Genomic DNA, 288,358 nt, shown 5'->3' on the forward strand with positions numbered 1-288,358 from the left:
CCTTGCTTTTTTCCTCCTTAAATGCCCACTCTTCTGCACAGTCCAGATAAGCAGGCATCTGGGGCAGGGGGAAGGAACAAGGGAATGGGCAGAAGTCTGAGGGGTGGTGTTGACTCTTGATGAGGCCAGGACAGTGGCTGAGAGCTGTCCTACCTACCAGCTGGTTAACCCCAGGGAGTGGACAGCCTGTCCCTTAGGATGCATCCAAAAGAGCATGGGAGCTGGTCAGAAATGGCAAGTCGATTATGTGGGTCCTCTGTTACCACAGAACAAGAAACAATACGTGCTTATAATGGTGCACACGTGGTTTGTGGCACTTGTCATCCATTTATGGGATCCCCTGGGAGATCCAGTTGGGCAATGGCTCATATCTTACAGGAGCCAAAATCTAGGAGTGGGCTGCAGTGTCCAGCATTTTGTGGGTGTTCCACATCCCATCCTACCCACAGGCAGCAGGCCTGATTGAGCAGATGAAAGGGCTGTTGAAGCAGCAAATTAAATTATTGACCCCACCCACACTTTACAAGGATGGCTGATTGTGCTGCAGAAGGTGGTGGACAAATTGATCTCCCAGCTGGCTGGCCCAGTGTCCTGGCACTTGGCAGTGTTGGATCCTCCAAAAGTGGAAGAAATGAAGTTGGAGGAGGAATTGGGAAAGGTCTGGGTGCAGCACCCACAGAGGTCACCAGAGCAGAGGGAGGGTGGCAGGTGGAAGGAGAAGATTGTGGTATGCAGACTAAGGAATATACGATGGGTGGTTCTACACTGGGATCAGAGAAGAGTCTATTTAAATATCCTGTTACTGACCAGGAAGGAGTGAGTGTGTGTTTTTCTATCTCTACATTACAGATGTAACTCCCTCCTCATGTGCAAACTTGACTTATTGCCGGCTCTGCTAACAGCCATGGGACTCTAAGATGAGAAGGCTACCTTTCATTAAAAATAGGCATCAGGTACGATTTGGGGTTCAACTGAACAGGAACGCCATGATGTTCCCATTAAAAAAAATTGAATTTGAGTGAACGCTGTCTAAATGCTGCCCATACACAATTATCAGTTGGACTGAAATAAAATTCGTACACTGCATAAAATTATAACGGAAGTATGTTTACCAATTTCAGCCTTATCGAATGGTTAATAGGAAAAAGAAAGGAAATAATAAATAAAATGGCCCATTACAGCTGACCCAATCTAAATGTGCAGATAAAGTTGGAGTTCATCTTGAAGTTGTCTTTTTCACTCATGCGTTGGACCTACGGTCTGCGTGAAAACACACACCACGTTCCAAACATTGCTCAAAATCCATCTCAAACAAATGGTCACTCTCTATGGAGTATTGGCCCTTCCTCCTTGGAGCCATTCATCTGCACAAAACACTTCATGCAAGAAGGACGCTCCTTCCCACGGCATCACCAGCCATTTTCTCTCCTGTCCTCTCCGATCTCCCACCAAAAAGACCCATAAACGACACTGTCCATCACAAATCTCACTCCAGCCAGCTTCTTCTAGGACCTTCTCCCAATTCCACCATCCTGATTGGCTGACAAAACGTTCCCAATTTGAATATCATAGCCCCTCGTCTTTTAGCTAAACTGAAACATTCTAAAAGTAGAACACACTGCTTTCATAGAACAGCTAAAATGAAACAGCTACAGCACAGCAGTAAGAATCTTAACAAGGGCATTACACAAAATAGCAAAGAGGTGGATGTAGACAGCAGCACAGATGATGGTGGTTGGTGTGAGATCCTACAACACATTCCTACAGCTGGCATACATGTATGTGAACCACACCAACAATTCGATATGTTCCATCGAGGGGCGTATCACAGAGGCAGAAAGGTTCTGGATGATAGTCTTTCCCCTGTATGATAGGCTGTCCCAGGAACTGATACACATGGCCTCTGTGATGGAGATGCTGGCCAATGAGTGCATCTTCTGTATGCTTACGTTCTGACCAATGAGATGGCCGCAGTGCTCAAGTGTACAAAGGATGCACTAACCAGAGTATCAGATGAGATGATGGCTATTCAGATAGTGGCCATGGACTACCTGCTCACGGAGAAAGGTGGCACCTGTGCTGTGATTAGTCAGGAGTGCCACAACTACATCCTTGACGAATCTGGGAACATTACTCACCTGACTGATCATATGCAGCCATCAGTAAATAAGATCAGGAAAGTGGAGGATCAGCTCCATAACTATTATACCCTGGGGGGAAGCTGCTGGCCTTTTAAGGTGTTGGGGGCTTGGTGGACTGCTGTAGTACTCTGGGTAGCAAATGCGGGCTGATAGCTCTAGATATTATGGTGTTACGTTTTGTGTGTGGTATGGTGGCTTGTCCGTGGGGGTTATACTAGCCTGTGGGCCGAGTGTTACAGTGTTGCATCTTTTGAGGGGCAAAATGTTGCAGTAAGTGTCAATTTTACCTGTTTATTGAAAGCTGATTCACTTGCTAGCTAGGGATTGGCCTCGATGCCTTGTCCTGTAAATAGATAGTTAACTTACTTAGTGGTAGTGAGAGTCTTACGTCCCCACTTACCGGACCCGTGAACCTGATTTCACACAACAATGTCCAGATGGAATATACTAATTGCGTTCTCCACCTCCAATCTTGTTCAGCTTTCAAGTTTTAAATATAATTCATTTTGTGCCACGCAAAAACATTACATAAGGCAAAAAAAAAAATCCCATCAAGTCCAGAAAAAACAAAGAAAAAACAATTACTGCTGCTTGGATGGAGTGTGTTAGAAATGACAGTTGGTGGTAGTGGAGGCAAGGGAGAAGGTGTGGTGAGACGGCAAGCATTGCAGCTGCTAACCACCCTTTCCCATCCATGCCAAATCATATGACATCCCTTGACTTAGAAACTGGATTTAACAAAATACATTTGTGCCTGGTTTTTACTTGTAAATCACACACAAATAGTGATTTCTGGTATGCATTGAGTTTTTTTTTAACCCATTTCTTCTTGAAGTCTAGTCTTCTTTGAGAAAAGTGAGCATTTCCTGTATTGGCAACAATCTGATTTCCCTGACTTTTTCCTTACACGTGAAGACATCAAAGTGTGCAATTTAAATTATTAATAACAAAACCTTATTAAAAAGGTCACACTCCACAAACTCCGTTGTTGATTCAAAATTCAAGAAATACTGTACTTCATGCTTAAATGAGGGAAGTTTGCTTGATTTGAACCAATGTGTCCAATCCTCTGCCCCTTTCTGTATTTCCCCCTTCCATCTGCATTTTTGTTACCTTCTTCATCTTTTTTTGACAATCCTTGCCCCTGTTCCCCACCCCAGTTTCTTGTGATCTTCCCCATTATTTTTGATGTTACGTTACTCTTTAACTATTTCTCCCCCCCCAGTTTTCATAATCACCTCCACCTTTTTTTCATAATCCTTTCACCAGTCTCAAATCCCTGCCAAGAGTGGAGTAGATTTTCTGACACATGTACGAGCAGTTGAATTATTTTAATGCCGATTGCAGGTGGTGCTGTATCTATTAAGTCCACATATGTATCGACTGGTGTAGACCTAGAAACACCGGCTATTCATTCAGTGTAGGCCTCTTGATCTGGCTGATTCTCTGACTTGTCCAATGCTGTCTATTGGGACATGCACCATCCAATTCTGGAACACCGAGCTCAGTGTTTGCCTTGGTGTCTTCATCCAGAAAACTTAGAAAACAACAAAATCAAAGCTTCTGACAGGATTGATCAAATAATGCCTGCAACCAAAAATGATCATTCAAAGATCTGAAAAGTCATTTGTGTTAGAAATGTTAACAGGTTGATGCCAGAAATTTCATTGTTTTTACGTTGTCCTGATGGGAGTGATAAGACAAATAGCATCTTAAGCAATCTTCTTTGGAAAAACATTGTGTGGATTGATTCATTGAATTGCCCTTTTCTTTATATTTGTTGACTGCTTGGAAGCTATTTCCCTGCTTTTTAGGCACTATTGTAGATTCAATAATGATTTTACTTAAAATAGTACTGATGCAATGGGTTAAAATATTTTCATAACAATATTTTGTTAAAGCGAGTAATGAATTTCACTTCAGGCTAATGTTTCATATTTTATCTTCCGGGGGGGGGGGGAAGAGCACATGGGGAGAAAAGAATAAAAGGCTTTGTTGATGCAATACTGTGGAAGGAGGTTCAAGTGGAGTAGGAATGATGAGATGAATTATGTAGCCAGATACCAGATAAGCTATTTCCATGTCATACAATCAATGTAACACTGTTGTTTGCTCTTCTGGAACCAAATGAAATGTCAGTAGTGGAAACCAGCTTTGGTAAAGAACTGGGTGTCATGCAACACAGAAACAGGCCCTCAGCCCACTACGTCCATGCTGTCCCTTGTGCCTTTCTACAATCATTGCCTTCACCCACATCAAATTCTTAGCATTCCATGCCTTGTTGTTTCAAGTACTCGTCTAAGTGCTTCTGAAATGTTGTGACAATCTCTGCTCGACCACCTCTTTAGGCACTGTATTCCAGATTCCAAACACCCACTGTTTGAAAAAAAATTCCCCTCATATCCCATCTCATCCTCTAATACCTTTCAACTTCAGCCTATGCCCTCTTGCAATTCACTATCTATTCAATTTATCGCCTCATAATATTTTATGTCTTTGATAGGTCAGCCTCTCATCTCTATGAAAATAATTAGCCTATCCGATCTTTCCTTGTGACCATAGTTCTCCACACAGCCATCACTCTGGTCAATCTCCTCTGCATCATCTCCAGGGCAATCACATTCCTAAGTGTCCAACACACAGAACTACCTTATCATTCTGTGTCATGTAACTGATTTTGGGAAAATAGTTGTTTACAATAGTACCCCTTCCCCACTCAGCCAAAGTCTGCCAGCCATCTTTCTGCATGCTCCAGTTAAGTTCAGGGCTAAAAGGGTTAATTAAATTCCATTCCAGCAAGTAGGTTGTGATAATGATGGCTTTGAATATACAATATCAATGCTGAAATGAAAAAAAAAATTATGTTATTACCAGGCCAATACTTCAAGAAAACTCCCTAACTGTAATCATTATCAGTTTGCAAACATTCCAGTGCATAATGAATGATTCCAGTATACTCAAAGCCCTGTAACCAAGGACATATTTTCATAATCATAAATCACATCCATGCCTGCTTCAAAGGTTACAAATCTTTTTTAACTACTTCCTGTTTTTCCCCCCTTATCCTTTCCAAACTTTTTTTGGTCTTTTACATTTCTATGCAGTTTCAGCAGCAATTTCCAATTTTCCAAAGCATTTCTAGCCTGTGGCTTAACCTTGAATTTCTTGGAACTGTCTCTCCAACATTTTATTTTTTACCCTGCACGGCCTCTATAGCTCCATCTGTAAGCATTTACTGTTCTTTTCTCACCTGCAGCCTCCTCACTGAGCTCCTGCTCTGCGGTCTGTAGTTATAAAATAAGCTTTTCGCTGACATATTCCATGTTACATCTAGCATTTGCATATTCACCCAACCTCCAAGCCCCAACAATGCCAAGGGAATCAAAGTCAGATTTTTCATTTCATCTAATCAGAGGAGCATTGCAATAAACATTTTCACATAAGGCAATTCCAACAGGAACTCTCTCAGACAAAGGCCACTTTACATATTGACCTTGCTGATGCCTTTCTGAACCTTTTCAAAATCTACTGGATAGAATTGTTTATTTCAATATATGGGATCATAATCACAATGAGAAAATACCTTTGTCTAATCAGATCCTAATCCCTCCATGTGATTGACAGATTCTGCAGTTGCTGAAGTCAACATGCATTCATGTTCACAAAGAAAACACAGAAGAAGTGTTCTTTTATAAAGTTAAACTAGAGATTATTCTGGATTTGCTTTATGTCAGGAACAGACCATTATTCAAATACTGTTACTCTGCTGACTGATTGGAAGGCTGTTTTGTCCTGAAATTTTGACACTTTACATTCAGTAAGAGGTGCTGACAAATAGACAATTTAGTATAATGAGGTGGAGACCAAGAATTATAAAAGAAGTTATTTGATTCACAGTCAAAAGACAAAATTATTACTTGTCTTAAAACAAAACTTCTGTGCTTAATGCTCTTGGGCAGGTATGCTGAAAGCATACGTCGGGGATCTATAAATTAGGTCCTGATAACTCTTAATTTTAATGGGAACTTATAGGAGAGCCATATACAAAGTTTCATCCCAAATTTAATCCAAACCCTGAGTCACAGAGTTATAATACTGTCAGAGTTATATAACACTCTAGAATAGTGGAATGAAAGTCTACTTTGTACCCAGTCCATGACTTCCACAAATCCCAACCCAGTTTTGAGTCTTCGGCAGTAAAGCCCAAAGGACACTGTTTCTCACAATGTAACACAATTACTAGTTGGAAATTTCAACAAACAACAATGTGAATGCCAAATCCAAAGAAGGACACACTGATATAATTACATATATTCTTCCAAGATTAAAGTTAATTCTCATTATGAAAGAGAGGCTTTTGCCCAATTTGCTGTATATGGTCCATGACTGCATGTTGCTACTAAAAGGTTGCAATGCCAAAATGAGTTCTATTCCTCATCATGATGAACAAAATCATGCAAATATTATTACTTTTGGACCAGAGATTTCTGGGGAATACTAATACTTTGGAAGAGAATTTTCTGGCTTTCCCCAAAGAGTCCAGTGGTGGAGTATCAAATCTGTGAAGTAATGCAACACTTATGGTGGGGAATATACCCACTGGAGAAGGGCGAGCCTATTCATTTCAAGGGAAAGGAATGACTGCAAGGAACAAGGGTTAAGTAATAGATAATTCAAGTGGTTTCAATTACAGTAATTGAGTTTGGCAAAGTTATTAACAGTTTTTCATTATTTTATTTTTAAAATTAATTTGACAAGTATTTGGATGTTTTTGAATGTCAAAGACAAATAGCAGTCTTTAACAGTATTGAAAGAAGTTTTTTCTTGGAGCATGGCTTAAATAGTTCCCGCCTATTATTGCACACTGCCTCTTCCCCTGTATCTAACTTCCATGTGCATGCACACACGTGTACGCACACCAACACTCATTAATGCAGCAGTTACACGGTAGTGCACTCACACACAAGCACGGCTAATGTATAATGGTCCTCAGATGCCTTCAAACATTACTTGTGTTTGATTAGGAACAAGAAAACACCATCTCTTCTCAAGCTGTAATCATTTGCATTCCCACCACAAGTTCTGGTCTCTGGGGATTGGTTTATTATTGTCACATGTACTGAGGTACCATGAAAATCTTCGTTTTGTGTACCATTCATGCACATCAAAGTTCAAAGTAAATTTATTACCAAAGTGCATATATGTCACTGTATACAACCTGAGATTCATTTCCTGTGAGCATTCTCTGCAAATTTATAGAATAACTATAACAGGATCAATGAAAGATCCACTACAGTGTGGAAGACTCTGCAAATGCAAATACAAATAAATAACAGTAAACAGTGAGAACATGAGATAATGAGATAAAAAGTCCTTATAGTGAGATCATCAGTTGTAGGAACATTTCAATGATGGGGCAAGTGAGTGTAGTTATTCCCTTCTATTCAAGAGCCTGATGGTTGAGGGGTAGTAACTGTTCCTGAACCTGGTGGTGCAAGTCCTGAGGCTCTTGTACCTTTGACCTGAGGGCAAGTGAGAAAAGAACATGACTTGAGTGGTGGAGACAGCTGATGATGGATGCTGCTTTCCTCCAACAGCATTTCATGTAGATATGCTCAATGGTTGATCATTTCACCGTATCAGTACATTGAGGTGGTACAAGGGACAACTTGGCCCCGAGCATAAATACTGCTTTATTGAAAGATTAACTATCAAAATAAGTAAATGCATTGCTGCTGAACTTTCAAAGTGACATGACTGCTTCATAGATCAGAAATCTCTCTTTTAAGTGCATTTGCAGTTGAAGCCCTGGGTTCAAGGGTCAGGAGTTAATGTTGCAGTTGATAAAACTTTGATTAAGCTGCATCTGGAGTATTACATTCAATTCAGGTTACCCTGTAATGGGAACAATGTGGATGCCTTGGACAGCGTGGAGAAAAGGTTACCAGGATGCTGCCTGGATTAGAGGGTATGGACCATAAAGGGAGGCTGAACAAAAGTGGGTTGCTTTCTCTGGATCAACAGAGGCTGAGAGGAGCCCAATAGAAGTTTATAGGATTATGAAAAGCATAGATAGAGTAGACAGCTGTTATCTTTTTCCCCCAGGATCTATACTTATAATACTGGAGAGAATGCATTTAAGGTGCAATGTGTGGAGAAATTTCTTTACACAGAGTGCAGGGTGCCTGGAGTTGCTTCCAGAGGAGACAAATATAATAGAGGCTCTTAAGAAGCTTTTACATAGGCAAATGATTGTGCAGGAAATGGACAGAGATGGGCATTGTGTAGACAGAAGGGATTAGTTTAATTAAGTGTTCAGTTACTAGTTTAATTAGTGTAGCACAATATGTGGACCAAAGGCTCTGTTCCTTGCTATACTGTTCTTGTCATAAGTCGGGTGTTGAATCAGGACCCAACTGCAGGACACAGACACCGGAGTCCCAGAAACAGGACGAGACAGATCCCAAGGACGGGACAGGATGCAGTCTAAGCAGGGGAAGCAGGACCAGAACGAGAGACTGGGAACAAGGAGCCTGGGGTAGACTCCGAGCCCAAGACTGGACAAGCACTCAGAACCTGGGTCTTGCCTCAGGCTCAGACCCCCAAACCCAGGCGAGGACATGATGAAGCTTGGCTAGGGACTTGGGGTCTTGAGGCTTGGTTTGAAGCTTGAGGCTGGAGGCTGCAGGCTTGGGTCAAGGCTTGAGGCTGGAGCTAGGGGCAGACTAGGAACCGTACATCAACATGGAGCCAGGACTTATCCTCCAACAAGCCGCATCTTTAACCCCACACTAAAGTGGGACAGGACCATCCATTAGGTAACAGCAGAACAGCCTGACCTATCCAACAGAGGCAAAGACAAGACAGATTCCCCCCAGACCAACAGCAGAACAGCCTGACTTACCCCACAGAGGCAAGGACAAGACAAGGCAGATTCCTCCCACAGGGCAATGGCAGAACAGCCAGACTTACCCTACAGGGGCAGGGACAGGAAGAGACAAACACCAAGGAACAACAGACAGTTCCACCTCTGCATCGGGGTAGCGCCAAGTAGCCGTTACAGCCAGCAGCCTTGGCTGGCTACGGAAGATATTTAGATATTTAGATTTTCAAAAGGCCTTTGACAAGGTCCCACACAGGAGATTAGTGTGCAAACTTAAAGCACATGGTATTGGGGTTATGGTATTGATGTGGATAGAGAATTGGTTGGCAGACAGGAAGCAAAGAGTGGGAGTAAACGGGACCTTTTCAGAATGGCAGGCAGTGACTAGTGGGGTACCGCAAGGCTCAGTGCTGGGACCCCAGTTGTTTACAATATATATTAATGATTTAGACGAGGGAATTAAATGCAGCATCTCCAAGTTTGCAGATGACACGAAGCTGGGCGGCGGTGTTAGCTGTGAGGAGGATGCTAAGAGGATGCAGGGTGACTTGGATAGGTTAGGTGAGTGGGCAAATTCATGGCAGATGCAATTTAATGTGGATAAATGTGAGGTTATCCACTTTGGTTGCAAGAACAGGAAAACAGATTATTATCTGAACAGTGGTCGATTAGGGAAAGGGGAGATGCAACGAGACCTGGGTGTCATTGTACACCAGTCATTGAAGGTGGGCATGCAGGTATAGCAGGCAGTGAAAAAGGCAAATGGTATGTTGGCATTCATAGCAAAAGGATTTGAGTACAGGAGCAGGGAGGTTCTACTGCAGTTGTACAAGGCCTTGGTGAGACCACACCTAGAGTATTGTGTGCAGTTTTGGTCCCCTAATCTGAGGAAAGAAATTCTTGCCATAGAGGGAGTACAAAGGTTCACCAGATTGATTCCTGGGATGGCAGGACTTTCATATGAAGAAAGACTGGATCGACTAGGCTTATACTTGCTGGAATTTAGAAGATTGAGGGAGGATCTTATTGAAACGTATGAAATTCTAAAGGGATTGGACAGGCTAGATGCAGGAAGATTGTTTCCAATGTTGGGGAAGTCTAGAATGAGGGGTCATAATTTAAGGATAAAGGGAAAGCCTTTTAGGACCGAGATGAGGAAAAACTTCTTCACACAGAGTGGTGAATCTGTGGAATTCTCTGCCACAGGAAACAGTTGAGGCCGGTTCATTGGCTATATTTAAGAGGAAGTTAGATATGGCCCTTGTGGCTAAAGGGATCAGGGGGTATGGAGAGAAAGCAGGTACAGGGTTCTGAGTTGGATGATCAGCCATGATCATACTGAATGGCGGTGCAGGCTCAAAGGGCCAAATGGCCTACTCCTGCACCTATTTTCTATGTTTCTATGATTCTGTGGAAGCAACCAGATCCCTACCTAGCTCAGAGTGGCTGACAGCCACCCAGCTGTCCCAGGAAATCGCTGAATCCATACCACAATGACAACTCCAACTACTACCAGCAAGGTTCCCAGAAGCCATGGTTCTCCAACACAGCCCCAAGGATGGCAAGAGTCCATTCTAGCCTTCCACCAGCCATCTGTGCCATGAGTCACACCACACGCAATACCAGGGCCACATATTCTCAGTTCCAATATGAGCTTCAGGTGTTTCTAGTTAAGTCCAACCGCAGCAAGGGACCGCCGGAAAACCCGGAGTCCGGAGTCCGTGGACTGGACCACGGACTTCAGACTGAACCACCACAGTTCTATGTCCTATATTCTTTTTGTCAGGTGTCTTCAAATATTTGCACAATGGACCCTGGATTTTGACCCTGACCCTGACGTGCAATTATAGATGTTACCTACTCCATTTGGAGTCAAGTGAGTTCACTGAGTACCACTGAATGTGTCCTCACATTCTGTGGTCTTTCAAGCAGCTTGTAAATCCACTCAAACTGTTGCTCTGCATTGAAAGACATGAAGGAAATGCGACCTCACTGATGTGTCCAGGAACTAAGTCATTGATTAGACTCCATTACTAAATAATCTCTTAGCATTATTCAGGAATATTTTACCAAAGTTCCACCTGAAGAAGAATTTTATTAATGACTAGTAATTAAGCACATTCCACCCAGACAGTCACAGCTGCAGTATTTCATTTTCCAACTGTTGGAAGGATCTTTGTACAAGTAATATACAACATTAATGCTGTCAGATACAGCTTTGGTAAAATAGGATGATATGAAGCTGTTTTTGCACTGTTAATTAAAAAAGTGAAATAGGATAGAGAAGTCTATGCTGTGCAAGGAAAAAAAGACCCTCATAAGGATATTGGACTATTTCCAGATCTTGAGGTTTGTAGACTTGGGGTAAGGGAGGTGATTTTGCATCCAACTGCAACTCGTCTCCACTGGGAGTACATGATCTATTTTTACTACTTTCCTCTACGGTCAATTGACAGTCATTCTCACATTTCAGCTCATCCAGGAAAGTTCAAAGGTTATTCTCTAAAATTATAGCCTGTTCTTTTCAGTCTGCTTCCTGCATCCAATCCTCTTTTTTTTTGGTGTTTCTCAGGACTTCAATATGTCAATATGTCACAGAACCTTATGAAACATCTATTATGTCAAGTCAACTTGGAATAATGGAATCTTGCTCGTATCAGGAGCTCACTTTCTCAATGTGTCTGTGCTGGTTTCCTGAAAGACTAAGTGAAATACATCTGCAAAAATGTTTGATGTTTGTTAATGTACTTGCAGCAACCTAGTGTCATGATCCAATAAGGCATAGGGTTTGAGATCAGCATAGGTTAATGGATGTAGAAATTGGTTGACTTCACAACTTACCACTGGTTGATTCTTGGAGGGGTGCCAGAAGATTGACCATAGTGTTCATGAAGAACTTTGGACAATTCCTCATCTTCTCTAATAGCATCCATCCATGTTATTTACACAATTTGGCTTTATTAATGTTGGATAACGGGAGAAATTGCTCCTAAAGGTTCTTTACATACCCCAATTTTCATATGACCCATAACGTATGGATCTTTGTTTGTGCAGGTTGAACATTCTGCTGCAAAATCTGTATTCTATTTTGAAGATAGAAAAAAATATTGCTTAATAAATTATCTGCCTTACACCAATCCCTCCAAATATTCTAATCTTGGTTCACTGTATTTTTTTCAGAACTCTTTCAAAGTATTTATAGGGATTGAAACTCAACATGTCGTGCAAAGTTATATGTGCCACAGGAGTGAATTTTGATATTTTGCTTGCAAACAATGTAATATTAGTGTAGCATGCAAGATGACACCAGGGACATCTGTGGGCATTGCAAGTTAGCATTTGGTAAATTGGTAAATTATTGTAATTTGTCACATGTTCCAAGATACAATGAAAAACTTCTCTTGTATACTGTTCATACACACCAATCATTACAACAGTGCACTAAAATAGTACAAGGTAACATCATAGCTGTGTGCTGAATGAAGTGTTACAGTCATAACGAAAGTGCAAGGTAGACAAAAAGATGCAATGTCATAGTGAGGTAGGTTGTGAGATCAAGAGTCCATTTTATCATATTAGGAAATTGTTCAATAGTCCTATAACAGTGCTATAAGTTGTCCTTGAAAGCTGGTGGTACATGCTTTCAGGCTTTTGTATCTTCTGTCCCATAGGAGGGGAGAGAAGAGAGAATATCCAGGCCGAATGGGATTTTTGATCATGCTGGCTACTTTACTGAAGCAGGTAGATGAGTCCAGGGGGGAGGCGGGTTTCCCTGATGTGCTGAGCTCCCTGCAGTTTCTTGTCGTCTTGGCCAGAGCAGTTGTGATGTGAAGCCACAATGCATTCAGTTTAGGATGCTTTCTATGTTGCATTTATACAAATTGGTGAGGATCAAAGAGGACATGCCAAATTTCTTCAGCTTACTGAGGAAGTAGAGTTGCTGGCGAACTTTATGGCCATTGAGGAATTAAAACAAAAATGCTGGAAGTAACCAGCAGGTCAAGAAGCATCCGTGGATAAAGGAAAAATCAGAGCTAGCATATCAGGTTGATCTTTCGTCAGAACAGGGAAAATTTTGAAATAGAAAGGGGTTCAACATTGCTCAGAAAGGAGAAAGCGATAAAGAGAAGGAAAAGGATGCCCAGTGAGAGTTGTTTTTGGGAGGGATACACAGCAAGAGCATTCCAAGGATTCACAATAAAAATGCATCAGTCAATATCTGATTGAAACTGAAGTCAAAAGTTAATAAACATGCTAGAGATGAACCTGTACCCAACAGGAAACAGAGGCATTGGAATAATTATGCTCCAGGGACAACAGACAAGTTACTAGAGGACTGCAGACAGACAAAGGTAGGCAATGTAGAATGAAATAGAAAGATTATCCAGACTCCTTTTGGGGGTTAGTTAGAGCTTTTGCAGAGCATGATGAGCTCATACAAGAGGTTCCACTGAAAATACAAAAGGCCCAATTCTCATAAGAGTCATAAAATATTTCTAAAACATTTTGCAAATCAATTCAATAATTGCAGACCTTGTCAGCTTATAGGCAAATTAATTTTTAACACAATTGTTGAACTATTAAAGAAAACCCAAGAGCATGTCACTGGTAATTTCTCATGTGTGCATACAGAATCATATTAGCTATGCACAACGGTTGAGTTCTTATTCAGTCAACTGTGTGGGTGGAGTGTCACTCATGTAAACAATAAAAATACTGCTTAATTCAAAAGTCAGTAGATTTCTATCTTCTGTATCTATGGTATGCTCTATTGCAAGTATTGAGCTACATTTTCTGAGAATGTTTTATTGTGTTTAGTTGGTAGGCTGTGCTGTACATACCTGGGAGTTCTATATCTGTCCTCCCTCCCCACCCATTTACATGTGGTTTTGTAAGCTTTTTTAACCAAAGGTTTCATAACCAACACAGAGCCATAGCATGGTTAACTACCTTGGAATGGGTAAGTTATTATTAGTCTACTTACTCCTGAATTAAGGGAGAGATCACAATGCTATGACATGCACTGATGACTGCTGGTGAATCACAGCCTAATTCACTCTATTAGCTTCATCAACCTGAGTTTTATTTAAAATGGGATAATCACACTACTGAATGGGTATTGCCAGAGATAAGAGAGCAAGTCTGTGGCAAATTTCTCACAGTAATAAGATAATAATGGTGAAGATTCAATTAGTTTGCACAGAGTAAAAGTTATAGAAAGCATAGAATTCCTAAATTGCACTCACAAGCACTATAAATGCCAAATAGTAGCAAATTCCGCTTAGGAGGTTGTAAGTCTGGATTTGGTTTTAAGGATTGAAGCTGGACGGATGGGAAAATATCTGGTGGGAAGAATTTTGTGATAGTGGTCATAATTCAGTTGGACAGGACAGTTTTGGAAAATGCTGAGGACAAAATGGGCTTTAGGATTAAAAAATGGTCAATATGGTCAACATTACACCAGACTGAATAGTGATTTAGCAGAAGTGGATCGGAGCAGCTATTTGAAAGTAAAGTGGTCTCAAAATAGTCAAAGGTGTTTAATGACAGTTGCAGGGTTAACAGGTTCTCATAAAAAGAAAAGGTGGGGCTACCAAATCTAAAATCCATTAATGACAGACTGCATGGTGGATAAACTAAGACAAGGGAAAGAAGTTTATGAAATGGTAATACAGCATCAAGACTAAGAGAAAGTAGAATTAGTAAATGTAAGAGAGAATGTGATGAGGTGCTGTCATGGAAGATCATGAAACTCCAAAATGAGAGGATTAAAAGAGGACAGAACTATTAGGGATCTAGAAGGTAGCTCAATTCTTAGGTGCTATTGGTATATATTTGAAGGTTAACCAGTTTCAAAACTGTTGGTGGTATTTAAGGAAGATTAAAAGTTTATGAGGAAAACATAGCTATAGACTTGGACGATATCAATTTAAATGTAGGAGCACGAATACGATGTTTTAGATAATACAACATGTGGCTGTGAGGTTGATAATTAGAGTAAACATTTTGAAAACTAGGAAATCTTAGATGGACTGCTAGGATGTACGGAGAAATGGTGGATTGAATTTAATTCAGACAAATGCAAGGCATTGAATATAGAAAGATGCAATGGGACAAAGAAATATGTAATAAATTGGAGCATATTGAGGAGGGTGACAATTAAATTTGCTGATGACTCAAACACTGGTGAATAAATAGATAGCAAGAAAGGTTGCCAAAGGAGACAAAGAGACATAGATCAGCAGGAAAGTTGGGCAGAGTTGTGGATTAAGGAATTTAATCCAGACAAATGTGAGGTAATGCATTTTGAATTGTCTAATATATTTCAATATATACAGGGATCATTAAAACATTGATATACAGAGGTACTTTGGGATGCAAGTCATGGCTCCCAAAAATGGTGCTACAAAAGAAGGAAGAGCTGCTGTTTAATTTGCTTTCCTAGGCAGGCATATTAAGTATAAGAGTTGGATCATCTATGTTGGTGCTGCACAGGACATTTTTAGGCCACACTTGGAATATTGTACACAGTTCTGGTTACCACAGAATAGAAAGAATGTGGTAGTGCTAGAAAGAGTATAGAAGAAATTCGCCAGGATGTTACGTGGATTGGAGGCTTTAGTTACAAAGAGAAATTGGATAGGCTGTGACTGTTCTCACTGAATAACAGAAGATAGATGGGTAAACTTACAGAAATTTAAAAAGTCATGGGGGTTAAAGGTAGGGTAGACAGTTATTCTTTTTTCAGGGCAGGGGAGTCGAAAACCAGACACCACAGGTTTAAGGGGAAAAGGGAAATACTTAAAGGTAATCTGAGGGGAAGCAACAGTGGTCGCGCCTCTGGCACAGAGTCTGGCCCTGTGGCTCAGAAGGGTAGGGAAAGGAAGAGGAAGGCAGTAGTGATAGGGGGCTCTATAGTTAGGGGGTCAGACAGGTGATTCTGTGGACTCAGGAAGGAAACTTGGATGGTAGTTTGCCTCCCAGCTGCCGGGGTCCAGGATGTTTTGGATTGCATCCAAGATATCCTGCGGTGGGAGGGAGAACAGCCAGAGGCCGTGGTACATATTGGTACCAATGACATAGGTAGGAAAAGGGAAGAAGTCCAGAAAAAGACTACAGGGAGTTAGGAAGGAAGTTGAGAAGCAGGACCGCAAAGGTAGTAATCTCAAGATTACTGCCTAGGCCACGCGACAGTGAGAATAGGAATAGGATGAGGTTGAGGTTAAATGCGTGGCTCAGGGATTGGAGCGGGGGCATGGATTCAGATTTCTAGGTCATTGGGATCTCTTTTGGGACAGGTGTGACCTGTACAAAAAGGATGGGTTGCACTTGATTCCCAGGGGGACCAATATCCTGGTGGGGAAGTTTGCTAAGGCTACTGGGAAGAGTTTAAATTAGAATTGTTGGGGGGTGGGAACCGAACTGAAGAGACTGGGGAAGAGGAGGTTGGCTAACAAATAGAGAAAGCTTGTAGATAGTGCAAGAGGGAGGATAGGCAGGTGATAGAGAAGGGACGCGCTCAGGCCGAAGGCTTGAGATGTGTCTATTTTAACGCAAGGAGTGTTGTGAACAAAGCGGATGAGCTTAGAATGTGGATCTGTACTTGGAGATATGATGTGATGGCCATTACAGAGATTTGGATGGCTCAGGGATAGGAATGGTTCTTCAAGTGCCGGATCTTAGATGTTTCAGAAAGGATAGGGAGAGAGGCAAAAGAGGTGGGGGGGCGTGGCACTGTTGATCAGAGATAGTGTCACGGCTGCAGAAAAGGTGGACGCCATGGAGGGATTGTCTATGGAGTCTCTGTGGGTGGAGGTAAGGTACAGGAAGGGGTCAATAACTCTACTGGGTGTTTTTATAGGCTGCCCAATAGTAACAGGGATATCGAGGAGCAGATAGGGTAACAGATCCTGGAGAGGTGTAATAATAACAACCAGAGTTGTCGTGATGGGAGATGTTAATATCCCAAATATCGATTGGCATTTCCCTAGAGCAAATCGTTTAGATGGAGTGGAGTTTGTTAGGTGTGCTCAGGAAGGTTTCTTGACACAATATATAGATAAGCCTACAAGAGGAGAGACTGTACTTGATTTGGTATTGGGAAATGAACCTGTTCAGGTGTCAGATCCTTCAATGGAAGAGCATTTTGGAGATAGTGATCATAATTCTATCTCCTTTATGATAGCATTGGAGAGCGATAGGAACAGACAAGTTAGAAAAGTGTTTAATTGGAGTAAGGGGAATTAAGAGGCTATCAGGCAGGAAATTGGAAGCTTAAATTGGAAAGAGATGTTCTCAGGGAAAAGTATGGAAGAAATGTGGCAAATATTCAGGGGATATTTGTGTGGAGTTCTGCATAAGTACATTCCAATCAGACAGGGAAGTTATGGTAGGGTACAGGAACTGTGGTGGACAAAGGCTGTAATAAATCTAGTCAAGAAGAAAAGAAAAGCTTACAAAAGGTTCAGAGAGCTAGGTAATGTTAGAGATCTAGAAGATTATAAGGCTAATAGGAAGGAGCTTAAGAGGGAAATTAGGAGAGCCAGAAGGGGCCATGTGATGGCCTTGGCTGGCAGGATTAAGGAAAACTCTAAGGCATTCTACAAGTATGTGAAGAGCAAGAGGATAGGACATGAAAGAATAGGACCAATAAATTGTGACAGTGGGAAAGTGTGTATGGAACTGGAGGAAATAGCAGAGGTACTTAATGAATACTTTACTTCAGTATTCACTATGGAAAAGGATCTTGGTGATTGTAGTGATGACTTGCAGCAGACTGAAAAGCTTGAGCATGTAGATATTAAGAAAGAGGATGTGCTGGAGCTTTTGGAAAGATCAAGTTGGTTAAGTCGCCAGGACCAGATGAGATGTACCCCAGGCTACTGTGGGAGGTGAGGGAGGAGATTGCTGAGCCTCTGGCAATGATCTTTGCATTATCAATGGGGATGGGAGAGATTCCGGAGGATTGGAGGGTGCGGATGTTGTTCCTTTATTCAGGAGAGATAGTAGAGATAGCCCAGGAAATTATAGACCAGTAAGTCTTACCTCAGTGGTTGGAATGTTGATGGAGAAGATCCTGAGAGGCAGGATTTATGAACATTTGGAGAGGTATAATATGATTAGGAATACTCAGCATGGCTTTGTAAAGGGCAGATCGTACCTTATGAGCCTGATTGATTTTTTTGAGGATGTGACTAAGCACATTGATGAAGTAAGAGCAGTAGATGTAGTGTATATGGATTTCAGCAAGACATTTTAAAGGTACCCCATGCAAGGCGTATTGAGAAAGTAAGGAGGCGTGGGATCCATGGGGACATTGCTTTGCGGATCCAGAACTGGCTTGCCCACAGAAAGCAAAGAGTGGTTGGAGACAGATCATATTCTGCATGGAGGACGGTCACCAGTGGAGTTCCTCAGGGATCTGTTCTGGGACCCTTACTCTTTGTGATTTTTATAAATGGCCTGGATGAGGAAGTGGAGGAATGGTTAGTAAGTTTGCTGATGACACAAAAGTTGATGGTGTTGTGGATAGTGTGGAGGGCTGTCAGAGGTCGCGGGACATTGATAGGATGCAAAACTGGGCTGAGTAGTGGCAGATGGAGTTTAACCCAGATAGGTGTGAGGTGGTTCATTTTGGTAGGTCAAATATGATGGCAGAATACGTTATTAATGGTAAGACTTTTGGCAGTGTGGAGGATCAGAGGGATCGTGGGGTCCGAGTCCTTAGGACACTCAAAGCAGCTGTGCAGGTTGATTCTGTGGTTAAGAAGGCATACAGTGTATTGGCTTTCATCAATCGTGGAATTGAATTTAGGAGTCCAGAGGGAATGTTGTAGCTATATAGGACCCTGGTCAGACCGCACTTGGAGTACTGTGCTCATTTCTGCTTGCCTCACTACAGGAAAGATGTGGAAGCCATAGAAAGGATGCACAGGAGACTTACAAGGATGTTGCCTGGATTGGGGAGCATGCCTTATGAGAATAGGTTGAGTGAACTCGACCTTTTCTCCTTGGAGCGACGGAGGATGAGAGGTGACCTGATAGAGGTGTATAAGATGATGAGAGGCATTGATTGTGTGGATAGTCAGAGACTTTTTCCTAGGGCTGAAATGATTGCCACAAGTAGAAACAGGTTTAAGGTGCTGGGAGTAGGTACAGAGGAGATGCCAGTGGTAAGTTTTTTTTTACTCAGAGAGTGGTGAGTGCGTGGAATGATCTGCCAACAATAGCGGTAGAGGTAGATACGATAGGGTCTTTTAAGAGACTTTTGGATAGGTACATAGAGCTTAGTAAAATAGAGGGCTTTGGTAAGCCTAGTAATTTCTAAGGTAGGGACATGTTTGGCACAACTTTGTGGGCCGAAGGGCCTGTATTGTGCTGTAGGTTTTCTATGTTTCTATGAGGGGTAAATTCTTCACACAATTACACAATTGGTGGTAGTTATGCAGAGTAGGTGATTGAAACAGGTACAATATTAGGGTTTAAACAACATTTGGACAGTTACACGAAAAGGAAAGGAATTCAGGGATATGAACCAAATGCAAGAAAATCGGATTAGCATACATCAGGCCAAAGGGCCTATTTCTGTGCTATATGATTCTATGACAAATGAGAACAAAAGGATCTTGGGATGTATGTCTATCGATCAACAAAGGCTGGAAAAAGAGCAGCTTGGGTCTCGGCCCAAAACATCAACTATCTATTAATTTCCATAGATGCTGCCTGACTTGCTGTGTTCCTCCTGCATTTTGTTTGTGTTAGCTTGGTAAAGAGGCATGCTTTCCTTTATTTATTATTGTGAGAATGTAAGAGCAAGGGTGCTATGCTATAATTAAATTTTAAAAACTACTTAGGCCAGTTCTGGCCACTACATTATAGGAAAAATTTCATGACGTTGGAGGGATTACAGAGAAGAATAATAAGCTACAAATCCATAGCCATGAAAAAAAAATTGGATAAATTAGAACTCTTTTCCATATTCCAGTGGAAGCTGACATGCCTCTTACCTGAGGTATATAATTATTACGGTATAAAATGAATAAGTAGGAAGTACACTTTCAACTAAGCAGAGGATTTATCGACTTAAACTAATTGATAGAGGAATGACTGAGGGAATGAGGAAATTTCCTTTCAGCTGGTTGCTGGTAAGGATGTAGATGTCACTCTCTGAAAGATGGGTGGGGGCAGAATCCCATCCTATTTAGGCTTCACTGGGTTGAATTCTATTTCTCATTTCTCAAGATTTCCTACATTCCTTTCAGTAAATTAACCTAACAGGTGCCTGCTCTTAGCAAGCGATTGATCCCAGCACGTGGTTGATTCCAGCAGGCAATTGTTTTTAGCAAATCATTGGATCATACAGGTGTTTGCCTCGGCTTGTGATTGATCTTAGCAGGTGATGGATCCCAGCATGTGGTTAATCCAAGCATGAGATTGGCCTTGGTTGGTGAATGTACCTAGGGGTTGATAGATCCCAAGCGATATTGGTCCTACTGCTGACAGAGATGCTGCATCCAATCAGGTTATTAATCCCACAGACAATTTATTGTGCAAGGGATTGACTGCAGCAGGTTTCTGATGCTGGCCAGTGATTGATCCCAGCAGGCTATCAGCTTTATATATTGGCTTTTGATTGATCCTGGCAGGTGTTTGATGTTTACATGCGATTGATCCTAGTAAGTACTTGATGTTAGCGTTTGATCGTAAAACATGATTGACTCTCTATTTCTAGCACATGGTTTGATTATCCTTACCTCATGATTGAACCTAGAATATAAATCTGGTCTTGTGGCAATTGCAGCAATATCCAAACTTCTTGAGGAAATATTTAGAGAGACTAATTGTAACTAAAGTTGGTGGAAAATTTACCCATTTGCTGAGTTGATAGCATTTTGTTCTGATAGCACAAGCCAACCCAAGATGATGGATTCTAACTTACGATAGTCTCTGGCTTCCCACACATCAAAATATGTATCAACAGCCTGAGCTCATTTTATTTTTCAATATTTTTCTGATAAAAAAATGATGGATTTAAGATTTCTTCCAAATATTTAATATATTACAGATGCTTGTACTCTGGCACACATAACCTTCTATTCTCTTGGGGAACTAGCAGGTACATATAATAACTTGTCTCCTCTCAGTACTTATTTATCATACTTGGCTAAGCCTTCTGAAACAGCTTGAGTAATTTGGCAAGTGATACACAATTTCATTTAACCCTGTGAGCACTATAACATATCCAAAGAACACAAATGCTCAAAAGTATGTTTTACAAAACATAGTATTTATTTTTGGTCCACTAATTTTCCTAAAGATTAATTTTGTAAATCCTATTCCTGTTACCTCTGAATCCTGAACAGGAAGTGTACAGGTTGAGCACCGCTTATCTGAAATATTTGGGGATGGAAGTGTTTCGGATATTGTATTTTTTCACATTTTGCAAAATTTTCATCTATATAATGAGATAGCTTAGGGATGGGACCCAAATTGAAACACAAAATTCAGTTACATTACATGTACAGATTACACATATACCCTGAAGGTAGTTTCATATAATATTTTAATAACATCTTGCATTAAACAATAATATATACATTGACCAATCAGAAAGGTAAGCTATCACTAACTCAGCCAACCAGGTGGACAGTAGGTAGCTCTTTGGCATCACCATCATTGCCAACTCTTTGTAATCAGCAGATACTTTATCACCACAAATATTTTTAAAAAATAATGCTGTGCCTTTTCTTACATTTCTGCAACCAGCTTGCGGAATATTCACAATTACCTTAAATTTTCAGTTTGTTGTGATAGATCTTTTCTTGTTTCATGATCAGCGTACCGTTAACGGCATTTATTCACTCCAGCGTGGACCAATCCACTCTTTCAATACACGATTGAGATCTTCAGTTTTTGCTGTCTGTAGCGTTTTTCAATTTTTCTTTAATCTGTTCATTACTTTCTGCGTAGAACTTTAACAGTCTGTCCTTCTGTTTCTTTAGGTTGTAGATGATGGTCTTTCCAACACATACTTCTCTGTCAGATGCTTCACACTTACACTGCTGACAGGTTTTTCCAACAACTTGATTTTCTGCATTATAGATAAACTCTTTTTCTTTTCACTATTACGCATAGGAGTAAATTCAGGCCTTTTTCAACAGTATCATCACAGCACAGAGCATCGAGTAAGCAGAAAACACATGGTAATCACTGTGAGTAATGCACTAAGTTCTGGCTGTAATTCCTGAAAACAAACTGGTGCCAATAGGGCCCCACTCAAGGTATTTGAGGTCACTGCTGGGAACTGTCTGTGATGTGCAGAGAGCTGCTCTTCACTTGGGAACCTTCCTAGTGCCTTGCAGGATTTTCTATTTGTGGCGTCATCTCAGCGCTCAATAAATTTCGGATCTCAGAGGTTTTCGGATAAGGGGTACTCAACCTGTATCAGCATCTGTCTGTGATTGTCGTGTGTTGTGGACTGTGAATGGTTTACAATGTGTGATTTACACAGTCCGAATGACAAACTAGGGGCATTATCACCCATAACTCTTCTTAGAACTTCAATGTGGCTTCTGTGGCAGCAATTGAAATGGATACCACATTGGTTAAGGCTCTAGAGGCAGCTCAATGAATGCCAAATGATCTTGACATGCAATACTTATTTGACACTCCAGCTAATGATTTCTCTTAGCTGTGCACCACAGAACATGCAACCAGCAGCAGGGAGGAAGCCACACTAGAGACTAGAAAATCATTATTCATTACTTCCAGGCCATTTGCTGGTTAGCTGATTTCTCTTGCTTCTTGCTACAATTTTGCAAGGGTTTGGTCCTTTTTACAGTTGCTTCAGTTTGCAGGAACTTACAGGGAACGGAAAGACATTTTTCTGGCTCAAAGTTGGGTGGATTGACAGTCTTTTTTCTTGGAATACAGACTCACTAATAGAATGTGCCAAGGACACACAGCTGCTGGAAAAATGGAGGGGAATTACAAGGAAGACTCCCAAAAGAACATCATGGGTTAAATCATTGGCAGTTTTTGTAAGCTGTTAGATGTGGGTGTGAAGATTATAGCAGAAGTAAGCCTGTGTAAAGATGAGGTTAAGCAAATTGATATTGGGTTTAAATCCTAAGTGGTTGACATATTTGGTATGTAAGTGATGTAGGTGTGGTGAAGTGATTGATGGGATAGGCATTTGAAGATGTATGCACTGACCTTGAGCAGCAGTGAGACACCATTAATTTTCTTACACCACTGCAAAGACTTCTTCAGGAATTGACACATGGAAATGACTTCCACACTCTTGGGCCTCAGTGTAGAGCTAAAACACCTCTCCTCGGCCAACATGTGCACTATATTGCTCATAAAAACTGGCTCCGAACCCTCTCATCTTGTGCCATTCTTCAGTGTTTCTCAGGTCAGATTAATTTCTTACAAGACAATGTGTATCTATCTGATCCAGCCTTAAAGAACCTCCCCTTCAGGGTACCTTTAACTGGATCCGGACACTGACAATATTAGTCCCTGCTGATGTGCCGAACCAATCAACTGTGGAAATAGGGCAGTCAGTGCTGGCTGAATGCTGAATTTATTGTAATGAGCAGACCACACAATGTTGGCATGCTGCCTTCTTTGAAATTAGCAGGCTTTGGTTAATTGTACATTGTAGTTCCCACACCCTTCTTTGGCAGCTTGGCTCTCCAACCAAAGTTCAAAACATGTGAATATTCAATGAATTGCTGTATGCATGATTAGTGGAAAAAAAAATTCTGGCAAGGCACCAAGTTAGAGTTGAGCGGAAGAGACAGAAACATGTACATAATACTTCAGTTTAAAGTATTAAATTTCTTTCTGATGAAAATTAGAATTTGTGAGCAGGTTCAGGATGTGCTATTGACAATCTCACTTGGACCAAGTTCCACTGATTATTAACAGGGTATTTTTACTTGTTACTGAGTTACTAGAAGAAGTAATCCATTTTGAACTAATGGTTAATGTTACTGTGCTTAATGAATTTTCCATGAAGCTTACTTTCAGGTTAAGATCTCCAGTCTGTTTCCCACGTTTCCACCCACTCTCTTTTACAAATCAGAGTTCTAGCTATTTAATGATATGAGGGAGAGGGATTTATGATGTTTTCAAATATTTGGGTAACCACAATGGCATTACTGTAAATATTAGATTATTGGTGATCTTGACCATGTGTTACTGAAACAATGGATATTTAATCCTATTGTAAGAAGCTAGTGCTTTCATAGATTATAGAACCACTTAATAATTTAATCGGGATATATCTTCCTCCTTTCCACACTAGCACTCCTCAGAACTGTGGTTGATGAGATTTCTAACATATGCTTACAAGATGAATGTGTGAGCAAAGAGGATGAGCCAATTCTGCAATATGCTGCACGTGCATGACTCTTGCATTCAAATAACTTTAGAAGGTGTTGACACTGGATCAATAAGATACATATCTGTGGCATCTGTGTTTATCCTACATCTCTGCTTCCTATCAATGCTGCAGACACAAAGGGGAATGATTTTTCACTGGAACGTTTAATTGGCTAGTGAGTGATGGGATGAATTTTGGAATGCAATATTTTCAGGTCTTCCTTTGCATCCAAACTGGAACTGTGCAACTGCAGTCTTAATATAGCTGGCACATTATTACCACAGTATTAGGTTGATGTTGTTGTTGTCACATCTGAATTAGGTACACTTCAAATCATGAAATATAAAATGCTGCAGCACAAGAGGATGCCATTGGGCCTATTATATCTGTGCTAGATCATTTCTATGATTGCTATAAATCCTGTACAACCTGCCTATTAATGTTCTGTTTATTTATCCAATTTTCCTTTTAAAGTTTTGATTAAATCATACAATTATTTAGCCAGTACATTCCAGTGGCCCACAAATTGTGTTGCAAAAAATATTTCTTTATTTTGGCTCTGAATTTTTATGAATTACCTCAAAGCTATAAGCTCTGGTCATTAATATTTCTGCCAGAAAAAAAAACTATTTCTCATTTGTTATGTTTGCAGAACTGAGAAGCTGGGTGGCCGTGAATAACACATACAAGAGATGGAGAGGTGAGGAACAAACATGTAGCTGTTTATTTTGCTTGGAAGTCATCTACCCAGAATGCTCTCTCACATTACGTTCAGTATGTAACACACGGGGAAGCTTGACAGCAACCTGTAAGGGTCAAATATCCATGAATACATAACATATCCCTCCCTGTTTATTTCAAAGGTTTCTCCTCATTCCCATACACAGACCAGCTGCTGAACTATTAACATTCAATGGAGCGATCATCAAATTCAACCAACAACTAAAAGCATTTTTTCCTTTAAACTAGGGAAAGAGGGTAGACTGCCTCTAATCCTAGATATAACCCTGAGGATTATTCTGCCCCATGTGCTGAGGGTTAATCACTAAGCTAGAGATTCAATTTCTCTGGAGGCTGCCTGTTCCTGTAAGGGTACCAATGACCTGTGGATGTCAGCAAAGTCATTTTATCTCTTGGTGGTGTATGTACAGATCTTGGTTTGGGTGCCGCATTGTCAGTAGGGGGCACCTAAGAAAGCACAGGGGATGAAGGAACATTGATCTTAATGGATGTTTTGCAGTAGCCTCAGAATCCTGTTCCATTTCTATAACTGAATCTGGATTGGTCAGTTTGTGTTGGTTTTCATTAGCCTCAGAAGTGGGCAGCAACTCCAGATGTTGTAGTTACTAGTTTCCACTGTGTACAACACAGTAGCAGTTTGTGCCTCTACCTTCAAAGGTATCCACTTTGTTCCAGAGATGTAGATCTGGTCAAGTACATGCTCTCTCCTGCTGTGAAACTTCTGTTCTTCACTTTAACATGTCCCTCTGCTTGGATTTTTTTGTTCATTTAGCACAATCTGTTTTGTGACTGTTGTTTAAATAGGTTAAGCCATGTGCGAAGCTGTCTTTTCATCAGTGTGGTGGCTGGAGCCATTTGGTGATGGCACCAGGTTTGTTTTATTATAAGACCATAATATAGAGGAGCAAAATGAGGCCATTTAGCCCATTGCGTCTGCTCTGCCATTTTGTCATGGCTGATCCAATTTTCATCTCAGTCCCAATCTCCTGCCTTCTCCCCATATCCCTTCATGCCCTGACCAATCAAGAATCTATCAAGGTTTGCCTTAAATATACATAAAAGCTTGACCTCTGCAGCTGCCTGTGGCAAATAATTCCACAGATTTACCACTCTCTGGCTAAAGTAACTCCTCCTCATCTCCATTGTAAAAGGATGCTCCTCTATTCCGAGGCTTGGTCCTCTTTGACTCTCCCACCATAAGAAACATTCCCTCCACATCCACTCTATCAAACCTTTCACCATTCGATAGGTTTCAATGAGGTCACCCCTCATTGTTCTGAATTCTAGTGAATACAGACCCAGAGCCACCGGACGCTCTTCATATGACAAACTATTCAATCCTGGAATCATGTTTGCAAACTTCCTTTGAACTCTCTCCAGTTTTAGCATGTCATTTCTAAGATAAGGGCCAAAACCTGCTCACAATACTTCAAGTGAGGACACACCAATGCTTTATAAAGTCTCCACATTACATCCTTGCTTTTATATTCTAGTCCTCTTGAAATGAATGTTAACATTGCATTTGGCTTCCTCGCCACAGACTCAACGTGCAAATTAACCTTTCAGGAATCCTGCACAAGGACTCTTTGCACCTCAGTTTTTTTTTATTTCCCTCTCTCCATTTTTTTGTATTTCTCTCTCTCCAATTCCCAAAAATGTACACTATCCGCCATTTCTTTGCCCATTCTTCTAATCTGTCTAAGTCCTTTTGTAGCTTTTCTACTTCCTCAAAACTACATACCCCTCCACCAATCTTCACATTGACTGCAAACTTTGCAACAAAACCATTAATTCCATCATCTAAATCATTGACATATAATGTAAAAAGAAACGGGCCCAACTCAGACCCATGTAGAACACCACTAGTCACTGGCAGCCAACCAGAAAAGGCTCCCTTTATCCCACTCTTTGCTTCCTGGCAATCAGCTACTGCTTTATCCATGCTAGAATCTTTCCTAGTAATACCTTGGGCTCATAGCTCATTAAGCAGGTTCATATGTGGCACCTTGTCAAAGGCCTTCTGAAAATTCAAATGCATAACATTAATTCTCTTTTGTCTATCCTGCTTGTTATTTCTTCAAAGAATTCCAACAGATTTGTCAGGCAAGATTTTCCCTTGAGGAAACCATGCTGACTGTGGCCTCTTTTATCATGTGCCTTCAAGTACCCTGAGACCTCATCCTTCATAATCAGCTCCAACATCTTCCCAACCATTGAGGTCATACTAACTGGCCTATAGTTAGTTTCCTTTTTTCTGCCTCTCTCCCTTCTTGAAGAGTGGAGTGACATTTGCAATTTTCCAGTCTTCCGGAACCATTCCAGAATTTAGTGTTTCTTGAAATATCATTACTAATGCCTTCATGATTTCTTCAGTCACTCTTTCAGAACTCTAGGGTATATACCATCTGGTCCAAGTACATATCTAACATCAGATCTTCCAGCTTCCCAAGAACCTTCTCTCTAGCTATGGTAACCTCACACACTTCATGACCCCTGATAACAGGAACTTCCAGCAAACTGCTAGTGTCTTCCACAATGAAGACTGATGCAAATATTCAGTGCATCTGTCATTTTCTTGTCCCCCATTACTACCTCTCCAGCATCATTTTCCAGCAGTCCGATATCCACTCTCACCTCTCTTTTACACTTCATGTATTTGAAAAAATAAACTTTTGATATACTCTTTAATATTATTGGCTTTTCTTGTTATGTCAACAAGTAAGTGCTATGGTGCTGGTTGAGAGAAGCATTTCTCTCTGAAGTCCTGAGGGCTTCATTCATTGTATGAATTATTCAGCAAGGCCACTGGGGCTGCATGACTGATGCTGAATTGATGTGCTGAATACCGTTGTGGGCCATTGTCACTTACAAGCTGTTAAGGAAGCCCAAAATGGCTATAGATGGAACATATACAGTTCCTCAGTGCATTTTTTAGATGGAGTTCTCTTTATGATGGCAACCTCAGGCCATTTGCTGTGTGCGTCCACCAGGGCTAATAACATGTGGCCTTCTACAGGTCCTACAATATCTTTGTGAATCCTCTTCCATGATAGCCACTCATAGACTCTTTCTCTGGCAGCAATAAAAAGGAAGATAATGTGGACATGCTTTGGCCTCCTCTTCAATGGTTGCATCCAGTCTGGACACCAAATGTACCTGTATGTGATTTTCTTCATGCACAATACACCACGGTGACCTGCATGAAGCTTGCCAAGTATCTGCTTTCTTAATGGTGGAGGATTGACAACACAGTAGTCCATAGCAAACATCCAGCTTGGATTGTGACCTCCCTACAATGAGACTGATAAGGTTTCAATTCTATGGTTGGCATTCCTTTCCATTCATGAGTTACCATGTTCACCACTTTATATAGAACAAGGTCAATATTAGTGTGCTTCTGGATTTCTGCTGCAGTTATCAGAGCTGTAGGTATCTCCTTGAAGTAAAAGATCTCTTTCTGGGGTGGCTCTGGAGCTGTACAGCTAAGGGAAGTCTGGGTAGTCCGTCAGCATTTGGATGATGCTTGGACCTGCTGTACTTTATATTGTACTGATGTGCAGAGCTCAATGTTGCATTTGACTAGCAGCCAGGGAAGGAATGCCTGCATGTGGTTCAAAAGATGGCATCAAGGGCAATATAACAATCCTCCACCATCAACTCTGCCCTCAACCGCATCTCTTCCATTTCACGCACGTCTGCTCTCACTCCATCTTCCCACCACTCTACCAGGGATAGGGTTCCTCTTGTCCTCACCTACCACCCACCCTTCTTCCTCGTTCAGCCATAATTCTCCGTAACTTCTGCCATCTCCAACTGGATCGCACCACCAATCACATCTTTCCCTCCTCCCCAACTTTCTGCTTTCTGCAAGCATCGCTCCCTATGCGACTCCCAGTCAATTCATTCCTTCCCACTGATCTCCGTCTTGGCTGTTATCCTTGCAGGTGGTATGAACATCAATTTCTGGAACTTCTGATAATGGCCCTTGCCCCCTTCACCATTCCCCATCCCCTTTTCCCTCTCTCACTTTATCTCCTTGTCTGCCCATTGCCTTCTTCTGGTGCTGCTCCCCACTTTTCTTTTTTCCACAGACTTCTTTCCTCTCTTATAAGATTCCCTTTTCTCCAGTCTTGTATCTCTTTCACCAATCAACTTCCCTGCTCTTTATTTCACCTCTCCCCATCCTGGTTTTACCTATCACCTTGTGTTTCTCCCTCTCCTTCCCCCACCTTTTAACTCTACTCTTCATCTTTTTTCTCCAGTCCCCCTGGAGGGTCTTGGCCCGAACCATGGACTGTACTCTTTTCCATTGATGCTGCCTGGCCTGCTGAGTTCCTGCAGCATTTTGTGTGTGTGTCATCAAGGACAATGATCTGTCAGTAGGGTAAATTGTTGACCAAGGAGGAATAAATGGAATTTTTTAACTCTAAAGACAGTTGTGCGTGCTTCCCGCTCAATATGGGCAGAGTTGTCTTCTGCTTTGCTTAATATCCTTAATGCGAAAGCAATTGGACACTCTTCACCTGATTGCATGATGTGTGAATAATTGCCTCCATACCATAGGGTGATGTGTTGCAGGCCAACTCTATGGACAAAGATGAATTGAAGTGTGCCAGTGCTTCAGGTTGTGACAAAGCTATTTTGACCTTTCTAAAAGACTCTTCACAGTGATCATCCAGTATGTTGATTTATTTAAAAGTTCATAAAGTGATTTCAGCATGCTAGCTAGGTTAGGAGCAAACTTTGCATGGTATGATAGTAGTACTAAGAATGATCTTGAATAACTTGCATTCTGTGGTGATGGAGCCTCCACAATTGCCTTCACCTTTGATGGCGCCTTGTGAAGCTCTGAGTTCTCGGTTACATGGCTCAAATATTCAATCAAAGGTCGAAAGAACTTGCACTGGTCCTTCCAGACCCTAGCCTACATTCCTTGAGTCTTTGTAGTGTGGCATCTAAGATTCATATGTTCATGCTCATATTCCCAGTGGTGAGTAGGTCATTCAAATAGCATTTCAGCCCTGTGAACCCAGTCAGGATCTGGTCCATTACTCGCTGAAAAAGTGTGGGACCCGAGGTGGTCCCAAATGGAAGCCTTTGGTACTTAAACATTCCTTTGTGAGTCACTATGGTCAACAGTTCCTACCATTCTGGCTCCACATGCATCTGCAAGTACACTTAACACAAATCAATCTTGCTAAATGCCCGTCCTCCAGCCAGTCATGCAAAAAAGTCACCAATGAGGGGAAGAGGGTATTCTTCAGCTGCAGGAACTAGGTTAATGGTTACCTTGAAGTCTCCACAAAACCTTACAGACCCATCCCTTTTTAGCACAGGACCATTGGAATTGCCTAGTTGCTTACACACACTGGTTTTAATACCTTACTCTGGATCAGTCTATCCAATTCAGCCTCTCCCTTTGGTTTGAGGGTATATGAAATAGGTTTTACCTTCAAGCATTTGGGTGTTGTGTTGAGCTTAATAGCCAGGCTTAACAGTGATTCCTTCGTGTCCAGCTGCATCCTCACTGTTGCCCTGTCTAACTTTGTGTCCTGAAACAGAAAAAGCAAGCAAAGTTTCATCAACCACAGAGTGAGTCACTCAATCTATTATCAGTATCCTCCATTTTGTTCACATCTCTTTTTGTTTTCCCAAAGGTCACTTTTCATTATTACGGTGTTTTAGGTTAACAGTGTCTTTTTACTTTCAAACGTATGTTCAATATGTCCCTTTTGGCATCAGGTTTGGCAATCCAAATCCTTATATTGGCATTCTTTTGCTGACTGACCAATTTTTCCGCAATAGTAACTTTAACTGCCAAGAGACGTCTTATTTTAAAAGTTAGTAGAAACTTCATTCACTTGAGAAGATGTGCTTAATAGCTGTGCTTCTTTAGCTGCCATCTCCATAGATGTAGTAATCTCAGTAGCCTTCTGATAATATTAGTCTGTGTTCTGTAAGCAAAAGTTTCTGAATTGTCTCACTACACAGGCCACATATGAGTCTATCACATAAGAATTAATTCTGCTACTACCGATATCACAGTGTTCAGACAATTCCTTCAGCACTGGCACAAAGTGTGAAATAGACATGCCTTCCTCTTGATTCCTTTCATGAAATCTAAAACTCTAAGACATAATCAAAGGATAGGTGAACAGTGGTCCTTTAAGACTTTAACTATGTCCTTATAAGGCTTATCGTCAGGCTTAGAAGGTTGCACTAAGACTGCGTAATAAATTGAACATTTTTGCATCCATCACAGTCAGAAATGTTGGAACATGAATAACATCTGAAATATGATTTGCCGGTGCTAAATATTCAAATTGTTCAGTACATGAACTCCATTCCTCTGTCAATTTGTCATACGGTCCCATACTTTCAAATATTGTCACCATTTTTAGATACAATCACATCCGAGAAAAGTTAACTAGTTTTATCCATCTCTTTCTTTCCCTCTCTTATTTGTTTTGTTTAATTTTCCCATTCTCATTCTCTCCCCTTGGATTCTTCACTCACCATGTTTCTTGCGGCTGTTTTCTTGTGGTGTTGGGACCTTTGTTTTCACTTACCCACGTGACACAATGATACACTGCAAGTGTGGCCATGAATAACACACATGAGAGACAGAGGTGAGGAACAAACGTGCAACTGTTATTTTGCTTGTAAGTCATCTACCCGGAAAGCCCTCTTACATTATGTTCAGTACGTAACGCACAGGGAAGCGTAACAGCAACCCATAAGGGTCATAATATACATGAATACACATTATCCATCAAAACTATTTGTGATCGTCAATAAGTACATCAATTTTCCTTTTAACCTTATTTGAACCATGGGAATCTCCTTCTCAGAAGACATTGCATCAGCAACACCATTCTCATAAACATCCTGTTTGCTACCTCTTGAGGTCCTTCTTAAATGGTGTTATCAAGAAATAAGTAGAAATACTTTGGTTAAATTCTTTGCTTTTGCATTTTATGATGGTTTACTATGACTTCCCTTCTAGTATACTTCACAAAGCCATGCAAGCTCTTTTAAACAGCCGTCTTATCGTTAATTGCCACCTCCTTGGGCACTCAGTGGTGCAACAAGTGGAACTGCTCCAGTGATCTGGGTTCCACCCTAGCATCTGCTGCCATGTACATCACAATTGCACATTCTTCCTGTGACAGCTTGTGTTTCTTCTGGCTTCTTCACACATTCCAAAGTTGTGCAAAGTTGGGTTGATTGGCCATTGTAAGTCACTCCCAGAGTTTAGGTGAGTGATAGAATCTGGGATGAGATGATGGAAATGTGGAGAGAAAAAATGGGATTACTATGGCATTAGCGCAGATGGCTGCTTCTGTTCATCAATTTCTGTGCTGTATTGACTCTCTCTAGAGCTCAGTGAATGTGCATATACAGCGTTGGGCAAAAGTCTTAGGCACCCAAGATTCTTTATATGATTTCAGATGGTAAAGACTCCACAGAGCCCTGATCACAACATCATCAGGCTGTCTGGGATCACCTGGAGAGATAGAACAAGCAAGACAGCCAAAGTCTGCAGAAGAACTATAGCCAGTTCTCCAAGATGCTTGGAACAATCTACTAGCTGATTTTCTTATAAAACTGCATGGCAGTTTGATGCAGTTTTAAAGGCAAAGGGTGGTTGAACAAATATTAATTTGATTTAGTTTTGTTTTACTGTTTACTGCTCTTCGAAGTAAATTTTTTGATATTTAGAAACTTTTCTTCCCATTAATTTTGAAAGCAACTTTGCTTTACAGAATTTCTTTTACATGTGCCTAAGACTTTTGCATAGTACTTTACTTTCAGGCCTCTCTGCTCTTACACCCCTTTAATATTTTATCATTCAGTTCATATTGCCTCTCTTCATTCATTCTGTCATGTTCCTGCTGATTTTATCAGTATATCTTCTTCCCAAAGTCTACAGCTATCTTCCTTACTGTTTACTATATTTATATGCCATATAACCAGCAAACTTAGAAATTATGCTCTTTACTCAGGTTTCATATTTCTGTTAAAAGTTATGTTTCTAATATAAAGCGCTGGGCAGAACAATACTGAAAATGTTCTGCCTAACTGGAAAAGAATTGACGATTGCTGTTTTCTGTTCTGTCTCTCAGCAATGCAACATCCACTTGCCAGTGCCCCGATAATTCCATGGGCTTTAATTTTGATTACTCCTACTCCTCTTATTCATCAATTAATTTACTCTCTGAGGCTGTCACACTAACAATTTATTGGTACATTTTTATTCTTTCATTGTCAGCTGTGACTCAGCTGTTGTGAATTCAAATCAGAAGCTTGTGGGTTCAAGTACCGATCTAAATCATATTGGATACCTCTAATATAGCAGAAATATTCTCCGTAGCTTCAAATAAGTGCCACCATACAAAATAAAGATGCTGAGCCACATAATAAAAAGACAATTTATAAGATTGCTCAGAAAGATAGATTCTTCAAACACTAGTGGCACACTGATGTGCATTATCGTACTGCTGAATCACATATTTGGTGATCTGGGTCCAACACTGACCTCAGGTATTGTCTGTGTGGAGTTTAAATGTTCTCCATCTGATACACAGATATCCTCTGGGTGCTTTCGTTTTCTCCCACATTCCAAAGATGTGTATGTCAGTAAGTTAATTGACTTCTGTAAATTGACTCTCATCTGTTGGTGAGTGTTAGGATCTGGGGGAAGATGAGGGGAATATGGGGAGAATAAAATGGAATGAGAAAATCCGCAGATACTGGAAATCCAAGAAACACACACAAAAGGTAAGAGGAACTCAATAAGTCAGGCAGCATCTATGGAAACGAGTAAACAGTCGACGTTTTCGGCTGAGACTGTTCATCAGGACTGGGAAAAAAGAAAACAAAATGGAATTAGGTTTAATGTGTGCATGCTGGTTTTATGAGCTAAAAGGCTTATTTCTGTGCTGTATGAATCCTAAACTCCATAAAGGAAAAGTAGAGGAAATTGAGGAAATAAGTGAAAAAGATTAGAGAAAGATTTCCAGATGTTGTGGTCCTGATAATTGAAAGTACATCTGCCACTGGAGGAACAGCTTTATTCAAGGATGATCAAGATTCTAGGATTTGATGCTCCATAGGATTACAAGTTAAAGGATATTGCTTTGTGAACAAGGAGCAAAATTTTGGAGGGATTTGAAAACAAGGGTGTGAAATTTGAAATGGATGTACTATTTAACCAGAAGACAGTATGAGTCAATAAGCACAGGGGTTAATGGGACTTGAAGCAAGTTAAGAATTGGTCTGTAGAGCTTTGGATGAGCTTGCTTGCAGATAGTAGAATCTAGAAGAACAAGCAGACAAAAGACAAAAAAATAACAAAGCAACCTGTGAAGGTTTCAGTTACAGATCCAGTACTGGAAGGGTGAAGTTAGTCAAAGTTTTTGAGTTGACAACAGGAAATCTTAATGCTGAAGTAAATGTAAGTTCCGGACTGTAATTCAAGATCAACTGTTACTGATGTACTGAATGCTCAAACTGAGGGATAGAATTGTTGCTAAGGAGCAGCTTTTGCAATGGCAACCAAAGGAAATCCCTTTAGCTTTCCCAATATTTTGCTAGTGAAATTTTCTGCTCCTCCCTTACTAGGATTTCAGGCAACCAGACCATACTTCCATATTTCCATGTAACACAGGAGACCATTTTCCCCACTGAGTCTATGCTGGTCCATAAAGCAATTCCATTCTGCCACTAATTTTTCCATATAGTCTTTTCAACATCATTTCCATCAACTCCCTCCAGATTCTACCACTCACAAGGGAAGATTTACTGTATTCAATTAACCCACCAACCTGCATGTCTTTGGGATGTGGAGGGAAGCCAACCCAGCCATAGGGAGAATGTAAAAACTCCAGATGGCATTAACATCAGGACTGAACAACTGTGCCACTCAGTCTGACAATTTAGAGAAAGTGGAGAGGTGGTAATGAGGTAAAAACTGGGTGCATTCAGCATATTTATGAAGATGTTTATACATATACAGTGTGTAGTGCAGATGTAGATGGCATCAAAGTTCAAACTTTGGTGAACAGTCTGGGTGCTGAGGATCCTATATGACGAATGAGTGACAAGGAGCAGAATCGGACAAATGCAGATTCACCTGGGCTACAGTGGAGAGTCGATGGAAGAAGATATTATGTTTACATGATCCAATATATGGGGAGGAATAGATTGCCCTGGAAGTAGTTGTAGAGTCATAGAGGTATACAGCACAGAAATCGACCCTTTGGCCCAATTGGTCTAAGATTCTCAGCTAAATTAGTCCCATTTCTTGCATTTGGCCCATTTTCTCCAAGTACCTATCCAAGTACATTTTAAGTGTACCTGTCTCAACCTCTTTCTCTAGCAGCTCATTCCTACATGGGCCATCCTCTGATTAAAGGTAAAATTAGCTTTATTTGTCGTGTGTACATTGAAACATTGAAACACACAGGTGAAGAGTGTTGTTAGTGTTAATGACCATCACAGTCTGAAGATAGTGCTGGAGGCAGCCCATAAGTGTAGCTATGCTTCCTGCACTAACATAGCATGCCCTCAACTCACTCACCCTAACCCTAACTGTACATCTTGAGAATGTGGGAGGAAACCAGAGCACCTGGTGGAAATCTATGTGGTTACGGGAAGAACATGCAAATTCCTTACTGCCAGCAGCAGGAATCGAGCCCCAAATGGTGATGACTGATGTTGTGAAGCATTATGCTAATCACTATGCTACCATATTCATTTTTCTTTTTTTTTTCTCTCTCTCTCAAAAAGTTGCCCCTCAGCTTCCCATTAAATCTTTTCCCTTTCATTTTAAACATGTATCCTTTAGTTCTTGATTCTCCAACCCTGGGAAAAAAGGCTCTGTATATTCACCATAATCTGGGTCATTAGGGTATGAATCATTTAGACAGTACTTGCGAAGTTAATCAGGCCTGTTTTAGCAAACTGACAGGGACATATATTTGATTAAAGAGAGTCAAGCAAGGAGTTTGGGGTAGCAGCAGCACTAATTTGAGGGATTAGAATATATTAGACTGGAGAGGGAATCAAGAATTTTGTCTTGCAGACAAAATAAGTTTGAAGATATGAGAGAAACCAGGGAAAGATGCTAGTTCAGGCTGGAGCAAGGGTTGGGGCATGATTCAGAAATTATAAAAAGGTACTAAAAATATTTATAAATCAGACAGCGTCTGTAGAGAGAGAAAAGACAGACAGACACAAGAGTTAACTTTTCAGGGCAAAGACGTTCCTTCAGTTCCGGCATTTCCTGGATTTTTTTTAATGTCAGGTTTCAAGCATTTATAGTTTTTAATTTTGGGAGCCCCAGAAACTTGGCCTAATCAACTAAGGAAAGGAAGTGAAGTGGAAAAGGTAACAGGCCTGGATTATATCATTCTTAGTGATGGACAAGCCTGCGAGCTTCACAGACTTTTTGCTGGATGTGGGAGTAGAGAGGACAGAAGTTGAGACTGGTTTAATTTCCACCCATACTTCTATCAGTAACCTAGGATATATCCCCTCTAGTTGGTGTCCTGCCAAAGCTTTAAGTGCTTCTTCTTTATCTATTCTAATTCTTATCCAGTATTGCAATTACCCTTTCTTCAATGCTACTTTGGAAGAATTCTCTAGTGACAACAGATATAAAACATTCATTTCTTAACCATGTCATAACAATTACCTCTGTAAAAAAATGTTTGTGCTCCTCAATCAGCCTTACCCTTCCATTGATTTTTCTTTTTTACTATTTATCTAGTTAGAGTTTAATTTTAATACGTTCGCTCCTAGCCACTAATTTAGTTTCATATTCCCTTTTTTATTTCACTTTTTCTAAATAATGAGCATAGTTTCCTCATAAAATTATTTTCAGTTTCATTGTAATTTCCTTACTTTTGGTCATACATTTAGCCTCACTTTACGTTTGATTGTTCCTGGTTTTACCGTAATTATTCTTAACATGGTGATATTATGATCACTATTCCTTAACTGTTTTCACACCAAAACAGACTCCATATTACACTTCCTTCTCCCAAGCTTGAACCAGCAATATAACTTTTGATTAACTTCCAGTCTTCCTGTTTCTTTGCATTCAAAGTTCAAAGTTCAAAGTAAATTTATTTTCAAAGTACATTTATGTTACCTGAAGTTCATTTTCCTGCAGATACTCACAATAAATACAAAGAAACACAATAAAATCAATGAAAACCTGCCCAATCAGTACAAACAACTGATGTGCAAAAGACAAAAGACTGCAAATACAAAAAGAAAAAAGAAACAAAGAAATAATAATAATAATACATCAAGTATTTCGGGTAGATGGAGCTCATCAGCCTGGGAAGGCAGTCCATCTAAGAGAGGGAAAACTCTGATTTCAAACCTCCGCCACCTTGAGCCCATACCCACTTATGGAAAAGACTTTGGGAGTCAACCCTGAGGACAAATCTGGAGCTGGAGTCTCTAAGGCAATCTGACATTGCCTTCAACCTCGCTCTGGCAAATCCTGCGATGTCACTGGTGCCAAGCTGTATCAGCCCTTGCCCTTCTCTTGGACAATATTGGTGGTGTGGAGAGGGGAGATTTGCTGCTTGGTTAACTGCCGGTCTTCCATACAACCTTGCCCAATCCTGTGCCCTGGAGAGGACACCAGCATTTTGTGTGTGTTGCTTGAACTCCCGTTAAGAGCTGGTGATCGCTTAAAAAAAAAACTCACCCGGCTGTAACTTGGCTACTACGTGATTTCCCAATACGTCAGAGCAGTGTGGAAGGAAATCGTCTGTTACCTGGAAATAATTCCGGATGTGACATACCTAATTATCACCATGTTTACTGTTTACTTCATGAGCTTTATGCAAGCAAGGAATTTCATTGCATCCATGGGTATATGGCCATAAATTAATCTGATTTGATCAACCTATTCTAACTTAATCTAGCTATATCGTGCATCTGCATTATAGAGCTATTCAATAAAATTCAGCTGTCACTTATAAATCTTCTTCATCCCAGACACGTCTTAGACTGCATCACAGTTGTCTCCTACCTCTGGACTATACTTTTATACCATGCAAAATACGGCAGATTCTGGGAGCATTTCTCCATCATGTTATCTGACTCTGCACATATTCCCAATATTTTCCATTCAACTTTTCACATTTAATTCTCCAAATTATTATTTATCATCTCAAAGGTTTCATTCCAGTACTCATCCCTCGTATAAATTGCTCATTACTTCTATAACTTGATTGCTAGGACGTTGGTCCCATTTCTATTAAGATCCAAGCACAAAAATACAACTGCAGATGCTGTGGATCAAAGAATACGTACACGACGCTGGAAGAACTCAGAAGGTCAGGCAGCATCTGTGAGAAAAGAGTAGCCAATGTTTCGGGCCGAGACCCTTCATCAGGAATGGGGGGGGGGGGGGGGGGGAAGAGAGGGCCGAAGCCCAGTAAACAGTTAAATGCTTCTTAAATGTAGTGACTGTATCTGACTCAACAAATCCCTTTGACATTGAGTTCCAGATATCAACCATTCTCTGTACAAAACAAAACTTGCCTGTCAAATACCTCACAAAACTCTCTCTTCTTACCTTAAACCTTGCCCTCTTGGTTTTGATACCCCTACCATAGGAAAAGTTCAAAGGTTCATTTATCATCGAAGTATACAACTTTGAAATCCTTCTTCTCTAGATAGCCACAAAGCCAAGAAAGAAAGCAACGGCAGCATGATCATCAACCTCCAAATCCCTCCTCCCCGCACAAAAAAAATGAACAAAAATGAAACAGGCACATTGAACCCCAAATCACTCTTCCGCATGCACAGAAAAAGAGAAAAATATCAGGCAAAAAACACAGAATATAAAAAAGTATAAGACTGAAAGGAAGCCCATAGTCTAAGTCCATATCCACACAGCCACACAGGCTTCCTTCTCTAGCAGCAGAACATTCTGTTGATGCCTTCTTATAATTTTATACATCTCTGTTTGGTCATTCCTCAGCCTTCTTGCCTCCGGGGGAACCAGCCCTGCTATCCAGTCTCACCCCATAACCAATAAGAGGCATTGATAGGGTAGATATTCAAATTTGTTCCCTAAAGTAAATGTATCAAAACCAAGAATGTATGATTTAAGGTGAGTGGTAGGAGATTTAAGGAGGATCTTTGGACTCAGTTTTCTACTCAGAAAATGTTTGATATCTGGAACTAACTGTCAGTAGGGGTGGTGGAATCAGATAATTTCAACATTTAAGAGACATTTAGGTGGATGTAAGTAAACATGGCGTAAAAGGATACTGACTAATGTGCGCAAATAGGATTAGTATAGATGGCAAAGAGGTTGGCAAAGACGTAATGGCCTTACGGGCCAATTTTGTGCTGAACAGCTCTATGGTTCTAAGGTACTCCAGTCCACCCAACATCAGGTGAATCCTCTGTGCACTGACTCAGACATAATAATTTCCTTCCTGCAGTGTGGTGACCGGACTACCAGACTGCGCACAATACTCCAAGTATGGTCTAACTAGAGTTTTGTTAAGTAGCAACATAACATCCCAACTTTTATATTCTATCCCTCTCCACCACCGTATCTACCTGTATTGCCACTTTCAAGTAACTATGACAAAGTCTATGACAATTCCTTAGGGCCCCCTGTATTTGCTGTACAGGTATTACCCCGATTTGACTTCCAAAACTGCATCACCTCACATTGCATGATTAAGTTACATCTGACAATGCTCTGCCTAACTTTCCATCAGATCTGTATCTTGCTGTAGCCTTAGACAACCTTCCACACAAACCATACCACCACTAACTTTTATTTATCCACAGATTTATAAATCATATCCTCACAAAATTCTACATTCAAATCTATGTTAACAAATCAGAAACAAGGATTCCTGAACCGATGGTATATAATTGGTCACAGACTTGGAAAGAGAAATGCATCCTTCCACATCTATCTCTGCTGCTAACACTGGGCCAGTTTTGGGATCTAATTAGCTGGGTCACCTTGGATTTCAAATGCCATAATCTAACTGCTGCGCTTTTCCTTTTCTTCCTGATCAAACTTTCAATCTGTGTGAGTGTCTGCCATTATTGATTTTTAAGCTCTCACAAAGCTAATTGTTGAGTGCACAGACTGATGCATATCAGATCCACAGCTTAAATAAAGTGAATCTGCTTTAGCCTTGGATGATTCACAGACTGCCCTCGGGAACATTCTACACCCACTGCTACAGCCCATAAGCAATTCTTCTATTTACACTCTTCTCAAAGGAGCATCAGACTTAAAGTTACAGTTATTGTTAACATGTACTACAATGTAACATACAAAAATGGCATTCAATTTAAAGTGGCATGCTTAAAAGGCTGCTATGATGTTCCAAAATGTAGAACTAGTGAAGGCTAAAACACCAGCACACCAGAAATCATTTTATGGGTAGAGATGCCTCAAGTCATACCCAGGAATAAGACCATAAGTCCATAAGACATAAGGGCAGAATTAGGCCATTTAGCCCATCAAGACTGCTCTGCCATTCAATAATGGCTGATCCTTTTTCCCCTTCCTCAGCCCCATTCCCGGCATTCTCCCCATAATCTTTGATGCCATGTCCAATCAAGAAGCTATCAATCTCCGCTTTAAGTACACCCAATGACCTGGCCTCCACAGCTGCCTGTGCTAACAAATTCCATAAATTCACCATCCTCTGGCTAAAGAAATTTCTCCTCATCTCTGTTTTAAATGGATGCCCCTCTATCCTGAGACTGTCCCCTCTTGCCCTACACTCCCCCACCATAGGAAACACCCTTTCCACTTATACTCTTCAATGAGATACCCCTTCATCCTTCTAAATTCCAGTGAGTCTCCAGAGCCATCAAACATTCCTTGTATGATAACCCTTTCATTCCTGGAATCATACTTGTGAAACTCCTCTAAACCCTCTCCAATGCCAGCACACCTTTTGTTAGATGAGGATCCCCAAACGGTTCATGATATTCAAAGTGCTATATAAACCCTCAGTATCACATTCTACTCTTGTATTCTAGACCTCTTGAAATGAATAAATGAATGCTAACATTGCGTTTGCCTTCCTCACCACTGACTTATCCTGTAAGTTAAACTTGAGGATATTCTGTACAGGGACTCACAAGTCCCCTTAAATTTCAGATTTTTTTGATATCTCCCCATTTAGAAAATAGTCTGCACATTTATTTTTTCTATCAAAGTGCATGACAATACTTTTTCTAAAATTGTATTACATTTGCCACTTTCTTGTCCATTCACCTAATCTATTTAAGTCCTTCTGTAGCATACCTGTTTCCTCAGCACTACCTGCCCATCCACCAATCTTCGTATCATCTGCAAACTTGGCAACAAAGCCATCTATTCCACTATCTGATTCATTTATATACAGCATAAAAAGAAGTGATCCTAACACCGACCCCTGTGGAACACCTCTAGTCACTGGCAGCCAGCCATTCAAGGATCTTTTTATTCACACCCACTGTCAACTACCAATCAGCCAATGCTCTAACTGGTTTATTAACTTTTCTGTAATACCATGGGCTCTTAACTTAGTAAGCAGCCTCACATGTGGCACCTTGTCAAAGGCCTTCTGAAAGTCCAAATAAACAACATCCACTGTATCCCCTTTATCCATCCTACTTGTAATCTCCTCATAGAATTCCAACAGGTTTATCATGCAGAATTTTCCCTTAAGGAAACAATACTGACTTTATCCTATCTTGTCCTGTGTCACCAAATAGCTTATACCTTCATCCTTAACAATTGACTCCAACATCCTTCCAACCACTGATGTCAGGCTAACTGGTCTATAATTTCTTTTCTGCTGTCTTCTTCCTTTCTTAAAGAGTGCAGTGACATTTGCAATTTTCCAGTTCTCTGGCACCATGCCAGAGTCCAATGATTATTCAAAAATCATTGCTAGTGCCTCCACAATCTCTAACACTACCTCTTTCAGAACCCTAGGGTGCAGTTCATCTGGTCCGGTGACTTATGTATCCTTAGGTCTTTCAGCTTTTTGAGCACCTTCTCCCTTATAATAATAACTGCATGTACTTTTCTTCCTTCACACACTACAACAGCTGGCACACTGCTAGTGTCTTCCACAGTAAGACTTATGTAAAAAACTAATTTAGTTCATACTGCCACCTCCTTGTCCCCAGTTATTATCTCACTGGCCTCATTTTCTAGTGGTTCTATATCCACTCGCATCTCTCTTTTATTTTTTACATACTTGAAAAAGCTTTTACTACCCAGTTTGATATTGTTTGCTAGCTTGCTTTCATATTTCATCTTTTGCCTTCTAATGATTCTTTTAGTTGTTGTCTGTAGGTTTTTAAAATCTTGCCAACCCTCTATCTTCCCACTAATTCTTGCTTTCTTTTGCCTTTACATTAGCTTTGACTTCCCTTGTCAGCCCTGGTTGTACTATTTTGCCATTAGAGTATTTATTTGTTTTTGGGATAAACCTGTCCTGTGCTTTCCTAATTTTTTCCCTGAAACACACACCATTGCTGCTCAACTATCACCCTACCAGCATCTCTGCTGTCATGCCACTGTAATTTTCTTTACTCCACTGAAATACTGCAATGGCAGACTTCACTTTCTCTCCATCAAATTTCAAGTTGAACTCAATCATATTGTGATCACTGGCTCCTAAGGGTTCCTTTACCTTAAGCTCTCTAATCACCACCAGTTCATTCCATATCACCGAATCCAGTAACGCTGATCCCCTAGTAGGCTCAATGACAAACTGCTCTAAAAATCCATCTCATAGGTATTAAACATACTCATTCTCCTGAGATGTGTTACCAACCTGATTTTCCCAATCAACCTGCATGTTAAAATCTCCCATGACTATCATAACATTGCTCTTTTGATACACCTTTTCTGTTGCCTGTAGTAATCTGTGGTGCACATCCTGACAGTCTGACTACAGACTATCCTTTCTATAAGGAAATATAAAGCGTGTTTCTATAAGATCTCCTCTGATCCTTCTGAATTCCAGTTAGTACAGTCCCAGGCGACCCTATCTCTCCTCATAGTCTAACCTCCTCATCTCTGGAACCAACCTGGTGCACCTCCTCTTCACCGCCTCCAAAGCCAGTATATCCTTCCTCAAGTAAGGAGACCAGAATTACGTGCAGTACTCCAGGTGTAGCCTCACCAGTACCCCGTACAGTTGGAGCATAACCTCCCTGCTCTTAAAGTCCTCTAGCAATGAAGACCAGCATTCCATTTGCCTTCTCAATAGTCTGCTGCACCTGCAAACCAACCTTCTGCAATTTATGCTCAAGGAGTCCTAAGTCCCTCTGCACAGCAGCATTCTGCAATCTTTTACCATTTAAATAATAATCTGATCTTCCACTTTTCCCTCCAAAGTGAATGACCTCGCATTTACCAACATTGTACTCCATCTGCAAGGCCCTTGCCCACTCACTTAACCTGTCTATATCTCTCTGCAGAATCTCCGTATCCACCGCACAATTTTCTTTTCCACTGAATTTATTGTCATCAGCAAACTTAGATACACTACATTCTGATCATTAATGTATATCGTGAACATTTGTGGCCCCAGCACCAACCCCTGCAGCACACCACTCACCACTGTATCCCAACTCTCTGCATTCTATTGGTTAACCAATTCTCTGTTCATGCTAATACATCATGGATAGAGAATGATGGATCTGCCTTTGTTAAATCTATGGTGCATCTGCCTGTTGGATCCATTTCTTTTCAGATGCCTTGCTATTTCTTCTTTAATGAGAGCTTCAAGCATTTTCCCAACTACAGCTGTTAAATGAACTAGCCTATAGTTACCTCCCTTTTGTTTTTTACTTTGAACAGTGGCATGACATTCGCCTTCTTCCAATCTGCTGGGACCTGCCCAGAATCCAGAGAATTTTGATAAATTATCACAAAAGTCTCAACTATGACCATTTCTTTCAGTACCCTGGGACGCCTACCATCAGGACCAGGGGACTCGTCTATCTTTAGGCCCACAAGACTGCTCAGCTCTATCTCTTTAGTGATAGATATTGTATTGAGGTCCTCACCTCCCATTGCATCCATATCATCTCTCTTTGGCATATTAGACATGTCCTCCACTGTGAAAGTGAATAGTCATTCAATCCCCTTGGCCATTTCCTCATTACCCAATATCAATTCCCCCTTCTCGTCCTCCAAGGGACCTATGTTCACTTTGACCACCCTTTTGTGCTTTTCTTTATTGCTTACTTCATGGCTCTTTGTTGCTTTTTAAAGTTTTCCCAATCTTCCAGTTTCCCACTATTCTTGGTGACTTTGTATGCACATGCTTTTAGTTTGATGCTTTCTGTTATTTCCTTATTTATCTATGGCTGGCTCTCCCCACCCTTACTGTCCTTGCTTTTAACAGGAATATACTTTTGTTGAACACCATGAAAAATCTCTTTGAAAGTCTTCCACAGTTCCTCAACCGTCCCACCATATAGCCTGTGTTCCCAGTCTACCCTATCCAACTCCTCCCTCATCCCATTGTAGTCTCCCTTGTTTAGGCATAATACACAGGTTTTAGAGTGAACCATTGCACCCTCCATTTGTATGAGAAACTCAATCATACTGTGATCACTCTTTCCAAGAGGATCCCTAATCACAAGATCACTAATTTTACACAGATCCAAGACATCCGGGGCAACTAGGGATGACTCAAGTAGCAGCAGAACTCTTAATGGATATGATTAAATATCTATTTCAGCCTGATACAACTGAAAAGCACAACTGATTCCAAGGTCAGTACAGTGAACAAAGATGTCTTAATGCATTTAACTGAACTATCGCTGCTTAAAACTGTCAGAAACAATACTGATTGTGGACGGATGCATCCTCGTAGGATTCCACAGAGGACACGTGGCTGCAGATCAGGGATACAAGTGTGTTTAAGGAAATGGGGTTTTAAACTCCCAATACCGACTATCTTGAGGGCAAACGTGCAGTCTCTGGTGAATAAAATCGATGATCTCAGAGCTAGGGTGCTAAATCAGAGGGACATTAGGACCGCATGTATCCTTTGTCTCATGGAATCCTGGTTAATCCTTTCCATCCGGATGCAGCGATTCAGATCGACAGGTTTACTATACACCGTCAAGATAAATCTATAGAGTCCCTCAAAAGCAGAGGTGGAGGAGTATGCCTCATGATCAACTCTTCCTGGTGCACGCATATATCAGTGCTGCCCCAATACTGCTCACCAGACCTGGAATATCTAGCAGTTAAGTGCTATCCTTTTTAGCTACTGCGGGAGATCTCCAGGATCATTTTGGTAGCAGTATATATTCCACCTCAGGCCAATGTCAATCAGGCTTTAAATGATCTGAGCAATGGGATCAACATGCATGAAACAGTGCACCCTAATGCCTTCACCATCATTTTGGGAGATATTAACCAGGCCAGTCTGAGAAAAATCACTAAGCAATTACCATCAACAGATCATATGCAGTATTAGAGGAAACAACACACTGGACCATTTCTACACCACCATCAAGAACATTTACCGTGCTATTCCACGCTCTCACTTGGGGATGTCTGATGACCTGGCTGTACTTCTACTTCCTGAATACAGGCAGAGACTGAAGACTGCAGCACTAGTAGTGAGGACCAAGGTATGGACAAGGGAAGCACAGGCGCGCATATAGGACTGCTTTGAATCGGTGGACTGGACCCTATTCAGGGATTCAGCTTCAAACCTGGATGAGAATGCTGCAATTGTTACCGACTTCATTAAAACCTGTGTGGATGAGTGTGTGCCTACAAAGACTTACTGTACGTTCCCAAACCAAAAGCAGTGGATGAACCAGGAGGTATGTCATCTGTGAAGGCTAGATCTGTAACATTCAAGTCTGGTGACTCAGACCTGTACAAGCAAACCAGGTATGTTTTGAGGAGGGCTATTTCAAGGGCAAAGAGACAATTTTGAATGAGATTGGAGGTGACATCGGATGTACGACAACTCTGGCAGGGTTTGCAAAACATTACTTCCTACAAAGTGAAACCCAATAGCATGAATGGCAGCAATGCTTCACTACCAGATAAACTATGCCTGCTTTGAAAAGGAGAATATAATTACTGCTGTGAAGATCTCTGCTGCACCTGATGACCATGTGAGCTGTGGCTCAGAGGCCAACGTTAGGCTGTCTTTAACTTGAGTGAACCCTCACAAGGTGGAAGGTCCTGATGGAGTACCTGGTAAGGCTCTGAAAACCTGTGCCAACCAGCTGGCGGGAGTATTCAAGGAGATTTTCAACCTCTCACTGGTATGGGTGGATGTTTCCTCTCGCTTCAAAAAGGCAACAATTAAACCAGTGCCTAAGAAGCATAATGTGTGCTGACTTAATGACTATCGCCTGGTAGAACTCACATCTACAGTGATGAAATGCTTTCAGAGGTTGGTCATGTCTAGGCTGAACTCCTGCCTCAGCAAGGATCTGGACCCATTGTAATTTGCCTATCGTCACAATAGGTCAACAGCAGCTGCAATCTCAATGGCTCTTCATACGGTTTTAGACCACCTGGACAACACAAACATGTATGTCAGGATGCTGTTCATCGACTACAGCTCAGCATTTAGTGCCACAATCCTGACTGGGAAGTTGCAGAACCTGGGCCTCTGCACCTTCCTCTGCAATTGGATCCTCAGCTTCCTAACCAGAAGACCACAATCTGTGCAGATTGATGATAACATCTCCTCCTTGCTAACGATCAACACTGGCGCACCTCAGGGGTGTCTGTTTAGCCCATTGCTCTACTCTCTATATACACATGACTGTGTGACTAGGCATAAATACCATCTCAGATGGTGATGAGAGGGCGTACAGGAACAAGATATGCCAACTAGTGGAGTGGGGTTGCAGCAACAACCTGGCACTCAATGTCAGTAAGACAAAAGAGCTGATTGTGGACTTCAGGAATGGTAAGATGGAATAACACATACCAATCCTCATAGAGGGATCAGAAGTGGAGAGAGTGAGCAGTTTCAAGTTCCTGGGTGTCAAGATCTCTAAGGATCTAATCTGGTCCCAACATAACGAAGCAGTTATAAAGAAGGCAAGACACTGACTATACTTCATTAGGAGTTTGATGAGATTTGGTATGTCAACAAATACACTCAAAAACTTTATAGATGTACCGTGAAGAGCATTCTGACAGGCTGCATCACTGTCTGGTATGGAGGGGCTACTACACAGGACTGAAAGAAGCTACAGAGTGCTGTAAATTTAGTTGGCTCCATCTTGGGTACTAGCCTACAAAGTACCCCAGACATCTTCTAGGAGCGGTGTCCCAGAAAGGTAACCCCCATTATTAAGGACCTCCAGCACCCAGGGCATGCCCTTTTCTCATCAGGTAGGAGGTACAGAAGCCTGTAGGCACACACTCAGCGATACAGGAACAGTTTCTTCCCCTTTGCCATCTGATTCCTAAATGAACATTGACTCCTGGACAGTACCTCACTTTTAAAATATATATTATTTCTGTTTTTTTGCATGATTTTAATCTATTCAATATGTGTATACTGTAATAGATTTACTTATTTTTACTTATTTATTATTATAATTTTATTTCATTTTTTCTTCTATATCATGTATTGCTTTGAACTGCTGCTGTTAAGTTAACAAATTTCATGACACATGCTGGTGATAATAAATTTGATTCTAATAATGTGTTCCCTTGTAAGTTCAGTAACATGCTGTTCAAGAAAGCTATCACGTATGCATTCTGTGAAGTCCTCCTCAAGACTGCCTCGACCAACTTGATTCATCCAATCTATGTGCAAGTTAAGTTCCCCCACAATAACTGTTATTCCATCCTTTAATACTGGCCAGGCAAACAGGAAGGCATTATGAGGTGTTTTCAACTCTTTTAATGGCAGCCACATTTCAGTACACAATTAAGGACCTGAGCTTTGGGTATACCAGCTACATGTAAGCTGAGAGTTACGATATGGCAGGAAGACATTGCATCCTGCTAGGCAGAAACACTGCATATACAGGTTTTAATGTAGCTGAGAGTATGACTGAAGACACATAGCTGACCAAAATAAATGGAAGTGACTGCTATACACCTAAAGCTAGTAAAATGAAGCCTTGAAACCAGATGGATAACCTATAGATGCTCAAAGAACCTGAGGTAATTATGATAAGATTACTCATATAGAAGATTAATTAGAAGCTACTGGCAGAGGACTGGCACCTCTTGTTTAATTTCTTGTCTTAGTTCCACAGTTTCTGGCTCAGTTTCTTCCTCTTCTTTTAGGAGCTGGAGTATGTCATCAGACTCTTCATGTAATCTTAATATAATTCATATGAAGGTAACTCCTCATAAAAAATTAATATAATCTTGGCTGGTCTATGCTTATCAGCAACTCATCTTCTGTGCTTTTTCTCCACACCCTTTCATTCCTCCATCTGTCAAATCTTTATCCACCGAGAACATGATCTAGTTTCCTCCTCCAGCCAGGGCAGAGAAATTCAAAGAGATAACTTTCTTCACACTTTAGTTTTAAATGACCAGCCCTTTAACTGACCAGCACCTTGCTCAAGATCCCTACAGTACTCCAACAGTTTCTTCCTTACAGTCAGAAGACCCAGTTATCCCTAGACTCTTGCTTTCTATGAGATAGCTAGCTTTCAATCAATTCTAACACACTTCCTTGGATGCTATGAGCTTTTAATGATATACTAGTCTCTTATCAAATGTATTCTGGAAATCTGAATACAAAACATCTTCACAGATTACCCTCTATGAATTGTCCTTATTCCATCAGCTGTAGAAGTTAAGAGCTTAGTCATTTTTCCATCACGTCAACCATGTTTTCCTGCCACTAACTACATTGTCTAAACTGCAAATGACTTTTGAGAATGGACATACAAATAGTACAATGATCTTAATGCAAATGGGAATCAGTAAATGCTTGATGTCAGACAGCCAATGCTATTCCACTATTCAAAACCAGAACTGGAAAAGATCCAGTGAACTCTAAACCAAATAATGTGAGGTCAGAAGTTGGAAATGTATTGTGATTTATAATAGAAGATGTTTGAGAAAAGTATTTAGAGACAAAATTACAATAAATAAGAATTAAGACTTATTTAAAAATGTCATATCACGTTTCACTGAACTCATTCTATTGTTTGAAGAACTGATAGATAAGAGAGGCACAATATATGTAATTACTGCATTATAACTGGCTAGTCAAAAGATTTTTCCATAAGGAAAGAGAAAAGTTAATATACTCCATACCTTGTTCTGAATAGAGGACAAAGGACACAGGTGGAATGAGCTGCATAAGAGGCAATAAAGGAAAAGATAAAAATGCTAGTGCTACATTTCAACAAATTTGCTCGCTCGTTTCCAGGTCAAGAAAATATATACCCTGAGATCAACATTAGACACACTGTTTATTATTCACAGAAGTGATTTGGACAGAGAGTCAACAATATAAATGTAATGTTTGTGATACACCTATCTGGGAATGTGTACATAATTATTACTGAGAAGATGCTGAAGTGCTATTGGTCCAGGTTTCCATGTTGAAATGAAAAAAAAATATTCATGGTCCTAACACTGAGAAGCTAACAGCACCTATGTATTTAATTACGAACATTCAGAAGCTGTGCTCACTGATTCCCTGCTCCACCACAGGGTAAGTTTTTTTGACAGCATTTGCTGATGTAATCGGTAATTGACAAGAGCATTCGGTACAAACTATTCCTGCTGTGAAATACCTTGATAATGTGAAGTTTTGTTACACGAAGTGTAAGTTGTTTATTTAATGACAAACTAATAGCCTACGTAATTACTGCTTAACAAGCTCTTTAGCCCCCCCCCAAAAAAAATCTAATTTCATAGTTGTGGATTATAATTGCTTTAGAAAAATATTTCAAATTATAATAGGGTAGAAATTCACCAGAGTGTATGTACTAAATGTGTAATGTATGCCTGAAGTACTTTCTCTGGCAGCTTGTTCCATATACTTACCGTCCTCTGTCTTGTCTTCAAGTCCCTTTGAAATCTTTTCCCCTCACCATAAACTTATGCCCTAACATTTTGGCTCCCTTTCTCTGGTGTGCTTTTACCCTATCCATTACTCTCAGTATTTTATACTCCTTTATATACCTTTCAGTCTTCTGTCTATCCTCTCCCTATAACTCAGGCATGTGAATCTTGGCAAAATTCTTGTGGACTTTTGCATTCTTTTTAGTGTAATGATGTCTTTCCTTGAACATGGTGACAAGAACTGTGTGCAATACTCCATGAAGGTGGTGTGTGGGATAACGGTGTTGATCTGGGAGAGAGCTGGCCTGGTCCTAATGTTCTGAATAGCTTTCTATGCTACAACCATTATATGATATATTTAAAATGGTTCTTACTCTTCAGTGCTAGTCTTGACTTCTGTCAGGACAATAAGGCCATAAGAATATAAGACATAGGAGCAGAATTAGGCCATTCAGCCCATCAAGTCCACTCCACCATTTCATCATGGCTGATCCTAGATCCCATTCACCTGCCCCCTCACCCTACCCCTTGAAGCTCTGACCAATCACTAATCTATCAACTTTCACTTTGAATATACCCACAGACTTGGCCTTCACCCCAGTCTGTAGCAGAGCTTTCCACAGATTCACAACTCTTTGGCTAAAATAAATCCACCAAGCTTCTGTTCTAAAAGGTTGCCCCTCAATTTTGAGGCTGTGCTGTCTAGTTCTGGATACCCCCATCAGAGAAGACATCCTCTCCAGCTTCATCTCATCCGGTCCTTTCAGCATTTGGTAGGTTTCAATAAGATCCCCACACATTCTTCTGAATTCCAGTGAGTACAGTCAGGACCACTTGATTCTGAATCGTATTAAAGGGGTAAGAACTGAGAGAGCTTAGCCATGATTGCATTTGTCTGAGTGTGGCATAAAGAAGTCTAGGTAAAACTGAAGTCAATGGGCATCAAGGAGGAAATATCCCAATGGTTATGATCTCATCATGCACAAGGGAAGACATCAGTGCTTTTTTGCACCCAATTATAGCAGCCCCAGCACATCACTGCTTGAATTTCTCAGGGCAGTGTCTGCAGTTTCATTGCTGACCTTTCTCCTTTTGTATGTGTGATGTCATTAATTGAGATACAGCATGGAAAAGGTCCTACTGTCTCTCTGAGCCGCACAACCCAGCAAACCTATGGCTTAATCTGAGCTTTTGAGCTTTGTCACAGGACAATTTTCAAAGACCAATTAACCTACCAACTGGTATGTCTTTGGACTGTGGGAGGAAACTGGAGCACCCAAAGGAAACCCATGCAGTCACAGGGAGAATTTATAAACTCCTTACAGGCAGCGGTGCAAAATGAAGCCGGGCTGCCTGCACTGTAAAACTTGGTGCTAACCACTACACAATTGTTCTGTCCACTCCTAGCTGCATAACGTGCTATGCTATGGTCAGCTCCTCAGAAAAAGAAGCAGACTATCCTTCTAAGATGTGGAAGACATTCAAGAATTCTACCCGTGTGACAGGATACATCACCAAAAAGGGGCACCAAGACCATCCTGGGGGTGGTGAGAGAGTCAAAACAAACCAAATCATAACAGGATTCAACAAGCTTTACAACGATGCTGTCTGGATAAGAAGGCATGTGCTAGAAGGAGAAGTCGGACAAATGTGGATGGTTTTCTCCAGAGCAGCGGAAGCTAAAAGAAGATGTGCTAGATGTTTATAAAATTATGCGCGGCATAGATGAAGTATACAGTCCATATCTTTTACCCAGGGTTGAAATGTCTAATACTAGAGGACATTCATTTAATGTGAGAAGGAGGGTAATTTCAAAGGAGGTGTGCAGGGCAAGTTTCTCACAAACAGTGGTAAGTGCCTGAAATACTCTGCTAAGGGTGATAGTAGCTACAAATACGATAGAAGCTCTTAGCTAGGCACATCGATATGCAGAGAATGGAGAAGCATGGGGTTCTGTAGGCAGTAGGGCCTAGTTTAGTTAAGCATTTAATATACTAGTTTAATTAGGTTGGCACAAGGTTCATGGGTCAAAGGGCATGTTTCTGTGCTCCACTCTTCCATGTTCTATGACAGGGGCAATAGATACCTACATGGAAAACTACCCGTAATTTACCCTCTAAATCACACACTATCCTGACCTGAAAATATATCACCATTCTTAGGTCTAAATATTGGAATTTTCTGCCCAATGCAATGGTGTGAGTACCTGCACCAGAAGCTCTGCTGTGGTTCAAGTGCCTCGCAACGACTTCTTAAGAGCACTTAGTGATAAGCAATAAATGCTGTCTTGCCAACAATGCTTACAGGCCAGAAATTGATTTGAAAAGATAAAATCAGCCCAGGCCTAATTTTCTTTTTGTCTGATTCATCTTTAATTCACAAAAATGGGCAAATAATTCACCTGATGATTATCAATGTAATCAATTATGTAGAATTGCTATTAATTCAACAGCTATTATTGCACAATAAAACTATAATCTATTGTGGATTAAATGCAAACAAATATTCTATTGCCAATTAATTAATTTGATTCTTGATAAATCTGTATTTTAGCTAAAATACTGTTTGATATTGTACCAAACATAAGGATATAACCACTTCCATTGCGTTTCTTTGATTCCAGGTGAATGTGAAAAATTTGACTTCAAACTAACCAAAATTCATTATCAGTAGATAACTAAATAAGGTTAAACTATTTCTTGTATAGATGATTGGAGCTGTAGCTTCAAAACATGATCACTTAGTCACTGCACTGGGTATTGGGTGTAAATTATGTATTTACTTATTTTGATATTCTAAAGATGATTGAACAAGTGCAATGTGCATTTTAATCTAATTTTAGCTACACCATCATTGGAATTAAAGTACTAACTCTGTGCAGCCCAAAGCCATATGCTTTTCTAGTTTGTAAAATGATTTACTTCTTTTGTAGTCAGAATTAATACATACCAATTCTTTAACACTTTGCCAGAACATTCTATACATCTAAAGATCTTAAACAATGTTTCAGCTGTCCTGGAATGGAATGCCAACAACTCAGATAATTGGAATATGTTTAAACATACTGGATGATATGTTTCCATAGTATTTGTTGCTGGCCTGTCTATTGTGTAACATGATAACTAGTGAGAGACCAATGAATGGTCAGTATTGATGCATAATGCCTCTAAGCATTATTCTTATATGGACAAGTTCACCTTGTGGTCAAACAAAACTAGTAGTGGAATGAATGCCTTTCTTTTTTAAATACTTTATTAGTTACCCCTCTCTCTTCAGACAGTAGCACATCAGGCTGAGACATGATCTGATGGGAACACATAATGCCTGGTGAAACCTTGCAAACACATATTTACTACTGAATTGTCCCAATGAAATCAGTCGGTCACAATCCCTTTTTTATCTCATTTGATGGCGGAAATGCTAATGCAGTTTATGAGAATGGCAATTTGCATAAGCCAGCAATGCTTTCATAACGTATGTGATGCAGTGAGTAATACTGACTACTTCATTAGCAGCTTGGCAAGTTGCCAAGACATTCCAGTGCAAAGTGTTTGCCTTCAGGACTTCCTTTGTCTCCCTGTTAAGAAGCTGTATAATGTCATTTTTCACACAGGAGTGCACCCTTTTTGTTGATAGTTTATGAATAGAAAACACACTATTCCAAAACTCAGCCAGATTTACTTCATACTTTTGCACCATGTTGGTACAATTTATTCTAATTTGATTCCCTAAGTTTGCCCAATCTCTCGTGGCAAATGTAGACAATTCTGACAGCTGCATTAGAGAATGGGTACTCATTAAGTAGATGCAAAGGGATTTGATTAACAAGAAAATTCTCCGTTAAACCCAGTGAACATAATTTTTCCCACAACAGAATGCCTCCAGGACTTGACAAGTTCGTGTTGGGTTTCTTGTTTGGTGCAGGTGTGCAGAGGACCTCCTCGGTATGGTTGCCTGGCAACCCGTCTGTCTAATCCTTGTGACAAGACTGGTGAATAATGAGAGAAAAAGCATCCCTTCTGTTCAATCCAGAAGCCTGAATGAGTGATATGGTTTCCACGCATTCCATATAATCCATGTGCTGTCACTTGGCAACAGCTAGTATTTGGCAGTTCTTGGAGCGAAAGCATCCTGTCTCAAGTTCATCTCCAACACAGCAGGTCACAGACAGTGAGTGCACTCCATCACTTTTAACTTATGACACCTCCCTTCGAAAGGTGAAAGAGCAAGTTCATAAAGAAAGCAACACCTCCTGTCCCTTCCAGCTGAGCAGAGAACTGTTTTACTCTTATGTAGCTTAGCAATTTCTTTTGCGGAGAGAGGGAGTGGAGAGAGAATCCACCTCATTTCAGTTATTACAGCTGTTTCTATATTACTGCAGAGTGCTTCAGTCCTCGAGTCTGCGTACCCATTCTGCAACAGTGAAAGCTATCATTTGTCTTTGCTCCTTCATGTTGTTGCAGCTGGATTTTGACATTGCTTGCTTCAGCATTTTTGTAAAAAAGACAAAAAGCTTCCTTGTGAGCTGACCTTTTACTATCAAATGACAGCTAGACAGCACTGTTTGTAACTTATTTACTGGCACCAGTCCTGTAAAAACTGAATTTAATGTTAGCAACTTTTGATTGGCATAGTTATTAAAAAATCCAACTCCCAGCTGAGCAAGAATGACATATAGATCCTTGTATTATGAGGGGTCCTTTCATACCACAATACAAAACTAATCATCACAACCATGACTTTAAAAAAATAGCTTTGACATTTTAATATCATATAGTTTATAGTCATTTAATATACCAGAAAGCTCCATGCCTGCTTAGAACCTTGGCTGGCATTCAAACAGAACATACAAGTAGTATAAGTTACTTTGATTCTTCGCTTGAAAAAGGATTAAATCAAAGATAGATTGTGAAGCCAGCTTTTCCAGAAGGTGATTAATATATATCACTGAATGTTATTTCTGGCCGATATTCAACTGAAGAACGACATAATTTTATAGACCATTGCATTGTCCTCGAGAAAATGGTATATCCATTTGGTTATTGAAAATAGTTCTAAGTTACTGTAAATATGTGAACTGACAGTTGATTTTTCACATACATTAAAAATTAGTTTGAACAACTTGACAACACAGCTTAGAAATTAAGTGCACTTTGAAAGAGTCTATACAAATTTGATGCTGTAATCTGCTACCCTCTTTTGTGCGGCAGATATTGTTGAATATTTTACTTTGGAACACTCCTAGAGTTAGCTCTTTCTGAATTCTAACTAGGATTTTCTGTTGACCTTGCGTTTTTCTATGTACTGGAAATGGAGTTAGCAGACTAGTGCTGTTGCAAGCAGCAAGATCAAGAGCAGAAATGATGTGGTGCCAATTGCAATCCTTAGCTTCACAAAAAATATATAATCATTATGGTTGCAATTGGAGAGTTAAAATGGTCAGGAATTGGGACATTGTGATATTACTGTACACTATAATAGCTTCCTTGAACCCGATGACAGCCATCACAATTGGGGAAACAGATTTATTTTTATCATCATGTTTTAATCATTTCTAACCATTTAAACTACTGCAAATTATGCTTCACAATAACCAAATTTTTAGAATTTGCTAAAGAATTTACATACTGATGTAGCTATAAAACTTATTAAAATAATTTGTCCATATTATCAACCATAAAAAAGAGATAGCAGATGACACTAAAATTACTTCTCCAAATAGAAATTTTCTGTTGCAAACAGCAGTATGCATTAAATTATAATTTTTCAAGTGATTACTAAAGTAATGAATTAGCAAATCTGTTCAGGTGGGGAGAACCACAAACAGAAAATATTTGGTTTTATAAATTCTCAGGGAGATTATATATTTCTGTAAGATTTTGTCATTGGTATTTTAAAAGGAAGCTAAGTCTGCAGATAAACTAAAATAAACTAAATAATTTATATGTAATATACCAGTCAGCATCATGACTTTTGTCTATGAATAGGAAATATTTTAATCTATTTTTTCTCTTATTACAACTACAAGGGTAGATTTTAACTTCTGCAGTCATTTTAGCAATTTGGTGGGCAGGATCAATCTGCCATGTGATCACTCCAAAGATTTTATATTTGCAAAGTTAACTTAAGAAGAACCATTAATGTTAAGAATCTACTGAAACAAGAGTGTGGAAGTGTGCCAAGTCAAGTTGAGATGAGGACAATGGAAGCACACTTCCATGATGTGTCAGGAAGATGCATAAGAGGAGAACATGAGTCAACCAAAACTTTGACTAACCATTTCCCTCTACGGATGCTGTTCGACGCACTGAGTTCCTCCAGTCACTGTATTTTTGTACCAGATTCCACCTTTTGCAGTCTTTTATGCCTCCAATTGCATATTTAATGCAGCGAAGTGAAGAACAGATGAATAGAAAAGGGATGAGAATCATACTCCCTTGATTTGGAGGAAGGGAGAGATTGTGGCCAACAAGAGTAAGGATGGGAGCGGTATTACCCTAAATGGAAGAAAGGGGTGCCATTCTTCTTGGATTGAGAGTAGAAGGGAAACTGCAATGCCATATATAAAGGTAAATTGGTAACCAATATGCTTTGAGTGGATGCAAGAGGACAAGCAGTACCATGTAAAGGGACACGGTATTTCTTGAAGAGGAATATGGGGTGAAGATTGCTAACTGGCATAGTAGTGGAAAACAGTGATACCTTGAATGAGGGCAGAGGAGAGTTTTTTTTTCTATTTGTTAGATGAACAGTGAAAATCCTTCTCCAAGCTCTAAAATTAATACAGTGGAATCACAAGAGGCTGCAGAGGTGGGATAAATCGGGAGAACAAAGCAATCTGCTGGAGGAACTCAGCAGGTCGAGCAGCATCTGTGGGAAGAAAGGAATTGTTGACCTTTTCAGGTTTAAACTCTGCAGAGGAGTGAGGATAACAATTCCTTTCCTCCCAATGATGCTCCTCAATCTGCTGAGTCCCACCTGCAGATTGCTTGTTGCTAAAAACAAACAGTGCTGTTTGGTTGGAAAATGGCTTAACTCAAGAGTAGAACAATACCATGTTCATTTCTGTGAGTCCTAGCACTGGGCAGAAGTTTCACTTCTGATACTCCAATGGGATATTTGTTGAACTGGAAACATTTTACTGACATAAAACTCCCCCAAATGATCTCACTGAGACAATATCCAAAATTTATCTCAGCATCATTATCAGCCTCACTGGTCTGATAAATTATAGCTCTTATTTATTTGAACAACAACAATATTTTGCTAAGCCTTTTCCACTGAAGCCATTCAAAGAGCCAGCCCTCAATCTGCATTCTTTGCCTGGCCATTCTACAGCATTTAGTAGTCACCCTGCTTTCTCTATATATTGCTCCCATTTAAGACAAAATCTTCCTTTCATCTTCTTCAATACAAAATGATTTCCACTGGAAATTGATTCACAGTCTGACTGAAGGTCTCAACCTGAAATGTCAGCTGTTTATTTTCCTCTACAGATGCTGCCTAACCTACTGAGTTCTTCCAGCAGTTTACTTTTTGTTACAATTAAGACTTCTCTGACTGGGTAGCAAGGAGATAACCATAGGTATCAGAGCTATGATAGAATTCAAGGGCACTATGATGGGGGTGTGGGGGGAAGGAGCCTATTCAGCCAACTGTAACCCATACCCATAGAGCTGTCTGAAGTGAAATGCCTTTTTCAGTCCTCCCTGAGATCTGTGAGCTCCCACAACTTTAAATGCAAGTTTAGACATAAACCCTGACTGCTTGATCTATGGATTTTAAGGTCACTGTCATTCTCAGCTTTCTAGCTCTAGGATCAATCCAGGCTGCAGCCGCTGATCTCTGTCACAGCTGCTTGTTTTCTTTTCACATTACATTAGGTCAACCAAAGACACACAGATTCTGCAGATGCGGAAAATCTAAAACAACACACGTAAATTGCTGGGTGAATTGAGCAGGGCAGGCAAGATCTCAAAGGTTCAAATGCTTATTTATTATCGATGTATACAACTTTGAAACTCTTCTTCTCTAGACAGCTATGAAACCAAGAAAGAAAAGAATGGCAGCACTATCATCAACTCTCAAATCCCTCCTCCCCACACACAAAATAATGTGTGAACAACACGGAATATAAAAAACTGTAAGATTGACTATAGCCCAAGTCCATATCCAAAACGCAGAAAAACTGGGTAACATTCTCTGAGCACAACGGCAGGCCTTTCCCTCTGTGGCAGCAGAGCGATTCCACCAGCAATCAAAAGGCAGTCTGTCGAGGCAAATGGACAGCCAACATTGAGGTCCTTCATCCAGACTGTGGACCAGTCTCCACTGGTCCAAAATGTTGTCGCTTACTTTCCTCTATAGAAGCTACCTGGCCTACTAAGTTCCTCCAGCAATTTGTGTGTGTTGCTTTAAATCATCTAAAATCTTAAGTTCAAGGAGAAAAACTTCAGTCTTTTGAATATTATAGGCTCCCTGTGAGTGCTTTTATTAAATATACTCATGTAACTTTATTCATAATGGGATTATCCCAGTTAACAATTGCCCCCCACCAGTAGTCTCTGAGAGCCTCCCTGCCCCCTTGTACAAGATGTATGCTTCCTACAGGTACCATTTTCCAGCTCCTTGACTAGGTTCCTGTGGCCAATTGGCAGCATCTCTCCTTCCCTCTCTAATTATTGCAGTATCCATTGTTTAAGCAATTTCATTCTCCAGTAGCTGGAAGAGTGCAGCTTGTAATATGCTTATGACCCTTTTAAAATACTGTCTGCCAAGGTCACCACACCGAAACTAAATATCTACATGTGCAAGCTCTTGCATTAGTGATAATTTACAGGGAAACCATGCAGTGCTCCATAGGAATCTACAAAGACCGTGATCACTGTTGGACTTTAAAAACATTAAAAATAGTGAATATCAAAAATAGTGTTATTAAAAATAGTGAGTAAATTTCTAAGCTTTTCACTTTCAATGCCATCCATATATTAATGGAGGAATAATTTAATAATAGAAACTGCTTAGATGGACATGGCAAACACAGGCAATGGGATGAGCTCAGGTAGACAACTTGGTCAGTATGAGTATGTTAGACCAAAAGGCCTGTTTATGAGCTGTACATGATTATAAGACTATATGATATGGGAAGAGAAATATGCCACTCAGCCCATCATGTTTTCTCTGGCTTAATTTTTCAACGCATGCTCTTGCCTTTTCCTCAAAACCTTTAATCCCTTCACCAACCGAAGATTTTTCAATCTCTGTCTTAAATATACTCATTGGCTTATACTCCACACAACCTTCTGTGGCAACAAATTCCACAGATTCATTACCTGATTATGTGACTGAAATGCCAAACAATTCAACACTAAAAATGGGCAGTTGATGGTTGGCAAGGACTCTTTGGGCTGGAGGGCCTGTTCCCATGCTAGAAGACTCTAGTTTAACCTATTGTTCCACAACTGCAAGCCGGGACCGCATACACAGAGATGCATTGCTCAGTAACTTTACCGAGAATCACAACAAAAGGAAAGGCAAACTGCAAATAACTTCTAGGCTGAAATATGATTAACATCTAAAACATCAGAGAGCAAAGAAGGACAGAATGTTTAGAACAGGGGTCCCCAACCTGGGGTCCATAGATCCCTTGCTTAATAGTATTGGTCTATTGCATCAAAGAATGTTGGGAACCCCTGGTTTAGGTGGTGTCATGTTTTAGTTGCGTGGTCAATTGAAGATTAGCACTGTCCTGGGTCACTGGCTGTAACCTGCTAATCATATAAGAAATCATTACATGGGATAGGATTGGAAAAAAAAAATTAAAAATGGAGCAGGGTCAAAACACAAAAGAAATATTCAAGAACATATGGAAGAGAAAGACAAGCAGATAAATAATAGGTAGAAAGTAAATGATGGCCTCAAGTGGGAAAGCAAGTCCGGAGTCAGATATGAAGGAATCATGTTATAAAAGTTAGAAAGGGAACAAGTCAGATCAGTTTTGTAAAGATATTAGGGTGCATGAGAAAATGACTTGCAGATGTTAAAAAGTAGTTCCAGCAGCTCCATTTGAGACCAATAAATGCCCAGTCATAAAACACTGCTGAAAACACGCATAACTTCATTAATAATGAAGTCATAAAGAAAACGCTTGGTAACTGAGTTTGTCGTGTATTGGAGAAAGTTTTAATGAGCAGTTATTGCATCAATAACATTATGGCACTCACAGTTCATCTACACAGCACAGAAAGTAGTTTGGTTGCCTTGTGCCCCTCCGTACAAGCTGGGGAAACTGCACTTTCCTTTGAAACAGCAGAATGTGTGACAAGTTCAGTTAGACACCCTGGGACATGAAGAAACAGGAAATGGAACTCCGAGCTGAGGTAAAGTCAGAAATTTTAGTTGAGATTCCAAGGCTTGATACAGCTTAAATGTTTTAAATAAAAAAAATTTACTTAAAGATGAACTTTAGATTGGATTGACATTTCCCTCAAAACCTGAATGAAGTTATGTGTTCACAAGTCCTCTAAGCTATTCCAATTTTTTCTGTTCTATAGACTACATATAGTCACATCCTATATCTGTCAAAGTCAAATCTCTGGAAAATAAAGAACACATTTCAATTTTGTTATTATTTTGTCTTGTTAGGGCCTATTGTCATACATAGCAGTTGTATCAAGCTAAACTTTCAGACATCACATCTACTTCTAGACTTGCACATGTGCCAATTTTAATGTTGAGATATCTGTTGATGCAAAATTATTATAAACCAAAATTCTATACTGTACAAGATAATCATGTTTGGAAACTATTCATCCTATTTGCTTTTTTTTAGTCCTTGAATATAAACCAAAGTTCCATACTGTACAAGATAATCATGTTTGGAAAAGATATACCCTATTTGCTTTTTTAAAGTCCTTTTATGAAATTTAAGCATTGATGATAGGTAGGCTATCTCCTTCACAATTTCATTTTGAAAGCACTCAGTTTATTCAGGAGCAAGGCGATAATGCCACAAATAATTTAACTCACCTGTACTCTTGAAATATCACTTTTTTAAAAAGTTGCATATCTGGATGCTGGTCCTCAGCACACCACACCCTTGAATCATAGTTCCTGTCAAACTTAATCACAGTATGATTAGATTTGTCCAGAATTTATATTACCTTAATGATGTTGGGATCTCTTACAGTTATCAAGCTGTGGTAAGAACTCATGATTTTGAAGCAATATATTGTGCCTGTAAAGACCAATAGATAAAAATATTTCTCTGCCTAACCACATGTTACAAAGAAAATCTTCAGTTATAAACTTCTTTGTGCACTGCTTTGAAGGTTGACAAAAATCTTAGGATTTCAGGCAGTATTAGGATGCTATTCTGAATCTTGGATACCAATAATGATTCAAGACAGATAAAAAAATATCCCTGAAGGTATTAATAGGATATTGCAAGTGTATATTCTGGTCAGGTATCCCTTTAATGGTAGTTTTGGTAGTGAATAGGTTCTTGAAACTGATCTTCTACACATTTGGGTTGGGGAAGGAGGAGAACCATGTGACAAAGGGAAACCCGAGAAGTGAAGAGAAGAGAAGAAGAAATAATTTTGGAAACAGCAAATCAGCTCCAGAAATTTACAGTGTGCAACTGTATTCCAAGTCATCAACCCACTCATAGATTTGATCAATCACTCTCTACCAAAACAGGATCAAAAGTATTTGAAACAAACAGTTTGAATTATAAATTGTCATCTCTCAGACATATAAAAATTAATATGACCTCCATGACTGATGGCATCAAGACAAAACCATCATGGAAATTAGAGGTTGGAGGACATTTAATTGCTTCAATTAATCTTTCTAAAGTAAAGAAAATACATTCTGATTGTATGTGGAAGAGGTCATGAAGTTCTATTGCATTGGGGCTTGTAGGGGTACTGTATGAACTCTGCATCTCAGTCCTACTGAAATTTCACTGCATGGTCCTGATGTGCACAGTTCATTACTTTTTGTGAAACATGTATAAATATTTCAAATATTTCTATACATTTTATATAGATTTGCAATGCACATAGCAAGTAAGTCATGTATTGCTAATTAGAATGTCCTTATTGTTCGATGAATATAAACTCTGTGCATTCTCAATTTATTGCTCAACACATTAGAACTGGCATTTCTGAGTGTCAACCCCTTCTACATAACCCCAAAAGAGGAACAGGGCACTGTGGTCTTTGCCAGAGGTATGAAGCTATGTCAGAGTGCAGGACTCTGATGTGAGTAGATGTTCACAAGGAAGGACCGAGTGGAGTGAGTGGCAAAGGTCACTGAAAACATGCTTCCCCAGTGTTTTCTCTTACATCCAAGGCCACCTTTCCTGCAGCTGCTCCTTGGCTTCCCGTGCTTCGGAGTGGCAAAAGCATTGCAGCTGCTTTCTTTGCTGGCAGCTGGGTTGGGTACATTATAGCATGGTCTATCGCTTACAAAGTGACTTTAACATGCAAACATCTACACTTCCCGGGACAAGGTATTCCACCACTGACTTCATGATCTATTGTTTTTTAATGAACTCTGGTAAGGCTTGTTTTCAGGCCCTGATTTCAACTGTGGTTTATGTTCTCAGCTTGAGTTCCAGGATTGCATGAATCAGGGTGAAAATCACCCCATCAATTTTTAAATTTACTTCTTCTCAATTTTCTGATCAACTGTTTAGGCATTTAGTATAATACAATATACTGTACATATCTGTTCCAGTGGCAAACAAGGTGTGGAAACTAATTTCTAGACAATTTTTATCTAATTTTTCACCAGTTTTTGATTGATAAGCTATTCATGGTGCCACCGAGTCATCGAACCATACAGCATATGAACAAGTCCTTTGGCCCATCTTGCTCACATCGACTTAAACTAATCCCTCTTAACAGTACTTGGTTCATAGCCTCAGAGACTTCCTCCCACTCCATCAGAGGACTCAAAACCAAGTGCAGAGGCAATTCCAAATGTTACAGAGCCTTGGGAATGATCACACTTCCTATCTGGCCCCTCAGCTTCAATCCAGCCTTGATAATTCAAGTGATCGTATGGTACCTTCTTAATACAGTGTGTGTGTTCCTGCCTCCACCATCTTCTCAGGTGGGGCATTTCAGATTCCGTATTGTATTATAAGGAATAGCAGGTGAATTAAATCAACGTTTATGTTCCTGTAGAAATTGTACATGAACAGGATTTACACCAGTGCTTTGGTGGAAATATAACTCTACCCAATACAACCTTCAGAAAATGAAAGCAGCAATTTAAGGTAGAAGCTGGCACAGAAATTAGAAACTATGCTCACCAATGTTGTATGATTAACACATGCTTTCTGAAACCAATGTTGTATTCCTTTTTGTCACCTTCAGTCTGACCCAATTGAGTACTGCATTACTTCCTTTCATTTGACCGTCTAAAACCTTCATTCTTTTGTATATCTTGTCCTTCTTTTCTAATATTATCCGGTGCTCATTCCCCAGCACTTACTCCACAACAACACTAATTACTGTTCACCATAGAGCTCTACTAAATCCAATGGATTGAAAACAAAGGCAATGTACTGTTGATGGAAATCTGGAAAAGAAAGTGCTGGAAATATTCAGCAGGTCAAACAACATCTGCAAAACGACGAAAGGGTATCGACCTGCTACATTGGGCTTTACTGCACTGAATGTCAACTAGTGTTCTCCAAAGAAATGCCTGTGCATGACAACATGACACACCTCAACGCTAGAGTTTAGAAGGCAGCACATCTGACCTCCCACTCAGCTACAGGAGTCAAAGGCAATTCCCAATCCTACAGAGTGTTGGGAATGCAGCAATCCAGCACATCATTCAAGTGAGGTGACTGACTCTTAATAAAATGGTAAGCAAAGGTCAGTGTTTTAGCTTTTATCTTTTATTTTAATTAATATTTTCAATGAAATTGCTTATGTTGCATTTATTAATTTACTGTCTCAGAAAGGCAATGTCCATTATTAAGGACCTCCAGCACCCAGGGCAGGCCCTTTTCTCACTGTTACCATCAGGTAGGAGATACAGAAGCCTGAAGGCACACACTCAGTGATTCAGAAACAGCTTCTTCCCCTCTGACATCCGATTCCTGAATTGACATTGAAGCTTTGGACACTACCTCACTTTTTTTTTAATTTACGGTATTTCTGTTTTTTGCATATTTTTTAAAAAATATTGAATATATGTAATTGATTTACTTGTTTCCTTATTATTATGTTTTATTTTTATTTATTATTATTACTATTTTTCTCTCTCTGGTAGATTATGAATTGTATTGAACTGCTGCTGCTAAGTTAACAAATTTCACTTCACATACCGGTGATAATAAACCTGATTCTGATTCTGACTTTTCTAATTGGATAAATCATTTTCATTCTTAAAAATTGTTTTTTTACTGTGCTATCTCTCTCTGATCATCAGAAAGATGGTATGCACAGAGAGAGAGAGAGAGAGAGAGAGAGAGAGAGAGAGAGAGAGAGAGAGGGAGGGAGGGGGGAGAGAGAAAGAGAGAGAGGGAGAGAAAGAGAGAGGGAGAGAGAGGGAGAGAGAGAGAGAGGGAGAGAGAGCGAGAGAGAGAGGGGGGAGAGCGAGAGAGAGAGGGGAGAGAGAGGGGGGGGGGAGAGAGAGAGAGGGAGAACCCTTCCAGCAGCTTGGGCTATCAGTAGGCCACCAGAGCAATCGGAGGCATCTGTGCCCTCCTCACACTCACAGTTCTATCCACTTCACAGAGCAGCCATGATGAGGCCTTCAGAAACTGGGAGCCATAGAAAAGGCAGCAAATGGAATGTATGATTGCAGAGATATTATGGTAAGGCAAGCACCAGGTCAAGGGCAATTTGGCTTTTCAGCTATATTTCATGCTATGGATGCTGCCTGCATTGTTGGTTAGTTCCAGCGTGGTCACTAGATCAAAAAGTAGATCTGATTAAAGGCATGTAACAAATTCTTTCCATCATTAACGAGAGAAAATCTGCGGATGCTGGAGATCCAAAGCAATGCACACAAAATGCTGGAGGAACTCAGCAGGTCAGGAAGCATCTATGGAAATGATTAAACAGTCGGCGTTTCAGGCTGAGACCCTTCTTCAGGACTCAGCCATTATTATTAATATAAGTGTAAGTCCAAATGTTTCGGAGTGACAGATAATGACCAACCTCTCTAGACTGCATATTTGCAGTTAGAATAATCAGACACAAAAAAATAATTGCCCGACTAATCCACTAACATATTTCTGCATCTTTTCAAACAAAAAGCTTTCAAAGAAATGCTACTTGAGTACAATGCAATCACTCTCCGTGTCTCTTGCATTAGAGTGAAGCAGCGGTGGGCAACCATTTTGAAGTATTTCATAGAATCACAGAATAATGTAGCACTGAAGGAGGCCACTCGTTTCATCATGTCTGAGCTGGCTCTTTGGAAGAGGCATCCAATTAGTCTCCCACCCCTGCTGTGCCCCTTTAGTTCTCCACCTTATTTCCCTTCAAAGATTAATCCAGTTCCCTTTTGGAGACTGCTATTGAATTTCCTTCCACAACCCTTTCAGAGAGTGCGTTCCAGATCATAACAAAAATCCAAATAAAAAAAATGTTTTCCTCATGTTACCTTGGGCTCTTTTGCCAATAACCTTAAATTGGTGTCCTCTGGTTGCTGACCCCTTGCCACTGGAAATAGTGGAAGCAAGCCTATTTAATTGAGTTAACCATAATCGACAGAAGTTTACCTTAGGGAATGTTTTGGATGTAATGAAATATGGAAGAAAACATGTGGTGCACTTGGTTGTTTCCTTTGAATTACTAGTAAATTTTGTTTTTTTATCTTAATTTGAAAGTACAGCCGAGAGCATCCCCTGAAACTGTACGAAGCTAGATAATAGCAATTTATCAGCACAGATGGCACAGCCAAAAATTGTAGTGCAAACAAAAAATTTAGTGAATATTCCTGGATAGTTAACATACAGGCATCAATTCAACTATGTTCAAATCTTATGTAGGATTTAAATCAGGATTGTTTGGTTTAATTCAAAAATGCAGGGAAGTTTGATTAGTTGTTGGAGAAAGAGTGTGAGTTTTGTAGAAGTGTCTTCAATAAAATAAAAACAAGCTGTCACACTGAACTTTATCAATCATTAGTTAGCTCTCATGTGGATTATTATATACAGTTTTGAAATTATTCTTTGGATAGGATATCAAGGAATTTACAAGGGAAACAAAGTTTTGTCAAGATAAAACTATTGAAGAAGAACTTCATTTTTGGGCAGGATTGGAAACATTGGGATTGCTTTCCTTAGAATAAAGAAACTTTGGGGGAAACCTAATAGATTCATTAAAAGTTATGCAACGTTTTGATACAGTGAGTAGGGAAAGTTGGTGCCCCTGAGGAAAAGATAGGTAACCAGAGATCAAAAATAATTGGCAAAAGAACCAGAGAGGAAATGAGTTTTCTTTTTCTTGAAGAGGACTATTTCATTAGATGTTGGGAAAAAGCTGAGGGGTTAAACTTGTTGGACAACTTTAGAAATGAGCTGAAACTCACACTGCTGACTGAAAGGCTTCCTTCTGTGTTGGAGGAACCAAATCTTTTATACAGTAATTGGAGATGAACTTCAAGTATTACGTGTTACAGGGTAAACAATAAGGTCTTTTCATTCATCTGACATTACGCAACATAATTCATTGTACTATAGATGCAGTTTTCTATTAATTTGGTATAAATTAATGTTGTTGTTAAACCTGAATTGTTGTTCACATGTGAGAAAATAGGAAGGAATATTATTTCCCATCTGTATGTTTATATTTGTATCCCTTGTACTTTGGAACATCTGACAGTGATGGTTGCAATATTCCAAATCCATGGGATGGGAAAAGGATGAGGTTGACTTTTTAGTTCTGGTCACCTCATTACAAGAAGGATGTGGATACTGTAGAAAGAGTGCAAAGAAGATTTACAAGGATGTTGCCTGGATTGGAGGGAGTACCTTATGAAAATAGGTTGAGTGAACTTGGCCTTTTCTCCTTGGAGTGACAGCAGATGAGACGTGACCTGATAGAGGTGTATAAGATGATGAGAGGCATTGATTGTGTGGATAGTCAGAGGCTTTTTCCCAGAACTGAAATGGCTAACAAGAGGAGGCGTAGTTTTAAGGTGCTTGGAAGTAGGTATAGGGAGGATGTCAGGGGTAGGTTTTCACACAGAGAGTGGAGGGTGCATGGAATGCACTGCCAGCAAAGGTGGTAGAGCTGGATACAATAGGGTCTTTTAAGAGTTTCTTAGATAGGTACATGGAGCTTATAAAAATTGAGGGCTATGCGATAGGGAAATTCTAGGCAGTTTCTAGAGTAGGTTACATGGTCGGCACAGCAATGTGGGCCGAAGGGCCTGTAATGTGCTGTTGATTTTTATGTTCTATGTTCTACGTTGACTACCCCTGCACAGGCTCAGTGGGCTGAATGACTGTGACCTTCCTGGATTCAGTGAAATCCTGATAATGGCATCAAACTCCAAAGTCTAATTTTCCAAGGAAATTCTTCAGAGCATTCATCATAACTTGAGAACAAACCCCAAAATGACTCCATTTGAAATCCATCTCTGCCTATGAACATTCTGACAGTGTGCTGCACTCCATGCATTCATCAGTGCTCTGAGGCCTGGTTCTTGTCTCACTGATGAAACAGGATGTTGGCGATAACAAGGTTGTGCAATAAGTATTTTGCCAGGAAACAACCTCAGTATAGTTAACACTTCCTATTCCTTCCTTGCTAAAAATATACCTTGCCAGGCAGATACACCTTTTCCCATCCTGGCATTAATGTCATCCTGGAGGATTAGATCACCTCCATCTGGATGTAGACCAGAACATTTTCAAATCTGGAATGGAAACCATCCTGTGCCTTATTCAAAGTATCTAAAACTACAGTGTTTGCACTGATGACGATAGCATGCCAAAGTGAGTCAAAGGGTCATAATTCATTCATGATATTCGGCAGTGAGAGTTTCTGAGACATCATGACTAGTTTATTCTAATTAAAACTCACTCCATATGGACCACCCTAAAAGTTCATGCACTGGATTTTTTTTTAAATTGTCATTGCCTGCTCACTATGTCTGTCTCAGGGTGGTGTAGTTGAAGTCAGGTTTATGAGCTGTGAGTGTGAAGCTCAAATCTGTTGTTGGTGAGAGGCACAGATGACTCTTGGGCTGACCACTATCTAATGTGGTCAGTTATCTTGCCAATCCAGACACAAAACACCCATGTCAACACAAGCACAGTCACAGGAAGCTATCAAAAACCCCACAAGGACAATTCTTCAGTGCCTCATGTTGATTCCCAGTCAATGAAAGCCACAGCATGTCCACAGAGTCTGAGCTGCCTTGATCCCACCATAATTGGCACCTGTAAAGAAAACTTGTTGTTTTGGACCAAACTGATCAGATTGAGCAGCTAATTAATTCCAATCATGAGGCACAATTCCACAAGAGAAGGGAAACAGCAAACACGAGGAAATCTGCAGATGCTGGAAATTCAAGCAACACACACAAAATGCTGGTGGAACGCAACAGGCCAGGCAGCATCTCTAGGGAAAAGTACAGTCGATGTTTCGGGCCGAGACCCTTCGTCAGGACTAACTGAAAGAAAAGATAGTAAGAGATTTGAAAGTGGGAGGGTGAGGTCTGCAATAATAGGAGAAGACAGGAGGGGGAGGGATGAAGCTCAGAGCTCAAAAGTTGATTGGCAAAAGGGATACACAGCTGGAGAAGGGAAAGGATCATGGGATGATAGGCCTGGGGAGAAAGAAAAGGGAAGGGGAGCACGAGAGTGAGATGGAGAGCAGGCAAGGAGTGATTGTGAGAGGGACACAGGGAGAAAAAAGAGAGAGAAAAAAAGAAAAAAAAAGGAGGGGTTAAGAAGGGGAGGAGGGGCATTAACGGAAGTTAGAGAAATCAATGTTCATGCCATCAGGTTGGAGGCTACCCAGACGGAATATAAGGTGTTGTTCCTTCAACCTGAGTGTGGCTTCATCTTGACAGTAGAGGAGGCCATGGATAGACATATCAGAATGGGAATGGGATGTGGAATTAAAATGTGTGGCCACTGGGAGATCCTGCTTTCTCTGGTGGACAGAGCGTAGGTGTTCAGCAAAATGGTCTCCCAGTCTGTATCGGGTCTCCCACATCATCACCAACCTTATCGGCTCTGGGGATCTCTCATTCTCTGCCACCAACCTCATAGTTCCCACACCCGACACTTCCCGTTTCTACCTCCTACCCAACATCCACAAACCTGCCTGTCCAGGTAGACCCATTGTCTCAGCTTGCTCCTGCCCTACCAAACTCATTTCTGCATACATCAACACTGTTTTATCCACCCCTTGTTCAATCCCTTCCCACCTATGTTTGTGATACTTCTCACGCTCTGAATTTTTCCAATTCAGTTCCCTGGCCCCCACCGCCTTATTTTCACCATGGATGTCCAATCCCTATATACCTCCATCCCCCACCAGGAAGGTCTCAAAGCTCTCAGCTTCTTTTTGGATTCCAGACTTAATCAGTTTCCCTCTACCACCACTCTCCTCTGTCTAGCAGAATTAGTCCTTACTCTTAATAATTTCTCCTTTGGCTCCTCCCACTTCCTCCAAACTAAAGGTGTAGCCATGGGCACCCGCATGGGTCCCAGCTATGCCTACCTTTTTGTTGGCTTTGTGGAACAGTCCATGTTCCAAGCCTATACTGGTATCCGTCCCCCACTTTTCCTTCGCTACATTGACAACTACATTGGCGTTGCTTCCTGCATGCATGCTGAGCTTGTTGACTTCATTAACTTTGCCTCCAACTGTCACCCTGCCCTCAAATTTAACTGGTCCATTTCTGACACTTCCCTCCCCTTTCTTGAACTTTCTGTCTCTATCTCTGGATAGAGATTTTTGCTGATGTCTACTATAAGCCTATGGACTCTCACAGCTACCTGAACTATTCCTCTTCCCACCCTGTCTCTTGCAAAAATGCCATCCCCTTCTCACAATTCCCCCGTCTCTGCCTTATCTGCTCTCAGGATGAGGCTTTTCATTTCAGGACGAAGGAGATGTCTTCCTTTTTTAAAGAAAGGGGCTTCCTTTCCTCCACCATCAACTCTGCTCTCAAAAGCATCTCTCCCATTTCACGCACATCTGCATCACCCCATCCTCCCTCCACCACACTAGGGAGAGGGTTCCCCTCGTCCTCATCTACCACCCCACAAGTCTCCAGGTCCAACATATAATTCTCCATAACTTCTGCCACCTCCAACGGAATCGCACCATCAAGCACATCCTGAACAAGATCCAAGATGGCGGCACGACGCGGCTTGCAGCGGTCACTCCAGAGCTGATTATCTGTTATTTGTGAAGTGGGGTGCCATGCACAATCATAATCGGTTGAAAACGGATGTGGGAGCACGGAGGAACATCTGGAAATCTCCAGGAAGACCTTCTTTGTTGCTGCTGCTGCTGCTGTGAGGTCTGTGTCTCTGCTGGGAAGAACAGGCCCCCAGTCCTCGGGGTCATGTTGCTGAGGGCCATTGGTGAGGGCGTCTTAATACGCTCGGCAGAGGATCGTGCTCAGAGAAGCTGTGCTGGAGGGGATGGTCGGAGGTTCGACGGACTCGGAACCCACTGCGGTCGGGTCGCTTTCACTGTGTGCTGCGTCTGCGAGGCTGAGTCGGGTGGCGCCGTGGAAGTCCATAGCGGGGGTATTCCCTTCTGCCGCCGGCGTGGGAAGACGAGTCTGTTGGGACCCTGAGGACTTGTGGAAACTGTGTGGTGGTTTCTTTCGAACTTATAGTCTTTCAACATCTTTGGACTATTTTTACTGTGCCCATGGTCTGTTTTATTTTATCAATTATGCTATTATTTGCACTGTTGTAACTATATGTTGTAACTATGTGGTTTTGAGCAGGTCTTGTAGCTTTAGTTTTTGGACTTGCTTTGTCTGGTGGATTTGGAGCTCCTTTCCAGGGAACGCGCTAAGATGGTAGCGCAATATTAATATGCAGCAGCCTCTCCGGACTCTGGATTGGGGATTGCCAAACGTTATGTGGATTTTCTGGTGTAGTCTGTTTTGACATATGCTTTTGTGATATCATTCTGGAGGAACGTTGTCTTATTTTTTAACTGCATTGCATTTGTGGTTTCTAAATGACAATAAACTGAATCTGAATCTGAATCTTTCCCTCCCCCCCCCTTTCTGCTTTCCACAGATACTGCTCCGTACGTGACTCCCTTGTCCACTTGTCCCCCCCATCCCTTCCCACCAATCTCCCTCCCGGCACTTATCCTTGTAAGCGGAACAAGTGCTACACCTGCCCTTACACTTCCTCCCTCACCACCATGCAGGGCCCCAGACAGTCCTTCCAGGTGAGGCAACATTTCACCTGTGAGTCGGCTGGTGTTATATACTGCATCCTGTGCTCCCGGTGTGGCCTTCTATATATTGGTGAGACCCGACACAGACTGGGAGACCGTCTCGCTGAACACCTACGCTCAGTCCGACAGAGAAATCAGGATCACCCAGTGGCCACACATTTTAATTCCATGTCCCATTGCCATTCTGATATGTCTATTCATGGCCTCCTCTACTGTCAAGATGAAGCCATACTCAGGTTGGAGGAACAGCACCTTATATTCTGTCTGGGTAGCCTCCAACCTGATGGCATTAACATTGACTTCTCTAACTTCCATTAATGCCCCTCCTCCCCTTCTTAGCCCATCCCTTATTTATCTACCTAGCTACCTACCTATTTATTTATGTATTTATTTATCTATCTATTAATTAATTAATCAATCAATCAATTAATTTCCCCTTTTTTTCTCTCTCTCTGCCCCTCTCACAATCACTCCTTGCCTGCTCTCCATCTTCCTTTGGTGCTCCCCTCCCTCTTTTTTTCTCCAGAGGCCTCCCGTCCCATGATCCTCCCCCTTCTCCAGCTGTGTATCCTTTTTGCCAATCAACTTTCCAGCTCTTAGATTCATCCTTCCCCCTCCCGTCTTCTCCTATCATTGCAGATCTCCCTCTGCCCCCCCACTTTCAAATCTCTTACTATCTCTTCTTTCAGTTTGTCCTGATGAAGGGTCTCGGCCTGAAACGTCAACTGTACTTCCTCCTATAGATGCTGCCTGGCCTCCTGTGTTCCACCAGCATTTTGTGTGTGTTGCTTGAAGAGAAACAGATTTACGGGTACCTGAAAATGAGGTCCAACAAGAGACCTGTGAACTAAAGAAAAGGTTGTGGATAGAAAACCATAGACATCTCGACAACTTGCTGTCAGCTATGGCATTTATAAAACTGTAAGGTCCATTCATAACTCAATAGTAATTCCCACCTCACTGAGAACCAAGAATGGAGGTGAGCATATCATGGTTGGCCAGGCAGTCAACATGCACTAGGAGAAACACATTGAATTCCTCCTCAACTTTACACCTTCCCTGATGTGACTGCATTGATCCCATTCCACACTGGCCCCTTTGGTCCAGTTTTATTCTTATTGAGAAGATCATCTCCTAGATCAGGGATTCCCTATGATTAACTGAGAAGTCCATGGACCCCAGGGGTTTGGGAACTCTTATCCTAGAACAGGAACAAAAATGGGGTATCCCACTGAGGTTTTACAACTGGCCATGAAAATATTTCAAAAATGAACCCACAACCTTATTGGTGGGAGCCATGGTAGTGTAACAGTTAATTCAATGCTATTACAGCATTTCCAGAGTTCAGATTTCAATTCCAGCATCCTCAGCGAGGTTTCTCTGTACCTCCTTCCCGTGGATTGCATGGGTTTTCCCCGGATGCTCTAGTTTCCTCCCACAGCCCAAAGACATACCAGGTAGGTTAACCCTAAATTGTCCCATCAATTGGGTTTGTCGGGAATTGCCGGGAATTACACCTCAGAGGGCAGGAAGAATCTACTTCACTTTGTATCTCTAAATAAAAATAAAAACGTTAAAAAATTGTTCAGACTTGGGAAGTGGAATATATTCCATCATCCCTCAAAAATGTTGTAATAATGACCATGCCCAACATTGTGATCACAGAAGAGGAGTCGGTCTCACTGCTGCCACAACAAAATCAGTGCCAAGGAGCTTCTCAATGACCTTGTCTTGGTAGCCAAAGAACTGATCTCCACATCATAGTATAGATTCAGTCTAAATAAAGGTGTGGTGGATGTGACCTTCATTGTGTGACAATTCCAAAAGAAGTACAGAGGACACATTCCTCAGGCTTTTGCAATCTCACTAAATCTTGACTCCTTCAACCTCATTGGACCATGAACACTCACCTCGATTACCCACAGAATTTGACCTCATCTCATGTTTGGTACATTTTGGCATGCAAGCTAAGCTCCATCCTACTGTAGAGAGAAAAAAAAATAAGTCAACATATCAGATTGCGACCCCGCAAATGATTGAGAGGGAAGCAAAAAGATTCCCAGTATATAGAAGTAGGAAGCGTGTTGGGATAAAGGCTGGAGCCCTATAAGTCCTTGGGGACATATGTAACATTCTTTTTTTTTTAAGGAGGCTTTGCATGTATCTTTGAATCTTTTTCTTGAACTTCTACTCCTGGCATACAGGCACTGTCTCTACCTTATTTTAAAGTTGTGATATCTGAATTTATAGCACATTCTAGATGATCTCCCCTCATTTAATCCTTTTAACAATTGTTTTAAACCTATTCTTGTTGGTTTTTGACCACTTTAGAAAGAAGATCCTTTTTATTTAGGCCACATGGTCTATACAATGAGATTAAATCTCAATTAAATCTCCATTTAGTATCTGTGTTCCAAGGAAAACAACCTTAGCTCACTCAATCTTTCCCCTTAGCTGAAGTTTTCCATTCCTGGTTTGATTTTCCTATGATGAATATATTGAGCACAGGAGTAATAATTAAAGAAATGTTGTATAATCAGCTGATATTTGTATAAATATGTTCCTGTTTCATTTTTTAGCTAAATGGCTAACTATCTTTAAGTATTTCATTAATCCATTTACTTACGAGGTGTACCATATACAGTATGATATTTTCATAATCAATTGAGCGTAGAGGTAATTAGAATACAAAAATAAATCAGACATTTTAAGTGTATATTTGCTTGCAATATGCAATTAATTATACATATAAGATTTCAGACTGAGATCTTTGTGGATTAGGTGCCAAGTTATGACAAAGTTTGTCAGCCAGATTATGCCCTATGCTTTGCTATCTACATACACTCAGTGGCCAATATATTAGATACACCTGTACACCTGGTCGTTAATGCAAATATCTAACCAGTTAATTATGTGGCAGCAACTCAATGCATAAAAACATGCAGACATGGTCAAGAGGTCTAGTTGTTGCTCAGACCAAACATCAGAGTGATGAAAGAAAGCAATCTAAGTGACTTTCAGAATGGAATGATTGTTGGCGCCAGATGGGGTGATTTGAGTATCTCTGAATCTGCTAATCTCCTGGAATTTCAGACATTGCAGTCTTGAGAGTTTAGAGAGAATGGTGCAAAAAGAAACAAACAAAAAAAATCCAGTGAGTGGCGATTCTAAAAGAAAAATTACCTTGAATTTCTACCCTGGACCCAATATATTGATGCAATTACAAAGAAGGGTCAGCAGCAGCCATATTTCATTAGGAACTTGAGGAGACTTGATATGTCCCCAAAGAGTCTGACAAATTTCTACTGATCTATCATGGAGAGCATTCTAACTGGTTGTATCACTGGCTGGTATCGAAGAGCCACTGCACCAGATTGAAAATGCTGCAGAAAGATGTAAACTCAGCCAACACCATCTTGGACACTAGCTTCCCCAGCATCCAGGATATCTTCAAAAAGCAATGCCTCAAGAAGGTGTCATTCATCATTAAAGACCCCCATCACATATGGCCTGTCCTCTTCTCATTGCTACCGGCAAGGAGGAGATTCTGAAGCCTGAAGTGCACACTCAATGTTTCAGGAACAGCTTCTTCCACTCCATCATCTGATCTCTGAATGAACAAAGAACCCATGAACACTACCTTACACTACTTACTTAATTATATATATATATATATTTCCATTGTATAGTTTATTTATAGTTTTTATTATAGCTTTTAAAATAGTTTTTAAAATTATGTATTGTGTGAAAAACAACAAATTTCACAACATGTGACAGATATACTGAACCTGATTTTGATTCAGATTTTTGCAATGGTGGCTTGAAGAGAGAACTCATTCTTTCACTGCTGTAGAAAGACTTTGAATCACCTTCCTCTTAACGGCATTCGTTCTAGCCTGCAATTTTGGAGTAAACTGGATAGATTTCCTTCTGATTCTGCCTTTACTGAATTCAGCCCAATGTTATAACCTTAAATTATTCTGCAGAAGGCAAAAGCATTTATTTTTATAATGTTGCAGTGTGTAACCCCAGTGATTAATGTTTAGCATTTTTATTCACTATTAAAGATTTCTCCCAACCTAATCTATTTAAAAAAGTAGTTATCTCCTTTCTAGACTGAGTACTGTAAAGGATCTCAAACCACAGTGAATAACATTTGAAAGACATAACATTTTGCTGGTAAGTCAGTAGCAAATCAAGAAGAGCAGGCTATGTTTACCAAGCTGGAGCCTTTGGAAGAGATGACTAACAGGTGGGAAGTGAAATGTAGTTGACAAACCAGGATTACGTGCAGAAGCACGGTTTCCACATCTCCTCTGGCCAAGTACTGCTTAATAGGCAGGAGCAGCTGTGAGCAATTTCCCAGCTAATCTATTAATTAGAACAGTGTGCTTATTAAAAGAAAAATGAGATCCAATGAGTCCTACATCAACTTGACAAAGAAGCAATGCCTGAGGAAACTTTAATCCTGAAAACAGGTCTTCAAGGACACCAGCTAAATGCCACTGCCATATCCTCACTATGTTTCATAACTAGAACCTGCTTGACCAGAGCAGTGAGAGTCAGTATTACTTTGAACCTCTTCCTGGGCTGGAGCTGGGGACAAAGGTAATATCTCAATGTTAGACTGCTGCATTAGGAAGATGCATTGACTGCTAATTGACTTGAGACTTTACTTCCATCTCTGCAGATGCTGCCTAACCAGCTAAGTATTTGCAACAGTCACTGTTCAATTTCATTTGCATTTCCTTGGGCAGAGAGTACTAGACAGAACCAGACAAACAGAAAACAGGGAACTCATGCCAAAAACTGCTGCAGAGTCTGGAAGATGTTTTATAATCTTACCAGCCAGGATATATCCAGCAAGTCAGTCTAAACAAATACAGGGAAAAAAGGTAGAAGGATATAACAAGATGCAAACAGAAAAAAAAGGTAACTGAGGCTGCAGACTTCAGCAACTGTTTCACTCTCCACGGATTCTCCTTGAGCTGATGAGATTTTCCAGCATTTCTATTGCAGTATTCTCTCTTTCCTTTTCATTGCTTGATGAGTTTGGTTAGAAGTTACTATCTCCTTGACCTGCTTCTGTCATTGGGATCCAACCTTAGTCTCAATGACTGCTTTCATTACTTTACCACCACTGGGCAGGAGGGCTTTGCTTCCAATTTGCCCCAGTGAGAACTGGCGTTTCCTGATACAGTTCTAAAGAAGGTGGCATCTATTTCTTTTTAAAGTGGCTCGATTTTAGCTAGCTATGAGAGTATAATCTGCTAAGAGGGGATGGAATGCATTAATATGGATGTTGAATTATTTATCTCAAAACCTCCTTTGACTTCAGTTTTGCTGCATAGTCTGAAATTTAGCCTTTGCACATGTATCAATTCTTTCTTGTTCTACAGGCTAAACAATCTCTCGTGTTATCTTATGCCAAAGTACTTAGGACAATAGAAAATGCCTGTGTGGTCCTGCCCATTGACACACAGTTCCCTGTTTCTGAATTTCCTTGGATTGCTTGTGTAGGCTCAAGGCACACAGATAGACTCTGTACATCAGTTTATCTCATCTTTCATGATGCTTGTTTGGCATAAGATAAAAGACCAGGTCTGATGCCATCTCCTTGGCATCACACTATTCTTTAAGCATCCTTTCCTCAATTTCTGCTGGCTGTTTAACAGATATTTCTTGTGATTGTCAACAACCATGTCTCTGATTTCACATAGAAACATAGAAAACCTACAGTACAATACAGGCCCTTCAGCCCACAATGCTGTGCTGAATATGTACTTACTTTAGAGATTACCTACGCTTACCCATAACCATCTATTTTTTTAAGCTCCATGTACCTATCTAGGAGTCTCTTAAAAGACCCTATCACATCCGCCTCCACCACCGTCACTGGCAGTCCATTCCACGCACTCATCACCCTCTGTGTAAAAAAACTTGCCCCGACCTACTGTACCTACTTCCAAGCACCTTAAAACTGTGCCCTCTCATGTTAGCCATTTCAGCCCTGGGAAAAAGCCTCTGACTATCCACACAATCAATGCCTTTCATCATCTTATACACCCCTGTCAGGTCACCTCTCATCCTCTGCCGCTCCAAAGAGAAAAGGCCGAGTTCACTCAACCTTTTCTCATAAGGCATGCTTCCCAATCCAGGCAACATCCTTGTCTCGGCCTGAAAGTCAACATCGCTTCTCCTTATAGATGCTGCCTAGTCTGCTGTGTTCTACCAGCATTTTGTGTGTGTTGTTGTTTGAACATCCTTGTAAATCTCCTCTGCACCCTTTCTATAGTTTCCACATCCTTCCTGTAGTGAGGTGACCAGAACTGAACACAGTACTCCAAGTGGGGTCAGACCAGGGTCCTATATAGCTGTAACGTTACTTTGTTGCTCTTAAGTTGATTAAGGCCAATACACCATATGCCTTCTTAACCACAGAATCAACCTTTGCAGCAGCTTTGAGTGTCCTCTGGACTCAGACCCCAAGATCCCTCTGATCCTCCACACTGCCAAGAGTCTTACCGTTAATACTATATTCTGCCATCATATTTGACCTACCAAAATGAACCACCTCACGCTTATCTGGGTTGAACTCCACCTGCCACTTCTCAGCTCAATGTTGCATCCTATCAATGTGCTACTGTAATCTCTGACACTATCCACAACACCCCCAACCTTTGTGTCATCTGCAAATTTACTAACCCATCTCTCCACTTCCTCATCCAGGTAATTTATAAAAATCACAAAGAGTAGGGGGTCCCAGAATCGATCTCTGAGCACACCACTGGTCACCTACCTCCATGCAGATTATGACCCATCTCCAACCACTCTTTGTCTTCTGTGGGCAAGCCAATTCTGGATCCACAATGCAAGGCCTCCTTACTTTCACAATAAACCACAGAACTCAGATTCACTTTGATTTTATACATGCCCTTCTTGGAACAATAGAACTCAGGTTATGATAGTTACAGTCTGAACTACCAGAATGATGCCATAATCATTGCTCTGCACTTCTGCTGCCACATTCAATAGTTGGCTGATTTCATTTGGACTTTGACTATCTTGTTCTGTGTCACATTTGGGCCAACAAGGGATGAAATGGGGCAGCTTAGTAACCCCTCCCATGTGGGAAAGAATGGATAAAAGTCACTTGCAAGGTTACAAATGGCACTCTCTCCTCCTTTCCTTCCACCCAAATTTCATGTTGATTGTGTCAGTCTTCAGAATAAAGCGTCTAACTATGCCTGTAAGCTGCTCATTAAAGTTTTCGTCATCTCGCTTCTGGAGCAGAACTGATATATAACTTGTCCCCAGGGAGATCGCATCAGACCAGCTCTTTCATCTTTGCTGGTGGCAAGCCACTTGTGACAAACAAACACCATATGAATATCCTACCTCTTGACTCCTTTATAGAACATGTGAAGTCCCACGACATGAACTAGTTGTTGCAAGTGTTTGTGCAGGTGAGGAAATGCCTCTTTTTATTGTTGTCTTCTTGCTCAGACAATTCACGCTGCTCAGGTGAGCAGTGTTGGCTTTTTGAAGGCAGAAAGATTGAGGCTTAAGGAGAAGAGAGATGGATTATACATCAACAAGATTTGTAGGAACTTTAGAGAGGTCAAAGTGAACAGTTCTGCAGACGTGTGAAACTTGATCCAGAAAAAAAAATGAAAGTTTCAAGTTAACTACAATAATACCTTTGCAACATTAAGAATATGCTCATGAGTTTTTTATCCAATAAAGTACAAATATAGTTTGGGAGGGTAGTATTATTACAATATAGATGATATCCAAATCATGCATAGGAAGTTCCCACTAAAAGCAATGTAATAGTGAGCAGATAATATTCTAGAAATTAGTCCTTAATCGTTAACACTGAATTCCCAATATTGTTATAGATACTGTATGTGTTGTATTTATCCTGGAAAAATCAATACTAAAAATTAATTCTTTAACCATCTAGAGCATTTAACAACTCAATGTCCTCTGATAAAATAGCTGCACACAGCACCAGCCTGTGCTGCTAATGGATCATTGACCTGAAATTCTAGCTCAGTTTTGCATAGATGTGGCCTAACCTGCTAAGAGTTCCCAGTTTTTTCTGTTTTTATTTCAGATTTTCAGTATCTGCAGCATTTTGCTTTGATTAGGCCCGGATCTCTGAAATTCCTGATGCAAAATATCAACAATTCCATTCCTCCTACAGATATTATCTGACTCAGTGAGTTTCTCCAGCAGATTGTTCTTTGTTGGTAAGTAATCATATGTAAAAACAGTCATCTTTCTCTGTCTACAGGACTCCATACCAAAGCCTGGAGGAGCAATAATGTGATTGTAGAGATGTACTGCAACATGAAAGAAAAGACTTTCAGCCCATTGAGATAGTGATGGCTTTCTGCAGAATGAATACAGTCTGTCCAATTTCTTCTGCTCTTTATGTCACCCCTGCAATTCTTTCACCCTATCCATTTCCTTTTCAAAAGTTAGAAATGCATTTACTTCCCTTCTGTCATTCTTTCAGGCAGTGGACTCCACATCCTGATTATATCCACATGTGAAATATTTTGCTTTATGTCACATTGCTTTTTTAGTCAGCATTTAAATCTGGATCCTTTGGTTCTTAACCTGGAAACAATTACTCTTTATTTGTTTGGACTCTTTATGATCCTGAATATTATCAAATCACCGCTCAAACTTCAATTTTCTAAAGAATCCAATCGCAGATCTTCCAGTTTATTCACATAACTGAAGTTCCTCACACCCCCAGGACCTTTCCAATAAATCACTTCATGGCCTTCCTCCAGTGTGGTTACCAGAAATGCAGAACCATGAAAATCATGCGTAAAAAAAATTAAGATTAGATTCTCAATTCAAAACTGCTTCCAATGCAGTAATTCTGATCACAAATATGGACAGAATACATTTAGAATAATAGGTTTTAATCCCATTGAGGTGAGTTGTATAATTGAAGGAAACTGGATACTTACTTTGAGCATGTTTAGTGAGAAGTTCAGCCTCTTGAAGTGGTAATTGGTCACTGAAGGGTGTAGCAAAAACTGCACTGGCTGTAACATACTATATATAAAATTATTAGAGGCATAGATAGGGCAGATAGTCAGAGCCTCTTTTCCCAGGACAAAATTATCAAAAACTATGGAACATAGTTTTATGGCGAAAGGGGGAAAGTTTACAAGAGATTTGAATGGACACAGAGAATGGTAGGTGCCAGGAACGAGCTGCCGGGAGGAGAGGTGAAAGCAGATAAGGCAGCAACATTTAAGAGGCATTCAGGCAGACACATGAACAGGCAGTAGATGGAGAGATATAGATCATGTGCAGAGAGGTGGGGTTAGTTTAAATTGGCATTGCATTTGAGACAGTCAATGTGGGCTGTAGGTTCTGTTCCTGTAGTGTACATTTCTATGTTCAAAGTTTATACTGCCAGGGAATTCCTCAGTACTTGAAGCCCAAGTTGCTAGGTGGTTCTCTTTTTTTGAGATCAGCGCCATTTGAGCCACAATCCCCAGCAATCCCATGTTTTAATCCTAACCTAATCACAGGACAATTTACAATGAGCAAATTAACCTACCAACTGGTACGTCTTTGGACTGTGGGAGGAAACCCACGTGGTCACGAGGAGAATGTACAAATTCCTTCCAGGCAAATACAAATACTTTATTGTCACCAAACAATTGATACTAAAGCGTACAATCATCACAGTGATATTTGTTTCTGCGCTTAGCGCTCCCAGAAATACAAATAGAAGTAAATATAATAAAAATTCAATTATAAATCATAATTAGAAAATAGAAAAGGGAAAGTAAGGTAGTGCAAGTCAGCTCCAGATATTTTGAAGGTATGGCCCAGATCCGGGTCAGGATCTGTTCAGCAGTCTTATCACAGTTGGAAAGAAGCTGTTCCCAAATCTGGCCGTACGTATTTTCATGCTCCTGAACCTTCTCCCGGAGGGAAGTGGGACAAAAAGTGTGTTGGCTGGGTGGGACTTATCCTTGATTATCCTGGCAACACTGCTCCGACAGCGTGTGGTGTAAAGTGAGTCCAAGGATGGAAGATTGGTTTGTGTGATGTGCTGGGCTAGGTTCACGATCTTCTGCAGCTTCTTCCGGTCTTGGACAGGACAACTTCCAGACCAGGTTGTGATACACGCTAGAAGAATGCAGCGATGGGAAGCAGTATTTTTCAAGGGAAGGCCTTTCCTTTACATGTTGTGCCACTACAGATGATATGAGTTAAGTCCAAAATTCAAAGTTCAAAGTAAAATTTATTATCAGAGTACCACATACAACCTTGAGATTCATTTTCTTATGGGCATACTCAACAAATCTATAGAATAGTAACTGTAAACAGGGTCAATGAAAGTACAAGAGCATAGAGGACAACAAACTGTTGAAATGAAATAGCAATAAATAACGAGAGCATGAAATAACAAGATAAAGAGTCCTTAAAGTGAGATCATTGTTTGTGGGAACATCTCAATGGATGAGTGCATGGCCTGGGTTGTGAGGACCTGTGATGATAGATGCTGCTTTCCTACAACAGTGTTTCATGTAAATGTGCTCAATAGTTGGGAGGGCTTTACTTGTTATGTTCGGGACAAAATCCACTACTTTTTGTAGTATTTTCCATACAAAATCATTGGTGTTACCATACCAGGGCATAATGCAGCCAGTCAATAGACCTTACACTTTTCATACCAAATCTCTGCAGATTTCTAAGGAAGTAGATGCACTGTCATGTTTTCTATGGAATTACATTTATATAATGGGTCTTCTGAGATAGTGACACCCAGAATTTAAAGTTTCTGACCCTCTCCACTTCTGATCCTCTGATGAGTACTGGCTCATGGACCTCTGGTTTCCCTCTCTTGAAATCTACAATTAGTTCCTTAGTCTAGCTGACATTGAGTGAGAGGTTGTTGTTACTACACTACTCAGACAAATTTTCAATCTTCATCTTGTATGCCTATTTGTCACCACATTTATACATCTCACAATAGTGGTGTCATCAGTAAACTTGAATATGGTGTTGGAGCTTCACTTAGTCTCACAGTCATAGGCATAAAGTGAGTAGAGCAGGGACTAAGCCCACAGCCATGTGGTGTACCTGTGCTGATGAAGATTGTGGAAGAGGTATTCTTGCCAATCTGAGTAGACTGTGATCTGCAAATGAGGAAATCCAGGATTTACTTGCATAAAAGTGTATTGAGGCTCAGGTCTTGGAGATTACCGATTAGTTTTGAGGGGATGATGGTATTAAATGCTGAGCTGTAATTGATAAAGAGCATCCTGATGTTCAGAAGTTCCAGGGTTGTGTGGAGGGCCAATGAGATGGCTCCTGCTGTTAACTTTATGCTCTGGTAGGCAGATGGCAGCGGATCCAAATTACCACTCAGACCAGAAGTGAATATGTTTCAACACCAGCATCTCAAAACACTTCATCACTGTAGATGTAAGTACCACTGAGTGATAGTCAGGTTACCATGCACTTCTTGGAGACTGGTATGATTGAAGTCTGCTTGAAGCAGTTGGGTACCACACACTGCCGGAGTGTGAAGCTCAATGATTCTAAGGTTCATTTTATTGTCAAAGTATGCATGTATACTACAACTCTATTTGTCTACTCCAGGTAGCCATGAAATACAGAAATACCATGGTTATTAATCGATCCGGGGGCCGAATGCAGCCCACACAGGGCTCAACACGCTTAACAAGCCTGAACACTGCTGATCTGGGGACAAATGCACTGATTCAGCTGTTGATCGCCTTGCGCTGAGCCATCGCTAACCCCCTCCGCATTTACCTCGATGCTTCAGTCTTCCTCGCAGCTTCGAGATGGAGTCATTCTTGTCTTTTCCATGAGTTACTTTGTGTTCTTGGTCCTTTTCAGCCGCCCCCATCTCTGATCTCCATGAGGCAGCTCTCCGGACACAGCTCAATGCTGGATCCTTCGATCGGGATTCAAACTGTACATCACAGGCTCCAACAGTTTCTGTAACACAAACAAGGCAAAAGGAACAAGCAGAAGGTGTGGAAAGAGTGAAATAGTTGTAAAATTTTGTTATCTGGAAGAAGTCACCCATTGAATCATTGTTCGCTGGTGCTATCTGGACTGGAGAGGTTGAAGATATCTGCAAATACACCAGCCAGTTGGTCAGCACAGATCTTCAGTTTTCTGCCAGGTACTCCAGACTGGATGCTTTCCTTGGATTTGTTCTCTTGAAGGTAGCCTGTGCATCACCTTCAGATACTGAGACCGAAAAATCATTGGGAGACATGTGGGTATGCAAAGGTTCCTCTCTGTTCTGGTGGTCAAAGTGAGCATAGAAGACATTGAGCTCATCTGAAAGTGAAGCTATGCTGTCTCCCCATGTCACTTTATTTAATGTTGTAGGAAGTTATGGCATTGAAGCCCTGCCTCAGCCATTAAGCCTCATTGATTCCAGTCTAGTCCGAAATCTCCAGCCCAGTCCAAGCAGGAGCTGGGTGAGGGTATATGAGCTGAAGTTACTGAGAGTCTCTGGTAACAGCAAGTGGTTGCAGGATCTGTGGTCAGTGATTATTACTGGGGCAGTGAGTAGTGGTGATGATGGTGTGTGGGGGGATTTTGGTCAGGTAGGTGATTGATGACTGGTTACTGGATGGGAAGATGGATTGGGAGATCACTGGTGGGGAAGTTGATATTACAGTCAGGGACACGGTTAGGTTCAACATGTTTCTTCCAGTAACACTGATCAAATCGTTATGGTCCAAAACAAAAAAACACACTATCCCTGAACCGAGATCATGATTCCAAGTGCCCAGCTGAATTTCCAGAGTGAGAATGTTCAACACAGAAAGCTACATAATCCTCTTATACTCTGGGAAACATTGATTTTCATACACATGACACTGAGGTGAACAATTCTTCCTTACAGAGTTAATGAACCATTTTTTCTGTATCAGAATACATGTCAGATTAGTCAAATAGTTGCATAATCTGGCAACATTGTTTAATGAAATAAAGTTCAATAGACTGAAAGAAAACTTGTAGTTTCAACACAGAATGAGAATATTCAGTGCAAATAGCCCTTGTCAATATTTACCCTCTATGGAAGCAGATACTTCTAATTTTATGACCTGCATTCCTTCCATATGCCTTCTTGTTCACTTCATTCAACTATGCATTCTCATCTTGAATGTTGACCTCATTTTGACTAAATTCAAAACTTCTCTGACTCCAAGGGAAGTGAGCAGTGTGGATCAGATCAAAGTGTTAGCTGCTGTTAAAACCAAGAAAAACCTGCGAAAATAACAAACTCAGATGTGGGCTTGTGCTGCCCACTGCCTTTACTCCACCTTCCAAGTAGAGGTATTCCTTATGCTTTCTGATCTGTCATACCTTTTAATCTCAGATCTAAACCATTCAGTCCTGCCATTGATCAATGCCTATCCTTTCAATAATTTTTAAAATGTCACTTATTACCTCCATGATTTTAGTGAACGTGTCAAGGCTTCTACTTATCGAAGTTTCATCATCATTGTCCCTACTTACCATAGCCAGGCAAGTACACCAGTGTCTCTTTTTCCTCAGGAGGCTAAAGATATTTGACATGCCCTGATTGACCCTCACCACTTTTTATAGATGCATCATAGAGCGCATCCTATCCTGATGCATCACAGCTTGTAATGGCAACTGATCTGCCTGAGACAACAAAAAGCTCAGTGCATCACATGAACACCAGTCTCTCCTCTATAGACTCTGTCCACACTTCTTGCTTCCTTGGTAAAATTCAGTCATACATGAATAACCATGAATGCATCCAAATGAAATAGTGTTCCTCCAGGGCCAAGGTGCAAAACACAGTACAGTACCAACAGCCATACACAGCAAAGGCACATATAGCATATATAAGATAAACACATAAGTAAACACATAGTCGCACGAAAAAATATAATATAGCCCAAGTCCCTGAGTGGCACGTTCTGTAAATTGATAGTGCATGGGTGTTGTTGCTAACAACAAGCTCTCAGCAGGCTGCAGATGAATGCATGCACGCATTCCAGCTTGTCTTCCACTGAGGAAACAATAGAGGGCAGCACTGACAGGAGAGGCCAGCCCCCAATCCAGCATGGATGCTCGGCCACACCATCTCCACCATTTCCACTCCTGGGCAGCTGCAACAGGCAAGCCAGCGGAATGAGGCCTAATCTGAGCTACAACCGAGAGCATGCAGCTCCCCCGTCGTCAGTCTTGCCAATAAACCGTTGAACCAGCACCGTAGTATTCAACATTACCAATGTCCAACAGGTCGTGTGATCACAAGAAAGATGTCCAAGACAATGACTCGCTGTTAAACTGCACACCATCTTTATCGCTGTCTCTTAATACCTTTCTGTAGCAGGCAACAACATGGTCTACACCAAGTCCAACTCCTCCGCTAACAAGCAAGTCACTGATGGGGTAAACCTGCAGTACTTAAAGTCCATAAATGTCCTTAAGTATCTAGCAATCATAAAAAAGACCAGAAAGACCTTTGGTTGGCCCTGGCGAGGCTGTTACATCCGAGTGTGCCACTACCTTCCCGGTAGTGTTTTCTGGTAAGATGATCTTACCACAAGCACCTAAGACATTCTCACTTCTCCCTTCTTATGAATAGAAGATACAAACTCTGAAATCACAAACCATCAGGCTCAAGGAGAGCTTCAATTCTATCGTTACAAGGCTATTAAACAGTCCCCTTGTACAATAAGATGGATTCTTGACCTCACAATCTACCTTATCATAACTTAACACCTTATTGTCAGCCTAAACTGTAGCTTCTCTGCAACTGTAACACTTTTTTTTGAATACTAATATTATTTTTCCCTTGTACCACCTCAGTGTACTGATGTGATCAATATGTAAAACAAGTTTCTTACTGTAATTTGGTATATCTGACAATAATAAACCAGTTTACAACTTTACCAATTTATTATCATGCAGTGTTCTTATAAATCCATGGTATATCTCCTCAAAAGTCTTAACATCCTTTGTGGATTGTGGAGTAAATCATAATGTCAATTCATCCTACTGTGTGCCGTTTATAATTACATACACTTGTGGTACGATCTAAACTCCTGAATATTTTTACAGTTACATCATCTTTAGAAGTTGATTTTATTATATTTTGTATTTGCAGACATAATAGTTTGGTCTTGCTGAGCATTCAAATGTCATTTTATTTTTACCAAAATGTATCATTACACACTGAAATCCTATCTGCCGCATTTTAGTCAATCCCTCTTGTTCCTTTGCTCTTTATTTTGGAGTCATTTCTAAATGTTGGCATCATTTTTTTCTGGGCTAACATCCACATAACTAATCGATATAGTGATTAGATGTAGTCCCAGAACTAAACAAGGCGAAGGACCACTATTTCCTTGCACTATCCAAAAAGGTGCGTGTGACTCTAACTCTCTTCTACAGATTCCTAATCTCTCTAGTTCTGTGTCCCACAATAACATTCCGTTAAAGCATTTTTTTAAACCTTGTATACTGTGTCCATTGCATTTTCCCTATTATTGTTATTTTTTACCTCTCCAAGAATCTGTGCTTTGGGCAGTGGATAATGGAGAATGCAGACTAAAGGGCCTTACTTCAGCCTGGAGGATGAGAAGAGGCAAAGTACAGAATGATTAAATCTGTATCAAGTACATTAGGTTTCTGTTTCAGTGCCAATAATGTTTCTCCTCAGAGTTTGTTTACTTTTCCCAAATATTTCAGTCCAACACTGAAACACTATTTCTATCCTGGCACAAACCCTTTTAATTCAAAAACTTAGCTTGTGTTATCTTTTGATTACATCTTATCTCTCCATAGTAGGGTTCATTATTTTCCTGCATTTTATCAATTTGAGTCTTTTCCTGACTAGTTAGGAAGCCAGCGCAACTGTAGTTTCCATTATTCTCGAATTAGAAGTAGGTACACAGAACATAAGACCAAAAGACCATAAGATAAAGGAGTAGAATTAGGCCATTTGGCCCATCGAGTCTGCTCCACTATTTCATCATGGCTGATCCCCATCTTCCTCTCAACTCCATTCTCTTGCCTTCTCTCCATAACGTTTTACATGCTTACTAATCAAGAACCTATTAACCTCTGCCTTAAGTATACCTAATGATCTGGCCTCCACAGCCAGCTAAGGCACAAAATGCCACAGATTTGTCACCATCTGACTAGAGAAATTCCTTGTCATTGGAAATGTCCTCTCCACTTCCACTCTTTCTAGGCCTTTCAATATTTTGATGCATTTCAATGAGATTCCCCCCCCACCTTATTCTTCTAAATTCCAGCGAGTAAGGGCCCAGAGCCATTAATCGCTCCACATACAAAAAGCTTTTCATTCCTGGAATCATTCTCATTGAACCTCCTCTGAACCCTCTCCAATGTCAACATTTGGGCCTTCTAGATAAGAGGCCCAAAACTGCTCAGAATACTCCGAATGAAGCCTCACCAGTGCCTTATAATGCTTTAGCATTATATCCTTGCTTTTATATTCTAATCCTCTTGAAATGAATGCTAACATTGCATTTACCTTCCTCACCACTGTCTCAACCTGCAAATTAACCTTGACGGAAAACTGTAGGAAGACTTCCAAGTCCCTTAGAACTTTGGATTTTTGAATATTCTCTCCATTTAGAAAATAGTCCATCTTTTATTCCTTCTACCAAAGTGCATGACCATACACTTCTTGACATTGTATTTATTTGCCACGTCTTTACCCATTTTTCTAATATTTCCTATTCCTTCTGCAGCCTGCCTGCTTCCTCAGCACTATATGCCCCTCCACCTTTCTTTGTATCATCCACAAGCTTGGCCACAAAAGCATCAGTTCGGTCATGGAAGTCATTATACACAATACAAAAAGAAACTGTCCCAGCACTGACCCCTGTGGAACATTACTAGTCATCAACAGCCAATCAAAAAAGGCTCCCTTTTTTCCCACTCTTTGCCTCCTGCCAATCAGCCAATGCTCTATCCATGCTATTATCTACTCTGTAATGCCATGGGCTCTTGTTAAGCAGCCTCATGTGCAGCATCTTGTCAAAGGACTTCTGAAAATCCAAGTACACAATATCTACCAATACTCTTTTGTCTATCCTGCTTGTTATTTCCTCAAAGAATTCTATCAGATTTCTCAGTCAAGATTTTCCCTTAAAAAAACAGCTGACTTTGGCCAATTTTATCATGTGCCTCCAAGTACCCTGAAACCACATCTTTATCAATCGACTCCAACATCTTCCCAACCACTGAAATCAGGCTAAATGGCCTATAATTTCCTTTTTTCAGCCTTCCTCCATACTTGGAAAGTGGACTGTCTTGGAATTTTCTCATCTTCTGAAACCATGTCAGACTACTGCAGTACTCTTCTCCCTATTTCCTTCTGATCCGCGGGGCCAGAATCAGTGTCAGAGACATTGCAGCTCCCCCCTGTAGGTCGTCTTCCTCAATAGTATGCAAAATGATATACTTACTGGTAAGGGGAGCTGCCACAAATGCACTCTGCACTGGTTTCCCATTTCCCTTCCCTCTCCTCACAGTCACCCATATTCCTGTCTCCTTCAACATAGAGGTGACTGCCTCCTTGTAGATCCTGTCTATCATCTCCTTGGGTTCCCGTATGAGCTGAAGGTTATCCATTTCCTTAACTCGTTCTATGAGGAGCTGCAGCTGAATGCATCTGCTGTGGTTACCCAGGACACTGGATGTCTCTCAGAATTCCCACATCTCACACGAAGAACACAAGACAGCTTCTGGAGCCCTTTTCACTACTCTAACTAGGCCCTAACAGAAATGAATAAAGAATAAATGAGAAGATTCATTTCTCCTTACCTAACAGGCTAAGTAGCAGACAAGGCATGAAGTCATTCATTTTTACACTTTATTATTCAACAGTATGCAGCTAAAACCATGTGATACAACAATCCATTAAACAGGCAACTGCTAACTGTCAAATTCAAATGAAACTATCATTTTGGTTACTAGCTTGTCAAAGAAGCTGGAGCCAATTGAGAAATCCAATCCTTGGTAACAGGTGTTTAGCTCTTGGTTCTATTAGTTAGCTAAGATGGCTGTCTAATTACCAAGAGTACCCTGGAGTATTGTGAACAAGTCATCTATAAATCTGCAGACGGTATAACCATAGTTGGCAGAATTTCAGATAGTGTTGATGAGGCGTACAGGTGCAAGATAAATCAGTTGATTGAGTGTTGTTGCAGCAACAACCTTGCACTCAACATCAGCAAGACCAGGGAATTGACTGTGGACTTCAGGTAGGGAAAGTTAAGGGACCATACACCAGTGCTCATTGAGGGATCAGAAGTGGAAAGGGTGAGCAGCTTCAAGTTCCTAGGTGTCAACATGTCTGAGGATCTATCCTGGCCCAACATACGGATGCAATTACAAAGAAGGCACAGCAGCAGATATATTTCATTAGTAGTTTGAAGAGAATTGGTATGTCACCAAAGACACAAATTTCTACAGAAGTACCATGGGGAGTGTTCTAACTGGTTTTGTCACCATCCGACATGGAGGGGCACTGCACAGGATCAGAAAAACTTGCATAAAGTTGTAAACTCAGTCAGCTGCACCATGGGTACTAGACTCCCCAGCATCCAGGACACCTTCAAATGGCAATGCTTCAAAAAAGTAGCATTCATCATTAAGGACCCCCATCACCCAGGACATGCCATCTTCTCAATGCTGCCAGCAAGGAGCAGGCACAGGAGCTTAAAAACACACACTCAATGTTTCAGGAACAGCTTTTACCCCTTTGCTATCAGATTTCTGAATGGTCAATGAACCCATGAACTCTGCCTCAGTATTTTTCCCTCTCTTTTTTGCACTACTTCTTTAATTTAATTAATTTTTAAATAGATTTATTATAATTTATAGGTTTTTTTAATTTTTATGTATTGCCAGGTACTTCTGGCACAAAACAACAAATTGCATAACATATGTCTATTACATTAAACCTGATTCTGATGCTGAAGTCTGCTCAGCTTAAAAATTAGAGAACTGGCTGCAGAGAGTTTCCTTATTTCTAAATATTCATTCCCAGATGTGCAGCTCGGGGATGTTCTGACACCCAAGAGACTACTTTCTTTATCCTTGTGGAAAATAGTTAGGAGTTGGTCATTAATCAATAGATAAACACAGCTAAGAGCACTCTTGGGGAAAACAGCTACTTAAAGCTTGAGATATTGACTTGAGGATGACACCATTCTCACCAAACATCAGGGATGAAAGCAACTTCATGTACTCACATTATTAACATCATTGAGTTAATGGTTCTGATGGTCGCTTTTTTATTGGCACACCTGGCTTATTTTCTTGGACATTTAGTGTAGCCCGCTAAGCCATGCTTTCCAAAAATGAGTTGCAGATTCCATAATTTGAAGACATGTTTTGAGTTTTGAATACTGAGCTTCCAAAGATCCTTTTTAGCACATATTGTCACTGATCTCAACATTTCCACTTCAGTTTTAGATTGAAGATCTGGAGGGATTAAGTCAATTGTATTGACATCTATACAAGTACAGTGAGGTACAGGTTCAGTGAAAAATTTGCTTGCATTTTCATCACAGGCACATAGACTCAGACAACACACAGAACATAGAATGTGCGTGTTATACAAATTCAAATACACTTGGACAGGTTGTAGATAGAAAGGGTTAAAGCACTAAAACACTAAAATCTGGCAAATGGGACTAGATTAGATGGGAACTTTCATTGGCATGGACCAGTTCAGCTAATGGCCTGTTTCTGTGCGATATGGCTATTTGACTCTAAGGTAATGAAGAAAATAACAACTGTACAAAATAAGACATGAATGCACAAATATACCACAAGTCTATCATAGAGCAAGAGGTGATAACTTTCTTTCTTTCAGTGACATATTCTTGGACATTTAGATCTCTTTGAACATCAGCATTACTCACTTGCTTGCCATTTGAATATGCTCATTTTTGTGTGGCGCACCAAAATGGGATAACTTCGCATTTTCCCACAATATGTTTCATCTGCCATATTCTTGCCCATTCACTCAGTTTGTCTATGTTACCTTGAAGCTATTGTACATCCTCCTTCCTGTTCACAAGTCAATCTAATTTTATGCCATCTGAAAACTTAGAAATATGATATTTGATGTCATCAGCCAAATCACCGTTATAGATTGTGCAGAGATGGCATTGAATACTTGCAGTACCCAGTGGTCACAGCACATCAGCCTGAGAAAGATCTATTTATTCTCACTCTGTGATTTCTGTCTGATAGCCTATTTTAAGTCCATGTCAGTATATTATCCCAATTTCACCTGCTCCAACTGTGTGACCAATGTCCTCTATCTGGCATGACCTTAAGAAAAGTCTTCAGAAAATTCAAAGGTATCACTCACCCACTGCTTCTCTCTTACTTAACTAACTTGTCACATCCTAAATACATTCCAGCAAATTACTTAACATGATTTTTTTCATATATCTAAAATCTTGCAGACACTATCCTGAAAGGTAGGTATTTTTTTGTTTTCACTCTCCCTCTCTTGTTAAATAATAATCTCATAGTTAAATATTAAATGTTTGCTACCCTTCGACCCATTGGAGCAACTACAGAATCCACAGGATTTTAAAAATCATGTTATGAAGCATCAATGCCACAAGTGGCAATGGCAACAATCTAAATGGACATTAATGACACAGTGCTGGCTAATGAAATGTAGGTGAAAATGCAGGTTAATACAGAAGGAGATTGTTCCCCCAGGGTTGGAGATAGCTAGAGAATGAAACTGCTGATATGGTGGCAACATTGATGGAAGTACAATCTAGGGTATTTTATAACGACCAATGATTACACTTGTTAATAGGATTACAGAATGAAAGGAAGCCATTTCACACAATGAGTACATACTAGTCCTATGTTTGGGTGATGTAGCTGGCCCCATCTCACCCCCCTCCCCCACCCCCGACTCTCAATACAGAGCCCTGCAACTCCATTCCACTTGGATTTTTATCCAGTTCTCTTTTGAATTCCATCTAAAACATAGAAAACCTACAGCACAATACAGGTCCTTCGGCCCACAATGCTGTGCCAAACATATACTTATTTTAGAAATCACTAAGGATTACCCATAGCCCCCTATTTTTCTGAGCTCTATGTACCAATCCAGGAGTCTCTTAAAAGACCCTATAGTATCCACCACCGTCACCAGCAGCTCTTTTCACGCACTCATCACCCTCTGTGTAAAAAAATTGCCCCAGACATCTCCTCTGTACCTACTTCCAAGCACCTTAAAACTGTGCCCTCTCATGTTAGTCATTCCAGCCCTGGAAAAAAGCCTCTGACTATCTACATGATCAATGCCTCTCATCATCTTATACACCTCTATCAGGTTACCTCTCATCCTCTGTCGCTTCCAAGGAGAAAAGGCCAAGTTCACTCAAACTATTCTCATAAGGCATGCTCCCCAATCCAGGAAACATCCTTGTAAATCTCCTCTGCACCCTTTCTATAGTTTCCACATCCTTCCTGTAGTGAGTTGACCAAGTGGAGTACTCCAAGTGGGGTCTGACCAGGGTCCTATAAAGCTGTAATGTTACCTCTCGGTTCTTAAACTCAATCCCATGGTTGATGAAAGCCAATGCACCATACACCTTCTTAACCACACAGTCAACCTGTGCAGCAGCTTTGAGTGTGTTCTGAATTCAGACCCCAAGATCCTTCTGATCCTCCACACTGCCAAGAGTCTTACCATTAGTACTATAATCTGCCATCATATTTGACCTACCAAAATAAACCACCTCACACTTATCTGGGTTGAACTCCATCTGCCACTTCTCAGCCCAGTTTTGCATCCTATCGATGTCCTGCTGTAACCTCTGATAGCCCTCCACACTATCCACAACACCCCCAACCTTTGTGTCATCTGCAAATTTACAAACCCATCCCTCCACTTCCTCATCCAGGTCATTTATAAAAATCACAAAGAGTAGGGGTCCCAGAACAGATCCCTGAGGCACCCCACTGGTCACCGGCATCCATGCAGAATATGACCCATCTACAACCACTCTTTGCCTTCTGTAGGCAAGCCAATTCTGGTTCCACAAAGCAAGGTCCCCTTGGACCCCATGCCCCTCCTTACTTTTTCAATAAGCTTTTCACGGGGTATCTTGTCAAATGCCTTGCTGAAATCTATATACACTACATCCACTGCTCTACATTCATCAATGTGTTTAGACACATCCTCAAAAAATTCAATCAGGCTCGTAAGGCACATCCTGCCTTTGACAAAGCCATGCTGACTATTCCTAATTATATTATGCCTCCATTACTACACTTTCCTCAATCAACCACTCCAATTTCAGTGGACACCATTACAATGGTCTTGCACCCCTTTTATAATTGTGTCCTCTGAGTTATATTACTTCTTCCCATAATTCCTACCAAAATGTAACACTTCACGTTTCTCAACACTAAATTTCATTTGCTGTCTAACCATCCATTTTACCAGTCTGACTCTATCAATCCACTTCATAGTTCACTACAGCTCTGAGTTTTGCAGCATCTATAAATTCAAAAAATGTTTCCAATTAAGACTAAATAAACTGCATTTCCTTCATTGATCCTCTGTTAAATCATCCACAAACTTCAATAAGCTAGTTAGAATGAATTAGATCTGAACAAATCCATGCTTTTTCTCAATCAATTGCTGTTTATCCAAATGACTACTGTACTTACTTTCTTCTTCATTGTTTTTAGAAATTTCCCCTCCATCAAGGTTAAACTGACTAATTTTTAGATATTAGATTTAACTCCACTCTTATTCTCAAAGAAACTACAGACCTTTTTAATCCAAAATAAAACTAAAGTTCCACCCTTCACAACCTGGATACAGTTGAGCTCTTTTTAGAAGATGACTTGTCCACAAGAATTCAACTAAACCTCTACATACCCACTATAGAAACAATCATGACTGGGTTACTTCTTAGTCCGGTATGGCAACTGCTCTGTTATGGATCAATAAAAATTATACTGGGTGGTAAACACTGCCTAATTCATTACAGTCCATCATTTCATAGTCCTAAGTAGAAATATTTGATGATTCCCTTCAGCGCTGCATGTAAGGCGTGCCATCTTGGAATCCCACCATAAAGAATGCTTACCATGCCATCTCATGCCTGCATTTTGGAATGTCCAGTCACCTGACTGTACTTCCACACCTGACTTACAGCCAAAGACCAAGGATGCAGTGCCAGTGGTGAGGACAAAGAAGATATGGTCAAGGGTGGTGGAAGAGCATTTACAGGACTACTTTGAAATGTTGAACTAGACAATATTCAGGGTTTCATCTTTGGTTCTGAAGGAAAATGCCACAGTTGTCAATGACTTCATCAATACCTGTGCCTTTGAGAAAGTACCAGACATTCCCAAACCAAAAGCATGGATAAACCAGAAGATTCTTTGTCTACTGAGGGCTCGATCTGTGGCATTCAATACTGGTGATCCAGAACTATACAATAGGTCCAGGTATGACTTACAGAAGGCTATTTTAAGAGCAAGTAAGCAATTACAATTGAACTTAAAGACAGAATCAGATGCACATGGGCTCTGGAAGGTTTTGCAGGCCATTACTTCCTACAAGGCAAAACCTAATATCCTGAATGGCTGTAATGCTTCACTCCCAGCTGAGCTCAAAGCCTTTTATGCCTGCATTGAAAGGGAGAATAAAATTACACCTGTGTGAATCCTGTGATCTCTCTCTCTGAAGCTGACATCAGAACATCTTTCAAGAGGGTAAACCTTCTCAAGGCATCACACTCTGATGCCAGCCAACTGGTGGGAGTGTTCAAGGACATTTCTCATTGCTGCAGCTGAAGGTTCTTACCTGCTTCAAAAGGGCAACAATCATACCAGTGTCCAAGAGAGCAGGGTGAGCTGCCTCAATGACTATCACCCAGTTGCACTCATATCTACTACAGCTGTATGATGAAATTCTTGAAAGATTGGTGATGGCCTTAATCAACTCCAGCCTAAGTGCACTGGATCTGCTGCACTTTTCCTATCACCACAATATGCCTACAGCAGATGCAATCTCACTGGCTCTCCACTTGGCCTTGGATTACTTAGACAATAGCAATACCTACGCCACATTGCAGGAATCTCACCCTGCTAATTTGATCAAGAGAGACAGATGTGGGGAATAACACTTCCTGGGTGGAAATGTGGATGGTGTGCCAAAAATTGCTACTATATTTACTGATCAAGGACCTGGCCCATTCAATTTGCCTATAGACAACAGATCTATAGCTGATGCACCGTCACTGGTTCTCCACTCAGTCTTGGACCACCTGGAGAATAGCAATACCTACATTAGGATGCTGTTAACCCATTACAGCTCAATGTTCAACATCAACATACCATCAGTACTAATCAACAAGTTCCAAAAGCTGGGCCTCCATACCTCCCTCTGCAACTGGATCCTTGACTTTCTCATTGGAAGACCATAGTCAGTGCAGATCAGAAATAACTTCTCCTGACTGACAATCAACACTGGTGGACCTCAAGGTTCATGATTTGCCCACTGTTCTGCTCTCTCTGTACTCTTGACCATGTGGCTAGGCACAGCTCAAACACCATCTATAAATTTGTCAAACGCAAAACTATTGTTGGCAGATTTCTGATGGTGATGAAGAGGTATACAGTACTGAGGTAGGTCTTTGGCTGAGTTTTGACAGTGGAAAGGGTGATCAGTTTCAAATTCTTGGGTATCAACAAGATTTCTTGGATTAAAGGCAGATAAATCCCCAGGGCCAGATGGTCTGCATCCCAGAGTGCTTAAGGAAGTAGCCCAAGAAATAGTGGATGCATTAGTGATAATTTTTCAAAACTCCTTAGATTCTGGATTAGTTCCTGAGGATTGGAGGGTGGCTAATGTAACCCCACTTTTTAAAAAAAGGAGGGAGAGAGAAACCGGGGAATTATAGATCGGTTAGTCTGACTTCGGTGGTGGGGAAAATGCTAGAGTCAGTTATCAAAGATGTGATAACAGCACATTTGGAAAGAAGCAAAATCATTGGACAAAGTCAGCATGGATTTGTGAAAGAAAAATCATGTCTGATGAATCTTATAGAATTTTTTGAAGATGTAACTAATAGAGTGGATAGGGGAGAGCCAGTGGATGTGGTATATTTAGATTTTCAAAAGGCTTTTGACAAGGTCCCACACAGGAGATTAGTCTGCAAACTTAAAGCACACAGTATTCGGGGTATGGTATTGATGTGGATAGAGAATTGGTTGGCAGACAGGAAGCAAAGAGTGGGAGTAAACGGGACCTTTTCAGAATGGCAGGCAGTGACTTAGTGGGGTACCGCAAGGCTCAGTGCTGGGACCCCAGTTGTTTACAATATATATTAATGATTTAGACGAGGGAATCAAATACAGCATCTCCAAGTTTGCAGATGACACGAAGCTAGGCGGCGGTGTTAGCTGTGGGGAGGATGCTAAGAGGATGCAGGGTGACTTGAATAGGTTAGGTGAGTGGGCAAATTCATGGCAGATGCAATTTAATGTGGATAAATGTGAGGTTATCCACTTTGGTTGCAAGAACAGGGAAACAGATTATTATCTGAACGGTGGCCGATTAGGAAAAGGGGAGATGCAATGAGACCTGGGTGTCATTGTACATCAATCATTGAAGGTGGGCATACAGGTACAGCAGGCAGTGAAAAAGGCAAATGGTATGTTGGCATTCATAGCAAAAGGATTTGAGTACAGGAGCATGGAGGTTCTATTGCAGTTGTACAAGGCCTTGGTGAGACCGTACCTAGAATATTGTGTGCAGTTTTGGTCCCCTAATCTGAGGAAAGACATTCTTGCCATAGAAGGAGTACAGAGAAGGTTCACCAGATTGATTCCTGGAATGGCAGGACTTTCATATGAAGAAAGACTGGATCGACTAGGCTTATACTCACTGGAATTTAGAAGATTGAGGGGGATCTTATTGAAACGTATAAAATTCTAAAGGGATTGGACAGACTAGATGCAGGAAGATTGTTTCCGATGTTGGGGAAGTCCAGAACAAGGGGTCACAGTTTAAGGATAAAGGGGAAGCCTTTTAGGACTGAGATGAGGAGAAACGTCTTCTTACAGAGAGTGGTGAATCTGTGGAATTCTCTGCCACAGGAAACAGTTGAGGCCGGTTCATTGGCTATATTTAAGAGAAAGTTAGATATGGCCCTTGTGGCTAAAGGGATCAGGGGATATGGAGAGAAAGCAGGAAGAGGGTTCTGAGTTGGATGATCAGCCATGATCATACCGAATGGTTGTGCAGGCTCAAAGGGCCGAATGGCCTACTCCTGCACCTATTTTCTATGTTTCCATGTTTCTAACATATCTGAAGATCTATCCTGGGCCCACCATATTGATTCAATTACAATGTGGCTATACTTCATTGGGAGATGATGAGGTTTGGTATGTCACAAAGCTTCTAGCAAATTTTACAGATGTACCATGGAGAGAATTGCAACTTGTTGCATTACCTTCTGGTATGGTGGGGCCACTCCATAGAATTGGAAAAAATCTGCAGAAAATTGTAAACTCAGTCGGCTTTATCTTGGGCAGTGGCCTCCACGGCATCTAACACATCTTCAAAAGGTAAAACCTCAAAAAGATAGTGTCCACCATTAAGGACCCCAATCACTCAAGACATGGCCTCTTCTCATTGCTGCTATCAAAAAGGAGGTACAGGAGCCTGAACTCAACACTTTAGGAACTGCTTCTTCGCCTTGGCCATTAGATTTCAGAATGGACAATGAACCCGTGTATACTATTTTTTTTCACTCTGTTTTTGCACTATTTATTTAATCTATTCACCTATTCTCTCTCTCTCTCTCACACACACACACACATATTGTAATTTACAGTTTTTTTAATTATGTATTGCTCTGTACTGCTGCTGCAGATCAACCAATTTCATGACATATGCCAGTGACATTAAACTTGATTCTGATTCTGATTCACATGCTCATTAATTCCTTCCATCCAATCTACTTTCATGAAGTACTGCTTCAGGAAGGTTTGTTGTATCGTCAAGCTGCTTGTCATGCTGGCCATTTGCATTTTCTGTCTGCTACCATCTAGGAGAAGACACAATAAAGGCTTCTTCCCATCTACTGTCAGCCATCTGAACCAATCACCTATTTCACATTCCTGAAATATGCTCAGAGGAGAGGATGGACAATTTGGGGCTATTATCTCTTGATTTGCTAAGGCTGAGGAGGGGAGATTTGAGAGAAGCTTAAAAATATTTACAAGACATAGATAGGGTAGACAGCCAGGATTTTTAAAAAAATATATATTTAGTACCAAAAGGCATTTACTTAAGTTAAGAGGGAGAAAATACAAAGGAGCTGTGGAGGTAAGTGTTTTTACTGAAATAGTAATGGGAGCCTGGAAGACACAGCACAGGTGTTTGTAGAGGTAGATAGAATAGGAGTGTTTACAAGACTCCTGGATAGGCACATACAGAGCAATATGTGATCAATAAGTGGAGAAGAGGGCTTAGATCAATTCGGAGTCATTGGCTTAAACAGTTCAATATAAATTGTGGGCCAAAAGACCTGTATGGTGCCATTATGTTGTATTTTCTATGTTCTATCCTCTTCCCAGTGCTCAAACCTTTAATTCTACCTCTTCTGTTATTGTAACTTCAGCATTTCTTTCTGCACTATTTCACTTTACAGGACTGTACTTTGCACTTTCCCATTGTTTTGTACTCACTGCTTATTTATTGCACTTATAACCACGTATCCTGTTTATTCTGTGAACTTTGTGTTAGCAAGGAATTTAATTGTAGATGAAATTCCTTGTGTATATGATAGTCAAGTGCACCTGAATCTGATCTCATGTAGGTAAAAAACAATTGAGTTCCCCGTGTTCCACCCATCAACTTCTCCACATTCATTGCTACCTAGACTAACTTGCTCTCTTTCTCAATTCTGATGAAGAATCTCAGACCTGAAACATTAACTGTTTCTCCTTCCACAGATGCTCCCAGACCTACTGATTTTTTTCAGAATTTTTAGTTTTCATCGTGAATCCATAAATTCCTGAAAGTGATGTTCTTCCTTCCTTCTCTCGGCAAGCTCAGATGTAATCCATCTAGACCAGATGTAACTGAGTCAACAATATTATTAGTCTAGTATTGGGTGAGATCAGAAAAAGTGACAGAGTTCAGATCATTTTTGGCATGATTCAATACTATTCCAACTCTCACCATATCCAGCAAAATGCTTATACAACTTCCCCACCACTTAAGACCATAAATCCATAAGATATAGGAGCAAAATTAGGCCATTTGGCCCATCGAGTCTGCTCCACAATTTCATCATGGCTGATCCATTTTCCCTTTCAGCCACAAGTTAAGAACAATAATAAGCAAAAGAGAAGGCATACGACCCCTGTAATCAGAGTTAAGTGTAGGATTTACTGTGACATGAATAGAATATTGAATGTGATGTCTCAACATATGAAATAGGTATGATCATCAGGAATGTTATGAGTAATGGTCAGAAAAAAAGCAATAGTATTAAACAGAATTAAATAAGTGTGCTACTGTTGTATAGTTATCAGAGCTGCTGTGTCGCAAATTCAGGGAACCTAGGTTCAACCTTGTGTGCTAACAAATATGACCTTGTGACCAAACATTGTTCTTCCAACAACACACAATTAATACAAATTACCAATGAAGTTCTGACAAGGAGTGACAGCATGAATTTCTCAGTACAACAACCATGTACAGTTACAGAGGTTGGTCAGACAGCATTGTGTGATACATTTAAAGACTGAGTCCACTAACACAATCTCAGAAGTTGGCCTGATTGACCTGGAACCATTTTACAACTAAAGATTTGAAAGGTCCACTGTACAAGCATATCTGAAGTGCAAACATAAAATGATCACCCTCAATGTCCTGAGAAGACAAACTTTGTTTGTGCTGTACTCAAAACATACAGGCACTTTAACTGTGACACTATTTCTGAGAAGTGTTGTATATAGGCAAAGAGATCAATACCTCAGACACAACACAAAATTCATGGTCAACTGGCAACAGTTATCAGGAAGAGTTATATTTATGAGATTTGGACTACCTACAACAAGACACTGAAAAATACCACCAACTCTCTCACAACAAAATTCTTCAAATCCACTGAAAGGAGAAGAAAAGCAAAGTGAGTGTACAGAGTTATAGATTCATAAGCCATACAGAAAGGAAGCAGGCCCTTTGGCCCATCTGGTCCATGCCAACCAAAGTACCCCATTCCAGGCAATTATAGACCACTGAGCCTTATGTCTGTGGTGGGAAAGCTGTTGGAAAAGATTCTTAGAAATAGGATCTATGGGCATTTAGAGAATCATGGTCTGATCAGGGACAGTCAGCATAGCTTTGTGAAGGGCAGATTGTGTCTAACAAGCCTGTTAGAGTTCTTTGAGGAGGTGACCAGGCATATAGATAAGGGTAGTGCAGTGGATGTGGTCTACATGGATTTTAGTAAGGTATTTGACAAGGTACCACACAGTAGATTTATTCAGAAAGTCAGAAGGCACAGGATCCAGGGAAGTTTGGCCAGGTGGATTCAGAATTAGCTTGCCTGCAGAAAGCAGAGGATCGTGGTGTAGGGAGTACATTTGGATTGGAGGGTTGTGACTAGTGGTGTCCCACAAGGATCTGTTCTGGGACCCCTACTTTTCATGATTTTTATTATAGAACTGGATGTGGGGGTAGAAGGGTGGGTTGGCAAGTTTGCAGATGACACAAAGGTTGGTGGTGTTGTGGATAGTGTAGAGGATTGTCAAAGATTGCAGAGAGAAATTGATAGGATGCAGAAGTGGGCTGAGAAGTGGCAAATAGTGTTCAACACAGAGAAGTGTGAGGTGGTACACTTTGGAAGGACAAACTCCAAGGCAGAGTACAAAGTAAATGGCAGGATATTTGGCAGTGTGGAGGAGCAGAGGGATCGGGGGGTACATGTCCACAGATCCCTCAAAGTTGCCTCACAGGTAGATAGGGTAGTTAAGAAAGCTTATGGGTGTTAGCTTTCATAAGTCGAGGGATAGAGTTTAAGAGTCACGAGGTAATGATGCAGCTCTATAAAACTCTGGTTAGGCCACACTTGGAGTATTGTGTCCATTTCTGGTCGGCTTACTATAAGAAGGATGTGGAAGCATTGGAAAGGGTACAGAGGAGATTTACCAGGATGCTGCCTGGTTTAGAGAGCATGCATTATGATCTGAGATTAAGGGAGCTAGGGCTTTTCTCTTTGGAGAGAAGGAGGATGAGAAGAGACATGATAGAGGTATACAAGACATGAAGATGAATGGATAGAGTGAATAGCCAGCACCTCTTCCCCAGGGCACCATTGCTCAATACAAGAGGACATGGCTTTAAGGTAAGGGGTGGAAAGTTCAAGGGGGATATTAGAGGAAGGTTTTTGACTCAGAGAGTGGTTGGTGCGTGGAATGCACTGCCTGAGTCAGTGGTGGAAGCAGATACACTAGTGAAATTTAAAAGACTACTAGTCAGGTATATGGAAGAATTTAAGGTGGGGGGATATATGGGAGGCAGGATTTAAGGGTCGGCACAACATTGTGGGCCAAAGGGCCTGTACTGTGCTGTACTATTCTATGTTCTGTGTTCTATGTAAGCTAGTCCCACTTGCTAGCACTTGGCCTATAACCTTCTCAATCTTTCCTATTCATGTACCTGTCCAACTATCTTTTAAAAGTTGTTATTTTATCTGCCCCAATGAATTCCTTTGGCATCTCATTCCACAAAGATACTACCCTTGGTGCAAAAAAAAAATTCTCCCGCGAGTTTCTCTTAAATGTTTTCCATCTCATCTTAAGCCTATGGCCTCTAGTTGGTGATTTTCTAATCTCTGGAAAAAGACAGTTCATTCTATCTATGGATGTCCCTCGTGATTTTATATACTTCAGTGTCCTAGGCTGGTACGAGGTGTGCTGATATGACCTGCATGTTGAGAGAGAGACACTGAAGTGGATCAACAGTTCACTGGCTTTAATAAGAACTGTACAAAATTAATGGAAAACAATAAGCACTAGTTCAACTGACCATTAACTAGAACTTTCAGACTCAAGCTAACACTGATAGAGAGGCTTAGTAGTAGGAAATTAATACTAAATTAAAACCGCTCCTTAAGAGCATCAATCTAACAAGTAGTCTTCTTTCCTGGAATCAGGGCATTGGTAAAGCAGGGAGTGTTGATGTTGTGCGACTGGTCAAGTCTTGACAAAACTGATCTGAGGGGAAGGGAATACCACCACAATGAAACACTAATGGGCTACTCACAGGCATGAATGCAGAATCTGTTACACAGCCCCATTGCAAGGGCATGCAGACTCCTTAACAGAGTCTATCACAGTTACAGGGCCCCCTTCCCTAGTTGCAGCACTCGAGGCGCCAGAGACATGTGCCTGAAACAAGACTGGACGAGTGACTTGTCCAGGATGACAGGGGTCAGAAACCAAAAACGTCCCTCAGGGCCATACCCCTCCCAACCCACAAGATACTGGGCCCTACCTCGCACTCAGCGAGATGCCAGGAGGTGCTGCACAGATTAGACCAAGGATTCATCCACCAGTGTTCATGGGTCCCTGAAGTGTGTTTTGAACCAAAGGTCAGGGGAGGGGAAGGAAGTTAGCTGGAAGGTATTAAGTGGATGGGAAAGTTCAAGGGCTGGAGAAGAAGGAATCCAATAGGAGAGAAGAATGGAACATAGGAGAAAAGCAAGGAAGACCGGACCCAGAGGAAAGTAATAGGTACGTATGGAGGTAAAAGTTCAAAGTGGGGAATTGAGGAAAAGGGATAAGGGCAGTTTTTTTTTACCAGAAGGAGAAATTGATATTCATGCCATCAGATTGGAGGCTACCCAAGTGGAATATAGGGTGTTGTTCCTTCACCCTGAGGGTGGTCTCATCTTGGCACAAGAGAAGCCAATGGTTCAAGATCAAGATTGTTTAATGCCATTTCCAATACACAAGAGAAAAGGAAAATGGAATAATTGTAACTCTGGATCTGATGCAGCACACAAAAATACAATAAATAAAGAAAACACTAATAAAAAAACTATAAATATAAATACACAAGATAGCCTATATACATGATTGACTGTATGTCCATAAAGTGACGCTAGGCACAATAGTGTCTGTACATAAGAAAGCTGACAGGAAATGATAAAGTAGTGGTAGTTGGGGGTATGTAGGAGTGAGTTAGTGGTGGAGGTGTTGATCAGCCTTATTGCTTGGGGAAAGAAACTGTTTTTGAGTGTGGTGGTCCTGGCATGGATGTTACGTAACCTCCTCCCTAATGGGAGTAGGACAAATAGTCCATGTGCTGGGTGGGTGGGATCCTTCATGGAGTTACTGGCCCTTTTCTGACACTGTTCTGCATATATGTCTTTGATGGCAGGTAGACTAGTCAGCACAGGCAAAATGGGCCGAAGGACTTGGTCCTCTGCTGTTACTTCGGTTATGACTTTTCCACGTCTTCACCCTTCTATATCATCTTGTTTCAAACAGGATAGCAAAGAGATTGGCACATGTTAAAGTAAGGTTCCAAGATCCCTCTAGTCTTACAAGGATTCATTAATAATCTAAACTTTTGTTTGAATGAAAGCCACAGCATGGGCCTGATCAGGAAACTGGCCTCTGAAGTATTACAGGGTGACACATTTTGCTGCCAAGAGTATATACATCAGGTCAGTTATACCTGAACTCTAGAACACATCTCAACAGAAGGCTGTGACTGAAACAGTCATTGGTTCTGCTCTCTGTAACCATTGGGTCTTGTCTGGTATTTGTTAAAGAAGGAAAACTAAAATGAATGTAATTTATCATTTTAATATAATTCTCTGGAGGGAATGGGGGAATGTTGGTCAGGCATTATCAATGGTAATTGGGCCAACAATTGCTCAGGGTTTGCAGCTAATGACTCTCCTATAAGCATGTTCAAACTTATTACGTCTGCCACCGAGACTCAGACAAGCTAAACCAATTTTTATCATTCAGGAATGCTCACGATTTCTAACATCCAAAGAAGCAGTCTGATAAATTTGCAAGATATATCTCCTGTTGAAAATAATGCCTGACTTCAAAAGCAAAGTATGGGGAAAAAATTACACTTTTTACTTTGCAGTTTGCTGGCAGAACTGCCAAATTATAATATGTATCTCCTTTCAATTAAGAATGACAGATTTATTTCTCCCAGTGTCTGCAAACCACACAATGATGTCATTCAGAAAAGTTTCCAGATAGCAGCCCTGAGGTTAGCAAAAACATTGCTTAAACCTGTTTTATTCTTAACAAGCTCTGAGTTGCATATTAATCCTTATTGTGGTTCATTGTTCCATCAAAGTAGATAATTAAATTTATAATTATACTTTCAAATAACAACTAGCAAAAAAACATGGCATGTCTATACTATTTTGTTTTTGGTGTCTTCTAATTTTCCTTCTTGCAGTACAGATTTACAACTCTCCTCACTTCACATTTAAGTTATTAAATACGGCTTAAGAATTATGATGTTCATAGACAGAGGTTAACAGCATAGATAAAAAGTTGGGAGAAGTGGTGACACTTAAAAAAATTACAGGCTTTGGTACTTCTGACTAGTCTCATATTTATTACCTATTCCGAATTGGCATTGAATTTACTTCAGAAAGAAGTTTGGAGTCGTACACATTATTGTTGATTTGGAATCACATTTAGGTCAAACTGGCTAAGGATAGCAGATTTCCCTTCTTGTGAGATGTTACACCAGATAGTCTTTTGAGTACAGTCTGATATTTTCATGGCCAATGTTACTGACAGCAGATTTTCATATTGGATTTCATTGATTCATTGAATTTAAATTCCCCCGCTGCTGTGCTGGGATTTCAACTGACTTCTGGTCATTGGTCCAAACCACAGGATTACTAGTCCAACACTGTGACCACCAAGGAGCTGCACCCATTTTACAACTATTACCAATATTTTAACAAATTTTATGGCAAGGATGGTCAGCATGATATTGCTTATGAAAGTAATTGTATTTTATTAAAATGAATTTTCTACAATTATAACTTTTGAGAACTGAAGTTGAGCAGAAGGTAGGAAGTTCAAAGTTTAGTACTCTGCTATGATAAGTTTCCCAATGTTCATATGATTTATGTGATGCTTGTTTGTCATCTGCAGGTTGATTAGTTAAGTCTGTTATCCATATGTGAATACAATTCAATTGTGCTTTCTCACTAGACTGTTTGGAATTGTGGAAAATCTGAGTCCATATCATTACACTCATATGTATATAAATTTATGAATTATATGTATGATGCATTTGCACATACACTGTGCTTGAATAGAACAGTTGCACATGTTCCAGCAATTCTCTGTATTCCTTGCATGCCCACATATTGTCACGGTCCCGATCATTAATTCCCTATCTTTCTCCTAATTTCCTTTGACTGTGCCACGGTTCTGACCATTAATTTCCTATTTGCTTCTAATTCTCTTTGATGACAGCACACCTGGTTTCCATCAATACCTGTAGCATAAGAACCCCGGCGTTACAACCACTAGTCGCCAGATCGTTGGTTTTGCCTGTGTGGTAATTAATATTTCCCGGCCACTTAGGACCTTGTGTTCTACGTTTGTAAGTTTTGCTCCAGTTTCAACGTTTACCTATGAAACTCTGATTCTCCGTGTCAAGGCTTCATGTCAAGATCCCTCCTGTTTACTGTTCAACGTTCACATCTGCATAAGCATCCTAACTCAATCTCCATGCCTGTTCCTGCAATTGGGTTCGCTTCATTCGCTCATTGCAACAGAGCGATCTGGCCACATTGGACCGAGTGGACAGCAATATCCTGCAACAAGCCCTCGCCAGCCAGGGCTCCCTACTAGGTCTGCACGATCACCGGAGAACCCCCGTTCCCTGTCTGCTAACGTAAAGAAGATCGGTGACCAGGTGGACCGTGTATCCACTCATTTTACCCCATCAACTCCTGGAACTATGTCTAACCAACCCAGACAGCCTGTAGTGGCAATCCCCTACGTGTCAGCAACACAACCGCCAAGAGAGCTGCACGTACCTGAACCAGAACACTATGCTGGGGATTTGGGGAAGTGCCGGGCCTTCCTTCTGCAATGCTCCTCGGTGTTCAATCAGCAGTCATCCACGTACTCCACGGATAAGTCAAAGATAGCTTATATCATTGGGTTGTTGTGGTGAAGTGCCTTAGCGTGGGCTACAGCTGTCTGGGATAATCAATCGGATATCTGCTCTTCTTTCCCCACCTTTATCGTGGAAATGAGAAAGATCTTTGACCACCCCATCCATGGTAAGTGTCTACTCACTCTCCGTCAGCACCTACGCAGTGTTGCCGAATATGCTGTGGAGTTCCAGACATTAGCGGCTAACTTGGGGTGAAATGATGAGGCGCTCCGAGGGGTATTTCGGAATGGTCTCAGTGACATGGTGAAAGACGAGTTGGCAGCAAGAGATGACACTGATAGCCTGGATTCCTTGATCTCCCTAGCCACCAGGTGGGACAATTGTCTCCAAGAACGCCATAGGGAAAATACTGTCGTTCACCACCTTTGGCCATTTTACAGCACTCATTACTGTCTCCCACCAGCACAAGCCTCTCTTCTCCTCCTGCTCCCGGAATAGCTCCCAGCCCGGCCATTTCCACCGCCCCGGGAGAGGAACCCATGCAGCTGGGATGGAACCATCTTTCTCCTACAGAACGACTCCAGAGATTGAGAGCGGGGGAATGTCTCTATTGCGGCCAGTCCAGCCACTTCTGTGCTACCTGTTCCCTTCGGCCAAAATGGAAGTCTCACCAGTACAAAGGGGGATCCTGGTGGCCCAGATAACATTCCCTTCCGTCCCCCGAACTTGGATGCAGATCCAAGCTAATTTACATTACAATCAACAGTCCCTGCGTCTGTCAGCTCGACTGGACTCCAGCGCCGAAGGAAACCTGTTGGATGAAGACATAGCTTCCCGGGCCGGAATTCCTCGGGAGCTGTTAAGTACCCTTCTGGAAGCCCGGGCACTGGACGGTAGATTTCTGTGGTCACACACTGCACACCACCCCTGTCTCTTATTTTCTCTGGGAACCATTGGGAACAGGTACAATTCAACCAATTTCCTCTCTTCAAGCTCCTATAGTTCTTGGGTACCACTGGTTACGCTGCCATAATCCCCACATTGATTGGTCCACCAGGAAGAGAGCCAGCTGGGGTCCGTTCTGTCACTCCACTTGTCTACAATTGGCCCTTTCTCCTGTGAAAGTCACCACGACCTCGTCTGCCACTGAAACCCCCGACTTATCCAAGATTCCAGCAGAGTACCATGATCTGGGAGAAGTGTTTAGCAAACAATGGGCTCTTTCCCTGCCTCCACACTGTCCTTACGATTGTGCAATTGACCTTCTCCCCAGAGTCCCTCTACCCACCAGTCGCCTGTATAACCTGTCCCGGCCAGTAAGGGAATCAATGGAGGCTTACCTATATGACTCTCTTGCAGCGGGCATTATCCGATCCTCATCTTCCCCTGTAGGCGCAGGTTTCTTCTTTGTGGGGAAGAAAGATGGCTCAGTGCACCACCTGCATTGACTACCAGGGCCTGAATAGCATAACCATAAAGAATAAGTATCCACTGCTCTTTATCAACTATGTTTTCTAACCCCTTCATGGAGCTACCATCTTCTCTAAGTTGGACCTATGAAAGACGCAAAGTCAATAAAAAGAACTTCCTTACAAGTTGAAATTATTGAGGTAAGGGCAGTGCTACTGTGGGCATTGGTGGCTAACGCTGAGTGAGTGCATGCGGGCGTCATCATGGGAGAGAACCCCAGCCAAGAAGGGTAAAGCAACACTCCTGTATATAAACCTTCCTGGGTATATCCTTTGGGCAAAGACAAGGACAACTCTACTGGACATTCGCATTATTTATTCAAAATGACAGAGGTTATGATCATTTTGCACATTGCCCTACAATGATCACAGTTTTTTTTTCTGGTTGTGTTCTTGCTTGTAAGAATTGTGTATAATTTATGTTTTTCTTATGAATACTGCTTACATGATGCTATATGCCTGTGATGTTGCTTCAAATGGGCTTTCATTGTACCTGTGCATACATGTACTTTTGTATATGACAATAAACTCAGCTTTTACTTTGATCTGGAATTGGGAATCAAAAGTCATGCAAGTCTTTTGAATCGTTGAAAGTCCTGTCTCAGCACAGTAGTTTTGAATGAGAAGTTTGTTTGTGGTTTAATCAATGAGTGAATTCAATCAAAGTTATTAAATACATCAAGTCTTATGCTTGACCTTGGGTGAAAAATTGTGCTGTCTATAGGGATTGCATATGCTAAATAAATTTGTCCAATACATGGTACAGATAGAATTCCAATTTACAGTTACAGAGTGAAAGTTAGGGTAGATTTCCAAATTACTTTTATTGATGTATCTGAAGCCTCAGTTCCATATGTGACTACTTAAAAGAGAAAATGTTTTGACTAACAGAACAAAAGGGCACATATCCTCACAATGCAAGTGCAAAGTAAGGCTGTGATCAAAACAATTCTGGTAGTGTGATTTCCTCTCAAAGGCGATGTCTTCATTGTTTGTAATGTCTTCAGCTATGAAGGTATCCCTTTTGAGAGGAAATCATGCTACAGAATTATAGTGATAGAAAAGTAAATGAGCAGAAGTATTTATTATTTAATGGTGGGTGTTATCGCCATGCGCATCAATATAGCCCAGGGCTTCCCCACTTGGGGTCCACATGCTACGGTTAATAGTAGGGGGTCCATGGCATAAAAAAGGTTGGAACCCCTGATACCGCAGGAGTTTGCTCAATAATTTACCAGAATATCTATCTATACCTAATCAGCTGATAATCTCAAATGAAGACTACAGAGAACTTGAATAAGTGCACAGATGAATTATTGATCAGTTAAGGTTAGATAAGTACCCTATGTACCACAATGATCAATTGATAGAAAAATCAATGAGCTTAGTTGCTTACACCAATCAATCCACTTTAATAAGCAAAGGCTAGCTAAGAGAATCAAAACTAGACTCGAATGAGTATTGGGTATTGATGTTTCAAAAATATACTTCAACATAGTGTCGAGAAAATATGCAGAAACATTTCAGGGCACCTATGCAATATTGGATACTTTCATGCCCATATCTATATAAAGCCAGGTTCAAAAACCATTTACATCCCATATGTATTGAAAGAAGCATTAAATAAAGTAACACCAAATGGAGATCTGATGAAGAAAAGCTAGATAGATTGAACAACACTCATGGTGCTGAAAGCAGACCATTGGATATATCCTCCTCCTAATCCACATGATTCCTGTCAGCCAAAATCTTTCTTCTCCTTAACCTTTTCACCTATCTATCACCCACACTCTCGTCCCACTAATTCCCTTGTCCACCTTCCTCTCCGTTGTTCCTTGCTCCACCATCCTCATCATATTCCATCATCTTCAGCCCTTTGTCACCTCCACCAATCACATGTCAGCTTTTAACATCATGCCTGTGCTCATCTACCAATCAACCTCCTTCAGCTGAATGAACCTAACACCTTCAAATTCTTGCTCCACCCCTTCCCTTCAGCTTTTTAAACTGATTATCTATCCTTTCTTTCCAATCCAGAAGAAGGGTCTCAACCCGAAACACTGACTGCCCTTTTCCCTCCATAGATGCTGCATGACCAATTGAGTTCCTTCAGCTTCTCTTGCATTGTTCCAGACTCCAGCATCTTCAATCTCTTGTATTCTGGTTTAGGTATATAGTGTTTATAAGGTGGAAATCAACCAGGTTGCAGTCCTTGTTGCTCATTTCTATGGATCTCTATGTAGAGTTGGTAGGAGTCAATATTTTACCTATACCAAAACTAGCATATGCACGTACGCTGAATATGGAAGAGGGGGAGCCAGCAAGATTTCATGATCAATAAATATAAGGGTCTTCACTCCTGCACAAATCTACATAGACTGTGAAATCATCACAGAAATTATTTCAAGCTTCCAGCATTCTGTATTTACATTGTCTACATGGGAGAAATCAAATGCAGATTGTGTGGTTAGTTTGCAGTAATTTAGCTTCCCATTGCCTGCCAATGTAATTCACCATCCCACTCCCACACTGATTTATCAGTCTGTGACTTCCTGTATTGTTACTATGCAATTTAATACAAACTTGTAGAAGAGCCCTTTCTGCCTAGGCACATTGCAGACTTCTAGATTCAATACTTAAATCTGTAACTTCAGGTAGCGTTATTTTGGTATGTATCAGTCATCCATCTGTGATTTTGGCTCAGCAAGTTTGCTTCCCATTGTTTTTCTTTTTTTTATAAGCCTAGCCTGACCTGCTGGGCACATATTCCTGCTAACCATTTCACATTCCTACGTAGTTTTGTCCAAAGCAAAAGTAATAGAAGAACTTGGAGTTGAGTAGCACATATGAGGAAAGGAATTGTTGACATTTTGGGTCAAGACCCTGCATCATGAGTGTCCCCATTAATTTGTCAATATCCTCATTCTCTAACTGTTCCCTTTCACTCACTGAAGAGATAACCTTGTTTACAGTCTATCCCCATGGTCACCTGTTCTATGGCATCAGATACATCCACCATTCCTTCAGCTGCTTAAGTTTTTTTTTCTTTCCGCCCTATTTCCTTCACAGAGTCTTCAAACTGAAACAATAGCTCAGTTTCTCGTCTCTGCTAGCACTTCCAACATTTCTGTTTTCATTTTAGATTTCCAAAGCTTTCAATCTACAAAGTCCTGCGAGGAATAGATCACTGTCTACCTAATTAGGATGATGTTCTAATAGCTACAAGCAACAAAAAGAAAACCTTTAAGTTTTAGAACATTCAAGCAGCTATACGAATACAATGTAAAATTAAAAAGAAGTAAGTGTACATTTGTTCACTGAGTGAATAAAAAAATGTGGGCTAAGAAACAGATAAAATTAGATTGCAGCCATTGTAAGAAAAGCTGGAAGCAATTTGAAGGCCAGGAAACCTGCAAACATTACAAAACATAATACTGTACATGGCTAGGAATGTTCAGTGTAATTTTTCTGCCAGATCTATGCAACTGTACTGAAGCAACATGAAAACTGGATTGGAGCAGTGAAAAGCAAATGGCATACAATGTTTGTAAGAACAGTCTGGGAAATGAGTCATTTTCCCCCTACGTTGCAGCAAGTATATTGAAACCTGTGTTTGATGCTTCTAATTAAGGATTGGGAGATGTCATATTCAGATGGTGGATAATAATCAAGAAATACCAATTACTTTTGCATTACCAGTTCTGATTGTCCCTTTTTAGAAAGGATGTGGAGGCTATAGAGAGGATTCAGAAAAGGTATGTGCTGTAAAGAGAGGCATGGAGACATAGACTTGTTTGCTTTGGAGTGGCAAATGCAGAGGGGAGATCTGATAGAAGTTAATAAAATTATGAGAGGCACGACAAAAAAAGCCAGCAACTTGCAGTTCTGTGGGTGAAAATGTTTTGTTAATGAGAGCAGTCAGGAGAGAATGGCCAGACTGGTTCAAAGAGACAGGAAAGCAACAGTAACTATAACCATGTGTTCCAACAGTGGTGATAGAAGACCACTTCTAAATGCTCCACATGTCAAACCAAGTTTATATGAATAGTTAATTTAATGAATTTCCCTCTTTTGAGCTCTGAAAACAATGATGGATGGCAGGACATTGAATACTAGAGAGGATAACTATTTGTTTAGTGCTGGGACATCAGTTTTCTACTGTGCTCTGTCTTGATGTTAAATTCCACTGGGTAGGTTCAATCCCAGTCTCCAGAGCTGCCGGTATGATGTTTGCACATTCTCCCCGTGACTGGGATTCCACTGAATGCACAAATTTCTACCCACATCCCGAAGATGTGCTGGTTGGTAGGTTAATTTTTCACTACACATTGTCCTTAGTATGTACAGTAAACCCTATGTGTGTGGTAGAGTCCGGAGGAAGTTGATGTGGATGGGGAAGAATAAGAAATGGTGAAATTAGCGTTGGATTAGTGTAAATAGGTGTGCAATGGTTGGCATGGACTTACAACATCGAACAGTACACCAAAGGAATGTGCTTCAGCCCATAATGTCTGTGCTGACCTTGATGCTCAATTAAACTAATCTCCTCTGCCAGCACTTAATTTATGTCCCTCCATTCTCTACATGTTAACTTACCTGTCTAAATTCCTCTTAAACACCACTGTAATGTCACCCCCCCCCCCCCCAAACCCGCCAGTGCATTCCAAGTAACCTGTTTTCTCCATAAAACAGGAGTTCCCAAGCTGGGGTCCACAGACCCCTTGGTTAATGGTACAGGTCCATGGCATAAAAAAGGTAATGAACCCCTGGTGTAAAAAGAAAAGAAAAATTTTAAACTCTCCCTCTGTCACTTTAAAACTATTTCCTCTGGGCTCTGACAATCAGCTTTGCCCATGTCTTCCATAGTCTTACAAACTTCTACCAGGCTATCCCTCCGCCTCAAACACTAGGAAAACAATGCTATGTAAGTTTATCCAACCCCTCCTTAAAGTTAATACTCTCTAATCCAGACAGCATCTGGGTAATTTTCTTCTGCCCCCTCTCCAAAATCTCCACACCCTTCCGGTAATGGGGCAAACCAGAATTGCAGTGAATACTCCAACTATGTCCTGACCAAAGTTTTATATAGCTGCTGCATGATTTCTTGACTCTTATGCTCAATGCCTGGGCAGATGACAGCAAACATGCCATATTCCTTCTTTAGCACCTTATCCACAGTACACCCCATACATGGGCTGAAGGGCTTGTTTCCAACCTGTTTGACTCTATAATTCCATGGAATTTAACAGAAACAAAAGCTGGAAAGGTACAATCCCAAGCATAACCAGCAAAAGCTGAACTCCCACTCCTCAGGTCATTAGAACACAGATGGAAACATTTGCCCCTCCACACTGGCTCCCTCAAACAGACTTACCTCCCATATCATTTCTTTTGAACTATATTTTTTATTTAAATAGAGACATAATTCTCTTTTAAACTTAATTTTGAAGCTGTCTGCATAATCCTTTCAGGCAAGATGTTGCATGTTATAACAACTGACTGTTTAAAAACAACTCATCACTCCCATAGCTTCAACAACCAAAAGCAAAACTCTATCAATTTGCCCTTGGCCTGTTCTGCTTTAAGGTGAATAATCCCTCAATCTTCATGCTCTCCAGATACCAAGTACCCTCTTTTGGCTGTTTCCCAAGTCATTGTCCTCAGCACTCACTCCCTGTGTGGATCTTGCACCCTCTCCCAGTCACCTTGTCAGTTCACTCCAGGTGGTTCAGTTTTTTCCACATCCCAAGTTATGCACTTTAATTGGTTAACTGACCACTATAAAATTTTTTCATGTATAGATGAATGGTAGAAGCTGGGTGAGTGATGAGAATGTGGGAGAATGAAATTAATATCAGATTAGTGTAAATGGATTGTTGATAGTCAGCATAGAAACAGTGGGCCTATGAACCTGTTTCCATGGTGCATAACTCTATGATCCACAGTAAAAAAGGAACAAGAGATTATGGGGTTAGTATCCAGTCAACATTTCTGCCTGGTGCCTAGAGGTGAACGTAAACAATGGTTGGTTGCTTTTAGAATGTACCACACATAAATAGTTAAACTGTGGAGGACAAACTTACTTGGTAATAAAGCAGGAAAATTCAGTGGCCTGTTTACAGGAAGAGAAACACATTCAGAATCATTTGGAAGTAAGTTCCAACTGGAAACAAGATCTTGGGATCTTGCCAGTCTTGGGGAAACAATTGGCACTTTATCCTACTGTGAGTGGGTGGGTTTGAGGGTGTCGGAAAATTAGTGTGGTGGTGGGATGGTTTAAATCCAGGAAATGTGACAAGATGTCAGAATGTTCAACCAATCCATCATCCCTGACCCAAGGTGCATGCAGGCAACCCAGCCAGCGTACTAAACTTACAACGTTGTCATTTAAGATGAATATCAATGGTTCAATGGTTCCATTTAATATCAGAGAATATATACAATATACAACCTGAAGTTCTTACTCTTCACAGACATCCTCGAAGCAGAAGAAAAACCCCAAAGAGTGAATGACAGAAAAAAAGTAAAAGTCACAAAAGCCCCTTGCCCCCTGCCACACTCGAGCAGCATCAACGCTCCCCATCCCCCTGCCCCCACTCATTCTAGCAGGAAGATTCAACATTCCCACCACCCACCATCCAAGTAGCAGCAAAGCTCCCCAATGGTTTACAGAACATCAAAAACTAACTGTTCATTCCAACAACTCAACATCCTTCAGGCTTTCTCTCACACTAACAAGGGAGATACCATTCAGATATATATCACAACAGATATCATTCCTTTTGCACTGAGAGGGGAGACAAACAGTCATTGTTTTGATGTTAAAATCATAGTCTGAAGCGTCACTTGTTACTTTGAGTTCCCTGACTCGAGAAGCTCTCACTCACCATTGAGAGAGAGCGGGAGAGAAAAAGAGAGAGAAAGAGAGAGAGCGAAGTGCAGAGGCTTCTGAGAACCACTCTCCCTGTCCCGATACTGGCTCCCCATGCTGCTTCAGTTCATGACACCGGTGCGAATTCATGTCCACAGGGCCGACCAAGACCGCATCCCGAAGGCGCTCAACTTTCAGTAAGGCTGCACCAAAAGGTATAAAAACATGGCTGATCAGCGGGCTCCAGGAAGGGGAACACACTGTCCAACAGAACCCCAGTTTGAGTGTTGCTGTAGGTCACTGACTCCGACAGGACCCCAGCCACCTTCAATAGTAAAATAGAGACAATATTAACAGAATCTGGAAAACTAACAGTGTGTGCACAGGATTCTTGAAATTCTCAGTACTAATTAGATTGTAGTAAGTGCATGAGATGGTTGGGCAGATGTTTAAAATATGAAAGGAAAATCTTGCACTAAAAGCTTTGTTTCCTTTACTCTGCATAAGGATTTCTGCACAGTTAGGAAAGTTGTTCCAAAATCTTCGGACTACATTTCATTGGAACTGGGTCTAAATACCTTGGAAATCACTTTCCAACTTCTGTAACTTACCACTTGTCATTCTATATTTTAGCACTCTAATAGAACTTTACCATGCTATGATAGTATTGCACCTGGAGGGGGACCAACATCAACAAACAGGAAGAGCCCGCATAACGGTAAAAGCTCTCCTTGGTTACCGAAGTGAGTGAGTGAGTGAGTTAGGAGATGCAGGGACAGAAGTATGTACATACCCACATAAGCTTCAAAATGCTGATGGAAATATCTTGCAGCATCTCCCAATCACTAGCGCTTAGGTGCACAAAGCCGTCGAGAGAGGCTCTGTTTGCCTGAAAGATCAGTTACAGAGTTATAAATTCACAAACCCTAAAGATCCTGTGATTTCAGTCTGCGAGGCCCACGTACAAGCAGCCTTCAGAGCCCGGATGGAGTGACTGGCCAAGAACTAAAGACCTGTGTTGATCAACAGGTTGGAGTGTTTACTGATTCCTCTCGCTTCATGAATCTCAGGCACACACCTGCTTCAGGCAGACTTCTACTATACAGGTGGCTAAGAAGAATGTGATGATTTACCTTAATGAATCTCATCCAGTGGCACATACATCCACAGTGATGAAGTGCTTTGAGAGACTGGTGATGAAACATATCAACTCCGGCCAGAGAAGTGACTTGGATCTGCTCCAATTTGCCTAGCAGAGCAACAAGTTCAAAGAAGATGCCATCTTATTGACTCTTTAATCAACCCTGGAACAGTTGGACAGCAAAGTGTATACATGAGGATGCTCTTTATCGACTACTGCTCAGCATTCAATACCATCACCTGCTCAAAACCAATCAATAAGCTCCAAGACCTTGGCCTCAGTTTCTCTTTGTGCAATTGGATCCTCAATTTTCTTACTTGTAAGCCCCAGTCAGTTCGAATTGGCAACAACATCTCCTCAACATTCTCCATCAGCACAGGTGCACCACAAGGCTGTGTGCTTAGCACCATGCTCTACTCACATTACACTTATGTCTATGTGGCTAAGCTCAACTCCAATGCCATATTCAAGTTTGCTGCTCACACCGCTGCTGTGGACCAAATGAAAAGTGGTGATGAATCAATATATAGGATGGAGATTGAAAATCTGGTTTACTAATGCCAAAACAACAACCTCTTACTCAATGTCAGCAAGACAAAGGAGCTAATTATTGACTTCAGAAGAAGGAAACCAGAACTCCATGAACCAGTTCTTGTTGGTGGGTCAGAGACAGAGAGGGTGAGTAACTTTAAATTCCTTGAGTATATTATTTCAGAGAACCTGTAGTGGGCTCAGCATATATGTGCAATTATGAAGGAAACATGACAGTGCATCGACTTTTTAGGAGTTTTCAAACATTCAGTATGACAACTAAAATTTTGACAAACTTCTATAGATGTATAGTGGAGAGTATATTGAGTGGCTGCATCACACTGTGGTATAGAAACACCACACCCTTGAATGGAAAATCCTACATCAAATAGTGGATATGGCCTAGTCTATCATAGGCAGAATCCTCCCTCCGTTAAGCATATCTATATGAAACGCTGTCGCAGGAAAGCTGCATAAATCATCAGGGACCTCCACCACACAGGGGATTCTCTCTTCTTGCTGCTGCCACAGGAAGAAGGTACAGGAGCCTCAGGATGCACACCCTCTCACCACCAAGTTCAGGAAGAGTTATTCCCCCTCAGTCATCAGGCTCTTGAACTAAAGGGGATAACTTCACTCAACTTCACTTGCCATTCATTGAAATATTCCCACAACCCATGGACTCACTTACAATGACTCTTCATTTCATGTTTTTGATATTTGATGTTTTTTATTTATTATTTCTTTTTTTTTTTGTATTTGCACAATGTGTTGTCTTTTGCACACTGGTTGAACACCCAATTAGGTATGATCTTTTATTGATTCTATTAAGTTATTAATGTGGTTAGTATGCTCACAAAAAATGAATCTCAGGGTGGTATTTGATGACATATATGTATTTTGATAGCATATTTACTTTGAACAGTGAAGTTTGAGTTATAGAGTTTGGGAATAGGCCCTTCAGCCTCACTGGTCCATGCCAACCAAAATGCCTCATCCAAGCTCGTCTCATTTGACAATGCTTGGCCTATAACCTTCTCAACCTTTCCAATCCAAGTACCTGCCCAAATGTCTTTTAAAAGTTGTTATTTTATCTGTCTCAACCAGTTTCTCTGGCAGCTCATTCTACATACGTACCACACTTTGAGTAAAAAGAAAGTTCCTCCTCAATTTCTATTAAATCTTTCCTCTCTCAACTTAAATCTATGACCTCTACTTTTGACTATTGTTGTACGTGCTTCAACCACTTCCTCTGCTAGCTCATTGCATACATGTAACACTATCTATATGAAAATAATGTCCCATAAGATCTTAGTATTTTTCCTCTCTGCTTAAGCCAATACCCTCTCAAATTTGATTCGTCAAACCTGTAAAAAAGACTGTGTGTATTCACCTTATTTAGCCCTTCATGATTTGATGCACCTCTATCAGTTCAGTTCCTAGCTTCTTACACTTCAAGGAATAAAGCCCGAGCTTGTCCAACCATTCCTGTAACTCAGCCCCACAGGTTCTAAAAGCATCTTTGTCTACCATTTCTGCACTCTTTCCAGATCAATAACATCTTCCCTGTGGCAAGCTGACACAAACTGAAAATGAAAACTAGCCAAAATTACGCACTGAAACTTTGCCTGTCAAAATGAGTGGAAATTTGAGTATGCAAACCCTGCTGCATTTCCACAGATACAGGGTGTCTTCAGCTGCTCTGATGTGGTGATTGCCATAGCTCTTTAATCAACAGCAAAAGTTTCTATTCCATGAACATACCACTTGTCGTCGTTCCACAGATTTGTTCTAGATTTCCACCGAACTGCCATGGTGTATTCATCCTGTGGCATTCTAGGGGAACTCTGGTGGTCAGAAGCCACAACATCATCAAGCAGTACTAGCATCATTCAAATACAGCATGGGGTGTTTTTCTACATAACAGGGTGTAGTGATACAGGGAATAGCATCTGAAAATGCAGCAGAAAAGGTTTTAATAGTGAATTTGAAAATGATTTGGACAAATGTTTCAAAAGAGAAGTAACCTGGTAAGGGTGTGTGTTTAATTAGGTTGTTCCATTAAAAGGCTAGAGTAGGCTGTACAGTCCAACTTCATGCTCTATAGGTGATTATGCAGCCAATCACAATGAAGAGCAGTTCGTAGGTCAGGTAGTATAAAGCACAACATTTAAGCTATTTAAATATTTTACAGATGGTGAAATAAAGGTTGGAATGCATATTAGGAGATTAAAACAAAATCTGAAATGCCATGCATATTTCTTTAAAAATTACTTCACATTGTTTTAAAAAGCACAGAATTTTGAAATAATTATATGAATGAATAACAGTCCAGATAATATCATCCTCAGACCTTGGAAATATAAAGTACGACAAAGGCTTAGCATAGCATTAAATGCTCCATCCCATCACATTTAGAGAGATTATTACAATGATAATAGATTATAAACACCAAAAGTTCTTGTCAGATCATTGCTGCCTGCCGGTTGAAGAAAATTTTAAAATGATAAAGCAATGACAGAGCAGGAATTCTCTGACAATGACATTTTGATTTCTACATTAACTCTGAGTTAAGCTACTATATGCTTCATGGTCTAATGATGGTGAACAGTTTTGCATTAGATATGATCATTAAATCCAGGTCTGTGTGAATTGTCAGTGGAAAATGAAGCCCTGTTTCGACAGTTTTTTTGGATGACTCAGCCAGGATCCAATATGCAACTTTTGAGATCCAACAAAAATACTCAAGTAGGAAATTAAGCTAAAGAGTGTAGTGGACCCTGCCCCATACACTACTGGCATATTCCTCCCCACCATTGGTAATATCTGCATGAGAAGCTTCCTCAAGGAAGCAATATCCATTGTGAGACCATAAAACCAAACAACATAGGAGCAGTATTAGGCCATTTGGCTCACTGAGTCTGCTACACTATTCTATCTTGGTTGATTTATCATCCCTCTCAACCCCATTCTCTTGCCTTGCCCCTGTAATTTTTTAAGCCTAAACTAATCAAAAACCTATCTATCTCCATTTTAAATATACCCAATATCTTGGCCTCCATAGGTGTCTGCGGCAATGGATTCCATAGGTTCACTACTGAATGCAAGCATTTCACTTGCCCTGCTTATCACAGACTCAACCCAGTTTCTCCCCATTTAGAAAATATTCTATGCCTTTATTCATTCTACCAATGTGTACAACCATAAACTTTCCTATACTGTATTACCTCTGCCACGTATTTGCATATTCTCCTAGTCTGTTTGTCCTCTGCAAACTCTCTGCTTCCTCAACACTACCTGCCCTTCCACCTATCTTTGTATCATCCACAAACCTGGCAGCAAAACCATCCGTTCCATCATCCAAATCAGTGACTTATGTGAAAAGAAGCAATCCCAACACCAACCCCTGTGGAATATCATTACTCACCAGCAGCCAATCCAAGAAAGCCCCCTTTATTCCCACTCTTTTCCAACCTTCTATCCATGCTAGTATCTTTCCTGTAATACCATGGGCACTTACCTTGTTTAGCTGCCTCATGTGTGGCACCTTCACAAAGACCTTCTGAAATTCCAAGTATACAACATCCACTGACTCTCCTTTGTTTATCCTGTTTGTTATTTCCTCAAAGAATTCCAACAGATTTGTCAGGCAAGATTCCCCTGAAGGAAACCATGTCAACTTTGGACTATTTTATCATGTACCTCCAAATAACCCAAAATTTAATTCTTAATAATGGACCCCAAACACCTTCCTAATCACTGAAGTAAGGCTAACTGGCCTATAATTTCCTTTCTTCTGCCTCTCTCCCTTCTTAAAAAGGGGAGTGACATTTGCAGTTTTCAAGTCCTCTGGAACTATTCCAGAATCTAGTGTTTTTGAAAGATCATTCATTACTAATGCCTCCACAATCTCTTCACCTTCCTCCTTCAGAACCCTGGGGTTTAGTCCGTCTGGTTCAGGTGACATCTTTTTTCAGATTTTTCAGCTTCCCAAGCACTTTCTCTTTAGTAGTAACAACTACACTTACTTCTGTCTCCTAACACTCTTGAATTTCTGGCATATTGGTGCTTCTTCCATCATGAAGACTGATGCAAAATGCTTATTAAGTTGGTGGTCATTTCTTTGTTCCCCATTACTATCTCTCTAGTCATCCGATATCTTCTATCACCTCACTTTTTGTTGTAGCTTCCAGTTTAAGATGGTGCTAGTGAAGCCCAGTGACTAATTATCGGTGGCAAACAAAAGAAAGAGAAAAGCTAAGTATTTTATTAATGGCACTTTCAGTAGCAAAATTTCTGCTAAATGATCACCATAAACAGTGAATAGATGTATGGAGGCAAGGCGGGGTAAAGGCAGAGTTGAGGCAAACGGAAGCAAGGTAGGATGAGGCAAAGTCCAGGCCTACCCGCAAGAGTGAGGAAGGACCCAAGGTTTGATCATTTTAAGCACCAGGCTGATTTGGAAAGGTTGGGTCCAAGCCGAATCGTGGCAGTGGTGTCCTGGCCCCAGAGCGTATCTAAACAACAGGGCCTCAGTACAGAAGTGTGGATTGACACAATGTTTGGACAATTTAAGTGCTGGACCAGATTGAAAAGGGCAGGGCGTTAGGACCAGAGGCAAAGAGTGAGCCAGTTCTGTTTGCTGCTCTGTAATGTTTACTCGACTCTGTAGTGAACTGAGGCTGTGGCCTGCTCTGGCTGTAGTGATGCCTGGCTTAGTGTCTGTGGACTTATTTTCATAAAACTCCTGTCTTGAATGCTAATTGCTTACTTTTATTGTTTGCATGATTTGTTTTTTTCCCTGCACATTGGGTGTTTGATGATTTCTTTAGAGGGTTTGTTTGAGTTTCTTTGTTTTGTGGCTGTACAATGTATAAATATCTTGACAATAAATGTACTTTGAACATTGAACTTTTAGCATTTATATATCTGAAAATTAAACTTTTGGTAACTTCTGTTGTTATTCATATTTCATCTTTTCTCTGCCTTTGTAGTTGCTTTCTGTTGGTTATTAAAGCTTCCCAATCCTCTAACTTCACACTGATTTTTGTTATATTATATGCCCTCCCTTTTACTTTTATGCTCCCTTTAGCTTCTTATCAGCCATGGTTACCTCATCCTCTCTTTAGGTAACTTCTTCAACTTTGCGATGTATCTATCCTGTGCCTTCTGAATTGCCCCCAGAAACTCAAGCTATTGCTGCTCTGTCACCATCCCTGCAGGGGTCCCATTCCAATTAACATTGGCCTGCCCTTTCTTATGCCTCTGTACATACATTTACTCCACTGTAACACTAATATATTTGACTTTGGCTTTTCTCAAACTTCAGGGTGAATTCTATCTTATGTGGCTATACTTTATTAGGAGTTTGAAGAAATTTGGCATGCCAACAAATACACTCAAAAACGTCTATGGTGGTACCTTGGAGAGCATTCTGACAGGCCACATCTCTGTCTGGTATGGAGGGGCTACTGCCCAGGACCAAAAGAATCTGCAGAAGGTTGTAAATCTAGTCAGCTCCATCTTGAGTACTAACCTACAAAGTACCCAGGACATCTTTAGGGAACGGTGTCTCAGAAAGGCAGTGTCCATTATTAAGGACCTCCAGCACCCAGGGGGTGCCCTTTTCTCACTGTTACCATCAGGTAGGAGGTACAGAAGCCTGAAGGCACACACTCAGTGATTCAGGAACAGCTTCTTCCCCTCTGCCGTCTGATTCCTAAATGGACATTGAATCTTTGGACACTACCTCACTTTTTGTTAATATAAAGTATTTTTGTTTTTGCACATTTCTTAAAATCTATTCAGTATACATAATTGATTTACTTGTTTATTTATTATTTTTTAATTTTATTTATTATTTTTTTCCCTGCTAGATGATTTATTGTATTGAGCTGCTGCTGCTAAGTTAACAAATTTCACATCACATGCCAATGATAATAAACCTGATTCTGATCCCTGTCTCCTAAGTGTTCCTTGAACTTAAGGTCCCTAATCAAATCTGGTTCATTACACAACACCCAATCCAGAATTGCTTTTCTTTTAGTAAGCTCAACCACAAGCTGCTCTAAAAAGCCAAATTGTAGGCAATCTACAAATATCCTCTCTTTGGATCCAGCACCAACCTGATTGTCCTAATCTACTGCACCTGCATAATGAAATCCTCCAAGACTATTGTAACATTGCCCTTTTTACCTGCCTTTTATATCCCATTGTAATTTATAGCCAACATCCTGGCTACTGTTCAAAGGCCTTTGTATAACCTTTGCAGTTTCTTAACTCTACCTACCAGGATTCTGCATCTTCTGATCCTCTGTCACCTCTTTCTAAGGGTTTGATTTCATTTTTACCAACAGAATCAGACCCACTGCCTACCTGCCTGTCCTTCCGATACAATGTGTATCCTTGGATATTAAGCTCCCAACTATTCATTCAACCTTGGCATAATGATGCCCACAATGCCATACCTGCCAATCTCTAACTGTGGTACAAGTACATCTACCTTTTTCTGTTTTCCTCATGCATTCAAATATAACACCTTCAGTGCTATGTTCATAATCCTTTTCAATTTTGCCCCATGCTATACTTCGATTCATCCCGCTGCAATTTGGCTCTATCGTCTGTCTGTCCTTCCTCGCAGTCTCACTACACATTGCCTCTGCTTGTATATCAACTGCCAAGTCCTCAGACCTATCACTCCAGTTCCTATTCCCCTGTTAAATTAGTTTAACCACTCCTCAACAACTCCAGCATGGCTGCCCATGAGGATATTGGTCCCCCTGAACTTCAGATGTAACCCATCCTTTCTGTACAGGTCATACCTTCCCCCGAAGAAATCCCAAAACTCCAAAAATCTGTAATCCTACCCCCTACACCAATTACTGAGCCACACATTAATTTTCCATATCATCTTATTCTTACCCTCACTGATGCATGGCACAAGCAGCAATCCAGAGATTACTACCCTGGAGGTCCTGATTTTCAGCTTTCTACTTAACTCCCTATATTTTCTCTTGAAGGCCTCTTCCCATGTCCTACCTATGTCATTGGTACTAATATGTACCATGACTTCCAGCTACTCACCCTTGCCCTTTAGAATGCTGTTGACCTAATCTGAGACACCACTAACCCTAAAAGCTGGGAGGCAGCATACCACCTGGTGTCTTTTTCACCTCCATAGAATCTCCTCTCTGCTCCTCTAACTATGGAATCCCATATCACTACTGCATTCCTCTTCTCCCCCCTTCTCTTCTGAGACACAGAGCCGGACTTAGTGTCACACACCCGGTCACTGTGACTTCCTTCTGTTAGATTGTTTCCAACCCCTTCCCCCCAACATTATCCAAAACAGTATACTTATTACTGAGAGGAACTGCCATAGGGGAACTCTGCACTAGCAGATATTTCACTTTCCCTTTCCTGACAGTCACCAGGTACCTGCCTCCTGCAACTTAGGGGTGATTACCTCCCTGTAGCTCATGAGCAGCCAATTAATCCTCTGAAGAAAAAAGTTTCATATCAATATTCACACTAACACGCTCCAAGCAAAATTAGGATTTGAGACTGTAGATGCTGGGATCTGGAGCCAACAAACAATTTGTTGGAGAAATTGGTCAGGGAGCACCTGTGGAGGGAAATGTACTGTAAATGCTTCAGCTCAAGACTTTACAGCTGGGCTGAAAGAAAGAGCAAAAATAGCCAGTATTAAAATATTAAGGGAGAAATGGAACCGGAGCTGGCAGGTGATTCAGGTGGGGAAGTGATTGGCAGAAGAAAGGGCGAGGGTGGTCAGAGTGCCAGATTTCAGGTGGGTGAAGTGATAGATGGAATTGACAGAGGGCTCAAGATGATGGAATCTGACAGGCTGGGAAGGGGGAGCAATGAATCACGAGAGGGGCTTGGGGAGGAAGGATGGGAAAAGAGATAAAGAGAACCAGTAGGAGGGTGATGAGCAGATGGAGTGGAGGGAGATGTAGTCATGGGGCTAGGTGGATCAGGAGGGAAGAGAAAATGACCAGAGGGGGAGCAATTACTGGATGTTAAAGATTTCAATGTTCATACCACCAGTTTAAAGGCTACTCATGTGTACTATAAACTATTAATTTTTGTTTAGCCTCAACTCGGCAGTGGAGGAGGTCGAGAACAAACTTGTTGGTGTGGGTATCAACCATTTTAATTCGCCTCTTCATTTCTGCACTAGCAAGCTGGCCTGATGCAGGGGTTCAACCCAAAATGTTGACAATTACTTTCCTCCTATGGGTGCTTATTGACCTGTTGAGTTCCTCCAGCAGATCGTTTGTTGCTCCAATCAAACTGACGATCACCGGAAAGCAAAGGAACTGACAAATTGTTTCTTGATTCACAGAAAAATCCTTCTTTTTAGTTGTGCTTCAGAAATATGTTTGCAGACATCAGAGGGTTAAAAAGAATGGAATGTTGTAACTTTGCTCAGGCAGGAAATACAGCTGGAACTAACTGAGAGACATATTTGAGTGTAATTTTCATTAGAGGAACCAAAAGGATTAGGCATGAAAAGGGAATAAAACCTAAAATTCTACAGAGCAGTTAGAAATATCAAAGCATTGCTTTTATGTATGTATAAATAACTTCGGGTCCTAAAGGTTCAATTAAGCAGTAATAAATGAATCTTATCAGGAAAAAAATAGATTGCCACATGCAGTGGAGACATTTATTTTCACTTCCAGTGCTGAAGTGTCTGTGTGGGATTCATTTCAAGTTATTCTGGGGCCTTAGCACACATTTGGAAAAACATTTGGTTTGTTCCAGTTATGCAACAATTTTCAAAAGAGTCAGTTTCAGATGGGGCCTTGATTTCTGCCTTTTAGAAATGCTGGAACTTTAACAGGCAAGGTTATCCAGGTTTCTGATTAGATTTACAGAGTCATCGGTGTTATTGATCAGACAAAGAACAGCATCTGAATAGAAAGCATAGATTATTGGTCTAATACTGCAAACCATTAAGGGGGGAGGGAGTGGCTGGAAGATTACTCTGCAAACCCGAAGTTACAACATGGGCAACTTTGGAGAATTGATCCAGGATGATATCATCCAATATTTGGTATATTGTGAGCAAGTTTGGGCTCCATATCTAAGTAAAACTAAGAAGACCCTAGAGAGACCAAGGAGGTTCACAATAATAATCCCAGGACTGAAAGATTTAACGTATCAATTAATGGCTCTAGGCCCTTACTTGATAGAATTCACTAGAATAAGAGAAGATCTCATTAAAACCTACTAAATGCTGAATGATCTATATAGTCTGAATGCAGAGAGGATAGTTCCATTAGTAGGAAATAGGATCTAAGGGCACAGCTTCAAAATAAATGTACATTCCTTTAAAACAGAGATGAGGAAGAACCTATGGAATTTGTTTCCATAGAGGACTGTAGAAGTTATATCATTGGGTGTATCTGAGTCAGAAGTTGATAGTTTCATGGTTGATTAAGGGTTTAAGGTTACAGTGAGAAAGCAGGAGAATGAGATTGAAAATAAATCAGCCATGATTGAATGATAGAACAGATTCATTCACTGAATGGCCCATTCTTCCATATCTTGTGTTCTCAGGAACTCACTAACCTCAGGAAAAAAATAATTTTGCTCCACTATAGCAGTGGATGACGGTTTTCTTTAAAATAGCGACCTGGCCTAATGCAAGACACAACACAGAACATCCCCCATCCCTCTGCATTAACATTTACTATTTACTTCACTGAGTTCTTCCACAAGCGCAGGCATTCTCTCATCTCCACCCTTGGAATCTTCTGTTTCAATCAACTTTTTCCAATCAATGAAAATCCCTCAAATATCTGCAGGTGCTGGAAATATCAGTGATATGATCAATTATTGACACAAAACATTAATCATGTTCCCCCTCTTCACAGATGCTGCCTAGCCTGATTGCTTCCAGCATTTTTGGTGATGATATTCTGATAAGACTATAAAGCTAGAATGTATAATTTGGTGATGATGATGATGATGTTGACTCAGGCCTGAGAGGCCAGCGTCGGACATTTTCATGCCTTACAAGGTGTGGGACAAAAGTCTGTGTGGCGCGTCACTCCTCAAACAGACATTTCACAGTATTTTTCTTTATTTTACGAGATCGAGTTGCGAGCTCAACACTCAACCTGGCACGGATGGAAAGCATACTCGGGAACAGCCCGACTGGATTCAAACCCCAGAACCTCCGCTGATGTCACTGCATCACCAGCCAACCTAATTTGGTATTGTGAATCAACGACTGTTGATGTGCATGGAAAGAGTAAGCTGGCAGGGCATTTTTGAGCCGACTTATGTATATTGATCCTATAGCTAATGCTGTTGATGGAAGAAATATAAACACGTGAAACTCCACTGACAATATGATAACGTAGTGGTCAAGTTTCCCAATTAGCAGCCAGAAAGTTGTACTATTGATCTAGTGACATGAATAAGAACCCAGGTATAGTAGTTGGAGAACTTAAGTTCATGTAGTTAAATAAACCTGGAATCTAAGCCAAAGTTACCTTCATCAGCATTAACCATGGAACCAGTGGACATTCATTAAAAACCCAGTGGTTTACCCAGGAAGGAAATCTGCCAGCATAATGCAGTATAGTCTATAGGGAACTCTAGGCCAACCAATACAGTTGACCCTTACCTACCTCCTCAGTTAATGGATCAGAATAGACGCACGATGTACGTAACATTACCCATGATATTCACGTCCATCAAATGATTACATAAAAATTGCTGTCCTGAAAATTCACTAAGGGTGGCAAAAATCTCTTTCAAATGCAACATTCCTTCAATTTAACTATATATGTGAACTGAAGTGGGTGGGGATTTAGGTCCTAAAGAGATTGAAATGTCCCATTTTCCATGTATACCCTCATTCCAGTAGAAAACCAATAGAAATCTCTCCAGGAATGCTGCTAGCTTCCGCAAGCTAGATCTTTCTAAAGTCCTCCAAGCTCTCAAGGTCATTCAACAATTCATTTCTTCCCACAGATGCTCTTTGACCCACTCAGTTCTTCTCATTTTGTGTTGTACTTCAAATTCCAGCATGTGCAGTCTCTTTTTGTCTCCGAGACCATCCTGTAAATGTTTTGCAATTGTAAATTCATGCTCAGTAAATAAAACAAGTTGCCCTTATGTGAAGGTGCTATGGCACTGAGAAGAAGACTGTGTGACCAGATTAATGAACCGTAAAATGAACTTATAAATGCGATGGTATATTCAGGCAATCCATCTGCTTAGAGGAGAAGATGCTTCTGTGTTAACAGGTATACTTATAAAGTGTAGAAAGAAAAGAAGGAAAAAGAAGCTAAGCCAATATGAATGACACAGGCTGAGAAATCAAGTTAACTGAAGCTGCAAAATTCAAAAGTCCAGAGGACTGCAATGTGCCTAAACAGAATTGTCCCGCAAGCTTGAGTGGGGCCTCATTGAATCAGTAGAGGAGGTCACAGACTGTTTGTTCAGAGTGGGAGTGGGATGAGTAATTAAAATAGCAGGCAGCATGAGCCTCAGGGTCACCCTCCATGGACTGAATATGTGTGCCCTGCCGAGAGATCATCCTATCGGCGTTTGGTTTCTCCGCTGCAGAGGAGACCACATTATGTAGACCAAATGCAATGCATTTGACTGGAAAAAGCGCAAGTGAATCACTGCTTCTCCTTGACTGTTTGAATCCCTGGATGGTGGGAAGGGAAGTGGTGAGAAGACAAATATTGCATTGTATTTTATGACTGGATCTCCTGCAGTGTGAGTCCATTGGGACTGAACCTGTGAGGGAGCTTGTGTTCTTTAGGGAGCTTGTACTGAGACTGCCCTTTGCTTCAGTTCCTGCTGTCATCCACTCATACATGGTGACTCACCCCATGTGGCGCCAGTCTCCAAATCCCATGTGAAATATGGGCATGCAGTGTGAGTTAGTGGCTACAAATATAACCTTGAATGTTGGGCTACTTACTACATCACAGCCATGTTGCCAAGTCCTCTGCACTAGGCCAATTGGAGACTCTTAACCTTCTGAAATGACAGGCTGAGGAGTAGGCTTATGGACACAGAGACTGGGGGGGGGGGGGCATGGTGTTGATGGTGGATAGTTTGTGATTAAAGAGGACATGCTTAAAACACCTGTGGTGGCTGTTGCAATCTGTCACACAAGGTGATGATCAATTTAAATCATGCTTATACCCTACGGTAGCAAATTCAGAATCAAGTTCATTGTTACACATGCAGTTTGCACCTGCTGATCATGCAGGACTAAAGAATGTGGGAGTGTTTCAGTGAGGGTGCTACCATGTCATCTGGTAGATGTACTGTTTCTGCTGTGGAAGAATAACTGGCCATATGGAAGCTGTGAGATGTAGATCTGAGTTTGGGACAGTAAACTTGAGGCATGTAAGTATTGTATTGGAGCCTAGATCATCGCTGGAAGAGTGAAGGGCAAATAGAATGCAGCTCTGTGTGAACCCAGAAGGGCAATTGCTTGCAGAAAAGATTCGATGATATCCTCACTGATCCTGACCACACGAGTTGGATTTGTAGCCATTGTGTCAACATCTAAAGCTAAGGTTTCCAAATGCATCATGGGAGAAGAAAACAACATTACCTGTTCAATGGCCTACTTTGAAAGAAAAAAGTGGAAACTGCTGAATTAACAGATACCAATTATTAGGGTTACTTGACCTTTGTGAAGGCAAAGGTTACTAAAGTAAATTTGCTTAAGGAAAAAATGGAACAAATATTTCCTGTTTACTAGACCTTTAAGCAAATGATTTCAAAATCATGAGGATCCAAGAGCAGTACATCAGTGACTGCTCTAGAAGGCAAAAAGAAATGTAATATGATTCTCAAAGCTATTGATAATGTCAATCTTGAGCAACCATTACACCAGAAAAACCCCAAGATTGAGACTCACAGCAGATAGCAACCAATGGGAGTGAGCATGGCCAATTCATCTAGTAAGGCAGTATTAAAATCCAAGCCATGAGTCTTGTGAGTTAGTGAAGTAAGTGATACTCTAGAATAGTGACCTAACTAAGGATTGAATTATTTGTTTATGTGACTGAAGACTGAGTTGCAGTAGCATTTACATGGAGTGCCTTATGTCCATCACATCAGTTGACTAAGAAGGTCAACAGATTATCAAGTGTCATGCTGCAGAGAATCCTTGGAATTCAATTCCTGACACTGACTATGATTGGTACCTCCACCCACTGCTGCAGCTTGGCAGATTTTCCAGTTTGTGGTGCAAAAGCGATCTACCTTTTACCTCCACCTTATTTGTTAAAGATCCAGAGTTTCTGGTGGACACTGGGGTGTTTGCTCTTCTCCATGACCAAACCTGGCAACACAACTTACCTGTGCACTTACTCCTACCACTGGTCTCAGGCACAAGTGTTAGCAAGCTGCTTACAAAATCAGACCTTATGGATGAACACCAGAACTCTTTATCTCCCAATCTACCTCATTGTTGCTCTTGCACTTTATTTGTTTAGCTGCACTTTAACTTCTCTATAACCACAAAATTATATTCTGGATTTTGCTTTCTTTTTAATTCCTTGATTTAGCTGTGAATGGCATGATCTGCCTGGATGGCATGCAAAACAAAAGGTTTTCACTGTATCAGTACATGAGATGCTAATAAAACAATTCAAGTATGTGTTGAGGCAATAAACTGCACAGCTGGTGTTGGGAAATAGAAGAAAAACATGAATGTGATGCTGTAGCAGTTGTGTTGAACTCTGGGTGATGCAGTTCCTACATTTTTCAGAATATCTAACTCATGTCACTATGCTTCTAACCTTTTAACTTAATTTAAATGAAGCTTTGATTCTCTTCATTACTGTTAGTTTAGTTTATTTATGCATAGTCTACTACGGCTCACAGCAAGTACGAGAACTTGGACCACATTTTAATAAAGTAATTTATAAACTCAAGAAATTCTGCAGGTGCTGGAAATCTAGAGCAACGCACACAAAGTACTGGAGGAACTTAGCAGGTCAGGCAGCATTTATGGTGAGGAATAAGTTGTCGACATTTCAGGCTGAGTCTCTTTATCTCGTCTGTCTCAAACAGTTTGAACTGCCTACTCCCACCAACCTGCACTGGGACCATAGCCCTCCATACTGCTACCATCCATGTACCTAACCAAGCTTCTCTTGAATGTTATCAGAACTGGAAAGGAAGGGGGCTGGCTTCAACACTGTAGGACATGATGATGCTAAGTGGAGTGCATCTGGCCCACTATCTATCCCAGACCTTTCCAAATGCTTGCAAACCTGATTAATCACTGCTTCTTCACAAAAATAAAACAGAACATCCCATCCAAATTGGAAGAGATTGCAGAGCGTCCAGATGGTGAGGAATGAGCCCAGTGCATGGTCTGCAAAGAGCCAGTGTGCAGATAAAGCAAGTAGTAGATGGATTAGTTTATTTTCAAATACTCTAGAGTGCAATGAAATTCCTTTATTGCACAAAGCTCACAGAGTAAGCAGTATACGTGGTATTAATAATAAATACAGAGCATTGTTATTTATTGTGATGCAAAATGAATGCAAATCTAAGGAGTTTGTCCTTCAGTTATGGAGGAATTTGTTGAACTCTCTAAAATACTGTAGATGATACTGTAGGTTACCTGATTACCTACTAATAGAGCAGGTAGCCTTACGAGGAAGGTTAGGGCAGGCTCAGTGGGTTAGGCAGCATCTGTGGGTTGGAAAAAGTCTGTTAATGCTTCAGGCCAAACCCTGCATCAAGACTGAGAGAAGAGAGATGAGTTGGTCAGTATCAACAGAAGAAGAAAAGCGACAAGAAAGGTTCTGAGGTGACTGGTGCATTGAGGAGGTGTGTAAACTGATAGGCAGATAGGTGACAGGTAGGGAATGTGAGTGAATGCATTGAGTTGGAAGACTGTGGCAAGTAAATGACAGATGGACACAGACAAACAGAGAGGGGAAAGAAGAGAAAAACAGCAACAAGGTAGCAGGAGAGGATTGTGACAGAGGTACACAGCTACAGCAGGGACTTGATCAGGAATCTGATAAGCAAAGGACGTGAGAATGAAGGGTGAAGTGAAAGGCATTTGGAGTCATACAGGAGGTGGAGGTGGGGAGGTGGCTGTACCTGCATGTGAAGCTTGTGGTTGGAGGAGAGGGAATGGGACAAAGAGATGTGACAGCGAATGGGGTAAGATTGAAAGAGGGCAATAATGCGATGACCAATTGATGACAAAGAAAAGGTGAAGAAAATTAAAAAGGAAAAATAGAGGAAGTAAACTAAAATTAGAAAACTCAATATTCATGCCATTTGGTTGTAGACTACCTAAGTGGAAAATAAGGCATTTCCCTCTAGTTTGTGTTCTGCTTCATCCTAGAAATAGAGACATTCAAGGATGAATTGATCAGTGTGGGAATGGGAAGGGGAGTTGAAATGAACTGCAAATGGGAGCTTGCAGACTGAATGTAATGTTCTGCAAAATGGTCATGCCCATGTAAAGGAATACCAAGTACAGTAGACAAGATTGGAGGAGATGGATGTGAACCTTTGACTCACTTCGAAGGACAGTTTAGGTCCCTGGATGGTGGTGAAGAAGGTAGTGCAAGATCAAGTGTTATATCCACTGCAAGGGCAGGGGAAGAGAGGGATTGGTGTGGAGGGATGAGCAGACCAGGGTGTCATGGAGGACCTGTCTCTGCAAGAGAGCGAAGTGAAGATATGGCTGGTGATGGAGTCTCATTGAAGCTGGAAAAAATACCAAAGGATAATATGCCGGATGCAGAGACTCATAGGGGTGAAAGACAAGGTCAAAAGGACCTCTATCTTTGTTTTTTTTATGGGAGGAGGTGGAGTGAGAGCAGAATTACAAGAAACAGAGGAAATGTGAAATTGAGCCCTGCAATTCCTGTAGTAGAGAAAAAGTGGGGAGTGGTGCTTGAGAAAGTTTGAAATAGAGACTGTTCCTTTGTGACAAGAGACCTAAGCAAGGATGGTAAGGACCCAAGTGCTGAATATACATGACTAGAATCAAGACACGATACAAGACTGAAACAAAGACAGGGTTCTAAAATAGATGCTAGAAGAGGATCCAAAGTTGAACTGATGATTAAGTACTGAATATCAGTTCAGGTGTTCTTTAAATATTAAAATCTTGGTGCCAAGATAAATCCCAAACAGTTCATGAATTAAGAATTCTTTTTTATGGTGAAGACCTCTTACCTATCGACAAACTTGGAAACTGGTGGGACTGATGGTGGGGCTAAAGGACTGGTGTTTACAGTTTTAATTTGAAAATGTAAAAGTTTAATGATAAAAATGTTTAGTTGATGATTTTCATTATAACTCAGTGTCTGACACTTCTCATTTATGTCTTTAACAATAATCAGCCAGCAATGTTGGAATCCAGTTGCCTTGATACCATGTCTCCATGACCACAATGTCTTGGTGAAACCTTGCACCATGCTTGTCACTGACAGTGGCAAGATTTGCAGGGGAGAAGTCTAAATGGGAATGCAGAAAATGAAACTTTAATGATGTGTTGCACTTCATGGTTTTAAATGCTTGAAGCATATTTTCAGCCAGCTGTACATACTTTGGTGCTCTGTACTTGCCAAGAAAAGTTTCAACACCATCCTGAATGCCTTCCATGTGATTTTCTCCAGCCCCACTAGAAGTTCTTTGAATTGCCTATCATTATTGACCTGTTTAATTTGTGGACCAACAAATATGCCTTCCTTAACCTTGTCAGGCTATTCTAGGAAAAAATCTGTAACAAATATTCAAATCATTCACAGAAATGTTTGTGTCTGTTGACAGCAGATTCCATCTTGCAGTCCTGAATCTAGTCATTCTGCCTTTGCCTTTGACAAACCCAGGTCTCTGCAAAGTCCTTTAACTCAGATTGAGTTATCATATCAGTCTCACTCAACATAGAGAGTTCAAAATCTATACCAGTATCAGTGTTATTTTCCATTCCTGGCTCATGCATCATGGCATCTTGCTCTGCCTCCTCTAGACTCCAAGTCTCTGGAGGCTGTGGTACTGGAAGACTATTGTCATGTGGCACTGGTCTCATGGCTTAAGGGAGAACAGGGTATTCAATAGATTTCTTGTTTTTTTGCAGGGAAATGAGACACACTGGTCAGACAGGAGTAGCACTCTGTCACATGATCCTTCTGCTCTCATCATATCATTGGGACCGTGAATGGCATTGACTTTAGACTACCTCTGAGCCAAGCTCTACGGTCAAAAGCACAGAGTGTATAACACACGTGAGGAACCCAGGCTTTGTCATGGTTGACAGCTTTATACCTAGAGAAGAGCTAATAGGCTTCTTAATAAGAGGAGTCATGCTCCATCTTTGAGATTTAAGCTTATACTTGCCACAAATACAACAGAAAGTGTCTTACAAAATTGGCGATACATTTACTATCACAAATACTCCTGAAAATATAATGTACTTATTATAGTGAGTACACAATATGCTATATGCATAGAGCACGCACATCAACATGATCATAAACTGATATATGTGTAAATGCAATGCACAGAACGGTGTGTGTGTGTGTGTGTGTGTGTGTGTGTGTGTGTGTGTGTGTGTGTGTGTGTGTGTGTGTGTGTGTGTGTGTGTGTGTGTGTGTGTGTGTGTGTGTGTGTGTGTGTGTGTGTGTGTGTGTGTGTGTGTGTAGCTTTAAATGCCTTTCTAAAACCTGTCTTCCCATGCAGCATCCAGCTTGCCTAAGTATGACCTGGTCACGATAGAGAACTTTTCAACTTTTCTTTTGGACAACATTATAATTGTCTTGAATTAGGAATTGAAATAACAAACATGCGTGATTTCAAAACAATATCATGTGATAGGGAAATTTAATGTAATTTTTATGATCAGCAGCCCAAAATCCATAAGGTACGACCCTAGGTTTTCAGGAAGCAAAATTTTTATTGTCCGGTGTAATCATTTCATTCACATTTGATTAAATTGAGTAACACGTACCGAAGGAACCTGGCAGCATCTCGGAAGGGAAATGACCATTCAATGGTTCGGGACTGGAAAGGAAGCCAGAATAAGAAGTTAGGAGAGGGTGAGGATTACAAGCTGACATGTAAAAGGTGAGACCAGGTAAGGGGGAAGATGGGTGAGTGGCAGATGAAGTCAGAAACTGGGAAAAGATGGGTGGAAGAGGTAAAGTGCTGAAGATGAAAGAGTCTAATAGGAAAGAGCAGAGAATCATGGAAGAAGAGGAAGGACAGAACCAGCTGGACAGGTAAGGAGAAGAGAAGGAACGAGAGGGGAATGAAATAAAAGAGGAGAGAGGAGAAGCAAAAGCACTCAAAGTTGGAGAAATCGATGTTCGTGCTGTCAGGTGGGAGCTACCAAGACAGAATATGATGTGTTCTCCTCCAAATGGTCATCTAAGTAGAGGAGGCCATGAATCGACACATCAGAATAGGAATCGGAAGTTGAATTGAAATGGATAGCCACTGGAAGATATTGCCTTTTTTGGCAGATGGAGTGAAGAAGCTCTAAAAAGTGGTCACTCATTCTGCATAGTTTTCACTGATATACAGGAAGCTGTACTGGGATCACTGGATACAATAGATAATTCCTATAGATTTTCAGGTGAAGTGTTACCTCAAAGGGACAATTAGTTTTGTAGATCATGAGTAGGCAGCTCTCAGACACTTCATTTTACTTGCCCTTTGCAAAGGACGCCACAAGGTATCTTGTCTTACGGTTGAGTGGGTGCCAGCGAATAACGATTCCTCGGATGACGTCCTCCAGATAGCAAATCTTTTAAACTATTTCATTTTTTCTACGCCTTCTGCTTGTTCCTTTTGTATTGTTTGTGTTATGAAAACTATTGTTTGTAGTGATGCACAGTTGGGATCTTGATTGAAGGATCCAGCACCCTGCTATGTCCAGAGGGCTGCCTCATGGAGATCAGAGATGAGAACCCAAAAGGAACTGAAAACACAAACTGACTCTTGGTAAAAACCAAAGACAGAACGTGGGGTCATGACTGACTCCATCTCAAAGTGGTGAGAAAGACTGAAGCGCCGAGGTGAAGGCACTTCGAGCCAGTAAACGTTTGCTTCCAATGGGGCCAGAGGGTGAATGATCACTCCCAATGGTGCCGGAGAGTCAGTGATTACGTCCAACAGGGCCAGAGAGTCTGTGATCACTCTCAATGGAGGCCAGAGAGTCAGTGATCACTCCCAACAGAGCTAGGGGGTCAGTGATTGCTCCCAATGGGGGCCACACAGTCAGCAGTCACTCCCAATGGAGCTAAAGGGTCAACAATCACCCCCAATGGTGTCAGAGGCTTAGTGATTATTCCCAATGGAGGCCACCATTCAGACCAGGCATGAGTTCAAAGTCACATAAGGACTGTTCAATGTTCTGAGATTTATGGGATTGGACTGTACATTGTTTTGATCTCCTTCAGTTTTTCTGCATTTTCTTTTTGGTGGCTTATTGTCAGGTGGGTGATCTGCAAGTTATTTGTTTGTGTGTGTGGAGGGTGGGGGGTTAGGGGGATTTTGATGCTACCGTCCCTGTACTTTTAGGCAAGTGAGTGGTTTGGTCGCTGCTCATTTTTCCTGTAGTGGTTGGGATGTGTTGCTATTGTGGCTGTTTATTTTTCCTGCGAGTGAGGTGTTTGGGGTTTGTTATAGTTGCTGCTTTTTTATGCGGGGGTGGGGACTGGGGATTGTATTTCTGCTGTGGTTTTCTGCAGGAGTTGAGGTCAGGGATTGTTACTGTCACTGTTCTTTTTCTGAGGAGAGAGGGTGGAGATTTGATGCTATTGTGCTGTTTGTTTCTGTGCAGAGGCGGTGGGGGATTCTGGATTCTGTGAGTTTTGTTTCTTTTACTTTTTCATGTGTGTTTCATGGCTATCTGGAGAAGACAAATATCAGAGTTGTATCGTACATGCATGCTTTGACAATAAAATGAACCTTGAACCTTGAAGCAACACCAGACTATTGTCTCTCACACTATCACCAACCTCAGCTGCGCTGGTGATCTCCCATTCTTTGCCACCAACTTCATAGTCCCCATACCTCATACTGTTCATTTCTACCTCCCCCACAAGATCAGAGGTCAGGACTGTGTAGGTGTTTTCTGCAGGTTTCATAGGAAAATCTCGCTTTTTCCCTTCAAATGTTCGGCTTAGGGACTAGTTTTGATGGTATCTTGGTCAACACACACAAAATTCTAGAGGAACTCAGTGGGTCAGTCAGCATCTATGGAGAGTAAATGTTTTGAGCTGAGACCCTTCATCAGGACTGGAATAGAATGAAAAGGAAGCCAGAATAAGAAGGTGGGGGAAGTGGAAGACTAAATGCTGGCTGATGATTGGTGACATCAGGTGATGGGGAAGGTGAGTGGCTGGAGGAGGGAGGATGATGTAAGAAACTGGGAGGTGATAGGTCAAAGGTATAGGGCTGAAGAAGAGAGAATCTAATCGGAGAGAGAGTGCTCTATGAGAGTAAAGAAAGGAGGTGGGGAACCAGAAGGAAGTGATGGACCGATGAGGGTATGGGAGAAAAGGTGAAGGGGTGAGAAGGCCACTGGAATAGAGGAAAACAAAAAAAAAAGGTTGGAGAAAACAAAAGGGAGTGGTTACCAATATCTTATTTTAGCCACCTATTTCAATTCAACTTCCCATTTCCATACTGACATGTCTATCTCTAATGCCATGAGAAAGCCAAATGCAACACTTTACACTCCATCTGGGTCATCTCTAAACTGATGAACATTGATTTGGTGACTTCCTTCTGTTATTTATGTAAAGATTGCCTTGTTTATATTCATGGGTAGGTTGAGGGTGCTTCAGGACTCTAAGGACCATGAGTATTGGTAGCTTCTGCTGCTCAGGTAGACCTTGACTTTGCACTTTTGTACAGTATTGTATTCATTTTGATGTAGGGGAGGTTGAATGTGGAGATTACTTGCTGTATTTAATTGGAGAAGTTTTGAGAATTGTGACTCAGAGAGAATCAAATCAAAGACTTGCTTGAGGGTTTGTAGGAGTGAAACACATGGATCATTCTGCAGAGTTAATTGTTTAAATGCTATGAATAACCTTCTGCTTTTCATTTAAATGCTTTCCATGACATGTAAAGAACCAAAGTCATCATCCTAAAAATTGGTAAATTGGTTTATTATTGTCACACATACCAAGTGACAGTGGAAAAAAATCATCTTGCATACTGCCCATACATATCATTTCTTTACAACAGTGCATTGACGTAGTATAAGGTAAAACAGTAACAGAACCTTGAGGTGGTATGGTCTACACTATCATAGATTTCATTGCTTTACAAATGAGAAACTGCTGGAGGAACTCAGCAGGTTGACCACCATTTGGGATGAAAGAAATTGCCAATGCTTCCAGTTGAGACTCCTCATCAAGATCAGCAGGTGTTTGCTCCAGATTCAAGCATCCACTGATTCTTGTGTTTTCTCTTGCTTTACAAACACATCTGTTTGTTCAGTTCCACTTTCACTAAGCACTCTGTTAAATCTGGATAAAGAAAATGGCTAGTGTCATTTACCTGAAAAGCTAACTCTGTTTCCCTCTCTATAGATGCCGTCTTATCTGAGTATTTCATGCATTTGCTATATTTATTAAGCAAAAACAATACATCAGTCCTCTTATTTATATTGAAGACATCTCCCATCCTTTTGCAATAGGTTTTAACCTGGGAGGGCCAAGTGCAAGATGTTGCATGAAAATGTAAGATTAATTATTAAAATTTCCCTGGCAACTGCTGCACATATTAAGAATTCCTTACATAGAGTGACCAACTTTTTATAGTTGGGATTAATAAGTTGAACAGTTACTTTCACATGCATGAGGTACAATTCCTCACCGATGCAACTTTACCTTTCTAAATAAACATGGTTCATGCAATTGCACCCCCTCCTCCAGAAATGATACACCATACCAGTGTGATAATTCCTGCAACAAAAATTGTGCATCGCTGAACTTCCATTGTGCTGATCTGGAAGTTAAACTCACTAAAGAGGTGCCATCAATTTTCTGGATCCACAGTGTGCATCAGGTGAACGCACACTGAGCTATTAGTATCTCCTGTTATAGGCATTTGCTGTCACTGCTAACTAACGTGGTATATTTTTGCATCTCAGTTCTAAATTTGATAGCCAGCTCAATAGCCAGAAGCTATATTAACATCTGAATAAATATGATTAGCTTCTACTGGTTCTTTAATGTAATTTAATTCATTCATTCATTCATTTGGTTTACATGCCCCCAATTGATTATGTTTATATTATTAATGATAACTTTGGTGAAGTACTTTCTATGTTGAAATAAACTAAGACATGCTGATAATTAAATAGTGTACACACCAACCTATCTGACATAAGTTCTGATATAGACCAGCTCTGATATAGTTTCTTATTAAAGTCCAGATAATGTTTAGATTTAAATTTATTTAATAATCACATGTTAAATTACATTTATTTAATAATCACATGTTAAATTACATTTATTTAATAATCACATTCTCCCTCTTTTTTGCTACAATGATCTGCAGCAAGGTAATGGAATAGAACAGGATCTTTGAATTTTTTCAATGATTTTAAGTTCCCTGGCCCCCACCGCCTTATCTTCACCATGGACGTCCAGTCCCTATATACCTCCATCCCCCACCAGGAAGGTCTCAAAGCTCTCCGCTTCTTTTTGGATTCCAGGCCTAATCAATTCCCCGCTACTACCACTCTCCTCCATCTAGCGGAATTAGTTCTTATTCTCAATAATTTTTCCTTTGGCTTCTCCCACTTCCTCCAAACCAAAGGTGTAGCCATGGGCACCCGCATGGGTCCCAGTTGTGCCTGCCTTTTTGTTGGCTTTGTGGAACAGTCCATGTTCCAAGCCTATACGGGTATCTGTCCCCCTCTTTTCCTTTGCTACATCGATGACTGCATTGGCGCTGCCTCCTGCACGCATGCTGAGCTCGTTGACTTCATTAACTTTGCCTCCAACTTTCACCCTGCCCTCAAATTTACCTGGTCTATTTCTGACACCTCTTTCCCCTTTCTTGATCTTTCTGTTTCCATCTCTGGAGACAGCTTATCTACTGATATCTACTATAAGTCTACAGACTCTCACAACTACCTGGACTATTCCTCTTCCCACCCTGTCTCTTGCAAAAATGCTATCTCCTTCTCACCATTTCTCTTCCTCTGCTGCATCTGCTCTCAGGATGAGGCTTTTCATTCCAGGACGAAGGAGATGTCTTCCTTTTTTAAACAAAGGGGCTTCCCTTCTTCCACCATCAACTCTGCTCTCAAACGCATCTCTCCCATTTCCCGCACACCTTCCCTCAACCCATCTGCCCACCACCCCACTCGGGATAGGGTTTCCCTTGACCTCACCTACCACCCCACCAGCCTCCAGGTCCAACGTATAATTCTCCATAACTTCCGCCACCTCCAATGGGTTCCCAATACCAATCACATCTTTCCCTCCCCCCTCTTTCTGCTTTTCGCAGGGATCACTCCCTACGCGACTCCCTTGTCCACTCGTCCCCCCCATCCCGTCCAACCGATCTCCCTCCTGGCACTTATCCTTGTAAGTGGAACAAGTGCTACACCTGCCCTTACACTTCCTCCCTCACCACCATTCAGGGCCCCAGGCAGTCCTTCCAGGTGAGGCAACCCTTCACCTGTGAGTTGGCTGGTGTGGTATACTGTGTCGGGTGCTCCCGGTGTGGCCTTTTATATATTGGTGAGACCCGACGCAGACTGGGAGACCGTTTCGCTGAACACCTACGCTCTGTTCACCAGAGAAAGCAGGATCTCCCAGTGGCCACACATTTTAATTCCACATCCCAATCCAATTCTGATATATCTATCCATGGCCTTCTCTACTGTCAAGATGAAGCTACACTCAGGTTGGAGGAACAACACCTTATATATTGGCTGGGTAGCCTCCAACCAGATGGCATGAACATTGACTTCTCTAACTTCCGTTAATGCCCTTCCTCCCCTTCTTACCCCATCCCTGATATATTTAGTGTTTTCCCCCCTCCTTTCTTTTTTTCTCTCTCTTTCTGCCCATCACTGCCTGTTCTCCATCTCCATCTGGTGCTCCGCTCCCCCTTTCTTTCTCCCTAGGCCTCCCATCCCATGATCCTTTCCCTTTTCCAGCTCTGTATCCCTTTTGCCAATCACCTTTCTGGCTCTCAGCTTCACCCCACCCCCTCCAGTCTTCTCCTATCATTTTGCATTCTCCTTTTCCCCTCCTACTTTCAAATCTCTTACTATCATTCCTTTCAGTTAGTCCTGATGAAGGATCTCGGCCCGAAATGTCAACAGTGCTTCTCCTTATAGATGTTGCCTGACCTGCTGTGTTCCACCAGCATTTTGTGTGTGTTGCTTGAATTTCCAGCATCTGCAGATTTCCTTGTGTTTGCAGGATCTTCATCTGCTCAGTCTGTCCAATGCTAAAACTGGGTAATTTTCCATTCTGGATTTTTGAAAGGCAGTTCCCATCTGCAATTTTTGTGTTGAACGTTGGCGCGTGGTTGGTGGCATGGCTAGGAAATAGCTTCAGAAATAGCTTGGTCCCAGTCACATCTCAAAGGATCAAGCTGTCTTGAAGAACAACTTCATTTTACATTGAAGCAGATATGAAATTATCAGAATTGATAGCTAAATGCTTGTTCAAAATTTTAGGTTCAAGGTTCTCTTGCATTTAGTCAGCCGACTGCACCATGTTCAGTGGTGCAGCAGGTAGAATGGTAATGTGCAGAGGGCAGAATATACTTCAATAGTGCTGATGGCAATGGTTCTTTGTGCTTCTGACCTTGCATTAGTTAACTTTCTTGTCATGAAGATGCCAAACTTAAAGTGCAATGCTTCAGCTGGCAATGTAGAAATTTGTGATAAACAGCAGGGACTTTTCCGAAGAGTTCTTACCAAAATGCTGCCTGTACTGCAAGTTACTCCATTGTTTATACTTGAGAGATTTTTTAGGACCTAGGAAATTTAAATAAATGTACCAAATGTGAGAGTAAAAAAAAGAAATATCAATTAGCTGAATGATAAATCAATAACGGGATTGCAGCTTTCTAATAATAATCTGTCACTGTTGGTTTACAGCACACACTCACATCGGACTTGGAAGGGTCCTGTGTTGAAGATCTTTGACTGGCTGGGGCTTGCTTTAAGGACGAGAACATAGGAAATAGGGACAGGAGTAGGCCATCTGCCTGCTCTGCCATTCAACGAGATCATGGCTGATCTGGCCATGAACTCATCTCCACCTACCTGCCTCTTCTCCATAGCTCTTGGTTACTCTTCTATGCAATAATCTGTCCAATTTTGCCTTAAATACATTTACTGAGGTAGCTTCCACTGGGCAGAGAATTCCTTAGATTCACCACTCTCTAGGAAACAACTTTCCTGCTTCTATCTTATCTAACCCTTTCATAATTTTATATGTTTCTAAATAATCTCTCATTCTTCTGAACTCCAACGAGTACAGTCCCAGGCGACTTAGTCTCTCCTCATAGTCTATCCACCTCATCTCTGGAATCAACCTGTTGAACTTCCTCTGCACCACCTCCAAAGCCAGTATATAAGGAGACCAGAACTGCACAGAGTACTCCAGGTGTGGCCTCAAAAATACCCTGTACAGTTGTAGCATAACCTCCTGGCTTTTAAAATCAATCCCTCTAGCAATGAAGGCCAACATTCTATTTGCCTCCTTGATAGCCTGCTGCACCTGCAAATCAGCCTTTTGTAATTCATGCACAAGCACTCCCACATCCCTCTGCACAGCAGCATGCAGCAATTCTTTACCCTTTAAATAATAATTTGCTCTTTTCCTTCCAGATGCAAGGAATCCTACACCAAAACTTAAGTCTACTTGAATCCATTCATTTTGGATTTCAGCAAAGGTAGGAAGATTGTTTAGAGGATCAGTAGGAAAGGTAGAGAAAATGATCTGCTTTATTAGGAGAGCTAGAACTTTCCAGTGTTTTAAAGAGGTTACACACAGTAGCTCTGATTGTCTTGACTTTTGTTAATGAGGTGGATGACATTGGTATTTAAAGATGTAACAGCTAAAGGATAGCCATGTAAAAATGATATGTACTTATATAGGTTAGGTGAACTAGGGGCGCTTCTTGCTGGTTGCCCACAGGAACCTATAGATCCTCTAAATGCCTCCCTTCAATGTCTCCTTCCCTTTTTCCTATGTCCAGTGTCCTTTCCTAACAGATACAATCCTCAATAGTCCTTTACTTTTCCCACCCACATGGCTTCACCTATCACCTTTTAGCTATCTTCCTTCCCCTCCTACCCCCCACCTTTTAATTCTGGCATCCTTCCCCTTCCTCTCTAGTCCCGAAGAAGGGTCTCGACCAGAAATGTCAACCGTTTGTTTATTTCCATGGATGCTGCCTGACCTGATGAGCTTCTCCGGCATTTTCTGTATGTTTCTCCAAAATAATCCTTCCATCCTCTTCACTGTGGTCAATAAATGGATTTCAGAAAGAGTTAGCAATTTTTCTTGTTAAAATTGTTAGAATCCTGAGATTTCTCATGCAGTAACCAGCACCCCAATGATTTTCTCCCTACTTTACCTACTACACCCTTTGAATCCAAACTTACTAGCTCCTCCCAAGTTTACCAGACTTGCAATATGCTGTGCCTCAAAATACTAATTTACTATGATTCACCTTAAAATTCTCAAATAAATGTTATGTATTTGAATAAATTACTCCTTTCTTCTTCCTACCTAGCCAGACAGATCCTCAGGGTTGCCATTAATTGAAATATTCATCCTATGGAAAATATTTTAAATAATTAGAACAATTTGAAAGAAGAACAATAAAGTCTCCTTAAGAAGATCATTTGATGGTGAATTATGTTTTACTGAGGGGAATTTTGCAATAGAATTTTGACTCCAAATATGATTGTACAATGGTCTTTGGGTGGTTACTTTTTCTGAAGTTACAACTTTACAAGCCTTTGCATGTGGGATTTAGATTTATTTGCCTCAATGTGTGGCATAGTTTCATACTGCCCCTGTGGTCTCTGTACGCTGATTATTGTAGGTGTATTACTCTGACGTTCGTGCGTGCGTGTGTGAGTGTATGCACATGCATGTGTGTTTCAGCAGTCTCCTCAATTTTGACATGTTAGATTTTTATGGGTCAAATTTAATTTTCTTTTAAGTGAATTAGAAAATGGAATAGGTTGTAGAGTTTATTTACAATCCATTCCCTAATAGGTTTCAACTTAGAATAATTTTCATTTTTTCGATCCCTTGACAATAAGTACTCCTGTTTGAGTACTGTTGGGGGGAAGGACAGCCTACCTGGGGGAAGCGACAGTTGTTGTGCCTCTGGCACAGAGTCTGGCCCTGTAGCTCAGAAGGGTAGGGAAAGGAAGAGGAAGTCAGTAGTAATAGGGGACTCGATAGTTAGGGGGTCAGATAGGCGATTCTGTGGACGCGATCAGGAGACCCGGATGGTAGTTTGCCTCCCTGGTGCCAGGGTTTGGGATGTTACTGATCGTGTCCAAAATATCCTGAAGTGGGAGGGTGAGGAGCCATGTATGTACATATATGGTACATATAGGTACCAATGACATAGGTAGGAAAAGGGAAGAGGTCCTGAAAGGAGAATACAGGGAATTAGGAAGGCAGTTGAGAAGAAGAACCACGAAGGTAGTTATCTCAGGATTACTGCCTGTGCCACACGACAGTGAGAGTAGGAATGGAATGAGGTGGAGGATATATGCGTGGTTGAGGGATTGGAGCAGGGGGCAGGGATTCAAGTTTCTGGATCAATGGGACCTCTTTTGTACAAAAAGGACAGGTTACACTTGAATCCTAGGGGGACCAATATCCTGGTGGGGAGATTTGCTAAGGCTACTGGGGAGACTTTAAACTAGAATGGTTGGGGGGTGGGAATCAATTTGAAGAGACTAGGGGAGAGGAGGTTAGTTCACAAATAGAGAAAGCTAGTAGACAGTGTGTGAGGGAGGATAGGCAGGTGATAGAGAAGAGGAGCGTTCAGACCGAAGATGTAGGGGAGAAGGAAGAAAAAGATAATAAACTTGATCGCATTGTTGGGGATAAACAGAGAGGAAGAGGTGGAGAGTTTCTTAAATACATCTATTTTAATGCTAGGAGCATTGTAAGAAAGGTGGATGAGCTTAGATCATGGATTGATACCTGGAAATATGATGTTGTAGCTATTAGTGAAACATGGTTGCAGGAGGGGTGTGTTTGGCAACTAAATATTCCTGTATTTCGTTGCTTCAGGTGTGATAGAATCGGAGGGGCAAGAGGAGGAGGTGTTGCATTGCTTATCCGAGAAAATATTACAGCGGCGCTTTGGCAGGATAGATTAGAGGGCTCATCAAGGGAGACTTTTTGGGTGGAATTGAGGAATGGGAAAGGTGTAGTAACACTTACAGGGGTGTATTATAGACCACCTAATGGGGTGCGTGAACTGGAGGAGCAAATTTGTAAGGAGATAGCAGATATTTGTAGTAAGCACAAAGTTGTGATTGTGGGAGATTTTAATTTTCCACACATAGACTGGGAAGCCCATTCTGTACAAGGGCTGGAATGTTTGGAATGTTTGTAAAATGTGTGCAGGATAGTTTTTTGCAGCAATACATAGAGGTACCGACTAGAGAAAGGGCAGTGTTGGATCTCCTGTTAGGGAATGAGATAGGTCAGGTGACGGACGTTTGTGTTGGGAAGCACTTCGGGTCCAGTAGTCACAATACCATTAGTTTCAATATAATTATGGAGAAGGATAGGACTGGACCCAGGGTTGAGATTTTTGATTAGAGAAAGGTTAACTTTCAGGAGATGCGAAAGGACTTAGAAGGAGTGGATTGGGACAATTTGTTTTATGGGAAGGATGTAATAGAGAAATGGAGGTCATTTAAAGGTGAAATTTTGAAGGTACAGAATCTTTATGTTCCTGTTAGGTTGAAAGGAAAGGTTAAAAGTTTGAGAGCGCCATCGTTTTCAAGGGATATTGGAAACTTGGTTCTGAAAAAAAATATATAGGCAGCATGGACTAAATGAGGTGCTCGAGGAATATAAAGAATGTAAAAAGAATCTTAAGAAAGAAATTAGAAAAGCTAAAAGAAGATACGATGTTGCTTTGGCAAATAAGGTGAAAATAAATCCGAAGAGTTTCTACAGTTATATTAATAGCAAAAGGATAGTGCGAGATAAAATTGGTCCCTTAGGAATCAGAATGGACAGCTATGTATAGAGCCAAAAGAGATGGGGGAGATTTTGAACAATTTCTTTTCTTCGATATTCACTAAAGAGAAGGATATTGAATTGTGTAAGGTAAGGGAAACAAGTAGGGAAGTTATGGAAACTATGATGATTAAAGAGGAGGAAGTACTGGCACTTTTAAGGAATATAAAAGTGGATAAATCTCTGGGTCCTGACAGGATATTCCCTAGGACCTTGAGAGAAGTTGATGTAGAAATAGCAGGGGCTCTGACAGAAATATTTCAAATGTCATTAGAAACGGGGATGGTGCCGGAGGATTGGTTTATTGCTCATGTGGTTCCATTGTTTAAAAAAGGTTCTAAGAGTAAACCTAGCAATTATAGGCCTGTCAGTTTGACGTCAGTGGTGGGTAAATTAATGGAAAGTATTCTTAGAGATGGTATATATAATTATCTGGATAGACAGGGTCTGATTAGGAATAGTCAGCATGGATTTGTGCATGGAAGGTCATGTTTGACAAATCTTATTGAATTTTTTGAAGAGGTTACGAGGAAAGTTGACGAGGGTAAGGCAGTGGATGTTGTCTATATGGACTTCAGTAAGGCCTTCGACAAGGTTCCGCACGGAAGGTTAGTTAGGAAGGTTCAATTGTTAGGTATTAATATTGAAGTAGTAAAATGGATTCAACAGTGGCTGGATGGGAGATGCCAGGGAGTAGTGGTGGATAACTGTTTGTCAGGTTGGAGGCCGGTGACTAGTGGTGTGCCTCAGGGATCTGTATTGGGTCCAATGTTGTTTGTCATATACATTAATGATCTGGATGATGGGGTGATAAATTGGATTAGTAAGTATGCAGATGATACTAAGGTAGGTGGCGTTGTGGATAATGAAGTAGGTTTTCAAAGCTTGCAGAGAGATTTAGGCCAGTTAGAAGAGTGGGCTGAACGATGGCAGATGGAGTTTAATGCTGATAAATGTGAGGTGCTACATTTTGGTAGGAATAATCCAAATGGGACATACATCGTAAATGGTAGGGTGTTGAAGAATGCAGTAGAACAGAGTGATCTAGGAATAATGGTGCATAGTTCCCTGAAGGTGGAATCTCATGTGGATAGGGTGGTGAAGAAAGCTTTTGGTATGCTGGCCTTTATAAATCAGAGGATTGAGTATAGGAGTTGGGATGTAATGTTAAAATTGTACAAGGCTTTGGTAAGGCTGAATTTGGAGTATAGTGTACAGTTCTGGTCACCGAATTATAGGAAAGATATCAACAAAATAGAGAGAGTACAGAGAAGATTTACCAGAATGTTACCTGGGTTTCAGCACCTAAGTTACAGGGAAAGGCTGAACAAGTTAGGTCTTTATTCTTTGGATCGTAGAAGGTTGAGGGGGGACTTGATAGAGGTATTTAAAATAATGAGGGGGATAGATCGAGTTGACATGGATAGGCTTTTTCCATTGAGAGTAGGCGAGATTCAAACAAGAGGACATGATTTGAGAGTTAGGGGGCAAAAGTTTAAGGGTAGCATGAGGGGGAATTTCTTTACTCAGAGAGTGATAGCTGTGTGGAACGAGCTTCCAGTAGAAGTGGTAGAGACAGGTTCGGTATTGTCATTTAAAGTAAAATTGGATAGGTATATGTACAGGAAAGGAATGGAGGGTTATGGGCTGAGTGCGGTTCAGTGGGACTAGGTGAGTGTAAGCGGCGGCACAGACTAGAAGGGCCGAGATGGCCTGTTTCCGTGCTGTAATTGTTATATGGTTATATGATTATATAGTATTACAGGCAAGGCCAGTTTAGATTGCTCATCCTTAAACATCCTTGAGACGATTGTGGAGAGTTGACCTCTTGGACCACTGCAGTCTAGTGAAGGTAGTAAAGCAGTGTTATTGAGGAGGGTGTATTAGGATTTAGACCATGCAACAATGACATGCACACCTCAGTGGGAAAGCTGCAGGCAATGGCTATTCTATAACCCTTCTGAACTTTGCTTTATTGGTGGTTAAAGTAATGGATTTCATAGGTGCTATCAGAGCAGTCCATGAGATGAACTGCTGTGTATTGTGTAAATGACAAACACTGCAGCCACTGTGCACCAGTGGTGGAGTAAATGTCTGTGTAGGATGGTAGATGTGAAGCCAGTCAAGTAGACTGCTTTGTCCTGGATCAGATCTTGTTTACTGAGTGTACTTATCCAAATCAAATGAGGAATTATTCCTTCAAATGCAAGATATACAGTATATACTGTTCATATAGGAGGGAGATTGAAAATCTGGCTGAGTAGTGGCATAACCACAGCCTCTTACTGAATGTCAACAGGACCAAGGAGCTGATTATTGATGTCAGAAGAAGGAAATCCGGTCCATGAGAAGGTCCTTATTGGAGGATCAGAGGAGGAGAGGGTCAGCAACTTTAAATTCCTTGGTGTTATTATTTCAAAGGGCTTGTTGTGGGCCCAGCACATAAGTGCAATTATGAAGAAAGCACTTTAGAGCCTCTACTTCCTTAGAAGTTTGCGAAGATTCAGTATGACATCTAAAACTTTGACAAACTTCTATAGATGTGTTCTTCTCCTCTCTTCAACCCTCCTCCTCTACCTGGACACACTGCCCTGGTCTTCTGACTACTTTGGACCTTTTCATTGCCAACTGCTGATGGGACATCAACCATCTAGATTTCAGCACTCCTCTCTCCAGTTCCAACCTCACTCCTTCTGAACGTTTGACTCTCCACTCCCTCTGCACCAATCCTAACCTCACCATCAGCCCACAGATAAGGGAGGTGCTGTAGTAGTCTGGCATACTGACCTCTACCTTGCTGAGTTCCAGACACCTCCTCTTACTTACCCCTCAAATAGGACCCCACAAAGGAACACCAGGCCATTGTCTCTCACACCATCACCAACTTTATTGACTCTGGGAATCTCTCATCCACTGCCACCAACCTCATAGTTCCCTCACCCCACACCTCCCATCTCTACCTCCTACCCAAGATCCACACACCTGCTTGTCCAGGTAGACCCATTGTTTCAGCTTGTTCCAGCCCCACTGAACTCATATCTGCATACCTTGATTCTATTTTATCCCCCTTAGTTCAGTCCCTTCCTGCCTATGATCTATGACACTTTACATGTTCTGGATCTTTTCAATTATTTCAGGTTCCCTGACCCCCCCCCCCCCCCCGATCATCTTATTTTTACTATGGATGTCCAATCCCTAGACACTTCCTTCCCCCATCAGGAAGGTCTCAAAGCTTTCTGTTTCTTTCTGAACATCAGACCTAACCAGTCCCCCTCCACCACCACTCTCCTCCAACGAGTGGAACTTGCCCTCATTCTAAAGAATTTCTCCTTTGGCTCCTCCCATTCTGATAAGTCAATCCATGGCCTCCTCAACTGCCGCGATAAAGCCACATTTAGGTTGGAGGTGCAGGGTATCCTTCAAGGTAGCCTCCAACCTGAAGGCATGAATGTCAATTTCTCAAACTTCCTGTAATGCCCCCCACCTTCACCATTCTCTGTTCCCATTCCCTCTCTCACCTTATCTCCTTAGATGTCCATCACCTCCCTCTGGTGCTCCTCTTCTTTCCCTTTTTTTCCATGGCCTTCAGTACTCTCCTATCAGATTCCCCCTTCTCCAGCCCTGTATCTTTTTCGCCAGTCGACTTCCCAGCTGCTTTCTTCGCCCCACCCTTCCCGTTTTCACCTATCATGTTGTATTTCTTTCTTCCCTCCCCCCATCTTCTGACTCTGACCTTATAATTTTTTTCCAGTCCTGATGAAGTGTCTCCACCTGAAATTTCGACCTGAAAAGTTTACTCTTTTCCATAGATGCTGCCTGGCCTGCTGAGTTCCTCCAGCATTTTGTGTGTGTTGTGAGGACATAGCCCAGTCCATCCCTATCATTGAGCACATCTGCAAGAAACACAGTTGCGGGAGAGCAGCATCCATTATCAGGGATCTCCGTCACCCGTGCTCTCTTCTCACTGCAGCCATCAGGAAAAAGATCCAGAAGCTGCTGGCTCACTGCACCAGCTTCAGGAACAATTATTACCCCTCAAGTGTTAGCCCCATAAACCAAGGTGATAATTTTACTCAACTTCACTTGCCCCATCGTTGAAATATTTCCACAACCTATGGACTCACATTCATATTCAAGAGCACTTCATCTTATGTTCTGGGTATTTATTGCTTAATTATTATTATTAGATTGTCTTTTGTTGAAGATGGTCATTGTCTGGTACTCTTGGTACTGTTGTGGCACGAGTGTCTTTGATCACTTCTCCACTTGCTGCTTATCAGCTAAGAGCTGTTTATGTCTTAGGCTGTGAATGGAATTGAACATTACACAATAAACAGCATATATCCAGCTTCTGATATTCTGAGGGAAAGATTGTTAATGAAGCAGATTGTGTAAGATTAGGTTTTTTGCCACATACATCAGATGAAACTCACAGAGTGAGCAGTATGCATGGTAATAATAAATGCAATGATCACAACACAACAGAATGGTGCAAAGGTAGTAGTGAATTCTGAAGTACTACAGAGGGAAATGTTTAAGTGATGATAAGAGTAAATGAGAGACATAGTATTGAATTAATGGTTAGATGACATGACAGCACCACCAGGAAGGGAATGTGAAAGAGTTGATTGAGTCACAAGTCTGAAAGCAGGACAGTTGAAGATAGTTGGGCCCAAAATACTGTCCTGACAAATTCCAGCAGTGATATCCTGAGGTTGGGATGATAATCATGTTTTGTCTGAGCTGTTGCTCCAAATATTGGATAGCTTCTCTTTGATGCCCATTGATTTCAGTTTTACCATTTGATTTCAGTTTTTGATGCCATATTCACACAAATGCAGTGAATTCAATGGTAATCACCCTTAGCTCTTTGGCACATATTGGGGCCAAGGATGTGATGAGGTTTGGATCCAAGAAGATCTGGTAAAATCAAAATTTGGGCATCATCAAGTTGGTTACCCTAGAGTAAATGTCCCTTGTAGCACTGTGATCAACCCATCACTTTGCTGATGACTGAGAGTCAGCTCATTTGTTGATAATTATCCAGCTTAGATTTCCCTATTTTTTGTGAACAGGGTAACTTTCCACATTTTCAGGAAAATACAGCTGGTTAACGATATTAAAGCAGTTTGTCCAGAAGTGCAGCTAATTCTAGACGGCAGTTCCTCAATGTTGCAGCTGTGATTCTGGCTTGTCCAAGAGCTTTGTCTGCATCCAGTGTCCCCAACCACATCATGAAGTGATGCTGTTAGCTGGGGATTGGATTTGTGTTGTTGGTGGAGTCTGGAGGCAGCTGTGATTCATCATCTTATTGGATAAATGATTGCAAGTGTCCTTGACATGCTGGACCTTACTGTTATTGAGGATGAGAATGTTCTTGTTGAAAAATCTGCACTGTATTGTCTTTGAACCGTAAAGAAATGTGCTGTGATATTTCAGTAGAGGTAAACATACATGTTGTGCTTGAATTAGTCGGTTAGACAGTGTGGTTTAAACTAAGATAGTCATGAAATACAGCTACCTTCCCCCAGCATAGTGCCTTTCTTGATCTTCGCTTATCGTCAGTGGTTTCATTTCAAAAAGATAGCATCTCGATAACATTTGCATTCTGTCAATGTTTCTTCTTGCCCAATATCACTTTGATTTTTATGTCAACCTGAAGGTTCTTTTGTATATTTTTACAAAGAATTTTCTCTTGCCCAGAATGAGAATGAGTGGGAAAACTGATGAAAGAATTAGATCACAGCTTAAAATGTCATTTTAAAATTGCCTTGTTTGTTTTTGTTTCTTGGTACATTGCATTTGAAATACATCCAGAAAAAACAAGTGTGTATACCCACTTCCACTCAGTGAAAAGCAAGGCAGAGTAATTTTTTTTGACAATACATATATTTGAAGATTGAAAGTAATATAGATTAGGAAATAAACTAACAAGACAATTAAGATTAATATTGGTGATACTTCAGCTATATAATAGAACTGTTCAAATATTTAAGCACTTTTGAGGTGTAAACCTCTCTGAATTTCTCACCTGCAGGAACCAAATGGAAACATTTCAGAAAATTCTGAATAGCAATTTTGGCGAGTATCGTGATCTGTATTTTCAGCATATAAAGTTTGTTTGAGAATTTGCAGTACGTTGTATTTCACATCCCACAGTACTACTTTCTTGTGGTTTTAGTCTTCAGCACCTTAGAATCTCTGCCAATATGCTGCAGCTCCACTCAAAGAATATCCATCCTTAACCTTACCCTGGAAATCTCTGCCATAATAATTCCAATTAATAGTCATGATTCTGTGATTGAAAGTTTTCTTTCAGTCAGTTTATTGAGATATATTGAGCCTAAGGAGAATAAAGGAGAAATATAAAGACGTCATTGTAAAACAGGCAGAATGTGTTGGCTGAACGGCCAAGCCCTTTCAGAAGGCCTTCGACAAGGTGCCACACATGAGGCTGCCTACCAAGTTAAGAACCCACGCTATTACAATAAAGTTACTGGCATGTTTAGAGCATAGGCTGATTGGTAGGAGGCAGCAAGTGGGAATAAAAGGATCCTTTTCAGATTGGCTGCCTGTGACTTGTGGTGTTCCGCAGGGGTCGGTGTTGGGACTGCTTCTTTTTACACTGTATATCAATGATTCAGATGATGGAATAGATAGCTTTGTTGCCAAGTTTGCAGATGATATGAAGACTGGTGGAGGGGCAGGTAGTGTTGAGGAAACAGGTAGGCAGCAGAAGGACTTAGACAGAGTAGGAGAATGGGCAAGAAAGTGGCAAATGAAATATCACGTTGGTAAATGCATAGTCATGCACCTTCATAGTAGAAATAAATGTGCAGACTATTTTCTAAATGGGGAGAAAATCCAAAAATCTGAGATGCAAAGGGACTTGAGAGTCCTTGTGCAGAACACCCTACAGGTTAACTTGTAGGTTGAGTCAGTGGTGAGGAAGGCAAATGCAATGGTAGCATTCATTTCAAAAGGTCTAGAATGCAAGAGCAGGGATGTGATGCTGAAGCTTTAAAAGGCACTGGTGAGGCCTTATCTTGAACACGGAGAACAATTTGTGGCTCCTCGTCTAAGAAAAGATATGCTGCCACCGAAGAGGGTTCAGAGGAGGTTCACAAGGATGATTCCAGGAATGAAAGGGTTATCATACAAGGAATGTTTGATGGCTCTGGGTCTATATCCGCTAGACTACAGGGGGAATTCATTGAAACCTTTTGCATGTTGAAAGGCCAAGACAGGATAGATGTTGAAAGGATGTTTCCCATTTGGGGTAGTCCAGAACTATAGTGCACAGCCTCAGGACAGAGGGGCTTCCATTTAAAACAGAGATATGGAGAACTTTCTTTAGCTAGACAGTGGTGAATTTGTGGAGTTTGTTACCACAGGTAGTTGTGGAGGCCAGGTCATTGGGTATATGTAAGGCAGAGTTTGATACGTTTGACACAGCATCAAAGGTTAAGGGGAGAAGGACAGGAAGTGGGGCTGAGGAGGAGGAACAAAGATCAGCCATGATTGAATGGTGGAGCAGACTCAATGGGCCAAATGGCCTAATTCTGCTCCTTTGACTTATGATCTTATGTTCTTAATTGTTAATGATTACCTATTGATTTCTCTGGTGTAAATGGTGAGACCATTATTGCTGTAAAAATAATTTTATTCTGTCTTTTTTATTTCTAAGTTCTATCATTTGTATATAAACTGTATTCTCTGTGTCTTTGCTGAGGAAGTGAAGTGTTATTTTTCAAATATTTAAATGGAAGTGCTGCAAAATGGAACTAAGACAAACGTTCGGCTATGATCTTGATGAATAGTGAAATATTCTCAGAGGACCGGATGGCCTATTTCTGCTCCTATTCCTTATGTTCTGTAAACCATTGGATGCATCATTCACTGAATTACAGTACATCCCGTTGCTTCTACTGCATAGTTATCATTCATAGTTTCTCCACTTGCAGGGTGAAACAATTATAGCTGAAGTGTACAGGAGAAGGTGAAGTGGCCCTGCTTCAGCAATCTCAGTGCCACTAAAAGGGTGAGAAACAGATCAAAGGAAATACAGTGGATTCTGATTAATTGGGCTATTGCTTAATTGGGACAGCTGCTAATTTGGAACAACTCAAAGAACTAAAACTTATTGAGGAAATTGTTGGGATTCCCTTTGTTTAATTGGGACACTATGCGGCCTAATTGGAGCAAGGGTTGCTACAATGTGCTTTAGGTGAACCAATTTTAAATAGTTTCAATTACATGTGCTTGTGTCCAAAAAGCAGTGAGTTTTGTTAACGACAGTTGGCAATGAATAAGTAATATGACAATTCCAAATTGTTTTGCTGATTGCTGATTGAAGCATCCAGGCTTAGAGATTCAAGAAATGGCCAGGTGTGAAAATGAAACAATTTCATTACTTCAACAAGTTAGGAACTGTGAAGAATTTGAAGGTATTGATAGTCATTTTAAATTTTACGATGAAAATGAAGATTTGGAGGATGCAGTCATTGATAGGATTGTATGAAAGCAGTCCATTATCTGCTCTGGGAGTCTGCACTGATTTTGTTCTCTGTGTACACTGGATGAATTCCTCCATCGATAGCTATTAGGAACTATTACAAATTATGTGATAGGTGATTCATATGTTTCGTGTGTCAGTCTCATGTGTTTATCAATAATGCCTTACCCCCATTCTCTATTGATGCTGCTCGTCCCATTGAGTTCCTCTAGCAGATTGTTTGTTGCTACAGATTTTAACATCTGCTGCCTCTTATGCCTTTCAGTCCGCACATATTTATGAAATCCATGCAAGGTGCAGGGAACCTTGGTGACTTCCTGAATATTGCAGAATACATCAATCTGAGGAGATGGCACTGACATCACCTGGAAATGGATGGTCAGATCAACAGTGTCCTTCACAACCATGAAGAGTTGTACCACCTCCCCACAGGGTTGTGGCACTACTGCTGTCATCAATCACATAGAGTGGTCAACTGATTAAGCCTTGGCTGACCAGAACACATTGCTGCTCAAGGAAAGCTGAACTGACAAAAGTGCTTACTAAATACTGACTTCACACTGTGATCCCCCTCTTCCCACTTTCTCCAGCTGCTGTCTATCTCTCCTCTTTTCTGCTCACCCCTTGAAGACATGATCACAGTGAAACAAAAGTAAACCAAAGCAATACATCCTCAGTGAAGCCTAGGCAATGGTACTCAGAATTCATTTATAACTAAAAGTTAACCAACAAGCAAAAAAAACAAAATACAAATAATGTGTACGGAAACTTTTGATGTGGGGCTGTTGAAAGATCCTTGCTGCAAGTTTGTACATGATTTGTTGAGATCGTGAATCAAATACAGGACTAGCATAATTTTTAATTACTGTGAATAAAATTAAAAGTTACTGTATATACTTTTAAATAAGATCATAAGATATAGGAGTAGAATTAACCTATTTGGGGTATTTTTTTCAATCCATTCTCCCACCTTCTCACTGTAACCTTTATCCCCTTTGCTAATGATCAATCTCTGCCTTAAATACACCCATAGCTCTCTGTGGCAAGAATTCCACAGAATCACCACCTTGTGGATGAAGAAATTTCTCCTCATTTCAGTTTTAAAAGAATGTCCATTTATTACGATGCTGTGCTCACAGATCCTATTATCTCCTATTAATGGAAACATTCCCACTATGTCCACTCTATCCTGACCTTTCAGTATTCAATAGGTTTCAATGAGATCATCCTTCATCCTTCTGAACTTCATCTAGTGCAGGCCCAGAGACATCATTCTGGGTAAGTTAATTTATGAATCCAGACCTAGTGAACTATTTATGGGCATAGCAAAAATAAAGATTACATTTCATTGCCTGCAATGTCTAATGGCATACCACAACCAGCCACATCTTACCCTCTCCTCCCCTTTCAGCTGTTTACAGAGGCAACTCCCTCTGTGACTTCCTGGACCATTCATCCCTTCCCAGACACCCTTCTCCATCCCCTGGCATTTTCCCCGCAACTGAAGAGATGAGACAGATTCAAATTCATTTATTAATCAAATGTTTATTGAAACATACAGTGAAATGTATTGTTTGCATTAATAGCCAATATCACCTGAAGATGCCCTGAGGCAGCCTGCAAGTGTCACCACAAATTCCACTGCCAACATAGCATGCCCACAAGCAACAACAATAAAACAAGCCCCTTTTCCACCCTCTCTCTCTCTCTCTCTCTCTCTCTCTCTCTCACACACACACACACACACACACACACACACACACACACACACACACACACACACACACACACACACACACACACACACACACACACACACACACACACACACACACACACACACACACACACACACACAGTCCCTCTGGAGTCCTTGACCTCAGACTCATAGTCATCGGGCCCCCAACCTCCAGTCCCTGGCTCGAACTCGCAGATATCAGGCCTGCAATTTCTGGACACGGCAACCCAAAGACTTTAGCTTTCCGGCTTCAACCTCCGGTATTGACCCAGGGATTCACCAATCACAGAACTTTGAAATCAGTGCCTTGACGTCAGGACTCAGTTGTCAAAAGGACAGGCAGATAGACAGAGGGAGTGGGATAGCTCTGTTGGTAAGAAATGAAATCATTAGAAAAATGTGACATAGGATTAGAAGATGTAGAATCATTGTGAGTAGAGTTAAGAAAATGCAAGGTAAAAAAATAAACCCGCCGGCTGGTGGTGTAGTGGCATCAGCGCCGGACTCCGGAGCGAAGGCTCCCGAGTTCGAATCCAGCTGGCTCCCTTGCATGCTTTCCATCCGTGCTGAGTTGAGAGTCGAGCTAGCAACCTGGCCTCGTAAAAACAAGAAAGCCTGCTAAAAAAATGCCGTCACAACGGCATCCCGGTGACTCCACTCAGAGTTAAGGGCTTTCTTTTTCTTCTTCAGAGTTATATACAGATCTCCAAACAGTAGCCAGGATGTGGGGTACAAATTACAATGGGAGATCGAAAGGACATCTATAAAGGGCAATGTTACAATGATCAATGGGATTTCAATATGCAGGCAGATTGTGAAAATCAGGTTGGCACTTGATCCCAAGAGACAGAATTTGCAAAATGCCTATGAGAAAGCTTTTTAAAGCATCTTGTGGTTGAACCCTGAAGGGTAAAGGCAACTTTGGATTGGGCACAAACAAGAGAAAATCTGCAGATGCTGAAAATCCAAGCAACACACAAAAAATGCTAGAGGAGCTCAGCAGGCTAGACAGCATCTATGAAAAAAAAGTATAGTTGACGTTTTGGGCTGAAACCCTTCGGCAGGACTGGAGAAAAAAAGATGAGGAGTAGATTGGATGTTGTATAATGAACCAGATTGAATTAGAGAGCTTAAGGTGAATGAGATTATTAAGGTAATAGTTTGAGAAGGAGAAGCTAAAAAAAAGATAGAAACATAGAAACATGGAAAATCTACAGCACAATACGGGCCCCTTGGTGCACAATGCTGTGCCAAATATGTACATACTTTAGAAATTACCTCAGGTTACTCATAGCCATCTATTCTTCTAAACTCCCATGTATCAGTATTTCAGTGGAGTGAAGGGAATTACAGAAGAATGAGAGAAGAACTGACCAAATTGATTGAAAAATGACACTAGCAGGGATGATAGCAGACCAGTAATGGTTGGAGTTTCTGGGAGCAATTCAAAAGGGGCAGGATAGATTTATCTGAAAAAAGAAGTATTCTAAAAGGGGAATGAAACAACCATGGCTGACATGGGAAGTCAAAGGTAGCACAGAAACAAAAGAGAGGGCATAAATATCACAAAAAATAGTAGGAGGCTAGATGTTTGGGAAGTTTTTAAAAACCAATAGAAAGCAACTAAAATGCAATAAGGAAAGAAAAGGTAAAATATGAAGGTAAGCTAGCCAATAATATAAAAGAGGATATCAAAAGACTTTTCAGACATATAAAGAGTAAAAGAGAGGGAAGAATGGATTTCACACTGCTGGAAAACGACACTGCAGAGGTAGTAATGGGTAGAAAAGAACGGTGGAGAGGTATTTTGCATCATCCTTCACTATGGAAGACACCATCAGTATGGCAGAACTAGGAGAGGATTAGGAGACAGAAATGAATGTAGTCACTATTACTAATGTGAAGTCATTTGTCAAGCTGAAAGGTATAAGTCACCTCGATCAGATGGATTACACCCCAGCTGAAGAGATTGTGCAGGGCTGGAAATTTTCAAATATCACTCAACACTTTAAGAACTGGTGGGGGGGATGCAAAAGACAAGAAATTATTGGTCAGTTGGCTTCACTTCAGTGGTTAGGAAGATGTTAGAGTCCATTATTAAGGATAAGGTTTTGGGGTTTTTGGAACCACTTGATAAAATAGGATTTGGTCAGCATGGTTTCCTTAAGGAGATAGCAGGAAATAGCAGGCAGCATAGACAAAGGAGAGTCAGTGGATGTTGTTTACTTGGATTCTCAGAAGGCCTTTGACAAGTGCTGCACATGAGGCTGCTAAATGACAGCCCATGGTAATACTAACATAGATAGAAGATTGGCTGACTGGCAGAAGGTAAAGAGTAGGAATAAAGGGGCCTTTCCTGGTTGACTGCTGGTGACTACTGGTGTTCCATAAGGTTTGGTGTTGGGAAAGTTGCTTTTCATATTATATGTCAATGATATATATGGCAGAATTGATGGCTTTGTGGCCAAGTTTGTGGATGATACAAAGACAGGTGGGAACAGGTAATGTTGAGGAAGCAGTAACTCTACAGAAGGAATTGGACAGATTACAAGAATGGGCAAAGATGTGACAGATGGAATACAGTGTATGGATGTGTATGGGTATGTTCTTTAGAAGGAATAAAGGTATAGACTATTTTCTAAATGGAGAGAAGATCCAGAAATCAGAGGTGCAAAGGGACTTAGGAGTCCCTGAAACTTAATTTGCAAGCTGAGTTGGTAGTAAGGAAGGAAATTGAATTCATTCCCAGAGGACTAGATTATAAAAGCAAGGATGTAGTGCTGAGGCTTTAAAAGGCATTGGTCAGACCAAATTTGGACTATGGTGAGCAGTTTAAGGCCGTTATAAAAGAACAGATATGCAGGCATTGGAGAGGGCCCAAAGGAAATTCCCGAGAATGATTCTGTGATTGAAAGGGTATGAGGAGTGTTTGAGGGCCTGTACTCGATTGATTTTAGAAAAATGGGGTGGGTTGCGGATCTCATTGAAGCCTAGTGAATATTGAAAGGCTAGATAGATTGGACATGGAGAGGATGTTTCCCATAGTGAGACAGCCAAAGACCAGAGTACAAAGATATCCCTTTAGAAAGGAGATTATGAGGTATTTCTTTAGTGTGATGACTCTATGGAATTCATTGTCATGGAGGGCTGTGGAACTCAAATAGTTGGGTTAACTTAAAGCATATGTTGATAGATTCTTGATTAGTATGGGTGCCAAAGGTTATGGGGAGAAGACAGGAGAATGGATTTGAGGGGGATAATAAATCAGTTATGATTGAATTGTGTAGACGATGATCTAATTCAACATGGTCTAATTCAGCTACTAGTATATGTGTTATGGTCTTATGGTCTACACATTTCAGTTTTTATGAAGGATCACCATCCCAAATGCTAACTTTTTCTGCCTCCATGGATGCTGCTCAGCCTACTGGGTTCTTCCCCAGTTGGATGTTGTTTCATACTCTAATATCGGCAGTTGCCAGTGTCATCAGTCTACAACCTTCACAACTTTGAATAAGGGTAAAAGTCTCTTTGTGAGAATTCTCACCACTTGAGTTATCCATGTTGAAATTAACCATGGAAGTTTTAAGTATAGTTGCAAGTTAGTCAGTGGATCAATCTTGTTTGTTCCATTCTTGACCCCAATCACTATGATTGAAAGAGAGAAAGGTCCAAGAGTAGGAACCATTTTTAGAATAGACAAAATAATCTGCCTTCGTAAAATAATCATTTAAAATATAAAATGAAATGGTTGCTCTGTTGGGTTATCACATTGCAACAGTAATTCAACATGATGTTTCAGTGTTGCTCTATAAATTAATTTTAATGTATTGAAATATACTTTTATACCATCATTGTAATGATACAAAAGTAAATATACCATATTATATTAAGGAAGAATATTAACCAAACTGCTTATAAGTTAAAAGAGAAAATAATACATCTACCACTCACTTTCTGTGACTTGTTGGGGCCATTTTTCCTGTGGGTCCTTTGGTTTAGTTCTGGTTGGAGCTTGCAGGTAGTTTTGGTGCATTGGTCAGCTCGAGAAGAAAAAGAATGGAAAAAAGGCCTGTGAGAATGGAGGCTTTCAGGTCCGATCAGCCAGAGGTTGAAGGTCATTGAATCATGCAAGGAGAAAGGCAATCCATTATCCCAATACTGGGAAAGAAATACTGTATATCATTGTGGTAAACCATGTATATCTGTCTGGACACTCCCCTCTGCTGACTGCTCCTGTGGCTCCTCGCACAGACCCCTGGATAAAGGTGATTGGGTCACTGCTCCTCCCACAGTCCAGGGCAGTCATCCGGCATGGACGTGCTCCGTTTTACTGATAAGAAATGCTTTTCAGTATTTACTCTACTTCCAGTCTTTTGGAGTTTTGCCTCAATCATTAGTCCTTTTCCAATATGTATCATTATAATTATGGTCCTTAATTACTGACCCTGAAGTGAGTGGAAATAATTTCTCCTTATTTATTATATTAAGCACTTAGAGATTTTTTGTCTGAGAAGGTTAACACTGTAGCTGTTATTGGACAAATACGCTGAGGTCTGTAATTTTGATCTAGAGACGTGAGCTTGAATTCCATCAAGATGGTTGTTAAATTTAAATTACATCAGTTTGGAATTTAATATGAAGGTAATGGTAACTATGATTGCCTTATGGTTCAAAAACAGGGACAGAGTGTCCCTCAGCAGGAGATTCAGCTTCCAACTGTCCTAAATTATGAAGTCTGTTGTAATCGGGAATGGACATCAGATTTGAGAAGGGCCTTTTTCTGTGCTGTATGACTCTGTGACCTTATTTCCCCATGTTACTTGGCAACTCTGAATTGTCCTTAGTTACCTAGAGTGTAGTTGAATTGCAGACTTTCAGAGTGGGAAATTGAAGAATGGAGGGTGAATGGATTAAGGTAGATCAGTGTAAAAAATGGTGCTTAATGGTCAGATCAAACACAGAGGTCCTGATGGTCCTGTTTACAGTCGTTCTCTGTATGATTCTGACAAATCCAAATTTATTATGTATTTAAATGACCTTATACTGGACCTATCATAGAAATATAATTGTGAAGAAAGTATGACATCAGCTCAACTTCCTCAGGAATCTGCAGATATTAGGCATGTCATCAAAAACCCTGGCAAACCTCTATAGATGTGTAGTGAAAAGTGTGCTGACTGGCTGCATTATGGCCTGGTATGGGAACACCAATGCCTTTGAACAGAAAATCCTACAAAATATAGTGTATTCTCCCCATTACATCATGGGTAAAACCCTCCCAACTATTGAGCACATCTATATGAAAAGTATCCATTATCAAAGATCCTCACCACCAAGGCCATGCTCTTTTCTCACTGCTACTGTCAGGTAGAAGGTACAAGAGCCTCAGGACTCGCACCACCAGGTTCAAGAACAGCTACTACCCCTCAACCATCAGGCTCTAGAACAAAACGGGGTAACTACACTCATTTCAGGAGACTTTTGACTTGTTATTTCATGCTCGTTATTTATTGCTTTTTATTTATATCAACATTTGGAGTTTGTTTACAGTTCCTGATGTTTTCAGTTTGCAACTCCTGTTTACAGTCACTGTTCCATAGATTTGCTAAGTATTCCCACAGAAAAAGAATCTCATGTGATGAAGAATGTATGTGATGACAGGTATATACTCTGATAATAAATTTTACTGTGAACATTGATCGAATGCATCTAAAAGTTCTTTATTTGCCATAGAAATTTTATGCTGCCTTTACAAAATAAAGTGTTTTTTGTTCTCAAAATTTTTTACCAGTTGAGGAAAGAAAAAAAATGGTGCTTAATCTTGACTGACTGCATTAGAAGGGAGAAATTGTAGCTTCAGCAGGGATGTGCTCGGGTTGGAGGAAAGTTATTAGTCGGTGAGGGGGCAGCTGAGGAGATGTAAGAGAACAGCAAGGCCAAGAGATTACCAGTTCCTTGGTGCTCGGAAACTAGTCAAGGTTATCAAATATCTGTAAGTGCCTGATTAATCCATCCCTAGCTACCTTCCTGCAGATAGTCTGATTGTGCTCCAGTGATACTATGAGGGAGATCAGAGAATCAGCTGCAGAGAAGCACGAAGGTGGTGAGAGAAATGATGACAGCAGCCAGAATGAGACTTGAACAGTATGAGAACAGAGCCTAAACTGGCAGATGTGGGTCATGCTGCTCAGGCAGGCTGCCCCAGGTTTTCTACAGAGAATCATATATTTAAATTGTTCTTTTGACAGTCAGCCAGTCCCAGCCCTGGCTCCACCATAGGGAGCAATCTCTAAATTACTGAGCTGGTTTCTATTGGAGTGTGGCACAGGGCGTGCCTGGCTTCAATTTTAATATTTTAAACTCAAACTGTGACCTGACCTGGGTGTAGGGACGATTTGGGATCTTTGTGACTAATAGAGTGAACAATGCATCTCCTTAACCAGGGAGACTAACTAATAAATAATCACACTGAGGAGGATTAGAGTGGATAAACCCTTTATCAAATCTGACAGGAAAATGAGAAAGAAAAATTGGATAGAGAGAGAGAAAACTAGAAACAGAAAAAGGACTGAAATGAAAAAGAGATCTTTGACAACTTGATATTCCGAAAATATTCTCAACTGAAAGGAATGAATCTATGCAGTTTCCATTGTTACTTTCTGGGCCAGAGATTGATTCACCGTCAATGACAATTCACACCTTGTTAAAAAGGGCACTTACACTGTTAATTACTAGGCTAAATTTTTTTGTGTGGTGAGGTTAGGGCCAATTAACGTACAAATTCATCAACTTCATAATAACCATGCAAGAAGGCATTTTTTCAAAGCTTCTGCTGATACAGTGAAAATCAACAACCAAATTGTAGTGATTTGCAATTCATAGGGTTCTTTTTCCTACATATGAATAATGACCTGTATTGTTCAGTTTTTTTTCAGCTAATCTGTATTTTCCATCTCAGCTATACCTTTCTTACCTGGCACAATTTGTATTTTTTTTTATTTGAAGTACAGCCAATTTTCTGCAGGCATTCAACCTAACCATTGTTTCACTAAGAAGTACTCCCAGTACAGATTGCGGTCAAGACTGCCAGAAATGCAACTTGCTTTTTCAATCTTCTTTGGCATAATCTGGTACCTCCCTTTTAACAAGCTCCCTTTTCAAAATATATAAGACATCTGTAGGTCAAGGCTGCATTGCTTCCAATCCAGTTCCTGGGTTCTGATGAGACTGACTGCTTAAGAACATGTGAAATGATGAAGGTTATTAATAGTGTTGACTGCAGAAGTGAATAAAGCTGGAGGACACAGATTGGGGTGTAAAGGATAAGCAACTCTGAGGGGACCTGAGAGTGCTGAGTGCTTGGAATGCACTGCTGGAGAGTGGTAGATGGAGTACTAACAGTTGTATGAGCCTCAACAAGCATGAGTTGCCTGGACGTTGAATGCTATGGGCCAAGTGCTGGTAGGTGGGACAAATAGAGATGGGTGCTGCTGATTGGTATTGACACAGTAGCTTGCTTCCATGCGGTGTGACTCCATGACTCTGTGACTCTAAGGCTACGTCCACACTACACCGGATAAATCTGTAACTAAAGCTTTTTCCCTTTGTTTTTACCCTCCATCCACACTAAAATGGCGTTTTCATCCCCCCGAAACCGGAGCTTTTCAGAAATGCTTTCCAGGGTGGGTATTTTTGAAAACGCTGCTTGGGCAGATCAGTGTGGACGGGGTAACCGAAGAAATCTGAAAACGCTGTCAGACGGCAGCCCGCCATTTCATTGTTTTCTTGAACGCAACCTAACAATTTCAGAACAGACGGCAGCGAGACTGAAGCCAGAAGGGTTAGAAATATACTCACCAAATACTTTGACCCATAGCTTACTGAATAAATAAGTATACTCACTTTGCCCTGTTTTCTGTCCTTGCTCATATGAAGGTGGTTTACCTATTTATGCAAGTACTTCTCTGACAGTAGATGTGTAACAGCCTAATGTAATATTGTATGGAAATACAAGATAATACTGATGCAGACATGTTTTATACATTTAACAAGGTGCTTTATTAATGCAACAGAGTTAGACAGTTTTTCAATGTTTGTCGTCAGCCGGGTCATACGGTTCGTGAACTTCCTGTCGGTTGCCTCCATACGCTCCAGTATTTGTTTTTTTTTACTTTTAAATCTTCCTGCGCAAGAGCCAACAGCTGCCCGTCGTTTAAGTTTTTCTAGTCTGTAACTGAACAAACATGCACCATCTTTCACAGCGAGATTCAACACCAAACATGTTGCTTGTTTTCGGTAGATGTGTCCTGCACATGCGTAGTAGGAGGAGATTCGACAAAATCTCCGTTTCAATGGGGACAGAGATATTTTTAAAAACGCATAGTGTGGACACCTATTGTTTTTCCACGAAACCGGCGATTTCAAAATTATCCGGTCTAGTGTGGATGTAGCCTAAGAGAAAATCATATTGGGAAACATTGTAAAGTAATGCACAGACAGAACGCTGGAGAAACTCCGCAGGTCATGCAGCACCTATGGAGAAGAGTAAACGGTTGCGGTTTTGGGCTGAGACCTAATGAAGGGTCTTAGCCTAAAACGTCAACTGTTTACTCTTTTCCATAGATACTGCCTGACATGAGTTCCTCCAGAGTTCTGTGTGTGTTGCTTTGGATTTACAGCATCTGCTGACTATCTTGTGTTTCTGAGGATCAGTGCTAATTTCCCCTGCCTATTCCTCAATCTCCATCATTCACTCAATGAACTTTACCTCATCGTTTCCAGTCCCCATTACTTCTGAGGCCATTTCATTTCTTCCCTAAACCAAAACCAATCACCTCAGCCAGATATGAGTGTTATTCCTCTGCATAGATGCTGCCTGACCTGTTGAGTTCCTTCAACATTTGTGTATGTCAACCTTCCCAACCTATTTTCTAACCAAACAATAGATATCTAATATTATTTATGTATTGCAAAAAGCAGAAGCACTGACACAGAAATATATTTTTAAAACACTTGTAATATTTGATTGTTTTTCAACTCCTTTAGAAATTATTTCAATGCAGTTTTAAATTATTCAATTTTTAAACCTACAATACTGATACTTCCTGTGGGTATCACATCCTTTTTTGAAGTACTTCCCTTGTTGTGCATTATTAACAACACCCCTATACCTATAAAATGTGATATGGCAAACCTGGGCACAGGTGGGAACATAAAAGCTGTAGTAATTCATGGCTTTCTTATTGTATGCTCCACCCAATATTGGATTTCACTGACTTCAAAAGAATTCGGTATTGAATTACTCCTATGACAATCAGGAAATGTAATTTCAGCTTCTTTGTGTCCCTGTCCAGACCAAACTTCACCTCCCCCCTCCCACCCCACCCCACAACATCTCTCCCTTCATGTTCTGACTCTGTATGAGCAACATCACCAGAGATTAGATAGTTGTAAACAAAAAGGCATCTGAGAGAAAAAAAATGAAGCAGCATCCCAGGGCGTCATTGCAAAATTAGTAGAAAGCGGATCTAATCTGGTGGCAATTCTCTGCAGGCAAATTTGCATCTCTGTAATATATCAGGTGAGGTAGTAAGTGGAATCTCTCCCCACAGGAAAGAACATCAGCAGGCAATTAACGGTTCCTCACTCCTATTCAACAGATGAATAAAACACATCATTTGTTTGGCTCTTGGTACACCAAGGACATATTCCCACCCTTGGGTTTGAAGACTGTATATACCCTCTGACGGAGCCTCTCAAAATCTATACAAACTTTTGACTGAACAAGGTTAGAAAATCAAATGACCTCACTCCTAGTATTTTCCAACACAGTTACAGTAATTTACAGTGCACATGTGGCTTATTTCAATTTCTTGTATGAAAGTAATAATTGTAAAGCAGCCTAATCAACATTTCCTTACACATTCTTAGCTTACAGAAATCTACTTTTTTCTTAAATGAAAGTGGAACAGTCTTTATTGCACTGTTTAAGTTTAATGAAGTCAAGCTGTGCAACCATTCTATGCTTGTGACATGCATCCTGTAATATTAGTCTTTTGAGGGAAAGTTAACTCGTGCATTTCAGATATATATTGTAAACCTCTTATAGTACAGTCTCTCCAATATATCAAGCATCTATTATTAAAACACAGCTCTCATCAAATGAAATTTGGATTATTATTACTGAACTTAGAATTTCAAAGGCTTTTAGAACTGCTTCAGTTACAAAGGTAAAAAAAATGGCAAGGCCATGACTAAGAATTTTAAAGATAATTGAGGCTTTGTCAGAAATGGAGTCAGTGCAGGTCAGCAAACATCATGTTGCATAACTTGACAGATATGACAATGCACAATCTCGCTGTTTAAGCAGCTTTATCATAGAAGCCGCTTCTTGGGATTAAGAGTGAAGAAAGGCAAGGTAGAGAACAATATGGCTGAGACTGAAAAAAATTCATGAAACACCATGTTATGACTTCAACATATTTTGTTGTTCAACTGAGGTATTTTTTGTTTAAGATCTCTATTTATGAATTTTGTGACGGCTATCATTCATATCACAGGGTTCCCATTTCTAGACACAAAGCACTAGAAGTTCATTAGCCATAAAAGGTTCATTTTTTGATTTCCCTGATTTCATTAATATTTGCCTTTCAACTGCACACTTTGAACAAGTACTTGGAATCTTTGGCTAAACCAATTGTAATTTTATTCTTCATGGTACAAAATAGGCGTAAGTAATATCAGGGTTCACTGCCCCCGCTGAAACTGACCAATGCTGACATCATGCCTGAAGTCTTAAAGCGTTGGTAACAAATAAATCTAACCATTATCAGAAGTCATTGTGAGACTTCTTCAACATTCACTGGAGCCAGGGCAGGCAAGAGCTAGCTAGAAGGTAAATCCCATCTCATGGAAGTTGGTCTTGAAGCCTCTGTGCGAGAGATGGATAAATGGAAGAAGTCAAGGAGTATTGGAAGCCATCAAGTACAGAAATGAAGCAACTGATCAGGGAAAGATAAGACTGCTATATTATCCTGGGGAATTGGTCCCCGTGCTGTAAGAAATTTAATGAACTCAATATTCCCTCATCTGCTAACATATGCATCATTACACTCACACAGTTACACTCAAATGCACACCACACATCTTAAATAAATGCATATCAACAAATTGAACCACGGCAAGAATAACAAACAAACATTCCTTCCTTCTTTTGCTGAATAGGTTTGCAACACTGACTGGAGTGGGCAACGTAGGAGCTGTAGATCATTGGGTCAGCTGTCCAGCGATGGATCAGACGTCATCCAGAATGACTGTGTGCTCTAATCTAATTATCCTTCTCACATCTCCTCATTTGCTCCTGTTTTACGAGATGGTTTAAACACATCCTAGTTATCTACTTCCCATCATGCCCATACTCTTCCACTTTGCTCATTTCAGATGTTCATAGCAACATTATCCTGCATGTAGTTGAGAAATGCTAATTTGGATATACATCATGTGTTAGCAGCTGCTGTCAAGAATAATTGGTGTCGAATGAGGAGTACATAATAGTGACGTTCATCTCCATAGGCAAAACAGTCAGATTTGGCCATATGGCTAGAATTTTACTTGAAAGTTATAACAGAATTCATAGAAATTCTAGGCCCTTTGTTTGCCTTGCTCTTCAGAGGTAGACAGTGGGGTTTTGGAGTACAGATCCAGGAAGATTCTATGCCAATCGAAGTTCCTGACTAGAACACATGTGCTTCCTTTCCTTTGATTTACTCTGGCAAAACCTTTTTGCTTTTGGCCTCTGTCCTCTTGCTCCTACCTAGTGAGATAAATTTCAATGAAGCAATAAATGTCAGCCTTATTCAGCAGTTATCCAATCCATTCCAAGTCATCCATTTATTGTCTTTAGTCTAGTTAAACCAACACACACTTATCCAAATCAATCCTGAACAAACTATCACATTGTTCACGGCAATTGTTTGCATGATTTGTTTTTCCCCCTTTCTCTTGCATATCAGGTGTTGGTCTTTTCATTATTTTTTTTCTTTAATTGGGTTCTTTTAGATTTCTTGTTTTCTGGCTACCTGTAAGAAAACACATCTCAAGATTGTATAATTTATACAGTTCTTTGATAATAAATGTACTTTGAATCTTTGAATAAATGTTGATCTTCTTGAATATCTTGTGGACAGCCTAACATTGTGTTAAGCCTGTTTTCCTGTTTGTAATTCATGGAGAGGCATTACTTACAAATTCTAGACTAAGCTTCATCATAGAGCCACGAATTGGGCATTGGACAATGAATCACTTTGTCATGTATTCTCAGTGTTCACATCCATACATTTGCTTGTTAATGAACCAATTATGACATAGCTCAATGTTTAAAAGCATGCAGACATGGTCAAGAGGTTCATCGAAACATCAGAATGAGAAAGAAATGTGACCTAAGTGACTTTGACCATGGAATAATTGTTGGTGTCAGACAGGGTGATTTGAGTATTTCAGAAACTGCTGATCTCTTGAAACTCACAACATCCTGTAGAGTTTACAGAGAATGGTGCGAAAAGCAAGAAAACATCTAGTGAGTAGCATTTTTGTGGGCAAAATCGCCTTGTTAATGAGGAGGTTAGAGGAGAATGGTCAGACCAGTTCAAGCTTACAGGAAGCAGGCAGGAACTCAAATATCACATATTACAATAGTGGTGTGCAGAAGAGTATCTGCGAATGCACAACACATCAAAACTTGAAGTGGATCAGCTACAGCAGCACAAGACCATGAACATACACTCAGTGGCCGAATTATAGATACCTCCTTGCTCAGTATACAGGTGAGCCATGTGCATAATGTGCCTTGCATAACAGGAAATGCTGTTCAGTTTTACACCAAATTCAATCAAATGGCACATGAGAAACATATGTATTTGTATTTCAGAACTACAGAAGTAATAACAGCCACTACGCGATAATCGTTACACAGAACAAGCACAACACCAGAATCCTTCCCAAGTCTAAGAAAATGCTGTAACTTCTATCTGTGAAGTATGTAGCCATTTCTCAAAGTCATCCCAAGGGGGTTATGAGTAATGCTAGTTGGTAGTGAACCAATAGAAAATTCGTGCTGTGGAGTCAAGTTTCTTAAAAATTTTCCTCAAGCAGCCCGCACTTTCTTTTCATAAAGGATAATTATAGTTGACGGATTGAGGAGGTTTTAATCAAAGCAACCTGGCCTACTTTATTCTTTTGATTCAATTTTATATATTTAGCAAAAGAAAATGCCATGATGCAATTTTCTCACCTATCACATTTAACAACAATTTCTTTGAAATCACAATTAAAAAGGGTTAAACATAAGGCACTAACAGCTCATTAAGAAACAGTTTGATTACGGGGCTTTAAATAAAGCCACGCAAGTAATTATCTAATCTTGTCTTGCACTTTTTCAAGGAGAGCGATACCATTCGAAATGTCAGCCTGTCTCATTTGTACTTTAATTGCTGAATCAGTATCTTTCACATGCCTCTTCCATCCCTCATCACCACTGCATTTCTTATCATTTATCAAAATCAGAGCAAGGAGAATTTCTAGAGCCAAAAGCACTCGCAATATTCCCGGGTTTAGCTATTAGATTGATGTATAGTTGCAAGTCCCAACTATCATGGCCTTTTGAACTTTCCACATCAGTCCATCACTATGTTAAACAATTTGTTTAGGATTTTTTTTTCTGGATAAGGATAGTTAACCTTCTGTATCCAATAAAGTAAGAAATACATTTGTGCATGGAGCAGAGGACATTTCCGGTTTGAATAACCATTATATTAAACCAAGAGCTCCCATGTGAATTAGAATACAGATTAGTTGCAGAATAAAGTTCTCTCTTCCCCCAAACATAAGGACGGAGTTTATTCACCCTTAGAAATGTGGGCAATATCTTATCCTTTTGTTCAAAACAAACATGAAATGTCAGTACCCATCTGTCACATAAGCCCAGTTACAAATTTCTAGCTATTCTCAAAAATCTCCTAATGCTGTTTCACTTGCTTATCCTATAGCAACCTCATGGACTTTACAATCTGGAGTTTGTTTGAATTGTTCGGTATCTAGACATAAAACAGCATTACCCAAGAGCATGCCAACAAAGCCCTCTTTGTTTTATGAAACACAATATCAAGACCTTCATATGTGTTTCCCTTACGTTTTAATGGATAAAGGCGAGAGATTAATTGTTAAATTGCTTTAATGCAAAGTCAGTAAACGAACATAAAGTAAGCAGTCCAGGAAATTTTACCTTTCATTAGCTTAATTTAAACCAGGCCATATAATAAAGAAGAAGTTAAAAAATGCTACACTATTATTTCACTGAGCCATGCATAATATTCCCTTGGATTATCCATTCACTGAATTGGACCAAGACTTGTCTCGAACTTGATTTACCTAGTCTTTTTCATGCAGTCACCTTCATCAGTTCTTCTCAGACAAGTGCTTCTTTGTCCTCACATCTACCTTTACATAAGGCAAAGCCTCTGTTAGAAATGATTGCTGTATTTGAAACAATACCACTGTCTAGAAAATGTGTAGGAAGTGCAGAGTGCCATGGTCTACCCACACCAGTCACTGACTGTGGAAGCATGAAATGTCTGCTCATTTGGAAGGGAGTTTTGGGAAGGTTCAGTAAATAAATAGGAGGAAAATTAAGTCATTCCAGAGGCACATCAAAGGAATGCAACACTATATTGCATTTATTTAAGCAGAATCAAAATCAGAATTAGAATCAGGCTTGTTATCAGTGACATATGTTGTGAAATTTATTGTTTTGCAGCAGCAGTACAGTGCAAAACATCAAAATAAACATTAAAAAACTAAATAGGTAATGTAAAGAACCTGTTTCTAAAATGTTGAGTGAGTATTTTAGGCTCCTGTGCCTCTTCCCTGATGGTAGTAATGAGAAGAGGGCAAGGCCTGGGTAGTAAGTAAGTATGAGATGAACCTGGCAGGTAGGATTAATGAATATTTAAATATATCAATCACTATATTAAGAGTGAAAAGGTGGCTAGGAGGAGAAAGGGGCCCCTTGGAGATCAGGAGGCATCTTAAGTGTCGTTAGTCAAAGTTAGGAATCGAAAGGCTGAGCCTACAACAGCATACCTGACAATCTGCAACTCAGCTGCATCTATTTCAATGCAAGAAGTATCATAGGAAAGGTGGATAATCATGCTGAAGATGATTTAACTGGTTCACAAATAGATGTGTAGTGAGGAGAGGCTGTGGATAAAGCAAATTTTGCAGTCGACAGGATGAGTTGCAGCATAAACAGTGGACAAAATCGAAAAGGATGAATACAGGACCGAAGGTGTTATATTTGAATCTGCATAGTACACGGAGTAAGGTAGATGAACATGCAGCTGAGTTGCAGATTGCCAGGTATGCTGTTGGAGGCATCACTGAATCGTGCCTGAAAGAAGATTATAGCTGGGAACTTAATGTCTAAGGGTACACATTGTATTGCAAGGAAAGGCAGGAAGGCAGAGGAGGAGGTGTTGCTCTATTGGTAAAAAATGAAAGCAGATCATTAGAAAGAGGTGATATTGGGTTGGAAGGTGTTGAATCATTGTAAGTAGAGCTAAGGAACTGAGGGGGTAAAAAGACCCTGATGGGAGCTGAAGATAAACACCCAAATGATAGTAAGGATGTGGCCTTCAAATTACAATGGGAGATAGAAAATGCATGCCAAGAGGGAAAGGGAAATATTGCAAGAGTCAGGGGGAATTTCAATATGCAGATAGATTAGGAAAATCAGGTTAGTGCTAGATTCCAGGAGGGGTCATTTCTAGAGTGCCTACGAGATGGCTTTTTAGAGCCATTGTAATTTGTAGGCCACGTCCTTACTACCATTTGGGTGTTTGAGCCCACACGGGGATCAGCTATTCCGATTGGGTGTTGTGCAATGAACCAGAATTGATTAGAGAGCTAAAGTAAAAGAACCCTTAGGGGAAAGTGATCATAATGTGATCAAATTCACCCTAAAATTTGAGAAGAATATGTGAAAATCAAATATATTAGTATTACAGTGGAGTAAAGAGAATTATAGAGGCACAAGAGAGTAAATGGGCAGAGCTGATTGGAAAATAATTCTGGCTGGGATGATGGCAGAGCAGCAATATCTAGAATTTCTGTAAGCAATTCAGAAGGCACAGGATATATACATCCCAAAGAGGAAGAAATATTCTAAGAGAAGGATGACACGATCGTGCCTAACAAAAGAAGCCAAAGCCAACATAATTGCCAAACAGAGGGCATACAATAGAGGAAAGATTAATGAGAAGATAGAGGATTGGGAAGCTTTTAAAAACCAACAGAAGGCAAATAAAAATGTCATTAAGAAGGTAAAGATGGAATAGGAAAGTAAGCCAGCGAATAATTTTAAAGAGGATACCAAATGTCTCTTCAGGCAAGTGTGAAATAGAGGTGAAAGTGGATTCCAGACCGCTGGAAAACAAAGCTGGAGAGGTAGTAATGGGGGACAAGGACATGGCGGACAAACCGAACAAGAATTTTGCAACAGTCTTCACTGTGGACGACACTAGCAGTATGGTGGAAGTTCCAGGTGTCAGGGGTCATGAAGTGTGTGGAGATACTATAATTAGAGAGAATGTTCTTGGGAAGTTGAAAGGTCTGAAGGTAGAAAAGTCACCTGGACTAGATGGTTTACACACCAGGGTTCTGAAAGAGGTGGCTGAAGAGATCACGGAGGCATTAGTAATGATCTTTCCAGAATCACTAGATTCTAGAATCATTCCAGAAGGCTGGCAAATTGCAAATTTCACTCCACATTTCAAGAATGTAGAGAGGCAGAGAAGGGAAACTCTAGGCCAATTAGTCTGACCTCAGTGATTGGGAAGATGTTGGAGTCAATTATTAAGGATGAGGTGTCAGGGTACTTGGAGGCACATGATGAAATAGGCCGTAGCTGGCATTGTTTCCACAAAGGAAAATCTTGCCTGACAAATCTGTTGGAATGCTTTGAAGAAATAATGAGGAGGATAGATAAAAGATAATTGGTTAATGGAGTGTAGTTGGATTTTTAGAAGGCCTTTGACAAGGTGCCACACATGAGGTCACTATCAAGCTATGAGCTCATGGTATTACAGGAAAGATTCTAGCATAGATAAAAAAGATGCCTGATTGGCAGGTGGCAAAGAGTGGGAATAAAGGGAGCCTTTTCTGGTTCTAATGGTGTTCCATAGAGTTGCGTTTTAGAACTGATTCTTCTTATGTTATATGTTAATGACCTGGGTGATGGAATTGATGGCTTTGTTGTAAAATTTGCAGATGATATGAAAATAGATGGAGTGGCAGGTAGTTTTGAGAAAGTAGAGTGACTACAGAATCAGATTACAGAAGGAGGCTACAGATTAGGAGAATGGGCAAATAAGTGGCAGATGGAATACAGTGTCGGGAAGTGTTTGGCCATATATTTTGATGGAAGAAATAAAAGGGTTGACCGTTCTCTGAATGGAGAGAAAACATAAAAATAATGGAGATACAAAGGGATTTGGGAGTTTTTGTGCAGGATTCTCTAAAGATTAATTTGCAGGTTGAGTCTGTGGTGAGGAAGGGAAATGTGATGTTAGAATTCTTTTCAAGAGCACTAGAATATATAGAAGAAGAAGAAAGCCCTTAACTCCCAGTGGAGTCATCAGCACACTGTCATGACGGTGTTTTTTTAGCAGGCTTTCTTGTTTTTACAAGGCCGAGTTGCTAGTTCGACACTCAACCCAGCACGGATGGAAAGCGTGCAAGGGAGCCGGCTGGATTCGAACTCGGGAGCCTTCGCTCCGAAGTCCGGCGCTGATGCCACTACACCACCAGCCGGCTACTAGAATGTAAAAGCAAGGATGTGATGTTGAGACTTTATAAAGCACTGGGAGGCCTCACATGGAGTATTGTGAGCAGTTTTGGGTCCCTTGTCTAAGAAAGGATGAGCTGAAACTGGAGAGGGTTCAACGTGGTGCACAAAAATTATTCCAGGATTGAAATGAAGAACATTTGATGGCTCTAGGCCTGTACTCACTGGAATTCAGAAGACTGAGGGGTGACCTCATTGAAACCTATCAAATGTTGAAAAGCCTTGATAGAGTGAATATGGTGAGGATGTTTCCTCTGGTGGGAGAGTCTAAGACCAGAGGATTCAGTCTCAGAGTAGAGGGGCAACCTTTTAGAACAGAGATGACGGGATTATTTTTAGCCAGAAAATGGTGAATCTGTGGAAATCTTTGCCACAGGTAGCTGAGGAGTCAAGTCCTCATGTATATTTAAGGCAAGAGTTGTATACGTCTTGACTGGTCGGGGTACAAAGGGGAGAAAGCAGGAGATTGGGGTTGAGAGGAAAATTGGATCAAGCATGATAAAATGGCAGAGCAGACTTGATAGGCCAAATGGCCTAATTCTACTCTAATATTTTATGGTCTATGTCTTGAGCTGAAGGAGATGGAAGGGTTTTTTTAACCAATTCAATCGATTCTGGTTAATTAGTCTTAATTGCCCCTGTTAAGCAGGGCAGCTTCTTATTTGGGATAACTCTTAAAGAACAAAAGCTAATTGATAAAATAGCCTGGTTTCCCTTTGTTTATTTGGAACACTATGCCACTTAATTTGGACAGGAGACTGTTGCCAAACAGTTTCTGACTAGTGTTAGTTGTGTGAACTTGCATGGCTGTTAAACTGTGCTTAGAGTGAACAGCTTTTGAACAGTGTCATTTGTGCGTGTTTGTGGTCAAAAAGCAGTGATTTTTATCACTGATAGTTGACTAGTAAGACAATTTAGGATTGTTTTGTTTACTGTGGTTTCAAGCTTGAGGCTAAGAGATGCCAAACATGGCCAAAAATGAAATGAAACAATGACACTCCTTCAATGTTAGGACTACAAAGAATGTGAAGGTATTGACAATCATCTTTAATGCTACAATGAAGATGAAGATTTTGAGAATGTGGTCTTCAAAAGTATTGCATGAAGGTAGTCCATTATCTGCAGTAGGTATCTACATTAATTTTGTTCATTTACGGTCAAGCAAAAGAACATGGGAGCATGTTGATTGTCCATACTTTCTGATAATGACAGTGAAATATGTGTGGGAAAGTTTGTAAAGTGGAAAAACTGTTGCACTGGGACAGTTCCACTTTTTCGATCTCAGAAGTCCATGTCCAGTAGTAGGAGTAGTCGCTACAAACTGGGATCTTTCTTGGCTGCAGTGGATAACTGTGAATTCTTTGGTGCCTCATCATACCATTCACTCTCCACAAAGCACGCAGAACTGCCTTATTGGCCATTGGATCTCACTGTTGATCTTATCCACCCAGTTCACCGGAGGAGACTTCACATGCTAAGAGATTTAAGTCAAAGTTAACAGCAGGTGATTCAATTCAATTTCAATAGCTACAATGACATTGTTTACTTCATTACTTTGGGTTGACAAATGGTTCCTTTGAGATGCATATTTACTGTGGAAGCCTATTGTTATTGATGAAACATGCTGAAGATTCAAACATCTTTATTAGGAGAATATAATTAGCAGAGATATTTTTAAAAACTTCGGACGACAGAAACTCAGATACCCACAATTAATGTTGCTAGGGCTGTCTTTGAGTACAAAAATCAATTGATTGCATATACCTATGACCATGTATGATGTGCTAAGTGACAACATCAGCCTGGTCTGCCAGCTTGAATTCAAATCACAATGGTGCAAATAACTTAGCTCATGTTGCCTGGTGAGGCCAATTAACACAACTCCATTTTTTTTTAACATTTGGCTGATGCATAAGCAATCTCTTTGTCTATGGGCCATGTTGTCTGCTCTTAGCTTCAATTTACAATAAGAACTGAAGAATTGTTCTTGCTTGAATTAATATCTGCTATATTCACATAACTCCAAAAAACGCCCTAATAGTAGCCCCTAGTGAAGGTCCTGGAGACTGGAAGATGGCTAATGTTGTTTTGTGGTTTTAAAAAATATAGCAAGAGCAGTTCAACAAACTTCAGACCATTCAGTCTGACATCAGTAGTGGAAAAGTTTCTAAAGGGAATTCTGAGACATACTGTAGGATCTATCCACTTTGGATCAATAGAGTTTGAATAGGAGGAGTCAGCAGAGGAAGACAGCTTACTGAACATTTCAGGGTTTTTTTGAAGAGGTAGGTGAAGGTAGGGCTGGATGCTGTCCATTTGGACTTTAGCAAGGCCTTCAACAAAGTCATACATGGTAGGCTGGCTGGAAGGTTAGTTCCCATGGAATTCAGGGAGATCCAGCTTGACAGATCCAACATTGGCTCTGAGGAAGGAAGCAGAGTGTAGTGGCTAAAGGCTGTCTCTTGAACTGGTGGCTGGTGACTAGTGGTGTGCTGCCAGATTTCATGTTAGGACCCTTGTGATTTGTTATTTTGTAAACGATTCAGATATGAGTGCACAATGCTGATCAGTACATTTGCAGATGCTACAATTTTGGAACATGCTGCTCATAGTGATGAAGGTTACCATAGATTAAAGGGGATCTGTAATGTTCAGGAAGTGGGCTGAGCAGTGGCAAATGGATTTCAATACAGATCGGTGTGAGGTGATGCATTTTAGAAAGTCAAACCAGCAAAGGTCTTGCAAGGATGTTGCCAGGATGAGGGGATTTGAATTATAGTGAGAGCTGGTTAGTCTAGGTCTTTATTCCTTGTAAGTAGGAGAATGAGGGGTGATCTGAGAGAAAAGTTTACAATTATGAAATGCATCCATAAATTTGATGGTAGTGGAGCAAAAATATTAGATTTAGGATGAGAAGGGAAGATTTAAAAGGGATGTGAGGGCCAACTTTTTCATGTAGAGGGTGCTACTAATATTGATTGAGTTGCCAGAAGAAGCAATTGAAGCTGGTAAAGCAGTATCAGTTTGGAATCACTTGGTAGGTACACAGAGGGAGGGCCAGGGCTACGAGGGATATTGGATGAATGTAGGAAGTTGGGTCTAGCTGAGTGGGCACCATGGTCAGCATCCTCTGGTTGGACTAAAGGGCCTGTATCCATGTTGTATTACTTTATGTTATTGGAAAACACTTAATAAAGCTTAATGAACTTTACAAACAAAGTTATCACAAAGTACAGCTCCAACAATATATACAAGTTTGCTGATGACACTACTGTTGTGGGCTGCATTAAAGGGGGTGATGAATCAGTATAAAGGAGAGAGATTGAAAACTTGGCGACTGGTGTAATAACAACAACTTCTTACTCAATGTTTTTAAGACCAAGAAACTGATTGTAGACTTCAGGAGAGGGAGAGCAGAGGTCCATGAGCCATACTCATCAGATGATCAGAGGTGGAGAAGGCCAGCAACTTTAAATTCCTGGGTGTCACTATCTCAGAGGACATACCTTGGACCCATCATATAAATATAATTGTGAAAAAAGCATGACAACGCCTCTACTTCCTCAGGAGTCTGCAAAGGTTCAGCATGTCATCGAAAACCTTAGCAAACTTCTATAGATGTGTGGTGGAAAGTGTGCTGACTGGCTGCATTATGGCCTGGTATGGAAACACCAATGCCTTTGAGTGTAAAGTCCTACAAAATATCATGGATTCATTCCTGTACATCATAGGTAAAACCGTCCTAACCATTGAACATATCTACATGAAACATTGCCGTAGAGAAGCAGCTTCCATCGTCAAAGATCTTCACCACTCCGGTTATGCTTTTTTGCTTGCTGCTGCCATCAGGTAGAAGGTACAAGTGCCTCAGGACTCGCAGCACCAGGTTCAAGAGCAATTACTACGCCTGACCCATCAGGTTCTTGAATAAAAGGGGATTGTTATAGTTATTTAAGGACTCTTAGTTATTTCATGCTTGATATTTATTGCTATTTATTTATATCTGCATTTGCATAGCTTGTTTATACTTTACAGTTCCTGATGTTTACAGTTATTGTTCCACAGATATGCTAAGTATGCTCATAGAAACAGAATCTCAGGGTTTTATGTGGTGACATGGATGTGCTCTGATAATAAATTTTACTTTGAGCTTCAAACAATTGAACTCTGATTAATGATGTGAATAAGAACTTACCTAATAGTATAGGGAATTGACAGTGATACTAAGAGGGTAAAGATTTCACTGAACAACAATGACCATTATTACTATAACTGAAAGTTTCTGTGGCCTGTTTTCCTTCCATCCATAAATAAAACAGGCAAATAACACCTATGATCACTCCAAGATCTCTTCTCAGTGCCAAATATCACAGAGCCCTATAGATTTCTGAACCAATTTGAGTCAAGCTTGGTAGAAATGTTGAAGTATGAACTTGACTATTTAGCAAAGCAAGAGAGGTAAATAGTTAATGACCACCTAAGATCGTGTGTCACTGTGAAGTCATCTTCAACATCAATGAATACTAGAGGATGCATCCTAACTTTTTTTTAGGGCAGTAGCACTGAAATTGCCAATATTGCCCAATGAAAATGACAGCACATTCCACATTTCCATACATGCATGATCCAGAATTAGTGTGAGTGGTCCAACACTGGATGACTGATATTCAGTGTGAGAGCCATAGCATGACAGAATGTCCTGTACTTAAATTTCACACTCAGTGGAGAACCCTGTGTAAAAAAAAAGGGTAGACATCTTTTCTCATTTAATTTGAATGGAAGACAAGTGGCTTGAGAATCTCAAATTGTTGTCTTTGTAAGAATGTGAGACCCCTAATGCAAATATCTCTTCTTAAACTTTCTTTTTTTTAGCATTTATGGATTATTTAGATTTTTTAAAATGTTTGAGTTCCTGGATGTTTTTAGTTCTTTCAAGGCATTTGCTCTTAAGGTAATTGAGATTAACAAGTTCCTTTTATGTAATATTTTTGATTTGTTTTAGAAACATTTAACATGTTTCCATGCTTTGACTGTCTTAGAGAGCTGTGGTTAAATTCTGACTGTCAAAATGGGCAAGGTATTATTTGGACACCCCTCTATAACAAGGAAGCCACAGTTACTGCACAAGTCTATGCCACCAATAATTCTTTTAAGGATTTCCTAGTCTGATCAGCTGCAGATTGCAGAACATATGTCACAACTTGTCTTAGAAAGAAATCATTGTTCCTCCACGATCATTCGGTTAAAATCCTGGAAATCTCTCCCCAACAACAGTATGGATATACCCACATCTCAACGATTGCAGCAATTCAGGAAGGCAACTCACCATTACCTTCTCAAGGGCAACCTGGGAAGGACGTTTAAATGCTGGCTCAGCCTGCAAAGCCCTTATCCCTTGAATGCTTTCAAAAAAAAACAGAGCTTATTGTAGAACAGTGCCTGCCAAAGACACAAATCTCAGACTGAATGGCTCCATTCTTATATAGACCCAAAATTAAGAGTGAATGCAATGCAAACCGTAGTTTAAAGTGCAATGCCACATTGATGAAGCTCAGAACTGAACAACAGATCACTCTGGGAGTTAGAAGTCATTTAAAAAGAAGTTGAGAGATGCAGGCTGGCTTACAGTGGAAGGAAAAACACATTAATGCCAACAGTTATTTTTAAAATTCAGAGTGCAGAAGATGTTTGTGCCAAAACTACTTTCAGTCAGAAATGTGGTAGTAGATATAGGGATATGGAGAAATAAAATTAGCAATCCATCAGTAATACACTGAAGGCTATTATTCACAATGAGCCACAAATAAATTCCCAGCAGTTAGTGGTTATGTTGATTCAAAAGCAGATGAGTATTGAGCGTGCAAAATATATATGGTTTAGAGAATAAAAATAGATTGTGATTAAGCAAAAAATGTGTCAGAATTATTGGCATGGAAGCTGTTGAGACCATACAAATATTTAGCCATGGAAGACAACTGCCCAAAGATGAATAATTACAAGGGTTCAGCTAGAATCTGAAGTAGGGTTTGGATCACTAATGTAAATGGTCAGACAGATGGTAGAGGAAACTAAGATACTCACAAAGTTGATGTATTTCACATTGGATAAATTGATTTGAAAAGAAAATAATTAGTAGATGAAGAGTCAAAATGGAATCATGGGAATAATTGTAAAAATTATCATCATTATCAACAGTTTACATTTATAAAGCAATATTCTTGCAACAAAGCTGGCCAAGGTGTTTGGCAGAGAAATAATGGATGTCTTTAATAATAAAAGCTAATTGAATTTAGCTACGTGAGCAAGATGCTATGTTTTCAGAACATTTCAAATTGAGGAGACAATAACAAGTTACGAGTGTTTAGAAACGGAATTCCAGCAGCAAGGTACGTGTTGTCAGAAGATTTGACGGCCTCTGACTGAGACTATAGATCAGTATACAATATTGTAACCAACTAGATTCAAGGTTGACAATGAGGGCTCAGTTTAACACAAAGACAAAATTAATAATCAGGCTGTGGATCCAGGGAATATGATCCACGGGTGTTGACAACGTTGGCCTAACTTCTAAGATAGCAGGACATGTAGACTGGGTCAACCGAAGGGAAGCTGATTTGTCTGATGGACTGGGCTGTGTTCACAACTCTGCAATCTCTTGCGATCTAGAGCAGGGCAGTGTCCATATCAAGGTATAAAGCATCTGGATAGGATGCTTTCATAAAACTTGGTGAGAGTCATCAGCAACAGTCCAAATTTCCTTGGCCTTCTAAGGCAGTAGAGGCACTGGTGTGCTTTTTTGATCATAGTTTCCATATGGCTGGATCAGGGCAAATTGTTGGTGAATTGTACACATCATAAGAATATAAGAACAATATGATAGGGTTCTGCTTCTCCAAAAATTTCAGCTAGTGGTTCACCACCAACTGTGTGTAAGATATTTGCATCTAATCCTGCACTCAGTTACTTGAGATCTATGCTCCTTGGTTTCTGATGCCTCTCTAAGTGAAATGAGTTTTCCCTATTTAAACTGTTTGGGCCTCTCATAGATTTTTACACCACAATTTTGACTCTCTTCAGCCTCCTCAGTTCCAACAAAAGCAACCCTAGCTTATCCAATCTTTCCCCATGGCCACAATTTTCCAATCCTGGCAACATCTCTGTAACTCCCTTCTGTAGCCTCCACAGTGTAATCACATTATTCCATGTGGTGGCCAGAATTGTGCATAGTACTCAAGGTGTGGCCTAACGGAAACTGTATTCAGCTCCAGCATACACTTCCTGTTTCAGCTAATAAGGAATAGCATCTAATTTATCTTTTCAGTCAGGTCATTAACCTGTCCTGCTAACTTTAATGAACAATGGACATCCACTCTAAGGGCCCTCTGTTCCTCTAGACAACTCAGTACCCTCCTGTAGGCTACTACCTCATCTTATTGTATAGTCCCCAAATGCATTGGCTCACATTTCTTGCTTTAAATTCTATTTGCCATTTCTTCTGTTTAAAAACATTTCTCTTCATCCTCAAACACAGGGCCACTTTTGTACAATCTAAGACTTCTTAATCATGCCTGGTATAGTGGTAGTGGCAAATACATCAGAGGCTTTTAAGAGGAATTTAGATTGACACATGACTATGAGTAAGAAGGAGCGAAATAGACATTGTGTAGGTAGCAGGGATTATTTTTGGTTTTTTTAATTTACTTTTTAGTTGGTTCATCACAAAATTGTGGACTGAAAGGCCTGTTTCTGACCTGAACAGTTCTATATTCTATGATCCTATCATTTAAGCATAAATTGTTGATACATATTACAAAAATCTTGAGATCAAGTAGGAAGGTATACCAGTTATATACTCATCAACCATTGTTTTCCCTTCTTGGCAGTTTTAGATCCAATTTATATCTCTTGGATAAAATAAAGTTTCAGCTTCACCATCTTGCCAGAGAACACCTTATCAGGAGAGTTGGCAAAATCCATGCAGAAGTTCAAAAATACTTCTCTCATCAGTGCCCCTCACTGCCTCTCAAAGAATTCAATCCTTTGTCAGTTCTGAACTTGCTTGAATAAATTTATGTCAATTGTCCCTGTTTAATTTGTGTCTCTCTTGGTGAAGATTTATTGTCTCCTTTGAATGTAATTTGCTTAGCAGTTAAATATGCCAGCTGCCCATAGCTACATGCTTCATTCCTTCTTTCCTTGATAAACGATTGGTTTATTATTATTATTGTTACATGTATTGAGATAGAATCAAAAGCTTTTGTGTGCTATCTATGACATGCATAGTTGCATCATGGTAGTAAAAAGGAAATAGACTGCAGAATACTATGTTACAATTACAAGGAAAGTGCAGTGCAGAATTGCAAGAACCATGACGAGCTAGAATTGGGGACCAAGAGTCAACCCTACTATGTGGAAGTCAGACAGCAGCGGGCTCAAAGCTGTCCTTGAATCTGGTGGTATGTGCTCACAGGCTTTTGTATCTTCTGCCCAATGGGAGAGGGGAGAAGAGAGAGTGACTGGGGTGGAAAATGCAATCTGCTTTTCCAGGGCAGTGGGAAATGCAAACAGAGTCAATGGAGGAGAAGCAAGTTTCTGACAGTACAATGCTAATAGCCCTCCTATCCTTCAGCATAACAAATGAAGCAGTTTCAAAATTTGCAGACAGAATCTTCACAATTTCCTTCCTCTCTTCTTTTAATGGCCCGGATATATTCTCACCTGGGCTTGGTTACTTATCCATTTGTGAAGGTGATAGCCTTCTTAATATATCCTCTTTCAAGGGTTAATCACATCCAATACCTCATAATCATTTGTCTTCATTGTAATATAAGCACAAACCCTTCATGTGAGAAGACAGTTGCAAAATATTCATGAAGAAGCTAAGACTCTCCATACATCCATAGTGTGCCTTTTTGGTCTTTACCAGGCCTTATTTCTTTCTCAGTAGACTTATTGCTCTTCATTAAAATGTATTAATCATTTCTAAATTTTACTTCCCAATATTTTAATATACCCTTTAGTTAACTTTCTGAGTGAATTACATATGTTTGAATTAACATAAACTATACATACACAACAGTATAAACCTAAATAAAAGTAACAAAATTAGTGCAAGTGCTCCATGGTAGAATTAGGTTTCTTAGGTTGGTTTGAAAACCTGATGACAATGGGGAAGTATCTGTTCAACCTTGAGGTGTGGACCTTCAAGCTCCATTACCACCTGCCTGATGGCAGCAATGAGAAAGGAACATATACTGGATGGTTGTGGTCTTTGATGATGGTTGTTCCTTTCATGAGGCATTGCCTCCTGTTGATGTCATGGTAGGTGGGAAGAGCTGTACACATGATAGAACTGGCTTAGTCCACCACTCTCTACAGCCTCTTATATTCCTGTGCATTGGAGTTCCCATACTAATCTGTGACACAATCGGTCAGAATGATTTTCACTTTCCATCTGCAGAAGCTTAGTTGAAATTTGAACTGTTATTGCCTTTGTGCTTTTACACCTGTCTGAAATGTGTTTACAGATATTCTCTGGAACTGCTCAGAGATCTGTAGTTCAAAGGCTATTTTCCCTTTGGCTCAATTTATCCATTTAAGAATCTTTCTAACATATCATATCTATTTTCAGCTACAACATTTTTTTACCATTATCGTCACAGGCCTCTTTTTTTTATCCTCTTCTCTTTCTTGTCTGAAAATTCTGCAGGCATAAGTATTAAACCTCATTGTGTTGAGTCTGTTATTCAATAATATCATCCTGTTATTCAATACCTTCAGTTCTTCAGCCTTGTCAATAAATTCCATACTTCTACATATATACTTTTCATTATTGTTAGAATAAATTTTTGATGATTTGGAACTGGAATTGAAATAGATTTAGTATTGTCACATTTACTGAGGTACAGTGAAGACTTGGCTTTGCATGCCACCCATACAAATAATTCCATTACAACAGTGCATTGAGGTAGTCAAGGCAGAATAACAAGGTAGAATCCATCTTACCATACTAGAAGACCATTCAATATTCTTATAATAGCAGGATAGAAGCTGTCCTTGAGCTTGTTGGTATGAGCTTTCAGGCCTTCTCACTTTCTGCCAATTGACAGAAGAGAGAATGTTTGTAGTGTATGGAGTCTTTGCTCGTGTATGCTGCTTTTACTGAGAGGGTGAGAAGAGTGAACAGGATCTATGCACAGAAGCTGCTTTCCTTGATGTGCTGAACTGTGTCCACAACCCTGTGCAGTTTCAGAATCAGATTTAATATCATCGGCATATGTCATGAAATCTGTTGTCTTTGTGGCAATAGTACAATGCAGGACATAATAATAGAAAAAAGAACTGAATTACAGATAGTATATACAGAGTATATTAAATAGTTAAATTAAATAGGTAGTGCAAAAATAGAAATTAAAAAAAGTATTGAGATAGTGTTCATGGTTTCAATGTCCTTTTAGAAATCAGCTGGCAGAGAGGAAGAATCCTGAATCCTTAAGTGTGTCCCTTCAAGCTTCTGTACTTCCTTCCCGATGGTAGCAATGAGAACAAGCATGACCTAGGTGGATGGGTGTACATAATGATAGCAGCCGCCTTTTTGAGGCACCACTCCTTGAAGCTGTTCCTGGAGATTTCTTGTACTTGGTTAGAGCAGCTGCCACATCAACCTGTGATGCATCTGGATAGGATAGTACATCAATTAAAAAATAGTGAGTGTCAAAGGAGATAAGCAAAATTTCTTTGTGTTCTGCCTTCTAAACTTTCTCCCCAATTATCTGCTTTTCATGGCCAGTTCTGCTTTTCCCTCTTTGAAATCGTTGTTCAGTTCCCCATCACCATAAAACCTCCTCTGTACCATGAGCAAATCTGGTGAGAATATTGGATCCTAATCTTGTTACAATGTAGCACATCCAACCGGTATTACTCTCATGTTACATATAACTGACCCAGGGCCCCAGAAATGGTAGCATAGTACTTAGCATAATGCTTTACCATAATGGTTCAAATCCTGCTGCTGCCTGTAAGGAACTTATACATTTTCCCTGTGACCTTATGAGTTTTCCCAGGTGCTCTGGTTTCCTCCCACAGATCATAGACGTACTGGTTGGTAGGTTAATTGGTCACTGTAAATTGTCCTTTGATTATGCTAGGATTAAATTGGGGGCTTGTATCCAGAGATACCGGCCACGTGACAGCTGCATTGTCACCTGGCTGGTCGGAGGACACACCACATGCCAATCAACATTTGGTCCCTCCCGACTAATCAATGTACACCTAAATTATTGGTCACCTTAATTGAATTATCTCACCCAGCCCCATGCCATAAAAGGTGAGACTTGTCCCTGGATTGGCCTCTCTTACAGACCACCTCATTGAAGGTAAGTGCATTGATTTATGTTTGGGAAGGTCTATCGTTTGTCCTGGTAAGGGAGCCGCAGCTATCCAAGGTCAAGGGGGATAGCTGTTGTAGTGCTTTCCCCATGTTCTTTGTTTGTGTAACCATACCCTGTCCCCACACCGCTTCCTGTGTATTGTAGTTGCTTGTGTTGACCCGACTTCCCCTTTAATAATAAATTCCTTATTATTAAAACTGTGTGTGTCCAGGCCTCTACTGTTGAGACTCAAAGAACCAGTTATTTCCATCACAACATCTGACGCTGCAGAGCAGGGTCTCATAGGTTTTGGCTGGATACAAGCACAGGGGATAATGTTCTGGAATAAGGGGAAGAAAGCCAGTGCAGGCTCCCAGGATAAGATCCCCGGGTGGGCTGATGAAAGGGAGGGATTTGAGAGTCTGGCCAGCATGCTGGCAGACCACGGAAAACCAGTGGACTGGTCTGAGCAGTTAGAGCCCCGTGGAGAGAAGCTGGGCCATCATGTGGTCTCCCTCCTGAAGGAATCAGGGTTCCCCAAAGCCAAGGGGAGTCAAAGGGGTGCCTTCTGGTTGTTTGCGTCCCTGCTGAGATGCCAGGTTAGAATTACTGATCACCTGCAGCACTTGTGTGGTCAGAAGGACAGGGAATCTTGAAGTAAAGGAGCCATTAGGAGGTAGTGATCATAATATGATAAGTTTTTATCTGCAATTTGAGAAGGATAAGGGCAGCTCGGAGGTGTCAGTGTTGCAGTTGAACAAAGGAGACTATGGAGCCATGAGGGAGGAGCTGGCCAAAGTTAACTGGATGGATATCCTAGCAGAAAAGACAGTGGAACTGCAATGGCAGGTATTCTTGGGAATAATGCACAAGGTGCAAAATCAGTTCATCCCCCGGAGAAGGAAGGATTCAAAGGGGGGAAAGGGGCCACAGTGGTTGTCAAAGGAAGTCAGAGATTGCATAGCATTAAAAAAAAAGTAAGTATGACAGAGCTAAGGTGAGTGGGAAGACAGATGATTGGGAAATTTTTAAGGAACAACAGAACTTAACTAAAAAGGCAATACGGGGAGAAAAAATGAGGTATGAACGCAAGCTAGCCAGGAATATAAAGGAGGATAGCAAAAGCTTTTTTAGGTATGTGAAGAGAAAGAAGATAGTTAAGAACAATGTTGGGCTCTTGAAGAATGAATTGGGTGAAATTGTTATGGGAAACAGAGAAATGGCAGAAGAATTTAATAAGTACTTTAGATCTGTCTTCACTAAGGAAGACACAAGCAATCTCCCAGATGTATGGATCGTCCAAGGACATAGGGTAACAGAGGAAATGAAACAGATTGACATTAGGAAGGAAACGGTGATGAGTAGACTGATGGGACTGAAGGCTGACAAATCCCCAGGTCCAGATGGTCTGCATCCTAGGGTACTAAAGGAGGTGGCCCTGGAAATTGCGGATGCATTGGTAATCATTTTCCAATGTTCCTTAGATTCAGGATCAGTTCCTGAGGATTGGAGAATGGCTAATGTTATCCCACTTTTTAAGAAAGGAGGGAGGGAGAAAACAGAGAACTATCGACCTGTCAGCCTGACATCGGTGGTGGGAAAGATGCTAGAGTCCATTATTAAGGATGAAGTAGTGGCATATCTAGATAGCAGTGATAGGATTGGGCCGAGTCAGCATGGATTTACCAAGGGCAAATCATACTTGACTAATCTATTGGAGTTTTTCGAGGATGTAACCAGGAAGTTAGACAAGGGAGATCCAGTGGATGTAGTGTACCTCGATTTTCAGAAGGCTTTTGATAAGGTCCCACATAGGAGATTGGTGGGTAAAATCAAAGCTCATGGCATTGAGGGGAAGATATTGACATGGATAGAAAACTGGTTGACAGATAGAAAGCAAAGGGTAACGGTGAATGGGTGTTTCTCAGAATGGCAGGTGGTGACTAGTGGGGTGCCACAGGGCTCAGTATTGGGACCACAGTTGTTTATGATATACGTCAATGATTTAGATGAAGGCATTGAGAATAACATCAACAAGTTTGCTGATGATACTAAGCTGGGTGGCAGTGTGACGTGATGAGGATGTTAGGAGAATTCAGGGCGACTTGGATAGGCTGAGTGAGTGGGCAGATACTTGGCAGATAACGTTTAATGTGAATAAGTGTGAGGTTATCCACTTTGGGAGTAAGAACAGGAAGGCAGATTATTATCTGAACGGTGTAAAGTTAGGTAAGGAAGAAGTACAAAGAGATCTAGGAGTCCTTGTTCATCAGTCACTGAAGGTGAATGAGCAAGTGCAGCAGGCAGTGAAGAAGGCTAATGGAATGTTGGCCTTTATTACAAAGGGAATTGAGTACAAGAGCAAGGAAATCCTCTTGCATTTGTACAGGGCCCTGGTGAGACCACACCTGGAGTATTGTGTACAGTTTTGGTCTCCAGGGTTAAGTAAGGACATCCTGGCTGTAGAGGAAGTGCAGCGTAGATTCACAAGGTTAATTCCTGGGCTATCAGGACTGTCTTATGCAGAGAGGTTAGAGAGACTGGGTTTGTACACGCTGGAATTAAGGAGATTGAGAGGGGATCTGATTACAACATATAAGATTATTAAGGGATTGGACAAGATAGAGGGAGGAAATATGTTCCAGATGCTGGGAGAGTCCAGTACCAGAGGACATGGTTTGAGAATAAGGAGTAGGTCATTTAGGACAGAGTTACGGAAAAACTTCTTCTTCCAGAGAGTTGTGGGGGTCTGGAATGCGCTGCCTCGGAAGGCAGTGGAGGCCAATTCTCTGGATGCTTTCAAGAAGGAGCTAGATAGGTATCTTATGGATAGGGGAATCAGGGGATATGGGGACAAGGCAGGAACCGGGTATTGATAGTAGATAATCAACCATGTTCTCAAAATGGTGGTGCAGGCTCGAAGGGCCGAATGGTCTACTTCTGCACCTATTGTCTATTGAAATTGAAGACCTAAGTCAGCGTTGTTGCATGCTGAAGGAAGCAGCACAAGCTGCCCAGGCCCGAGCCAATGACCTTGAAGTTAGGGGAACTGAACTTGCCTGTCGCCTGATAAAACTTCAGCAGGCCAGGGCAGCCCATCGGTCTGGCTGGCAGCCGGACCCATTAAAGATTCCAGCCTTAGTCCAGTGTGGCGACAAGCTGGACACATGGCTGGGGGATGGGGACATCTGGCTGGATAGTGACGACGAGGGGGTGCCCGAGGAACCAAGGTCCCACAACCACCCTTCCCCCTTCTCACCCGAGCTCCAACATGCCCGACCCGTCACCACACGGTCCCAGGTTCACCGCAGGGAGGAAGGGGACAAGGGGGAGATGGCCGGACCTTTTCCTAGTCACTCCGAGACCACGGAGACCCGGGACTTCTCCTCCAAGGAGCTGACCCAACTGGCGGATCGCTACCGCCAACGACCAGGCGAGCACCTCACGGCCTGGCTGCTCCGGCTGTGGGACGAGGGGGGGCCCAACCTCAGCCTCTCCCATCAGGAGGCAAACGCCCTGGGAAGCCTCTCAGACCAGCAGAGCATAAACAATGTGCTGCGGGTGCCACAAGCAGAAATCCGCGACGGCACAACCCTGTGGGATCGGGTAGTGACCGCGGTACGAGCTCGCTATCCCACACTTCTGGAGTGGGATCTACACGGGCGCCCGCAATGGGGTACGGTCAGTGAGGGCACCCGGGTTATCAGGGAATGGGCACTGGTCAATGGCATCTATCAAGGTGCCTGTGACCGTAACTTCCTTGAAAACACAAGAGTGACCGGTGTCCTAGCGGGATACTTGGTCACTACCACACGCCCCGATCTGAAGTCGGTAATCCTGCCCCTCATGGCACCAGCTAGCGGTAGGACCGTATGGGATGCCATCACCCTCCTGGAAGGATTAGAATATATGCAGAGGGGGGCACCTACGCAGGTCCGCAAGACCGAGACAAGGGCCCTAGACAATATCCCTCCCAGATATACACGCAGGCAGCTGTACACGGACCTGCTGCGTACAGGGGTGGATCGTAACCAGATAGATGGCATCCCCACCCCCAACCTATATGCCCTGTGGAAGGAGCATTGCAGGGGGAAGACTACTTACAAAAAGACCACCCACACCGAGCCACCCTCCGCGCCTCCCCTGCCTGAAACTGTCTCGAAGGCCCTAGAAGCAGAACTCAGACAGCTCGTCAGGCAGGAAATGTCCCACCTCCACCAGCAAAGTGCCTCACCCCCGGCGTGGCAGCCCTCTTCCCCCCTCCCATAGGATGAAGGCCAGGGCCCCCGGTGCATTTGCTCTCTCACCCTTTCCTACCCGGGGGACCTGAGGTCACATATACCCGTTACAGTACATTGGGGAAAGGGAAACACACAGAGGTGGATGGCGCTTGTCGACACAGGCGCCCAGCACATGATTATCTCAGGCAATCCTGCCTTATGGAGGGGTACGGACATGCAGATAGAGGGATTGGGTGGCTCCGTGCTTCCAGCTAGGGAGGTCACCCTTCGCCTAGCCATAGGCAACCATTCCCCCAGATGTGTACAAGTCCTTATTGCCTCCTCCCTGGAATGTATCCTTGGGATCAATGTTCTAAAGGGACAATCACCTGAAATGAACAGGGGCAAGTTCACCTTTGGCATCGCGCGAGCCACTATTGTCGTCAGGGCGGCTAAGTGGGAGCCAATTGTTATTCCCCCACCCTCCAAGATCATCTGTAACAGTCAGTACAGAGTGCCAGGGGGCGCCAAGAAATCGCAGACTCCATTCAAGCTCTGTTACGGGAGGGAATTATTAGAACCGCTGCCTCGCCTTTCAATAGCCCCATTTGGCCCGTCCGTAAGAGGAATGGCTCCTGGCGGATGACCGTTGATTATACGCATTTGAACAAGGCTGCACCCCCCCTCACCGCCGCTGTACCTGACATTGTCACCCTTATTGAAGACATTGCAGGTTGTCCCCATAAACCCTGGTACGCTGTTGTCGATTTAGCGAATGCATTTTTCTCGGTTCCCCTGCACTCAGATAGCCAAGACCAGTTTGCCTTTACTTGGGATAGCAGACAATACACATTTAATCGCCTGCCCAAAGGCTACATTCATAGCCCCACAATCTGCCATGGCCTTGTCTCCCGCAATTTACACAACATCCAATTCCCGCCGGAGATTTCGATTGCCCATTATATAGATGATATCCTTCTCCAAGGTCCTTCTGAGACCATTGTGTCAAAGGCCCTTCACATGCTAATCGACTCGCTCAGGGGACGGGACTGGGCCATTAATATGGAAAAGATACAGGGCCCCAGCCAAGGTGTCATTTTCCTCAGAGTACAATGGAACTCCGGGCACAGAAGCATACCCGATGCCGCCAAAAATAAAATTTTAAATTTTGCCGTCCCCTCGAATAAAACTGACACACAGAGATTCGTGGGGCTCCTGAGCTATTGGCGGCAGCATATACCCCACTTGACCATGCTTCTCTGGCCACTCTATAGGATCTTCAGGAAAAAATCCACATTTCTCTGGGGGCCAGCGGAACAGGAAACACACGGCCCACTAGCCAAGGGGGATCCCCACTGGCCCACCACCTGGCACAGTCCCCGTCTCCCGACTGGGAAACCACTGAATCCCCTGAGACCGAGGACTCGGGCAGAGAATGGATCCGACAGCTGCAGAGCCTCCCCAGAAAGGGAGAAATTGTCGTGCGCGGTCCAGGGGACACCCGCTGGGTTGCCATTCCGGGCAAATCTGATTTGTCCTGTATACATACCCGGCATTTAACCAGATGGGAATGAGTTTCCTCCTACACCTACTCCCACCCCTCCACCCCCGTCTCCCTCTACAGGACAATGGTGCGACTCCAGTCACCCCTCCTGGTCGCTGCAATGCTCGGCTCCATGACAGCTGCCAACACCTTCGTCAGGGTCGCTTACGAGTTTGCCAGCAACACCAACAGATCGGACGGCTGGATCTGCCTGTGGGCCCCAGCACACGCTGATGATGCGCTGCCACTCACGCCGATCCCGCTGGATGACATTGAGATGAACTGTTTACACAGACTGTTTGCTCCTGCTGGTTTTGGTATATCTGTGTGGGGGGGCCCTGCTGGCAGTCCCCCACCACTCTCCTCCTCACTACACAACATCTCATCCCTTGACCCCCGATGGGGTGGGTGCTTCAGGAACTGGTATTTCCCTCCCTGCACTTTGACCTCCACCCGAGTCCCCATCCTCAGAGTTATTCCACAGCCACTGAGTAGACCTAACGAATGCTGGTGCAGACTCCGCAATGCGCACACTTCTAACTTTTCCGTTGGTCACAGCAACTGTCAGCGGAACTGGTACCCGGGTGCCCCAGTGACCACTGCCGACGATGCCGCTAAGCTGGGAGCTCCCTGGACCCTGAACGGGACCCACTGGATCTGCGGCCACCGTGCCTACCCGTGGCTCCCCACGAGCTGGTACGGCTGCTGCTTTCCAGCATATGTGGTGCCCTTCATCCACCCCCTGAATGACCTTGGGAAGCATCTGGCGTACAGCGGCCCCTGGGCCAAGAGGGCCATTACAGAGGCAGAGAGGTTCTGGATGATAGCCTTTCCCAGTTATGGTACGGCCCGGCTGTCCCGGGAGGTGATCCAGATGACCAGTGTGCTCGAGAATCTGGCCAACGAGACAGCAGTGGCACTGCAACACACTGACAAAACTGGCAACTGTCAGAATGGTCGCCCTGCAGAACCGAATGGCACTGGACTACCTACTCACTGCTGATGGTGGAACGTGTGCAGTGGTTGGTAAGGAATGCTGTACCTTTATCCCTGATGAGTCCAGCAACATCACTCACTTGGCCGCTCACATTCAGGACTCGGTGGCTAAAATTCAAAAATCAAGGGACCAGCTCCTCCAGCACAACACCTCATGGGGCAATTGGTGGCCGTTTGGGTCCCTAGGGGGGTGGTGGGCAACTGTCATTCACTGGTCCATCACACTCATTCTTGTAATCATAGCCATTTCTATACTATGTTGCGCATGCCAGCTGATTAAGAGTGTCTCTGCATTTACTTAGCTGATCAAAATTGGTTATTTCTGGTATATGCGATTTTGTTTCACCCTCTTATGTGTGTTGGCTATGTGGTGTGTCTTCCGAGGGGTGGAATGTATCCAGAGATACCGGCCACGTGACAGATGCACTGCCACCTGGCTGGTCGGAGGATGCACCACATGCCAATCAACATTTGGTCCCTTCCAACTAATCAATTTACACCTAAATTATTGGTCACCTTAATTGGATTATCTCGCCCAGCCCCATGCTATAAAAGGTGAGACTTGTCCCTGGATTGGCCTCTCTTACAGACCACCACATTGAAGGTAAGTGCATTGATTTATGTTTGGGAAGGTCTATCTTTTGTCCTGGTAAGGGAGCCGCAGCTATCCAAGGTCAAGGCGGATAACTGTTGTAGTGCTTTTCCCTTGTTCTTTGTTTGTGTAACCGTACCCTGTCCCCACACCACTTCCTGTGTATTGTAGTTGCTTGTGTTGACCCGACTTCCCCTTTAATAATAAATTCCTTATTATTAAAATTGTGTGTCCAGGCCTCTACTGTTGAGACTCAAAGAGCCAGTTATTTCCATCACAACAGGGGTGGTTGCTGGGTGCCGTGGCTCAAAGGGCCAGAAGGGCGTCTGTATTTCAATAAATAATTAAATAAACAAATAAACTGGAGACTCTCTCTCCTCAAGCATCTGTCCAGCCATATGGTCATTTATAGTTCTACAGAGTATTAGAGCATGAAGCATTGAAGATACAATTTAGGAATGGTTTATGTAATACCCTGGTTCATATATTTACTGTTATTCTGTACTAATTTCATTTAGCAGTTCTGTAAGAGCAGTCTGTTCTGTTTTCAGCTTGTTGAAGATAAGAGATGAAGATGGTTGAATTAAGGAGAGGTTTCCCTGTGAAGGACACTAAGGTTGGGCTTGGGGCTTTGGTTTAAGAGGAGACAAAGAGGGAAGACAAAGAGAAGAGGTTGTAGGATTCGACCCAGAGTGGGACCAGGATTCGACAAAGCCAGGGGCAAGATCGACAGAGCATCAGTGACTATGGAGAAACTCTGAGCTCCAAATTGTGCGCATTTGACTGTTTCATTAAAATGGGCCCTTTTCTTTTTCTTTTCGTTACTAACATTTTAGTCAAATTAAGATTCATAAATATAATCTTTTAATCATATGCAGTATACTGCCTGTTATTTTGTGGCACTACTTTGTAACAAGGCAGCAAATTACACAGCATGCACACAAACCGAGGTTTGGGATGGGAGAGCGCCTCAATCTCGCGCGTTTGGCGGGGCCAGAGGTTGTCTTCCCTAGACTCACACAACCAGGGGAACCAGGGGGTTTCATTTACAACAGAGAGTTCTAGGAGTAGAAATACATGGTGCCCTAAAAATGATGTTGCAGGTAAACCATGTTGCGAAGAAGGTGTGTGGTCATCAGTCAGGACAATGAGTATAGAACCTGGGTGCTTATATTGCAGTTTTACACGCTGTTGTTTAGGCTGCATTTAGAATATTATGTTCAGTTTTGGTCACCATACTGGAGGATGCCATTAAGCTGGAAAGAATGCAGAGGAAATTTTCCAGGATGTTGCCTGGGACCCAAGGGACTGAGTTATGGAGAGAGGTTGAATAGGTAGAGATTTTATTCATTGGAGTGTAGAAGAATGAGGGGTAATTTTATAAAGATGGATATCTCGGTATTCTATCAAATCTCTTGACTCTAAGCCTAATATCCTCTCGTTCTTTATTTCATAGCCCTGAGAAAAAGACTGCACATTTAACCTCCCTAGGCCCCTTCACATAAAGCAGATCCCTGAGGGCATTTTTCTCTGCAATCGGTCATCCATTCTGAATACCACTTAACAAGAGCCAAGTGCAGGCAGAGCCAAGTTCTATGGCATCTTACTCTAAAATAGGATACATTTTGCAGAACAAGATGCTCTCAGGAACCTCCCATGATATTGGGTGCCCAGATACAGCAAATCTGCACAGTATTTTTCCCCCAGAGTTGGGTAATCAAGAACTAGAGGGTATGGGTTTAGGGTGAGCAGAAAGAGAGATTTAGTAGAAACCTGAGGGACAACTTTTTCACCCAGAGGGTGGTCCCTATACGGAATGAGCCTTCAGAGAAAGTGTTTGCAGCAGCAGCATTAACAACAGTTGAAAGGCACTTGGACAGGTATGTGGATAGGAAAGTTTTAGAGGTGTATGGACAAAACACCAGTAAATGGTACTAGCTTAGATGGGAATCTGTGTTGGCATTGACCAGTTGGGCAGAAAATGCTTTATGACTCTGCAACAGTATAGCACTTCAACAGGTCCTCCTAGACTCATTCATGCGAGTAATTCAATGCTCCTAACTCTTTAACAACTGCCAACAGGACCTCATCATATTTTGTACATATGTCATTGGTGCTGGTTTTATCACACTTTCTGTTTGTTCCAACACCCACTCAGATTGTACTGGAGCTACTCACTGATGTACTTTATCCTGTTACCAGGATTCTGCAAGGCCATCTGTAAGCACAGGATGACCTTTTTTATTCCTAATCAATAGGATGCCCTGGAAGCAGCACTTTTTTGATCTTTCTCATCCCTCTCTTTCCATCTGTGCTATCGAGCTTGGCTCTGACTGCAGTTGTTTCTTGCTAATTGGTATTCAGAATGGTTTTCCTATTGCAGAACGAGATGCCCTCAGGAAACAACTGAGTTACCTGGAGGTTGCCAGTTACCTCCTGTTCACACTGTATTGAAGTGTAAAGTTCTCATCTTCTGAATTACCTCAAAGTCACTGTCTTTCTCTCTGATTGCACTATCTTGAAGTTCAAAGACATCACCTCTTGAAAAACAGCATACATAAAACATTCACCCTCATAGATGGGCAACAATGGTTACTCAAACTTTAATGCCAGAGTTCCAGTTAGTCCGGCTGTGTATGCTCAGGGAACACGTTATGTTTTAGAAGAATGTTTGGGATCTCTGATATTTCAATCCAATCACCTCACATTCTTCTAAACTCAAATAGATACAGAACTATTCAACCCATCATTTCAGGTATCAGTTCATTATGTAAAAAAATGCATGAAATATTCAACAGATCAGGAAAAGAAACACAGGTAAAGATTCAGGTTAAAGACCCTTCATCAGAACTGGAAAAATGAGAAAAAAGGTTACAATTGAATTGCAGATCAATCTAGTTAGTGATGCGTTGGATCTAGGGAGTATCCCCATAAGGTGGAGTCGGGGTGTCTCATTGATCCTAAGGTTGATATAGCTATGTTGACTGCAGATTAAAGAAAGAAGATAGAGTGAGAGTAATCAAGCAGAAGAGCATATTAAAGCTATTAAAAGCATGCCCCGTTTGCCAACATCTAGCAGATTAGGCGGTGACTGTGGAGAGAGTGAAATTGTGTTAATATTCCAGATGGACATCCTTACAAGAGAACAGGCCTGCTCTGAAAATAAAAGGAAAAGCAAATTATATGAAATGATAGAATTCGATATTGATCCTTAAAGGCTACAACATGTCCAGATGGAAGTTGAGGCACTGTTCTTCTAGCTTAAATTGAGCTTTGATGGAACAAGCTCGGAATCACAGACAGATAGTCAAAGTGGGAATGGTGTGGAGAATTAAAGTGATGGGCCGCTGTGTAGACCCTATCAAAGGCAGCAAACTTATTTATTATATTTTAATATTTTTTGTTTTAGAGATACAACATAGTAACAGGGCCATCCATTTAGGCCATATAATTGGATGGGAATGAGCCCATGCCATCCATTCACATCTATGTGATCGATTAACTTCCCAATCCATATGTCTTTTCATTGTGGGATGAAACTGGAGGAAACCCAAATGATCATGGGGTGAATGTACAAACTCCTTATGGAGAGTGCCTGGAACTGAACCTGGGTCATTGTTACTGTTATATAGCATTATGCTAACCACTGTACTACCGTGCTGCCCATAAATAGATTGGAAAAACTGCAAATGAATCCTGGTTGGACATTATGAGTGTCCTCTTCATGGGAAGGAATGAGTTAAAAGAACAGCTGTTGCATGGGAAATTGTGTTAAGAAAGAGATTGGTAGGAGAAGATGAAAGGGAGTTAGAGGGGGATTATGGTGCCAGTGACCAATGGCGATGCTTGCAGACAGCTCACAAAACAGAAAAGTATTCTAGTAGATATACTTCCTGTGAAATGTGATCACTGCAGTCTGCAGTCTGTAGTTTCCCTGTTAAGGATGTACTGTACTTTTGAACTGACTCAACAATCTGGCACTTCTGCGATCTCCTGGGGGATTTAGTGAACTAGATTCTTGAGAGAACAAGTATGGCCAGGGTGGACACTGCACCATGGCCTGATAGCAGAAGACGAACCTGCAGTCAGCTCTATTACTCTATGCTGATTAAAGTGATGAACAAGATTACTAGAGCAGAAAATGATCAGTGATCAGTGCCATCTACCTGCATTTGACTGGTTTCCCTCTCCGCTTAATACAACCGTCAGGTGGGAGGTGCGGGAGACTTGGTTGCCATGTTGTCTAGCTCGGAAGCAGTTGTTGCCCCGCAGTCGTTAGGCTCTGGACGATGGGTTTCACTTGCTTCAGTGCTGAATAGGATCTGCAGCTGTGGACTTGCTTCTGGGGTCTCTGTTCCATGTGTTTTTGTTCACTTTTTTTATTATTTGCATGATTTGTCCTCTTTTGAAAATTGGGTATGTGATGGCCTTGTTGTGAGTGTGCTTTTAGTGAATTCTACTGTGTTCCTTTTTCTGTGAGCACCTGCAAGAATATGTATCTCTGGGCTTTACATGGTATATTGAATTGACTGAATTGAATTGAATTGACTTTATTACTTACATCCTTCATATACATGAGGAGTAGAAATCCTTACATTAAGTCTTTGCCTAAATGTGCAAGGTGCAATTTATATCTATTATAAATAGTATGTACAACAGGACAGTCAATATAACATAGAAATACTTTTGTGTCAGCATGAATTAATCAGTCTGATGCCCTGGTGGAAGAAGCTGTCCCGGAGCCTGTTGGTCCTGGCTTTTATGCTGCAATACCATTTCCCAGATGGTAGCAGCTGGAACAGTTTGTGGTTGGGGTGACATGGGTCCCCAATGATCCTTCAGGCCCTTTTTACACACCTGTCTTTGTAAATATCCTGAATAGTGGGAAGTTCACATCTACCAATGCATAGGGCTGTCTGCACCACTCTCTGCAGAGCCCTGTGATTGAGGTAAACACAGTTCCCATACCAGGCAGTGATGCGGCCTGTCAGAATGCTCTCAATTGTGCCCCTATAGAAAGCTCTTGGGATTTGGGAGCCCAAACCAAACTTCTTCAACCGTCTGAGGTGAAAGAGGTGCTGTTGTGACTTTTTCACCACACAGCCTGTATGTACAGATCATGTGAGATCCTCAGTGATGTTTATGCCGAGGAATTTAAAGCTGTTCACCCTCTCACCCCCAGATCCATTGATGTCAATAGGGATTAACCCATCTCTATTCCTCCTGTGGCCTACAACCAGCTCCTTTGTTTTTTCGATATTGAGGAAGAGGTTGTCTTCTTGACACTACTGATGACTTCTTCTCTGCAGACTGCCTCATTATTATCTGAGATTAGGCCAATCAGTGTAGTATCATCAGCAAATTTAATTAGCAGTTGGGAGTTGTGGGCGGCGACACAGACAGGGGTATGCAGAGAGTAAAGGAGGGGCTTAGTACACAGCCCTGCAGGGCACCTGTGTTGAGGGTCAGAGGGGCCGAGGTGAGGGAGCCCTCTGATAGTTTGATAATAAACTTGAACTTTGAACTTTACCCATTTGGAATTTTGAATGGGGAAGGGCAGGGAAAAGGCATCTGCTCATGGAACCTACACTCAGTATCTCTTTTTTAGGTACACGAGTGAAGCCAGTGTGGTCTTCTGCTGCTGTAGCCCATCCACTTCAAGGTTCCACACGTTGTGCATTCAGTGATGCTCTTCTGCTCACTACTGTGGTGACGCATGGTTAATTGAGTTATTGTCGACTTTCTGTCAGCTTAAACCAGTCTCCCCTGACCTCTTTCATTAACGAGGCATTTTAGTCCACAGAACTGCTACTCACTGGCTGTTTTTAGTTTGTCGCACCATTCTCGGCAAACTCCAGAGAATGTTGTGTGTGAAAATCCCAGATCAGCAGTTTCTGAGATACTCAAATCACTCTGGCTGGCACCAGCAATCATTCCAGGGTCAAGGAAGAGAGCATTTGGTTCATTTGGCATGTGTACAGCTGAAATGACAATAAAATTAACTTGAATGTGAATATGGATCATATGTTCGGCTGAGGAGACTGTTCCTGTGCCAGACTGCTTTATGTTCTGTATTCTATATTCTATTCACTACCCCTACTTAGACTGTCCATACATGCTGCTATGTTACTCTGTCAAAAATCAAGTACTTCATTTCACTGGGAGCATTAGAATTTTTTTCCTGCATCATTCTTTATTAGCCATGGTTTTTATGCTGCTAAGATTTAGAACTCTCCCACATCCATGCCTTATTGAGGATCATTAAAGGTCCTATCACCTTTCACTATACTAAGTGGAATAGCAAGGTACCTTCAGTCAGAACACTACCTCATTGTCCAAAAAGTTGGAATCCTTATGTGGACTTGTGTCATTTTGTGAGTAGAAAATAAAGACAGACTATAGATTTTCACGGATATATCTTTTGGATGTGAAGGTAAGTGGCTTGATGATGGGGTTTGGGGAATAGGGGGCATTGGACAGAATGTTCGCTCCCAATGGAAAACTGGATGAAACCAAGGAAACAGACCAAGTTCAATTGTTCTCAGACCAAAAAAGAATGCTTCCTGCTGAAAATGCTCAAATAGCAGCTGATGCAAGTTAATGACTATCATGTTACTGCCATGACAGAGGAATTTCCTGGAATCAACTGTCAGGTGAAATCACTGAAGCAGAAAGAATTGGGTTCAAGATGCTGTCTGGGAGACAGGCTTTGAATGTCATGATGACAAGACAGGAGGAGTGTGACTGATTTATCAAAATGGTTTAACTTGATGTCCCTTTTCCGGTTTTGAAAATGTCTTAGAGAGATGCAGTATGAAAATAAATCCTTTAGCCCACAAAGTCTGTGTTAACTATCACTGCCTGTTAACACTCATCCTTTGTTAATTCCATGTTTTATTCTTTCCACATTCTCAACAACTCTGTTTGGATTCTTTACCACATCAGAGGCAATTTATAGTTAACCTGTCAACCCACATATCTTTGGGATGTTAGAGGAAACAGGAGTGTTTGGAGAAACCACGGTCACATGGAGAATATAAACTCCATACAACTCCATTCCAACCTGAGGTATTGGTATTGGTTTATTATAGTCAAAGTACGTATGCTGCATACAGACTTAAGATTCCCCACCTTACAGTCAGCCACAGAACAAAGGAACCCATTAAAAAAGGATCGTCATACACCAATTGTGCAGAAAAAAATACCAAATCATAAACAATAAAATCAAGAAAACAACTGAAGTTTATGAGTCCGCAGCCATGAAGCTAGCCATCATTGCGGCTGATTCAGGAAACTATTTGTTGCAGGCCACAGCTTCAGTTGTGCACAGAGACGAGTAAACCTCACAGAGCAATGATTTGAACATTGGTTTGACCCTCACCTCCAGCCCCAACACACTAACACTTTAATTGGCCAAGTTTCAGGTAGTTTCTCACTTTCAGCCCCGGGCCCTGCCACCTCAATTTAGCCTGTACCCAACCTTTCCAATTTGACCCGGTGCTTAAATTGATAAAACCTCCGGTTGTTTCTTGCTCTGCCAGTGCCACTATGATATGTTCTCTGGCCTGGGCCCTGTCACCTCGATTTGACCCAAACCTGACCTTTCTAATTCAGCCCAGCACTTAAATCAATCACACTGTGGGTCTTTCCTCATTCTTCGGACCAGGCATGGGGCCCACCACCTCAACTCTGCCTCACCTTGCCTTGGTTCTGCTGCTTCAAATTGCCCCTCAAGCCCTCTCCAACAGCCAAATATCGGCTCATCCCCAGCTCTTAGGCCTGGGCCTTGCTGCCTCAATTCGGCTCGTAGATGATACACCACAACCACCCTGCTCCTTTGAGAATTAGTCACATATACCAGGATATAATGAAAAGCTTGTTTTACATACTGTTCATACAAACCAAATCATTACACAGTGCATTGAGTTAGAATAAGATAAAATGATAACCTTGCAGAATAAAGCGTAAATGCTACCGAAAAAGTCTAGTGCAGGTAAAAACTAAAATGCAAGTTTATAACAAGGCAAATTGGGAGGTCAAGAGTCCATCTTATTGTACAAGACGTCCATTCAAGAGTCTGATAATAGAGGAATAGAAGCTGTTCTTGAGCTTAGTGGTACATGCTTTCAGGGTCTTTGATTAGGCTGACTGCTGTACACAGGTCAGGGTCGAATCTGGAGCTCTGGTTCTATGAAGCAGAGGCTCTACTTGTACCTTGTGTTTTTATGCTTTCTTGCTTCAAATACTAAACTGACTGGGCTGTGACTCTCCCATAATATGCTCATTTTTATCTTACCATTTGTGCTCTCTCAAATTAATTCTAGCTGTCACAGATGTGTACAGCTTTTGGCACGTGAAACCCACGTTGACCTTTTTGCCAATTTATAATAATCCCATTGGCCTGCATTAGGACTGTATCCTTTTATTCCTTGCCTTTTACTCCAGTATATAGGTGTCAATGTAAATGCATATCAGATGCAGTCATTATATTTGATTCCACCAGCTTCTCTGGCAAAAAGATCTTACCCTCACACCCCTTTTAAAACTCCTTTCTCTCATGTTAAACTATGTCCTCTGTTTTTGATGACCCAAACTTGGGAAAATGATCTATATATGTCTCTCATAATCTTACCTACTTCTATCAGGTTGCCCCTCAATGTCCTTTGCTCGAAGGAAAACGAGTTTAGCCTACCTAATTTCTCTCCAAATCTAAAGTACTCCAATTCACGCAGGAACAGGTCAACAACAGATGCCATTTCCATGGCTCTTCACTTCCCCTGAAACATCTAGACAATGAAGATTCATACATCACAATACTTTTCATTGACTACAGTTCTGCATTCAACAAATTCGTTGTCTCAAACTAATCAATAAGCTCCAATACCTAGGCCTCTATACTTCATTGTGCAACTGGATCCTTGACTCCCTCACTTGCATACCCAACTCTGTCAGATTGGCAACATGATCTCCTCCACAATCACCATCAGCACAGGTACACCACAAGGCTTAGTCTCTGCTCTACTCACTTCATACTTATGACTGGAGTTCTAAGCACAGCTCTAATGCCATATTCAAGTTTACTGATGACACCATTGTTGTTGCCCAAATCAAAAGGGGTGATGAACCAGCATAGAGGAGGGAGATTGAAAATATAGTTGAATGGTGTCACAAGAACATCCTCTCAATTAATATCAGCAAAACCAAAGAGCTGAAGAAACCATAGATCCATGAGCTCGTCCTCATCAGAAGAATCACAGATGGAGAGGGCGAGCAACTTTAAATCCCTTGGCGTTAAAATTTCAGAAGATCTGTTCTGGGTCCAGCACGTAAGTGCCTCTACTTTCTTAGAAGTTTGTGCAGATTCAATGTATCATCTAAAACTTGGACAGACTTCTACTGAAGAGTATACTGACTGGTTGCATCATGGCCTGGAATGAGAACGCCAATTCCCTTGAACAGAAAAGCCTACAAAATGCAGTGGACACAGCTCAGTCCATCAACATGTAAAGTCCTCCCCACCATTGAGCACCTTTACAAAGATTACCTTTGCAGGAAAGCAGCATCCATCATCAAAGACTCCCACCATCCAGTCCATTCTCCCTTCTTACTGCTGCCATCAGAAAAGAGGTACAGGAGCCTCAGGACCCACACCACCAGGTTTGTGAGCAGTTATTATCCCTCAACCATCAGGCTATTCATTCAGAGCGGATAACTTCACTCACTGCAAAACTGAACAGTTTCCACAACCTATAGACTCACTTTTAAGAACTCTAAAGCTCATGTTCTCAATATTTATTATTATTACTATATCTTTCTTTTTGCATTTGCGCAGTTTGTTGTCTTTTGCACATTGGTTGTTTGTCTTTGTTGAGTGCAGTTCTTTCATTGATTCTACTGTGTTTCTTTGTATTCACTGTGAATGCCTGCAAGAAAATGAATCTCCGTGTAGAAGATGATGACATGTATGCACTCGGATAATAAATTTACCTTGAACTTTGCAGATCCTGTTAAATCTCCTCTGTGAGTAGGTACTGATCTCTTCAGAGAAGAGACACAGGTAAGAGTTTTATATAAAACCCTTTCTGAGAGGAGCACTAAAGCAGACGTTTGTACAAACCCATATGCAAGCATATCCTTAATGATTATTTCAGGGATCACTTGAGGCACTGCTATGTCCCTCAATTCCTAACTTCATGAATATCCATCTTAGAGCAAGTTGTTCTTTTTACCTTTCTGTGGGCTCACTTCTGCTGTAAAGCTGTTGTTACATAGAAACATAGAAAATAGGTGCAGGAGTAGGCCATTTGGCTGATCATCCAACTCAGAACCCTGTATCTGCTTTCTCTCCATAACCCCTGATCCCTTTAGTCGCAAGGGCCATATCCAACTTCCTCTTAGATATAGCCAATGAACCGGCCTCAACTGTTTCCTGTGGCAGAGAATTCCACAGATTCACCACTCTCTGTGTGAAGAAGTTTTTCCTCATCTCGGTCCTATCCCTTTATCCTTAAACTGTGACCCCTCATTCTGGACTTCCCCAACATCGGAAACAATCTTCCTGCATCTAGCCTGTCCAATCCCTTTAGAATTTTATACGTTTCAATAAGATCCCCCCTCAATCTTCTAAATTCCAGTGAGTATAAGCCTAGTCAATCCAGTCTTTCTTCATATGAAAGTCCTGCCTTCCCAGGAATCAATCTGATGAACCTTCTCTGTACTCCCTCTATGGCAAGAATTTCTTTCCTCAGATTAGGGGACCAAAACTGCACACAATATTCTAGGTGCAGTCTCACCAAGGCCTTGTACAACTGCAGTAGAACCTCCCTGCTCCTGTACTCAAATCCTTTCAGTATGAATGCCAACATACCATTTGCCTTTTTCACCGCCTGCTGTACCTGCATGCCCACCTTCAATGACTGGTGTACAATGACACCCAGGTCTCGTTGGATCTCCCCTTTTCCTAATCGGCCACCGTTCAGATAATAATCTGTTTTCCTGTTCTTGCAACCAAAATGGATAACCTCACATTTATCCACATTAAATTGCATCTGCCATGAATTTGTCCACTCACCTAACCTATCCAAGTCACGCTGCATCCTCTTAGCATCCTCCTCACAGCTAACACCACCGCCCAGCTTCGTGTCATCCGCAAATTTGGAGATGCTGCATTTAATTCCCTCGTCTAAATCATTGATATATATTGTAAACAACTGGGGTCCCAGCACTGAGCCTTGCGGTACCCCACTAGTCACTGCCTGCCATTCTGAAAAGGTCCCATTTACTCCCACTCTTTGCTTCCTGTCTGCCAACCAATTCTCTATCCACATCAATACCATACCCCCAATACCGTGTGCTTTCAGTTTGCACACTAATTTCCTGTGTGGGACCTTGTCAAAAGCCTTTTGAAAATCTAAATATACCACATCCACTGGCTCTCCCCATCCACTCTACTAGTTACATCTTCAAAAAATTCTATAAGATTCGTCAGACATGATTTTCCTTTCACAAATCCATGCTGACTTTGTCCAATGATTTTGCTTCTTTCCAAATGTGCTGTTATCACATCTTTGATAACCGACTCTAGCATTTTCCCCACCACCGATGTCAGACTAACCGATCTATAATTCCCCGGTTTCTCTCTCCCTCCTTTTTTTAAAAAGTGGGGTTACATTAGCTACCCTCCAATCCTCCGGAACTAATCCAGAATCTAAGGAGTTTTGAAAAATTATCACTAATGCATCCACTATTTCTTGGGCTACTTCCTTAAGCACTCTGGGATGCAGACCATCTGGCCCTGGGGATTTATCTGCCTTTAATCCCTTCAATTTACCTAACACCACTTCCTTACTAACATGCATTTCCCCCAGTTCCTCCATCTCACTAGACCCTCGGTCCCTTACTATTTCCGGAAGATTATTTATGTCCTCCTTAGTGAAGACAGAACCAAAGTAGTTATTCAATTGGTCTGCCATGTCTCTGTTCCCTATGATCAATTCACCTGCTTCTGACTGTAAAGGACCTACATTTGTCTTGACCAATCTTTTTTTCTTTTCACGTATCTATAAAAGCTTTTACAGTCAGTTTTTATGTTCCCTGCCAGCTTTATCTCATAATCTTTTTTCCCTTTCCTAATTAAGCCCTTTGTCCTCCTCTGCTGGTCTCTGAATTTCTCCCAGTCCTCAGGTGTGCCGCTTTTTTTTTTCTAATTTATGTTTCTTCTTTGGACTTGATACTATCCCTAATTTCCCTTGTCAGCCACGGGTGCACTACCTTCCCTGGTTTATTCTTTTGCCAAACTGGGATGAACAATTGTTGTAGTTCATCCATGCGATCTTTAAATGCTTGCCATTGCATATCCACCGTCAACCCTTTAAGTATCATTTGCCAGTCTTTCTTAGCTAATTCACGTCTCATACCTTCAAAGTTACCCTTCTTTAAGTTCAGAACCTTTGTTTCTGAATTAACTATGTCACTCTCCATCTTAATGAAGAATTCCACCATATTATGGTCACTCTTACCCAAGGGGCCTCGCACGATAAGATTGCTAACTAACCCTTCCTCATTGCTCAATACCCAATCTAGAATGGCCTGCTCTCTAGTTGGTTCCTCGACATGTTGGTTCAGAAAACCATCCCGCATACATTCCAAGAAATCCTCTTCCTCAGCACCCTTACCAGTTTGGTTCACCCAGTCTATATATAGACTGAAGTCACCCATTATAACTACTGTTCCTTTATTGCACGCATTTCTAATTTCCTGTTTAATGCCATCCCCAACCTCACTACTACTGTTAGGTGGCCTGTACACAACTCCCACCAGCGTTTTCTGCCTCTTAGTGTTATGCAGCTCTACCCATATCGATTCTACATCCTCCAGGCTAATGTCCTTCCTTTCTATTGCATTAATCTCCTCTCTAACCAGCAATGCTACCCCACCTCCTTTTCTCTCCTGTCTATCCCTCCTGAATATTGAATATCCCTGGATGTTGAGCTCCCATCCTTGGTCACCCTGGAGCCATGTCTCTGTGATCACAACTATATCATATTCATTAATAACTATCTGCACATTCAATTCATCCACCTTGTTACGAATGCTCCTTGCATTGACACACAAAGCCTTCAGGCTTGTTTTTACAACACTCTTAGCCCTTATACAATTATGTTGAAAAGTGGCCCTTTTTGCTTTTTGCCCTGGATTTGCCTGCCTGCCACTTTTACTTTTCACCTTACTACTTTTTGTTCTACCCTCATTTTACACCCCTCTGTCTCTCTGCACTTGTTCCCATCCCCCTGCCACATTAGTTTAAAGCCTCCTGAACAGCAGTAGCAAACGCTCCCCCTAGGACATTGGTTCCAGTCCAGCCCAGGTGCAGACCATCCTGTTTATACAGTCCCACCTCCCCGAGAACTGGTTCCAATGCCCCAGAAATTTGAATCCCTCCCCCTTGCACCATTTTTCAAGCCACGTAGTCATCTGAAATATTCTTCTATTTGTACTCTGACTAGCACATGGCACTGGTAGTAATCCAGAGATTATTACCTTTGTGATCCTACTTTTTAGTTTATCTCCTAACTCCCCAAATTCATCTTGTAGGACCTCATCCTGTTTTTTAACCTATATTGTTGGTACCTATGTGCACCACAACCACTGGCTGTTCACCCTCCCATTCCAGAATGTCCTGCAGCCACTGAGAGACATCCTTGACCCTTGCACCAGGGAGGCAACATACCATCCTGGAGTCTCGTTTGCGGCTGCAGAAACACCCTTACAATCGAATCCCCTATCACTATAGCTCTCCCACTCCTTTTCCTTCCCTCCTGTGCCGCAGAGCCACCCATGGTGCCATGAACTCGGCTGTTGCTGCCTTCCTTTGATGAGACATCTCCCCCAACAGTATCCAAAACTGTATATCTGTTTAGGAGGGAGATGACCTCCTGCACTACCTGCCTACTGCTACGCTGTCTGGTGGCCACCTCTTTCCTTTCTGCCTGTGTAGCCTTTACCTGCTGTGTGGCCAACTCACTGAACGTGCTATTCATGATTTTCTCAGCATCGCGGATGCTCCAGTATGAATCCAGTCGCAGCTCCAGCCGCTCAATGCGGTCTGCCAGTAGCTGCAGTTGGACACACTTCCTGCACACATAGTCGTCAGGGACATTGGAAGTATCCCTGATTTCCCGCATGCTGCAGGATGAACAAAACACGGGGCCAATCTTAGCTGCCATGACCTACCCAATACTTGCCTCAACTTTTGAAACTTTCTCCTTTGAAAGTTTTCTCCTTTGTTATTTTCTTCCACTTTCTATTTTCTATTTTCAGTACTATTTTCAGCAGTCTGAAGCCAAGTTGTTTGTAGCTCTACATGACTAATCTATAAGTATCAGAAAACCATTGGCAGCTAGCTTAATCATATAAGCAATTGTGAGAGAAAATACTGCTCACAGGAAGAAGTACATCAACCTTAAGCACTATGAATCATGCAAAATAAACTGATCTCAATACTTTTTCATCTTCATCGTGTGTTGGGCAAAATAAACTAAAAGTCATGGAAGGACAACCAGGCTCATTTTACCACATTCACTGCGTTATATTATCATGAAAAGATATAAAAAGTACTGCTTCTTGTGATGTGAACTGCTTATTTGTTTCACTAATTGCCATAGATTTGATAATATTTTAAACAAGAAGGGTTGAAGAGAAGGCTGCAGGATTTCATTTTTGGAGGTACATGTTGTGAGCGCAGTTGAAATCTGGAGCTAATTTTTCATGCATTTACCAACTGTTAGCCATCTGTGCTAAAGGAGTCAGGAAAATTCTTCTATTGCCTGCTTCTGATGAAATGTTGAATGCACATCATTTTAAGCTGTCCAGTCCAGTTTACTTCCTGTCCAAATTTTATGGACCACAATGTGATTTGGTTTATGCCAAAGCTGCAACGTGGCTAGCTCCTACTGAAATCTTCCCAAGCTGGTGTGTGTAACCATAGTTTATGTGGGGACACTGACAGAAACAGATGTCAGAGGTGGTAGCATTAATTGTACTTAATATCAAGGTTTCTGCTTCCTGATATAGCCTTACTCTGATCATTGCTTTCAATACGTATTCATTGTTGAGGGGATGTAGAAACTGTTCACTCTAACCACTCACTCTAGGCCTGACTGTGGAGTTACACAAAGGTAAGCTTGAGAAATAATCCCTCTCAAAGACATTGACATCTCATACCTTCACTAACAATGGACCCTAACCAACCCATTCATGATCACACTCCCAAACTGAGTAGTACAACTTCATTTACATAATGACCAATCTATCCAGAACTTCCTATTATCGATGGACCACTTCAGTGCACTGACTTGACTTTTCCAGATCCATGCTCTTGATCCACATAATATTATTTATCTGGTGTTTAGAGACTATACAGACCTTCATCATATAGCTCAAGCAATAACTTAACCTAGGTTTGAAATAAACATCGGATTTTAACGCTGTGTTTTCTCTTCTGGAAGAACATACTTGCATAACATTGTGGCACTGGTTCAGGCACCAGCCACAGCATATGGTTGCAAATATGCCAAACAACATGGCACCAGTGGGTGTCGGATGCACCCAGCTGAAGACAGGAGGAGGAGGAGATGAGCAGATTTTTTTTTCTTAAGATAGCTTCTGGGCGGTGATTCCTTACCGAGTTCCTCTTGCATGCAGCTCTGATCATGACTAACTGTTAATACTTGCCTCTACTCCCTACACCCATATTTTTCCTCACAATCTAAGTTAAAAAGCAGTTTTTGTTTCTTCCTTTTTCCTGAAGGAGGGTCCTGCCTGACCCATTGAGTTCCTCCAGCATTTTGTGTGTGTTACTTTCTCTTTTTCATTTTCCATTTCAAAGTTGTCACCAATGCCCTCTCCACCTGCCTCTGAGTTGAAATCTGGTGCTGCAGTTTTAATCCTTGTCTATCCAAAGTCCTCAAATGGATTCTCCTAAATCCATGCCCATCTTTCTGAATGTTTTGAGTATTTATAATCTGAGCGCCCTCATGCCACAACTCCAAACTAGCTGAATCAAAGTTACTAATCTCAAGAACCAATTATTATCTTTGTAGCCTTTGTCAACCCTGACTACCTTCTTTTCCTTTGGTTGTCTAGCTCAATTACATCACCCTCACTTAGTTGGTTTGAGTTCTGTTATCATAGCCAGAGAAACTTTACAGCAATTACATTTCTTTCTTAGCTTTGCTCTATTCCTTTGGAAGTCAGCATAGTCTTCCCACACACTCCAATTCACATCTGGACACAAGGATCTATCCTTAATCTACCCTGCTAACTAATTTATAGCTACTTGGTAATTTAATCTGAGGGCAGTAGATGACACTACATAAACCATATTCCATATCCGCATTAATTAGACTGAATGCCAAACAGCAGATTTTGAAAAGCTGGTATTCCGGCTTAGAACTGCCAGCTTCATTGCACTTCCAAGCAGAAGATACGGAAGCTTTTTATTCCCACACCACTAGGTTCGAGAACAGCTGCTTCACTTCAACCATTCTGTTCTTGAAATTCACTGCATAACCATGATCACTACCTCAGCACAGAACCATTAATATCATTTTGCACTACAGTGTGCTTCTTGTGTAAATTTGTATAATTTATACTTAATTTATTATTTTCTTATGAATGTTGTACCTCTAATGTTATGTAACTGTGAAACTGATGCAACTAAGCTTTTTATTGCACTTGTGTGTAATGCACTTATGCATATGATGACAAACTCGACTTCGACTTCGCAGGATGGAGGTGTGGGTTTCCTCAGTGAATGGCGAGTGACTCTCAACTCCTGCTCAGTGTATGACCAATACGGTCACACCAGTGCCCCACTGATAGAACTCCCTGGGTTCAAAAGCAGAGCTCTGATCTCCACTGAATTCTCAGCACTTAGCCTTGGAAATCTGCCCACTGAATTAGCACCCATTTAACCTGATGCTTGTCTTGGAGTTCTTTGATTCAATGGGAAGAAATAGCTGGAGACAGAAGGATGAATAGCAGGTACCGTATCCCTCTGCAACCTTGCAGATGCTATTCATTGCTTTTCTAATTCTGGAGTTGGACCTTGCCCACTAACAGCCCAATGTATTCAGTAATCTGCAGCCAGTATTACTGGTGTCTACTGTGATATTGATATTGTTCACTGCCAGAATAAAATGGATGATTTTGACAATTTATCTTTGCCATAAAGAATGCTTGTCCCACCCCTCAAAGCAGAGATTAAAACCATCTGGCCACACAGAGCACAGTGCTTTATCTTTTAACATACAATCTGTAAGTCCACTTGATATATAGTCATGAGAGACCAGTGCACACCCATAGGGACAAGCCATATGCTCTGGCTGAAATCAAGGTATAGATAAAACAGAAAAAAAGAAAGACTAATATTAGTGCAGAAGCATTTATTACTTTCAACAATACACTGAAATGTACTTCCTCAGCCAACACATAGTATGCTATATTGTTCCAGTGAACAGCTAAAACTTCTACTGACAGGTTGACTGACTGTGACAAATTCAAGTAGAACAAAGAAGAAATAATGTTATTAGTCTGTTGCTAAGGATTGTGCCACTGCATGAATTTGTCCAGGGGGGTTAGTCAGAGTATTTTCCCAATGAATGCAAAGCTGACTCCTTCAGGCACTTACACAGCTCATGGTTGGATGTGCTGGCACCAGTAGTTTGCTTCCACTTGCAGATATTGTTTCCCTACTGCTTTACTGAGATTCATAGTGTATTGACTGTTTTGACACCATTGGAATCAGAATCCAATTGGAAAACTGTCACTGAAATTAAAAGTGTAAGTGACTGACATTGCTTGCTATTTACACTAAGAACTGAAGACTGGCTCTTGTTTATGACAGAATGCCTAGCAAGGAATATTGGTTGGGAGTTTAACTTACTCCATTACAGCCCCTTGATCCCTGCAAGTGTCAGCTACTGTGTTAGAAAGCTGGGCTTGGCATAAAGGCCCCTCCCACCCCAAGCTCTTGACAGTGAATATCCATCATACTGCCATTCCACCTTCCTAATAAATCACATAGCCGCCACATGGACTATTAGTTAACAAATCAAATAAAATTATTCCCTTTACAACAGATTTCCCATCAACTAAGTTCACAATTCAAAAGAGTATTTAACCTTAGAAATCTGACCTTGTATGAAAATTAATGTTAATGATTTGATGATTTGGTGATCATAGTGATGGTGATGATAATAATGATCGTGATCATGATGATGATGATGATTATGGTGATGATGGTAATTACGATGATGACTACTAGGTTAATTCACACAACTCTGGAAAATTTTACTGGCTCTTTCCATTGCAAAAGTTAGATCATATTTTTCCCTGCTGATTGTACATGTAATAGCATCCTATGTCTTATGGTCTTATAAACTGGATCACACTGAAACATAGAATTCCTGTTACAGTCCAAATGTAATTAATATTGGTTGTTAAAGTGTTACTTGTGTTAGTAAAGCTTAAACCGCCCCCCCACAATTAATGTTCTAATTCCTTCAGTCGACAACAAGCCATCATGTAATGTAATCAGAAACCCAATCACCAAGTGAAGTTGGTGTTTGAATAATAGAATGTTCCTGATGGAACATCACCTTGCTCCTCATCACTTATTTACTGGTGCAACATGCCAATTGAAGCAGACAGAGCACAACTTCTGACAAAGCAGACCTAAATACCACAGTCCCAATGGCAACCAACTTTGAAACTCCACATTTACTGATATCCAACTAACATGTTTTAAGTATTCCAATACAGCAGCAAGCTTCATATTTAATATCCATATTAAGCTTAATCTGAACTCTAAAGCAAGAACATTTGGATTTATTACTCTGTCAAATCCAGATCATCACAACAGATTTTCCCTGATTTACGAACATTCTATTTATAAATTTTCATAATATTCAATTGATTCTTTTTGGTATGTCTACTTGATTTACAAATCTACTTTTCACTATCATGAATTTCACTTAATTCTCCAGGCATAGGAGCACTGCCATAAAGCAGAGGTAACCTGTATTCTGAATATCTTTGAGTACAAAAATGTACCCCTCACCTCACACTCTTATCCACCTTCTGCCTTTGGACACATTCTGTGACAAAGGGAGTGTTGTGAATTAAATATTTCAGTAATATTTAAGTAATCTTGTAATTACGTTGCTGCTTAAGTGTTCTTGTTTGTAGAAAATAATTAATCGTGAGCTATGTATAAATATGTGAAATCTATGTCATCTCACTACCATGCAATACCTGCAAGCCTCACTTAAAGTAAACACAAAGACAGACCCACATCTCAGACTCCTGTGTCTTCCTTTGAATTAGTGAAATGCTTTGAAGTTATAAAACATAACACTGAAGCGGAGGTATTTTTTTTTTAAATGAACCCAAGTGTCTATTGACCTGTTGAAGCACAGTGAAAAGTACAACTGAAAAAACAGTGAGGAACATCGAGTTAAAAAAAGCATAACGTGTTCTTCAGAAGGAAAGACATGATTGAGATTTTAAAATAGAGCAGTAGACCGAGGAATTCATGGGTTCATAAAGTGTTGTTACTGCATGATAATAATCATAAATAAAGTGGAAATGGCTGGCTATGTCATAAAAATTGACATATTCATGTTTGATTACACAAAAGATAACTGGAATATGTATAGTGAACTTATTCATCAACAACATTTAAGAGTTAAAGAAATAGCCAATGAGAAACGACAACCAATTTTGCTGAGTGCATTCGATTTAAATGTGTACAGTTTGCTCTGACGTTTACCTGCTCCAACCAAACTAGCATTAATGTGTTTGTTTTGCTGATATTGCCAAAGTAATGAATCAACTTTTAGAACCAAGGCTATTATTGATTGCAGAACACTTTAGGTTTCATAAGCAGAATCAAACAGATGGGGAGTCAATTTCAGCTTACATAGCTGAATTGAAGAGATTGTCAGTTCAGTGATGAGCTTAATGATGCACTGAGATCATTTAGTTTGCAGAATCTTACAAAAACTCATTAAAAATGGCTTCTGATTGAAGCACAGCTTAATTTAAATGAGCAGTTGAAATCACTGTTTCAATGGAAACTGCAGCCGGAGATGCCTTGAGTTGCAGCCAGGAATCAAAGTGCACGTAAACATTTAGACAGAGGCCTGCCTGGATGAACAAATTGTGATACAATTATGGCAGGGGGTCACATGCACCAGAACAATGAGGTTGAGGACAAAACTTGTAAAGTAGGTCAAATACAAAAAGCATGTCAGGCAGACAAAAATAACTTGACTGCACAGGGAAGGGGTAAAGCTAAAAATGCTTCCGTTTCAAAAAGAGCTCTATTCTGCATGTTCTTGATTGAAAATCTGATAATGATGACAGTAACAGTACTGGGTAGACTTGAGATTTACAGCATGAAAATAGTAGACAAGCAATATGGTTTACGCCAGACGTGAACGGCTAATTAATTAAAATGGAATTAGACATTAGTTTGGCTGTTAGTTATTCCACAAAATGCAATTGAATGGCATTTCAAAGGTAACCAACTAAGAACTTATACTAGAGAAAAGATAACTCCTGTGGGAATGACATGCATAACAGTGAAATATAACCAACGAGCCACATTGAATGTGTATGTGGTGAAAACAGAAGTATCAGTATTGTGGGGGCATGATTGGCTGAGACAATTACAACTTGATTGGACATCCATCCACCAATTGCATGCCACATCCCTTAAATTAAAGCCAACTGAAGGCAAATTAAGAAAGGTACCAGAAGAAGTCACAACCATCTCCATGCTGTACACCATAAACTGTTGTTCAACAGAGGACAAACAGGTGTCGATGGCAACCTCTCTGCTTCTGGGTAGAAAGCATATTGAACCAAGGAATGACCATACTGTTAGAGGAATCACGAGAGTGACAAAAGCAGTCATCTGACTACAACAGTTTTTGTAGGCGACATTTCTGAGAAAGCTTCTTATAAGTTACTCAGGCGGCTAGTTGTGAAGTATGGTTTGGTTTTAAGCTGGAAAAGAGTTCAAAGAGCTTCAGGAAATTTACTAGCATTCAGCTTTTGTAAATATCAAGAACCAGAATCTATTCTGCATGCGTTAAGGTTATTGAATGAATTCAAGTGGGAGAGAAAAAATTGCATATAAAAGTAGATGCAAAGACCAAATCCTAGCTGGATGAAGTGAAGGTCAAAAAAGAAAAGATTTAGTTGATATACAAAAACAGACGATTTTTCACATAATGTTGTGGATAAGGAAACCTAGAGGAGAGATCAGATTGTAAAGGAAGTGATAGAAGGAGTACATAAAATGATACTCCAGTGAACTAAATGCAACTTCTCAAGATCAAGATACACAAACTAGAAGAAAAAGCGAAGAGATGGAAAGAAAGAACTTTGTGTGAGAATGAGAATAGTGTGAAAGAGAAGGAATATGAGAAAGATGAAGGGGACTAAATTAGATCCAGGGAGAATAAAGGAGAAGGTGTCTAGAGCTGTCAGAATCACTTTCTGCCATCTTAGAACCAACTCCCACAACAACCACAGAGAAGGTTCTAGGACATAGGATTGTTTTCACAGTCACAAGACTCACCTGCCAAGCAGAATGATACTCCTTGTCAGGTAAGACATTATCACACAAGAGAAAAAAGTCTTCACAGAAATTAAATCTTTACGACTGGATGGGACAAATTTAAAATTTACTATATTGTGAATGTCTGTATATAGTACTTTCATTATATAATATACTGTTAATATAATTGAGAAGCATTCCAGGTTGAGTTGGAGTTTATAGTTAAGCAGGGAGGAGTGTTAATATTTCAGTAATATTTGAATAATATGGTAAGTGTTTTGATTAAACATTCTTATTCATTTAAAATAATTGATTATGGTTTATATGTATACGCAGTGAATTGCATATGTCATCACTCTATCATGTGATTTTTGCATGCTTTACTTAAAGTAAACTTGAAGTTAGACCCATTTTTGGACTCCCATTGTCTTCCTTTGAATTATATTAATGTTTTGAAGTTACAAAACACAGGAGTTTTTAAAAAAAAATCATGTACTTAAAGGCACCATGCGGGTTGCTTCCTGAGGAAGATGGTATTAACCTTCTCCTTTACAAGCTCTTATATCTATCAGGATATCACTGACATAAAATTAATAGTCTTAAAGCTTTTCATATGATACAAATACAATAAAAATGCTATTGATGTCAGAGCAGTGGCTGTAAGCACATTTGAGAATGAATGTCCTTAATCAAGGAAATTCTGGTCACATTTTATTGTAGCCAAATCCAAAAGGAGCAACCAAAGGGATCAGAGGAGAGAATAAGGTGGAATGTTGGTGGCTGAAGGAAAGTGGGATTGATAAGCAGAAGTCCTTTAAAATAAATGTTCAGTGACTGGAGGAATAAAGATCAAGAGCACGTGAAATTTAACATAGGAGTATCACACAAAGACTAAATGTGCCATCTCTAAGGAGTTTGTATGTTCTCTCCGTGACCTTGTGGGTTTCCTCTGGTGCTCTGGTTTCCTCCCATTGTCCAAAGGTATATCAGTTAGTAGATTAATTGGTCATTGTAAACTGTCCTGTAATTAAGCTGATGTTAAATACGTGGGTTGCTGGGTGGTACAGCTTATTGAGCCAGAAAGGTCTTTTCCACACTGTATCTCTGAATAAAAATTTCATAAAATAATTAAGAACATTTGAATAGTAAAAATGCATGACTTAAACAGAATGAGGGAAATCTAAAAAATATTGGAATGCTTGCTCAAGATGAAGAAATAGTGAGAAGTTACTTTGCATCTCTTTACTCAGTTGCTGTTACACATCAGGTTTCCAGGAGCAGTAGAGGAAGAGATAAATAACACAATGACTGAAATGTAATGTTTTGGTTAAAGAGTCTCTTTAATAAGCAAGATGCTTGATACAGAGCTTAAACACAAATGTTAAAATATTTGAAGTTATCTACTTGCAGGAAGGAAAGGCATTAGTAGAACTCTATTTTAATAAAATCTAAGGATTAAGCTAGAAACAGTAATTTAGAAACATAGAAAACCTACAGCACAATACAGGACCTTCAGCCCACATTGCTGTGCCGAACATGTACTTAATTAAGAAATTACCTAGGGTTACCCATAGTCCTCTATTTTTATAAGATCCATGTACTTATCCAGGAGTCTCTTAAAAGACTTTTATATCCACCTCCAACACCAACGCCGGCAGCCCATTCCACACACACACACACCACACTTCGTATAAAACGCTTACCCTTGCCATCTACTCTGTACCCATTTCCAGGCATCTTAAAACTGTGCCCTCTCATGTTAGCCATTTCAGCCCCGGGAAAAAACCTCTGACTATCCACACAATCAATGCCTCTCATCATCTTATACACCTCTGTCAGGTCATCTCTCATCCTCCGCCACTCCAAGGAAAAAAAAGACTGCGTTCACGCCACCTTTTCTGATAAGGCATGCTCCCAAATCCAGGCAACATCCTTGTAAATCTCCTCTGCCCCCTTTCCATAGTTTCCACATCCTTCCTGTAGTGAAGTGACCAGAACTGAGCACAGTACTCTGTGGGGTCTGAACAGGGTCCTACATACTGTAACATCTCTTAGCTCTTGAACTCAATCCCACTGTTGATGAAGGCCAATGCACCATATGCCTTCTTAACCACAGAGTCAACCTGTGTGGCAGCTTTGAATGTCCTATGGATACAGACCCCAAGATCCCTTTCATCCTCCACACTGCCAAGAGTCTTACCATTAATACTATATTCCGCCATCGTATTTGACCTACCAAAATGAACCACCTTGCACTTATCTAGCTGGCTGGTGGCATAGTGGCATCAGCGTCAGACTTCAGAACGAAGTTCTCCCGAGTTCAAATCCAGCTGACACCCATCCGCTTTCCATCCATGCTGGGTTGAGTGTCGAGATAACAAAGAAAACCTGCTTTAAAAAAAAAACGCTGTCACAACAGCGTCCTGATGACTCCACTCGGAGTTAAGGGTTTTTTTCTTTTTCACACTTACCTGGGTTGAATTCCATCTGTCACATCTCAGCCTAGTTTTGCATCCTATCAATGTCCCATTTTAACCTCTGATAGCCCTCCACGCTATCCACAACACCAACCTTAGTGTCATCAGAAAATTACTAACTCATCCCTCCACTTCCTCATCTAGGTCATCTATAAAAAAAATCACTAAGAGAAAGGGTACCAGAACAGATCCCTGAAGCACACCACTGGTCATCGACCTCCATGCAGAATATGACCCATTTACAACCACTCTTTACCTTCTGTGGGCAAGCCACTTCTGGATCCACAAAGCAATGTCCTCTTGGATCCCATGTCTCCTTACTTTCTCAGTAAGCCTTGCATGGGGTACCTTGTCAAATGCCTTGCTGAAATCCATATACACTACATCTACAGCTCTTCCTTCATGAATGTGTTTAGTCACATCCTCAAAAAAAATCTATCAGGCTCATAAGGCAAAACCTGCCCTTGATAAAGCTATGCTGACTATTTCTAATCATATTAAGCCTCTCCAAGTGTTCATAAATCCTGCCTCTCAGGGTCTGTTCCATCAATTTATCAACCACTGAAGTAAGACTCACTGGTCTATAATTTCCTGGGCTATCTCTACTCCCTTTCTTAAATAAAGGAATATCATCTGCAACCCTCAAATCCTCTGTTACCTCTCCCATCCCCATTGATGATGCAAAGATCATTGCCAGAGGCTCAGCAATCTCCTCCCTCACCTCCCATAGTAGCCTGGGGTACATCTCATCCAGTCCCAGTGATATATCTAACTTGATGCTTTCCAAAATCTCCAGTACATCCTCTTTCTTAAAGTCTATATGCTCAAGCTTTTCAATCTGCAGTAAGTCAATCCTACAATCACTAAGCTCCTTTTCCGTAGTGAATACTGAAGCAAAGTATTCATTAAGTACCTCTGCTATCTCCTCCAGTTCCATATACACTTTTCCACTGTCACACTTGATTGGTCCTATTCTTTCACGTCTTATCCTCTTGCTCTTCACATACTTGTAGAATACCTTGGGTTTTCCTTAATCCTGGTCATCCAGGCCTTTTCTGGTTCCCCTAATTTTATTCTTAAACTCCTTCCTGCTAGCCTTATAATCTTCTAGATCTCTATCTGTCAGGGCACTGAAGCAGGGACCCAATCACAGACCAAGTACTGAGCACACTGTGGTATTTTCCAAGTAGCAAATCCAGAGGGGCAACAAAGTCAGCATCAAAGTTCAGGTGGAGATCAAAAATTTCAGAGTAATCCAGAATCAGGAAGCAGACAGATTCGATATTCAGACAGACAAAGTTCAGATACAAATACTGGAAAGGCTCAGGAAAACCCATAGGCATAATCTGGCAACAAACAGGGGAAAACACAGGACTAAAATACACTGAGCAGATGATAAAATACAGAGAGGCAGATGATAGGTGGAGCACAATGAGACAGAAGTGGCAGCAAAACAGGTAATAATGAGAAACAGGTGAGAGGCGGAGTACTCAGTGATACAGGGGCCGGAGTAGAGCAGGAGTGGAGACAGGAGCACATGGGGCATGAAAACAAACAGGAGCATGTGGCAATACAAAACCACAGACTGACGGCTAGGGGGAAAACACAGAAAAAGACAGAGTTCAACTGGAGGTACTAACAGAACCCCCCTCTACGGATGCCTCCTGGCATCACGGCAGGTAGAGCTGGGTGCTGGCGATGAAAGTCTCTGATGAGAGAGGGGTCCAGGTTGTTATAGGCGGGGACCCAGCTCCTCTCCTCAGGACTGTAGCCCTTCCAGTCCACAAGACACTGGAGGCCATGGCACCAGCGACGAACACAAAGCGGTTTATGCACCGTGAAGGCATATGACCCATCGTTGAGTCGTTGAGCCATGGGAAGGGGGAGGTTTGGGGACAGGACAAGGGATGGCTCATGAAAGGCTTGATGTGGACACATGGAAGGTGGGGTAAATGGGGCGGAGAGTGGAGGGGAGCTTGAGATGGACAGCAGCAGGGCTGATGACTTTAGCAATGGGAAAGGGGCTGATGAAGTGGGGGGGGGGGCGAGCTTGCAGGAATCCACCTTGAGGGGCCGGTCTTGAGTGAAAGCCACACACGCTATCCCTGGCGGTAACATGGGGCCTTGGAGCAATGGCGGTCAGCTTGATGCTTGATCCTAGCAGAGGCACAGAGAAGGTCAGAGTGAGTGCGCCTCCACGTCCGCTGACAACGGTGGATAAATGCCTCGGCAGATAACGCCAACCTCCTCCTCCTGGGCAGGAAACATTCGAGGTTGGTAGGCAAGGCAGCACTCGAAGGGGGACAGACCGGTGGATGAGTACGGATGAGAGTTTATGGCGTACTTGGCCCAGAGTAGCTTCTGACACCACACAGAGGGGTTCTGGGAGACCAGACACCACAATACTGTCTCGAGCTGTTGGTTGGCTCGCTCGGTCTGGCCATTGGTCTGTGGGTGGAATCCTGAAGACAGACTCACAGAGGCACCCAGAAGATTACAGAATGCCCTCCAGAAGTTGGATGTGAATATCGAGCCCCTGTCTGACACAACATCTACAGGTAAACCATGTAATTTAAAGACATGCAGTATGTACTAGTAGTTTGGATGTTTCTTTGGTAGAGGGGAGTTCAGGTAAAGGAATGAAGTGTACAGACTTGGAGAAATTATCAACTACTGTGAGAATGGTGGTGTTACCATCTGATGGGGGAAGACTGGTGACAAGATCCAGGGCAATGTGGGACCAGGGTCTTTTGGGGATAGACAGGGTTTGTAACAGACCAGCGGGTGATCGGCTAGAGTTCGTGCCATAAGCACAGACCGAGCAGGCTGAGACAAAGTTGCAGATGTCATCTCCCATGGAGGGCCATCAAAAGTGCCGAATGATGAAGGCCTGAGTACGCTTGGTTCCAGGGTGACAGGATAACTGGGAAGAGTGACCCCACTGCAATACCTGTGAGCAGACAGAGCCGAGAACATAAACACGGTTGGCGGGGCATTGACCAGGGGCTGCATCACTCTGTTGACCAGCTTGCACAATGGATTCAATGTTCCATTGTGCTGCACCCCACAAGACAGTGAGCAGGGAGGATGACATCGGGGACTTCAGGGCACTCAGAGAAAGGAAATCTTCAAGAGAAGGCATCAGGTTTTCCATTCTTGGAACCGGGACAGAGTAAAATTGAACCTTGAGAACAACAAGGACAAACCAGCTTGACAGGAGTTGAGATGCTTGGCCGTATGGATATATTCCAGATTCTTGTGATCAGTCCAGACTAAGAATGGCACCTTGGCTCCCTCCCCTCCTCCAGAGCTAGATTCACAGCCAGCAGCTCCCGGTTTCCGACATCGTAATTCCGCTCCATGGGAGTGATGCGGTGAGAGAAGGTGGCACAGGGGTGTACCTTCTCATCCTTGGCCGAGCGCTGAGAGAGAACAGCTCCTACGCCAATGTCGGATGCATCCACCTCCACAATGAACTGCCGGTCGGTGTCGGGTTGAATCAGGATGGGGGCAGAGGTGAAAGGTTCCTTCAGGTCAGAGAATGCTTCTTCAGCACCGGGGACCAGGAGAATCTGACAGCCGATGAGGTGAGAGCAGTGAGTGGTGCAGCCAGTGTACTGTAATTTCTGATGAAACGGCGATAGAAGTTAGCAAAGCCCAAGAAGCGTTGACGAGTCGAAGGTTGGGGCCATTCAACCGCTACCTTGACCTTCTGTTGGTCCATCTGAATGGAACCACCTGAAATTACATATGCCATGAAGGAGACCGTATTGCGATGAAACTCACATTTCTCAACCTTCACAAACAGCTGGTTCTCCAGAAGGCGCTGGAGAACCCTACCGATGTGACCTGTGTGTTCAGCAATGAACTTAGAAAAAAAAATCAAAATGTCGTTGGGATACACAAAAACAAATTGGTTCAACATGTCCCCGAGAACATCATTTACCAGGGCTTGGAAGATGGCGGGGGCATTGGTGAGACTAAATGGCATGACCAGACACTCGCAATGGCCTGAGGTGTGTTGAAGGCAGTCTTCCACTCGTCCCCTTTGTGGATGCAGACAAGATGGTAGGTGTTACGGAGATCAGGCTTGGTGAAAACTGAGGCTCCTTGCAGTAGTTCAAATGCCAAGGTCATGAGCGGAAGAGGGTAATGGTTCTTAACAGTGACTTCATTCAGGCCCTGGTAAGCAATGCATGGATGTAAGGAGCCGTCCTTCTTTTCAACAAAGGAAAAACCGGCACCAGGAGGGGAGGAAGATGGCCGGATGATGCCTGCAGCTGTTGATTCTTGAATGTACTTACTCATGGCTTCTGTTTCATGTACGGACAGGGAACACAGGTGACCCCTTGGGGGTGATGTGCCAGGCAAAAGGCCAATGGCGCAAACATATGGACGATGAGGCGGTGGAGAAGTGGCCCGGAACTTGCTTAACACAGCCTTGAAGTCCATGTATTCAGGAGGGATGGCACTAAAGCAGAGAAATTCCTCGGGCGGATCTGAGCATGGCGAAGGGAGTGGGAGTGACATATGGGATCCAGCCTTCAATCTTGTGACTGAGCCAGTCAATGTTGGGGTTGTGTTTAACTAACCAGGGATGGCCCAGGACAATGGGGGCTTGAGGAGAGTCAACAACATAAAGGGTCAACTGTTCATGATGGTTGCCGGATAAACTGAGACTCACTGTGGTCGTGACATGGGTGATGTCAGCCAGTCTCTGACCGTTCAAGGTGTTGGCCACCAATGGTGACTGGAGAGCAGACATGGGTAATCCCTACTGAGCAGCCAAGCCAGAATCGATAAAACAACCCTCCGCACCAAAATCGACCAAGATGGAGACTGCTCGCCGTTGGATGCCCCACTCCAGAGCAGCAGGTATGAGAGTGAGAGGCGTTAAGGAGGGCGGGACAGGGGTCGTGCTCTGCTTGTCCTATTGTGAGTGCTTGGCTTTTACTGGGCAGGTGGAGATGAAGTGGTCTGGTTGGCCACAGTACAGACAGAAACGGGTGCTGATTCTCCTTTGTCTTTCAGTTGGCGTCAGGCAGGTACAGTCAACCTTCATAGCTTCAGGCTCTGGAACTGGAATTGTAGTTGGGGGCAAACAGCAGGACAATATGGACTGATGAGGAGCTTGGATCTCACCCAGTACCCCCAGGGACCCTCTGGAACTCCTCCCTCTGCGGCACTGCTGAAGATGAATATCAATACGGATAGCCAAATCCACCAGGGTCAGGTGAATTTAAAGGTGGCAGGAAGGTCCTGGGTGACGAGCTCATCTTTGATGTCTTCAGGAAGGTGTCGTACTGTGCCTCCGAGTTCCAGCCATTGGAAGTGGCTAGGGTCTGGAACTCTATGGCGTAATCTGACACAGATCTGCGCCCCAGTGCATGTGCAGCATTTCATGGGCAGCCTCTCTCCCATGTTTGGAGTGATCAATCACTTTTCTCATCTCCTCAGAAAATAACTGAAAACTGATGCAGAAAGGTGAGCCTGCCTTTCAGTCGGCTGTTCCCCATTCTCTTGCCCAACTGGACAGTTGGGTGATGACGTAGGCTACTTTCACTTGATCAGTCGGAAAGTTTGTTGGTTGCAATTCAAAAATGAGAGTGCACTGGGAAAGAAGAGAGTGGCAGGTACCGGGCTCAACTGTGTACTTCTCGGGAGGAGGCAGATGGGGCTCTTGGATAGGAGGAGCATGCGAGGACATGGAGGGCAGGGCTGAACATGCAGTCTCAGAATGTTGACGGGCACTCTGGGACAGTTAGTGTGACTGAGTCTGGGCTACAAGATCAACTACATTGGCAGAAAGTGACTCCACTGCCCTGAACTCAGAGTCCAGCTGGTTCTGGTGTCTCCCCAGCATCACTCCCTGCTGTTCCAGGGCGGTTCTCAGACAGCTAGGGTCTGCTGGATCCATTCTGGCCAGATTGTACTGTCTGGATGCTGAAGCAGGAACCCAATCACAGACCAAGTACCGTGTGCACTGTGATATGTACTGAGTAGCAAATCCAAAGGGTCAACAAAGTCAGCGTCAAAGTTCAGGCGGAGATCAAAAATTCCAGAGTAATCCGGAATCAGGAAGCAGACAGATTCGATATTCAGACAGACAAAGTTCAGATACAAATACTGGAAAGGCTCAGGAAAACCCATAGGCATAATCTGGCAACAAACAGGGGAAAACACAGGACTAAAATGCACTGAGCAGATGATAAAATACAGAGAGGCAGATGATAGGTGGAGCACAATGAGACAGAAGTGGCAGCAAAACAGGTAATAATGAGAAACAGGTGAGAGGCGGAGTACTCAGTGATACAGGGGCCGGAGTAGAGCAGGAGTGGAGACAGGAGCACATGGGGCATGAAAACAAACAGGAGCATGTGGCAATACAAAACCACAGACTGACGGCTAGGGGGAAAACACAGAAAAAGACAGAGTTCAACTGGAGGTACTAACAGAACCCCCCTCTACGGATGCCTCCTGGCATCACGGCAGGTAGAGCTGGGTGCTGGCGATGAAAGTCTCTGATGAGAGAGGGGTCCAGGTTGTTATAGGCGGGGACCCAGCTCCTCTCCTCAGGACTGTAGCCCTTCCAGTCCACAAGACACTGGAGGCCATGGCACCAGCGACGAACACAAAGCGGTTTATGCACCGTGAAGGCATATGACCCATCGTTGAGTCGTTGAGCCATGGGAAGGGGGAGGTTTGGGGACAGGACAAGGGATGGCTCATGAAAGGCTTGATGTGGACACATGGAAGGTGGGGTAAATGGGGCGGAGAGTGGAGGGGAGCTTGAGATGGACAGCAGCAGGGCTGATGACTTTAGCAATGGGAAAGGGGCTGATGAAGTGGGGGGGGGGTGAGCTTGCAGGAATCCACCTTGAGGGGCCGGTCTTGAGTGAAAGCCACACACGCTATCCCTGGCGGTAACATGGGGCCTTGGAGCAATGGCGGTCAGCTTGATGCTTGATCCTAGCAGAGGCACAGAGAAGGTCAGAGTGAGTGCGCCTCCACGTCCGCTGACAACGGTGGATAAATGCCTCGGCAGATAACGCCAACCTCCTCCTCCTGGGCAGGAAACATTCGAGGTTGGTAGGCAAGGCAGCACTCGAAGGGGGACAGACCGGTGGATGAGTACGGATGAGAGTTTATGGCGTACTTGGCCCAGAGTAGCTTCTGACACCACACAGAGGGGTTCTGGGAGACCAGACACCACAATACTGTCTCGAGCTGTTGGTTGGCTCGCTCGGTCTGGCCATTGGTCTGTGGGTGGAATCCTGAAGACAGACTCACAGAGGCACCCAGAAGATTACAGAATGCCCTCCAGAAGTTGGATGTGAATATCGAGCCCCTGTCTGACACAACATCTACAGGTAAACCATGTAATTTAAAGACATGCAGTATGTACTAGTAGTTTGGATGTTTCTTTGGTAGAGGGGAGTTCAGGTAAAGGAATGAAGTGTACAGACTTGGAGAAATTATCAACTACTGTGAGAATGGTGGTGTTACCATCTGATGGGGGAAGACTGGTGACAAGATCCAGGGCAATGTGGGACCAGGGTCTTTTGGGGATAGACAGGGTTTGTAACAGACCAGCGGGTGACCGGCTAGAGTTCGTGCCATAAGCACAGACCGAGCAGGCTGAGACAAAGTTGCAGATGTCATCTCCCATGGAGGGCCATCAAAAGTGCCGAATGATGAAGGCCTGAGTACGCTTGGTTCCAGGGTGACAGGATAACTGGGAAGAGTGACCCCACTGCAATACCTGTGAGCAGACAGAGCCGAGAACATAAACACGGTTGGCGGGGCATTGACCAGGGGCTGCATCACTCTGTTGACCAGCTTGCACAATGGATTCAATGTCCCATTGTGCTGCACCCCACAAGACAGTGAGCAGGGAGGATGACATCGGGGACTTCAGGGCACTCAGAGAAAGGAAATCTTCAAGAGAAGGCATCAGGTTTTCCATTCTTGGAACCGGGACAGAGTAAAATTGAACCTTGAGAACAACAAGGACAAACCAGCTTGACAGGAGTTGAGATGCTTGGCCGTATGGATATATTCCAGATTCTTGTGATCAGTCCAGACTAAGAATGGCACCTTGGCTCCCTCCCCTCCTCCAGAGCTAGATTCACAGCCAGCAGCTCCCGGTTTCCGACATCGTAATTCCGCTCCATGGGAGTGATGCGGTGAGAGAAGGTGGCACAGGGGTGTACCTTCTCATCCTTGGCCGAGCGCTGAGAGAGAACAGCTCCTACGCCAATGTCGGATGCATCCACCTCCACAATGAACTGCCGGTCGGTGTCGGGTTGAATCAGGATGGGGGCAGAGGTGAAAGGTTCCTTCAGGTCAGAGAATGCTTCTTCAGCACCGGGGACCAGGAGAATCTGACAGCCGATGAGGTGAGAGCAGTGAGTGGTGCAGCCAGTGTACTGTAATTTCTGATGAAACGGCGATAGAAGTTAGCAAAGCCCAAGAAGCGTTGACGAGTCGAAGGTTGGGGCCATTCAACCGCTACCTTGACCTTCTGTTGGTCCATCTGAATGGAACCACCTGAAATTACATATGCCATGAAGGAGACCGTATTGCGATGAAACTCACATTTCTCAACCTTCACAAACAGCTGGTTCTCCAGAAGGCGCTGGAGAACCCTACCGATGTGACCTGTGTGTTCAGCAATGAACTTAGAAAAAAAAATCAAAATGTCGTTGGGATACACAAAAACAAATTGGTTCAACATGTCCCCGAGAACATCATTTACCAGGGCTTGGAAGATGGCGGGGGCATTGGTGAGACTAAATGGCATGACCAGACACTCGCAATGGCCTGAGGTGTGTTGAAGGCAGTCTTCCACTCGTCCCCTTTGTGGATGCAGACAAGATGGTAGGTGTTACGGAGATCAGGCTTGGTGAAAACTGAGGCTCCTTGCAGTAGTTCAAATGCCAAGGTCATGAGCGGAAGAGGGTAATGGTTCTTAACAGTGACTTCATTCAGGCCCTGGTAAGCAATGCATGGATGTAAGGAGCCGTCCTTCTTTTCAACAAAGGAAAAACCGGCACCAGGAGGGGAGGAAGATGGCCGGATGATGCCTGCAGCTGTTGATTCTTGAATGTACTTACTCATGGCTTCTGTTTCATGTACGGACAGGGAACACAGGTGACCCCTTGGGGGTGATGTGCCAGGCAAAAGGCCAATGGCGCAAACATATGGACGATGAGGCGGTGGAGAAGTGGCCCGGAACTTGCTTAACACAGCCTTGAAGTCCATGTATTCAGGAGGGATGGCACTAAAGCAGAGAAATTCCTCGGGCGGATCTGAGCATGGCGAAGGGAGTGGGAGTGACATATGGGATCCAGCCTTCAATCTTGTGACTGAGCCAGTCAATGTTGGGGTTGTGTTTAACTAACCAGGGATGGCCCAGGACAATGGGGGCTTGAGGAGAGTCAACAACATAAAGGGTCAACTGTTCATGATGGTTGCCGGATAAACTGAGACTCACTGTGGTCGTGACATGGGTGATGTCAGCCAGTCTCTGACCGTTCAAGGTGTTGGCCACCAATGGTGACTGGAGAGCAGACATGGGTAATCCCTACTGAGCAGCCAAGCCAGAATCGATAAAACAACCCTCCGCACCAAAATCGACCAAGATGGAGACTGCTCGCCGTTGGATGCCCCACTCCAGAGCAGCAGGTATGAGAGTGAGAGGCGTTAAGGAGGGCGGGACAGGGGTCATGCTCTGCTTGTCCTATTGTGAGTGCTTGGCTTTTACTGGGCAGGTGGAGATGAAGTGGTCTGGTTGGCCACAGTACAGACAGGAACGGGTGCTGATTCTCCTTTGTCTTTCAGTTGGCGTCAGGCAGGTACAGTCAACCTTCATAGCTTCAGGCTCTGGAACTGGAATTGTAGTTGGGGGCAAACAGCAGGACAATATGGACTGATGAGGAGCTTGGATCTCACCCAGTACCCCCAGGGACCCTCTGGAACTCCTCCCTCTGCGGCACTGCTGAAGATGAATATCAATACGGATAGCCAAATCCACCAGGGTCAGGTGAATTTAAAGGTGGCAGGAAGGTCCTGGGTGACGAGCTCATCTTTGATGTCTTCAGGAAGGTGTCGTACTGTGCCTCCGAGTTCCAGCCATTGGAAGTGGCTAGGGTCTGGAACTCTATGGCGTAATCTGACACAGATCTGCGCCCCAGTGCATGTGCAGCATTTCATGGGCAGCCTCTCTCCCATGTTTGGAGTGATCAATCACTTTTCTCATCTCCTCAGAAAATAACTGAAAACTGATGCAGAAAGGTGAGCCTGCCTTTCAGTCGGCTGTTCCCCATTCTCTTGCCCAACTGGACAGTTGGGTGATGACGTAGGCTACTTTCACTTGATCAGTCGGAAAGTTTGTTGGTTGCAATTCAAAAATGAGAGTGCACTGGGAAAGAAGAGAGTGGCAGGTACCGGGCTCAACTGTGTACTTCTCGGGAGGAGGCAGATGGGGCTCTTGGATAGGAGGAGCATGCGAGGACATGGAGGGCAGGGCTGAACATGCAGTCTCAGAATGTTGACGGGCACTCTGGGACAGTTAGTGTGACTGAGTCTGGGCTACAAGATCAACTACATTGGCAGAAAGTGACTCCACTGCCCTGAACTCAGAGTCCAGCTGGTTCTGGTGTCTCCCCAGCATCACTCCCTGCTGTTCCAGGGCGGTTCTCAGACAGCTAGGGTCTGCTGGATCCATTCTGGCCAGATTGTACTGTCTGGATGCTGAAGCAGGAACCCAATCACAGACCAAGTACCGTGTGCACTGTGATATGTACTGAGTAGCAAATCCAAAGGGTCAACAAAGTCAGCGTCAAAGTTCAGGCGGAGATCAAAAATTCCAGAGTAATCCGGAATCAGGAAGCAGACAGATTCGATATTCAGACAGACAAAGTTCAGATACAAATACTGGAAAGGCTCAGGAAAACCCATAGGCATAATCTGGCAACAAACAGGGGAAAACACAGGACTAAAATACACTGAGCAGATGATAAAATACAGAGAGGCAGATGATAGGTGGAGCACAATGAGACAGAAGTGGCAGCAAAACAGGTAATAATGAGAAACAGGCGAGAGGCGGAGTACTCAGTAATACAGGGCCCGGAGTAGAGCAGGAGCGGGGACAGGAGCACATGGGGCATGAAAACAAACAGGAGCACATGGCAATACAAAACCACAGACTGACAGCTAGAGGGAAAACACACAAAAAGATGAAATTCAACTGAAGATACTGACACTGTCATTACTTAGTTTTCTGAACCTTTCATAAGCTTTGCTTTACTTCTTGACTAGATTTACAACAGCCTTTGCACATCACAGTTCCTGTATGCTACCATCCTTTCCCTGTCTCATTGAAATGTACCTATGCAGACGCCATGCAAATATCCCCTGAACATTTGCCACATTTCTGCCGTACATTTCTCTGAGAACATCTGTTCCCAGTTTATGCTTCTAAGTTCCTGCTTGATAGCATCATCTTACCCCTTACTCCAATTAAATGCTTTCCTAACTTGTCTGTTCCTATCCCTCTTCAATGCTATGGTAAATGAGATAAAATTGTGATCACTATCTCCAAAATGCTCTTCCGCTGAGACCTGACACCTGATAAGGTTCATTTCCCAATACCAGATCAAGTACAGTTTCTCCTCTTGTAGGCTTATCTACATATGGTGTCAGGAAACCTTCCTGAACACACCTAACAAACTCCACCCCATCTAAAACCCCTTGCTCTAGGGAGATGCCAATCAATATTTGGAAAATTAAAATCTCCCACCATGACAACCCTGTTTTTATTACACCTTTTCAGAAGCTGTCTCCCTATCTGCTTCTTGATGTCCCTGTTACTATTGGGTGGTCTAAAAATACACCCTGTAGAGTTATTGATGCCTTCCTCTTTCTAACTTCCACTCACAGAGACTCAACAGACAGTCCCTCCATGACTTCCTCCTTTCCTGCACCCATGACACTATCTCTGATCAGCAATGCCACACTCCCACCTCTTTTGCCTCCCTTGCTGTCCTATCTGAAACATCTATAGCCTAGCACTCTAAGTAACCATTCCTGACCCTGAGCCATCCAAGTCTCTGTAATGGTCATAACATTATTGCTCCAAGTACTGATCCATGGTCTAAACTCATCCGCTTTGCTTATGATACTCTTTGCATTAAAATAGGCACATCTCAAACCATCAGTCTGAGTGCATCCCTTCTCTATCACCTGCCTATCCTTCCTCTTGTGCTGCCTGGAAACTTTCTCTATTTGTGAGATAACAGCCCCTTCCTCCGTCTCTTCATTTTGGTTCCCATCCCCCAGCAATTCTAGTTTAAACTCTCCCCAATGGCCTTAGCAAACCTCCCTGCCAGGATATTGGACCTCCTCAGTTTCAAGTGCAACCCATTCATTTTGTACAGGTCACGACTGCCCTAAAAGAGGTCCCAATGATCCAGAAGTCGGAATCCCTGCCCCCTGCTCCAATCCCTCAGCCACGCATTTATCCACTACCTCACTCTATTCCTATACTCACTGTTGCGTGGCACAGGCAAAATGTCTACCTTTGAGGTCCTGCTTCTCAACTTGCTTCCTAACTCCCTGTAGTCTGTTTTTAGGACCTCCTCCCTTTTCCTATATATGTCATTGGTACCAATATGTACCACAACCTCTGGCTGTTCACCTTCCCACTTCATGATATCATGGACACAATCAGAAACATCCCAGACCCTGGCACCTGGGAGGCCAACTGCCATCCATGTTTCTTTCCTGCATCCAGAGAATCACCTGCCTGACCCCCTAACTATAGAGTCCTCTATCACTGCTGCCTTCTTCTTTTCCCTTCCATTCTGAGCCACAGGGCCAGATTCTGTACCACAGGTGCACCACTGTTGCTTTCCCCAGGTAGGCAGTGCCCCCAACAGTACTCAAACAGGAGTACTTATTGTTAAGGGGAACAGCCACAGAGGTACTCTCTAGTACCTGACTCCCGCCCTTCCCTCTCCTGACTGTTATCTATTTATCTGTCTCCCAAGAACCCAATGTAACTACTTGCCTATAGCTCCTCTCTATCACCTCCTCACTCTCCCTGACCAGTGAAGGTCATTAAGCTGCATCTCCAGTTCTCTAACCCGGTCCCTAAGGAGCTGCAGTGCAATGCATCTGGCACAGATGTGACCATCCAGGAGGCTGGGAGTCTCCCACACATTCCACATCTGACACCCAGTACAGAACATTGGCCTCACATACATACTTCCTGTTTCTGTTCTTCACTGGTAACTGAATTTAACAATATCAAATTTATTGCTGCTTGGGGCAGTTGAATTTCTAGCACAGTTGTAGCTGGTAACAAGTATGGCAAATGCATAATGAAGAAAATGCTTCAGGAATATGAGAGGTGGCTGTGGAATGATACTTAAAGTAGAAGGATGTAGATCTTGATATAAACACTTCAACTGAACATTTGAGGTAAGTAGCGATTATCTGCACTGTATTTAAGAAGCAGTCAAGAACATCACCAATTCCACAGGACTAAATCACTTCCCAGCTGTTGAAGTGAGCACTTGTACATCAGACCTAGCTATGCCCCTGGCAAAGCTGTTCCATCACAATCACAACATTGACAACACTCAACAATATGGAAAGTTGCCCAGGTTTGTCCTTTCCACAAAAAAGGACAAAAATAATGAATAAACCAGTCATGACTCCAATAGCCTGTTCAACCTCAACTCAAAGGGACCAAGGATTATGGGAAAATATTCATATTCAGAGTTAGGGTCAGTTCACAAGCAATAACTCAATAATGGATGGAATAGACAAGGGGCTGAACATCCAATTATTACTGCCAATCTTCAAATCCACAAAGATGCAGGTCCCATGGGAGGGATTGAATGATGGAGTAACCAACAATTGGAATAAGTTGAGTGGCACACATTTCCGTCTTTAACCAAGGCAAAGACTAGCAATTGGGAATTGGTTTATTATTGTCACATGCATTGAGATACAATGAAAAGCTTTTTTTTGCATGCCATTCCAGCAGATCATTCTATACGTAAGTATATTGACGTGGTACAAAAGAGAAAAAAAGAACACAAAATACAGAGTTACAGTTACAGATGAAGTGTAGACAGGAAGATAAATTAAGTACAATGGCCATGGCAAACTGCAATTCTGTACAAAAGTCTTTGGCACACATACATACATTTTATATATATATTAGCTAGGGTGCCTAAAACATTTTGTACACTACTGTATTTGTTAACGTGGAGTGGGGAACAAGCTTGTAAATCAGGCAGGAGCAAAAGATGTTGGGAATGGACACAATCAGAAACATGCCAGACCCTGGCACCTGGGAGGGGTGGCAGAGAAGGAATGCCAGGGGAAGAGGGTGGCACACACTCAGCCCTGAGACACCAGGCAAGGTCATTTGATTCCAAACAATCAGTTTATTGTTCATTGTAGAATGTCTCTCCAGTGCTTTCCTTCCCTCCCCTCTCCCTTCTCCTGTTCCAAATCATGATTCCACTCTCAGTCCACAATAGAGAGGTCATGATATTCTTTTGTGCAGCAGCAGCAGTGGAATACATAAAATTATTACGATACTTGGCAGTAATCTTTGGCACATATGTGTAGTTAGGGTGCCTATGACTTTTGCACTGTGCTATACACTTAAGAGACAAGAGTTCATCTTTAGAACACAAGAGGTCCAATCAAGAATCTGACAGCAGTGGGATAGGAGTTGTCCTTAAGCCTGATAGTGTGTGTTCTCAAGCTTTTATAACTTCTACCTGATGAGAGAGGAATGACAAGGGTGGATTACGCTTCTTGCTTTCCCAAGGCAGCTGGACATGTAGATGAAGTCAATAAAGGGCTTTGTTCACAAATCTCAATTTTATTTTGTGGTGTTGGGCAGAGCAATCACAATACCAATGTGTAATGCATCTGGATAGGATGCTTTCTATGATACATCCGTAAAAATTGGGCAGAGTCACCAAGGACATGCCAAACTCAATCAGCCTTTGTGAGAAGCTGACGTGTATTGTAGAGTTGGTTACTAAGTTATTCAGTGCACATTATGCTGTAAGCTCTAATATGTCAGGAGTCCTGTAAAATTGTGATCCCCAGTTTGGAACAAGACTGCTCCTCACTGTCTGAAGAATATCAGCTTAGGAGACATTTTAGATCTGAAATATTTTACTGCTTACAAGACACAAGATTTGTGAATTCCATTACAGCTAGAGGGCTTTGCACAGCAAGGATGCATTAGGGAAATATGATCACATGATAATTTTCAGAGCTGAACTGATCAAGCAAAGTTTCTGCTCATGGCAACATTTAGCCCAATCATTCCTTACCTGCACTTCTCCCAGTTTTATGTGATTTCATAACTATCAGCTGCAGCACATCAAGCTTCAGTGTCTATTAGAACATAAAATGTGTAGGTTGATCACAGGATAAGGAAGAGTTCCTTTTTTAAAACAGCTTGTGACATATATATAGTATAGAGAGTACTGGAAGTCTGGCTGTGATTACAAAGCGTTTACCTAACTGAGGCATTCAATGTTACTTGATTGAGCTTTTGCCAGAAGCCAGAGGTGAGATCAACTGCCAACTCGATGAATTATTAAAAACACAAGGAACAGAACACAGAGTAGACCACGTAGCAATGTCTAGCCAGCTCCACCGCTCAGTAGAATAGCTGACTTATTTTAATGCATCTTCTTGTCCAATCCATTGAGATGAACAATGACTTGCTTTCATTCCAATTTTGCAGGCTCTGATACACGAAGCCATGTGCCCATTTTTAGAATGGACATGGGTTGCCTGATGGGTGACTGGGGGTAGTTTAGTCCTGGGAGTGTGTGCTCCTTCTACCACTTATCCAAGAACACTGCATATCCCAATGGATAGACTTGGTGTTTTGTGAAATCAGGTTTGGTGACAGGGTACAGAAGAGACCCACTAGTGGAAAGTAAGTTAACTACTTACACAATTATAGGACAAGACAGCTACTAAGCATTCAGTAAACTCTTCAAGTCACACCCAGTTACAAATACCTATCTGAAGTGTGCACTCAAGCTCTCTCTCACTGAAGCACACTTCAATTGTTCCTGCAGCAGTGGTTATTGCCCCCAGTCCATCGGTGAGCCCACAAGCAAAAGCCTAGGTGCTTTCAGTGCACGAGATTCATACTCTACCTGTGCCATGATATCATCAGCCGGTGCCGTGGTGCCAAATGGCAAGGGTGACAATGCTCCTTAAATGGGCCAACACCTAGCTCGCTTAGGAGAGTGGCTTTCGATGAATAGGTAAGATTAACACTTACTGCAACAACCTGCCCCTCGAAATACTCAACACTGTGACACTCTAGTATAACTCCCATGGATGCACCACTATACCGTACACAAAATGTAACACCATATACCCACCAGTGTACTACAGTAGTCCACCAACCTCCCATTGTCCCAAAAGGCCAACAAGTTCCCACCTTGGGGTCATAGTCATGGATCTGACAGCCCACTTTCCTGATCTTATTTACTGATTGCTGGACATGATTGTTGTTTGTCATCTGTATCAATAACATGGCTGATAATGTGGTTAACTGGTCAGCATATCTGCAGATGGCATCAAGATGGCGGCACGACACAGCTTGCAGTGGCCACTCCGGAGCTGATTATCTGTTATTTGTGAAGCGGGGTGCTGTGCGCAATCATAATCGGATGAAAAACGGACGTGGGAGCACGGAGGAACATCTGAAAATCTCCAGGAAGACTTTCTTCGTGGCTGCTGCTGCTGTGAGGTCTGGGTCTCTGCTGGGAAGAACAGGCTCCCAGTCCTCGGGGTCGCGTTGGCCGGGGCATCTTAATACGCTCGGCAGAGGATGGTACTCGGAGAAGCTGTGCCGGAGGGGATGGTCGTCGGCTCAGAGGTTCGACGGACTTGGAGTTCGCTGCGGTCAGGTCACTTTCAGTGTGTGCTGTGTCTGCAAGGCTGAGTCGGGCGGCGCCGTGGAAATCCATAGCGGGGGTATTCCCTTCTGCCGCCGGCGTGGGATGACAAGTCAATCGGGGACCCTGAGGACTTGTGGAAACTGTGTGGTGGTTTCTTTCGAACTTATAGTCTTTTAACATCTTTAGACTATTTTTTACTGTGCCCATGGTCTGTTTTTTATCAATTATGCTATTGTTTGCACCGTTGTAACTATATGTTGTAGTGCAGGTAGTGCAGTGTTGTAGTGCAGTGCAGGTTTTGTGCAGGTCTTGTAGCTTTAGTTTTTGGTCTTGTTTGTCTGGTGGGATTGGAGCTCCTTTCCGGGGAACGCGCTAAGATGGTAGCGCGATATTAATACGCAGCAGCCTCTCCGGACTATGGATTGGGGATTGCCAAACGTTATGTGGATTTTCTGGTGTAGTCTGTTTTGTCGTGTGTTTTTATGATATAATTCTGGAGGAACGTTGTCTCATTTTTTAACTGCATTGCATTTGCGGTTTCTAAATGACAATAAACTGAATCTGAATCTGAAGATTGCGGGTGTAGTGGATAGTGAGGAAGACTATCATGGCTTGCAGCGGGATCTGGACTAGCTGGAAAAATGGGCTTAAAAATGACAGATGAAATTTAATGCAGACAAGCGTGAGATGTTGCACTTTGGTAGGACCAACCAGGATAGGTCTTGCATAGTGAATGGCAGGATACTGAGGAGTGCGGTAGAACAATGGGATCTGGGAATACTAGCCCATTATTCATTGTAACTGGCATCACAGGTTGACAGGGTCGTAAAGAAAGCTTTTGTCACATTGGCCAGGAAAGATATAAATAAGGTTGAAAGAGTACAGAGAGAATTTACAAGGATGCTTCAAGCTATAACGAAAGATAAATTAGGTTAGGACTTTATTCCTTGAAATGTTGAAGATTGAGAGGAGATTTGATAGAGGTTTACATAATTATGAGGGGTATAGACAGGGTAAATGCAAGCAGGCTTTTTCCACTGAGATTCATTGGGCAACAACTAGAGGTCATGGGTTAAGGGTGAAAGGTGAAAAGTTTAAAAGGAACATGAGGAGAAACTTCCTCACTCAGAAAGTCATGAGAGTGTGGAACAAGCTGCCAGCAAGAGTGGTGCATGTGAGTTGGATTTCAACATTTAAGAGAAGTTTGGATAGGTACCTGCATGGGAGGGGTAGGGAGGGCCACAGTCGTGCTGCAGGTTGATGGGAGTAAGCAGTTTAAATGGTTTGGCATGAACTCGATGAGATGAAGGGCCTGTTTCTGTGCTGTAGCTTTCTATGACTCCATGACTTTATGAATCCAGCAGAGGATGGACGAGACAATTACTGAGGGAGTATTTGGACAATGATCCCTTTCCCGTAGCGGTCTTCTTGCCTCTCCTCCTCTGGCAGTGCTCCTTCCACATGGCCAAAAGGGTGGGAGTGGCAACCCCATCTGCCTGCTCTCTCAGGACACCCGACTGAAACGTTTCCTTACAAGTCACCCAGGTACCTCCACCTTCAGGCTACGTGTCTAACTTGAGCACCTGATGACAGGGACCTTTCCCCATGTGCTCTAATCCCTCCAGTGATCTGACGGAGGTGTCCACGGTACCCCCTATCACTTATCCCAATAAGGACAGCACCACTCCCTTTAAATGGAGATCTACTGCTTTAACTAAATACCCATCAATGATCAAGGATAAACTGCCCTGTAGGACTCTCTGGTGGGTTGTTGCTGTTATAGTACATCCATTTGATCAGACCCCATGGGTGTAGGGCTCTGGCCCCTACCTTTACTGTGCTCTTTAAAGCCCACTCAATGAGTAAGTGTTACCTGATCTTAATGGCTGCCATCATTCTGCCCAGTGGCGATTCATCACCTCAGTGGGAAACAGATGCACTCAGAGAGTGTTGTTAATCACATTGGGGAATGACAGCTCCCCCAGAACACTCATCTCCCTGTTGGATAAACTCACCCCAGCACCCCCTGCATCTCAGTTCCTCAGCAACCACGTGGGCAGAGGCTTCCCTGGATTATGCCTGTACTTGTCTCCTAACTCCTGTTAGAACTTCGGTGGAGAACTCTCTGAAGGAATTCATCTTGGTGAGACCAGCTGCGTTATCCTCCTCAGATCCCTCCCTCTCATGATGTTCCTCTCCCCCAGCCTTCAGGTCTTCCTCACCCTGTTCCATGAAAGCTGGAGGCCCTTGCTGGAGGTCAAGGACCACATGGCCTCTGGTCTGGCCTGTACTGGCGCATCTGCATGGGGGAGAAGCTACTGACTTAGAAAGGCTCCCTTCTAACCCTTCTTTCCTCTTCTCACTATCTAACAAAATGTCTCTATCCCCCAACCTTGTGTTGGGGTTGCATCCCCGCAACATCAGGACTTGGACCTTAACAGGGTGCAGTGACCAATCAACCCTACGGGCAGCCTCTATCTGCTACAACTTTTCTAGTGGACACACCATCTTTATACTCCTATCATCCAACCCTTTTATCCCAAGTCTGTGCCTCGCCAATGGTAATACATCACTGGTTTAGCACTTCCATTGTGATTCTCAAGTTATCTATCTCTTTCTCTTTCTGTAAGATTGTTTAATATTGTTGCTTACTATGGATGTCAACTACTAGAAAGGGCCCTTCTGGTTTCCCTTCCTCTCGGGGAACCCTACCTCATTAAGTACAGACACAAAGTGGTATTCCATTTTCACCTTGTGGGAATCTAGCTAGCCCATCAGTAAGTTGGCAAGACCCACAAATTCTGCACAGTTGTCAGTCCACCCTGGGATTCAGCAGTCATCATACAGGGGGGCGGGGGGGGAGTTCTTTCTCTTATTTTTTTCCTTTGAACGTATTAATCTTCTGTTCAATCACTGAACCTGCTCATAGCACCAATTGTTGCGTGAAATCAGATTCACAGATTCATGACAGAAGACACTCACAACTGGTAAGTAATTTATTTACAGGACAAGATGAACACTAAACATTCCGTAAACCCTTCAGGTTACACCCAGTTACAAATAGTGTGCACATTTACCTAAATAGTGTGCTCGGGCCCTCTCTCACTGCACTGCACTTCTACTGTTCCCATGGCACCAGTCCCAAACCCCAGTCCATCTGTGAGCCTCTGAAGCAAGAGACTGCATGCTTTCAGTGCATTAGATTTATGCTCTACTGGCACGATGACATCATCATCCAGTGTCATGTGACCAAACAGCAGCCAGTGGAAGGGCTGCAATGCTCCTTAAATGGGCCAATCACCTAGCTAGAATGGAGAGAACATCTTTCAATAAACAGGAAATATTGACAGTTGGTCTTCTCAATATCATATTTTCTTAAGGATGCTTTAAGCACATCCTTGAATCTTTTTCTTTACTCTCTAGTAAACTCTTGGAATAGAGTTTCCTTTTTTGAAACCTAGTGTTGGCCATGCAAATGAGATGGACAGTCCAACCAAACTGATTGAGTGTAATTAGAACCTCTGTGCTGAGGATGTTGACCAGGGACAGCTCAATGACTTTGGTTCCCATGCTGGAAGGTGTTAGAAGAGATCAGTTTGGTGGTATCAATCAAAGGCTTGTGGTTCCTTCTCTAGATAGTCCAGGTTTCAGGATGGCAGGAATACCTGCCCAGGTAACTACACATTTGGTTCCAGAAGTGAGGTTTCGATCTCCAAGCACCAATTTCCTCCCTTGGCTAGGAAGATGATGTTGATTTGCATCATTTATGTATGTATTTGCCGAACATTTTTCCCCAAGGCATAAGAAGTGGTCCATATTTTGCCATGAACATTTATTGGTGGAGAAGAGTGGGTGTAGTTTTGCAGGTTGATAGAAGACCTTGTTCTGCAGATACTAAGTGTAAGGCCCATCCTCCTGAATGTGATGGTAACCAAATCTAATGGCTTGAAGCTTTGTGCACAAACATAAATAGCCTCTGCATTTGCAGCTCAGCTACTGAGAATATAGTGGCCTTGGTTCAGGAGTGTGGTCACCACGGGCTGAACTCTTACCACCCACCATCTGTTGTTTAGGTCATAGGGTTTTGGCTCGATCTCTGCTGTCAGGTACCTAAGGAGGCTATGGCTGAATGAACAAAAACAAAATAGGTGATCCCAGTCATTCCCACAGAAGCTGGCAGAATAATTAATGACACGATAAATTACAATAACTGCTTAACAACCTCTCGGTTCCTGGAACATTAATTTTATTATCTCAGAGTCTTGTTACCTGAAAAGAAAACTATTTCACATTTTTCTGTGCTGTTTATCACTCTCCCTAAATCTGTCTATGTTCCTGAATATTAATCTGACTTTCTGTACACCATTTAAATCATTTTTATTTCCTTCTCTGTATGTCCTGTGTGACTCACTCAGCATTCTTCACACTGAGTGTCTGAAAAAAATAATCATTGCTGCTTTTACCTCCCTTAGATATTGTATCTCATGAAATCCTACAACACCCTTTCTGTTATACGTGTTTGCATTTGAAGCATCAACATTGGAGATTTCAGTATTTCAGCCTATGAGATATTTTGAATAGACGGGAAGAATGGACAATAAGGTTGGTGAAGATAGAAGGGCGGGGGGGGGGGGGTTACAATGGTCCTGCTAATGATAAGATATGGCAGTAACCAGGAAGATTCTGTGCTTAGCAGAGTAGTGAATCAGCACTAACAGACATTGGAAATAACAAGTAAAGATAACATCAATGGAATAGTTTATAGGCATTCATGTAGCAACAAAACATCAGGAAATCTCGTGTCAAATGTCACTAGTGGGAGCAGTTTGTAAGCTTTTTGCTCATGATAACTGCTTGACCCAAGTCTGCAAAACATTAGAGAGGGTTCTGAACACAGGCCAGTACATCGTGCAAGCCAGTCTCCCCTCCTGTTTGTACTTCCTGCTGCCTTGTGAAGGTGATTAACATAATAAAGGATCCCTCCCATCTCAGCTGTAATGTAGGGATCTATTTCTTTTAGAGCATTGACTCCCCCCACCCCCAGCTCCACATATTAAGTAAAGTGGTGATGGCTTCAGAAAGAAAAGTTAACAAATTTGATAATGCTAATGAAGGTTGGGAACTGTATATTGAGTCTGTAGTGGAACACAAATAATGTGGAGAAGCAAAAGAAAGCCCCTACGCTTCTTAGTTTAATGGGCCCACAAATGTACAGTCTCTTTTTACTTAGTAACCATTGCAAATCCAGCAAACAAAATGTTCAATAAAATTGTTACAATTTTACAAAGTCACTTCAGCCCTAAATCGCTACTAATAGCTGAGAGATTTTGATTTTACCAAAGGAACCAGTCAAAAGATGAAAGTATTTTTTCATACATTGCAGAACTGTCATAGTCCTGTCCGTGAAGTCTGCATTCCGGTGCATGGTCTGGTCTATGTACTCTGGACTCCGGGTCTTCCAGCTGTCCCTTGTTTCAGTTGGGCTTAATCATCGGCACCTGATGCTCGTCTTGGGGCTGAGAATATAAATGGCCCTGGGGTTGAGTGTAGGTGTGGGTTTGTCTTGTCAGTTTCCTGTCCTTGTCTCTGTGGGGGTAAGCCAGGCTGTCTTTGCTGTTACCCTGAGGCTGGACTGTTCCCTTCCCCTTCTTTCTGTAGCCCTTGCCTGGAGCCCTGCCTGTGTCTTTCCCTATTCTTGCTGTCAAGTTCTACTGCTGGAGCAAGACCAGAGCCTTGCTGTGTCCAGATAAAGAACTGTTTTTAGTTGTTTGGAACTGTCTTTTTGTCCATGCCTTTGCTAGGTAGGTCCAGCTGTTTGCTGCTACCTAGCATTGGGAACTGTCTTGTTGTGTTCAGCTTTCTGTGTATGAGTCCTGGACCTATGTCCTGTTCCCAAGGAGGGGTCCTGGTTCTATGTTCTGTGTTCCTGTCTCCCAAGGCCAAGGCTCTGTGTTCCAGTCTCTCAAGTCTGAGTCTGAGCTTCATGTCTGTGTCTAGCCCAGGAGTCCCTTGTCCTGCCCCCATGTCTAGTCCTGTTGCCTTGCCACGTCTTGTCCTCACCTAGATCTGGAGTCCAAGCCTGAGGCAAGACCCAGGTTCCAGGTCCCTGTCCAGTCTCTGGCTCGGAGTCCTTGTCCAAGCTCCAAGTTTCTAGTTCCTTGTCCAGGTCCTGCTTTCCTAGCCAGGTCCTAGCCCAGGCTCTGAATTCAAGTCTCGTCCAGGCCCTGTGTCTTGTCCAGTGTCAATTCTTCCCCGCTTCCCTTGCTTTCTTGACACACCTAGTCCCATCCCTGGTACTTCAGCGTCTGTGTCTTGCATTTGGGTCTGGTCTCAATGTTCACCTGATGACAAGAACTGCACATGCTTTCCCAGTATTGTGACTTTAGAGATGGACTTTCTGATGCATTAATGGACAGGATTGTATGATGCATGTATATTCAAAGCACTAGGGTAAGGCTACTGTCGGAAAGAGACGTAACTTTAGAATGGGCATTGACCATTGCAATATAGTTCAAGTCTATAGCAAAGGATTAGGGCAGAACTACAGAAAAAGGGTTTAGAATGTAAAATGCACAAAATGTCCCTGAATGGTGCAAAAAGTCAAATTTGACATGCCTAGGGTGTGGCCTAAGAGCTTCGCTCATCTTTGGATGTCTGAGATTTTGTGGCTTTGGAGATGAGCAGATCAAAGGTTAGTGTCATGGCAGGAGATCAGCGTGTCATCATGGAAGTGGAAGATCTACAGCTGTGTGCCCAGAGATCTGAGATCCTTGGGCACAGAGCTCGGGAAAGCAATGCAACAGACTTTTGATATCATAAACCAGTGAGTTGTTTATGTCTTCCCTCTCACTGAAACAGACATCTCTTTCTCCCTTGTTAGAGAGGGAGAGAGACTGTGGTCTGCCGAATACTGGGTGAATGAGTAGTCTTTGGGGCACTGCACGTCTGTGTCTTTGCTGTTGCTTTGCTGCACATTTTTGGGGTTCTAACATTTAACTGTCATTCATTCTTTGAGGGCACTCCTCTGTTTTTGTGGATGTTTGTGAAGAAAAAGGATTTCAGGATGTATATTGTATACATTACTCTGACATTAAATGTACCTTTGAAACTTTTGAAGTAACGAAATGTAAAACAGAATCAGACACCACAGGGTCTGACAAAAGTGAGCTGTCATGCCTAGAATTGCATAGTATTACTGAAGCAGATCACAATATAAGATGGATCACAATAGATGGGCCTGTTGCAAAACTGAAAATGGAGCTGGATACAGGGTCAGCTTTGTCCATAACTCCAGAGGCTGACTACAACAGACTGTTTTCTAAGATACCATTAGAGAAGACTTCAGTGATGGTAAAAGGTGTAAGAGTTTCCTAAAGGCAAACTGAAAATGAATGTGACTTATGGAGGCCAGACACAGTAGGTAGAGGTTTGTATTGGAAAGTGGAGGGCCAGCGCTTCTTGGACATGAACGGCTGAGAAGAATCCAACTAGAGTGGTCCTCAGTCTAAGCTCTCAGTGTGACTTCAACAGGCAATGGCAGCCCAAATGGTAGCACTAACCAGAGACTGGCACAGTTGCTTAATGCTAATGAGGTGTTTGAGAAGAGGATTGGTAATCTCAAAGGCTTGAGGGCCAGAATTGAACTGGATGAAACAGCACCATCAAGATTCCATAAAGCAGGTCCAGTGCCCTACGCATTGTGTCCTAAAGTGGATGCTGAACTTTAGAGCTTGGATGCACCTGTAATTCTCTAAGGTTGAGTAGAGTGACTGAGTCATGCCCATTGTCCTGGTGATCATAAAGAGCAGGCTGGAGTTGTTCACATATGTGGGGATTTCAAGGTGAGCATCACCCTGGTGCTGTGTACTGTGCAGGATCTCCTGCCATGAATAGAAAACATTTTTGCATCTTTGGCAGGCATGGAGAGGTTTTCTATGATTGACTTGTCATAAGCTTATCTGCAAATGGAGATTGAGGAGTCGAGCAGGAAACTCCTCTCAATCAACACTCATAAGAGACGGATCCGGTATCATAGTCACGTCTTTGGCGTCACAGCAGTTCCAGCAACTTGGCAAAGAGCAATGGACCAAGTGGTTCAAGATATCCCAGAAAAGCAATGTTACCTTGATGACATCATTGTGACTGGCAAGAATGATGAAGAAAATCTCCAGAACCTTGGTAAAGTGCTTTCCAGGCTGAGTGACTATGGACTGTATGCAAAGAGAGAAATGTGAGATTTTCAAGAATGAAATCTGCTATTGTAGACATGTCATTAACAAGTATGGCTTACATAAGTCACAAGAGTAGACTGAAGCAGTACTACAGGCACCCAAATCAGAAAATATGTCACAACACGGGTCATACTTTGCCTTGCAAGCTACTACCACAGGTTTCTTCCAAACATTGATGCAGTGCTGTACCCATTGAACACACTGTTACAGACTTGAGCAAAGTGGGAATGGTCAGAAAGATGTGAAAAGCAAGAAAACAAGGAGACATTGATGAACTGCTCACCCATTATGACCAATCCCTGCCCATCAGACTGGCATGCAATAGCACTGAAGCCATTTTGTCACACATTATGGAAGATGGATCTGAACGCCCAAGTGTGTTTGCTTCAAGATCGCTGACAAGCACAGAATACAACTATTGACAGATCGACTGAGGGGTTTTTAATCTAGTATGGGGAATAAGGAAGTTTCACCATTACCTCTACAGATAAAGGTTTATGCTAGTGACAGATCTCCAGCCCCTTGTGCCCATTTTCAATGACGGGAAGGGAATTCCAGAGATGACTACTACCCGCTTATACCTTTGGACACTATTCCTATGAGCCCACTCTTACGACAGAGTTTATCCATACTAAACAACACAGCCACACTGATGCCTTTCATTGATTCTATTAACTTTTTTGGATTTACTAGGTATACCTGCAAGAAAATGAATCTTAGTATTGTATACAGTGACATATGCTTTGATAATAAATTTACTTTGAATTTTGAGCAAATCAGGTTCACAAGAGTAATCTTGAGGATGTTTTCATAGACTGCAGCTTCCTGGAACAATATGTAATGCAAGTAGCTGGGAACAGATTATTATAGATTGCATAAAATTTAACAAGACAGATTTAATTAGTAATAGCACAGCAAAGTATACTCTGAAAAAAAATGATCATAATTTGACATTAAGTTCAATAGCGACATTCTTAAGTATGTAACTTGAGTTAGAAATATCAATAAAGCCTGTACAGAAGCAGGAGTTAGCTAAAGTGGATTAAGAAGTTACATTAAAAGGTATGATGGTACACATTTAAGAAAAACTGTCCAAAGGAATTAAGGATAGTGTTCAATTAGAGAAGCTCAAAAATTTGAAGAAAAGTAGCAGACTTGTGGAAGGTTAACCTCTTTCTCCCTCTACAGATGCTGCTTGACCTACTGAAAATCCCCTACTTAATATTATTTTATTTTAGTAAGCCCAAGGATTGGGAGAATACTAAAAAGTAGAAAAAGGAACTGACATAAAGGGAAAATATGAGTGTAAGTTAGTAAAACATAAAGAGTACACATGGTTAAAGCATCTAAATGTATATAACATAGTAATTACTATTCCCTTAGAACAGGACTAAAGCCTGGGGTGCATGGACCCCTTGGTTAATAATAAGGGTTCATGGCATAAAAGACATTGCAAACCCCTGCCCTAGAGGATAAGATAGGAAAATATTTGATGAAAAATAAATGTAAAACATTGAGGAAATTGAGGGATTGCCTCTGCATTCATATATGGTGGAGCAAAAAACACTGTAGTTACAAAGTAGAGCCAATGGTCTAATATGAAAAAGCAGCTTGATGTAATTAATAATAAACAATACTAGAGAAATAATGGGCTGCATGAAAACAAATTTTCTGGATTGAACAATGTTCATTCTGGGCTTGCAAAGGAAGTAGTTGGAGAGAAGATGGATCTTCCCATAACTTCCCTTTTAGAATTGAGCTTTTGAACTGTCTGTATGACCCAGAATTTTTGTGGTGGCAACTGTAGTTTTTTAGTTGCAGGACAATTGTGGTCTGACATGTACATGTCAATGCAGTGGGGTCCAGGCACAAGAGTAAGGAACAAGTCAATGTTTGCCTGCTAGGCCAGATTTGGAGGTGATTCAAAGTGGCAGAACCAAGGCAAGAGAGAGTCAAGTTTTGGGGCTTGGGCCTCAGAGTGAGGAACAAGCCGATGTTTGACTGCTTTAAGTTCAGGGTTGAATTGGAAAGGTTGGAATCATGGTCAAGGTATTGAGTTCTGAGCCTGAGCTTGAGACTATATTGAAGTGGTGTGGCCTGGGTTTGACAGTGAGGAATGACCTACTGTTTGGCTGATTTAAGCATGAGGCCTATTTGAAAAGGTAAGGGTGTTGGGCTAGAGGCAAGTGTTCAGTTCACTGCTCCGTAATATTTACTCATCTCTGCTGAATTGAAGCAGTGGCCTGCAGCTAATGAGTTCCTGGATCAGGTTTGACTGACTTTGTGGCTGTGGACTCACTTTCGGAAACTTCAGTTCTGAATGTTATCTACTGACCTTTATTGTTTACACATTTCATTTTTTTTCTGATCATTGAATGTCTGAAGGTCTTATTTGAATTTGCTCTGTTGGGTTTCTTGGCCACAATTCCATCAATTCTGTCATCCAAATCATTGACAAATAACATGAAAAAGAACTGTAACAGCACCAACACTGTGGAACACTGCTAGTCACAGCAGACAACCAGAAAAGGCCTCCTTTATTCCCACTCTTTGCCTCCTGCCCAGTCAGCCAATTTCTATCCATGCTAATATATTTCCTGTAATACCTTGGGCTCTTATATTGCTAAGCAGCCTCATGTGCAGCACCTTGTCAAAAGCTTTCTTAGAATCCAAATAAATAACATCCACTGACTCTCCTTTATCTACCCTGCCTGTTATTTCCTCAAAGAGCTCCAACAAGTTGGTGTAAAGTAGATACAGTGTGTAGTAAGAATGAGGAAGGCAGATGATAGGGTAAAATTGATTTTGGTAACAGGGTGCCAAAATCAGAAAGGATGACGTATACAGGACTGAAAGTGTTATATTTAAATGCATGAAATCTATGGAATAAGGTAAATGATCTTGTAGTGCAGTTAGAGATTAGTAGGTATGGTGTGGGCACCTGAGTCATGGTGGAAAGAAGATCATAGATGGGAGTTCAACATCAAAGGATGCACATTTTATTGAAAAGGACAGGCAGGGAGGCAGAGTGGGTGAGGTGACTCTATTGGTAAAAAGTGAAATCAAATCCTTAGAAAGAAATGACACAGGATCTGGATTTAGAGGCATGAGAAAGGAGCTAGCCAAAGCTGATAAGTGGGGATGACAGGAGAAGAACAATGGTAAGTGTTTCTGGGGGAAATTCAGAAGGTGCAGTATAGATATCTCCCAAAGATGAAGAAATATTCTAAAGGGAGGATGAGGCAACCATGGCTGATGAGGGAAGTCAAAGTCATCATAAAAACAAAAGAGAAGGCATACTGTATTCTATATCTTCTGATCCTATGTCAATCCTTTCTAAGGATTTGATTTGATTACTCTTCCAACAGAGCAACCCCACGGTCTTGCCTACCAGCTTGTCCTATCGATACAATGTGTATCCTTGGATGTTAAGTTCACAAATGTGATCTTCTTTCAGCCACAACTCAGTGATGCCCACTATGTCATATCTGACAATCTCTAAATCCTAAGTCTCTAAATGTGCTACACCATCATCTAATTTATACTGTGTGCATTCAAAGGTAACACCTTCATTCCTGTATTCATCACGCTTTTCAATTTTACTCCCATGCTGTGCTTCAAATCATCCTATTGACTGCAATTTTGCCCTGTTCTTCCTCACAGTCTCACTACATACCACAACTGTGCGTGTACCAACTGCCTCATCATCATCTCTATCACTGTGGTTCACATCCTCCACTAAATTAATTTAACCCTCACCAACAGCTCTAACAAGGCTACCAGCAAGATTAGATACTGCTTATTCCCTTTCTCCTGACAGTTACCCTGCTACTTGCCTCCTGTAACTTAGGGGTGACTACCTCCCTGTAGCTGCTATCTATCACCTCCTCATTCTCCCAAGATTATTCTTGCTGAAGCTTGTTGAATCGAAGCCCTTCACTCTAACACAGGCTCACTTCAACAATGGCTGCTCTGCTTACACCTCCCTTCTTTTTATTAGGTCAAATAAAACTCCTTCCCAATGAGACTTGTTCTCTTCAAATGGCTCCTGCCCTACAACAATATCTCTCTCACTCATTTATCTTGTGCACCAGATCTTCTAACATAGTATCACCAGATCTGATAACCCATCTGCCTCCTCTAATGGGTATGGGTCTATGGGGTTGATGCCTTGAGCCCAACTGATTTGATGAGATTCCACTCAGAGGTTGTGTTCTGCACGTCTGCATAACTGATCAAGCTGTCATGGTGTCTGGAGTGGACCACCATAGATATGGATGGATAGTTGACAGCTCAAAAGTAGAAGATGCAGGGGTGGGAACAGGATTACTGGTGGTGATATTTGGATGCTGATCAGGGATAAAAAATTATGGTAGCAGCTAGTGGGATGATTATATAGGGAAGAGCAGATCCTTTGGACTCAGAACTGCTGTAGAGTCATAGACTAATACAGCATAGAAACAGGTCCTTTGGCCCAGCCCAACCATCAATCTTGTTCCATTTGCTGGTGATTGGCCCATATTCCTCTCTGCCCCTCCGGTCCATATTCTTATCAAAATGTCTTTTAAACTCTGTTATGTTGTTATGGTACATGCCTTTACCATTTCCTCTGGCAATTTGTTCTATATATGAACCACCCTCTGCATGAAGAAGTTGCCCCTCAGGTACCTTCTAAGTACTTCACCTCTCATCTTTAACCTATGCCCTTTAGCTTACTGCTCTCCTCCCCTGGGAAAAGACATGCAGGCTGCCTCTAGCACATCCCCAGGTTGTGTTGGTTGTTCTCACAAGCAGCACATTTCATTGTATTCTTCAATGTACTTTATAAATAAATAAATTTGAATCTGAATCTACATTCGGGCTATCCACACTCCTCATTACTTTATGCTTATACTTTACTCTGTAAGGTCAGTTCTCAAACTTCTGGAGTTCAAGGAATAAAGTCCAGGCCTATTAAAACCTCTACCTATAACTTAGGCCCCAGAGTTCAGGCAACATTCTCATAAATATTCACTGCACGCTCTTCAGTTTTATTATATCTTTCCTATAAGAGGACCACTGAAACTGAAGACAACACATCTTGTACAACTGGAACATAATTTCCCAACTCTTAGACATATGCTGACTGATGAACAAAGATTACAGGAAGAAGGTTGAAGAATGGGGATGATAGGGATAATAAATCAGCCATGATGGAATGGCAGAGCAGACTCAATGGGTCAACTGGCATAATTCTACTCTTACTGTATGTTTTATGGTCTTATGAAGGACAACATACAAAACTCCTCCTTCACCACCTTGTCAACCTGTAATGCTACTTTCAGTGAACTATGCACTTGTATTCCATAGAACATTACAGCACATAAACAGGCCCTTCAGCCCTTCTTGGCTGTGCCGAACCATTTTTCTGCCTAGTCCCACTGATCTGCACCTGGACCATAACCCTCCATACCCCTCTCATCCATGTTTTTCTTAAATGTTAAAAGTGAGCCTGCATTTACCACTTCATCTGGCAGCTCATTCCACACTCCCACCACTTTCTGTGTGAAGAAGCCCCTCCTAATGTTCCCTTTAAACTTTTCCCCCTTAACCCATGTCCTCTGTTTTTTTTTCCCTAGCCTCAGTGGAAAAAGCCTGCTTGCATTCACTCTTTCTATACCCATCATAATTTTATATACCTCTATCAAATCTCCCCTCATTCTTCTACGCTCCAGGGAATAAAGTCCTAACCTATTCAAACTTTCTCTGTAACTCAATTTCTCAAATGGTGGCAACGTCCTTGTAAACCTTCTCTGTGCTCTTTCAACCTTATTAATATCTTTCCTGTAATTAGGTGACAAAAACTGCTTACAATACTCCAAATTCGGCCTCAACAATGTCTTATACAACCTCACCATCACATTCCAACTCTTGTACTCAATACTTTGATTTATAAGGACTAATATACCAAAAGCTCTCTTTACTACCCTATCTAACTGTGACACCACTTTTAGGGAATTTTGTATCTGTATTCCCAGATCCCTCTGTTCTTCTGCACTCCTCAGTGTCCTATCATTTACCTTGTATGCTCTACCTTGGTTTGTCCTTCCAAGGTGCAATAACTCACACTTGTCGGCATTAAACTCCATCTGCCATTTTTCTGCCCATTTTTCCAGTTGGTCCAAATCCCTCTGCAAGCTTTGAACACCTTCCTCACTGTCCACTATGCCTTCAATTTTTGTACCATCAGCAAATTTGCTGATCCAATTTACCACATTATCATCCAGGTCATTGATATGGATGACAAATAACAATGGACACAACACTGATCCCTGTCACAGCCCTCCACTCAGAGAAGCAATCCTCCACTACCACTCTCTGGATTCTTCCATTGAGCCAATGTCCAATCCAATTTACTACCTTTCCATGTATACCTTGCGAATGAATCTTCCTAACTAACCTCCCATGCAGGACCTTGTCAAAGGCCTTACTGAAGTCCATGTAGACAACATCCACTGCCTTCCCTTCATTCACTTTTCTGGTAACCTCCTTGAAAAACTCTAATAGATTGGTTAAACATGACCTACCACGCGCAAAGCCATGTTGACTCTCCCTAATAAGTCCCTGTCTATCCAAATGCTTGTAGATCCTATCTCTTAGTACCCCTTTCAATAATTTACCTACTACTGACATCAAACTTACTGGCCTATAATTTTCCAGATTATTTTAGAGTCTTTTTTAAACAATGGAACAACATGAGCTATCCTCCAATCCTCCGGCACCTCACCCGTGTATACCGACATTTTAAATATATCTGCCAGGGCCCCTGCAATTTCAACACTAGTCTCCTTCAAGTTCTGACGGAATACCCTGTCCTGGGTCCCTTTTTCCACAGGGACTGACCATTCACTGCTTAAGTCCTTCCCTGGTTCGACTCTGCAGAGTCATACTGCAGTGTCATTGCAGTAAGAATGTGGCCTGAAAGAATGAAGGAAGTTACTGACTCACCCAATAGTTTCCCATTATCATTCCATACCAAGAAGACAAGGTTGTTCTGTATGTCCAGTGAAGGCTGCTCAGAGCCTTGGGAATCAGTTTCCTTTGTAATGTTGCAATACATGAAAATCATGTCAGTGATACAAGACAGACCTACACACAAAGACCTTATCAAGTTTCTGAATGTGGTTGTTCACATTTTTCACTCTGAAAAGAAAAAAAAATATCCATTGTCTATTGCACAACATTATAATAAATGTTGTGCAATGACATTTCTAAGCAATTGCATTTCTTAGTAAAGTTAGAAATTAGAAGGAAATAATCTGTTTCTGCCCCTGGTGATGAAGCTATCATTCACGCTTTAATTTGTTCCAGGCCTGATGAAAATCTGACTGTCTATAGAAGTGAAGTTAACTAATACGCCACCGTCTCCTTCTAGGCTGACTGCGAGTCCTGCTCACCAGACACCTCCTGCGGGTTGGACTTTCACCTCAGAGATGCCTCAAGTTAGAAATTAGTTAGGAATTCTCATCCTTGTGTTTAAATCAGTGCATGTCCTCAGCATATCTAATCTCTGCAACATAGTCTCACTCTGTCCTCATACTCCCCCCACTGAATTAAACGTAAAGGGACCGATCATACTCTAATGAAGGCAGGAACCTTAATAGTGATGATGTACAGGGATATCCTGGAGTCCAAAAGCCATTACTGAAAGTGGAGGCACAAGTTAATAGGTTAGATAAGAAAAAGACCTATGGCATACTCGCCTTTACTAGTCAAGGAATTGAGTTCAAGAGTAAGGTTGCAGCTTTATAAGACTCTATTTAAGCTGCACCTGGAGTATCAAATTCAATTATGTCACCTCGATATAAACTTCTTTTTCAGACTACTTATCAGCCTCCACTGCTCCAAAGAAAGCAACTCATGTTTGTCCAATCTCCCTTTACTGCACATGACTCTAATCCAGACAGCATGCTAGGAAACCTCTTGTGCACATTGTCCAAAGCTTCACATCCTTCCTATAGATAGGCATAGGTAGAGTAGACAGCTAGTATCTTTTTACCAGGTTTAAAATGTCTAATATTAGAAGGTGTGCATTTTAGGTAAGAGGTGAGGGAGGATCTTACTTACTGCCCAGTATGCCTTTTTGCTGCTGCTTGGGGCAGCAATGTAGGTCCTCAATCTCTGGTGGTGTTCAGGACTTCCTCTTGGTTTTTATTACAATCAGTCATACAAGTCCCGGGTGGAGACTCAGGAATACTATCTCACTCAGGTGTAGAAGGAATCTTCAATGCTGTTTCCATAGCAATTTTGTTTTCCCAGTCAGGGTTGTTAGCCCTGAGCTAAACCCCAGAACCAAAACTAACAGAGATAGGAGTAGACTCTCACATGGTGGATTGGATAGTGGACTACTTGACAGATAGACCTCAGAATGTGCGGTTGGGAGACTGTAGGTCTGACACGGTGGTCAGCAGCACAGGAGCGCCGCAGGGGACCGTGCTCTCTCCGGTCCTGTTCACCCTGTACACATCGGACTTCCAATATAACTCGGAGTCCTGCCATGTGCAGAAGTTCGCTGATGACACGGCCATAGTGGGGTGTGTCAGAAATGGACAGGAGGAGGAGTATAGGAAACTGATACAGGACTTTGTGATATGGTGCAACTCAAACTACCTGCGTCTCAATATCACCAAGACCAAGGAGATGGTGGTGGACTTTAGGAGATCTAGGCCTCATATGGAGCCAGTGATCATTAATGGAGAATGTGTGGAGCAGGTTAAGACCTACAAGTATCTGGGAGTACAGTTAGACGAGAAGCTAGACTGGACTGCCAACACAGATGCCTTGTGCAGGAAGGCACAGAATCGACTGTACTTCTTTAGAAGGTTGGCGTCATTCAATGTCTGTAGTGAGATGCTGAAGATGTTCTATAGGTCAGTTGAGGAGAGCGCCCTCTTCTTCGTGGTGGCATGTTGGGGAGGAAGCATTAAGAAGAGGGACGCCTCACGTCTTAATAAGCTGGTAAGGAAGGCGGGCTCTGTCGTGGGCAAAGTACTGGAGAGTTTAACATCGGTAGCTGAGCGAAGGGTGCTGAGTAGGCTACGGTCAATTATGGATAACTCTGAACATCCTCTACATAGCACCATCCAGAGACAGAGAAGCAGTTTCAGCGACAGGTTACTATCGATGCAATGCTCCTCAGACAGGATGAAGAGGTCAATACTCCCCAATGCCATTAGGCTTTACAATTCAACCGCCAGGACTTAAGAACTTTTTAAAAGCTATTATTAATGCTTTTTGAGATAGTGATTTAGATGCATATCATATTTTTTACTGAGTTAAGTATTGTATGTAATTAGTTTTGCTACAACAAGTGTATGGGACATTGGAAAAAAAGTTGAATTTCCCCATGGGGATGAATAAAGTATCTATCCATCTATCTATCTAGAGGACCTGTGGACCACTGTTAACTCTGGCCTCTCCCCTTTGACTTGTTTGGCATGTGTGACCCTACCAGGAAGATGACAGGAAAAGTTCAAATGAAATATCTGTGGCAAGATTTTTTAAAACAACGAGTGGTGGGTGCTTTGACTGCACAGCCAGGCGTGGCGGTGTTGGCAGATATGATAGCAGCATTGACAAAGCTGTTAGGTAGGTACATGAAAATACATGGAAAGGAGGGATATGGATAATATTCAGTCAGAGAGAATAGGTGTTACTAGCTTAACTTGTTCTGCACAAATTCATGGGCCTGTAATTGCATTAGGTTCCCTGTCTGCAAAGCCCTAAACTCAGAAGAAGATTTTAAGCCCTATCTGATATAGATACATACTTACTCTCATAATAGGGAATTTATACAGTATCCACCTATTCTTCAAGGACTAGCTTACTTTCCTGTCTAGCCTCTGCAGAGAAGTTTAGCTGCCACTACTCAATGCTTGAGTGGTGAGTCCCCCTCCCTACCAAGGAGGAGATACTTCCAGCTGAAGAAGCAGTTAAAACACATTTATTTAATGATACATTCAGTTAATGATACATGTTTAAACTTAGACAAATAGTTGTTAACATGCATTTAACACTTATAGAGGATTTCTACTTTACAAAAGAATTGCAAACTACAAATGATTTCTAAACATAGGTACAGCTCTTCCAAGCTAATAAAACCACATCAATGAGTTGCAGATGAACAAGCCATCCATCACAGAAGCGGAAGTTGAGGAATGAATTCTAGTTCTTCTTTCTGTCACCCAATCTTTCTGTCATTCTCCTTGCCATTTCTAACAATTCCCAATGCTTATGTTATTTATAATGTTTTCTACTAAATGACACCATCAACATTTGATGTTTTCTAGAAACGTTTGCTGGCACAATGTAATTCACACAGATGGTCGTAAAAGCTTCTGGTGACAGAGATCCCAAACATTCAGAGTTAATGCTGCGAGGGCCGAGGCTCCAGGTACACAAATATCCCATATGTAACCATGTTTGGTGTGCTAAGTGACAACCTGGTTGTCTTGTGCTCGGCTAATACAGCCAAGAAGTCACTTGGCCACTACACTTTGCAAAATAGACCTTTTAGCAGGTAGCCACTTGCTGTGGGCTAGCAGTTTATATTCTGGAACACTGTTTACAAAGTTGTGCCTCCAACTTCAAACTGATTATTGCTTGCAGTTTACATTATGAACTGGAGCATGGTTCTTGTTTACAACAAAAAGACTGAGCAAAAAAGATTTTTATAAGTTTAACTTTATCACAAACAACTCTGACCTCTTGGAAAGTTCATGCTGCAGTGCTAGAAAGCTGAGTTTAACAATAAGCCTTTCAGGCCCTGGAAAGTGAACATCCATCATAAGCCAAAGGGTATGTTCCTATGTTGTACTATTCTATGTTCTGTGTTCTGTAACTCAGTTGTAGAAGTAGTACTTCTCACTGAATTGGTCTTAAACTGTCCAGTTCCCTCCCAGTTCTTCATTGCTTTGCTGTTAAGGCCCTTTTTAAAATTAACTCTTTGACTAACCTTTTGGTTGCTTCTTGCATCATTTTCTTTCCTTTGCTCTTTATTTGCTTTGGAGATTTATATTTTGTGAAAAAGCAATATTCTTTCTTTGATTCTGCTCTATAACTGATCTGTCCATCAAGTATTTCATGTCCTGCTAATTATTTCCATCACTTTCTATTCTAAGTTTTTATTTCCAGCATCTGCAGTCTTTTCACAAAATGTAAACACTTTTCCTTCAGACACAAACTTCTTGTCTGATGTTTGGGTTCATGGAGAGGAAATGTTTCAAGAACTATGGGCTCAAAGCAAATGGGACTAGCTCAAGCAACACACACAAAATGCTGCTGGAACACAGAAGGGCAGGCAGCATCTATAGGAAGAAGTACAGTCAACGTTTCGGATCGAGACCCTTCGTTGACTGTACCTCTTCCTATAGATGCTGCCCGGCCTGCTGCGTTCCATCAGCATTTTGTGTGTGTTGCTTGAATTTCCAGCATCTGTAGATTTTCTCGTATTTGGGACTAGCTCAAGCTGGGATGAATGGCCTATTTTCATGCTGTATAACTCCATGTCTGTATGGGTACATGTGCTCATGGCCCACCACTTCCCTGACCCATTGCTAATGATAGACTTACTACAACAGTAATTATAACAAAGTTTATAGTGTACTGATACACATAATAGCATTAAAATAATGCTGAAATCTCTAAAAATGTGTGTTAGATCAGCCTGTGACATTTTATTATCTGCATTTTTAGTTTTTAATTTCAACTTCTATACAGTTCAACATTAACTCAGAAAAGTGAAAAGTCCTAAAGAATCTCTTGAGAATATTGTTGACTAACTCTGTGCCAATAAAACAAAAGGAAACTGATCCTTTCAACTCCTAACTAAATGGGAACTGCATTGATACACCAGAATGGAAATTCAAAGTGACATTAAAGGGATTGGTATTTATTGTGGCCACCACATACTGCACTGCGGCAGGTTTTAGGAGTGTTAGAATGCAAGCAATATTGCAAAAATGTACTTAGAATTACTCAAGCAATATTGGTTGTGATATACTAAAATTCATCTTAGAAAAGATTCTCAAATTCAATACTGTGAGAAGCTGGTGCCTGACAACCGAGTAAAGATGATTATGAAGTTAGTTGTATCTCTCTGGGGTAACTGGTCATCTAGATGTGGAAAAGAGCAGACTGGGCAGATATTTTACATTCAGTCCTCAGTGCTAGAAATGTAATAGAGCAGATTCAATATAAATTCCACCAAAATTAATCACTGGAAAACAGGATATTTTTTTGCAGAACTACTTTTCTGAAATTTTCACTCTTCTTAATTTTTTTAATTGCAATTAGTTCTTTCAAGGAGTCCAATATATTAATATGGTTTTGCACCCTAATGCTGCCTTTCCCAGGTGGCTGTTGTAATCTGTTTGCAATAATGAACCAGTGGCACCTTCATGCAATCCTTCAGGTCAATAACAAACATCCCGGCTGCAGGGAACTCCCTGATGAAAAGACTGATCAGGACTGTGTAATGCAGAAATACCAAAATAAAATGTGGAGTGCATTCTTCTGATTACTGAAATTTAAAAATACGTGTCAATAGACTGTTTATTACCCTTTCCATGGGACATGTGCAGGAGGAAGGCAGTGATAGACAAAACCAATGGTACTAACCCAGTGTTTATATTGAAGTTGATGTATGAAGCCCAAGGAAAATTTCTGGTACATTTTCCATCTACAGATGACAATAGATGGCTATTACTCTCACTCTGCACAGCATCAAACTGTTAAATTAAGATAATCTAAGCCTTTTCTGGAGTGCAATTTGGGCCTTCTGAGCCTAAAATTAGAATGGAACTGATGAAACCATTCTGGCATTTGAGAAAGAGTGTATTTTAAAGCAGCTTTTAGAATATGATTTCCCATTATCGATGTCAACCAAGAGGATATCTTAGTCCCCAACTGACACCCGTCATGGTCAGTCAAGACAAAATCCTAAGACAATCTTATGCTTCCTCTTGCATCACATAGTACAGAATTTGAAAAATGTCTTACTTTTAAGCACTCTTGAATGTCTCATAACTTTAAATGAAGGTACAGTGATACTCTTTTTGCATTAGACTCCAGATAAAACTGGTTCCTTTTCAACCTCTTAAGAAATGAAATAACATTGAGATATTGTAAAACATATTTACCTGAAAGAGAAATAAAATTTCTCCCCAATCAATAACATTCATTTGAGAAAATGGAATGAAATAAAAGAACATTGTGTTTATTTATGTGATTTATCCATCTCTGTTTGAACTGCCTTCTTCAATTGCTGCCGTCCTTCTGCTGAAGGTATTCACACAATATGTTATTAGGTAAGAAGATCCAGGACTTTGACACAAAATTTGTAGGACTCAGCAAGTCAGGCTGGTATAATATATTGAATAAAACAGAATGATGTAATGCTTGGAACAGCAGGGTTCCATGCATCTGACTCCTTTACCCTTCCAGGTGTTTGGGAGATGGTCCTGTACTTAAAGTATACTATTAGTGCTAGGAAAGAATCTTTAGAGAACACATTTACCATGGGGAATCTCACACCCATAAAATTTATGACTTTTTAAAATTATTCTCACGTGCACCAAGGTATAGTGAAAAACGTTTTCTTTGTATGTCATCCATTAAGATAATTTTAACACATCACAACATCAATTTAGTACAAGGGAAAAATGATGAGAGAGAAGTGTTACAGTTACAAAGAAAATGCAGTGCAAGTAGATAATCACGTGCAAATAATAACTTAATCTCACAATAAGATTGTGAGATTAAGTTATCATATAAGAGGTCTCACACACGAGGAAATCTGCAGATGCTGGAAATTCAAACAACAACACACAAAATGCTGGTGGAACACAGCAGGCCAGGCAGCATCTATAAGGTGAAGCACTGTCGACATTTCGGGCCGAGACCCTTCGTCAGGACTAACTGAAGGGAAAGATAGTAAGAGATTTGAAAGTAGTGGGGGGAGGGGGAAATGCAAAATGATAGGAGAAGACCGGAGGGGGTGGGATGATGCTAAGAGCTGGAAAGGTGATTGGCGAAAGTGATACAGAGCTGGAGAAGGGGAAGGATCATGGGACAGGAGGCCTTGGGAGAAAGAAAGGGGGAGGGGGGAGCACCAGAGGGAGATGGAGAACAGGCAGAGTGATGGGCAGAGAGAGAGAGAAAAAAACAAACAACTAAATATGTCAGGGATGGGGTAAGAAGGGGAGGAGGGGCACTAACGGAAGTTAGATAAGTCAATGTTCATGCCATCAGGTTGGAGGCTACCCAGCCAGTATATAAGGTTTTGTTCCTCCAACCTGAGTGTGGCTTCATCTTGATAGCAGAGGAGGCCATGGATAGACATATCAGAATGTGAATGGGACGTGGAATTAAAATGTGTGGCCACTGGGAGATCCTGCTTTCTCTGGCAGACAGAGATTAGGTGTTCAGCGAAACAGTCTCCCAGTCTGCGTCGGATCTCACCAATATATAAAAGACCACACCGGGAGCACCGGACACAGCATACCACACCAGCCGACTCACAGGTGAAGTGTCACCTCACCTGGAAGGACTGTCTGGGGCCCTGAATAGTGGTGAGGGAGGAAGTGTAAGGGCAGGTGTTCCGCTTTCAAGGATAAGTGCCAGGAGGGAGATCGGTGGGAAGGGATGGGGAGCACGAGTGGACAAGGGAGTCGTGTAGGGAGCGATCCCTGCGGAAAGCAGAAAGACGGGGAGAGGGAAAGATGTGCTTGGTAGTGGGATCCCGTTGGAGGTGGTGGAAGTTACGGAGAATTATACGTTGGACCTGGAGGCTGGTGGGGTGGTAGGTGAGGACAAGGGGAACCCTATCCCGAGTGGGGTGAGGGTCGGATGGGGTGAGGGCAGATGTGCGGGAAATGGGAGAGATGTGTTTGAGAGCAGAGTTGATGGTGGACAAAGGGAAGCCCCTTTGTTTAAAAAAGGAAGACTTCTCCTTCGTCCTGGAATGAAAAGCCTCATCCTGAGAGCAGATGCAGCGGAGACGGAGGAATTGTGAGAAGGGGATAGCATTTTGCAAGAGACAGGGTGGGAAGAGGAATAGTCCATGTAGCAGTGAGAGTCTGTAGGCTTATAGTAGATATCAGTAGATAGGCTGTCTCCAGAGATGGAGACAGAAAGATCAAGAAAGGGGAGGGAGGTGTCGGAAATGGACCAGGTAAATTTGAAGCAGGGTGAAAGTTGGAGGCAAAGTTAATGAAGTCAATGAGCTCAGCATGCGTGCAGCGCCAATGCAGTTGTCGATGTAGCGAAGGAAAAGAGGGGGATGGATACCCATATAGACTTGGAACATGGACTGTTTCACAAAGCCAACAAAAAGGCAGGCATAACTGGGACCCATGCGGGTGCCCACGGCTACATCCTTGATTTGGAAGAAGTGGAAGGAGCCAAAGGAGAAATTATTGAGAGTAAGAACTAATTCTGCTAGACGGAGGAGAGTGGTGGTAGAGGGGAATTGGTTAGGTCTGGAATCCAAAAAGAAGCGAAGAGTTTTGAGACCATCCTGGTGGGGGATGGAGGTATATAAGGACTGGATGTCCATGGTGAAGATAAGGCAGTGGGGGCCAGGGAACTTAAAATCATTGAAAAAATTCAAAGCGTGAGAAGTGTCACGAACATAGGTGGGAAGAGGTTGAACAAGGGGGGATAAAACAGTGTCCAGGTATGCAGAAATGAGTTCAGTGGGGCAGGAGCAAGCTGAGACAATAAGTCTACCTGGACAGGCAGGTTTGTGGATCTTGGGTAGGAGGTAGAAACGGGAAGTGCGGGGTGTGGGAACAATGAGATTTGTGTTCCAGATATGCAGAAATGAGTTCGGTGGCATAAGAGGTTTGTTCATTTATCTTATGCCAGCAGGATAGAAGTTGTCCTTGAGCATGGTGGCACACACAAAATGCTGGAGGAACTCAGCATGTTAGTCAAGTAAGGAGATAAGGCGAGAGAGGGAAATGGAAATAGGGTATTGTGAAGGAGTTGGGGGGGGGGGTGTGTTAGCAGAAATTCGAGAAATCGATATTCATGCCATCAGGTTGGAGGCTACCAAGATGGTATATAAGGTGTTGCTCCTCCATCCTGAGTGTGGTCTCATCACAGCTGTAGAGAAGGCCATGGACTGATATGTCAGAATGGGAATGGGAAGTGGAAAAATAGGTGGCCACTGGGAGATCCCACTCTTTCCGACAGATGGAGCGTAGTTGCTTGGCAAAGCAGTCTCCCAATCTACGTCAGGTCTCACCAATATACAAGAGGCCACACTGGGAGCTCCAGTTACAGTAGATGACCCCAACAGATTCATGGTGGGGTGTCGCCTCACCTGAAAGAACTGTTTGGGGCCCTGAATGGTAGTGAGGGCAGAGGTGTGGGCGCAGGTGAAGCTTGTGTTCCTCTTGCAAGGATAAGTGCCAGGAGGGAGATCAGTGGGGAGGGATAAATGGACAAGGGAGTCATGTAGAGAGCGACTCCTGCAGAAAGCAGGAAGTGGGGGAGGGAGGGAAAGATGAGCTTGGTGGTGGGGTCTTGTTGGAGATGGTGGAAGTTGCGGAGAATTACACGCTGGATGTTGAGGGTGATGGGATGGTAGGTGAGGACAAGAGGAACCCTATCCCTGGTGGGGTGGTGGGAGGTTGACAGCAGACGTGCACGAAGTGGAACAGATGTGGCTGAGGGCAGCATTGATGGTAGAGGAAGGAAAGCCCCTTTCTTTAAAGAACGAGAACATCTTCTTAGTTCTGGAATGAAAAGCCTCATCCTGAGAGCAGATACAGCAGCAACAGAGGAATTGAGAGAAGGAGTTGACATTTTTACACGTACAGGTTGGGAAAAGGTATAGTCCTGGATAGCTGTGAATATAACCATATAACCATATAACAATCACAGCATGGAAACAGGCCATTCCGGCCCTCCTAGTCCGTGCCGAACTCTTAATCTCACCTAGTCCCACCTACCCGCACTCAGCCCATAACCCTCCACTCCTTTCCTGTCCATATACCTATCCAATTTTACCTTAAATGACACAACTGAACTGGCCTCTACTACTTCTACAGGAAGCTCATTCCACACAGCTATCACTCTCTGAGTAAAGAAATACCCCCTCGTGTTTCCCTTAAACTTTTGCCCCCTAACTCTCAAATCATGTCCTCTTGTTTGAATCTCCCCTACTCTCAATGGAAACAGCCTATTCACGTCAACTCTATCTATCCCTCTCAAAATTTTAAATACCTCGATCAAATCCCCCCTCAACCTTCTACACTCCAATGAATAGAGACCTAACTTGTTCAACCTTTCTCTGTAACTTAAGTGCTGAAACCCAGGTAACATCCTAGTAAATCGTCTCTGCACTCTCTCTAATTTATTGATATCTTTCCTATAATTCGGTGACCAGAACTGTACACAATATTCCAAATTTGGCCTTACCAATGCCTTGTACAATTTTAACATTACATCCCAACTTTTGTACTCAATGCTCTGATTTATAAAGGCCAGCATTCCAAAAGCCTTCTTCACCACCCTATCTACATGAGACTCCACCTTCAGGGAACTATGCACTGTTATTCCTAGATCTCTCTGTTCCAGTGGGTTTATAAAAGACATCAGTTGATAAGCTGTCTCCAGAGACAGAGACAGAGAGATTAAGAAAGGGGATGGAGGAGTCAGAAATGGACCAGATAAATTTGAGGGTAGGGTGGAAGTTGGAGGCAAAGTTGATGAAGTCATTGTGCAGGAAGCAGCACCAATGCAGTCATCGATGTGGCATAGGAAAAGTTGGTGAGTGATACCAGTGTAGGCTTGGAACATAGACTGGAGGTCCATACTGGAGGAGCAACACCTTAAATTCCATTTGGGTAGCCTCCAACCTGATGTTATGAACATCAATTTCTCGAACTTCTGGTAATGACCACCCTTCCCCATTCACCATTCCCCATTCCCATTTTTCTCTCTCACCTTATCTCCTTATATGCCCATCACCTCCCTCTGGTGCTCCTCCCCCTTCCCTTTCTTCCATGGCCTTCTGTCCTCTTCTATCAGATTCCCCCTTCTCCAGCCCCTTATCTCTTTCACCAATCTTTATTTCATCCCTCCCCCTTTCCCTCCCCTAATTTATCTGATCACCTTCCACCTTGTATATCTTCCCCCCTCCCAAACCTTTTTACTCAGACCTCATCTTTTTTCTCCAGTCCTGATGAAGGGTCTTAGCCTGAAATATCAACTGTTTACTCTTTTCAGTAGATGCTTCCTGGCCTGCTGAGTTCCCCCAGCATTTTGTATGTGTTGCTTGGATTTCCAGCATCTGAAGTTTTTCTCTTGTTTGTGCTTGAGCCGAGTGGTATGAGCTTTACGATATTTGTATCTTCTGTCTGATAGTTGAGGGAAGATGAGAGAATTTGATGGGAGACTGGAATTGGCAGCTTTACTGAGGCAGTGAGAAGTATAGATAGAGTACATAGATAGGAGGTTTTCATGAAGTTCTGAACTGTGTCTGCGATTTCTTGAGGTCTCAGACAAAGCAGTTGCAAGCTAGATTGGAAGCCTTTTTAATGAATCTATAAAATATTTATCCCTCCTATTTGGAAATTAGGATGAGCCCATGTTAACATTTTTAGACAATAATGTCAGACTTTGCTAATATATATATCTCCATGAAAATAAAATTAGGGAAGATACTTTTGAAAGGAAAAAATGGTGCACAATTTAAAGAGAGCACACAAATGGAGCATGTCTTAGAACCACATTTCCAGTAATGCAAAGCCTCCTTAACCCCACCTAAACACCCCCTTCCTGTGCTACAACTATCCAGATCATGAGCCAGTCATTTCTAAATTCAATAGGGTCTAGTTTCCAAGGATACTGAGCTAAACCTTCAACAGAGCAAAACCTTTGTTAATTCTTAATGAATACTTTATCTATCCTTAGTGAATACCTTTGACAATATCCTCCAGTGAAAGGGACATTGATGAATGTGAGGACATAGAACAGGCTGATATGTTGAAATATGCCGATGCTAAGAAAGAGGGTGTCCTGGAACTTCGGAAAAACATTAGGATTGATAAGTCCCCAGGGTCAGGTGGATATACACCAAGTTATTATTGGAAGTGAAGGAAGAGATTGCTGCACATTTGGCGGCAATCTTTGCCTCCTCACAGGCCATAGGAGTAGTGCATGCAGCACTACTACAAGGTAGCAAATATTATTCCTATGTTCAGGAAAGGTAATAGGGGATTACAGACCAGTGAGTCTTACAGCAGTGATGAGCAAACTATTGGAGAGGATTTTTAGACATACTATAGGAGTTAAGAGTATTTGGAGAAGCAGAGTCTGATTAGGGATAGTCAGCATGGTTACGTGAGGGGCAAGTCATTCCTTATCAACCTGATTTAATTTGTTGATGATGTATCAAAGCACATTGATGAAGGTATTGCAGCGAATGTGATGTATATGTATTTTAATAAGGTGTTTGATAAGGTTCTGCATTGTAGTCTCATTCAGAAAGTTAGGAGATATTAAATCTTGGAAAACTTGAATGTGTGGATTCAGAATTAACTTACCCACAGAAGGTGGTTGTATGAGTGTATTCTGCCTGGAGGTCAGTGACCAATGTATTCTGCAGAAATCTGTTCAGGGACACTTGCTGTTTGTGATTTTTATAAATCACTTGCATGAAGAAGTGGAAGGGTGGGTTAGTAAATTTGCAGATGACACGAAGGCTAGTAGTGTTGTGGATAGTGTAGAAGGTTGTTGTAGGTAACAATGGGACACTGACAGGATGCAGAACTGGGGTAAGAAATGGCAGATGCAGTTCAACCCAGAAAGTGTGAAGTGAATCACTTTGGAAGGTCAAATTTGAAGGCAGAATACAAGGTAAATGCAGGATTCATAGCTGTATGGAGGAATGGAGGGACCTTGGACTCCATGTACATAGACCCCTCAAAGCTGCAGCACAAGTTGATAGGGTGACTAAGATGGTGTATTGTATGTTGGTGCTCATTAGTTAATGGATGAGTGGATGTGAAGTAACTTGATAGAGGAGTACAAGATGATAAGAGGCATAGAGAGAGTGGTCAACCGAAGTCTTTATTTCCCAGGGATGAATTGGCTAATTCCCAGGTGCCTAATTTTAAAGTGACTGGAGGAACACATGATGGGGATGTAAGACACATTTTACACAGAGAGTGTTAGGTGTGTAAATGCGCTGCCAGGGCCTGTGAGAGAGGCTAATACATTAGAAACATTTAAAAGACTCTTAAATAGTCTGTAATTGGCAGTCAGTTGAGCAATGAGCCAATTTATGTTGAAATTGTAATTTACAGTAAGTTTCCAACGTAGGAACTTGTCCCGAAACGCCAACTGTTTATTTCTTTCCATAGAAGCTGCCTGAGCTGCTGAGTTCCTCCAGCATTTTGCATGTGTTACCCTGGATCTCCTGCATCTGCAGAATCTCTTGTGCTTATGAGAAAATTAGTTCTTTAATTTCTCTCAGTAGCTTCAGTAGTGCAAGCCAGCTTTTTCCATCTAGATGGCATCTTGCATTAAACATAGACTAAACTGCAGTTTCCTCTGAAGTTCCTACGTGCCCATCTCAAAGACTCTTTAGCAGCTGAAATATTGGCAAATTTTGCTCTACTTTTTGATCCTTCTTCAGACAGATTCAAATCTTTTGCAGTTAAACCCCTCAGCCACACCATCTCCACCTCCAGACTCATATTGTGCTCCTGATCAATCTTCCATGTGTTATATTTAGTAAATTGCTTTGCTTGTTTAAAACTCTGGAGTCTATTTTCCATCATATGTTTTACTTCAATTTTGATAAAACATAAAATAAAGTCAAGATGAACTTCTCCAATATTGCAATGTGCTCATATTTTTCTTTATGAAATCAAGTGATCTTGGATAGGTTTTAAGGTTGAAGGATAAAAAAATATAAAATACAGCAATGAACATAGAGATATGCTCAAAACAAGCTTCTTAAAATCCTGAGGGAAAAAAGTTAGTGAAAAAACAAAGGAGAAAAGAAAAATCAAGGACAAAAGATTTATAGAATCTCTATAAAACAAAAATTCTCTGGTAAGGTATTTGAAGGTCTGAAGCAGTCCCAGGAGTCATTGCTGAAGACATGTCTTGGCAAGAACAAAAAAACAGGAAAGGGCAGAAAATCAAAAATATATAGAAAACTTGAAGAAAGTCAATGAGTTCAGTTAAAAAGTCTGTATACTTTGTTGAAAGATACTAATCAGAGATAATAGATGAATCAAACCAGTGACCCCTCTGGGCTGATAATGTCAGGAGCCCAGTGTTTCACATTTAATTCCTCTGGAGCCATCCCAACACAATACCATTCTACAAATTTGTCCCATGAATGCAGTCACAGAAATCCAAGAGGACCATTTCCTGCCATTCTGCATTCTTGAAGTGAAGAAATTACAGCTATGCATCGGAGAAAAAGAATGATTTACATGTAAATAAACATATATGGAGCATTAAATATTAAATTATTTGCAATTTCAAATGCAACTATGGTCAATGTCAAGGATATTTCCAAGAATATCAAAAATATGGTAAAATATAGTTGTATGTAAATTTATTATCAAATTGCATACATGTCATCATATACAACTGTGAGATACATTTCTTGTGGGCATATTCAAAATTGTACAAGGCATTGGTAAGGTTGAATTTGGAATATTGTGTACAGTTCTGGTCACCGAATTATAGGAAAGATATCAACAAAATAGAGAGAGTACAGAGAAGATTTACTAGAATGTTACCTGGGTTTCAGTACCTAAGTTACAGGGAAAGGTTGAACAAGTTAGATCTTTATTCTTTGGAGTGTAGAAGGTTGAGGGGGGAATTGATAGAGGTTTTTAAAGTTATTAGGGGGATAGATAGAGTTGACGTGGATAGGCTTTTTCCATTGAGAGTAGGGGAGATTCAAACAAGAGGACATGAGTTGAGAGTTAAGGGGCAAAAGTTTAAGGGTAGCACGAGGGGGAATTTCTTTACTCAGAGAGTGGTAGCTGTGTGGAACAAGCTTCCAGTAGAATTGGTAAGAGGCAGGTTCGGTATTGTTATTTAAAGTAAAATTGGAAAGGTATATGGACAGGAAAGGAATGGAGGGTTATGGGCTGAGTGCAGGCCCGTGGGACTAGGTGAGTGTAAGCATCGGCACGGATTAGAAGGGCCGAGATGGCCTGTTTCCACGCTGTAATTGTTATATGGTTATATGGTTATAATAACTAAGGCCAAAGTCTTGGAGTTTATTGATTAGTTTTGAGAGGATGCTGGTATTGAATGCTGAGCTTAGTCCATAAAGAGCATCCTGATGAATGCACATTTGCTGTCCTGATATTCCAGGGTTGAGTGAACAGCCAATGAGATGGTATTTGCTGTGGATCTGTTGCTTTGATAGGCAAATTGGAGTGGATCCAAGGCACATCTCAGGCAGGAGTTGATATGTTTCATCACCAACTTCTCAAAAATGCTAATTGGCGGTAACAACTGAGGCAGGCTACCACGCCCTTCTTGGGCAATTGTATCCTGCTTGAAGCAAGCACTGCCAAAGTGAGAGGTTAAAGATCTCAGTGAACTCTCCAGCCAGTTGATCAGCACAGGTCTTTAGTATCTGGCCAGATACCCCCTCTGGATCAGATGCTTTTTGTGGGTTCACCCTCCTGAAGTCTGCTCACACATCAGCCTCAGAGCCTGAACTCATAGGATCATTGGGGGATGTGAGAGTTTGTGATGGTTCCTCCATGTGTTGACAGTCAAAACAAGCATAGAATGTATTGAGATCATCTGGAAGCGAAGCCCTGCAGTTGCCTATGTTGCTTGACTTCATAAGAAGTGATTGTATTCAAGCCCTGCCACAACTATTGAGCATCCTTCATTGATTCATGTTTAGTCCATGAGGTGGCTTTCTGGTGATTGCAACTGGACCTTTTGGTCACCACAGACTTGAATGCCTCTGACCTGGCTCTCGGCAGATTGTGATCTCATGGTTCATCCAGGAGTTCTGATTGGGGAAGACTCTGAATGATACTGTGGGGATGTTCTCACCAACAGTTGTTTTAATAAAGTCCATTACAAGCATGGGGTATTCATTCTGATGCACAGAATTCTTGAACGTGGCGCAGTCCACTGACTAAAGCAATCCCGTAGCCACTCGTCAGCCTCCCATGACCTGCTTTTTGCCATCCTGATCTCTGGAGCTTTGCTCTTTGCCTGCATGCAGGTAGGAGAAGGACAGTCAAGTGAACCTATTTACAAAAATGAACTCTGGGCATCGAACAGTAAGCATTCCTTATCTTAGTATAACAGTAGTCTAGTATGTTGGGACCTCTGGTGCTACTGGTTAAATGCTGATGGTAATTGGGCATAGATTTCTTCAAACAAGCCTAGCTGAAATCCCGACTATGATTTGAAATGTGTTGGGATACACTGTTTCTTGGTTGGAGACAGCATCACGTAGTATCTCAAGCGCTTGATCATAGTTGGTGGCATGTAAACTGCAGCCACGATTATAGAAGAGAAAGTCCTAGGTAAATAAACACTTGCCTGTAAGCTGTTCAAGGTCGGAGGAACACGAATTCCACCTTTTGCCTTTTCCGAATCAGCATTTCGGTCCATTCGATAAAATGAGAAGCCTTCCAGTTTGATTGCTGTATCTGACATACTGGAAGAAAGCCTCATCTTAGTCAATACAACTGTTCTTCATTTCCCTCCAATAGAGCAATGTTGCCCTCAAGTCCTCAATTTTGTTCTCCAGTGACTGAACATTTACCAGCAAGATGCTGGGTAGAGGTGGCCTCATCCCTCAGTATATTAGCCGATTGGAGTGTCCCCCCCCCCCCCCCCACCCCACTCTACCTCATTTCCAGACGTGGCAGTGAAATTCTATCCAATTAATGGTGCCGAATCTGCCTGGTCTGCTGAGTCTTTCAGTCGATCATGAAAACAGCTGATCATTAATTTGATTTAAAAATACATCGCTTGGAGGGAAATTACATGCTGCAGATTGCAGTGAGAGTTATTCAAAAGAGGTATATCTAAAAGTATATTTAGATGCATTGTCTGCAGCCCACAAAACGTCACCATGGTTCACCGGCGCCATCTTGATAAAATTGATAAAATTGCTTCACTCATATATTTATTTATGAACAACGATATTTTTTTGTAGTAAGTTACCGAACATTAAGAGGGGAATGTTAATTTGAAAAATTTAGGAAAGGGCATGGGGCCCAAGAAAAGAGCATCACTGAAAATAAAACAGGGTGCACCATAAAGTGTCAGAGTCACAGTCATACAGCAGGCAACCAGGCCCTTCGGCCCAACTCATTCCTGCTGACTGAGTTAGTCCCTATTGTCTGTGCTTGGCCTATAGCCCTTTAAGCCTCTCCTATACATGTATCTATTCCAAGCAATATTGTTTAAGCTCATCCTGGATTCACTCAGGCTTTCACTTCATTTGCACATTGACTTAGATTATCAATGAACGCCAATCTTAAATAACTAGACTGAGGAATAGGAATCAATGGAAAAAGGCCCTTATCACCAGACTGACAAGTATTCAGTAAAATCCCACAGTATGAAATGCTGTATGTGCCGGAAATCTGAAATAAAATGATTATCCTGTAAGTATTATTAGGTCAGGCAGCATTTAAGGAGGAAATAACAAAGAGTGTTGCAAGGTGGTGATCTTTCATTCGAAATTGTTAATGAGCCAGAAAGTACACGTGGAAAGGAAAACAGAGTTAGCACTGCAGGTTCATGAAAAATGTGAAACTTTGGAGTAAAATAAGCATTTGTTTCAGAAAATAGTGGGGAAATGAGTGGAGTTGAAGGAAAAGTAAGAGGTCTGAACACAGGAGAGGTTGAACAACAGAACAGGTGGCAGTGTTGGATAAAAGTGATGGTCGAGGCCTAGAGACAAATAAAAGGTGGATCAGATGGAGGAGGAGCCAATGAAATCCAAATGGAACAACAGAAGTTAGAGAAAAAGAGAAAATTAGCGACTGCTAATTATGAGAGGTACAAATCTGGAATGGCTAATAATCTCTCTGTATGCTAGGTGTTCTATCATTACATTGTTCCAAAAATCTTAAACACCATGGTACTTTCCCTGTGTTTTCTTCAGAGCTTTGAAAGCTCAAACCCTACTTGAGAAACCAACCACATAGCTAGGTTAAAGCTTCAGTGCAAGTCCTGTACTATCAAGGGTGCTGCTTTTTGATAAGGTAGTAGTGTTGGCACGAGGCCTAGTGGGCAAGGCATCAGACTAGTAACCTGAAGGTCACTAGTTCAAGCCTCAGCTGAGGCAGCATGTTTGTGTCCTTGTGCACTTACCAACACATTGCTCTGCGACGTCACCGGTGCCAAGCTGCATGGGTCCTAGTGCCCTTCCCTTGGACAACATCGGTGGCGTGGAGAGGGGAAGGCCTGCAGCTTGGGCAACTGCCAGTCTCCCATACAACCCTGCCCAGGCCTGTGCCCTTGAAACTCCAGGCGCAGATCCATGGTCTCTCGAGACCGACGGATGCCACCACCACTGCTGTGGTAGTTAATAGTGTTATAACTATATAACCACTCCCACATAGGAGGAATTCACATACCGTGTTGTACAAACAGTGTTATCAATAAAGTTCAGTTGAAGGCTGCATACTGTTGGCATCCTTGTGTGCTCTGCGTTCTCACTCATATCGAACGCTACATGGTGTCAGAAGTAGTTGAAATTGATGAATTTGGCCTAAGACTGTTCTTGTTGGTATATAACTATGAAAAATATCCAAAGTCTTATCAACTTAAACTGCCTATGATAGTTTGCTAAGTAAGCTGAGAACCAGCCAGGATTGTTAGGCCATGCCTTGAGGGTGCACCCAAAGGTGGATACATTGTAGTAATCTGTGGGTATCCAGCCTGGGGCAGTGCACGGAGACACAGACACAGCAGAGAAGTCAGTAAACTCTCAGGGGAAAAAAAAGACTTTTGTAGTCCAAATAAATGAAATACTAAACAAAGGAGCAAATACATGCAGTACATACATCTACTTACCTAATAAAGCCTGAGACATTTGATTGCTCCAAACTAAGGGACTTTGAGAGATGTCTCAGATGCTTTGAGAGATTTAGGGTTGCAAGCAATCTCACTCAGGTTTCAGAAGAGCAGGAAGTAAGCACAGTAATATACTGCATGGGTGACAAAATAGTTGACCTCATCTGGATGATTAGGACTGATAGATGCTCAGAAAAAGAAGTACAAAACAGTACAGGACAAATTCAAAGAATATTTCTCAGGAAATGGAAATGTGATATATGAGGGGAAACAAGGTTCAGTCAGAAAGACTACAGAAAGCGGTATCAGTAGAGCTCAGCTCAAACAAAGCAGACAAGCAAAACAAAGAGCAGGAAAAATATCCAACTGCAGGAGATGCGGCAAGTCTCCATTCCATGTCAAACAGCTTTGTCGAGGAAAAGAAGTCAAGTGCCTCCAGTGCATTATAAAAACCAATATCACTCAAAAACAGTTCTTCAGGAGTTCAAAGGAGACCATGATTCAGACAAAAACAGAGCTTTCCTTGAGGCCCTAGACTCAAGTAGTCAAAGCTGGTGACCTCGTTTCAGTTGCAAGGTAAGACAGTGATGCTCAGATAGTTATGGTGCATGCTGTCGGACTATTGTTCCTTTGGTGAATTGGTCTGAAACCCAAAAAGCTTCTTAGCTCCTGAGCAGTAACAAAGATTTTGGTCTGTGTCTGAGATTATGCATAATCTTTGTTTTTTCATGTAGTTTTGCCTAAAAATTTCAGAGAAGGGAAGGAAGAACGGGCAGGGTTGTTCTCAGTCCCCGGCCCATGGACAGCTGTAATGGGCAGTATCCAGTTGCAAGAGGTAGGGAGCGATCAGCTAGCAGTGCTTTGTAGGGGCCTTTTGCCTTCAATATAGGAGACTCTGAACAGTTTGTACGGCTCTTTCCACTTCTCCATTTGCCTGTGGGTACTGTGGGCTGCTTGTCTGGTGTTTGAGCTCAGAGTCCCTAGCAAAGGCTTTTAATTCTGAGAAGCTGATTTGTATACCATTGTCTGACACAAGAGTCTCTGGTATTCCATGGTGAGCGAATACGTCTTCCAGGTGCTGTATAACTGCTGCTGAAGATGGAGAGAACAGCTTGGACACCTCAACATTCCATGAATAGTTATCCACATTGAGAGGCTATTTGTCTCTTTTCAGCTCAAAATATGTCCATGCCTGAGATTTCCCATGGAAAGTCTGAGAATTCTATGGTACAGAGAGGTTCAGCATGATTTTTGTGCAGTTTTCCACATGCTTTACATTACATAATCTCCCAGCTATGTGCTCAGACCAGGCCTCCACACAGATTGCCTTGTTCTTTGGTGACATTTTTCAATGTCTTAATGTCCTTGGGTGGACTTGCCAGATGCTTTTGGCATGTGTAGAAGCAGGAATGACGAGACTGGAGCCCTTTAGTAGCAAACCACCAAGAATGGTAAGTGTGTCTCTTTCAAGCCAGTAAGATCTGAGTCAGGAGCTCCTTTTGGAACAGCAGGCCATCCATGCTCACAATGTTACATGACCTTGCTGCAGCTTTGATCCTTTTTCAACTCAGTGTGATCCTTTTTCAACACCGCAGGGTGAAATCGGGCAGACCAGGTGTGAACTCATGCACCTTCAAAGTCTACAAAAGGAAGAGAAGAAATAGAGTGGCCTGATCCTTTTGATGAGGATCATTTACCTGAGGTACACCTGTTCAAGAGTCTCCATCCACTCCAACACATCCAGGAACCTATAGCAGACTGGGTTGTTTATCGGTCCCACCACGGAGATACACTCCATAGCCTAATAACTTAGGGAAAGTGACTAAAGAGGCAGAATGATCCTCTCACTTTGCCAAGTGTTCAGGTAGACCATCCTGAACTCCATTAGATTTAGTGTTTTTCTTTAAAAAGAGTTCTAATGTTGAAAACATTACACAAAACAAGACTGCTCTTTAAAAAAAGGAAATCGGTGAAAAAAAGAAGGAAAACTAAGTGAGAGAGAGACCATTAATAACAAAGAGAAAGACAGATATAATGTTGGCAATTCTATTTTATGTTTATGCAAGCATCATAAGTTACATGCTATGAGCAAAGTGAATTATGCAATTGCAGTGGCTATAATTTCAATGCCGTTCTATGGACAAGAATTTTCTTTTTTGTTCTAGAAGGGGAAAGTTGTGGCACTTAGTAGTGTTATTACCATGTCACAGTTCATCGCTCCCACATGGGAGGACTTCACATATTGTACAAGCAACATTATCACTAAAGTTCACTTGAAGATCCTGCATGTTGCTGGCATTGTTATGGTCTCTGCACGATCCCTCAATATTGAATATAACAAGTACAAGTCCTGTCTGCCTTTTAAACCTCTCTGCTAACAAGCACCTATAGGGGTGATTGCTAAGTTCGCAGCCTAAGGTAGAAGGAGTCAATTTTAGAAAACCTAACACGTTTATTTTTCAACATAGTCCCCTCCTACATTTACACACTTAGTCCAGCAGACGTGAAACATACAGATCTTGGACCTCAAGAAAGTGTCCACAGCAGGGGTGATTGATAAGTTTGTGGCCTACGGTAAAAGGAGATGAGTTATACAGCTCTTGTTACATGCACATGCAGTTCAACTCTTTGAGTGATTATGCAGAAAGTTTGAAGTTAATAACTCACCTCCTTCTACCTTAGGCCACAAACCTATCAATCATTCCTGCTGTGGACACTTTCTGGAGGTCCAAGATCCGTATGCTCCATGACTGCTGGACTAAGTGTGTAAATGTAGGAGGGGTCTATGTTGAAAAATAAATGTGCTAGGTTTTCTAAAATTGACTCCTTCTACCTTAGGCCACAAACTTATCAATCACCTCTTGTACTATTATTTAAACAGGAGATTTCTTCCGACATCCAGGCTAACAATTGTTCTGGTATTCAGCACCATTTATAGCAGATCATTCAATCATGTATATTATTGCTGCTTTGTGATGGATGTTCACTTTCCAGGGACTGAAAGGCTTATTGCTAACTTCAGCTTTCTAACACAGTGGCATGATCTTTCCAAAGGGTCAGACTTGCTGGAGATAAAATTACCCTTTTAACAAATATTATTTTGCTGTAAACAAGAACCAGTCTTCACTTGTTAATGTAAATTGCATGCAGTAATCAGCCTGAAATTGAATGCACAGCTTTGCAAGCAATACAAGCTGTTAGACCACATCAGGTGTCTGCCTGCTAAAAGGTCTGCTTTGCAAGTGATGTGACTAAGATATTTCTTGCTTGCATTAGCCAGACACAAGACTATAGAGTTATGTCACTTAGCACATCAAACATGATTACAAGTTGGGATGTTTATGTACTCAGAGGCTCAGGCCTCACAGCCTCAATTGTGGATGTTTATGATCTCTGTCACCAGAAGCTTTTAACACCATCTGTGTGAGTTACTTTGTCCCAGAAAAGGTATCTCAGAACATCATATGCAGATAATGCCATCTGGTAGAGAACAGTATAAATACACAAGCTTTGGGATTATTAGGGATGAAGAGGAGAAATACAGAAAGATGGGGTTACAAAAGGATGTAGAATTCATTTGTTAACCATCAGTTCCTGCGACAGTTCATCTGTACCTCTTTAATATTCTTGTAGTTCGTAAGAATTGTACCTGTGTTTGGAAATCCTTTGTAGACTTGTAAATCTTTTCTAAATTACAAATCCTCTATAAATATTAAAATGCGTTAAGAACCATTTGTCTAAATATAAATATGTGTCATTAAAATAACTGTGTTTAAACTACTTGGTAGAGAGCAGGGGACTGACCACTTGAGCAACCAGTATAAAGAGGGTCTGCAAAATGGACTCTTAATCTGTGCTTGGTCTCATCTGTGTGAAGGAGGCACCACTGGGAGCACCAGATGCAGCAGACATCTAAAGTACGTGGATAGTTGTACAGGTTGAGCTCTCCTTATCCAAAATACTTGGGGCCGGAAGTGTTTCCGATTGCGGATTTTTTCTGATTTTGAAATATTTGCATCTATATAATGAGATGGGACCCAAATCTAAATATGAAATCCAATTACATTACATGTATAAATTATACATACACCCTGAAAGTAGTTTTATATAATATTTTAATAATTTTGTGCAGGAAGCAACAATGTATACCTTGAACCATCAGTAAGATAAACTATCATTACCTCGGCCGACCAGGTGGATGGTCAGTGGCTATTTGGCATTGCCATCATTCCCAATTCTTTGTGATTCTGTTTGTCGTGATAGATCTTTGCATATTTCATGACCAGCATACTGTTAAGCAGCATATGTTCACTCCAGTGCCGACAAATCCACGCTTTCAATACAGGGCTGAAATCTTCATTTTTTGCTTTATGCAGTATTTTTCTATTGTTCTTTAATCTGTTCATTACTTTCAGCACAGAACTTTAATGGTTTGTCCTTGTGTTTCTTCAGGTCGTAGGTGGTGGTGATTCAAATACCATACTCATCTGTCAGATACTTCACACTTACACCGCTATCAGGTTTTTCCAACAACTTGACTTTCTGTCTTATAGATAACCATAAATACTTCCTCTTTTTCTTTTCACTATTATCCATAAGAGTAACTTCAGGCCTTTTTGACATTTTTAATAATATCTTCACAGCACAGAGCAGAGAGTAAGCGCAAAACACATAATAATCAGTGAATAATGCACAAAGATCTGGCTATGAAGAGTGCTGAAAACAACCTGGTGCCAACAAAGCTCCTCTCAAGATATGTGAGGTCACTTCTCAGCATTGTCTGTGGTATGCAGAGACCTGCACATCACCTGGGAACCTTTCCAGTGCCTTGTGGAATGTTCCATTTGTGGCAGCATGTCGACGCTCAAAAACACTTTGGACTTCAGAGGTTTTTGGATGTTGGATTTTCAGATAAGGCGTGCTCATCCTATAATATGCATTGCTACATCCTGAGGTTTTGAAAGGTGCCAGACTGAGGAAAGTTCCTTCATTTGTGTTCATTTTAACTGTAAGAGCCACATCTATTGTGATGCCAGTTTCAATTCTGTAACTTTTTTTTATCTTAACTCTCTGAAATTACTAATTTGCTACCAATTCAATTGAATTATGGCTACTGTTGTGCTTTGGCTGCAGACATACATGCAACCAAATTGAGAAGCTGGCTGAGAGTGGAGTGTTACTTTCCACAGTTAATACAGAGTTCAAAGCCAGATGCAATAATGCACAGAACACCCAATCCTCTAAAATAAAACATATATTAGCTGCAAACCTTAGTATCAACATTGAAAAATAGTTATACTTTATCCTATGTGTTAACTATGATGAACTTTTATCATTTGCATTATTAAAATGACAAGTAATCCTTTTTCATTCTGTGAAGCTGCACCACTAGCACAGTAGGGAACCTTACTGACAAGTGTTAAATTAGCAAATGAGGCCTGATTTATGATTTGCCCACTATGCTTTCAAAGCATTTCTCCAATATATCTATATTAATTTTCCACAAGCATTTTTCAGATATTCAGGAAAATAATCCCAGACACATTGCAAAGGCAGGCCTCCCTTCCTGTTAAAACGATGATAATAATAAGAGCCTGAACAGCAATAACGGGACAGTGTTGTAACGTGGCAGCACATTACATTATGGGGCAATAAGAGACAAGTATTCTCTGTACCAAGATTTTAACATGATGATTCAACAAGACACAGACTATTCAGGAAAAGATATGCCGGGATGTTTAGGGGTTTCTAAACTTTCAAAGGTGTGCTGTTCAAACATCAATTGTGTTCTCCAAGAACAGGATGAACCAAATTGCTTTGGGAATATAAAAAAATAATGTAATGAAAACAAAAACTTAAAAAAATAAATAAATACATAATGATTATTTTTCTCCCCAGGAAGCAAGCAAACTGCCCGATCTGGAAGTGCTCCACTGATTCTGGGAAATATATCTAGTTGTGCCTTTTGAGATCTGACAATTAAAATAAGAAATTTGAGTCTGTGGCACCAAAAGAGTTAATATAGGTATTCCTTCTCAATCTAAAATGTAAACAAGAAAATACGTGTCACTTGCTTAAATTAGCTAGGAACCATTTGCTGAAAGTCTGAAGTTCAGGCAAATATCTGCAATGGTCTGTTTATGTTTTCCCTCAGCTTACCTGTCATATGGCTTCCTCCGTGGCCAACCCTGTTAGCATATGGCATTACAATGGATTAGTGAGCTAGTAATATATCCTCTTTTGGACATTTTATGCTCATTATTTGAACAGATATGCTATAGCCCATGTGTTAGGTGAGACTCTAATTTGAGGTGAGCCACCCTGTGGAGGTTGTTTTCCATCTGTGACTCCTTTTATGAGACATTACCAGAAGGTATTCTAATGAGCGTTTTATTACTCATACCACCTGCTGCTAATCTGTTACCCCAAAAGCCTAATTGAAGGGGTGGTTTACAGTAGTTGCACTATTATCACCTGGGGATTTGGATACAGCCATAAGCCAGTTAAAAGGGATGTTGTTACCACCGGGCTGATTTTTGCTTTTGTTTTAAGTGATTAGGGTGTGATGATTATGACAAATCCAAGACTGTGGTTACTCGATGTAACAGATACCTTTTTAACTCTTTGAATGTCACGCTTTGTTTTAGCACAGGGGTTCCCAACCATTCTTATGCCATGGAGCCTTACCATTAACTGACGAGGACCATGGATGGGAACCCTTGTTTTAGCATGTGTAGGTTGTCAGTCAAGTTCAAGATTATTCTCAAGGGCGGACATACACAGGGTATAAATACCATGAATATTAGCTTTTTGCAGCAGCACAGTGCAATACATTAGAATATTGATAAACATAAGTTAACATACAGTTATATTAACATAAATTATACAACAAAATGAACACAGAAGGAGTTGCTGCCTCAAGAAGGCAACATTTATCATCAAAGATCTCCACCATCTGGGCCATGCCATCCTCTACCATTGAACGGGACACATGGAAGACTGAAGTCCCACACCAGCAGGTTCAAGAACAGCTACTTCCCTTCAACCATTTGGATCTTGGACTGGCACACGTTAATCACTACATTTTAGCAACACTATCACTACTTTGAACTCTTTGCACTAAAATGGACTTTGTTTTACGGTTCTAATTGAGTTTTTTCTTGTAAAAATTGTGTATATTTAATTTATGTGTTTCTTGTGAAAGCTGTTTCCCTGATACTTTGTCCTTGAGATGCTTGTGCATACATGTTCTTGACAATAGACTTGACTTTGACTTTGATAATGATACTAGTGCACATAGAAAAAATAGTCTGAGTAATGTTAGGGTTTATCAGGTTGGCTCAAAAGTCCGATGGTAATGAGAAAGAAGCTACTGTTAAAGCTTGAGGTCTGGGTCATTAAGCTCCTATACCTGCTTCCTAATGAAAAATACCAAGGAGAGGGCATGACCTGATTGGAGGGGTCCTTGTTGACAAATATCACCTTCCTGATAGGGATGTGTCTTTTGACAATCAAGGCAATGTATCATTTAGACATTGCAGCCTTTAAAAAATACCTAAAAAGTAAAGTGCTGGCCATTGTAAATCTAAACTTTAAAGATAATCTGAAAAGAGGCTAAATAAATAGCAAGGTGTGCAGATTGTTCAATCATTGTTTTGTGACACAACCCTCAAACTGAATGGATATTCTCACCAGTTGGAGAGTTTTAGAATGCAGCCTTTCTGTCAGACCCAGCCTGAAGAAAACATTTACATGTACGGAAAGCAGTAGATGCTTGAAATTCCCTGTCACTACTGGCAAGTTTTGCCATTTTCACTCGCTCAGTATCAGCAAAACCAAAGCGCTGGTTATCAACTACAGGAGGAAGAAACTGGAAGCTCAGTCTTCATCAGAGGATCAGTAACTTTAAATTCCTCCTCATCATCATTTCAGAGCACTCTGTTCTAGATCCAGCACATAAATGCTATTACAAGGAAGGCATAGCAACACCTCTACTTTCTTAGAAGTTTGTGAAGACTTGGCAGGTCATCTAAATTTTGCCAAACTTCTATAGGTGCATGGTGGAGAGTATACTGGCTGGTTGCATCATGGCCTAGTATGGAAATACTAAGGTTCTTGAGTGGAAAAGCCCACAAAAAGTAGTGAATACATTCCAGTCCATCACAGATAAAGCCTTTACCAAAACTGAGCACATCTACAAGGAGCAGTGTCGCAGAAAGGCAGCGTCCATCATCAAGGACTCGCACTATCCACATAGTACTCACTTCTCGCTGCTACCATCAGGAAGGAGGTACAGAGCCCTAGACCCCACATCACTGGGTTCAGGAACAGTTATTACCCCTCAACCATCAGGCTTCTGAACCAGAGTGAAAAACTAAACTCACCACAACTTTGAACTGATTCCACAGCCTATGGACTTACTTTCAAGGACTCTAAACTCATGTACTTAATAATACATTTTTTTACTTACAGTACTGTGGAAAGTCTTAGGCACAAATATATAGCTAGGGCTCCTAAGACTTATGTACAGTACTTTAATTGTCAGCATGGAGCAGAGAGCAAGCTTGTAAAACTGGCAGGAGCAAAGAATGTTGGGAATGGTGATGGTGGCATGTCATGGGTGGGGTGTAGGACAAGTGGCAGAGAAAAAGTGCCTGGGACAGGGGATAGTGCTGCTGCAGACACACACAGTGCTAAGACACCAGGTAAGGTAATTTGATTCCAAACAATTTTTTTTTTATCATTACGGAGTGTCTCTCTAGTGCTTTCCACTCCTTCCCCTTTTTCTCACCATAATTCCCCTCTTCCTGCAGCCTTCCCACTCCTAGTCCATAATAGAGACATACAGTATATCAGAATCAGATTTATCATCACTCACATATGTCATGAAATTTGTTTTCTTTAGGAGCAGTATAAAGCATTACATAAAATTACTACAGCACTGTCCAAAAGTTTTAAGGAAACCTAGCTATATATGTGTACACGTGCCTAAGATTTTGCACAGTGCTGTGTTATTATTAATATTATTTAGTTTTGATTTTTGTGTTTGCACTGTATGTTGTCTTTTACACATTGGGTGTTTGTCTGTCTTTGTGGGTAGTTTTCATTGATTCTATTGTGTTTCTTTGTATCTACTCCAAAAGACCACAAGAAAATGATGGAGTATATGGTGACAAATATGTACGTTGACAATAATTTTACTTTGAACTTTGAACTTTAATGGATGCCCACTGTTGGCATGAATGTGGTGGGCTGAATTGCCTGTTTATATGGCATATGGCTCTTTGACTCTAGAAATAGTATTTGTTTCTTATTATCACGTGTTACCATGATACAGTGACAAATCTGCAAGCCATCCGTACAGATTATTTTAAGACATACTGTAAGTACTTTGAGGTAACACAAGGGAAAAGCAGTAGATTATGCAGAATGTAGTATTACAGTTACAGAGAAAATGCAGTGCAGGAACACAGGAAGATGGAAGCCAAACCAAGGTACGTTGTGTGGTCAAGAGTTCCTCCATCATACAAGATGTCTATTTAAGAGTCTTGTCATACTGGGATAGAAACTATCCTTGAGCCTGGTGATGTTTGTTTTCAGGCTTTTGTATCTTCTGCCGAATTGAGGAAGGGGAAAAGTGAATGTCGGGGGTCACTGATTAGTTATACAAGAATTTGAATAACTTCTGTGACTAAGGTCATGGTACCTAACGCTAGGGTAGGTTGCCCTAAAGTTTTATGCACTGCTTATCTTCTTGGGCTTTACCTCTGGGCTCCATAATGCTCTTAGTCAAGATCTTCCCAAGCACCTGGGAAAAGTTATAAGCCAGACAGAAAGGGAAGCATTTAATAACCATTTTTTAAAAGCAGGAAGACAATATTTTGAAAATTGGCAATTATAATTCTGGGAAGAGCACCAAAGTCACTGAATGGAAACAAGCAGCAGTTTGGGCAAAGAATTTATTTATGTACTGGGGTGTAGATGCGCATTTGTACATTGTATTACACCTGTGTTTGTGCATGTGTATTTAACCTACTTAAACCAAGATTATTTTAATTTATTCTGTTAATTTTCAGCCTTGCACCTCAGAGAGCATTGAGTCGTTGCTGGAGCTCAGGAAGAAAGGAATGGACATAGAGATAGAGATAGAGATAGATAGATAGATGGAGAGAGTCAGAGAGGGCGAAAGAACAAAGATGATTTCATAATGAACCTGAATCAAGAGATCAGGACACCAGGCTCAAGAGAAAAGTCAAATACCAGATTGTGGAGGAATGTTTCCCAATTTTTACCTTCCCAGATCACCAGAGCTCATCCCATCCCATCCAATCAGTTAAACGCAGACAATACCCTGTGTTGTGAAGAGGACGTACAGAACCTACAAAGAGATATAAAGCCTCAGATCCATAGAGTATAATACAACATGGAAACAGGCTAATAGGGCCAACTTCCTCATGCTAATCAAGGTGTACATTTAAGCTAATCCCATTTGCCTGAGTTTGTCTCATACACTGCTGAACTTTTCCTATCCATGTATCCAAGTGTCTTCTCAATTTATTGTACATATACACACCATCAACTAAGTGAAAAAGTTGCCCTCACGTACTTACTGCAAATGATACCACTGACATTTTGGCCAGCAATGAAGGTCCTCTATCTCTGTTTGTATAGAAGGATTCTTCATTGCTGTTTCTATAATCGCTGTTTTTTGATCAGTCAGTGTTGTTAACCCTGAGCTGAACTCTGGAACCAGGAGGTTTGGTAGACCACTCCTAGTTTGGCCTCAACCCTTTGACCTGTTTGGCATGGGTGACACTACCAAGAGCCAAAGCATAAAGCCCTGACTCCAGCCAACATAGCTCTCTGGGTCATTGAGGCACGCAAGTCTCCAAACCCTATGACAAGGATGTGGTCCTCATGGAAGAAGTTGCCCCTCAAATCCATTTAAAATCTTTCCATTCTCACCTTAAATTTTATGCCCTCTAATTTTTAATTCATTTTCCCTGTTAAAAACACTGTGTATATTGCCTGGTTTAGTGCATTTCACTTTTAAGGAGAGGGATTGGATTAGTTGGAGAGCAGGAGGATGAGAGATGGCCTGACAGAGGAATAAACCGGTAAACTGTTCTACTATTGTCACATGCACCAAAGCACAGTGAAAACCAGTGTTTTACATGCCATCCACATAGATAATTTCAAGTTCAAGATCAATTGTCATTCAACCATACACATGTATCGAGCTAAATGAAACAATCTTCCTCAGGGGCCAAGGTAAATAACACAGTACATATGATCAAACGTAGCACATAGCACGTACAGTTATGATAGTACACACAGCAAAAAAATACCAGCATAAGTCTCTGAATGGCATGGTCTGAAGATTGATGATGATGTTGTCCTGGAGCCATGTCTCATCAGCAACTAGTACACAGCAGTTCCTCATCCCATGCCGGCTCAGCAGATGAAGACAAATCAGCTTGTCTCACAATGGTTCAGCAGACAAAGGAAAATCAGTTTGTTTTGCGCTGGGTCAGCCGCAGGCAATCCAGTTTGCCTTCTGAGGACTGAACACTGAACAGCAGCATCGACAAGAATGCCTAACCCAGCATTGATGCTACTTCCAGCACGCCTGCTGTCCTCTGCCACACAGCCTTCAAAGTCTCCTTCCCAGGGTGGCTGTAACAGGTGACACTATTAAATGAAGATCTGCACAACAACACTGCTCCCCTGTTATCATTCTTACCAATGAACCGATGAACCAGACTTGCAGAATCGTATACTTACCAATGTCCAACAGGGCCTTGCAATCACAATGAAAACATTTAAGCTACAAGTTTGTACCATTGTTGGACCCAGAGAGGACGCTTCAACTAAACATGTTGTCATCTTACCCTAAATCAGTGAGCTGAGGTAGTACAAGGGAGAACAATAATGGAATGCAGAGTAAAGTGTTGCAGTTGAAGAATAAAGTGTTGCAGTTACAGAAAATATGTAGTGTAGGTAGACAATAGGGTACAAGGCCATAAAGAAATTGGTTATGAGGTCAAGTATGCATCTTTTTGTACTAGGCGACTTGTGTTTTATATCATCGAGATAGAAGATGTCCTTGAGATTGGTGTTATGTGATTTCAGGCTTTTGTATCTTCTGCCTAATGGGAGGGGAGAAAAGAGAGTATGTCTGGGGTGAGTGGAGCATTTGATTATGTTTGCTGCTTCACTGAGACCCAAGTGTTGACAGAGTCCATGAGGGGAGGCTGATTTCTGTGAAATGCTAAGCTGTGCCCACGACTCTCTGTAGTTTCTTGTACTCTCAGGCAGGGAAGTTGCCTACAATTTGTGATACCTCCACACACATGCTTTCTATGGTGGTCAAAAACTGTGGAAGTCAAGAGGAGATATCAAATTTCTTCAGCCTCCTGAGAGCGTGTCTGAACTTCATTCCACTAACAATGGTAAAATAAATTTTGAAGGAAGATTGCAATGCACAAGAAATATTGGAAGAATGCATAATGCTATTGACTGAGGATAAATGGTGGGGCACTTAAATTTTAAAATACATCTGTAATAAGTCTGATTCTTATTGAAGAAGGACCAGCCAGACCTCCTATGCAACATTCTTGAAACGGTCAGAATGTTGGGAGTTTGAGCCCCACTTTGAGTATCCTTGCAGACTGCTATCTCAGTGTGATTCCATGTTAGAGATCTCTCAGAATATCTTCCCTGATGTGAACAATAGGACTGTGGATTTATGACTGAAGCTTTTCACTGCTAGGTTTTAAGATTTCATCAAGAATGCTATCTATTCCTGAGGCCTAGTTACTTTTAAATTGGGGTTTGGCCTTGATTTTATGTCAAGGAATAGTACTAGCAAGACTGGCCCAGTGAGATGACTAACCACTGGTGTCGTCTGTGTTGGACATTATAATTTCTCCCTGCCTGTACATGGGTTTCTTTTGGGTGATTTAATTTCTCCCCATGTTCCAAGGGTATGCGGGTTTGATCATAGTACATGGATGAGTAATAGAGTCTGGGGGAGTTAATGGGAATATGGGTCAAATTATATGATATTCAGATGAATCATAGTCATTGCATGCTTGGTGAATCTAGGGGCCTGTGTTGTATGACTTTTTGACTTATTGGTTCTATGTTTCAATGCTGTGGGTAAGAGACAAAAACCATTTATATCAAGGACAAATATTAAGGTCTATATAAAGGATACTGTGAGAGGAAGTGATTGATGTTGGTAAATTAACAACATTTAAAATGCATTTGGATAGGTGCATGGATAGGAAAGGTTTAGAGTGATATGGGCCATAAACAAGAAGATAAGACTAGCTAAGATGGGAATCTTAGTCAGCATAGACTGATTGCTTTCATACTTTTTGCCTCTATGACAGAATCATACTTGAGAAGGTGTTTGAAGTACTAATAGATATCTCCATTCCAGGTGAGTTAACCACCATTCTGAGTACATATGGAGATGGGTATGTTAATGGCTTTTACAGAACTGAAGATACACATGTCCTCATTGTTGGACCTGAAAATGGAAAATGGACAGATACAGGCAGATAAATAAAGTTAACTGAAGTTGTAGAATACAACATTGAGTCCAGAAGGCTGCAACATTCACAGAAATCCATCATCAATATATTGACTCAGTGTAATATTGATTAAGCTTGTTATATTTTTGTTTTTTCCCTCTGAATTGGTGCAGTGTCACCTGCCAGCTATGTCTTCCTGCTCTACAGTTCACAACTCATATATTCTTTTGTCTGTTTTCATTCTATAACTGATCCCACTGACTCATTGGCCACATAAGCTGATCTCGATGATAACTGCAGTTTTACCATTCTCACCCCACCCCACCTCCCTGCAGTCTAACAAACTTTTTGTTTCACCTTCCCAGTTCTGATGAAAATTCTTCACACTTGAATCTGTGCTTTTCTTCCTAAAGGTGTGGCCAAACCTGCAGAGTATTTCTATTTTTTATGTTTTTGTTTTACAGTCCGTCATTTTGTTTGGTTATGTAGTCAGTCTGCTGATATGATAGAAACCTTCCAGAAGACACTGGCTTGTGGATTGCTATGCGAAGAACAACCTCAGTCTGAACATGCAGAAGACCAAGGAATCCATTGTGGACTTCAGGAAAGTGCAGATGAACCATCCCCCTATGTGAATACATGGCTCTTTCATAGAGAGAATTAAGTTCACCAAATTTCAGGGAGTTCACATCACGGATGACCTCCCTTGGTCCCTCACTACTGGTGCTGAAGACAAGGGAAGCACAGGAGTGCTTACAGGACTGTATTTTTATCAGTGGACTTGACTGTATCCAGGGATTCAACTTCAAATCTGGATTAGTAAGCCACAGTTGTCACTAACTTCATTAAAACCTGTGTGGATGAGTGTGTGCCTACAAAATCTTACTGCACATTCCCAAACCAAAAGTTTTGGATGAACTAGGAAGTTCATGGTCTGCTGCGGGCTTGAACTGTGGCATTTAAGCCTGGCAACCCAACTCTGTATAAGAAAACCTGGTATGTCTTACGGAGGGCTATTGCAAGAGCTAAGGAACAATTCCGAGAGAGGTTAGAGGCAATGTCGGACACATGGCAACTCTGGTAGTGTTTGGAGGACATTACATCCTACAAAGCAAAACCCAGCATTTTCAATGATAGTCATACTTCACTTTCAGACAAGCTCAACAGCTTTGATGCTCATTTAAAAAAGGAGAAAAAACTGCAGCATCCAGTGACCTTGTGATCTCTGTCTTGATGCTGACATCAGGCTGTCTTTCTGGAGGGTGAACCCTTGCAAGGTGGCAGGCCCCAATGGATTACCTGGTAACTTGTGCCACCAACTGGTGGGCGTACTCAAAAACATTGCCGATCTCTCATTGCTACAGTCAGAAGCTTTAAAAGGGCAACAATTATATTAGTGCCCAAGAAGAGCAGTGTAAACTGCCTTAATGACTATCATTCAGTAGCACTCATGTCTACAGCGATGAAATCCTTTGAGTGGCTGGTCATGGCTAGAATCGACTCCTGTCTCACTAACAATCTGGACCTTCTGCAATTTACCTATTGCCACAATAGGTCAATGGCAGACACAATCTCAAAGGCTCTCCAAGTGGCCTTGGAGCATATGGACAATACAAATACCTATGCCAGGATGCTGTTTATTGACTATAGCTCAGCGTTCAACACCATAATTCCTACAGTCCTGATCAAAGAGCCACAGACCCTGGGCCTCCTTAAAGCCCTCTACAACTGGACTTCCTAACCAGAAGAATACAATCTGTGCAGATTTGAAGTAACATCTCCAGCTCACTAACAATCAGTACTGGCGGACCACAAGGATGTGCGCTGAGCCCACTGCTCTACTCTCTCCACACCATTGACTGTGAGGCTTGGCATTGCTCAAATGCCATCTATAAATTTGCTGATGATAAAACCATTGTTAGCAGAATCTCAGGTACATGAGCAAGATATCCCAACTGGTGGAATGGTGCCGTAGCAATAACCTTGCACTCAATGTCAGTAAGATCAAAAAGCTGATTGTGGACTCAGGAAGTGGAGAATGAGAAAACACAAACAAATTCTCATAGGGGGCAGAAGTGGAGCGATTTAGAGTGAGCAATTTCAAGTTCCTGGGTGTCAATATCTCTAAGGACCTAACTTAGTCACAACATATTGATGCAACCATAAAGAAGGCAAGACAGTGGCTACATTTCATGAGAAGTTTGAGGAGATTTGGTTTGTCATCTAAAACAATTGAAAACTTCTACAGATATACCACAGAGTGCGTTCTGAGTGGCTGCATCATCATATGATATGAGGGATGGGTTGTAGGGGGTGGAGGGGGCTACTGCACAGGATTAAAATAAGTTGCAGAAAGTTATATCATGGTTACTACCCTTCATAGTATTCAGGACATCTTCAAAGAGTGGTGCGTCAGAAAGGCAACATCCATCATTAACAGCCTCCACCACCCAGAACAACAGTAAGGGGAACAAACAGGAGATTCTGTGGATGTGAACGGGACACCCAAATGGTATGTTGCTTCCTAAGTGCCAGGGTCAGGAATGTCTCAGATTGCATACACAACATTTTGGAGAGGGAGTGGGAGCAGCCAGATGTCTTGGTACATATAGGTACCAATAACATAGGAAGGAAAAGCAAAGAGGTCCTGTAAAGAGAATTTAGAGAGCTAGGTAGAAAGCTGAGAAGCAGGTCCCCCTGGGGAGAAATTTATGGATTGCTGCCTGTGTCACGCACCAGTGTGGGTTAAAAACAGGTTGATTTGGCAGATAAATTCATGGTTGAGAAGCTGGTACAGTTTGACAGGGCTTCAGGTTCTTAGATCATTGGGATCTTCTATGGGGGAGGTATGACCTTTTCAAAGTAATAGGATGCACCTGAACATGAGGAGGACCAAAATTCTTGCAGGTAGGTTTGTTAGAGCTGTTGGGGAAAGTGTAAACTCATTTGGCAGGGGGATGGGAACCAGAGTGAAGGAACTCAGGATTGGACAGATGGTAAGAAAGTAAAGATAGCATGCAGTCAGACTGTCAGAAAGAGCGGGCAGGTGATGGGACTTAGTTGTGCAGCCAACAGGTTGAGTATCAAATCATTATGGATGCATATTCAGAAAGGATAACAAATATGGTACTCAAGGTGTTGTATCTAAATGCGTGTAGTATAAGAAATAAGGTGGATGATCTTGTTGCAATATTACAGATTGCCAGGTATGATGTTGTAGCCATCTCTGACTTGTGGCTGGAGGGTGGAGGTAGTTGGGAGCTGAATATCCAAGGTTACACATTATATCGGAGGGATAGGAAGGTAGGCAGAGGGGGTGGTGTGGCTCTACTGGTAAAGAATGGCATCGAATCAGTAAAATGATGTGACATAGGATTGGAAAATGTTGAATGCTTGTGGGTTGAGGTAAGATACTGCAAGGGTAAAAGGATTTTGATGGCAGTTATATACAGGCCTCCCAACAGTGACTGGGAGGCAAACCACCGATTATTACAGGAAATAGAAAAGGAATGTCAAAAGGGCAATGTTATGGTAGTCATGGGAGATTTTAACATGCAGGCTGATTGGGAAAATCAAGTTGGTAATGGATCTCAGAAGAGTGAGTTTGTTGAATGCTTAAGAGAGCTTTTTAGAGCAGTTTGTCATTGAACGTACTAGGGGATCAGCTATACTGGATTGGGTGTTATGTCATGAACCAGAGGCGATTAGGGAGCTTAAGGTAAAAGAACCCTTAGGAACCAGTGATCACAATATGATTGAGTTCAACTTGAAATTTGTTAGGGAGAAAGTAAAGTCTGATGTAGCAGTATTTCTGTGCAGCAAGGGAAATTACAATGGTATGAGAGAGGAGTTAACTAAAGTAAATTGGAAGGAGCTGCTGGCAGGGATGCCAGCACAACAGTAAAGTTGTGTGGTTCTGGAAAAAGTGAGGAAGGTGCAGGACATATGTATTCCAAAAATGAAGAAATATGCAAATTGTAAAAGAGTACAACCATGACTGACATCGGAAGTCAAAGCTATTTGAAAAGCACAAGAAAGGGCATACAACAAAACAAAAATTAGTGGGAAGATAGAGGATTGGGAAGTTTTTAAAAACCCATAGAGAGCAACTAAAAAAATCATTAGAAGGGAGAAGATGAAATATGAAAGTAAGCTACCAAATAATATCAAAGTGGTTAGTAAAAGTTTTTTTTCAAGTATGTCAAAAAACAAAAGAGAAGTGAGAGTGGATATACAACCACTAGAGAATGAGACAGGAGAAATAATAACAGGGGACAAGGAAATGGCTGATGAATTGAATGAGTATTTTGCATTAGTCTTCTCTGTGGAAGACACTAGCAGTGTGCCTGATGTAGTGCGTAAAAGAAGAGAAGTGGGTGCTGTTACTATTACAAGAGACAAGGTGCTGAAAAAACTGAAAGACCTAGCGGTACATAACTCACCTGGACTATATGAACTGCACCCTAGGGTTCTAAAAGAGGTAGCATTAGAGATTGTGGCAGCATTAGAAATGATCTTTGAAAAATCATTGTCCTCTGGCATGGTGCTAGAGGACTGGAAAATTGCAAATGTCACTCCACTCTTTAAGAAAGGAGGAAGGTAGCAGAAAGGAAATTATAGACCAGTTAGCCTGACCTCAGTGGTTGGGAAGATATTAGAGTCAATTGTTAAGGATGAGGTGATGGAGCATTTGGTGACAGAGGACAAGATAGAACAAACTCAGCATGGTTTCCTCAAGGGAAAATCCTGCCTGATGAACCTGTTGGAATTCTTTGAGGAGATTACAAGTGGAATAGATAAAGGGGATGCAATGGATGTTGTATATTTGGACTTTCAAAAGGCCTTTAACAAGGTGCCACACATGAGACTGCTTACCAAATTAAGAGCCCATGATATTGCAGGAAAGTTACTAACATGGTTACAGCATTGGCTGATTGGTAGGAGGCAGCGAGTGGGAATAAAAGGATGCTTTTCTATTTGGCTGCCAGTGATTAGTGGTGTTCTTCAGGGTCAGTGTTGGGACCATTTCTTTTTCTGTTGTATGTCAATGATTTAGATGATGGAAAAGATGGCTTTGATGCCAAGTTTGCAGATGATATGAAGATTGGTGGAGGGGCAGGTAGTGTTGAGGAAACAGGCAGGATGTAGAAGGACTTAGACAGATTAGCAGAATGGGCAAGAAGGTGGCAAATGAAATACCACGTTGGTAAATGCATGGTCACGCACTTTGGTAATAGAAATAAATGTGCAGTCTACTTTCCAAATGGGGAGAAAATCCAAACATCTGAGATGCACATTGACTTGGGAGATCTTGTGCAGAGTAGCCTAAAGGTTAACTTGCAGGTTGAGTCGGTGGTGAGGAAGGCAAATGCAATGTTAGCATTCATCTCAAGAGGACTGGAATACAAGAGCAAGGATGTGATGCTGAGGCTTTATTGGGCACTGGTGAGGCCTCACCTTGAGTATTGTGAACAGTTCTGGGTCTCTCATCTTTGAAGAGATGTGCTGGCATTGGAGAGGTTTCAGAGGAGGTTCATAAGGATGATTCCAGGAATGAAAGGGTTATCATACGAGGAATGTTTGATGGCTCTGGGTCTGTACTCACCAGAATTCAGAAGGATGAGGGGAGATCTCATTGAAACCTTTTGAGTATTGAAAGGTCTAGACAGAGTAGATGTGGAAAGGATGTTTCCCATGGTGGGAGAGTCTAGGACAAGAGGGCACAGCCTCAGGATACAGGGGCACCCTTTCAAAATAGAGATGTGAGAAATTTCTTTAGCCAAACGGTGATGAATTTGTGAAATTCATTGCCACGTGCAGCTGTGGAGGCCAGATTGGTTCATGAATTTAAGGTAGAGATTGATAGGTTCTTGATTGGACACGGCATCAAAGGTTACAAGGGGAAGGCCAGGAACTCGGGTTGAGGAGGAAGAAAAAACGATCAGCCATGATTGAATAGATGTGCAGACTCAATGGGCCAGATGGCCTAATTCAGCTTCTATGTGTTATGGCCTTATGGACATGCATTCTTCTCACTACTACCATCAGGAAGAAGGTACAAAAAACTAAAGGCACACACTCAGCGAGTCAGGAATAGCTTCTTCCCCTCTGCTGTCCAATTTCTACATGGACATTGAACCCATGAACACTACCTCACTACTTATAAAAAATGATTTCTGTGTTTGCACTGTTTATTTTGAACTAACTATTTAATATATATATAGTTATTGTAATTCAGTTTTCTTCTGTATTTATCAGGCATTACATTGTACTGCTTCATCAAAGTCAATAAATTTCACAATACATGCCAGTGATCTCAAACCTGATTCTGATTAATATCACCTACCTGA

This window comes from Hemitrygon akajei, chromosome 6, assembly GCF_048418815.1.
Source record: "Hemitrygon akajei chromosome 6, sHemAka1.3, whole genome shotgun sequence".
Classification (NCBI taxonomy): domain Eukaryota; kingdom Metazoa; phylum Chordata; class Chondrichthyes; order Myliobatiformes; family Dasyatidae; genus Hemitrygon; species Hemitrygon akajei.